This window comes from Hyperolius riggenbachi, chromosome 2 (assembly GCF_040937935.1).
Source record: "Hyperolius riggenbachi isolate aHypRig1 chromosome 2, aHypRig1.pri, whole genome shotgun sequence".
Lineage (NCBI taxonomy): Eukaryota > Metazoa > Chordata > Amphibia > Anura > Hyperoliidae > Hyperolius > Hyperolius riggenbachi.
This window is the reverse complement of record NC_090647.1, coordinates 94453033-94700657: the sequence shown is the minus strand read 5'-3', so window position 1 is coordinate 94700657 and position 247625 is coordinate 94453033. Positions and strand designations below refer to the sequence as shown.

The window sequence follows — 247625 nt, the reverse complement described above, 5'->3', positions numbered from 1 at the left end:
TTTCTGTCCTTTCGGGATTAAAACCTGACTTTGCGTCAATTCTGTAATTTTTGGTGAGACTTTTGGCATGGATCCCCCTCTGGCATTCCACAGTCCAGGTGTTAGACCCCTTGAAACAACTTTTTCTTCACTTTTGTGGCCAGAAACAGTCATTGTAGGTTTTAAAATTTGCCTGCCCATTGAAATCTATGGCAGTTTGCCAGATTCGCCTGTCTGCGAACATTTTTGGAAGTTCACGTTCGTTGTTTGCGAACGGAAAATTTTATGTTCGTGACAGCTCTATTAGCAAGTAGTATTAAAACTTGGAAGCAGGAAATTTGGGCACACAAGGCAAGTGGACACACAATACGGGCGCCACCATTGAATCTCATGTTAACTATCGTTTGGCGGTCACCCAACGGAAAATTTGGGTACCCAGTGAATAATAATGTTTATAAAGCATACCTACCCAAGTTATCGTGTCTAGCTATGTAAAGTTTAATTTAAAAAAAATCTATATTCTCTGGAAAATGAAAATACTCCTCAAATAACTAAATAAACACTGGGCATGCGCAGGAAAGGTCTGCACATGCCCAGTTGAATGAAGCACTTGTGCATAAAGTAAAATAGCCATGCTTTGTTCTTCAGGGCATGCACAGACCTTACTCACACATGCCCAGTCCAGATGTCTCCACAGCCAGAAGATGAAGAGGAACCCTGCTCTGGAACAGTGGAGTCCACAAGGATTCTGGAAGCTTCCGTATTGTCCAGTGGCTTATAATAGAGATGGCTCGAACCTCCGATTTTCGGTTCACGAACCTCGAATGCGAACATGCGAAAAAAGTTTGGGTTCGCGCGAACTTTCGAACTGCAATAGACTTCAATGGGGAGGCGAACTAGAAATATTTATGCTGGCCAGAAAAGTGATGGAAAAGATGTTTCAAGGGGTCTAACATCTGAGTTTATGCATGGCGGAGTGGAATATACACCAAAAGTCCCCGGGAAAAATCTGGATTTGACGCAAAGCAGCGTTTTAAGGGCAGAAATCACATTGCATGCTAAATTGGAGGCCTAAAGTGTTTTAAAACATCTTGCATGTGTATACATCAACCAGGGAGTGCAATTAGAGTACTGCTTCACACTGACAGACCAAACTCACTGTGTAACGCACCGCACACAGTTGTTTGTTTAGTGACGGCCGTGCTGGACTGGTGCGCACCATGGTGAGAGTGTAGGCCATGGCGGTTTTCAAGCCCATATGGTCGCCGGGCTGAGGTAGCTCAATGACAGAACAACAGTGACTGTCCAGCTGATCGAATTTGGTCTGGTCACAATGAAGCAATGACCTTATTATCATGGGTGTGCCCCCCCCATCCCCCCGAGACACTCATATAGCCGGCGGTCATTGCTTCATTGTGATACGCAAGCCCCTTCACCGCGGCAAGGTAACAATACCAAAGGGGAATTGACACATGGCCTTAAAAATTCAGAATGGTCCTGGACTCTGTTGGTGGTGGCGGACAAGGCAGTCAAGCGGCCTGCAGGCAGAGATACTGTGTGGGGACCGACTTAGTCTTGGGGCAGGCAGTCACACGGCGTGCAGGCAGAGATGCTATGTGTGGGGACTGACTTAGTCTTTGGGCGGGCAGTAGCCCTCTGGGATCCATGCCTCATTAATTTTGATAAAGGTGAAGTACTGAACACTTTTGTGACCCAAACGACTTCTCTTCTCCTCAGTGACAATGGCTCCAGCTGCGCTGAAGGTCCTTCCTGACAGGACGCTTGAGGCAGGGCAAGACAGAAGTTGGATGGCAAATTGTGACAGCTCTGGCCACAGGTCAAGCCTGCGCACCCAGTAATTCAAGGGTTCATCGCTGCTTACAGTGTCTACATCCACACTTAAAGAAACTCTGAAGTCTCTTTTTTTCCCTTCTTTTGTCATAAATTCCTGTTCAGCATGAATGCCCCTGTTGAATCGCCGCATCCCCGCGGCAGATGGGTGATTTATTGCTGCTCCGTAGCTCGCAGGGCCTCACTTCCTTAATGAGGCAGAGCTTCAGTCTGTAGCGCTGCCTCCTCCGCAGTCAATCTCTGCGGATCGACGCATCTCCCCGCCCCTCTCAGTCTTTCTTTCACTGAGTGGGGCGGAGAGGAGGCGGAGACCCGTGGAGATTGATTGCGGAGAGGCTGAGCTACAGCTCAAAGCTCAGCCTCTTCAGGAAGAGAAGCCCTGCGTGTCAGGGCAGCATAATCTACGACCTGCAAAGTCATAGAACTTTGCAGGTCAATTACACAGCAATAAATCACCCATCTGCCGCGGGGATGCTGCGATTCAAGGGGGGCATTCATGCTTAACAGGAATTTATGACAAAAGCAGGGAAAAAAGAGACTTCAGAGTCTCTTTAAGGCCAGGTAGTCGGCTACCTGCCGGTCGAGGCGTTGGTGGAGGGTGGATCCGGAAGGGCTAAGGCAAGGCGTTGGACTAAAGAATGTCCGCATGTCCGACATCACCATGAGATCGCTAGAGCGTCCTGTCCTTGCCTGCGTGGACATGTGAGAAGGATTACTGGCAGTGGTACCTTTATTCCGTTGTGCTGTGACATCACCCTTAAACACTCTGTAAAGTATAGTTGCCAGCTTGTTCTGCAAGTGCTGCATCCTTTCTGCCTTCTGGTGATTTGGAAACATCTCCGCCACTTTGTGCTTATACCGAGGGTCTAGTAGCGTGGCCACCCAGTACAGCTCATTCCCCTTGAGTTTTTTTTTTATACGGGGGTCCCTCAACAGTCTGGACAGCATGAAAGACGCCATCTGCACAAAGTTGGATGCAGACCTACTATCTATCTCCTCTTGCTCTTCCTCAGTGATGTCAGCTAAGTTCTCCTCCTCCCCCCAGCCATGAACAATACCACGGGAAAGTTGAGCAGCACAAGCCCCCTGCGATGCCTGCTGCATTTGTTCTTCTGCCTCCTCCTCCAAAACAACACCTTCCTCATCATCTGACTCCTCTTCCCCACACAACTCTTCCTCCTCCTCCTCCCCCCTCTGTGCTGCCGCAGGTGTTGAGGAAACATCTGGTTCTGATGAGAATTGATCCCACAACTCTTCCTCCTGTTCCTGTTCACGCTCCTCCACAGCTTCATCCACCACTCTACGCACGGCACGCTCCAGGAAGAAAGCATATGGGATCAAGTCGCTGATGGCGCCTTCACTGCGACTCACCAGGTTTGTCACCTCCTCAAACGGCTGCATGAGCCTGCAGGCATTTTGCATGAGTGTCCAGTACGTCGGCCAGAACATCCCCATCTCCCCAGAGTGTGTCCTTTGACTGTAGTTGTAGAGATACTGTTTGACAGCTTTCTCCTGTTGTAGCAGGCGGTCAAACATCAGGAGGGTCGAATTCCAGCGAGTCGGGCTATCTCAAATCAAGCGTCTCATCGGCAAGTTGTTTCTCTGCTGAATATTGCCAAAGCGTGCCATGGCTGTATAAGACCGCCTGAGTTGCCCACACACCTTCCTGGACTGCTTTAGGACATCCTGTAAGCCTGGGTACTTAGGCACAAATCTCTGAATTATGAGATTCAGCACATGTGCCATGCACGGTAGATGTGTCAACTTTCCCAAATTCAAAGCTGAAATGAGATTGCTGCCGTTGTCACATACCACGTTGCCGATCTCCAGTTGGTGCGGGGTCAGTCACTGATCCACCTGTTTGTTCAGAGCAGCCAGGAGAGCTACTCCAGTGTGACTCTCCGCTTTCAGGCAAGACATGTCTAAGATGGCGTGATACTGTCGTACCCGGCATGCAGCATAGGCCCTGGGGAGCTGGGGCTGTGTAGCTGGAGAGGAGATCGCAGCACCAGTAAAGTTGAACTGCCACACAGCCAAGGAGGAGGACGACAGCGAAGAGGATGTAGCAGGAGGAGTAGGAGGAGAAGGAGAGGAGGTGGCAGCAGGCCTGCCTGCAAGCCGTGGAGGTGTCACTAGGTCCGCTGCACAGCCACGTACTCCCTGCTTGCCAGCGGTCACCAGGTTGACCCAATGGGCTGTGTAAGTAATGTACCTGCCCTGACCGTGCTTGGCAGACCAGGCATCCGTGGTCAGATGAACCCTTGACCCAACGCTGTGTGCCAGAGATGACACCACTTGCCTTTCAACTTCATGGTAAAGTTTGGGTATCGCCTTTTTTGAGAAATAATTGCGGCCTGGTATCTTCCACTTCGGTGTCCCAATGGCCACAAATTTACGGAAGGCCTCAGAGTCCACCAGCTGGTAAGGTAACAGGTAAAAGGGACTGAGCAGCCTCAAGGGTGCTGGAGACAGCCCCAGGTAAGTATACAACCTGAGATGTAGTTTGTCTCAGATACACATTAATATTTATAAAGCACCAACATCTTCTGCAGTTCTTTGCAGACTATATACTGGGCACTAACTGTCCCTCAGAGGGGCTTACGATCTAATCCCTACCATTGTCATATGTCCATCGTATTCTAGGGCCAATTTAAAGGGAAGTCAATGAACTTATCTGTACGTTTTGGGAGACGAGAGAAAAACAGAATGCCCAGAGGAAACCCAACAAAGCACAGAGAAAACATACAAACTCTGTGCAGATAGTGCCCTGGCTGGGAATGAAACTAGGGGCCCAGCACTGCAACACAAGAGTGCCAACCACTACACCGGGTTTACTTTTTATATTCTTAACAGATAAACTTTATTAAAGTTTAGTCAGGTTCACAATGTGCAGGATAAAATGTCAAACATACTATGTTAATATACATAGAGTTAGCAGTAGAGTATTGTACCGTGTTAGCCATCAGTAAAAGCAAGAAGTTTTGAATCAGAATGAGACCATTTCGAAGAATAAGAGTAAGTAAGCTTTCGGCAGTATAACAGACAACTACTGTATATCTACTGTATATCCATGCAACATCAAAAGGGGTACATATTTTTTTTTTTGCAAGCATAAATACATGTCATTCAGATGCCTTAAATGAAACAGAACATCTAAATGGGGTTTTGAGAGGATGTTAGCTGATTTATGACTGATAGATAAGACTCCTTGTTTACTCAATCCTCACACAACTGGGACTCATACTGTCACAGAGGCATCGTAACTTCTAGGTTCACAGGTTTTAGCTACGAGTAGAGTGGATGCAATATTTGTCTAGGTTTAGAAAGAGTTATGGCATTAAATATAATCAACCTCAAAACAAGGATTACAGACTGAGAAAAATATTCCCTGAATCTTCCCACCTGGTATATTGGTGCAAATTTTACATGGGGCCCCAAGCACTCTATTGATATGGAGCCACAAAACCTACCAAGGACAGCTGCCAGGGCCAGATTTACCATAAGGCACTGTAGGCACGTGCCTACAGGCGCCTGATGATGGAAAGGTGGCTCCCTCTTCTCCCCAAGTGCCTCTCTCCCTTACCTATGTCCTTATGAGATTGTAAATGAGAGGTTACTCACCCTGCTCTCAGGGTTCCACTGACAAGATCTCCTTTCAGTTGGGGGCACCGCTAGCTACTTAATACTGAGGGTACCTCTGGCTACCTAATACTGGGGGCACCTTTAGCTACCTATGATGGGCAAGGGAAGTAAGGGACAAGAGACAGCTAGGACAGCCAGCACACTTACGGTGCAGTTTGGTGGGGGGTTTTAGGTTCATAGAGGAAGAAGCCTAAGGTGCCAGTACATCTGTGCCTATAGGCTGCTGTGAGGTAAATCCAGGCCTGACAGCTGCAGTGTCAGAGAGGAGTAATCAGAGTAAGAAAAGAGTTTGTTAAGGATTTACCATTATGCAATACACACATAGAAGTGCACATTACCAGCATAGCACCAATAAAAAGCTAATAAGATGGACGAAGAAGGGCCCCTAGTGTGCCCCTCTAGCTCAAGGGCCCCTGTGCAGTTGCAACCTCTGCATCCCCTATTGCTACACCACTGTCGGTGACAATGTTTCTATCTAAAGTGTTGTTTAAGCTGGGGTGCAGCAACAACACACGGAACCCCCCAGCAAAATTAGCATGGGGCCCCCTCCTGGGATTCAAAAACAAACAAACGGGGGGGCATAATTCAGAGGCGTCCCCTACCCCCCTCACCTCCACCGATCCAGTGCTGGGACCCCCTGAACCCCTCTGAGAAGGGCTTGTTGAAGAGTGCAAGCAGTCAGGCTCCTGTCCGTAAACAAGAGTGACAAATACTGCACATACGCAGGACACCGTACTCCTGCACAGTAGCATGGTGCCATCCGGGCTCTGCTTTTTTGCCAAACCTGAGCGACTCCGTCAGAGCCGGGACAAGGTCCTCCAGCAGCCAAGGCTGAGACACCGAAGTGCGTCCCTCCATCCCTCCCACCTCAGCCGTCACACACTGATTGCTATTAGACTAAGAGGCGCCACAGGGCCCCCAACACCTTAATCTCTAGTTATCTGGCTGCAGTCACTGCCATGTTTCCCCTTTTCTTATTTCTCTCTGCTTCATACACAATAGGGGAATGATAGCTGAGTGAGTTGTGTGCCCCCTCCTACACTGCGCCCTGGAGGCTGGAGTCTCTCTCGCCTCTGCCTCTGTCCCGCCCTGCCCCCTCCAACACTGCGCCCTGAGGTTGGAGCCTCTCTTGCCTCTGCCTCGGCACGGCCCTGGACTCCGTGCTGCTGCGCAGATGCAAGGCAACCTGCTCAGTGTGGCAGCGCTCATACAAGGACAGGAGCACGCCTGCAAACTTCCATAGGATCCCAGCACTGGATCGGTGGTCTCAAGGAGGCTTTCCTCTACCAAGGTAAGTATCTAACATTTTTTTAGAACTTACATGTTTACTTACTTTAAAGCAAAAATGACTTTTTTAGTGCTATATATTGCGTGCAGGGAATTCATTTTAGACATAGCAGATGTAGTTTTCTCTAGTTCCACCTGAATTCATATATTGATTTAAATTCATGTACTCTTGTTTGCATATGTGAAAAGAATTTGTGCAATCATCTTTAATAAACCATCCACAAAATGTTTGGCTTTCCCCAATATTTACCATACATACTCAACAATCAGCTGAGAGACAAACTTTCCCTGGAGGTAGTGTCATGGGATTTACAGACTCTTATGGTGCGTACACACGAGCTACAAATGTAGCTGGTCGCTAGCACACGGGAGCGTGTGCGCGACAGATCGTCGCCAGCTCGTCGCCAGGTCCCTCCGCATACACACGGCGGAAGGGGGATCAGTGATGCGACGGAAGCTGTCGCCGACGCCCCCCCCTTCATTAAGCCTTGATGAAGGGGGACCCTGCGAGGCCCCCGAAACAATTGTCGGTGTATTCGTGGATATAATGGCTCAATAAAAGAGCGTGTTTAATTATGAAGACGGTGTGCTAGTATACTTGAAGATTACAGCACATAATGTAGTCGTGATGTCTTGCACAGTGCACTCCCGGCCTCAGGCAAGCGATGTAGGACATGCACAGACAGGCCAGCACCTGCGCATTCATGCCTGACTCCGGTAACCCGGAAGAGGCTGTCGGGGGGCATTTAGGTAGGATCGGAGGGGCAGGGAGGAGAATGGGGGAAGCGGTGGGCATCAGGACAGCTGCCAGTACATGCCTGCTCCTCCGGTCTTTCCTACTTCATTCGCCTCTGGTATCCTTTAAGTGGCTCAATGACAAACAGCTACAGCTTGCACTTATAAGCCATTCAGTTAGACACAGTGGTGTAGTGGTTAGCACTCTCGCCTTGCAGCACTGGGTCCTCAGTTTGAATATCAGCCAGCATACTATCTGCATGTATGTTCTCCCCGTGTCTGTGTGGGTTTCCTCCAGGAAATATGGTTTCCTCACATATCCCAAAAACAGAAAAAAGAGCTATTTTTTAGGCTTCAGACTCTATTTAAAGAGACTCCGTAACAAAAATTGCATCCTGTTTTTTATCATCCAACAAGTTCCAAAAGCTATTCTAATGTGTTCTGGCTTACTGCAGCACGTTCTACTATCACAATCTCTGTAATAAATCAACTTATCTCTCTCTTGTCAGACTTGTCAGACTTGTCAGCCTGTGTCTGGAAGGCTGCCAAGTTCTTCAGTGTTGTGGTTCTGTGATGCATCTCCCCCCTCCAGGCCCCTCTCTGCACACTGCCTGTGTATAATTTAGATTAGGGCAGCTTCTCTCTTCTCTCTTATCTTTTACAAGCTGGATAAATCCTCCTCTGAGCTGGCTGGGCTTTCACATACTGAGGAATTACATACAGGCAGAGCTGTCTGCACTCTGCAGGAAGAAACAGTCTGACACTTCAGTGGAAGATAGCTGCAGGGTGAAAGAAACACACAAATGATCTCTTGAGATTCAAAAGGAAGGGTGTATACAGCCTGCTTGTGTATGGATGTATTTTCTATGTGTGGACATACTGTACATCAACCTACTTCCTGTTTTGGTGGCCATTTTGTTTGTTTATAAACAAACTTTTTAAAACTGTTTTTAACCACTTTTAATGCGGCAAGGAGCGGCGAAATTGTGACAGAGGGTAATAGGAGATATCCCCTAACGCACTGGTATGTTTACTTTTGTGCGATTTTAACAATACAGATTCTCTTTAAAGAGAATTCGAGGTGGGGATATGGGGGGCAGATGGGACACAGAGCCATGTTTTCTGCCATTGCCTAATGACATGGCTCTGTGTCCCCCAACCACCGCAGGCGGGGAGTGGCGGTTTTTGTGGCTACCTGATCCGCTCAGCCCTGCGGATCAGGTAGCCTACCTTTTTTATGTTTGAGCCCACCTCGGGCTCTCTAAGCAGCACTGGACCAATTAAATATTAAAGGGGCACTACAGCAAAAAACTGTAAAATTTAAAATATGTGCAAACATACACAAATAAGAAGTGCATTTTTTCCAGAGTAAAATGAGCCATAAATGACCTTTCTCCTATGTTGCTGTCACTGAGGGCTCGTTTCCACTTGTGCGGTGGGAATCGCAGCTGTAAAAATTTGCATGCGGATGCGAATTTCGCATGCGGTTATATGCGAATTTTCATGCGAATTCACAAACGATTTCGCATGGATGACGATGTATGCGAATTTAACCATAGCAGTGCCTGTGTGCTTTTCTATTGATTCCATGAAAAATCGTATGCGAATTCGTATGAAAATTTGCATACCAATACCGCATGCGATTTCCCTATTAAATACATTGTATGCGATTCGCATAGCGGTATGTGGTATGCGAATTCTGATGGCTCTGCCGTGCAGATTTTTTCTGCACAGAAAAACGCAAAGGAATCCTGACAACTGGAAATAGTCCCATCCACTTGTATTGGCTATGCGAATTCGCATGCGAAACCGCGATAGTGGAAACAGGCCCTCACAGTAGGTAGTAGAAACAGAAATGACAGGTTTTGGACTAGTTCATCTCTTTATAGGGGATTCTCAGGGATATATTTATTTTCAAAAGCACTTAGTGAATGGCAGTTGCTCTGTTCAACTGCCAAAAAACTGTGTAAGGAGCAGGGAAGCTGGCCAGCATCATTGTATAAATCCTTTTCAGGGAATATCTTTATAAAGAATAAAAGCCTTGCTGAGAATCCCCTATGAAGAGATGGACTAGTCCAAAACCTGTCACTTCTGTCAGATTTCTACAACCTACTGTAAGTGACAGCAACATAGGAGAAAAGTAATGTATGGCTCATTTTACTCTGGAAAAATGTACTTCTTATCTGTATATGTTTGCACATACTTTAAATTTTTAAACTTTAAACTGCTCCACACTTAGTTAGGGCTTGTTCACACTAAGGGCGCTTTTGGCTTTTTGCCGGCGATTTTCAAAATCGCCCTAAAAGGGCTTGTGCAATGATTCCCTATGAGAGTGTTCACATATGAGCGGTTCAATTCCGATCCGCTCACCAAAGTGCTGCCTGTACCATTTTGGGAGCGATTTGCCTCAATGGAAGGTACAGGGAAATCGCAAAATGTTTGAAAAAGCGCTTTGTATAGCGATTTCCCCAGCTCTTTTAAAAGTAAATACATTGTATTTATTATTTTCCGGATCAAAGAGTTCACCTTCTGACTTGCGTCAGGAAGTGAAAAAACAAATCTCTCTGCAAAAGCGCTTAGAAAAGTGCCTCACAAAAAAATCGCAATGCACAGGTAAGCGCCGGCAGGCACTAAAAATAATCGTGCACAAAATCACAACCTAAATCAAAACCTAACTCTTATTTGGTACGTTGCCGAAAAAAGGAAGGTGCAGGGCATGCTGGGTTGTCTTTTTTTGCCTCTTTATTTCCCCTCAGACTTAACTAATGTACAGAAGCAAAAAAGGACAACCCAGCATGCCCTGCAACTTCCTTTTTGCGGCAACGTACCAAATAAGAGTCAGGTACACTGGGGAATGATCATTTATAAGCAAGAAAAGTAATAGAGATTTTAACTTTTGGGTTGCCTGGTTAGCATTCTTATTACTTGTTTACCAGATTAAAATAAAGAATTGATTTTTGATTTTATGCCCGACAGTTACACTTTAACAAACAATTTGGCCTGCCACTTAAAGAAAACCTGAACTGAAAATTAAAATTCAAAATAAGCATACACAAGTCATACTTGCCTCCTGTGTAGTCTACGCCTCAATTTCTTTTTCCTCTCCTGTGTCCTGTTTGTCCACTGTGATCAATGGAATTCTCTGTCCTCCATTTTGAAAATGGCCATTACACCATAACAGCTTTCTAGTCACACACAGGTAAACTGTAACATTGCCCACTTGAGCCATAGGGAAACATGGAAACATCAGTTCTCCTCTCAGCTGTAACTGACAGCAACTGATATATACAGGGCCGGATTTGTACTTTTTACTGCCCTAGGCCAAAGATCACCAGCCGCCCCATGACCAACCGCAACTCCCCCTCAACATACGCACAGTTTTCTGGGTACAGCTACTGACAATGGCGGCAGGGATTACATTGTATGCTCCCCTGGGTACAGCTACTGACATGGTGGACAGGAATTAGATTGTAAGCTCCTCTGAGTACAGTTACTGACATGACGGCAGGGATTAGATTGTAATATCCTCTGAATACAGATAGTGATATGGCGGCAGGGATTAGATTGTAAACTCCACTGAGTACAGTTACTGACATGACGGCAGGGATTCTATTGTAAGAAGATCCTCTGACTACAGTTAGTTATATGGCAACAGGGGTTAGGTTGTATGCTCCCCTGAGTATAGTTACCGATATGATGGCAGGGATTACATTGTAAACTCCTCTGAGAACAGTCACTGACATGACACAGCAGGGATTAGATTGTAAATTCCTCCAAGTACAGCTATTTACATAGTGGGGTGGGCAGTGTGCAAAAGTAATCCCCTTAAACATTGCAGCACACAGTGCATTATGCATACATTATGAAGTAAATCCCCTCTGTTTCCTCTCCTTCTGCACAACAAACCCCTCACCATACATCACCACTAGGCACCCAACACTCTCATTTCTCTTTATGCACTACTTGTGACATCACTATGCCTGCGCCCTGGAGAAGTTCCCAATCCAGAGCCATGTGCTTTTAACATGATGTGAGTTGCCTCTGCTGTGGCTGCTGTTTTGCGCTGCCTGGCCAGTACCCCACGATGATCACTGCCCACTGGGAGGGATCTTGAATTGTCCCCCACTGCCGCCACAAGTAGTACATTGTCCCAACACCTGCCAGTGAGTTAGAAGCGCTAGACAAGCCACGCCCCCGAGCCATGCTATTGGAAGCCCAAGCACCTCCGGCTGTCTATGAGCACTGCGATTGGCTGCTGACCATGGTGTACAGAATCCAGCCTTGCCAGCACTCGTATGTGTATCGCGGTGGAGAGTGGGGCGCATCTAATCCATCCATCCATTATCATCCATCACCAGATGCAAGACCCTTGCCCGTTCAACCTGCTGCCCGCTGCCTGCTAGCCAATGCCTATCTGCAAACTCATAATGCAGGGCGGGTGGCCGGGGGCGAATGGGTGAGGCCGCAGGCACAGTCAAAGTGTGTGTTTAGGAAGGAGGGAGGAGAGCAGAGTGGATTGGGGGGTGCAAGCTGCAGCTACTGGCGCGGAGGCGTCTTGCCGGTCATTTGCTACTGTCTGCCCTGTTGCTTCATACACTTACTGCCCCTCAGGCGCCCCAAACGGGGCTGAATTTCTGGTGCCATAGGCCATGGCCTAGGTGGCCTAGCCAGAAATCCGGCCCTGGATATATAACTGAGAGCAACTGATATATTTCAGTTCTGACAAAATGTGAGCTTCTGAGAGGAACTGATGGCAAGGTAACTATGGTGAGCTTCTGAGAGGAACTGATGGCAAGGTAACTATGCAATGTTCATTTGAAGTTACCTCGAGTGTTTATTTTAAATAATTTTACTCAGTACAGGATCTCTTTAAGGTAGCCATACATCTATACATAGTCTATACATAGTTATTTTGGCTGAAAAAAGACACACGTCCATCGAGCTCAACCAGTACAAAGTACAACTCCAGCCCATCCCCCACATACCCCTGTTGATCCAGAGGAAGGCGAAAAAAACCCCACCAGGCATGGTCCAATTAGCCCCAAATGGGAAAAATTCCTTCCTGACTCCAGATGGCAATCAGATAAAATCCCTGGATCAACATCATTAGGCATAACTTAGTAATTGTAGCCATGGATGTCTTTCAACGCAAGGAAAGCATCTAAGCCCCCTTTAAATGCAGGTATAGAGTTTGCCATAACGACTTCCTGTGGCAATGCATTCCACATCTTAACCACTCTTACTGTAAAGAACCCTTTCCTAAATAAATGGCTAAAACCTTTTTCCTCCATGCGCAGCTCATGTCCTCTAGTCCTTTGAGAAGGCCTAGGGACAAAAAGCTCATCCGCCAAGCTATTATATTGCCCTCTAATGTATTTATACATGTTAATTAGATCTCCTCTAAGGCGTCTTTTCTCTAGACTAAATAAACCCAGTTTATCTAACCTTTCTTGGTAAGCGAGACCTTCCATCCCACGTATCAATTTTGTAGCTCGTCTCTGCACCTGCTCTAAAACTGCAATATCTTTTTTGTAATGTGGTGCCCAGAACTGAATTCCATATTCCAGATGTGGCCTTACTAGAGAGTTAAACAGGGGCAATATTATGCTAGCATCTCGAGTTTTTATTTCCCTTTTAATGCATCCCAAAATTTTGTTCGCTTTAGCTGCAGCGGCTTGGCATTGAGTACGATTATTTAACTTGTTGTCGATGAGTACTCCTAAGTCCTTCTCCAAGTTTGATGTTCCCAACTGTATCCCATTTATTTTGTATGGTGCTAGACCATTGGTACGACCAAAATGCATGACTTTACATTTGTCAACATTGAATTTCATCTGCCATGTATGTGCCCATATAGCCATCCTATCCAGATCCTGTTGCAATATGACACTATCTTCCTGAGAGTTGATGATTCTGCACAATTTTGTATCATCTGCAAAAATAGCAACATTGCTCACTACTGCATCTACTGAATCTAGTGATTCTAATTTAATCAACTAAGCGATCGACTTTATTGGGCTTCAGTGTGGTTGATCAACCAATGGCCCACACACTACCAGTGATATCCTATACGTTTCAGGGGAGCCGCTAGGCCCAAGTAAACCAAGCGGCTGTTTAGGGCCTCACCGACAGCACCCACTGCCTCCCCCTCATTCACACAGACCTCAGATCAGGACTGATGTACAGATCTATGTAAATATATGTATTTTTCTATAAAAAAATGTGTTTAATTGACACTAAACTTTATTCCCATCCTTTAAATTGATATATTTCTTAATTTCAAATGTTAATATGAAATAAACCAAAATAGAAAGGACCAGTGTGGCTTGAATTATAAAATAACATAGTTTTCTTTGGAAAGCTTTATGGTATGCGTGACTAGGGGTGTGGCAGGGGTGTGGTCAGGGGTGTGGCTTAAATTGTGAGGTATGCTGTTGGGGATAAGCCCCCACCGACACCAATGCCCTATATAGGCGGGAGGGGTTGAGATACATCTTTGGCAACCTACACTGAATGTTGTTAAACAAATGCGATGGGGGGCACCTGTGGCTACCTATTAGTACGGGAGAAGAAGCTCATGACTAGAGGGAGGGCCACACATTATGTGCTGCTTGGGGCCAGGAAAACCTTAGCAGCACCCCTGATATGTTTCACCTTCCCTAATCAATCTGACAGATGTCGTGCCTCCATGCTCTAAATGCAAAAATCGTGTCAGTGTCAATCAATTAATATGTAAAGAGAAGCCAAGTCCTTTGCAGTCAACGCATATGCTCTATCATGCTCCATGTACTAAGTTGGTCGATTCAAAATGATAGCAGCCACGTTTCATTGATCTGGCTTACTGGAACACACTCAATTATCTCTTGATTGGATAAAATGATTGAACCATATGGTCGATCATACAGACAAATCACTAGATGTATGACTACCTTTAGATTTTAGCCCCTTACTTACGTGATTGCGTTTGACACCCCTACTCTACATACTCTATAAAGAAGAAAATGCAGAAAATGTCACCACTATAGAAATACTCAATAATAAAATACCTCATTATGAATAGAGATGTGGCGAACGGTTCCCAAACCGTTCACCGGTGAACATCTCTCAATCCCTGGGGGTTTTACTACTTCCGGGTCGCTCTGACCCAGAGTAGTACGCCTGCATGACGTCATGAATGACGTCACGCTCATGCGCAGAGAGTGCCCGGCAACAGGAGCGCGATCTAGGATGCGCTCCGCCAGGCAGCGCAGGCGTACTTCTCCGGGTCAGAGCGACCCGGAAGTAGTAAAACCCCCAGAGATGTTCGCCGGGCGAACAGTTCGCCACATCTCTAATTATGAATACACATCGTACATTGACAAGGTTATCTCCTCCGGGGGTTTTATCTATCATCTGTATGCAGATGACACCCAGATCTACCTCTACACCTCTGACATATCCACCACTACCACGGACAAGGTCTCCTCCTGCCTATCAGCCATCTCCTCCTGGATGTCCGCTAGGTTCCTGAAACTAAATCTAGACAAAATGGAATTTATGATCTTCCAACCCCGACCATCCCTGAACCTTCCAGATGTGCATGTCACTGTTCACCACACTACCATTCGCCCTACCTCTCAAGCCTGCTGTCTGGGAGTCACCCTGGACTCCGCATTCTCCTTCACTCCCCACATCCAAAATCTAACAAAGTCCTGCAACTTCCACCTCTGTAACATCTGCAAGATCCGCCCTTTTCTGACCTTTGCCACCACCAAACTCCTCATCCATGCCCTCCTAATTTCCCACCTTGACTACTGCAATGCTCTTATGTCTGGTCTCCCTATGACCTGGATAGCCCCCTGAATGCGGCAGCCAGAATTATCCACTCCTCTCATCGCTCCACCACGGCGGCTCCCATCTGTGAATCCCTCCACTGGCTTCCTATCCAGTCCAGAATCAGATTCAAGATACTGTGTCTGACCTACAAATCTGTCCTCAAAACCTGTTCAACCTACATTTCTGATCTTACTCAGAGGTACACACCTAGCCGCTCACTCCGCTCCTCCAATGAACTTCGCCTGACCGCCCTCCGCATCACCCAGTCCCATGCACGCCTCCAGGACTTATCAAGAGCGGCTCCAACACTATGGAATTTCCTACCTCCACTCATTAGGGCAGTCCCCACCTTCAACATCTTCACGAAGGTCCTCAAAACTCACCTTTTCACTCTGGCCTACCACCCCTCACAAGTGCTCTAAACTCGCAGCTGAACTCTAGTCCCCTACCTTAGCATTATCTTGTACTCATACTGTGCTGCCTGATCTGGTTTTTCTTGTATTCCTGTATTGTCGTATTGCTGTATGTAACCCCTAAATATTGTCTGTAATTGTCTGTAAATATTGTCCAGCACTGCGTAATATGTTGGCGATTTATAAATACAATTAATAAATAAATAAATGAATGATGCTAGTTACCAAATACCTCCTCTTTAAAAGGAACCCGAGTTAAGAGGGATATGGGGGCTGCCCTATTTATTTACATGTAAACAATGCCAGTTGCCCTGCAGCACTGTGGATCTGGCATACGTAGTGTCTGCAGTCTGAGTCAAAACCCTGGAATAAACATATGGCTAATACTGTAAAACCAGCTCAGTAAGAGCTCCCGTCCTGATCTGCTGCAAGCTTGTTCAGGGTCTATGGTTATAAGTATTAGATACACAGGATAATACGTCCCAACTTTTTGAGATGAAAAAGAGGGACACTTAAGCCACGCCCCTGCCACACCCCTAATCGCGCCCCCATCACACCCCTAGTCACGCATACCATAAAAATTTCTTAAGAAAAAATATGTTGTTTTGTGATTCAAACCCCACTGGTCCTTTCTATCCTGGTTCATTTTCCTTCAAATTAACATTTTAAAATTAGTGATATATCAATTTAAAAGATGGGAATAAAGTTTAGAGTTAATCAAAAACATTTTTTTAGTAGAGAAAAAATATATATTTACATAGAAAGAGGGACAAAGTCCTGAAAGAGGGACGAATGAGGAGGAAAGAGGGACAGAGGGACAGGGCTCCCAAAGAGGGACTGTCCTTCTGAAAGAGATACAGTTGGGAGCTATGCAGGATCAGCAGGACAGCCAGGAAACTGGTATTGTTTAACCACTTGCCGACCAGGGGTGATTTGCCTGATCTGTGCTGCGTGGGCTCTCCAGCCCGCAGCACAGATCCGTATTATGCCAGGGCGATCAGACTTCCCCCCTTTTTTCCCCACTAGGGGGATGTCCTGCCGGGGGAGGGGTCTGATCGCCGCCGGCCATCTACGTTTTGCGGGGGGGCTCCTCAAAGCCCCCCTCTGCAGCCATTTCCGCCCTCTACCTCCTAAACTCCCTCTCTCCGTAATGCGCAGGACGGAGTTCCGTCCTGCGCATTGAAGGATAGGCTTCCGCCTATCAGATGCCGGCGATCCCCGGCCAATCAGAGGCCGGGGATCGCCGATCTGCCCTACGGCGCTGCTGCGCAGCAGCGCCGTATGATGTAAACAGCGGGGATTTCTTCCCCGCGTTTACATTTTGCCGCCGAGCCGCGATCGGCGGCTCTCCGGCTGTTCACGGAGACACCCTCCGTGAACTGACATGGAAAGGCCGCTCGATCGAGCGGCCGTTTCCATGGTAACCCGCAGACGACCAGTTTACGCCAATCGGCGTTAGCTGGTCGTCAAGAGGTTAAAATGAAATAAATGTGGCAGCCTCCAAATCCCTCTCACCTTGGGTTCCCTTTAATATCACCACAAGCACCCCTTTACACAATTTGTTAATACTCTATAATAATTGCGTATAAATGCTTTTCAACATTCAATTGAATCTGTAATGAAAAACTAATAATACTTGTTTGGTTTGATTGTTATTTTGGTTTAAAAATTGTTTTTAAATCCTCGTAGAGCCTAACAGAAGCGCAGCTAAGCATATGTAATCCTGCTGGAGCCACCAGAGTACAGGCATCAGCCCAACTACACAACCACAGCAGCTCTGAGCCTTTCACTTTCTAGCTTGCTTCAGTTTCAAGCTTGAGCTTCCCCTGGTCCTGAGTCAAGAGACTGAGCCCCGCCTATTTCCACCCCCATCTGCTGACGTCACTTCCCTGCCTATCCTGTGCCTGGTGCTGGGTGACAGAGCAGAGCAGGACGCAGAGGAGACTGTCGACCTGTGTGAGTACAGCGTAGCGAGTCACGTGATGCGTGCGCAGCGCCTTACAGGTGTAGCCCTCCAGCACCTGCTCAGGATCACTGCAAGTCCCAGAAATCCTGCACCTGCTGGGGACCCCCAAGAGTCTCAATTCCTGAGCTCGGGAAGGATCCCTACAAGTCTTCGCATTCCCGTATTTACTAGGTAACACCAGGAGTGTGCCAGGGATCACTACACCTTTCCTGCACCCTTCCTGAGTTTGCCAGGGACCACTACAAGTCCCAGCATTCCTGCACCTGCTAGGAACCACCAGGTGTTTCACCCTTCCTGAGCTTGCCAGGGACCACTACAAGTCCCAGCAGCAATCCTGCTCCTGCTGGTTACGAATAGGTGTCTCACCCCTCCTGAGCTTGGAGGGGGTCACTGCCAGTCTCAGCATTCCTGCACCTGCTGGTTACCACCGGGTGTCTCTCCCTTTCTGAGCTTGCTCCTGAGATTACTGCAAGTCCCAGCATTCCTTCACCTGCTGGGGACCTCCACAAGCCCCAGCATTCCTTCACCTGCTGGGGACCTCCACAAGCCCCAGCATTCCTTCACCTGCTGGGGACCTCCACAAGTCCCAGCATTCCTGCACCTGCTGGAGACCTCCACAAGTCCCAGCATTCCTGCACCTGCTGGAGACCTCCACAAGTCCCAGCATTCCTGCACCTGCTGGGGACCTCCACAAGCCCCAGCATTCCTGCACCTGCCGGGGACCTCCACAAGCCCCAGCATTCCTTCACCTGCTGGGGACCTCCACAAGCCCCAGCATTCCTTCACCTGCTGGGGGCCTCCACAAGTCCCAGCATTCCTTCACCTGCTGGGGACCTCCACAAGTCCCAGCATTCCTTCACCTGCTGGGGACCTCCACAAGTCCCAGCATTCCTTCACCTGCTGGGGACCTCCACAAGTCCCAGCATTCCTGCACCTGCTGGAGACCTCCACAAGTCCCAGCATTCCTGCACCTGTTGGGGACCTCCACAAGTCCCAGCATTCCTTCACCTGCTGGGGACCTCCACAAGCCCCAGCATTCCTGCACCTGCCGGGGACCTCCACAAGTCCCAGCATTCCTTCACCTGCTGGGGACCTCCACAAGTCCCAGCATTCCTTCACCTGCTGGGGACCTCCACAAGTCCCAGCATTCCTTCACCTGCTGGGGACCTCCACAAGTCCCAGCATTCCTTCACCTGCTGGGGACCTCCACAAGTCCCAGCATTCCTTCACCTGCTGGGGACCTCCACAAGTCCCAGCGTTCCTGTACAGCTGCTCTGTCATCTGGGAGGCTGCACATTGCTGCTGATAGCTGCATAATTAAAACAGCCCTTTGCATGAAATAACAGATTTACATCGGTGCCTTTCCTCTTTCCATATCTGAGGCAGAGAATAAGGATAGCTGTACTTGCTAGTCTGCATTTTTGTACACCTGTTTTGTTTTCCTGTTGGTGTATGTGCATAGTGACGGTGTTACTATTTATATATGATTAATAACTAGCTATTTTCCTTGTGACTGGGTTAAATGCCTGCATGTGTTTAGGAGATGCTCAGCAATAGCTCTGTTGTACATATTGGCCATATGTTCTACAGGGGACAATAATGCCCCATTCACACCTGCAAAACTCCTAGCGATTGTGATTTTTATATTGCAATTATACAGTGATTGTGCTTCTGTTTGGGGGACAAGAATTGCATTGTGATTGCTCCAAAAATGCTACATGCAGCACGTTTGTGATTCACGCAAAACGCAAGTGCTGTAGTGAGAAATGTCCCATAGGGATACATTGTACACAGCACATTGCTGATTGTCGGCGAAACACTGATTTTACATATGCAGTTTTTAAATACCTTGGAAAGATTGTATTTATTAAAGGACCACTATCGTGAAAATTGTAAAATTTAAAATAAAAAAATCTGACAGAACCGACAGGATTTGGACTAGCCTATCTCCTTATGGGGGATTTCATTATTTTCAAAAGCATTTAGGGCTTATTCACACTATGAGCGTTTGCATAATTTTTTAAGCGCTGGTGATTTTAGAAATTGGACTAAAAGCGCTTGTGCAATGATTCCCTATGAGAGTGTTCATGTATGAGCGGTTCGCTTGCAATCTGCTTTCAAAAGCGATGTCTGTACCATTTTCTGAGCGCTTTGGCTCAATAAAAGGTATAGAGAAATCGCGAAGCACTTGAAAAAGCGATTTGTATAGCAATTTCCCCAGCGCTTCTATAAATAAAGATATTGGGCGCTAGTCACAAAGGGCAGGTCGGTAAAATAATTGTCTTCAGTAAAATACCTCATCCGGTATTTTTACACTATTTTTACAAATTGACTAAAGTTTTCCCCCATGAGGCAGAAGTTCGGTAATTTACCAAACAAACATGCCTCAATTTACTAATCCCTGCTTGGTAAGTTCAGCAGGCAGGCAGGGGAGCTGTGTATATGAGGGCTGCGGTGCCCGTTTGCTGCGGTGTAACGCAAAGTCGAAATTTTACGTTAATCAAGGTAAAATGAAAGTCCATAGACTTTCATTTTACCTTTCACACCTGTCGCTGCGTTTCGGTGTGTTGCGGTTCAACGCATCTGGGAGCTTTTAATCAGCGGGAGCCGGCATTTTCCCATTGGGTGAATTGATAGCTACCGCCGCTGATTGCGTCGCACTGCAACATCCCGATGACACGCTGCAGGCTATTCAAAGCGTGCAAGAGAGCGGCTCCTGCACGCGTTGTTAGATGTGAAAGAGCTTTGAGTTGGAGGTTTTCCCTACAGTGCAACCCTGTTATCCCTTTAGATGTGCTGCAACCACCAGGGGGAGCTCTTCTGTATCTACAATACAAATAAGCACATCTAAAGTGATGGAAGGTTAGCTTTTAAAAATTTACCTCTGCTTTGTTACACTGAAAGTCCCACCCGGTTACCCTTTGCTTCAAATTAAAGTGAACCTAAAGGCAAAACAAAAAAATGAGATGAACTCACCTGGGGCTTCCCTCAGCCCCCTGCAGACGATCGGTGCCCTCGCAGCTCCGGTCCGATGCCTCTGCACCCGCCGGCGACGACTTCCGGTTTGGCCGTCACCGGCCGACAGGCATGGGAACGCGAGTGATTGTTCGCATTCCCAGCCTGTATATCGCCCCCTATGCTGCTATTGCGGCCTCCTATTGCGGCCAGGAGGCCGCAATAGCAGCATAGGGGGCGATATACAGGCTGGGAACGCGAACAATCACTCGCGTTCCCATGCCTGTCGGCCGGTGACGGCCAAACCGGAAGTGTTCGCCGGCGGGTGCAGAGGCATCGGAGCGGAGCTGTGAGGGCACCGATCGGCCTCAGGGGGCTGAGGGAAGCCCCAGGTGAGTCAATCTCATTTTTTTTTTTTGACTTTAGGTTATGGCTGTGTGGCTCTTCCCAAAGGCTGTCTTTTAAATCTACTGCATAGAGACAGCATGGAAAGAGCAAGTTATCGGCTGCTGTGAGCTGGAGAAAATTACTTTTGGGCGGTAAACTCAGACACTTAAAGGATACCCGAAATGAAATGTGACATAATGAGATAGACGTGTATGTACAGTGCCTAGCACACAAATAACTATGCTGTGTTCCTTTTTTTTTCTCTCTCTATCTGTAAGAGTTAAATATCAGGTATGTAAGTGGCTGACTCAGTCCTGACTCAGACAGGAAGTGACTACATTGTGGCCCTCACTGATAAGAAATTCCTCTTTTTATCTCTTTCTTGCTCTCAGAAGCCATTTTCTGCTAGGAAAGTGTTTTATAGTTGGAATTTCTTATCAGGGAGGGTCACACTGTAGTCACTTCCTGTCTGAGTCAGGACTGAGTCAGCCACTTACATACCTGATATTTAACTCTTTCAGGCACAGAAAGAAAAAAAGGAACACAGCATAGTTATTTGTGTGCTAGGCACTGTACATACACATGTCTATCTCATCATGTCACATGTCAGTTGAGGTATCCTTTAAGCAGAAAAAAAAATTATATAATGAATTGGTTGTGTAGTACGGGTAATTACTAGAACATTAGTAGCAAAGAAAATATTCTCATATTTTTATTTTCAGTTATAGTGTCTTTTATAACATTGCATCATTCTTTATATTTGCAGTTTACACACTACTCAGCATTCTAAATGATTTTACAGAGCAGCCCAGTGAACTTTTAACTTGTCCTCTGGAGAGAAAAAGAAACTACAGTGACTGACAGTTGAGATAACAAGCTTCAGAAGACAGTTGTGGAGCTCAGTGGCTCTTTTGCATAGATAATTGGTGTTTCTTAACTCTTCCTGTACTGGAAACAATATTAGACTTGTGTCTCTGCACCTAATGGTTTATTTATTAGCTGTACTACACATACAAATCATCACGTCATCATTTTTTTTTTTCCGCTTCTGTGTCTCTTTAACAAATGCTGCAATTTTAGTGCCGATAGCATGTATGGGAGATTTGCTATTAACCGCAAAATTCAGCACAATTACACGAAAAGTATGTGAATTGTGACATTACGGAATTCTTTGTGAATTGCGAAAATCTTTGCGAATTGCAGTTTCTTGACACTTCTTGAGGCGATTACCTCACAAGTCGGTAATTTACCTCACTAGTCGGTAATGTTTATTTTCTGTGCGGTGATGGGTTTAGTGAATTGTAACTTGGGAAGGCGATTGGTAAAATCAGCTGTTTTCAGCATTACCGAATGTGGTAAAGCTTTGTGAATAGAGTCCATTGTATCTATTCATTTCCGGGTGAAAGTGTTCACTTCCTGACTAACGTTAGGAAGTGAAAAAAAGAATCGCTCTGCAAAAGCGCTTAGAAAAGTGTTTAGAAAGTGCAGGGAAAGGCGATTAAAAAATTGCAATAAATCGCTCAGCGCTGGCAATTTATAATGTGAACATGGCCTTAGTGAATGACAGTGCTCTGTCCGACTACCAAAAAAGTGAAGCGAGCACGAAGGCTGTCCAACATCTTTTTATAAATCCTGTTCAGGGAGTGTCTATATAACGAATAAAGGCCATAATGAGAATTCCCCATGAAGAGATGGACTAGATGCAGACTCCCCTAAACTAGACCAGCGCCTCAGTACTGGATTTTTCCATCATTGGTGTGAAAGCAGCGCTAGATCTGCTCAGTGAAAACAATGTGTCCCCAAACGCCTATGTCAACTGGCTCTAGGAAAGCATAACTTCGCTTTAGGGCCTGAGCTCACTAGCGCAGTTGTGTCCGCTTTTCAGCATCTGTAACATTGATGTGTTGATGAAAAGCGGACACAACTGCGTTAGTGGGCTCAGGCCCTTAGTGTCAATTAACAAGTTTTAAGTTTGATGTAGCTATTAAAATACTTCTTTTAATAACAAGTTAGATGTAACAGAATTACTATGTATTTACATGACAGTCCTGACATCTAATAACATACAAATACACATCCACCTAGGTATAATGGCTTTATTATACGTCTCATGGATCATAGACAGATTTTAGCAGACTTGTACTTTTTTTTTTTCAGGAGCTGCCTGCAATTATGCCTTCTGTTTTTATATTGTATGGTACTTTGAACTGTATACTGCTATTTTAATGCATAGTTCCTGATTTTATCTAATTGGTACATTCTGTAGCCCATTACGTAATCTGAACTTTGTACAAGTCAGATTTTCCAGACATGGATTGCTTAGCCAACTGAAGTGAAAGTATTGGGAGAAGCTAGTGTGGAATGTCATACTTTAAAATAGCCTTCAAGGGCACACAATGGGGGCGATTTTATTTAGTAAAATATACTGTATTTTGCAAAACAAGACTAGGTGCTAGCTTAAGGCTAGCTACACACCAGGACGTTGCATTTAGGGGACGTTATAGGGCACATAACGTGCCCCTAACGCAACGCCTGGTGCTCTTCGATGTGGACGTCAGAGTGAGCCGCGTTGTGCAGCTCACTCTGGCATCCGTGATGCGTACTCATGGACGCATGCGGCATCACGTGGTCCCGCCCGGCCAATCGCCGCACAGAGCAGCCGCTCCAGGAAGTAAACACTGCATGTCACTGAGTGCAGTGAATATTAATTAGCCATGTGCCCGGCCGCTCTCCCCTCCTCCCCAACATGACTGAGCATGTGCAAACAGTCTAACGCGGCTTAGCCACTTATAACTTACTGCATGCAGCACTTTGCTGCGTTACAATGTAACGCAACGTGGGCAGTGTGAACAAGCCCATTGATTTTTCATTACTGTGCGGTGGGGCTGCGTTACAGGCTGCACTAACGTGCGCCTGTAACGTCCCACTGTGAAAGCAGCCTTAGAGGACAAAAACCAGGGGGAAAAAAATACTAATCCTGGTGCATCAATGGGGCAGAGACGTCATGTGGATCTTCTCCCCTATCCTCCCCAATTATTGGGTCTACCTTGTGCCTCTTGGGGTCCCCCCTTATAAGCAATACCAGTTGCCTGGCTAATCCTCTGTCTGTAATACTTTTAGCCATAGATCCTGAACAAGCATGCAGCAGATCAGATCTGACAAGTTTAGCAGCATGCTTGTTTCTGGTGTTGTTCAGACACTAATGCAGCCAAATAGATCAGCAGGGTTGCCAGGCAACTGGTGTTGTTTAAACATAAATCATTGTGGCAGCCTCCATATTCTTCTCACTTCAATTGTCCTTTAAGCCTCTTTATATAGTTTACAGCTCTGCAGCTTCTCAACCTGACAGTGACCCTAAAATAGGTTTTAAAGGACAAGAGGAGGGCCTTTGTGAGACAACAGCTGTTTTTTGGTACTGTGAGTGTATTGGAATGGATACACTATGGGAAAGGCAGCAGGAAGTAGTGAACAATGCAAGGTGTTGCTGAACTAGTCAGAGCTAGCCCTGTTTTGATTCTTTTCAGGTAGATAGACTTCAAGCAGTACTGTGCATAAATCTGATATTCTTGAATAATGATTCATATAATAGACTTTTCTACAGTATATCTTTAGAGGCCAGTAAGCAAAGCAGCCTTTCAGTACATAAACCTGTGTAGCAGGCTGGTTGCTATGACTATCCAGCGGTGGCTGGATGGTGTAATGGTTAAGGGCTCTGCCTCTGACACAGCAGACCAGGGTTTGAATCTTGGCTCTGCCTGTTCAGTAAGCCAGCACCTATTCAGTAGGAGACCTTGGGCCAGTCTCCCTGACACTGCTGCCTATAGAGCGCGCCCTAGTGGCTGCTGTTCTGGCGCTTTGAGTCCGCCAGGAGAAAAGCGCGATATAAATGTTCTGTGTCTGTACGTGATTATGCCTCTCCTGTTAGCTGCTGGTCAGAGATTGGAGGCTGACAGTAACACAGGGTACAGGAAAGTACAGCTCTCAGGACATCTGGACAGTTTATTGATTATGATTTATGGTGCTGGCTAGAGGAAATGCATGAAAAGAGAGGGTAGACTTCAGTGCAGTGCAGGCATCAATGTCACAGTATACCGAGTACAGTATTAGCAGATAGAGATAGCGTAGCAGAAAATGTTACCATTCACAGCACGTTAGACAACCATTCTTCTCTGAATGCTGCAGAGGCACATGATCACAGATAACAATTGTGGACTTACATGAGCTTTCAAGAAGTCACATGCTTGAACTGGCTGGAGGCCATGTGGGTGATTATCCCGCTGAGAGCCAGTGGCTGCAGTGCATCATGGGTGTGCTGGAATCAGGTCTTACTACTACCACCAATAGTGAGCTCTGTGTGTGATCTCTATAGTCCTCCTGGTTGCTTATATACTAACAAAGGTTGGAAGTATGCATGGGACCTGTGTACAGCCGCTTAGGGTCCTTTTTATACTAAATTATTTGCTTTCAGTTATGACTGAAAGGACAAGTGATGTGCAAGATAATCTCCATGTTTCCCTATGCCCTCTTCCACATTGTACACTGAAAAACTGAAGCTTTTTCACAAGTAAGGGAAAGTTAAAACGCATCCGTTGTTCAGGGTATAGTGTAAAAGGTGGTGCAGGTGTGGATGGTGGCTTAGTGCAGCAGTTGTGGTGTGCAAGTGCTTAAGTATGCATGGAAACTCCTGTGGGCGGCGCAGTTGTGGATGGGGTCTTAATGTGGGCGGGGTTTCCTGGTATGATCCATATGGCATAGCTCTAAACATATTGTAGTGCAGTGTATTGGCTGCTAAAGCTGACAATTAGTTCTGATCCCCTCACCCCTAAAATATTTACCCCCCACACCACCACCCCATGATCTACATGGCATAGGCATCTCATATCTAATGAACCCCCCCCTTGCCAAAACAAAACCTATCAGAGCTCGCTCCAACCTAAATAATCACAAACACCTTCTGTTTTGAGAAGTAAAACGTATGTTTTGCATAGCATTTTAGTAAGAGAGCTTTTTGGTTCTTTGTAGCCCCTTATGCCGGGAATACACGGTACGCTCGATTATGCCGCCGGATCAGTTCCCCGCTCGTCCCCGCAAGCGATTCTCTTATCTTCTGCTCGTTTTCCTTATCTTTTTCTATTGTCCCCCATGCGGTATCGAGCGCGGAATCGATCTGGCGGGTGATCGGACATGTCGGAAATTATTAATCGAGCCATCTAATGCTGGGGATACACGGTACGTTTCTGTACCATGTATCGACCAGCTGATAATATTCAGCTGGCCCAATCATGCCGCTCGATCCGCGCCCGCTCGATTCTCACCGGCGGACAAGGGCAGGGAATCGAGGGGCTGATAATGACCGCTGGCGGGGACGAGTGGGCATTGATCCACGGGGGCGCGGCTCGGGTCGATCCGGCGGCTAGACGAGCCGCCGGTCGACCCGTGTATCCCCACCATAATGGCTCAATCGAGCGGTACAAACGTACCGTGTATTCCCAGCATTCCACACTCCTAGAAGTTCTGGTTCACCGTGAGCTTTGTGGACAATCTGTAACAAATCAGAGGTGATTCAGCCTGTTATCACACATCCCAAACTGAATTGTCATCATTTTCCTGGGCGTAGTCTGTAAGCAGACCTGAAGCTTAATAGAGCAGGGCACATCCCTGTGGCTGCACAGCTGTTCTGTGGGTGGCAGGAGGCTTGTTTGTTTGTGTCCAGAGTGAAATGAAATCTGCAGGCATTGGAAAGCTGTGTAATAAAGGTCACCGTTGCACAAGAGGACTGGGGGTTTCCACACTGACTGTTTACTGTATTATATTATTATTATTATTATTATGTATTATTATATTATCATTTTTGATAGTATCCTTCGGATCAAAAGAAAAGATCATATTTAATCAATCCACACCACTAAAGAACCAAATCTGCGATCCTATTAAATCCAGTTGCGTTCACATCTATGAAAAAATTCACCACACAGATTTTTAAGGAAGCCATCCATCCCTCACTAAATTTGCACTAATAATGGGCACCTTTAGCTTGACGAGCATGATACTGCTGTCATGAGAATGTAACATCTTTTCAGACAGAAAACCTGATACACTAGGAAGGTTTTTGTTTTTTCGCCTTGGCCTGTGGAAAGCATTGTCCAACCATGCTAACCTGCTGAGCATGTGGGGAAAAACTGGCAACCTGCAGAATTTCTATGCACGCTGCCGGTGTTTTTAGTTTTGTTTTTTGTTTTTTTTTATTTTTACAAACTTAAAGATACTCTGTAACATCAAAAAGATCCCCTGGGGGGTACTCACCTCGGGTGGGGGAAGCCTCCGGATCCTAATGAGGCTTCCCACGCCGTCCTCTGTCCCACGGGGGTCTCGCTGCAGCCCTCTGAACAGCCGGCGACAGACCCGACTGTCAGTTCAATATTTACCCTTGCAGGCTCCAGCGGGGGCGCTGTGGCTGCTCTCGGCTCCGAACTACACGGAAATACCCGATCTCAGTCGGGTCCATTCTACTGTGCAGGCGCCGGAAACTTTCACCTGCGCAGTAGAGCAGACTCGACGGCGATCGGGTATTTCCGCCTACTTCGGAGCCGACAGCTCAGAGCGCCTGCGCAGGAGCCAGGAAGGTAAATATTGACGTCATCTTTCTCGGAGGGCTGCAGCGAGACCCCTGAGGGACGGAGTACGGCGTGGGGAGCCTCATTAGGATCCGGAGGCTTCCCCCACCCGAGGTGAGTACCCCCCAGGGGATCTTTTGACGTTACAGATCCTCTTTAAAGTAGTCTGAAAGTCAGCATTTCTACTTAGCTCTAAAAGATTCCTTACAGCTTTAAAGAGAACCCGAGGTGTGTTTAAAGAATGGTATCTGCATACAGAGGCTGGATCTGCCTATACAGCCCAGCCTCTGTTGCTATCCCAAACCCCACTAAGGTCCCCCTGCACTCTGCAATCCCTCATAAATCACAGCCGTGGTGTGAGGCTGTGTTTACATCTGTAGTGTCAGTCTCAGCTGCTCCCCCGCCTCCTGCATAGCTCCGGTCCCTGCCCCCGTCCCTTCCCTCCAATCAGCAGGGAGGGAAACGATACAGGCGGGGACTGGAGTTCTGCAGGAGGCGGGGAGAGCAGCAGACTGACACTATAGAGATAAACACAGCCAGCTCTGACAAGCTGTTTGTCAGCAGCGTGGCTGTGATTTATGAGGGATTGCAGAGTGCAGGGGGACCTTAGGGGGGTTTGGGATAGCAACAGAGGCTGGGCTGTATAGACAGATCCAGCCTCTGTATGCAGATAATATTCTTCAAACCCGCCTCGGGTTCTCTTTAAAGCTACTATCCAAGAAAAAAATTTGAGCAGAAGATCACTGAAATGGTTAAACAAAGTACTTTGTTTTGCTGTTCAGCTTCAAATCCACATCCAAACTGGAGATAACAGTATCTTTTTTTTTACTTGTTAAACACAAATGTATCAGCACTGGAATGTAAACAAACACTCTCTGAGAAACTGTCTCTGCTTCAGGCACACACAGTTCAGAATAGCTCATTAGAAGATTTTAATATATAATAAAAAGCAATTATAATAGAAAGAATAAAATGCAATGCCAGCTTTCAGGGCAAGAAAAACTACACTTTGGAAACTTGTAATTTGTGAACAGGCAATATTATTCATGCACAAAAGCAAATATAGTAACTGTATGAGTAATACAAAGCAGGAAAACACATTTGTATTGAATGTTATGTCAGTTTCAGACCAGTTTAAAGAGAAACTCCAACCAAGAATTGAACTTTATCCCAATCAGTAGCTCATACCCCCTTTTACATGAGAAATACAATGATTTTCACAAACAGACCATCAGGGGGCGATGTGTGACTAATTTTGTGCTGAAACCCCTCCCACAAGAGGCTCTGAATACCGCGGTACTCTGGGCAAACTGCCACAATGTAACAATGTTCACAGACAGGAAATGGCTGTTTAAAGCTGTCTGTACCAGCCAGAGCAGCTAGAAACAGCTACATAACTTGCCCACAGTAACAATGTCACCATGTAATACATGTCAGAATGTGAATCTGGGAGAGGAAAGATTTTACAATGAGCAAACACTGACTAAATCATTTATACATAATTATTGTAAAAATGAAGCACTTTTTTTTATTAAATTATTTTCACTGGAGTTCCTCTTTAAGCTCTTTACAAAGGCGCTATTTGTATGTACCGTAAATACTCATTTGTATGTATCTCATATTTCTACAGATAAACCCTTTTTATTGGGAAAACACAAAAATTGTCAATCAGATAGATATCTTAAGAAGTTATTACTGTAGTAGTTAAAGTGATGCATATCTAAACTTGCTGTGGGTTTAAAGTGGTTAAAGTGGATCCGAGATGAACTTTTACTCATTGCATAATTGTGTTCCTTTCCTATTGTTTATAGGGCATTCCTCAAGCCAAATACTTTTTTGTTTTTGTTTTAATACTCTAATTCCCTATAAACTAAGCAAGCTATGCCCAGAGGGTTTCAGAGAGCCAAGGCACTTTCAGGCAGTAGCAAGGGCTCATGGGAGCTCAGTCTGGGCTGGAGGAGGGGGAGGTATTACTAGCCAGAGATTTCAGAGGCAGAGGGGAGGAGGAGGGGGGATTAGGTTTTTTTTGCTCAAGATACAGATAAGCTTGCCTCTGTGTAATGTTTACAAACAACATAGCTGCTGTCATTGTATCACAGGAAGAAATAATCATATTCTATTAAAGCTGTTTGCAGCTAGATTTGCTGTGTAAACTATCTAAACTTTAGATAAGATATATAGACAAGTTACTTGTTATAGTTAGTTTTTCATCTCAGATCCGCTTTAATATAGATGAATTCTGGTGGTTTCCACTTGTACTATATTGTGCTTGTCACATAGTGCTGTATGTTATTTATCAGGCGTTCTTTTGATAAGAGGAGGTATAGAACGTACTAATACCTCTAAAAGCTCAAAATGACTGATATGAAACTTTTTTTTTTTTTTTTTTTTACTGCCAGATTGGCTTAACACTGAGCACGGGCCAATAACAAGAGCCTGGTTATACAACTGGTGATGTTTCTATAGGCACAATTTGTAAGGCAGTAAGTGACTGTGATGAGAAAATGAGTGTCTTAACATTTGTGTTAATTAGTCCTTAGCATGTGTCAGGGTTGTAACTGCAAATCATGAGGCCACTTAATGTTCATGCCCCTTCCCTTGCCTCCTTTTGGTGACCCTCAAAGTCTGGGGGGCCATCCTACAAGGCATATAAAACAAGTGTGGCCATCATGATCTTCACACCCATAACATGTGTAGCCACAAACACCCCCCCCCCCCCCCCCCGGCATGTGTAAATTTTAGGGGCTATGAAAGCAAAGTCAGGTGGTTTTGAGAGCCAACAAAATGTTTCACGTGAAGGCCATATCTAACTGTTGCCTCGGGACTGTTTCACGTGTAGGCCATATCAATATCTAACTGTTGCCTCGGGACTGTTTCACGTGTAGGCCATATCCATATCTAACTGTTGCCTCGGGACTGCTTCACGTGAAGGCCATATCCATATCTAACTGTTGCCTCGGGACTGTTTCACGTGTAGGCCATATCCATATCTAACTGTTGCCTCGGGACTGCTTCACGTGAAGGCCATATCCATATCTAACTGTTGCCTCGGGACTGCTTCACGTGAAGGCCATATCCATATCTAACTGTTGCCTCGGGACTGTTTCACGTGTAGGCCATATCCATATCTAACTGTTGCCTCGGGACTGCTTCACGTGAAGGCCATATCCATATCTAACTGTTGCCTCGGGACTGCTTCACGTGAAGGCCATATCCATATCTAACTGTTGCCTCGGGACTGTTTCACGTGTAGGCCATATCCATATCTAACTGTTGCCTCGGGACTGTTTCACGTGTAGGCCATATCCATATCTCTACTGCATTTCTTTACTTGTATCATTGTTTGTTGTATGTGTTGCGCATCTGTCCTCTTATACCATGTTATACTATGTCTATGCCATGTGTACCACAATCAATTCTGAGTATAGCTCTGCTGTACTTGGCGAAATAAAGTGATTCTGATTCTGATTGTTTGTTATATAGAGGTTGTTTAGGGTAAATGTTTCCTCTGACATAAGAGCATTTAAGGAGAGCTGTGATATACAATATGTTGTCTACAGGATTCCCATCAGCTGACTGTAATAGAAGATGTAGAATGTACAGAGTGACTGAGCAGTGAGGCGCTTGGGACTACCGTATATTCTGGGGGTGAAGGACTTGTACTGGGAAAGATAGAGAGCTGTGAGGAAATCATGTGATAAGCCCAGCATGACCTGTATCTCCTCCTCCTCCTCATGATCTGTCCCCGTATCCTCTTGTCTGGCTTATGGAAAACACAAGCGACATAATTAGATCTACTGCATGAAGAGCTTCCACGAGATCTCATGTGATTACATTTAGTGACGTGGCAACAATGAAGCTACTATTTTAATCGCATGCCAATTTATGACAACTGCTTGTAAACATGTATCACAAACAGGCTTGTGTAATACGGGAGTGCAAAGAACAATGTCCAAACTTCAGGAGACTTCAAGAACCAGCTAGAATCCACCCACCCCATAGCGGGCTGAGTCCAGGCTACATAATATAAATGTTCTAGCGATGATGGGCAGATTCGACCAAGAGACAGATCTCTCTCTGACTCTGCCCTCTCTCTCTCTGCCCATACACCACAGGCCGATTCCCGATCAATTTCAGAATGAAACCTCTGAGTAATTGGGTGCGCTCGCCGCTGACCCCCTACTGCATAAATGTGCCCCCTGTGTGTTCAAACACGATGGAGGCTGGCACTTCCAAAAATATATAGCTCTTTAGTGAAACGTCAACTAAAAATGACTACGCGGCGACAGCCCACTGTTTCATGTTTCAGCCCTTTCTCAAGCCGTTGCCTCCATTTGCGCTTCACACGCCACCGGCATTTAGCATCAAACGCGCCACCCACTATACGACGACGGCGTGGGAATAAGCCAAGACAGATGGGCAAAGCACGGCGAGCAAAACAGGACAGGCAATATATAAATGCACACATTGGGGGGGCACATTTATACTCTGGGGGGAATAGCCCCGGGGGGATCATCGCTCATCCCGATATCGCTCGCCGTTATTGCTGAACACCCTATCGACCACGACGGCCCGACATCTTACAGCATGTCCGATTGATGCATGCAGCCAATTTTGGCCCGAAATTGGTCGCATGCTTGATTGGGCATGCTGTTGGCAGCACTGATTTTCACCCAGTTCGATAATAATTAATAAATCCGATGGTCGACCGGCCGCCAAGTTGAGAGATATATGGCCACCTCTGCTCATCGGCAGGCTGATAAATCAATCAGTATTTGCTTGTCTATAATCAGGTCAGTGAATAAAGCCTTGATAAACAACAAACCGTGAGGAAGAAGAGGGAACTGGAAAGACCCAAATTGACTCTCTAAGTTTGGGCACATTGGAGGTGCTTCTATCCAGTGCAGCAGTCGGCCATTGTGTGACTCCTAAAAGTGGTGCAGCCACATTACTGTGAGTGATACTGTATGAGAGGGTCCAGATAGCTGGCATTGCTTCCATACTCAGCTACTCAGCTTATAGCAGTATCAAAGACCAGATGGAGGCTTGGCTGTCACAAGGTACCATCAAACCAACACATTGCTATAAAACTCAGGTTAGGCCCTCCCACCCAATAGACATTTTAGTAGATTAGACATTAGAGTCGATAACATTGAATTTAAAGTGAACCTGAGACGAGAATCCTCTCACGATCCATACTTAACAGGAGCTCACTTGCAATTGTCCCCGAAAGCCTAGCCGAGTTGCGTTCCATCGTACATGCGCGGCCCTGCCAGGTGCGCTCCCCTGCCGCACTCCTGTCCCTGGGAGTGATCTGCGGTTGCGCAGTATTTCTGCACAAGCGCAGATCGCTCCCACAGACAGGAGCACGGCAGGGAGCGCACCTGGCCAGGCCGCGTATGCACGATGGAACGCAACTCGGCCAGGCTTTCGGGGACAATTGCAAGTGACAGGAGTCACCCTGGGAGATGGCGAGGGACGAGCAGCAGCTTAAAGGGAACCTGAAGCGAGTAAAATTATTTAAAATAAACACATGACATAGCTGCAAATGAATATTACATACTAACCTCACAGTCAGTTCCTCTCAGAAGCTCACCATTTCCTTCTTACAGTGCTCCCTTCCAGTTCTGACAATATTTTGTCAGAACTGAAATATACCAGTTGCTGTCAGTTATATATCAGCAGCTGTCAGTTATAACTGAATGTGCAAGGTAATGTCCATGTTTCCCTATGGCTCAAGTGGGCGATATTACAGTTTAACAGTATGCTAACCATGAAGCTGTTATGGGGTAATGGCCATTTTTAAAATGGAGGATGGATAATTCCATTGATCACAGTGGACAAATGGGAGGCAGGAGAGGAGAAAGAGCTTGAGAAGTAGACTACACAGGATGTAAGTATGACCTGTGTATGGGTATTTTGACTTCTTATTTTCAGTTCCGTTTCTCTTTAAAGAGGAGCTGTCAGCCATACTATCTCAGGAAAAAAAATACATATATAAGTAGAAAAAATACTTGCTCTACTTACATAACATTTGTATTGCACTGTCCATGTTTTGATTTCAGTGATTTTTCTACAGTAATAAAAGTGAAAATCCTTCTTAGTATTTCCTATTTTAAGTGTGGCGAATTCAAAGCCAGTGCTGATGTCATTTACTCCCTTAATCTCTTCTGCCTGATTGTGTATGCATTGCCCGCCCTCTACTATAGAAAGTGCATTGTCTCAGCATGAGAAATATTGGCCAATCAGAGAGGAACAGAGGTGTGGGAGGGGAAAACAGGAGGGAAAGAAGCTTCAGCCAATCAGGCTGCATTAGTTAAGTCTGAGGGGAAAGTAGAGAAGCAAAAAAGGACAACCCAGCATGCCCTGCAACTTCTTTTTTGTGCACCAAATTTTGTGTGTACCAAATAAGTCAGGTAAACCGGGGAATGATCATTTATCAACAAGAAAAGGAACAGTGATTTTAACTTTTGGATTGCCTGGTTAGCAGCCCTATTACTTGTTTACCAGATACAAATAAAGAATTGATTTTTGAATTTACAGTGGAGGAAATAATTATTTGACCCCTCACTGATTTTGTAAGTTTGTCCAATGACAAAGAAATGAAAAGTCTCAGAACAGTATTATTTCAATGGTAGGTTTATTTTAACAGTGGCAGATAGCTCATCAAAAGGAAAAATCGAAAAAGTAACCTTAAATAAAAGATAGCAACTGATTTGCATTTCATTGAGTGAAATAAGTTTTTGAACCCCTACCAACCATCAAGAGTTCTGGCTCCCACAGAGTGGTTAGACACTTCTACTCAGTCACCCTCATTAAGGACACCTGTCTTAAAGAGACTCTGAAGCGAGAATAAATCTCGCTTCAGAGCTCATAGTTAGCAGGGGCACGCGTGCCCCTGCTAAACCGCCGCTATCGCGCCGCACAAAGGGGGTCCCTTCACCCCCAAACCCACCCCAGCACGACTTGGTCGTGCTTTTGGTCGCTCCTGGAGGCAGGGCTAACGGCTGCAGCCCTGCCTCCAGTCACGTCTATCAGCGGCGCATCGCCGCCTCTCCCCCGCCCCTCTCAGTGAAGGAAGACTGAGAGGGGCGGGGGAGAGGCGGAGATACGCGCTGACAGATGCGCGTGGGGCAGGGCTGCGGCGGTTAGCCCTGCCCCAATGCGGAAGCGCTCCCCCGCATTACGGAGGGGATTTGGGGGGGACAGGGACCCTCGTGCAGCCGCGGGATAGCGGCGTTGTAGCAAGGGCACAAATGCCCCTGCTATTTAGGAGGTCTGAGGCGAGATTTATTCTCGCTTCAGACTCTCTTTAACTAGTCACCTGTATAAAAGACACCTGTCCACAGAATCAATCAATCAAGCAGACTCCAAACTCTCAAACATGGGAAAGACCAAAGAGCTGTCCAAGGATGTCAGAGACAAACTTGTAGACCTGCACAAGGCTGGAATGGGCTACAAAACCATTAGCAAGAAGCTGGGAGAGAAGGTGACAACTGTTGGTGCGATTGTTCGAAAATGGAAGGAGCACAAAATGACCATCAATCGACCTCGCTCTGGGGCTCCACGCAAGATCTCACCTCGTGGGGTGTCAATGGTTCTGAGAAAGGTGAAAAAGCATCCTAGAACTACACGGGAGGAGTTAGTGAATGACCTCAAATTAGCAGGGACCGCAGTCACCAAGAAAACCATTGGAAACACATTACACCGCAATGGATTAAAATCCTGCAGGGCTCGCAAGGTCCCCCTGCTCAAGAAGGCACATGTGCAGGCCCGTCTGAAGTTTGCCAATGAACACCTGAATGATTCTATGAGTGACTGGGAGAAGGTGCTGTGGTCTGATGAGACCAAAATAGAGCTCTTTGGCATTAACGCAACTCGCTGTGTTTGGAGGAAGAAAAATGCTGCCTATGACCCCCAAAACACCGTCCCCACCGTCAAGCATGGGGGTGGAAACATTTTGCTTTGGGGGTGTTTTTCTGCTAAGGGCACAGGACAACTTAATCGCATTAACGGGAAAATGGACGGAGCCATGTATCGTGAAATCCTGAACGACAACCTCCTTCCCTCTGCCAGGAAACTGAAAATGGGTCGTGGATAGGTGTTCCAGCACGACAATGACCCAAAACATACAGCAAAGGCAACAAAGGAGTGGCTCAAGAAGAAGCACATTAAGGTCATGGAGTGGCCTAGTCAGTCTCCGGACCTTAATCCAATAGAAAACCTATGGAGGGAGCTCAAGCTCAGAGTTGCACAGAGACAGCCTCGAAACCTTAGGGATTTAGAGATGAACTGCAAAGAGGAGTGGACCAACATTTCTCCTAAAATGTGTGCAAACTTGGTCATCAATTACAAGAAACGTTTGACCTCTGTGCTGGCAAACAAGGGTTTTTCCACTAAGTATTAAGTCTTTTATTGTTAGAGGGTTCAAAAACTTATTTCACTCAATGAAATGCAAATCAGTTGCTATCTTTTATTTAAGGTTATTTTTTTCAATTTTCCTTTTGATGTGCTATCTGCCACTGTTAAAATAAACCTACCATTGAAATGATACTGTTCTGAGACTTCATTTCTTTGTCATTGGACAAACTTACAAAATCAGTGAGGGGTCAAATAATTATTTCCTCCACTGTATGTGCAGCAGTTACACTTTAAGGAAGCCCCCTATAAGTATGGTACCAGAGACTCTTCTCGTCCCTAGTACACATTAATGAAAATCTATTGAAAGCGTTTCTCTCCCAAACAACTCTCCAAGCACAATGTCTAGTGCCCCCCTCCTTCCCCTATACAGTTCCATGGTGTCTAGTGATCCCCCTTCACCTATACATTTCCCTGATGTCTAATGTCTCCTCCCTCTCCTATACATTTACGGTATCTGGTGTCTAGTGGCCCCCTTTCCTCCCCTATACAGTTCCCTGGTTTCTAGTGCTTTTCCCCTCCTTCCCCCATATGGCTTCCCTGGTGGTCTAGTGCGTCACCTCCACTATAGCTTCCCTGGTGGTCTGGAGTGGGCCAGAGATAATGCAAAGGGAGGGGGGGGGGGTGACCACTTGCAGGCCAGATTTGGACCACGGGCTGGAGTTTGACATGTATGCTCTAAAGAATTATTAAACATGCAGTATGTATGCAGTAGTATCTGAATGAACTGCTCTATAATTTGATTATGCAATAATGCATGCAGTATGTTTGTGGATCTTAATTTCTGGTGATACTTTGTGCTTGCTGTGGTGTTTCCTCAGGATTGTTAGAACACTGTGTGGTGTAATAACGCTGTTATACATGTGCTTCAGCTCTGCCTGTGAGTGGATTATAGTGATCCCAGCGGTGTCTGAGCTATTATCAGCTGTGTTACGTAACTGCTTCCTTGTAATCTGCTTGTGTGATGTTTTTTTCCCCAGCGTTGTCTATACCGAATGTGTAACCACTGCCGTTTTGTCATACTGTCCATTGTCACTGCAATGCAATCAGCATGCAAGATTCACACTGGACGTGCACCGTGTACTGTATGGGAATCTCCCTTATCAGATAGCTAGTGGAACTACAGAAAGTAAACTTGCTTACTATTATGAGTGGTTTCTGTTGTCGGGAAAAACCTTCAATCTTGGTACAATCCTTGCTTGCTCCTTGATTCGCTTGCTATGTTCTGTACCCCTGTATTCCCTGCGGTACTGCTAGCATATGAAATGTAGGAGGTATATTTTGAACCACTGCTTGGTAACTAGATTTTACTTTTTTGTAAAAGTGAAAAACCGGCCGCTACATAAGTTAATATTGACCCAGTTAAGTCATTGTAATATATGGTAGCTGCACTCAGGATCTTTGCTGGTAATTGGGTTCCTGTGACTTATTAGATAAAGCCTTGTACAAACGCTACACTGTTCTCAGCTGAGGTGGCTGACCTAGAATGTGTACAGTGCATAGTGCCCCCCCTTTCCCCCGACTGCATACATGAAAAAAAAAAGCACCTAGAAGAGAGGGAACAGGGTATTGCGGCTAGTAGAATATCACTAAAATTAGCGATACATTAGTGCTGGATTCCGATATTAAAATATCGTTCGTCTTTACCGATATCTTACTATGGCTAAACGTAACCCTACTTTCACAAAGAACCCTTCACTACCAATGCCTTCAGCCAACCCCCTTCCCCCACAGAGCCATGATTTGCAGCCAAGAAAGCAAATTTGGGTGGCCGGAGGATAAGAAGGTGCATTTCGGCATCCAGAGGCTCCTGATAACTGGCACCGCTGTGCGCCCAACTTCCCCTTCTTTGCCGCAAATCTCGTATTTAATAATAGGCACCTATGGCAGCACCGTTTTTTTTTCCCCGTAAGGGCCCCATCTAATGCTGATCGAATCGGATTAAAATCGGCGCGCCAAGAGCATACCCAACCGACAATACAACCAATTTCGGCCCGAAGTTGGTTGCATGTATCAATCGGACATGCTGCAAGATGTCATAAATGCACAATCAGATTCAAGACCTTAATCAGATTCAAGACTTTAATCCCCCAGATTCTGCTGGCCCCTTATGTGAATTGAGTTTGACAACCCTGGTCTAGCATCTAGTTTCTAAAGCATCAGAAAGATGACTCAATGCTGCAACCTAAATAGTTAACCAGACCGGAGAGTCTACCAGCTAAAACCCCTATGTACCAAAGGTCTCAAACAAAAGAGGCTGCTGGGTCTCAAACCTGGATTTAGGCCGATTGGCTGATTTATTGCAAGTACCAAAGTGCAGAGCAAGACGCTTCGACCTGTATGCTCTTGCAAAACAACGTGCTCTGCACTTTGATACTTGCAATAAATCGGTCAGTTGGTCTAAATCCAGGTTTGAGATCCAGCAGCCTTACCTTTGTTCCTAGCATCTAGTTTCTCTCTATGCAAATGAATGAAATTGTCCATTTACATGCATTTACTCTCAAATTAAGTTTTTGTTTTTCTTTGCCATTCCAGTGATGGAGAAGCAGCCGCTTCCAGAGATGCAGGAAATTGCTTTAATTCGCAGTATTGAGGAGGAGTACAGGAAAGCCTTCCTGTACATTAATAAAGGTTTGAGCGCAGATGAGAATGGCTACAAGGAAGATGCCCGCAACTTCTACAGACAAGGCCAGGAGCATCTGACAAGAGGGTTGGGTGTCTCCTTGCAGGGACCTCAGTGCATCGGGCCAGCTTGGGACTCTGCCAGACTGATGCAAGTAAAGATGAGGGAGACACTGGAGAATGTGAATACCAGACTGAACATCTTGCAGCAGAGTATGACCGGGGCTGTACCTGACCCTTCTGCTGCAGCAGCATCGCCTCTGTACCCAACACTGCCTGCTGCACAGAAAGAGAAGCCTGCCAGACCACCGGTCCCCACGCTTCCTTTATTCCCACCTGAGGCGGCAAGTGGCACCTCCTGTGTAACAGATAATGGAGTACAAGTAAATCCATTTATAGCAGGAGTAGCGGCCCCACCAGCATACACCCCCCAGGCCACTGATGGACATTTCACAGTCTCCTATGGCACGGAGTCGGGGGAGCAGTCTTTTGTGGGGGATGAGTTCTATACTATGGCGGCACAGCCTCCCCCGGTGCAGACTCTGGGGGTAGATGCCGAGGAACTCATTCTTATTCCAAGAGGGGTCCAGATCTTCTTTGTGACACCAGATGGAGAAGTGAGCGCCCCCTCATATCCTGGCTATCTACGCATTATAAAGTTTATGGACACCAGCAGTGAACTGGCTCAGAGCCGACCTCCAGCTTTTCTCCAGGTAAGGCACCCTCCAGAATATTTTTTGCTTGAGAGTACGACTGGGTTTTCCACTTGTGTTCATAAGGCCTTATGTATATAAGCAGTTATTGTGTTTTTTCATAATTTGCCAAGACATCTTGGAACTGTCTTGGCACAATATACAGGGTTCATCCGTCCATTTTTGTCCTACTTCTTTGTTCTCTTGTTGTCTGTCTTGGGGCTTCCAACTTTTTAAAAATTCCATATTATAAAGTGTGGGAAAAAGGTGGGAATCCCTCATATCTTGAAAAAGATTAAAGATTCGTATCCCAACGTCATTTCTGCAATTATATTCCTGAAGTAGCAGCATTGCATCCCCGCTCCTTCTACGCTCCCGTACTGTCCTCCTCCCTCTCCCCCGTCATCCTTCTCTGCTCCCCCCCCCCCCATTCCCATCTGCCACTACTTGTATCTATGCGGGGGGGGGGGGGGGGAGGAGGAAGGAGCAGAGGAGGATGGATGGGAGGCAGATGTGGACAAAGGACACGAGTTTGGATTATTATGTTTCTCACATGTATCATGTAATTGTTATGTACAGGATTTGTAAGGTTCGAGGTATTTGAGAACCTTTTTTGACTTTGCTCCTTTTTTTTTTTACAGGTAAATTTTTATTTATCTTTTTAGTACAACAGTACAACATAACATTTGGGTAAAACGATCAACACATACCCAATAACAACTAGTTATAAGTAGGTCAGGACCCGAAGAAGGATGTCACATGTGTCATTTTATGTCATTACTTATATATAGTGTTTGTATCATTTTAACCCAGGTAGAGGTAATATCATAGTAATTATGCACCTATAGAGTGGTTATAGTTCAGTGGAATGATTTAGTTCCATCTCTAGTTAAAATCTTCCAGAGAGAGTAAGTCCAAAATATTGGATGCCAGGGCCACCCGCACAGTAAATTGCAGCTATAAATAGCGGGCTTCTCATGCCCAAGTTTACCCTGATCGCCAATGTTTGAATGGGTGCCTATGGTGACGCCCAAATGTAATGGCGAGAATTGCGCACAAATCTATGTGATCACCAGCACCTGCCCCTACATTGTTTAAAGGGAACCTTAAATGGGTTCTGTGGAGGGTATTTAAAACAGAAGCCTCAGGTAAGTGTCAGTTTTTTATCGGACCCCTGCAGCTGTCATGTCCCGTGCTGTCCTCCTACGATCCTCCGTTCTAATTATGCTTCTGATGCAACTGCGGCCTTGGCTGCTTGCGTGTTCGTTCCCACTTGCGTCTCTGGGAGCTTACTGCGCTGGCACAGTATGAGGTTTTCTTGTACTGTACCCGCGCAGTAAGCTCCCAGAGACGGGAGCTGGAGCACGCAGTATTCTAGTTAGACGAATAATTAGACCAGGACCGGCAGCGGGGAACGGACAATGGTAGGAGGACGGTGCGGGACATGACAGCTGCAGGGGGCTGATAGAAGCCCCAGGTAAGTGTCAGTTTTTGTTTTTAATACCCTCCACAGAACCCCTGTAACTGAGAGGGATATAGATGTTTCCTTTTAAACCATACCAGTTGCTTGTCAGTCCTGCTGATCTCTTTGGCTGAATCACACACCTGAAACAAGCATGCAGCTAATCCAGTCTGACTTCAGTCAGAGCACCTGATCTGCATGCTTGTTGAGGGGCTGTGGCTAAACATATTAGAGACACAGGCTCAGCAGGAGAGTCGGGCAACTGGTATTATTTTAAAAAGAAAAATCCATGTCCTTCTCATGTCCATGTCCTTCTCAGTTTAGGTTCCCTTTAAGGAGAGTGATTCTTATGACTCAAATCTTAAAACATCTAGGACAGGGGTGCCCACACTTTTTCGGCTTGCGAGCTACGTTAAAATTTGCAGAGGCCAGGAGATCTACCAACGTTTTAAATGCTAAGCACGCCCCCCCCCCCCCCCCCCCCCGCGTAGGTTAGCCAGGTAAATGTGCCTGCAGCATAGGTTAGCCAGGTATATGTGCCTGCAGCATAGGTTACGTGCCCTCAGTATAGGTTAGCCAGGTATATGGGCCCTCAGTGTAGGTTAGCCAGGTATATGGGCCCTCAGTGTAGGTTAGCCAGGTATATTGGCCCTCAGTGTAGGTTAGCCAGGTATATGTACCTGCAGTGTAGGTTAGCCAGGTCCCCTGGACTCCTGGAACGCTCTAGGACTGGCAGGCAGGCCGCTGGCCAATATGGATGCAGGGGAGAAGAGGCGGCGAGGAGAGAGGCGGCGCGGCTGCTACGTCATGGCTGGGGGCGGCGCCTGGCACGTTACAAGCACGCACGTTGCGGGCTGCCCGCCGCCGCCCCCAGCCATGACGTAGCGGTCGCGCCGCCTCTCTCCTACCTCTCTCCTCGCCGCCTCTCCTCCCATGCATCCTTATTGGCCAGCGGCCGGCAGCTAGACATGATGAGCTGCTGGCCGCAACATTTAACGAGATGCGATCTACCGAGAAGGCGGTCGCGATCTACCGGTAGATCGCGATCAACCTATTGGGCAGCCCTGATCTAGGACATCAAAAGACCACTAAACTCTCTGATATCTACAGGAGATTAATATTTTAGTCTTTGGTGGTCTGAACAGTTAAGAATTCTATATTCCTGGTTGTTATTGTTATACAATCAACCTGCATGAAACTATCCATAAGGAATATATGTTTACTGGAGTTATGAACAGTTGTGTTAGCAGAGTACCTGCACACATACCAGAAAAGTGAGTACTGCAGTCATGTGAAATCACATGCAGCCGGGATTTCCCATTGTTGACATAGCTAGGAGCATTGCCCAATAATCACATGATGCTCACCAACCCGACTAATGCTGTGAATCGCATTCCTTTATTTCATTCAGGTTTGAGTAGTAATGTGAAAGACTAAAGTGTATCTAAAGGGGGTAAATGTACATCTTCACACTTCCAAAAAAGAAGACTGCATTACTTACCTGTCAGTGCTACCTGCTAACTAAAATAATCCCTCTGTCAGCCCCAGCGGACCCCTCTTAAAGGAAAACTGAAGCGAGAGAGATATGAAGGCTGCCATATTTATTTCCATTTAAAGCGGCACTATGGCGAAAAATTGTAAACTTTAAAATATGTGCAAACATAGACAAATAAGAAATGTTTTTTTTCCAGAGTAAAATGAGTCATAAATTACTTTTCTCCTATGTTGCTGTCACTTACTGTAGGTACCGGTAGTAGAAATCTGACAGAAGTGACAGGTTTTGGACTAGTCCATCTATAGGGGATTCTCAGCAAGGCTTTTATTCTTTATAAAGATATTGCCTTAATAGGATTCAAACAATGATTCTGGCCAGCTTCCCTGCTTGCTACGCAGTTTTTTTGGCAGCTGGACAGAGCAACTGCCATTCACTAAGTGCTTTTGAAAATTAAACAAATCCCTAAGAATCCCCTATGAAGAGATGGACTAGTCCAAAACCTGTCGCTTCTGTCAGATTTCTACTACATACTGTAAGTGACAGCAACATAGGAGAAAAGTAATTTATGGCTCATTTTACTCTGGAAAAAAGGTACTTCTTATTTGTATATGTTTGAACATATTTAAAATTTGTTTTTGCCATAGTGCCCCTTTAAGCAATAGTAATTGCTTGGCTGTCCTGCTGATCCTCTGCCTCTGATACTTTTAGCCATAGACCCTGAACAAGCATGCAGCAGATCAGGTGTTTCTGACAATATTGTCAGATCTAACAAGATTAGCTTCATGCTTGTTTCAGGTGTGTGTTTCAGACAATACTGCAACCAAATAGATTAGTAGGGCTGCCAGGCGACTGGTATTTAAAAGCATATAAATATGGCTGCCTCCATATTCTTCTCACTTTGGGTTCCCTTTAACAGAGAACATTTGCAGATTCCTTCCTTAAAGTACACATGAAGTGAGAAATCAGCCATTCGAGGGTGGTAGTTAATGTTATTCATGAAAGGCGTGGTTAAGTTCAGCCATTGTTGGAGAAGAGTTCTGCTTAGTTTGGGGCTACACTCCTAGCATTGGGGCAGAATGGGTGAGCCATTGCTGACACAGCTGAGACTTATTGTACACACTTTAGGGCTACAGCGAAGTTAGAACACCTGATTTCTATTACCGTACATACCTTGTTTCCCCGAAAATGTCAGTGTCTTTTATTCATTTTTGCTCCAAATGTTGTGCTGAGGCTTATTTTCAGTGGATATCTTATATTTCTATGAACACACAAGTTCCTGTGCTGTGTGTCATCCTGCCTTTCCTACTATGCCACCTCTTCCTCTGTTGGATCCACCTCTTGTGTCCCCCTTGTACCTTTAGTGTCCTCCTGGTGTCTCCCTCTGTACCTGTGTCCTGCTCTATCCCCCCAAACTCCTGTGTTCCATGTAACCCTATGTCCTCCTGGTGTCCTCAGATGTCCCCCTCCATCCTCCTCTTACCCCTAGCTCCATGTCATGCTGCCCCCCCCCCCCCCCCGTGTCTTGCAATGTTCCCCTAATCCACTTCCCCCCCAGCTCCATGCTGCTGTGTCCCCGCTCTTCAGCCTATGAGGAAGCAGCATGTAATCTTGTTTATCTACTGGAGCCAATGATCTCGTAGACTCTGCCATTGGGCCGAGTAGCAGCGAATGCAGTGATTGGCCTAATGATGGAGCCTTAGTCCTGCCCATTAGACCATTGGCTCCAGTAGAAAGACAAGTTTCCCTACTTTTTCCCCGTACTGCAGCTTGGGCTTACTTTCGGTGTAGGGCTTATATTTTAAGCATGCTCGAAATTCCTGCAAGGGCTTGCTTTCAGGGGATGTCTTAATTTCAGGGAAAGAAGGTATATTACAAAATAAGCCAAGAGTCCTTGACTGTAAAGAATCTGAGGTTTCTGCTGTAGAGCCCCACTTTTCTGCTATCCGAGGGGTACCTTCGTTTTCCATGCGGGACACCATCACTTCCTCCCAAAGGTATATGACTCGCTGTCCACTGACATGCTGATGTTTAGGTGGAGGGGGCTGTATTTCAGCTCCTGTTTCTGCTGTGAATGGTGTCCTCCTTCTTACAGGAACACAGAGCCAGAGAGAGGTTGGCTTATAAAATATGTAGAGTCTCAGCGGCCGCTGTCATGGCAGAGAAGCAGCTTCACTCCTCTCTGTTCTCTTTCCTTCTGATTATTAATTGATTGCTGCTGTCACAGACCTGAGTGTACCAGCCATTCTGACATTCGCTTTATTCTGACCTAATTATCCTGCTACTCTATTTATTCTGCTATCCTGTTGCCCCTTTTCCTCTATTTTTGCTTGTGAAATAAAAGCTTCTGGTTAAAGAATGTTCTCTTATCAACATGCTAATTGCTACCCTAGTGGCTCCCTGACAGTAATAGAGGCATCAAATCAACTATTGTTGCTTTGGCTCCCCTGAAGTCACCTTATATCCCCCTGGCTATTCTGTTTGCCCCAATTCCTATCTACATACAGTGTGCATAAATGTATTATCATTCTGCAAGCTAGAATCCTTAGCCAGACCAAACCTATTGTCTATATGTGGCTGGATAGTGTAATGGTTAAGGGCTCTGCCTCAGGCACAGGAGGCCTGGGATCGAATCTTCTTCCTGCTCGGTAAACCAGCACCTATTCAGTAGGACACCGTGAGCTAGACTCCCTAACGCTGCCTAAAAAGCGCGCCCTAATGGCTGCAGCTCTGGTGTTTTGAGTCCACCAGGATAAAAGTGTGATAAGCAGGGGTAGCAAAGAAGCAAAGGAAGGTTGCAAGAGGGCAACCAACCACTGCAGGCGGGTGGAGATCAATAAAACTGACTCCACTCAGGACCTGTGGCCGGGGTTCAAAGGTGTCCCCCCTACCCTGAGGTGGGGGGGGGGGCAGTATAATGCACAACAGGATGAAAAGGCACCCAGAAGGTAATACAATGAATTGAAAACCATAAAATAGAGAAGTATTGAGGTGGCTAACCTTAATGAAGACCTATTCATATATAAATTAAGCTTATTAGCACTGGCAACACGTTTTTGTGGGTCCCTGCCCACTTCCTCAGGCCAAATTAAGTGCCATGCTGTGTTCAGAGCCAAATGAAAGGCGCCTAGGCATAGCGTGCCACTTGATTTGGCCTGAGGAAGTGGGCAGGGACTCACAAAACGTGTTGCCAGTGCTAATAAGGTTCATTTATATATGAATATGTCTTCATTGAGGTAAGCCACCTCAACCCTGATCCATTTTATTGTTTCCTTCTGGGCGCCTTTTCATCCTGTTGTGCCCATGAGGTGATGGACTAGTCCAAAACCTGTTAGTTCTGTTGTAAGTGACAGCAAAGTAGTAAAAAAAAAGTAATTTATGGCTCATTTTACTCTGGAAGTAACATATATTTCTTATTTGTATGTGATCACATGTATTTTAAATTTTACAATTTTTCCTGATAGTGGTCCTTTAAAGGGACTCCGAGCAGTGCAGAAACTATGGAAAGATGCATATCATTTTAAAGCTCTCTTTCTCCTCTTTCCAATGATATATAAACCGCCGCCCTACGCCTTTTAGTCTTTGCTATTTTCGCGATCAAAATTCCCGCGGCTGCGATTTCGATCGCGAAAATAGAGAAAACTAAAAGGCGTAGGGTGACGATTTTGGTGTCGTCAGAAAGAGGAGAAAGAGAGCTTTAAAATGCTATCCATCTTTCCATAGTTACATTGTATTACACAGGGCGGCTTTTACTCAGTCAGCAGCTCCATTCAGCAGAAAAAGTCGCCCTGTGTAATACAATGTAACTATGGAAAGATGGATATCATTTTTAAAGCTCTCTTTCTCCTCTTTCCGACGACACCAAAATCGTCGCCCTACGCCTTTTCGTTTTCTCTATTTTTGTGATCGAAATCGCGGCCGCGGCAATTTCGATTGCGAAAATAGCGAAGACTAGGTGTAGGGCGGCGGTTTATATATCATTGGAAAGAGGAGAAAGAGAGCTTTAAAATGATATGCATCTTTCCATAGTTTCTGCACTGCTCGGAGTCCCTTTTAAATGAAATCCAAAATCGGTGTATAACCTGCACCATATCTGGCTTTATAACCGTAGATTGTGTTTTATTTGTCAGGTGTGTGATTGGCTGTACCCACTGATGTGCACTGAGTCCCCAGTACTGCGCTCTAACACAGGAGTCTACATGTTCCCAGACCTGATGTCCCAGGCTCCAGGCTCCTATGTAGGGGTGGTCCTATCTGCTGAGCTGCCAGCCGCTGACCTGGAACTGTTTGAGGACCTCTTAAGACAGCTGTCCGACCTGAGGATCCAGGTAATCGGAAGAGAGATCACCACAAGTACTATGGTAACTCTTACAGACACAGCTTAAGTGATCACCACTTTTATGAGTGCTAACCAGTTTCCCAGGGTGAGTGACTCTTCACAGCCCAACCAGTAGCATTTGCTATTTTGTTGTCAATTTTTATTGATAATTTTTGAAAAGAACAACCTAGTAATACCATGTAAATAATAATATAAGACTCTTAATTAGTGGCATGTGCAAGAACAAAAGGAGACTAGCCAACATTGGGATACATTCATGCAGAGATAGTAATAGCATTTCCAATGAGAAGCATGTAAATACCTATTTTTGGCAACATTCAGAAATGAACAAATCACGCAATTATGAAATTTAAACAGAACTATTGTAACACATACACTGGTCGATTTATTTATTTTTTTATTTATTTATTTTATTTTTACTTCGATTGATTATTATAACCAGTGAATCGAATAAATCAAGATTCAAATTCTCATTTTGATGTAGAATCGATTCTTATCGGCCGATATAGATATAAATTCTTGAAATGAATTGATCGAGTATGTCGGGTTATTTCAATCGATGGAACAAGAATCAAGAGCTTCTCATTATGCATTCGATCAACCTTTACTCGATCTGATGTATCAGGGTGCTTATTTTGTGATTGAAAATAGCCTCTGACTGATTAAAGGTGGAAAAATGAAACGCTAGTCTAGTTCAGGAGACTCAGCAGGAAATTTAGCTGATGTGATCTAGTGGGCGTCACCCTCTGGAACTGCTAGGTTTCAGACCGGTTGTAGTAAGCTACGCCCACACTATTCAACCAATCACAATGCTTTGTGCTGTAGAGGGTACTGTGATTGGAGAACTCTACCCTATGAGGTTTCCTGCTGGATCCCCTAAAGTAGACTAGCACCAGCAGAGAAGCCATAAAACAGACAAGCAGGTAGCATTTGTTAAAAGGAAATAAATATGACAGCCTTCCTCTTATTGATTTCCTTAAATTATTGATGCAGCTCAAACAAACCTTTATTGACTCCGTATTTAGTACACAGCTTGAACAGATTGATATATAAAACCATTACAGACTGTTTTCTGATAAACAATTAGGACAGAATGGCCTCTTTGTTTCATGGACAGATCACTCTTTGTATGGCTGGAACTGATGCTGCAGTAGGTGTCCAGCAGAATAAGCTGGAGGACATCCAGTCTGGTACAGAGAATTGCTTGTGCCCATTGTCTCAGAGCTAAGCTATGCTAATGCATCAGTGCACAAACAGCACAGCAGTGACAGTACCGCTCTCCATACTTTACTGAAGCAATGTTACAGACAGGTTTAACGTAAACCCGAGGCAGAAATAAACAACAGAAAAATCCCCACATACTTACCTGATCCTCCAGATGCATACTTACTGGATCCTTCAGATGCTTCCTTGGACCTTCTCTAGACACCGCCACTGCCTGGGACGCTTTTGAAGGTTGTGTCCGCACTCCTTCATGGCGTGGCCGCTATTGGGTAGTAGCACAGAGGTGCTCGTGGATGAGTGACTCTGGCTTACTACACAGGAACAGCTGTACTTGCGCAGACACAGCAGGGCTCTGGTCATGCATGAAGAGGCGTGTGGCAATATAACATATCGGACAAGATCTTGTTGGGTATGTTCCAGGGGTCCGTTAGGGCCAACAGTGGAGGCCATGAGGATGTGCACGATCCGGACGCTTGCCTCTTCATAGGCAAGTATCTCATTATTATTTTAATCCACCTAAGGTACACTATAAGCCAGTAGAGTGACAACTGAATTATTTTGTAAGTGAAATTGCAGCTGTGCTGTACATTGCATGGATTTACTATAAAGATTTCCCACTGCAGGGGCATGCACATGACTGCAGTTGCATTCCATTAGGTTTTACTACTTCTTACTTAAAAAGGAACTCCCGTGAAAATAATGTAATAAAAGTGCTTCATTTTTACAATAATTATGTATAAATGATTCAGTGTTTGCCCATTGTAAAATCTTTTAAATCCCTGATTTACATTCTGACATTTTTACTGTTGGCAGGTGATGTAGCTGCTGCATGCTTTTTTTGGCAGTTGGAAACAGCTGTAAACAGCTATTTCCCACAATGCAACAAGGTTCACAGACAGGAAACTGCGAGGAGTACCACGGTCCTTAGAGTTTCTTGTGGGAGGGGTTTCACCACAATATCAGTCATACAGCGCCCCCTGATGGTCTGTTTGTGAAAATGAATAGATTTCTCATGTAAAAGGGGGTATCAGCTACTGATTGGGATAAAGTTCAATTCTTGGTCGGAGTTTCTCTTTAAGGCCCGTACCTACCTTACAATTTTTGCAACAATATTTTGCCATCGTGGGGTCGTTTGCATGATCTTGCGACGTGGGTAGAGGCGCACGATCATGCAAATGTCGTTAAGCATCACTCGGCGATAATGGCCATTGCGGCAGATCAGATCTTTAAGATCCCTGACGACTCCCATGCAAAGTACCGCGATCACTTGAAGTCTCCTTCGCACTTTTCATGTGTAGTCACTCGTCATCAGGGGGATAACTCTGGATCCATCTTCCTGAATTACAAGGCGAGTATGTAGCTTTAGATCTGATATGACACAGGTAAGAGCTGCAAACATTGCTACCTAACAGCAAAATTCCATAAAGAATGCTGGCCAGGTTTGCTGGATTACACAGGCTCTCCACTCTTCTTAGTAAATCCGGCCCATGAGCTGCAGATTCTGGCTAAGGTGGCCTAGACAGGAATGTCCATAGGCATTTGAATCTGTGAAGCTGATAAGTGTTCATAATAATCATACAATGTTTTGTCTGTGCTGGTCTCTAGCCTGGAGAAGCAACGGGAGAAGTCATAGACCTGAGCCAGAGAGTTCATATTGTCACTATTCCTGAGCCTGAACCAGAACCAAAGCAGAGGGAAGACCTGCCACCCTGGAGCGAGAAAGTGGCACATGGAATTCTACAAGGTAAAGACAGGAGAGGCAGTCCTTTTGGGTTTAATCATGTTAGTAACTGCAGCCAAGTTCTGGTACAAAACTAAAAATTACCCAATACAGGAAGAATAAGTATAGACAGACATAATTGCATGACCTACAGTGCTGCCCATAATTATTCATACCCCTGACACATTTTGACTTAGTTACCGTACTTTTATTCAACCATCAATTTTTTTTTTTCTTTTTATTTTTTATGGGAAATTACATAGGTGTCTCCCAAAAGATAAGATGATGTACAAGAGGTATTATTCTGGGAAACAAAAACATTTCTCAGATTTTGGAAAAGAAGACCGAGAGCCCAATATCGTGTAATAAGTATTGATAAGGGGTGGGATGTGTTATAAACTGTAAGTAATATACTCACAAACCAGGGTTGCCTCCAAGGCAACCACTGTTCAGGCAGGTGGGGAGAACAAGCCTGTCCCCACTCAGGGTTAAAACGTCGCTCTCTGTAGATAGAAGGAAATAGTAGGGTAAAACACCCTTCCACCAAGGGTGGACTTCAAGATACGTAGAGGTATACAGAGGCGCCGGCAGGATAAAATTAACTAAAACGTTTAAAATTGTTGTGGTTGTGGTGGTGGACCGACCAACCATAAACGGACACAAGCTGTCGAATTTCAAAACATATAGACAGTTTATTCAAATACTCCCGGTACAAGAGTCGCAACGCGTTTCGCAGGCAAGAACCCGCTTCTTCAGGCAATAAGGGACGGGAGCAATACACAGCGTGTAGTCTGAATAAAGCTTGGCACTTCTGTGAAGAGGTGCCAAGCTTTATTCAGACTACACGCTGTGTATTGTTTTGAAATTCGACAGCTTGTGTCCGTTTATGGTTGGTCGGTCCACCACCACAACCACAACAATTTTAAACGTTTTAGTTAATTTTATCCTGCCGGCGCCTCTGTATACCTCTACGTATATTTCTCAGATTTTATTTACATTTGAGCAAATAGTGTCCAGTCCAAAATTATTCATACCCTTCACAAACTGTCACAGTCTGTGGAAAAATCCAAAGTTCTATACCATTCCAAATAGTCCAAGCTGTTCTAAAGCATCCTAATTACCCTGATTAACTGGGAACAGCTGTTTTAACCAACTCAACAGGTGAAAAACAGCAGCTATCTGCAGTTGGTTTGTGAGCAGTTATGGCTAAGACAAAGGAGCTCAGTGAGGACCTGCTGCTGCTCATTGTGGCTGCTCACAAGTCAGGAAAGGGCTATAAGGCCATTTCGATATGTTTTCAAGTTCCAGTGGCTACAGCGCAAAGTATTATTAAAAAAATACAAGATGTTACGCACTGTGGAAAATTTCAGAGGAAGTGGTCAGAAGCCAAAAGTGACACCTTTGCTGGCCAGGAGGATAGTGAGAGGGGTGAAAAAGAATCCAAAGATCACCACTAAGGCCACCCTGGTGAATCTGGGCTCTGCTGGTGCCAATTTCACAAGCAGACAATCCAACGGACAGTGCACACAGCTGAGTTCCACGGATGTAGACCAAAGAGAATGCCACTTCTCCAGATAAGGCACACAAAAGCTCACTTGGCCTTTGCAAATGCTCATCTGGACAAAAAAGACGACTTCTGGTCTTCTGTGTTATATAGTCAGATGAAACAAAAATTGAATAGTTTGGGCACAATGATGTTTCCTTCATTTGGTGTAAAAAAGGAGAAGCCTTCAACCCGAAGAACACCATCTCTACTGCCAAACGTGGTGGGAACCTAATGCTTTGGGGGTCTTTTTCAGCCAATGGACCAGGGAACCTAATCACAGTAAAGGGCACCATGAAAAAAAGAGCAATGCATGAGGCTTCTTAACGACAACATCAGGCAGTCTGCAGAGAAACTTGGCCTTGAGCACCAGTGGACATTTCAGCATGACAATGACCCAAAACACACAGCAAAAGTGGTGAAGAAATGGATAGAAGACAACAACATTAACATTTTGGAGTGGCCCAGACAGAATCCAATTGAGAATCTGTGGAGGGAGCTAAAGATCAGAGTGATGGCAAGAAGACCCTCCAACCTGAAAGATTTGGAGGTCATTGCTAAAGACGAATGGGCAAAAATACCTGTGGAGATATGCAAAAAGCTGGTCTGCAATTATAGGAAGCGTTTGATTGCTGTAATAGCCAATAAAGGCTTTTATATGGATTGAAAAGGGTATGAATACTTTTGGACTGGACACTGTTTGCTCAAATGTAAATAAAAGCTGAGAATTTTTTTTCCCCACAATAATGCCTCTTGTTCATTGTCTTATTATCTTTTGGGAGACACCTATGTAATTTCCTGTCAAAAAATTACTTGCTGGTTGAATAAAAGTAACTTTAAGTCAAAATTTGCCAGGGGTATGAATAATTATGGGCAGCACTGTTCATGCTGGGTGGTATTCAGTAATGTATCTTCCTTTTGGGGGGGGGGGGGGGGCTCTGATAGAAATCACGGAGTCCACATTTCATCATACCTTCTTGTTATTTAGAGCGTCTACATGTACAAATATAGTGGCTGCCCCTGTAGATAGAGGAATAACCTGTGTACACCCAACATGCAGTTCAGTAGAGATCACATGACTTAATCTAGCCTCCAAACTAAATGTCTGTCAATAAGTCACTCTCTCTTTAAATTCTATAGTAGATTGCCAAACTTATTATACACTGAAGGGCTGTTGGTTATTAAATATAGATGTAAGAATCCCTATTTGCTTAATGTCCATCTGTCACTAAAACATCAATAGATAGTGTTTGAATGATTGCTCATAGTCTTATGTTGACTTTCTCAAAGGATTACACTGCGGAGTTCCACCATAGAAATTGCAGTTTGGTGCATCTTGCATGGACATTACTAAGCTACTGCTGCTGTCTTATAACTGATCTCCAGGCAAAAACAAACACCTTTTCAGAAAGCTTCTAAGATTTTTTTGAAGATTCTGTATAGGTTAGGAAAAAATTACATAATGATACTAAAATCCAGCATGGCCTGTAAGCCTAGAGTGGGCTGTGGTCACGATTGGCTGGAGCTACTTTAGGGAATTATGGGAGTTATTGGAGGGAATGGACCAAACTAGGGAATAATAATGAAATGATGCGGGGCTATCATAAGTACACATAGATACGGGATTATAAGCAGTTGGTGGCTTCATAAACTGAGGAATTGTTAATCAGATGATTTTTGTACAAACTCTACAGCCCTGGTAAGTTAGACTAACGTGATGGAGTTGAGGAGTCGGAGTCTGAGCAATTTTGGGTACCTGGAGTTGGTTGTTTCATAAATTGAGGAGTCTGAGTTGGATGATTTTTGTACCCACTCCATAGCCATGCAAGGGCTGTGGAGGAGGAGTCGTGGTTTCATAAACTGAGGAGTCGGATGTTTTTGTACTGACTTCACAGCCCTGATTATAAGTATGTAGAATTCAGCTGTATTGCAAAATGAACACATGATTTGAAAATACAGTAAAACTAATCAACATTACTAAGCTAAAGATCTTATACCATCTGTGTCTCCAAGGTAAGTCATTAGATTATTCAGGAAATAAACAGTATTCAGTTAAGCTAAGGGCCTGTATACAAAGTTTGAATAATAACAGCGTGAGTACAGAGCCCGGTCCTCTGTATCAGCCTAGAACTACTCACAGTTATTGAAAGCCACTATCCAGCCTATACCAATTGGATGCTGATTTTCAAGTTGCTTTGGTATCCATTTTTCTTGGAAAAATAAATCTACATGCACATACTAGATTTTTGTCTCGTGAAAGTATCCTTCAGGGCTGTGGAGTCGGAGTCGAGGATTTTTTGTACCGACTCCACAGCCCTGGTATCCTTTATGATCATTGTGGCTGAATTCTATCATGAACACAGATCAATACAGATATACCCTGATGCTACCATCTCCCTTCATGCAATCTACTGAGTTAGATGCTACTTTACTTGACTTCTGCTTGTCCTCTCCCTCCCCTCTATAAAAGATAATGAGCTGGTCAGCTGACTACAAAACACCTCATCTTTACACGGATTACAGATTTTAAAATTGCCTGGCACAATTACAAAAAATCATTTTGGGTCATGGTTGTTTATTGTGTGTGTAGTTTCTTATCCCCATACTATGTACATTGACCATAAGGGCTGTTTCTTCCCTCTAGGGGCCTCTTGGGTGAGTTGGGGTCTGATAAAGGGCGCTGAGCTGACAGGAAAAGCTATTCACAAAGGTGGTACAAAGCTACGAGAGCACATTCAGCCTGAAGACAAACCTCTGGAGGTCAACCCCACCGTGGCCAAAGGTCTTCATGTGGCAAAGCAGGCCACTGGAGGAGCAGTGAAAGTCAGCCAGTTCCTAGGTAATGCATGGCTTCTATTCTGTTTATTGGTGATCCTATGAATCAGGTAAAAAATATTGTCATTTTTTTCTAAAGTGAAAATTATGGAATATGTAATTATCCTGCTTAAAGTGTACCTGAGACGATAAGCATCTCAGGTACTATACTTATCTGAGGCTTCCTTAAGGCCTCTGTCCTTCACCGTCTCCCCGAGTCGCTCTGGTCCCCCGCAATTCATCCTGAAAGCCTGGCCGAGTCGCGCTTCGTCACAAGGCCAGGCACGTCCCCCATCGCTCTCCCACGGCTTTGAATGTTCTGTGCTTGTGCAGTACTATTGCGCAGGCGCATAATGCTCCCAAGGAAGGGAGCGTGACAGGGGAGTGTGCTGGGACACGCATGCATGAAGAATCACGACTTGGCCAGGCTTCCGAGCTGAATTGCGGGGGACAGGAGCCACCCGGTGAGACGGCGAGGGAAGAACGGCCTCAAGGGGCCTTAGGGAAGCCTCAGGTAAGTATGGAACCTGAGATGCTTCACGTCTAAGAAAGAAGAAAAAGTATATTTTTACCTGGAGCTTCTTAAAACCCCTTCACTCTATCAGGTCCTTCGCTGTCTGTCCTATGTGCTGTCCCGGCCACACGCCTCCTCAATCGCACTTCCATCCCCAGGAGCATTCTGCGCCTGTCCAGTTTGCAAACCTTGCAACTGCACAGGAGCAGAATGCTCCATGCTATGGATGCGCATCCGTGGACTTTAACAGGGGTCACAGCAGCACAATGGGTGCAGACCGGAGGACACAGAGGGACCTGATAGACTGCAGAAGCTTTTCCCGATGATAAACTTTAACCTCCCTGGTGTTATGATTATTTCCAGATTTAGGGTCTAAAAGCAGTACAATTTTTTTCAGAAGCTCTAAAAACAAGAAAAAAAAAACCCAGAAACATACCACAGAGAGATCTGCAGCATCTCCTGCATATAACTTACTCAGGATCAGGATTACCGCTCTGAGCCTGACTCAGGAGTAACTCAGGAGGTTTAAAGTTGCTTTTCAAGCATATACTGTACATAAAGCCGTTTATTTTATTATTATTTTGGTTTTACAGTATGGGATAGAATTCTGGGATTGTCACAGCTAAAAATATATAGAAAAAAGCAACTAAACTAAAAAGGAATGAATGTCTTTCTAAAAAAATAAACAAGAAAACTGGTCTTGTTCAGTTAAAAGGAAGTTATTTATTTTGTTGTTAGGATTTTAGGGAAAGCCCTATAGAATTCTTGTAATTTCATTTATTGTAATGGTGTATGTTTTCCTCAGTGGATGGCGTGTGTGCCGTTGCCAGCTGTGTTGGTAGAGAATTGGGGCCACACGTGAAGAAGCATGGCGGCAAACTAATTCCACAATCTCTGAAGAAAGACAAAGATGGAAAATCGCCACTAGATGGTGCTATGGTAGTAGCTGCCAGTGGTGTGCAAGGTACAGTAATTATATCACCATTACTTTGAGGAAAATCTGAGCCAGCGAGTTAACCTCCACTGGTTGTATTTTTTTTAGGATTTGCGACAGTCTGGCAGGGCCTGGAGTGTGCTGGGAAGAACGTTGCTAAGAGTGTGGCCACAGAGACCGTACATACAGTCAAATACAAGTAAGTGTCAGTTTTGTGATAGTTCCAGCAGGCTGGCTTGTTTCTTAGAAGAGAACGGAATCTGTCAGCAGCAGGACTGTGGTCCTCTTCCAGCATGTAGCCAGACTCGCATCTGTGCGGAAAGGTGACACATGGGAGTCAGAGCCATAGACTCATCTGTGCGGAAAGGTGACACATGGGAGTCAGAGCCATAGACTCGCATCTGAGAGGAAAGGTGACACATGAGTTGGAGCCATAGACTAGCATCTGTGAGGAAAGGTGACACATGGGAGTCAGAGCCATAGACTCGCATCTGTGAGGAAAGGTGGCACATAGGAATCAGAGCCATAGACTCTCATCTGTGCGGAAAGGTGACACATGGGAGTCAGAGCCATAGACTCGCATCTGTGAGGAAAGGTAACACATGAGAGTTGGAGCCATAGACTTGCATCTGTGAGGAAAGGTGACACATGGGAGTCCGAGCCATAGACTCGTATCTGTGAGGAAAGGTGACACATAGGAGTCAGAGCCATGGCCATTCAGCTGAGAGGGTTTTCCTATAAATAATTGCTGAGGAACCAAAGGAAAGAACGTGTACAGACTGGCCAGTAAAATGTGTGTATGGAAGTATTCAGGAGAGCAGAACTACAGGCAGTGTCCAACTTACAAACAAGAAGTTATAATTTTTTCATGCATATGAGCAAACTATTTTCATGTACAAAATATACTGAACATTACTGTGTATTTTATTTATTTTTATTAAATGTTACAGTATTGTATAAACTGTTGTAAATTGTTAAAAAAAAACAAATTAAGGCCTGGTGCACATCAAAGGAGTTTTTCTGAGCGTTTTGAGTTTTTAAATCTGCTGCTAATGTTATCCTATGTGTCTGTGCACACTGGAGCAATGAGGTTTTGTAAAAAAAAAAAAAAACCATAGCATTACATTGGAAAGAGCTTTTAGAGGTTTCAAAAGCTCTTCCCAATGTAATGCTATGGGTTTTTTTTTACAAAACCTCATTGCTCCAGTGTGCACAGACACATAGGATAACATTAGCAGCAGTTTTAAAAACTCAAAACGCTCAGAAAAACTCCTCTGGTGTGCACCAGGCCTAAAAGTACATTGAAAACAAGCAGAAAACATTGTTTATACTACATGTCCAAATCCAGAGTTGTCTGAAAGTAAATCATTTATTTACGATTCACCATGTATAACAAGACTCAACTTGCATACAAATTCCTGGAACCGGAACGCAACCCGTTTGTAAGTAGGGGGTTATTCGCCTACTCCCAGGATGACTTTTTTTAGACTCCCATAGTTGTATGATCTGTGTATTCACTAAAAAAGTTTGTTTAATGTTGTATTGTCTCATATAACTGATATAGACTTTCAGAGTGCTAGAAGTTAAAATATATGAACTATTCACCTTCTTTTTTTTATCTATCACCTGCACTCAGAAGCTGCTCTTTGCCAGGAAAGAGTTTTATGGCTGGATTTTTTATTTATATCAATTAGAGTTACACTATAGTCCGACTGGAAAAAAACATTGCATACCTTAATGGTTAACTCTTTCAGATAGAAAAAGGATTACAGCCACAATGGGCGTCATGTATGATCTGTCTCTGACTGTTACCGCTTTTTTTTTTTTTTTATTCCATTCCTAGCAGACAAATTGTCCCAGGCACTGGTATCAGGCTCTGATTGGTTAACGGTCCTTCTCTAGGAATCAATCAGACACTTCATACATGATTTGCTGCTAATAAAAACACTTTTTTTTTGTGTGGTTAAAACCGAACTAATTGAGCATTTCTGTGCTCTAATTCTGTACGGTGTGCAGTGTTTTATGTGTATCTTTAATATAACTGTGATGGTCTTTATCCTAGATATGGAGGAGTGAATGTGGTTGAACCTCCAGCTACAGAACCTTAAGTGAATACCAAGTATATGTTGTTTCAGTGTTAATCAATTCCTTCAATATGATCACTGATTCTGTGAATGAAAATCTACACCCTAAATAAAAACCTTTTGTTAAAAACTCTGATTTGCTTATAAACATGATGTGGTAGCAGATCCACAGGTGCATGGCTTTAAGCTTAGCCTACAACCTTACAAAAGAGACTTTGTTTGCTTACACTATATCTAAAACACTGGGGGGGGACACAGTCTGGTAGATGGCGGTGGCGTTAGGACGATTTCCAATAGATTTCATGCTGAGGTCTATTTAAAATATGTCTGCAGTGTGTTGGCAGGCTAGCACTTCGTTACCACAACGTGCACCAGATCATCCCTTGCAACCAAGATTTTCCAGCATACCCGATCGATCCTTTTGACTGATTTTTGCCCCAAAATTTATCGAAACAAGTGGGATTAGAGCACTGTTGTGGCATCATTTTGATTGAATTGGCTGGATATCTATGCCAAAAATCGAGAAATGTATGGGCAAGACACATAACATTTATATCGCACTCTTCTCCTGGCGGACTCAAAGTGCCTGAGCTGCAGCCACTAGGGCGCGCTCTATAGCAGTAGCAGTGTCTTACTGAATAAGTGCAGGCTTATTGAACAGGAAGAGCCAAGATTTGAACCCAGGTCTCCCGTGGCAGAGAGTCCTTAAAGTGAACCTCCGGACTAAAAATCTACTCAGCAGCACTGAAAAGGCTTGGTGTTTCTTTAACAGTTTCACAGCATCAGAACTTTGTTTTTCTTACCAAAGCATCATTTTAGCTGCATTTTTAGCTAAGCTCCACCCATCAAAGAAAAAAAGCCCGGGCTTTTTTTTCCCTGATGCTGTGCAGAGCATGATGGGATTTCCTATGTTGTTGTTCACGTTGCCTAGCAACTGGGAGGGGTGATCAGGACACAGGACAGTTGGAACTGTGTATCTTGCTCCCTGTCACCTTTTTTCAACCAAAAAGATGGCTGCCATCATGAAATCAAACATTTGCCTGTTCTTTTTAAAACAGGGTGGGTAAGAGATTATATTACCTATCTTTTTTAATTAACATAACTAATGTAACTTAATGACAGTATGTTTGTTTAGGCTGAAGTTCCTCTTTAACCAGACACATTCCAGCATAGAAGAAAGCATTACTAACTAAGGAGAATTGTAAATTTTTCCATGAAGCGAGTACAGAAGCAAATATTCTGTTCTTTAGGGCTGTAAATACTGTACATGGAAGGTCACATCTGTAATAGAGGCCTAAAGCTGCACTATTTTCAAACTAATTAGGATATACATTCTACAGTCAGTGTTTTTAACAAAAGGTTTTAATACAATAATCGATCTTGGAAAAAGTGTCAAATGATTTTGAGACTGTAAAAACGGAAGGACATTTGTCATACTGGTTGCTGCATTGCCTGGTGAGCACCATTCATAGCTGCTGTGCTGGGTGGCTGCACAACTTAAAATCACATTTAATGGATCACTGAAGTCACACCACAATTGTTACGCTATGGATAAGGTTGCATCCTCTGCTGTCATATATACTGATCAACCAAAACCTTAAAACCCGTATATATTGAGATCCTACTCCTGGCTCATATACAGATATATCTGGCTCAGATACAGATCTGAACGGTTTGAGGCATGGACCCCACAAGACCTCTCTCAGTGCCCTGTGATATCTGGCACCAAGTCATTACCCAAAGATAAAGCTTTGGAAACATGCACGAAGCATGTCGCCCACAGGGACCGAGGTTCGATCCCCCGAGTGATGTTGATTTGCGTGTGTTTGTGGGGGGGGGGGGGGGGGAATAAGATAGACAGAAAGGAGTGCGAGTTGCATCAGGCCGGGTGAGTAAACAGAACAGTGTGTTTAATGACCCACCAGGATGCTCGCTAGCAGAGGCATCGAGAGGCTGCTGTACACATGCTAGAATCTTGGTAGAAGCGGTCATAATCGGCCACCAACAAAGTTTCATCTAGTGTGTACTGCATGAGTCTTTTTCAGAGTTGGGTTTCATGAATCACACTTGTTTTCCCAGCACACCCCAGCTTGATAGGTTTGAAAACTGGGGGATTCTTAGGCCAGTGAAAACCTGATTTAAAGGACTTCTGAGGTTACAGATAAAATTTAGCTTTACTTCTTCCAGCCCCTCAAGTCATTTTGTGTCCCTCACCACAATTTCGACCTTCTCCGGGGTCCCGCTGGCAGCCTGTAAGGATTGGCGATTCCCCCCCCCCCCCCCATGGGCCTCCGTCTTCTTCGCATGTGTGAGAACATGCCCAGCAGTCACCAGGAGTGTCCTGCGCATGCTCCCGATAATGTGGGTGCTCGCATATGCAGAAGATACCAATCCTTCGGGGGTCGCGAACCTTAGAGGCTGCCAGCGGGACCCCGGAGAAGACCTGCGGCAAGGGACACAAATGACTTCTAGGGGCTGGAGGAAGCCCCAGGTAAATACAGGTAAATACAGCTAGATTTAATCAGTCGCTTCGGAAAGTCCTTTAGAAAAACTAACTTTCTATTAGAGGCTTATGTACTCATTTTAGCTGCTTAAAACACTTTTTGTGTATGTTAGTAGGGGATACAGCCTTACATCGCCTAACCTTTTGGTGTGACTTTACCTAAAAGTGTGTTCAGGTCATCAGGTGCCCCACCTACTGCCCGTTGGGCACATTTTATCTTACTGGTGATGTTCCTTCCTATTTTACAAGCATTCTATTGTGATCTGTGGTCTCCATAAATTACATTTATAGCACACGGTTGTCTCGCTCACAAGCCCATTGACCATCCATGAGAATTTGAAATTCACCTGCTTAGCCAAGTGATTTTACAAATGTGCTTACCTTTTCTAAATGACTGATTGCTAAATATACTTTACCATTTGCCAATTTATTCATTTAGCATTAATTAAACTTTAAAGATGGGGGAAAAAACAATCAGAATTGAGAGTGCCATTTGGTAAAAAACAAGAAAAAGAGGAATGTTGGGTGTGGAATGTGGCCAATCGGAGAGTGAATGGCAAAGCACATTGCATTTATACCCTGTCTCTATTGTGATGGAATGGTCTCTGGACTGTCAGTGTGATGACACTGTGTGCTGTACTCTACTTCAGCAATGTTATGTATGTGAGTTTACAGGTAATTCAGTTCTGCTTAATCTAAGGAACTGTGTGTATTGGTAATCGAAGGAATCAAAGGATGATGGATTTTACCTTTACAATTTTAATGTGCAATTACTTTGCCATGAAGCAGAAGTGGATAATATTTGGTAGTTAGAACATCAGATACAGCTTTTCATTAATTAGTAAGCATTGCTTTTTTTGAATCTATCTTCAGCATGTAAAAATGCAAGCAGCAGTGCATTTTATGATGTGTTGCATGGCAGTCCTTTGCTTTGCTATTGACATGCATTGGTGTGTGCTGCACATGCTCTGTGTGCAGCGCTCCACAAGACTGATTTAAAGGGGGTTGTAACATCCAAAAATAAAACAAATTGCCTTAAAATAATCAGTGCCCCAAATATATGCAAACCCCCTTTTTCTAAAATAGGTTCCCTAATGTTGTATTTATTTTTTCCCTTTGAAGAGGTGATATTTGCTAGTTGAGGGACATTCATCTGTAAAATAAGCAGTACATTAACACTGAGCTGGGTTAAAAAAAAAAAATAAAGGCAGAAGGGATGTCACGTTTGATTTGGGGGTGAGCCAATTGACATAACAGTATGTTTGAGATGTAGGATGTAATGCCAGGAGTTGGTAGTCCACAATGCAGTATATTACAATAGTCCAAACGAGATATTATAAGAGCATGTACTAACATTTTAGTTGTGTCTTGAGTGAGAAAAGGTCTCAGGTGAGATGTTTTTGAGTTGGAGATGACAGCAGCTGGTTAGGGAGTAAATGTGAGGAATAAAAGAGTCATATTAGCCCTAAGCACCGTGCTTTGGGGACTAAAACTATAGGGGTTTTATTAACACATTATTTCAGGCAGAGAGGTGGACAAACGGTGGAAAAATTATTCATTTAGTTTTATGCATATTAAGTTTTAAGGAACGAGAGGTCATAAAAGAAGAGCAGACAAGCAGTTAGGCACACGTGCATATAGGGAGTTAACGTCTGGAGCCGAGTTGTGTATCATCTGCATAAAATTATATGTATTGAATCCCAAATAAGTTGATTAAGTTGGCAAGACTGTGCATGTAGATGGAAAAGAGGAGGGTGTTAAAGAGAACCCGAGGTGGGTTTAAAGAATATTATCTGCATACAGAGGCTGGATCTGCCTATACAGCCCAGCCTCTGTTGCTATCCCAAACCCCCCTATGGTCCCCCTGCACTCTGCAATCCCTCATAAATCACAGCCACGCTGCTGACAAACAGCTTGTCAGAGCTGGCTGTGTTTATCTCTATAGTGTCAGTCTGCTGCTCTCCCCGCCTCCTGCAGAACTCCAGTCCCCGCCTGCATCCCTTCCCTCCCTGCTGATTGGGGGGAAGGGACGGGTGCAGGGACCGGAGCTGTGCAGGAGGCGGGGGAGCAGCTGAGACTGACACTACAGATGTAAACACAGCCTCACAGCACGGCTGTGATTTATAAGGGATTTCAGAGTGCAGGGGGACCTTAGGGGGGTTTGGGATAGCAACAGAGGCTGGGCTGTATAGGCAGATCCAGCCTCTGTATGCAGATAACATTCTTTAAACACACCTCGGGTTCTTTTTAATGACAGATCCTTAAGATACATCCACAGACAAAGGATGTGGAGAAGAAATCTGATCTAAGATAGAGAGAGGAAGATATCCAGGAGAGAGTGAGGCCCTTTATGCCTACAGATGAAAGTATCTGTAGGAGTATTGTGTTGTCGATAGTATCAAATGCTGATGACCGACCAAGAAGGATGAGTATGGTGTGACCTTTGGATTTAGCTGTAAGAAGATCATTGGCCATTTTAGTAAAAGCTGCTTCTGTGGAGTGGTTATAGCGAAATCTAGACTGGAACTGATCAAGAAGGGAGTTAACAGATAAATAAGTGCTAAGTTCAGCATGTATATGGCATTCAAGTAATTTGGATGTGAATGGGAGAAGTGACACAGGGCAGTAGTTGGTGAGTGCAGTGGGATCCAGAGATTTTTTTTAAGTAGTGGTTTCACAACAGCATTGTTGAATGAGGACAGAAAGATGCCAGTGGAGAGCGATAGGTTAAATAGTGATCTTAGTACAGGCATGAAGGATGAGGATAGCTGAGGAATGAGATGGGAATGAATAAAATCCAAAGAACAGGTGGTTAGCTGGGATTTGGAGAGGAGAGAGAATGTTCAGAGAGTAGAGAGAAGGCTGATGGAGGGTAAACTATGAGGGGTGAAGATGGAATTTGAGAGCTGGATGGAAAAACCACTTTGGATTTTGTCAATTGTATCAGTGAAGTATGTTGCAAATTCTTCAGCAGATAAGCATGGAGGAGGAGGATCGAGAAGGGAGTTAAAAGTGCTGAACAAGCACTTTTTGGATTGTGGAAGTGGGAGGATATTTGAGAAGAAAAATAGGACTGTTTTGCCACAGAGTGCATTTCTAAAGTTGTTTTAGGCTTTTTTTGTATGAAATGAAGACCCCACTTGTCACTTATTCTCCAATGCCATTCAGCTACTCTAGAATCTAGAGCACCTTTTCAACTGTTTAGGAGCGTTGGTCAGCCAGGGTTGGCTGGCCAAAGCATTTTATACACTCTGGCAAATTAATTGCACATTTATTAACAAATTAATTGTATTTAAAATCCAGGAACCTAACTCATAAAGTATATGTCTGATGGAAAATACCTCACATGCTTTTCTATGTGGTCTAGGTATGGAAAAGACGCAGGACATGCCACTGACAATGCCGTAAATTCTGCAATCAATGTTGGGGTAACTGCTTTTAACATCGACCACCTGGGAATAAAAGCCATAGTGAAGAAAACTGCAAAAGAGACCAGCCATGCCATTCTGGATGAATATAAACTGACTGAGAAGCAGGAGAAGAAGGGAGAACCTCGCTGAGCTAATAAAAAGCCCCCCTTTACCCACTGCCTTAGAGGAAGATGCCTCTTTTAACTTGGTTTCTCATAATCTCAAAGCTTCATTCTTTTGTAAGACTCTGGTCATTTTTAAACTGTTAGTGTCTATTCACATGCCATGCTGCTTCTGCCTAGTGACTGCAAATGTGACATTATTCCCAAAACACATGGTTTTACTAGTGCACACATGCTCAGTAACAATTTTGAACATCTTCAGTTCATATGGGACAGCAATCACTAAAGCCAGTTCCGTAAAATCATTTTGTTTGGTAAAATAACGCATTCGGTATTTTACACTTTTTTTCCAAATTCATAAGAGTTTCCAGATGAGGTTGAAGTTCAGTAAATTACCGAACAAATATGCCTCAATTCAGTAAGCCTTGCTCAGTATGTGTCACCAGGATGCTGTGTGTATGAGTCGAGGTTTTGTGACCTGTGGCTCTCCCTAAGGGCTGTCTGTTAAATCTACTACACAAACAGAGCATGGAAAGAGTGAGTTATCGGCTGAGAGCTGGAGAAAAATATCACTTTTTCCCTGAATTACCAACTGCTGTAGCCTTTGTGAATTGCAATTTCTTGAGGCAATTACCGCAAAAGTCGGTAATTTACCTCACTAGGCTGTAATTCTAATTTTCTGTCTGTAATAGGTTTAGTGAATTGGAATGTGAGAAAGTGATCGGTAAAGTCAGCTATTTTCAGAATTGCAGAATGCGGTAATGCTTAGTGAATACTGCCCATAATGTTGGATTTTTATATAAACATACCTAAAAATACGTTTTGCTATGTAAAAATCTAAACTACCTGCTACACTGACATCTTTATCTCTGTGACACAGGTAGTTCAGTAAGATGGTTCTGCTGACTGAAGCCACACCTTGCTATTAGTAAGTAATGGGAGGTCGGCAGGGAGACATGGTTTTGACTGCCAGAGTAGTCACCCATGCCACAGGCACACACTCAAATAAAAAACCGCTTTATTGGCATGACCAAAATATGTAGTCCATGCCAAAGCCAAATGGGGACGTGAAAGGGGCGAGTCCAGGGGGGTGGGATAGAGGTATATTGGGTTAAGAAATTAGACTTCAGACCTCTCTTGCCCGTTTCCTGTTACCAGAGATGAGGTCTTAAGCCTACTTCCGGTGAATTACACATTCTAATCCTTTTTGCGTAGAAACGTGGATTCTGCTGTAATTGTTCTTTTTATCTTTGGTGTCACATGGTTACACCCAGCTCAATCCCACTCAGCCATTGAATCCATAGAGCTCAGAATGCAAGCTGTGCTGTAGTTCCACAGGCACATTTGGTCAATAAAAAGGCTCTCCCTAGCATTTTGCTTCTATATAATGTTTATATTCATGTATAAACCTGATTACTCCTATTGAATTTACCTTGGTACATTCTGAGCATAGCAAAGCTTTAATCTCACTTAATAAGATGGCCTAGGTGAAGAAAGTCTGGAAGTAAAATAGACAGCCCTTATAGGGGTCCTTCATTCTCTCAGAGGATGTCCATAGATCTGTAGGAAAATACACACTCGCTTCAACTACATGTGCCCTCAGCAGTTTTCCAAAAATGGAAAAGCATTCGATCTGATAGGCTGTGTGAAAGGCTGTGGGCTGTGTGAATCAATGGTTTAGTTCTCAATGAATGCATGGTTTTTTCACGTGCGGAAAAAAAACTGACAGCAGTTTGTATGGACACCAAGCGTGTTATCTCTACATGACATTGTGCTGCTGTGGGAAAACGGCACATTTCTACCTGTGCAAATGCACTTGGGGTCCTAAAGGGAAAAAAAACATACCTAGAATGTTAGAATCAGAGTCTGCTTTATTCGCCAGGCACGATTGGGTCGTACCCAAAATTGGTTTTGGCAGTTACAGGGCTCAAAAATAGGAATTAAGGCAATAGTCAATAAGCAGCAACATCAAACAAGCAGCAGTGTATCAATAACCGTGACCAGGGAATAACGGTGTCAGCCTAACGGGGGTGGGGTAAGGAAGGTGGAAACACAGGAAGAGCTTAAGAATTTGACAGCAGAGGAGAAGAAAGTGTTGCTGTGCATTGAGGTCCTACTAACTAAACATCTGACCTAAGTAACAACTTTCCAGCTACTTTACCAAAGTGCATCAATGCAGCATCTGTTTTACATCATCGCTCATAGAGAGTGTGCCCAGGATATACGTGCAGACAGAATTCTGGGGAAATACTTATTAACTATACCAATAAGCAGAGCGCAGCATAGAAACAAGATGTTCAGGAGTATAAAACAATAATACAGTGCACTAACACAATGATGTGTTGCTGAACAGCAGACAGGAGAGTCAGTGGGCTCGGGCCATAAGAGAGTGTAGCTAACGCTGTTTATACAAGTTGTACAGGCGAATAATAGCAGTCCTTCACACAGCTGTACTACCCAATGTACTTTGGGGAAAAATTCAGGATGTGAAAGTGGTATTTATATGCCACCTAGTGGTCCTTTCTGGGTCTGACAATTAGAGTTCAGTTGTGTGGGGTCCAGTATTAGTCATGGAGAGAACCCAAAGACAGATGGTATCTTTAATGACTAACTGTACAAGATTTTTCTGCAAGCTTTCGAAACTGTGTTTCTTCTTCAGGCATGTTTCAGAACCATACCTGTTCTATTTAGAGTTCACAAATGTAGCTACAGTTTTTAAAGTATTAAGGGAACCTGAAGTGAGAGGAATGTGGAGGCTGCAATATTTATTTCCTTTTAAACAGTACCAATTGCCTGGCAGCTCTGCTGAACTTTTTGGCTGCAGTAATGTCCAAATCACACCAGACACAAACATTCAGCTAATCTTGCCAGATTTGACAATGTCAGAAATGCCCAATCTGCTGCATGCTTGTTAAGGGGCTGTGGCTAATAGGATTAGAGGCAGAGAATCTACAGGGATGCTAGGCAACTGGTATAGCTTAAAAGGAAATAAATATGGCAGCCCCCATACCCCTCTCATTACAGTTGTCCCCTAAGTTGGTTGGTGTGTATTTTCACATAATTAAAAAAATAGGATTTGTGTTGCTATGGCTGCAAGCTATGCCCTTGCTGTGAAGTTCCGTGGTTCTGATAGCCTCTAAAATGATCCAACTGTATTATAAAAATGTAATAATGAAACAAAATACTGAACAGCCTCTCAGTAATTGGTTTATTTATTCAGTAAGAAAACATGGGTGCCTTTTGAGCAGCAGGGAAAAAAGAATATAAGTTAGAAAGATTCCCTTCCTTGAAGCTCTACTTGAGTGTGTTCAGTTTATCAGAGTTTATTTAAATGAGATTTGCTGAAACTATTGATGTAAAATTATATTTTTCATTTCAATAAAGTTAACTTATTTATATTAAATATGGCTTTTTGGACATAATTTACTCCTTGCCAAGGAATTTACTCAAGCAGCCTGAAGTAAGATGGATATGGAGTTTGACCTATTTAATTTTGTTTTTCCTTTCTCAAACATCAGGTGATTTAAAGAGACTCTGTAACAAGAAAAAGTTCCCCTGGGAGATACTTACCTCGGTAGGGGGAAGCCTCAGGGTCCCAATGAGGCTTCCCCCTCCGCTGTAGCTGCAGTCAATCCAGCACTGGCTCCCCCGACGTCTACGGCAATCCTTTCTCGACAAGCCTAACAAGGCTTGCTATATGTACCTTCTCTGGCTCCAGTGGGGGCGCTGTTGTGTCTCTCAGTACGGAGATAGGCGAAAATAGCCGGTCTCTGTCAGGTCCGCTCTACTGCGCAGGCATAGGAGACTTGCGCCTGCGCAGTAGAGCGGGCCGACAGTGATCGTCTATTTCCACCTATCTCCGAGCAGAGAGCCGATACTGCGCCTGTGCTGGAGCCGGGAAGGTAAATATTTACATCCCCGCTATTCGGAGGGTCACAGCAAGAATGCCGTGGGACACAGGAGGACGGGGAAGCCTCAATAGGATCCAGAGGCTTCCCCCTACCGAGGCGAGTACCCCCAGGGGAACTTCTTGTCGTTACAGGTTTTCTTTAAAATGAAAATGGTGGAATTACAGTTAAGTTGCCCATTAACCCTCCTGGCGGTAACCCTGACCTACACTCGGGGTAGCCGCCGCAGAGGATTACATGGCCCTGGGAGGCATTTTTGTAATAAAACTTGTAATAGTTGTAGCTAGCACTAGGCTAGCTACCTGTTTCCCCAAAGTCCCTCCGATCACCGCCGTAATACATACCCCACCAGAGATCCCGCGATGGCGCAGCCTCCCAATCAGCTCCAGGCTTCGCTATGGGGAGGATCGGGACTGCGCATGACGTCGCCGTCATGTCCAATCGTCGCCATAGCGACAACTGAAGCTGATTGGGGAGGCTGTGGCTCTCGTGAGATCGCGGCTGGGTTAATATAATCGGCGGCGATCGGGGGGATCAGAGAAGTGTGGGAGACACTGGTAGCTAGCCTAGTGCTGGCTACAACGATTACAAAAATCCCTCCCGCGGACGCAGCCACTGAAACTGCATACCGCCAGGCGGGTTAAGTATTGCACCCATAATGTTCTTATTTCCAGCCATACATGACATATTTAATTTTTAACAATACTAGCCACCTGGCTGTCCTGCTGATCCTCTGCCGCTAATACTTTTAGCCATAGGTCCTGAACAAGCATGCAGATCAGATGTTTCTGACTGAAGTCAGACTGGATTAGCTGCATGCTTGTTTCAGGTGTTTGATTCAGTCACTACTGCAGCCAGAAAGAACAGCAGGACTGCCCCCCCCCCCCCCCCGAGCGCTGCCTGGCCAATCAGTGCCAGGCAGCGCTGAGGGGTAGATCGGGACTCCCAATGACGTCCCCGACGTGGCGAGGGGGGAAGCCCTCCCGGAAATCCCGTTCTTTGAACGGGATTTCCTGATCGAAGCGGGTGTGGGGATGCCGCTGCACAGCGGCTATCATGTAGCGAGCCCTGGGCTCGGTACATGATTTAAAAAAAAAAAAAAAAAAGACTGCTGCGCTGCCTCCTGGCGGAATTTAATAGACCGCTAGGAGGGTTAATTTAGCCAGAAACCAGGAGTTGGGTGATCTGGTAAAGTCTGTTTTTTTTTTTTTTTTTGGGTAACCTTTCAGTACAAGTACAACATGTAATGTGGCTGTGCACAAGAAAAACCCAGGAGGCAGCTCTATAAGGGCCACTTGTGCGGTGGGAATCACCACGGCAAAAATTAGTTTGCGGATGTGAATTTCGTATGCGGTTGTATGCAAATTTTCATGCTAATTTGCATACAATTTCACATGGATGACTATGTATGTGAATTCAACCATTGCAGTGCCTGTGTGCTTTTCCATTGTTCATATGCGTATTTGCATACCAAAACCACATGCGAACTTCCTATTAAATACATTGTATGCGAATCGCATAGCGGTATGCAAATTCTGATGGCTTTGCCGTGCAGATTTTTTCTGCACAGGAAAACGCTCAGAAATCTTGAGAAGTGGAAACAGTCCCATCCACTTGCCCATGCGAATTTGCGATAGTGAAAACGGGCCCTCAATTAAAGCACCACCAGTTTAGTCAGTATGTGAGTAATGTCTACTTAAACACATCACAACAACAAACATTTATAAAGCGCTTTTCTCCCATGGGACTCAAAGCGCATAAGCATGGCTCCGACCATCGTGGTACAGAGGAAGGTATGTAAAAAGATAGAGGATGAGCATGATGGCCATCAGAGATGGTTAATAAGATGTAAGTAGATAAAACAGCTTGAAATTGGACCAATCAGATTTACTTCCTGCTGAAATAGGGTGGTCCAATGTCAAGCTGCATAGCCTTTACACGCAAGTTGAAACGATTTGCATGATTTGTGACAACCAAGTATCAGTACAAGCCTTGCCTAACATGTAGGACCCAAGCTCCATGGGAAAACATTCACCCACACAGAAGACTTCTTCCAACCTGTACAGCTATTTTCCCATTGAGCAATGTCTCCTCTCTCCATACAAATAAACACAAGACATCTTTTGCAATTAGGAGGACTGAAAAGGTGGCTTCCAAGCATGGACGGCTCTTTAACTCACACCACAGATTTTCAATTATATTCAGGTTTGAGGACCAAGATGGCTATTCCAGAATGTTGTACTTGTTCCTCTGCATGAATGCCTGGACTTTGAGCAGTGCTTAGGGTCGTTATCTTGTTGAAAGACCGAGCCCTGGCGCAGCTTCAGCTTTGTCACTGATTCCTGGACTTTGGTCTTCAGAATCTGCTGATACTGAGTGGGATCCATGCGTCCCTCAACTTTGACAAGATTTCCAGTCACTGCACTGGCCACATAGCCCCACCACATTTTACTGTAGGTAGCAGGTGTTTTTCCTCTATGCACAACCCCCTGGTTATGCCCAAATAACTCAATTTTAGTTTAATCAGTCCACAGCACCTTATTCCAAAATGAAGCTGGCTTGTCCAAATGTGCTTTAGCATACCTCAAGTGGCTGTTTGTGCTGTGGGCGGAGAAAAGGCATCCTTTGCATCACTCTCCCATACAGCATCTCCTTGTGTAAAGTGTGCCGAATAATTGAACAATGCACAGTGACTCCATCTGCAGCAAGATGATGTTGTAGGTCTTTGGGTTGACTGACTGTTCTCACCATTTGTTGGTTCTGTTTTTCCAAGATTTTTCTTGGATTGCCACTTCGAGCCTTAACTTGAACTGAGCCTGTGGTCTTCCATTTCTTCAATATGTTCCTAACTGTGAAAACCGACAGCCAAAATCTGAGACCACTTTCTGTATCCTTCCCCTAAACTATGATGGTGAACAATTTGTCTTCAGGTCATTTGAGATTTGTTTTGAGACCCCCATGTTGCTACTCTTCAGAAAAAATTAAATGATGGAAACTTACAATTGACCCCCTTAAATACTCATTCTCATAATTGGATTCACCTGTGTATGTAGGTCAGTGGCCACTGAGCTTACCAAGCCAATTTGCGTTCCAGTAGTTCTAAAGGCTTTGAAATCAAAATGACAACAGTGCCCAAATTTATGCACCTGCCTAATTTTATATAAACAATTATTACGCACTTTCTGTAAATCCAACAAACTTAATTTCACTTCTCAATTATCACTGTTTGTCTCCTATATGATATATTTAACTGACATTTTTTATGGTAACAACCAACAATTTATACTGGTAAATCATGAAAATGTTGCATCTGAATTGAATGCGAAGTGTGTAGAAAGTCTATATAGGTGCTACACACTGAGCTGGTGGTCATTTCAGATGCAGCCTTAGTGGTATGCGCTGGCGTTCTCGCATGAAAATTAACAAGGTTGCCCAAACTTTCACATCCCACTGTATTTCCAGGTCTGCACCATAGCGTTGAAACCGCGGCAGAGACGAGGAAATGGTGGCAGGACAGGAGAACTGAAAAGGTGGAAAAAACAGCGAAGGGAATCCGGAGTAAGTGAGTTATGCTGTGGGGTTTGTTTTAACAGGTCATAAAATTACAGCAGTACAAGTGGGCGTGATCGGAGCATTCCTAGATAGGATAAGTGCCATTTCCTCCTTGCTCATAATCTATGTTCTAGTCAGTCAAAGATTTTGGCTGGCTAGAACAGGGACTTCTGGGGGCACTGGATTGAGAGGATGGTGCTGTGTCACAGCACCATTCATAAAACGGCACCTAGAGCAAATCAAACCCCCTCTCAGTTCAGGTGTATGTTAACCTCTGTGAACACAAGTATGTTTTATGCTCATATGACTATAAAATCAGACTGTATTGAAGTACTGTGCTTTAATAGATACTAAAGACCAGTATAAAGAACACAAATGGTGTTTACAGAATGCAGTTATACTATGACCATTTTGAGTTTTGCTTTACTGGTAAACTAAGATGGCAGGTCCAGGGCTCAAGGAGGAGATCTGCAGCTGAGAGGAACCTGCATAAGGTGTACCTTATTGATAACTTCTCCCCATGTTCCAACGTCAGGCCACTTGAGAAATCTACAGTATTTTGTATCAGATGTGATAATATTCAAACAGCTCTGACAAGCTTTCAGTCTACAAGTGTAGAGGCCGACCAGGTAACTTGGTCATTGTGAGACAAATGCCGGTCTTCATAATTCCAGTAAACAGGTGGCTTCATGCTGAGCAAGTAGGTCCTTTGATTCAATCATCATGGCTCTGCTTTCCGACTGCTATCTGTTTTGCTAGCACCCGGCCTTACAGCAGCAATGCGTACAAGCCTGGACTGGACCTGAGGGGCAAATAAAAGAAAATAGCACACAAAAGATATTAAATAAAGGGGAGCATATTGATATCAATCACATTCCATTTTCAGTGCAGTTTGTATGACAATTGACCAGTCAAATCTCTCCAAGGTTTCGGGCTAGATTACTGACCAAGCAATTGATTGGGGGTCCAGAGGGCCTTCGCATCGGGCCTCATGTAGACACACGGTGGACCCTCTTGTGGTTGCTTTGGGGTTATTCCAGCCCAGCTGGAGAATTGCAAGAAGAGCAAAGTGTCTCACCTCTTCAGGCTCTAACACAGCTGGAGCTATGAAGACTGAGCTAAGCTGCACTCAGGCGATGAAGATGCAGTGCAGGAGCTTGGAGATCTCTGCAACTCAGGGAGAGAAAGGGGGCACACAGGCTACCTAGTGTGAGGATAAAACTGGTCACCTATACATTGGGGAATCTTGCTACCTATACAAGTTAAAATTCTGGCTGCCTGGTGGGGGAACCTGGAGTTGAAACCCAGCAATTCTGAGGAGTTATGGACATCGGGCTATCTATAGTGAGGGAATATATGGCCACCTATACTGTAGGAATAAGGCTTCCTATACTGGGGATTTGGGGGCATAATACTTGGGGGCACACTGGATTACATTATACTGTGAGGTACCTGTGACTACCTAATATCATTGAGCGCATATCTGTCTGCGTGATATTTTAGGGTACATCTCACTGCCTACTACTATCGCTATTTAACCTATCACTTTCTAATGGCATCTTCCCATCCGCACTCAAAAACAGCTCTTAAAGTAGCAAATGATCTTCTTACAGCTAAATCCAAATTCCATTCTCATCGTTCTTGATCTGTCCTTTGCATTTAATACTGCAGACCACACTTACTCCTACAGATAGTTTCATCCTTAAAGCCCGGCGGGGGTCAGTACCCAAACCCTTGGGCGACACCTCAGGGCCGAGGCTGACAGGTGCCTCACTATCCTGCAGGATAATGACATGTACCTTTGGGCGATATTGCAGGGCTGAGGCTGACCATTCAATTATCAATTAGTATTAAAGAGAATCTGTACTTTAAAATTCTTACAATAAAAAGCATACCATTCTATTAATTATGTTCTGAGCCCCTCTGTGCTGTTTCTGCCACTCCCTGCTGCAATCCTGGCTTGTAATTGCCAGTTTTAGGCAGTGTTTACAAACAAAAGACATGGCTGCTAACAGCATGTGATAGGCTGAGAGGAGTTCAGTCTGTGACTCACACAGAGCCTGCAGGGGGCGTGGAGAGGGTGTGTACAGCTTCTATCCTATCACAAGCAGTGCAGCACATTCCAGCCTGAGTCCGACAAAGCCTTCAGAGGAAAGAAGATTAGATTATATAACAGAGATTATACAGCCACTTTGCAACTAGGAAAGGCTGCAGTAAGACAGACCACATTAGAACAAGTATAGGAACTTCTAGGATAGAAGAAATAAGGCTACAAATTGTTACAGAGTCTCTTTAAGTTTGGGACACGATACAATTTTTCATGTTTCCTTTCAATCCAATTGAAGAATTAAAAGCAATTCTATTGGATTTCTTGTTTGATTAAATAAAAAAAAAAAAAAAAAAAAAAAAAAAAAAAATCAGTTGTACAGAAAAAGCTGATTTTTTTAAATTTAAATTGCTGTGAAATTAAACCTTTTTATTGTGTCACGTGTAGCCACCTTAAAGCCTGGTACTCACCTTCAATTTTGATTGGCCAATCATGGAACAGTTTTACCATCTCCATATAGCATGAGGGTTTACCTACACAATCTGCTCATGGTATTCAAAATCTATTGACTTTCAATACTACCAATGCCAATTTTTACCAATTCCATGTAGTACGAGTGCCAGCAGATTTTGAATACTACGAACAGATTATGTGGGTAAACACATCTTGTTCATAGTATGCTATATGGAGGTGGTAAAATCTGTCAATGATTGACCAATCAAAATTGGATGTGTGTAGTAGTCAAGTAAGTCTGAAGAGACTTTAAATATAAGAAAAAAAAAAACAGATCCTCACCTAAGGAGAGGGAAGGCTCTGGGTCTTATAGAGTCTTCCGAGTCTTCCGGTTTTCCTGCCAATCTCCTCGTTCCCTCCGCAGGCTCCCCCGTTTGAATCTCCGCCATGAGAGACTTTAGTAGTCTTCAGAAGCGATCGGGCTCCTGAAGACCGGCGGCTCTGTACTGAATGCGGTAGAGAGGGCCCTCCTGCGTACGCAGCGACTAGTTTGCTTCCACAGATGTCGGAAGAGGGCAGTCCCCGACCATAGGCTGCTAATGGGGGAGCCTGCGGAGACCAGGAGGAGAACAGGTCCTGTATAGGATCAAGAGTCTTCCCTCTGCTTAGGTATCTGTTTTTTATTGTTAAAATCGCTTCAGACTCCCTTTAACCGGTTCAGCACCGCAGTGCCGAAAATCTCATGCATCCGAGCAACGTTCACCTCCCATTCATTCGCCTATAACTTTATTGCTACTTATCACAATGAATTGATCTATATCTTGTTTTTTCTGCCACCAATTAGGCTTTCTTTGGGGGGTACATTTTGCTAAGAGCCACTTTACTGTAAATGCATTTTAACAGGAAGAATAAGAAAAAAACGGAAAAATTCATTATTTCTCAGTTTTTGGCCATTATAGTTTGAAATTAATATACGCTACCGTAATTAAAATGCATGTATTTTATTTGCCCATCTGTCCCGGTTATTACACCGTTTAAACGATGTCCCTATCACAATTTATGGTCCCGATATTTAATTTAGAAATAATGGTGCATTTTTTCAATTTGCGTCCATCACTATTTATAAGCTTATAATTTTAAATAATATAACAACATATTCTCTTGACATGCATATTTAAAAAGTTCAGACCCTTGGGTAACTATTTATGTTGTTTTTGTTTTAATTGTATTTTTTTTTTTTTTTTTTTTTTTTTTATAAAAAAAAGTGTATGTGGGTAATTTTTGGTGTGGGAGGGAAACTGCTAATTTTAAATGTAAAATAATATTTTTTTTTAATTAAAAATGTATGTGGGAGCAGTTTACTAATTGGCCACAAGATGGCCACAGTGAAAAAAGTCCTGGATGCGAACGATCTCGCATCCAGGAACTAAAATGCTGGGGAGAAGTTTCCTGGAGGCAGAAATACCGCGCTCTCTGGAGAGAAAGCGTTGATATTTCTGCGGGGAAGTTAGATCGGTGAATGGGAATTATATTCCCATTCACTGATTGGGGGACTGGCAGCGGGGGCGCGCCCGAGCCGGCGGCAGCAGCAGTGCCTATCTGGACGTGGAAGCTCGTCCAGATAGGCCGAACTGGTTAAGAGGACAATTGTAACGAAAAGGATATGGAGGTTGCCATATTTATTTCCTTTTAAGCAACACCAGTTGCCTGGCTGTCCTGCTGATCCTCTACTACTTTTAGCCATACACCCTGAACAAGCATATGCATATCAGGAGTTTTTAACATTATTGTCAAATCTTAGAAGATTAGCGGCATGCTTGTTTCTGGAGTTATTCAGACACTACTACAGCCAAATAGATCACCAGAGCTGCCAGGCAACTGGTTTTGTTTAAAAGGAAGACTGAAAGAAGCGGCTTGGCTTTGTATTACCGTACTCAATGCAGAATAACACACAGGCCTTACCTGATCAAAGCTTGTATTCAACTGCTTCAGAGTCACATTGTATTGATGTATTCGCTTAAACTTCCCACCCAGAACCGCAGCTTCTTGTGTTAACATCTCTGCAGAAGAAATACAAAAAGTCTCAGTTAGCTGGGGATGTGACTCATTTTTTATTACAGATTAGAAACAAACAAAATCAGGTGCTGCTACTGCTGTGGTGTGCTGGTAATTCTGTACTTTGTTCCAATCCTCCAACTGTATTTATTAAGTTAGGGCTGAGACCCACTTAGAAGCGCTTTTGGTGCGCTTGCCGATCGCCAGCAATTGACAAATCGCTACTCCAGTGGATCCCTATGGGAGTGGTCCCACTAGCAGTGTTCTGCAGAGGAACGTCTCCTAGTGTATATACTGTAGGTATACAGTCAATGGTTAGAGCTGGCACACTATCAAAGATATCCTGAGTGCTTGATAAAGTGATATAGACAATATCACTAGTACATGCAGAAACAAAGGTTAAAGGAGAACTGTAGGGAGAGGTATATGGAGGCAGCCATATTTCTTTCCTTTTAAGCAATACCAGTTGCCTGGCAGTTCTGCTGGTCTATTTGGCTGCAGTAGTGTCTGAATCACACCAGAAACAAGCATGCAGCTAATCTTGTCATATCTGTCAAAATTGTCAGAAACACCTGATCTGCTGCATGCTTGGTCAGGGCCTATGGCTGAAAGTATCAGAGGCAGAGGATTAGCAGGATAGCCAGGCAACTGGTATTGCTTAACTACTCTACGACCCCTCCACGACAATGGGCGTGGCCGCGGCGGCAGCCCCAGGACCACCTAACGCCAATTGACCTCAGGTCCTGGAGCCGCTACTGAAGGAGATCGCGCGCAGGGTGCACGCGCATCTCCTTGGGGGGTGGAGCTCCGCCTCGTCTTCAGTCTCCGAGCGTTAGACGGCGCGATCGCCGTCTATTTTCATAGTACAGTGCTGCGATTAGCAGCAGTGTTGTACTGGGGACAGCAGTGTGACACGGCTGTCCCCCTGGGGGACAAGAAAGCGAACGGCTCTCATAGGCAGAAGCCTATGACAGCCGATCGCGTGATTGACCGGCTGGGAGGAGGGAGGGGATTTCTATAAAAAAAAAAAAAAAAAACAGAATTAGTAAAAAAAAAAAATTGAACATCAACATTTATTAAAAAATAAACACAAGGGAGGCGATCAGACCCCACCAACAGAGAACTCTGTTGGTGTGTGTGGTGGTGGGGCTGCAGTGGCCAATTATGAAAATAACGGCCTGGTCTTTAGGGGGGTTTACCACTGTGGTCCTCAAGTGGTTAAATGAAAACAAATATTCCAGCCCCCATATACCTCTCTCTCCAGTTCTCCTTTAAAGTGGGCCTAAATTCTTGCACAGGAGAGTTAAAGGGATACTGTAGGGGGGGGGGGGGGGGGGTTGGGGGAAAATGAGTTGAACTTACCCAGGGCTTCTAACAGTCCCCCACAGACATCCTGTGTTGGCGCAGCCACTCACCGATGCTCCGGCCCCGCCTCCGGTTCACTTCTGGAATTTCTGACTTTAAAGTCAGAAAACCACTGCGCCTGCACGCCCGTGTCCTCGCTCCCGCTGATGTCACCAGGAGTGTACTGCGCAGACACAGACCATACTTGGCCTGCGCTGTGCGCTCTTGATGACATCAGCGGGATCGAGGACACGGGCGTGCAGGCGCAGTGGTTTTCTGACTTTAAAGTCAGAAATTCCAGAAGTGAACCGGAGGCAGGGCCGGAGCATCGGTGGGTGGCTGCGCCAACACAGGATGTCTGCGGGGGACCGTTAGAAGCCCCGGGTAAGTTCAACTCATTTTCCCCTGACCCCCCTACAGTATCCCTTTAAGCCTGCCTAATTCCTCCCAATCAGAAGTTGTAATTTGACCTATCCTCTATGTCACCTGACTGGCACAGCAGATAAGATAGATAAGCTAATTTGAAAGCACAGGATGTTAAAGGGCCCATACACTGGTCGATTTCAGCCATTCTATGGAATCGATCGATGGATCAGAAATAGATTCTAGGATGGAAAATCTAGGTCAATCTGCTGCTGGCAGCAGATCAATGGCCCATACAGTTGTATTGAATCTAATGGTCCAATAATTCATTTAAGGTGCCCATACACTGTACAGATTATCGGCCGATCACTCGCAAATCGATTGACCAATCGATCAATTTGCGGCCGATTTCGATAGATCTGACATGCTGGAAAATCTAGGTCGATCTGTTGAGATGGCTTATCATTTTGCATTGGACCTAATGGAAATCTGATGGCAAAAAAATGCCATCAGATCGATTTTCAATAGATTTCATACTGAAATCTATTGGAAATCTGTTCCTAGTAAAAAAATGTTCCTAAGCACATCAGATAGATCAGAGATCCATCTGATGATCTATCTGTTGCTAATCTAACGAGTGTATGGCCAGCTTTAGATGGATTGCCAATAGATTTTATTCTGAAAGCTATTGGAAATCTGTTCCTAGTGTGTGGCACACATCAGATAGATTCCTGTCAGATTCAACTTGACAAGCATCTGACAGAAATCTATCTGATAGTCGAATCTGCTGCAAATCTATAAGTGTATAGCTATAACTTGCAAATATGTGTGCTGATAACCTTTGTTTCCTCATAGTGTATTAGTACCTTAACTCCTGTACTCAGTGTATTGACTGGGCAGGCAGGGAAATGAGAAATCCACTTGTGGTCAAATTGGCAGTGAAAATCTACCTTATCAAACTTGATGCTCTTCGATCACAATTTTAGGAGCAATGGCTACAATAGCCAAGTAGTGATCACCAGGGCTGTGGAGTTGGAGGTTTCATAAACTGAGGAGTCGCATGGTTTTTGTACTAACTGCACAGCCTGGCGATCGCACAGAGAATCACGCCACTTCCATAATTTGCTAAATCGGTTGCCGGTCCCAGCTTTTGTTATTCATTTTAAGTAACTGTCTTATCCTTCCCAGTGAAGATCTACAAAAAGATTTTAGAATAAGAAGGTAGATTTTCACCCAGATTTGACCGCAAGTGGATTTGTCATCTCCCCGCCTTCTCAATATACTGAATAGAGCCCATGAGGTACCTATACACTATGAGACATTCTTCAGCAGATTAGATCACAGGAATCAAGTCTGCCTATGCCTCAACATGCTGACCAATCAAAATTTCAATTGATTTCTTGCAGAAAGTGACCGACATTAACAATCTAACAGGATGGTTCTTTGCTAGTCCATCGATGGCAATGTACAGCAGGGGATGCAGTGGTATCTATGGGGGGGGAAGAAGGGGCTAGAGCATCCCATTTCATCCCCCCCTCTATTCTGCCCTATCCGAGGTCCTATGCAGAGTTTTAGCACACTCACCTCTCCAGCCGGTGTGGTGAAATTTTTTGCAACTTTATCAGATTTTGCAACCGGTTGCACTTATTTATACGTATAGCTATCAGAAAGTGCAACCTAGCCATTGACTTTAACCTATCTGTATCAGAAAATGCAACCCAACCAAACCCTATTCTCACACAGAACCCTCCCCTCTTGCTCAACTAATAACCCCCCCCTGGAGGGAACAATCCCCCCTCTTGCTCAACTAATAACCCCCCCTGGAGGGAACAATCCCCCCTCTTGCTCAACTAATAACCCCCCCCCCCCCAGGGATCAATACCCCCTCTTGCTCAACTAATAACCCCCCCTGGAGGGAACAATCCCCCCTGTTGCTCAACTAATAACCCCCCCTGGAGGGAACAATCCCCCCTCTTCCTCAACTAATAACCCCCCACCCCCCGAGGAAACAATCCCCCCTCTTGCTCAACTAATAACCCCCCCTGGAGGGAACAATCCCCCTTCTAGCTCAATGGGATCTGTGGTTGCAAAAAATTACAGGCGTGTTAACAGAGAGGAGCAACGCCTACACAGTCATACACTGTCCTCTATGGCAAGTTGCAAAATATGATAGGTAGCAAAAATTTTCACTACACCGGCTCACTCTGTCCTACAATCATCTCTAGGTGCCTGTAGCACCCCCGTAAATACCGCCAGGTCACTACAGGCACCAGGAGAAGACGGTAGCATAGGTCAGGAAGCGCACTAGCTGGAGAGACTAGTGAGAGCACCTTACCTCCCAACTTGAATTTGACGCACCTTTAGTCATCTCCAGCCACACCCCCTAGTCACGCATATCACTAAAAAATTGAAAGCAAAAGATGTTTTATCATGGAAACCACACTGGTCCTATCTATCATTAGTTTTTGTTTTTTTCTAATAATGTTTAAAAGAAAACAATATATTAATTTAAAAGGATGAAAATAAATTAGCGTTAATTTAAAACATATTTAGGAGAAAATACATATATTTAAATGGATCTTTACATCAGTCCCTAAAAAGGGACAAATTAGAGAAAAGGAGGCAGAGAGGAATTTTGCTCCCAAAGAGAGATACCCCTCCAAAAAGAGGGATATGGCTCCAAAAGAGGGACAGTTGGGAGCTATGGATTCCTCTTTGTTCAGATGTGGATCGCAGAGAGATCTATCTCTTGGGCAGGTCAGGTGAAAGTCAGTCAATGTATGGCAGGCTTATGTAGCGACCGCCAGAGACAGCAGAAGTGATCACATTACCCAGATCTGCCACCATGCCATCGTACACCCCCAGAGACTCGCTCTCCATTTCGTATCAGCCGCCCAGACTGCAGTGACGTCAGTGCTGCGTAACCTCTCCCAGTCCCAGACAACCAATCATACCCCCACCTATCTGCTCCAGCATGCCACGGCGCTTTGTGACGGCGCCGCGTACAGATCGTCACGAGCGTCGGTCACGTGGTTATAGCCTTTGTAGTCATGGCAACGAGTAACTGAAGGTGGGAGAGGAGGATGGAGAGGAGCCGGGAGAATCCTGATGAGCAGCAGCTAGTGGAGGAGCTGCAGGTGGAGAAGAGAATGAAGTGAGCAAAGCTTCCAGCTGTCCTGCTTACTGCTGCAGAGTGTGGAATGTGCCGCAGAGCTGCTATATTATAGATAGGAGCCACAGACTCTGCAGATCACTCTGATCTATGATCATGGCTTGTAAATAGAAGTTCTAGAGTTATCAAATAACATGCAGATAGCATGCAGCCTTGAAACTGGTCTCAGCAACTTACTTGTTATGATACTTTTAGCTGCATGCTATTTCCATAAAAACACAGTATGGGCGCATTCACACTAGGGGCGTGTTTGCACTTTTTTCAAGCGCAGGCAATTGTAAAAAATCTCCCTAAAAACGCTTGTGCAATGACCCCCTATGAGAGAGTTCTCATCTGGCAAAGTGGTGCCTGTACCATTTTTGAGGCGATTTTGCCTCAACGGAAGGTATAGGAAAAAAGCAAACACTCAGAAAATCGCTTTGTGTAGTGATTGCGTTCGTGTTTTTAATAATAAATACATTGTATTTATTATTTTCCAGGTCAAAGAGTTCACTTCCTGACTTGCGTCAGGGAGTGTATTTATAAACTGCACTGGAAAAACGCTTTTACCAAAAATGCAGCGCGCAGTGGAGTGCCGGGGGGGAATGCTGCACAAACTCGCTAAGCGTTTGCGATGATGATTTTAGATGTGAACGAGGCCTAAATGTGTCTATGATCATCTCTACTCAGTGGAAGCAAGAAGTTTTGAATCAGGATGATACCATTTAATGGCCAATTTAGATTTGTTTCTTCTAAGCTAGGCAATAAATGGCATCATCCTGAAACTTCTTGCTATTACTGATGGCTAACACAGTTGGTGCAACACTTTACCACTCAGTGGAAGAGTTATTATTATCACAGGTATTTAGGGCTGGCCTGGTTCACACAGGGGACTGGCTTGCGGTGTCTTGTTTAGCCAATGCTTTTCTGCTTCAGGAAGAAAAGCATTTGGCATTGGTTACCAACATTTCGTCATTGCTCTTGTTTTGAGCTCCCTAGAAGGACAAAGTGATCTAGTGCAGCGTTTACGCGAACAACGTGAACATTTGAATGGACAGCCAGCGCTAGATTATTTTTAACCAATGAACACTGCATTTAGACGCCTGTGTGCACCAGCCCTTAGTATTTTTATAGCACTGACATCTTTGGCAGTGCTTTACAGAGTACATATAGTTTTGTCACTAACTCTCCCTCAGAGGGGCTTACAGTATAATCCTTATCATAGTCATATGCCCATCGTAATGTAGGGCCAATTTAGGGAGTTGCTAGTTAACTTATGCATATGTTTTTGGGATGTGGGAGGAAGCTGATTTGAACCATAGACCCAGCGCTGCAAGTTTAGAGTGCTAACCACCAAAGTGCTGCATGGAGCAATGACGATTCTGTAACAAGCATAGAAAAGCTAAAGTGCTATGAAAATTGCATAAAATCGCTAGTGCTTTTTGGTGTGAGACAGTCGTCAGGGCACTAGACTCTGATGGGGACACATTCAAGGTACATTACACCAGAGGTTGAACTGAGTTTTTCTCGGGCAATTCAGCCTCCGATCTGCCAGCCATCAAATGCCTTCTTGCTTTAATTGAAAGAGTAACTTTAGTTTAAGGAGGAAATAAATTCATCAATACATTGCACAATGAGAAGTTAAAAATAGACGAGATCAAGAAATGATTGATATTCGCCATGTTATTGGGCAGACCTAAAAAAAAAAAAACAGACAGCCCCACTGCCTTTGTCTATAGCCACACCACCTAACAATGCGATAGGCTAAAAGGTTGGTTTTTTATAGATGTCCATATGCACAAAGGGAGATACTGATTGCTTGGCAGTTGGAAACAGCTGTTATTTCCTACAGTGCAAAAAGGCTCACAGACAGGAAACTGTCAGGACCATGTTCATGACATAACACCATTAGAGATGTCGCGAACGGTTCCAGGCGAACTTTCCCAGAAGTTCGATTCACCCCATAATGCTCTATTGAGCAGAACTTTGACCCTCTACATCACAGTCAGCAGGCACATTGTTGCCAATCAGACTGCACTCACTCCTAGGCCCCCCCCCCCCCCCTTATAAAAGGCAAGGTCCTTGTGCCGTTTTACTCACTAGTCTGCCTGCTCTGATTAGTTAAGAGACAGATGCTGACACACTCTGCTAGGGAGAGTTTAGTTAGGCTCTTATAGGCTTTTTCCTAGCTAATTGTTATTACTTCCCTCCTACAAAAGTGGTGTACATGTGAGAAGTGGATCGAAAATCATACATCATTCCAAACATTTTTTACAAATCAATAACTGCAAAGTGGGGAGTGCATAATTATTCGGCCCCCTGAGTCAATACTTTGTAGAACCACCTTTTGCTGCAATTACAGCTGCCAGTCTTTTAGGGTATGTCTCTACCAGCTTTGCACATCTAGAGACTGAAGTCATTGCCCATTCTTCTTTGCAAAACAGCTCCAGCTCAGTCAGATTAGATGGACAGTGTTTGTGAACAGCAGTTTTCAGATCTTGCCACAGATTCTCGATTGGATTTAGATCTGGACTTTGATTGGGCCATTCTAACACATAGATATGTTTTATTTTAAACCATTCCATTGTTGCCCTAGCTTTATGTTTAGGGTCATTGTCCTGCTGGAAGGTGAACCTCCGCCCCAGTCTCAAGTCTTTTGCAGTCTGCAAGAGGTTTTCTTCCAAGTTTGCCCTGTGATTGGCTCCATCAATCTTCCCATCAACTCTGACCAGCTTCCCTGTCCCTGCTGAAGAGGAGCACCCCCAAAGCATGATGCTGCCACCACCATATTTGACAGTGGGGATGGTGTGTTCAGAGTGATGTGCAGTGTTAGTATTCTGCCACACATAGCGTTTTGCATTTTGGCAAAAAATTCCATTTTGGTCTCATCTGACCAGAGCACCTTCTTCCACATGGTTGCTGTGTCCCCAACATGGCTTGTGGCAAACTGCAAACGGGACTTCTTATGCTTTCTGTTAACAATGCCTTACTTCTTGCCACTCTTCCATAAAGACCAACTTTGTACAGTGCATGACTAATAGTTGTCCTATGGAAAGAGTCTCCCACCTGAGCTGTAGATATCTGCAGCTCGTCCAGAGTCACCATGGGCCTCTTGACTGCATTTCGGATCAGCGCTCTCCTTGTTCGGCCTGTGAGTTTAGGTGGACGGCCTTGTCTTGGTAGGTGTACATTTGTACCATACTCCTTCCATTTCTGAATGATCGCTTGAACAGTGCTCCGTGGGATGTTCAAGGCTTTGAAAATCTTTTTGTAGCCTAAGCCTGTTTTACATTTCTCAATAACTTGATCCCTGACCTGTCTTGTGTGTTCTTTGGACTTCACGGTGTTGTTGCTCTCAATATTCTCTTAGACAACCTCTGAGGCCCTCACAGAGCAGCTGTATTTGTACTGACATTAGATTACACACAGGTGCACTCTATTTAGTCATTAGCACTCATCAGGCAATGTCTATAGGCAACTGACTGCACTCAGATCAAAGGGGGCCGAATAATTATACACACACCACTTTGCAGTTATTTATTTGTAAAATAAGTTTGGAATCATGTATGATTTTCGATCCACTTCTCATGTGTACACCTCTTTGTATTGGTCTTTCACGTGGAATTCCAATAAAATTGATTCATGTTTGTGGCAGTAATATGACAAAAATGTGGAAAACTTCAAGGGGGCTGAATACTTTTGCAACCCACTGTAAATGTTCTGTTCTGTGTCATATGGCCATTTGACATGCAGGGAAGTTATCCGTCAGCAAGAAACCGCATTATGTCTCATCTGAGTTCAGCTGCGTTCGGAAGTGTGCCTCGCTAATGTCTGTGCCGGGCTCGAGCAAACTCCCAGCCAGTACTGCTTTTAGGAGCAGTTTCTGTACCTGGGAGGAAAAGACTTTAGAGGGGACAGGGAATTAATTAATCTTCAGCATCGTCTGGTTGTTGTTGCCCAGCCCACAGAGGCTGATGGTGCTTATATGAATAAAAATAATAATACACCTCTGAGACACACATTACTGCATCATAATATGGGCAGCACAGGGGCATATATTCTCCACGTAACAGCGTAGGTTTTCTTTGGGTACTCCGGTTTCCTCCCACATCCTAACAACTATACATATAAGTCATATGTCTACAATAGGGATACGATTGTGAGCCCCACTGAGGGACATTTAAAGAGGAACTTAAACCAAGGATTGAACTGTGTTCCAATTAATAGCTGCCCCCCCCCCCAAATCCCATGAGAAATCTGTACCTTTTCTCAAATAGATGTATGGCTGATATTGTGGTGAAACCCCTCCCACAGTGTGATGTCATGACCAAGGTCCTGACAGTTTGCTGTCTGTGAAGATCGTTGCATTGTGGGAATTAACTGCTTTTTCCAACTGCCAAGCAAGCAAAATCTCCCTCTGTGCATAGAACTCTCAGTAACAAACATTCCATATACAGTGTTCTCCCCAGAATTTTTTTCCAGCCGGGTGGCATGAAATAGTAGCCGGGTGGCATTAAAAAGTAGCTGGGTGGGGCGAGATGAGAGAATGCAGGGCCAGTGCTTCTGTGTGCAACTCTGCTTACAGCAGAGGAGGAGGTAAGCTGATGACAGCCGGGTGCTCACCAAAACTAGCCAGGTGGAGCACCCGGCTAAAAGAGCTTGAGGAGAACACTGCATATAGATCACCTGGCAGAACTAAAGGTGTCCCACCTGTGATACATTTCAGAATGTAAATCAGGGAGAGGAAAGATTTTACAAAGGCAAACACTCACTAAATAGTCTATAAATGAATATAGTAAACAATAAGCAATTGTATGCATTATGTTATTTTCACTACAGTTCCTCTTTAAGTGACAAGATCATATATACTGTACTCTGTACAGCACTACGGAAGATGTTGGCGCTATATAAATACTAAATAATCATAATCCTATTACACAATAATGTTGATGTTTATTTTGGAAAACTCACTAATGTTTATAGGTGATATGTACAGTATGGCTTTAAATGTCAGCCCAATCAGAACTGATTACTCCATTCTGGGCGGACTTTGCCCTGGATATTGAATTAACTCATTAATCACTGTGGCCCGACCAGAGATCTCCTTTCACAGTACTATCTCTTCTCATCAGGGATTTCGCTGACATTTTTTCATTACTGGGTGATAAATGAAGTTCATTGTCTTTGCTGTTGCTCAGGGAAATGTTACAAGCATCAATATATGAAATAAGAAACACAGTCGCAGAACTGGAAAGAAAACTCAGCAGTGTGGAGGATGAAGGTAAGGAGGCTTCTGTGTGTTGTCATTAAATGGGGGAACAGAAATACATAGCATGATCAATCAATATCAGCAAATCAATGGATGTACACCTGCTTTATGCTTTAACCTACACCAGTGGCATAATTTATTAATTATGGGTCTCCAGTGATTAAATATGTGATCCAACAAAACAAACCTGGCCCGGATTTGTTAAAAATTGTCTCAGCGATTTGGAGAAAAGGAGAGAAAAGAAAAAAAAGTTAAAGGCAGAAATGACATCAGGATTTAGCCTCAAACTGTGGGCAAAAGACATAGTTCCCACCAGGAACAGAATTCTCTTCATTTACTATATAAAATTCACTGAAATCAAAACGTGGACAGTACAATACATGTGTTATGTAAGTAGATCAAGTATTTATCTACTTATATATATGTGTTTTTTTCCCTGGCATAGTATGGCTAATCCTACTGCTTTACCCTAAGCACTATACTTACTGAGGGTGGATACACACATCCAATTGTGATTGACCAATCATTGGCAAATGTTACTACATCCATGTAGTAAGAGAGCTTACCAACACAATATGTTCATTGTATTCAAAACCTACTGGCCCTCATTCTACATGCAGGTGGTTAAATAGGCTATTCATTGGCTAATAAAAAAAGAATGTGTATACCAGGCTTTAGGTACAGGTACACACATCCAATTATTTGGCCAATTTTACTACTTTATGTAATGAGAGAGCTTAAAGTGTACCCGAGGTGACGTGACATGATAAGATAAACATGTTTATATACAGTGGAAAACATGAATAACGAGGCTGTTTTACTTGTTTTATTTAGGTACCCGAAAGAGTAAATTTTTAGGCATGGAAGTGACAGCTTGGGCTTGATTCACAAAGCGGGGCTAAGTGTTAGTGCCGCTGTGAAAAGCCTCTTACTGCTCCCTAAGTAGCTCTGCGCGCACTAACTGCCGCGCAGAGCTACTTCGCTCACAGCCTCTCGCAGTGCGGCTGGCCGGTATTAGTACGCGGTGGTCGCACCCGCTGCCCCTTAAACAACAAAACGGCGCATCGGGTGCCCCCAAACGGAGCATTGATGCGCTGCTTCAGTGGGCACCCGATGCACCGTGTTCATCGCACCGGTTGCGGCGTTTAAGGGGCAGCGGGTGCGACGTTATCGTCGCACCGCGCGCACTGAGCGGGACTGACAGTGATGTGTGGGCGCAAAATACTTAGTGCTGTGGTTTGCGCCCACTAAGTTATAGGGCTCACTAACCGGCTTAGCGCCGGTTAGTGAATCAAGCCCCTTCTGTCTTATATAGTAAACATTCACTGATAAGCTAATTACAGCCATAAACATCTAAAAAAAGGTTCTATTTTCATTTAGGGACACTTAATTGGCTGGCACTGAGCAGAGGCAACAAAACATTCATCTACTTTGTAAATGTTTAAATATAAAATAAAACCATAGCTCCCAACTGTCCCTCTTTTGGAGGGACAGTCCCTCTTTGGGAACCCAGTCCCTCTGTCCCTCTTTCAGGACTCATGTACAGATCTATGTAAATATATGTATTTTTGTACTGCTAAATTTTATTCCCCTCCTTTAAATTAGTCTATTTCTTATTTTTAAATGTTAATATGAAGGAAAATGAACCAGGATAGAAAGGACCAGTGGGGTTTGAATTATATAAGAACATATTTTTCCAATTAAATCTTTATGGTATGCGTGAATCATGATCGAAAGCCTGTATCAGGCTCAACTCTAAAGCCTGGTACACACTGTCAATTATGATTGGCCGATCACCGACCAATCTTAGCACCTCCACATAATCTGCTCATAGTATTCACTATCTGTTGACACTCATACTACATGGCAGTGGTAAAACTGGTAAGTAATTGGCCAATCATAATTAAAAGTGTGTACCAGGCTTAACCTCAGTCCCTTAAAATGATACCCAACCCTAGCTGATCCCCTAATTGGTAATACTAACCCGCCCATCTATACCAGTGGGGATTTTCACCTCTGTCACAATGACACAGGGGACAAGAGACCTGCAGAGGAGAGAAGAAAAGGTACAGAAACCAGAAGCAGCCCTCCTAAGGAGGTGAATACAGTACAGTACACATTTATCTCCCCAGAGGGTTGTTGTTGTTATTTTTTAGCCAATGCCAGGAGTTTTGCTTTGTAATCTCGTGGTTAGAGCATTATTTTCTGCCAGGGACCACAGGCTACAAGAATTAGACTGTCCAAGTTTTATAGCGTGTATGATGCTAAGCAAACTGCATTTTTATGATTAACAGCATATGGTTGTACACAAACTAATGGAGAGGCTTTTGAAAATCCCCAGGAGCCGACAGCAATGACTGCACAGCTTCACCGTGCTAAATCTTTAAGAGCTTAAGAACGTGTGCGTGGATGGACTTCAGCTCCATTAGGAAGACTTAGTATTATTACAGTTATGAGAGTTTTAAAAGGGATGACTGATCTGACAAAGTTGTGGCTGGCTGACTTAATATAAAACTTGTGTAAAGTAAACTTGCATTTACAAACTATTAAAGGGAACCTGAAGCGAGAGGGATATGGAGGCTGCCATATTTATTTCCTTTTAAACAATACCAGTTCCCTGGCATTCTGGAATCAGTAGGGTCTGAATCACACACCTGAAACAAGCATGCAGCTAATCTTGTCAGATTTTTGTCAGAAATATCTGATCTGCATGCGTGTTCAGGGTCTATGGCTAAAAGAATTAGAGGCAGAAGATCAGCAGGACTGCCAGGCAACTGGTATTGTTTAAAAGGAACTAAATATGGCAGCCTCCATACACCCCTCTTGTAGGGTGATATAAGGAGGAGGGGACACAGAGAGCCCAAGATAGTGTAGTGTGTACTGGTATAGGATGATATAGAGTAGATAATACTCAGTAATAATACTCACAAACCAGAGTTACCTCCAAGGCAACCACTGTAAATGCAGGTGGGGAGATTACACCTGTCCCCACTCAGGATTAAGAAGTCGCTCTCTGTAGATCAGAAGAAAGAAGGGGTTTAAACACCCCTCCACCTGGGGTGGACGCTGGTATAGTATACAGTAAACAGAGGCGCCAAAAGGATAAAAATCACTAAAAGTTATAAAAATGCTCAGGAGGCAGTGGTGGACTTACCTCCCTGAAGCAGACACATAGACTGTCAGATTCAAGAAAGACAAATTTATTGACGTACTCCGAATACAGTTGCAACGCGTTTCACAGGCCTAATCCTGCTTCATCAGGCAATGAAAAATGGGGAGTATATAACAGCATAAGGTCTGGAATACACCATACACCTCTCGCTCTAGGTGTCCTTCTGTTTACTAAAATACATTTGTAGCATTGTGAATTCCAATTCTAAGACTGCTATAATAGTAACGCCTTATCAGTCAGGGAGAGCTTTCTGTCTTGTTTACTTGTGTCATACCTTATTATCAGTGCAAAATGGCTGGAACAAGCTTGAGAGTCTACCTGGTCTGCAGTGTAGGTTCAGTGCTGGTAACAGGTAATACTGGTAATAGGACTGTCAAGCTACAAATGAGCAGTCAAGGAATATATAAAGTAAAAGAACGGAAAATACTTTATTTAGAGACACTTGCAAGGTTAGATCATCTTTTTGCAGCACTGAGCTATAGCCCAACACTAATTTGAAGATTAGAATGAAAATGCAGTTAAATAACAAGACAAATGGCCATCCCTAGCAGGTAAAGCGTCATCATTATATCTATTTTCTACAAGTTCATATTATTATCAGGTATTCCCTTAAACTTAAAGAGAAACCGTGACCAAGAATTGAACTTCATCCCAATCAGTAGCTGATACCCCCTTTTCCCATGAGAAATATTTACATTTTCACAAATGGATCATCAGGGGGCTCTGTATGGCTGATATTGGGGTGAAACCTCTCCCACAGTGTGATGTCAGGACCATGGTCCTGACAGTTTCATGTCTGTGAACCTCATTGCATAGTGGAAAATAACAAGCTGTTTACAGCTGGGTCCAACTGCCAAAAAAGCAAGCAGCATCTCCTTCCAATGAAATCACCTGCCAGCAGTACAAATGTCACCATGTGGTAAATGTCAAAATGTAAATCAGGGAGAGGAAAGATTGTACAATGGGAAAACACTAACTAAATCATTTATACATAATTATTGTAAAAATGAAGCACTTTTTTATTATAATATTTTCTATAATATTTTCTATCTTTAAGATAATAGTAGGGGAAAAAATAATCAAGACATTGCAAAATAAGAATTTGTTCATGCTGTATGATCCAGCGTGAGCCTGCAGGTTATCATCTTTACTGCTGGCAGGCTTGAATGTGATAGGTTAAAATGTGTGAGAGAGAGGGAGTGTGTGTGTGTGTGTGTGTGTGTGTGTGTGTGTGTGTGTGTGTGTGTGTGTGTGTGGTGTGTGTGTGTGTGTGTGTGTGTGTGTGTGTGTGTGTGTGTGTGTGTGTGTGTGTGTGTGTGTGTGTGTGTGTGGTGTGTGTGTGGTGTGGTGTGTGTGTGTGTGTGTGTGTGTGTGTGTGTGTGTGTGTGTGTGTGTGTGTGTGTGTGTGTGTGTGTGTGTGCGCGCGCGCGCAATGGGGATGGTCAGTGAGATGCAGCCAATTTCGAGTTGATGCGGCAATATGCAAATTTTGTATGGAAATGTATGCAGCTTAACCCATTCAGGTTCCGTGGTTTTCACGAGAGAAATGTTCACCTCCCATTCATTAGCCTATAACTTTATCACTACTTATCACAATGCACTGATCTATATCTTGTTTTTTCCGCCACCGATTAGGCTTTCTTTGGGGGGTACATTTTGCTAAGAGCCACTTTACTGTAAACGCATTTTAACAGGAAAAATAAGAAAAAAATGGAAAAATTCATTATTTCTCAGTTTTCAGCCATTATAGTTTTAAAATAATACATGCCTCCATAATTAAAACTCACGTATTGTATATGCCCATATGTCCCGGTTATTACACCATTAAAATTATGTCCCTATCACAATGTATGGCGACAATATTTTATTTGGAAATAAAGGTGCATTTTTTCCATTTTGCATCCATCACTATTAACAAGTTTAAAATAAAAAAAATATAGAAATTTTTCATCTTTACATTGATATTTAAAAAGTTTAGACCCTTAGGTAAATATTTACATGTTTTTTTTTTTTTTAATTGTAATGGTTTTTTTTATTTATAGTAAACATTTTATTTGGGTAGTTTTGGGAGGGTGGGGGGTAAACAATAGATTTATAATGTAAATGTGTGTTGATTTGAATTCATTTTTATTTTCAGGTGTAGTATTACTTTTTGGCCACAAGATGGCGGCCATGAGTTTGTTTACATGACGTCACTCTAAGCGTAACACACGCTTAGAGTGGCGCATCAGGAAGTGAATGGCCAGAAAAGGCGCAGCTTCCGAGAGAAGCTGTCGCTTTTTCAGCGGGGGAGAGGAATCAATGATCGGACTTCATAGTCCGATACATTGATTCCCTGACTACCGAATCCGCGGCCGGGAGTGCGCGTGCACGCGCGCGATCGGCCGCGGGGGCGCGCGGTAGCGCACATGGTTTCTGGACGTAGTTTCTACGTCCAGAAACCAAAACATGTTAAAAATAAGCCAGTCAAATCCTACTGAGGTAAAATTTGTGTGGTTCATTTTCAAGCTGAATGAATTTTTCATACAAAATGTGTATAATCCTGCATCTTGAAATTATGTGCAATATGTACAGTATATGAGCGGCGGCTATGCCGAATTCAAACACTAGCGCTCACAACAGCCACTAGAAGCTGCTCCATCATGTGCCCGTGGCATTGTTTCTCTTACCTTCTCCATGGAAACCGTACATACTGCTTGGGTACACCTGAATGATGTGCCTGTATATCGCTCGGTGCCCACAGTGTGGTAGGAAAGATCAGGCTTGGTTCTTACAGACAACACACCTTCATGGTGGCCACACATGTATATTTCATTCAGTCTTCCTAGGTATTGATTGCAAATTAATCTGAAATGATCATTATTTGAATGTTTTAGCATTATCTTGTCAATTCAGTTAGCTCCAGCTTGATCTAAAACAATCACAGTTTTTTGATCATTATACTTTAGGCCCGGTTCACACTTGCGGTGGCCCTCCGGAATCGCCGTGCCGGAGCCGCACCGCCTGCAGAACGGACGGAACGGACGCACGGCATAGCAATTAAAGCCTATGCGTCCGTTCACATGGGTCCGTTCTGCAGAACCGGAGCCGGACCGGATCCGGGCCGTATCCGGACTCCGGCCTCCGTTCCAACATGCGCTATTTTTTCATCCGGCCCCTCCGGCAGCCGTATCCGGGGCGGAGCCGGACTGCACCATCCGGCCAATACAAACAAATGGGAACCGGAGGCCGCACAACACACTGGCTGAGAAATCCGGATCTTCTACCCCACTTCCTATGCGGATTTTTGCGGCGATATTGGCTGGGGACACATGGGCAAGCATTTTGGAGTGGAGCAGCAGGAGCTGGAGGTGTTGGCAGGATGTTGGCAGCATGTCGGTGGTGGAGGTGAGTGCTAAACAGCAGAGGGCCTGATTCCACAGGTCCCCCTTCTGCTGACCTCCCAGACCCCAGAAACCAAAACTGTTACTGTTGCCCTGGATGTGTGCGTGTTGCTCTAACCGAGCAACACGCACACATCCAGGGCAACAGTAAACACCCTCAATCCGCTGATCAAGGCATGCATACATGCTGCAGGATGTACACTGTACTGCATTGTCCAACATGATTTCCCCACACAATAGTCATCATGTTGGACAATGCAGTACAGTGTACATCCTGCAGCATGTATGCATGCCTTGATCAGCGGATTGAGGGTGTTTACTGTTGCCCTGGATGTGTGCGTGTTGCTCGGTTAGAGGCGGAAGTCGCAGAGCTAAATAAGCATCTCGCAACACTGAGACGCATACACAACATGGAGATGAGCTTGGATCTCACGATCCAGACACTTGATGGAACCCTTGAAGATGAGGCGGGTGGAGTAAAGCCGGAGCAAGAAGCAGAGGTAGCCGCTAGTTGGGTCACAGTTAGAAGGGGTAGGGGAAAAAGTGGCAGGGAGGCTAGTCCCGAGTTGTCCCTCACTAATAAGTATGCTTGTTTGCGTAATATTGGTGAGGACGACTCTGGAGTAGCAATGCTGCAGCAGGATGTGCTCCTTAGCAACCAAGGGGCAGACTGCTGTAACGAGAAAGGGAATAGGAGTGCAGCTAAGGCTAGACAGGTACTGGTGGTAGGGGATTCAATTATTAGGCGCACAGACAGGGTAATCTGTCGAAGAAACCGTGAATGCCGTACAGTCTGTTGCCTCCCGGGTGCTCGGGTTCGGCATATAGCGGAAAGAATTGACAGATTATTGGGTGGGGCTGGGGAAGACCCGGCTGTCATGGTACACATTGGCACCAATGACAAAGTTAGTGGGAGATGGAAGGTCCTCAAAAATGATTTTCAGGTACTTGGAGATAAACTTAAAGCAAGGACCTCCAAGGTGGTGTTCTCTGAAATACTGCCAGTGCCACGTGCTACATCTGAGAGACAGAGGGAGCTTAGGGAGTTAAATAAGTGGCTGAGAAATTGGTGTAGGAAGGAAGGGTTTGGGTTCCTGGAGAACTGGGCAGACTTTGCAGTCGGCTACAGGTTCTACAGCAGGGACGGGCTGCACCTTAATGGGGAGGGTGCAGCTGCATTGGGGGAGAAGATGGCTAAACGGTTGGAGGAGATTTTAAACTAGGATCTGGGGGGAGGCGGGAGGATAAAGTCTCAACATATAGACAAGATAAGGTAAAAAGACAGTGGGAGCCTAACATTATGGGGGGTGGAGAGGGGGGTGGGGACAGTGTAAAGATTAAGGAGGTTGGTAAAACTTCAAGTAGCCCATTTCAGGTAAACAAAATTGGTAAATGTGGTGGTAAAAATATAAAGTGCATGATAACCAATGCTCGGAGCCTTGCAAATAAAATAGATGAACTAGAGTTCATTCTGAATGACAAAGGCTATGACATTGTGGGAATAACCGAGACATGGATGGATGAAAGTCATGACTGGATAGCCAATTTAAAAGGATACAATGTGTTCAGGAGGGATAGAACAGGGAAAAAAGGTGGAGGGGTTTGTCTCTTTGTTAAGAATTCTTTTACAGCTGTCCTCAACGATGAGATGGAGGAAGATTGCGAAGATGTGGAGTCCGTTTGGGTAAATATTCATGGTGGAAATAAAAGTTGCCAATTGCTTATTGGGGTATGCTACAGACCACCTCATATTAATGAAGCTGCAGAACTGCAATTACTACAGCAAATTGAAAAAGCGGCAAGTAAAAATGAGGTCATAGTTATGGGCGACTTCAACTTTCCAGACATTGACTGGGGTATTGAGGCTACCCATTCTGGTAAAAGCAGCAGATTTCTGGCAGCACTACAGGACAATTACTTGACTCAAATGGTAACGGAACCAACTAGGGGGAATGCGTTACTGGATCTGATCATTTCGAATAGACCAGATAATGTATCAAATGTGCAGGTTCAAGAACATTTGGGAAATAGTGATCACAACATGATAACGTTTGATCTGGTGACTGATAGGCCACGGGGCAGCGGGACCACTAAAACTATGAATTTTAGAAAAGCAAAGTTCAATCAAATCAGGCAGGCACTAAGTTTGGTGAACTGGGATAATGTACTACAAGGGGAGGACACTGAAGGGAAATGGCAAGCTTTTAAACGTATTCTCAATCAATATTGTAGTATGTATATCCCATATGGAAACAAAATGTCTAGGAATAAAAAAAGGCCTCTATGGATGAATAGAAAGGTTAAAGATAAAATGAAGAGGAAAAAGAATGCCTATAAGGTCCTAAAACAGGAGGGGACCGAGGCTGCACTAAGCAATTATAAGGAGTGCAATAAAAATTGTAAAAAAGAAATTAGGCTGGCAAAGATCGAAGCTGAAAATCAAATCGCTAGGGATATCAAATCTAACCCAAAAAAGTTTTACAAGTACATCAACTCTAAAAAAAGAAAGGTTGACTGTATAGGACTCCTAAAGGATGAGGGTGGGAACTCAATGGTGGATGACCAAGGTAAGGCAGAGTTATTAAATGCTTTCTTTGCTTCTGTCTTTACAAAGGAAACAGCACTGTTGCAAATTACAGAGGCGGAAGAGTCTCAATCTTCTAACTGTAATATTAAATACTTAACGCAGGAAGAAGTAAAGGCAAGACTAAATAAATTAAAAATAGACAAGGCACCTGGCCCGGATGGCATGCATCCTCGGGTCCTAAGGGAATTAAGTTCAGTTATAGATAAACCCCTTTATCTTATCTTTTGTGACTCTCTTGCGACTGGCAGAGTCCCAGTGGATTGGCGTACAGCCCACGTTTTCCCATTATTTAAGAAGGGCAAAAAATCAGATCCAGGAAATTATAGACCTGTAAGCTTAACATCAGTTGTATGCAAACTATTTGAGGGGTTACTAAGAGATACTATACATGACTTCATAGTAGAAAATAATCTTATTTCTCAGCATCAACATGGGTTTACTAAAGACAGGTCCTGTTTGACTAACATGCTCAGCTTTTATGAGGTAGTGAATGCTAATATGGATATTGGGAATGCTGTAGATGTGATATACTTAGACTTTGCTAAGGCATTCGACACTGTTCCCCACAAAAGTCTGGTGCAAAAGATGAGGATGCAAGGACTGGGGAAGAGTCTGTGTGCTTGGATAGGGAACTGGCTAATGGACAGAAAACAAAGAGTTGTGGTCAATGGATCATACTCAAAATGGGAGACTGTTAGCAGTGGGGTCCCACAGGGGTCTGTACTGGGTCCAGTGCTCTTCAATTTATTTATTAATGACCTAGTGGATACAGTAGTGAGCAATGTTGCTATTTTTGCAGATGATACAAAATTGTGCAGAATCATCAACTCTAAGGAAGATAGTGTTATATTGCAACAGGATCTGGATAGGATGGCTATATGGGCACATACATGGCAGATGAAATTCAATGTTGACAAATGTAAAGTCATGCATTTTGGTCGTACCAATGGTCTAACACCATACAAAATAAATGGGATACAGTTGGGGACATCAAACTTGGAGAAGGACTTAGGAGTACTCATCGACAACAAGTTAAATAATCGTACTCAATGCCAAGCCGCTGCAGCTAAAGCTAACAAAATTTTGGGATGCATTAAAAGGGAAATAAAAACTCGAGATGCTAGCATAATATTGCCCCTGTTTAACTCTCTAGTAAGGCCACATCTGGAATATGGAATTCAGTTCTGGGCACCACATTACAAAAAAGATATTGCAGTTTTAGAGCAGGTGCAGAGACGAGCAACAAAATTGATACGTGGGATGGAAGGTCTCACTTACCAAGAAAGGTTAGATAAACTGGGTTTATTTAGTCTAGAGAAAAGACGCCTTAGAGGAGATCTAATTAACATGTATAAATACATCAGAGGGCAATATAATAGCTTGGCGGATGAGCTTTTTGTCCCTAGGCCTTCTCAAAGGACTAGAGGACATGATCTGCGCATGGAGGAAAAACGTTTTAGCCATTTATTTAGGAAAGGGTTCTTTACAGTAAGAGTGATTAAGATGTGGAATGCATTGCCACAGGAAGTCGTTATGGCAAACTCTATACCTGCATTTAAAGGGGGCTTAGATGCTTTCCTTGCGTTGAATGACATCCATGGCTACAATTACTAGGTAATGCCAATGATGTTAATCCAGGGATTTTATGATCAACAGGGATATGTGAGGGAGCAGGCTGGAGTTGTACTTTGTACTGGTTGAACTCGATGGACGTATGTCTTTTTTCAACCAAAGTAACTATGTAACTATGTAACTATGTAACATTTTTTTTTTTTTTACGTATATTTTGCCAAACGGATCCGGATCGCATCCTGATTGCCACCTGATGCAACCTGACCGGATCCGGATCGGATCCGGATCAGAACCGTACGGTTCCGATCCGGATCCGGTCCGGATCCGGTCAGGTCATCCGGTCCGTTTGGCAAACAACCGCTAATGTGAACCGGGCCTTAGTCAGTTGGTTTTTGCCTTGATGCTATCCATTCTTTAGAGCTAAAACGCCACTGAATAATGATGGAAAGTTAACCTATGTGACTAGAATTAGGCTGTATGGACAGTACATCTTTATACTTCCTTTCACTGGCCTGTTATTGCTGAGAGGTCATTTCCTGTTTTCTCAGGCAACGAGTGGAAAACCAGATTTGAGACACAAATTGAATTAAACAGACAGCTGGAGCGGCAAATTCACAAGCTACAAGAAAAAACAGAGCACCTAAGAGGCAACCCAACAGGTATGTTTCACAGATATAATAGCTTCCAATCAGGCTCTTACCAAAACTGCAGATGTATTGCCATATAAGGTGATGTGAGAATACAGCAGAACCCCTATTGGTTACTAGCATCTACAGAAGCATGGAGATTAGTCTGCATCAAGCTGGTTTGTAGTGAGCCAGATTGACACTCTTCATTATACTTCAGTGCTTAGGGAGGGTGGGGCTGAACCATCAATATTTGTATCTGAACACTGGGACCATGTGCTTTCTGCTGGACAGGAAGTACATCAGTGCATGCTCGCTGCACCACTACAATCTATAATAGATTGTTGTCATACCATTGTCTCTAATGCAATCATGCCCTGAGTGGTAATGCTCAGCAATGCACTGCAGAGGCTGTGTCGCTTCTGCGTAGTTCTAAGCACTTCCATGGCATTGCGTTGCACTGCAGGTAATGTGGCCAGTCTCATAGAGACTAATGGCCACTGCAAGGTGGAAGTGGCGGAGGAGAGAACCATGACGTGAAGCACTGTAGGGGCCTCAAGGTATTAGAGGCAGTGGATCAGCAAGGCAAGCCAGGCAATGTGTATTGATTAAAATGAAATAAATATGTCAGCCTCCATATCCCTCTTACCTCAGGTTCCCTTTAAAGGACAACTGAAGTGAGAGGAATATGAAGGCTGTCATATTTGTTTACTTTTAAACAATGCCAATTGCCTGGCAGCCCTGCTGATATATTTGGCTGCAGTAGTGTCTGTATCACACACCAGAATCAAGCATGCAGCTAATCTTGTCAGATCAGACAATAATATCAGAAACACCTGATCTGCTTCATGCTTGTTCAGGGTCTATGGCTAAAAGTATTAGAGGCAGAGGAGCCGACATCTTACGCAGCACTGTACAGAGTATATTGTCACCTAACTGTCCCTCAGAGGGGTGAGGGACAGATAGGCTGCCAGGGGCTGGAGGAAACCCCAGGTAAGTAGATCTTGGGGGGGGGGGGGGGTGGAGTTAGCTCGGCCTTTCCCTTTAATAGTAATAAATGGTTAATATTGGTGTCTATCTTTCATCATTAAAAGAAGAAAGATAAACATCCATATTTTTATAACTACAGTCCAATCATGACAGAATAAAAACTGATGCAGTGCTCCAGCTATTCTATAAATAGCACTGTTGTTTTGCTGATTTTGACAAGAATGACCTGTAAAAATATATTTTTTCTTGCTTTAGATCGACTCTCATCCATTCGCTCCTTTGATCAAATGCCTGAGGTAAGATCTGAAGTGTGGGCAGCTGACTTAGGAAATGGAAGCTAATTTCTGATGGTTTACCACATGGAAGATTAATAAACTTCATTAATTTGCTTAAAGTGGACCTCCAGAGTAAATAATAAATAATAGTAAAATCCGTCAGCCTGCAAGTAAAAGAAAGTTATATTTACCTGAGAAGCCTTGTCCTGCGATGCCATCCCGAAGTCCCTGCATCACCCGGCGCCTGGCCCCGCCTCCTCTCCCCAGAGAGCAAATAGCTTCGCGTTTTTCTCCAAGGAGAGAGAGGAGGCGGGGCCAGGCGCCAGAAGTCGGGGGATGCAGGGACGTCGGGACGGCATCGCAGGACAAGGCTTCTCGGGTAAATATAACTTTTATTTACTTGCAGGTTGCCGGATTTTATTATTTACTCTGAAGGTCCTCTTTAACCACTTGCCGACCGCGCACTCATAACGCGCGTCGGCAAAGTGGTAGCTGCAGGACCAGCGACGCACATCTGCGTCGCCGGCTGCAGGCTAATCAATCAGGAAACAGCCGCTCGTGCGAGCGGCTGCTTCCTGTCAATTCACGGCGGGGGGCTCCGTGAATAGCCTGCGGGCCGCCGATCGCGGCTCGCAGGCTAAATGTAAACACAAGCGGAAATAATCCGCAGCGTTGTACTAGATCAGCGATCCCCGGCCAATCAGCGGCCGGAGATCGCTGTCACATGACAGGCAGGAGCCTGTTAGAGGCTGCACAGCACAGATCCGTTCCTGTGCAGCCTCCGATATCCGGGGCAGAGAGGGAGAAGAGGGAGAGGGGGAATCCTGCAGTGGAGGGGGATTTGAGGTGCCCCCCCGCCACCCACACGCATGCAGGAGCGATCAGACCCCCCCAGCACATCATCCCCCTAGTGGGGAAAAAAGGGGGCGATCTGGTCGCTCGGCCTGTTGTTTGATCTGTGCTGGGGGCTGTAGAGCCCACCCAGCACAGATCTTCTAAATCAGCGCTGGTCCTTAAGGGGGGGGGGGGGGGGTAAAGGCTGGGTCCTCAAGTGGTTAAAGAGAATCTGTACTCTAAAATTCTTACAATAAAAAGCATACCATTCTCTTCATTATGTTCTCCTGTTTCTGCCACCCCCGCTGCAATCCTGGCTTGTAATTAACAGTTTTAGGCAGTGTTTACAAATAGCTTACTGTGTGACTCATGCAGAGCTTGGAGAGGTTGTGTAAAGCTTCTGCCAATGACAAGCAGTGCTGCACATTCCAGCCTCAGCCCGACAGACACGACAGAGGTAAGGAGATAAGATTTATTACAGAGACAGTGCAACTATAAAATGCTGCAGTAAGACAGACCACATTAGAACATGCATAGGAACCTCTAGGATCAAAGAAATGAGGCTCAAAATTTTGTTACAGAGTCTCATTAAGGCCGGATTTATAACTAATTATGCGATGCCCCCCCTGCCAAATCCCACCACAACGCAAAAAACAGAGCCCAACAGAGTCATATGCATAGCATAGCGCCGCTCCTCGCCCAGTGACCTATTCCCTGCTGGACAGGAAGTCACTGGGATTCCGGCCACTCTGCGCATGCGTGCTGCAACACTGCCACAAACCTTTTTAAAAGGTATGCGTTTCCCATTTTTCTTACATTACTTCTGCCGCATTAGAAGTCAGCTGCTAATGCGCTGTTGACTTTGAGGCGGCTCGGCAGACATTTGGAAACTTCCAGCGCAACGCAGTAAGTGTGCGAGGCCCCGTTGCCTTGCATTGTGGTTGCGTTACCCTGTGATAAAACAGAGTAACGCAACGCACACTTGCAATGCAAGTGTAAATGGGCCTAAAGTGTACCTGATTCCAGCAGTATTGCCGTTAAGTCTATCGCCTCTGTGACGTCTACTGTCAACAAACTTATTTCCGGAAAGATGTAGAAACAGAAATAATTCTAAAGGTAAAGGTGCATGTTATGCTTGCTAACAGTGTGAAAAGCATTGCAATAATTGACCACTAGGAGGCACCTTCTCCCAAATTTAGTTGTAACAGTACTAAACAGCATTTAACGCAAGATGATTGCAATTTAAAAGAATATTGTTTTTGTTTTTTTCTTCCAGTGTTGCTATTATCATTATTATTATTATTATTATTATTAGATTGTGTGATGTGAAGTGGAGTAACCCTTTCAGCTGTAGCTTCACTGTCATTGTCTTCTTCAATGTACTTTCAGGGTGCTCTAAATCAGTACCTCAAACATTTGGAGGATGAGAAGATTTCAATAGAGAATCAATTAAAAGATTTTGAGCTTCGAATAGAACAAGAAACGAAGGTATCCAGAATCAGTGTACATGCATGCTGTGTACTATAGAAAACGCTGAGCAACTTCTTTATAATGATTGGTTGGAGGGGAATACAGGTCTAAAAGTAAAGCAGTTATTTAGAGCAGCTGAGGGAGGGGGGGACCAACCCCCCTCCCCACCGCTGCCCCTTCCTGCCTGCTCTCCCCTCCAGCATGGTGGCCCCCCACCCACAGCCAGGGCTGGGGACGTTTCCACGGACTGGAAACGTTCTTGCAAAAAATAGCAATTTCTCTCAAAACGGAGAGAAAAAAAAATTGTTTACAAAAATTGATCAGTTTTAAACAGATCCGTTCTGCAGGGGACAAGTGTGGACCTAGCCTTAAGGGACATTAGTATCCGTATTACAATCTGTTTTGAATAGTAGTAATATGCCTGCCGAGACCATAAACGATTATTTTCAACGCGTTTCGTGAACCGTAAAACAAATATTGTTCACTTCTTCAGGGGTATAGTTTTTTCCCGGGCTACTTGAAAGTCGTGCAAATGATTAATACCCCATTTTCATCCACATACATTGCGACCTTTTCCACTAAATTGTTCCATAGGCTGATCATAAATATTCAGTTAGTTCCCCCTGTCCGTAGAGATGACAGCTCCTTGGACATGAGTAACCCTGTTCGTATAACAGTTCACTGGAATGCTGGTATGTATCAGAATTCCCCAGCTTCAGTGATATACTCCTTGCCTTGCTGTTTGCATGGCAAGATGGCGTGGATAGTCAGGCTTCAGCGTTGTAATCAGAGTCGCCATCTCAACTGATAATGGAGCAGATCTGCACAGTTTAATGTGTACTTTGGTTTAATCTCAACTGCAGTGTTTGTGGCTGATTGTTTTGCATGTGAATGTGGGTCCATAGAGGTTGCAGTGGTGAATAAATAATATATTAAGAGGTGGATTTAAGCCGACATCCTATCTAGTAAAAAGCCTGCTTCTTCACATTAAGGATATTGCTCTTATCTGTCAGACTGGAATGAAAGGAAGGTGTGAGCAGTCCTGCAGGCTGTTAATTGATGCTCCTGAAGTAAGAAGATGTCTGCTGAAATTTGCTGTAGATTAGAAGTGTGTTATGAGCATTATGCTGGGGATACACGGGTCGACCGGCGGCTCGATTAGCCGCCGGATCGACCCCAACCGCTTGTGCGCGGATCGATTACCGCTCGCCCCCGCTGGTGCTTCCTTATCAGCGCTTGATTCCCTGCCATTGTCCGCCGGCGGGGATTGAGCGGGCGAAGGTCGAGCGGCTTGATCGGGCCAGCTGAATATTATCAGCTGGCCGGATCAGCTGGTTGATACACGGTACAGAAACGTACCGTGTATCCCCAGCATTAGCCTAAAACCCTCAGCTGTAAACCTTATCATAACAGTGAACAGCAGCCGAATGTTAGGAAATGTCCCAACCACCAAATGAGACTTGCTACCCCCTCTACCGCCTCCACACTTAGGTTACAACAGATGTTTACAGAGCACCTGAACCCGAACGACTAAGGATTTCCAAAGAATCTAAAGGTGGACAACACTGGTCGATGTGGACAACAGATAGGTCTTAGCAGAATGCTCACTTGAAGACACCAGAAGATAGATCAGGGAATTTTACAGCGACACCTCCTGACGATCAAGCCCTCCCCGATCCATCTTCCTACCCGCAGGAACACGTGATGGCACATGACAGGCGCGAGCAGGAAAACATCACTGTAGCAGAACACAGCTTGCTGCCAAGACCTAAGCCACAGCTGGTTAGCCCTCTACTTTTTACAGAACGGGTCTTGAATTGAAGCCATATTTTAGGTAAATTATTGAACTATGACCCCATGTGTGAAAATCTTAGTGAATTCGGGAAAAAAGTCTCATATACTAAATAAGGCATTTACCGACCTATTATGGGCAGACTGACCACGAAACAGATCTCTATATTAGAATCTGAGCAGAGAGAGATCTGTTGGCTGCCCGTACACCACAGGTTGATTCCCGATCAATTTCAGCATGACGCCACCGATTCTGCTCACCCCCCAAATGTTAATCCACCCCCTTCCCATTGTAATCCCACCTGTCCAGCTGCACTAATGCCCGGTCTCCTCCGCTGTCTCCCCTGAGCGCCGCTAGCACATTGAACACTAGCACGTGGTGGCATGTATACCACGTGGTGCCTGTGACATAATACAAATGCACCTAGTGGCGCTCAGGAGAGACAGCGGAGGTGACTGGCAGTTGCTGCAGCTGGTAAGGTTGAGATTTACAATGCACAGCCACCGGGTGGGGATATTTACATTTGGGGGTACAGTGGCCAGGTGTCCGTTGCGTTCGTTGCTTGTTATATAGTATGCCGTTACCGAAACAACCACGTCAGACCAAGATTTTCCAGTCTGCTTGATTAATACTTTTAGTCGATTTTGGCCCAGAATTCCAGTTGATTCGTCGATCCGGCATGCTTGTTATGCACTGATTTTCATCTGATGCAATAAAATTATTGAATTGGATGGTCGATCGGGGCACAGTATAGCCAGCTGTATGGCCACATTTAGTGAAGTAAAGGTTTAGAGTCTCGATCAAAGATTTATTGCTGTCTGTTTACCCTACAAGACTTCCCCTTTCTTCCTATTGGTGTAACCTATGGATGTTCTACATTCTACAACACGCACTCTGTAGCCAGATGCAGGCTTATTCAGACAGCCATGTAGAATGCTTCTGGGCAGTACTGCAGCCTCTCGTCCCACTAATGTGTGCAAGTGCTCAGAAGCAGAGAACACCCTGGAATAGAGAACACCCTGGCTTCTGTTATCACAGACTGAAGCTCTTCCAGAACCTGCATAAAGCTATTGGCCGACAGCAGGAATTAATGATCAGCCAACGTATGCAGTATGAATGCCTGAGTAAATTAGAGCCACTCAGCAAATACTCTAGAGTTGTTAGAATGTTTGACTGGACCCAATGAATGTGTTTTCTGTTTCCTCTGCAGGCATACTACAGAGTTAACGATGAAAGGAGAATGTACATTGCAGAAATTGCTCAGGTTTGTACACTCTGTTTAAAGACATTTGGGCTACATTTACTAAGGTTCTCCCTGACTGGAGATAATTGCAGGGCAGCATGTTGGCAAAGTGATTAAAGCTCGTACTGCGTGTTATCGATATGAGAGTCCTCTTGCTAATATTACATGAATACTAAGTTCTTATGCTGAGGGCCGGCTCACACAAAAATTACATCCATGGCTCCGCTTTTTGGCCCAGATCAAAACCGGAGCCACGGATACCATTGTTTAAAATAGCGGCTGTGTTCACACACTTTAAAAAAAAACGTTTTGAAGAACTGAACGGAAAGTCCGGTTTGCGGGTTTTTCACGGAACCCGGATACACGGAGGTGTAGTGAAAGGCTACACAAAAACGGATCTCCCTCTACACAGAGAACTTTTGCACACAAAACAGGCAAAAACGGATTGCCTACTGCCTGCTCCGCCCCTCAACATCATCTCTTATCCAATAGAAACACACATGAAGAAAGGACATACGTTTAAACGGACTGGAAACGTATGCTTCTAAAGGACATCTGATCAAACTGATCAGTTTTTAGAAAAACTGATCCATTTCGAAATGGGATCTGATCTGCAACTGGACAAGTGTGGTCAGAGCCTTAATCAAGATGCTATCCGCATAGAGATTTAGCTATGCCCCTTTATCATGCATGCACCAGGTTTAGTATATATTCTTTCCCCCTGTCTTTTGTCCTCTAAACCTAGGTGTGTCTTATGGTCAGGAGCGTCTTATAGTCCTAAAAATACGGTAATTCATTACACATTCAGGACAATGTACCTGTTTGGACCTGCAGTCCCTTATTTCCTAAGCTGAAAAAGAGGACGTCGTTTTTTTCAGTGATTGCGATTTTTGGAGCGGTCTTGGGAGTGATTTTTGGAACTCAATATGGATGTTCACCTAGGATGAATTGAACCACTTGCCGACCGCCCACTGTAGATTGGCGGCGGCAAAGTGGCAGCCCCAGGACCACGTAACGCAGAATGGCATCGGGTCCTGGGACACTGTTTTGCCGGGGATCGTGCGCTGGGATGCGCGCGCATCCGCCGGCAATAGGCTCCGCCCACCCGCGACGTCAACCCGCCGGCCAATCGGAAGCGCCGGCGGGTTGTTAACCCGACGATCGCTGCATAGGAAGCGTATAATACGCTTTGTAATGTTTACAAAGTGTATTATACAGGCTGCCTCCTGCCCTGCTGGTCCCAGTGTCCGAGGGACCACCAGGGCAGGCTGCAGCCACCCTAGTCTGCACCCAAACACACTGATCTGCCTGCCCCCTGATCGCCACAGCACCCCTCAGACCCCCCCACCCCCCAGACCACTGTTTGCACCCAATCACCCCCCTAATGATCTATCAATCACTCCCTGTCACTACCTGTCAACGCTATTTTTTTTTTTAGTCCCTAAACTGCCCCCTGGGGACTCCTGATCACCCCCCACCCCTCAGATTCTCCCCAGACCCCCCCCCCCATGTACTGTATGCATCTATCCCCCCTGATCACCTGTCAATCACCCATCACTCCCTGTCACTGCCACCCATCAATCAGCCCCTAACCTGCCCCTTGCGGGCAATCTGATCACCCACCCACACCATTAGATCGCCTGCAGACCCGACGTCAGATCACCTCCCAAGTGCACTGTTTACATCTGTTCTCTCCTCTAAACACCCACTAATTACCCATCAATCACCCCCTATCACCACCTGTCACTGTTACCCATCAGATTAGATCCTAATCTGCCCCTTGCGGGCACCCAATCACCCGCCCACACGCTCAGATTGCCCCCAGAGCCCCCCTTATCAATTTGCCAGTGCATTATTTACATCTGTTCTTCCCTGTAATAACCCACTGATCACCTGTCAATCACCTATCAATCACCCCCTGTCACTGCCACCCATCAATCACCCCCTGTCACTGCCACCTATCAATCAGCCCCTAACCTGCCCCTTGCGGGCAATCTGATCACCCACCCACACCATTAGATCGCCTGCAGACCCGACGTCAGATCACCTCCCAAGTGCACTGTTTACATCTGTTCTCTCCTCTAAACACCCACTAATTACCCATCAATCACCCCCTGTCACCACCTGTCACTGCTACCCATCAGATTAGACCCCTATCTGCCCCTAGGGCACCCAATCACCCTCAGAACGCTCTCAGACCCCAGCCCTGATCACCTCGCCAGTGCATTGCTTGCATCTATTCCCCCCACTAATCACACCTTGAGACACCCATCAATCACCTCCTGTCACCCCCTAGCACACCTACCCATCAAATCAGGCCCTAATTTGCCCCGTGTGGGCTCCTGATCACTCGGCCAAACCCTCAGATCCCCCCTTTAGACCCCCTTCCGATCACCTCCCCAGTGCATTGATTGCATCTATTTTCCCCTCTAACCACCCCCTGAGACACCCATCAATCACCTCCTGTCACCCCCCTAGCACTCCTATCCATCAGATCAGGCCCAATACAACCTGTCATGTAAGAGGCCACCCTGCTTATGACCGGTTCCACAAAATTCGCACCTTCGTAGACCACCTGCCATCAAAATTTGCAGATGCTTATACCCCTGAACAGTCATTTTGAGACATTTGGTTTCCAGACTACTCACGGTTTTGGGCCCGTAAAATGCCAGGGCAGTATAGGAACCCCACAAATGACCCCATTTTAGAAAGAAGACACCCCAAGGTATTCCGTTAGGAGTATGGTGAGTTCATAGAAGATTTTATTTTTTGTCACAAGTTAGCGGAAAATGACACTTTGTGAAAAAAAAACAATTAAAATCAATTTCCGCTTACTTGTGACAAAAAATCTTCTATGAACTCACCATACTCCTAACAGAATACCTTGGGGTGTCTTCTTTCTAAAATGGGGTCATTTGTGGGGTTCCTATACTGCCCTGGCATTTTAGGGGCCCTAAACCGTGAGGAGTAGTCTTGAAACCAAATGACGCAAAATGACCTGTGAAATCCTAAAGGTACTCGTTGGACTTTGGGCCCCTTAGCGCAGTTAGGGTGCAAAAAAGTGCCACACATAAGGTATCGCCGTACTCAGGAGAAGTAGTATAATGTGTTTTGGGGTGTATTTTTACACATATACATGCTGAGTGGGAGATATATCTCTGTAAATGGACAATTGTGTGTAAAAAAAATCAAAAAATTGTCATTTACAGAGATATTTCTCCCACCCAGCATGGGTATGTGTAAAAATACACCCCAAAACACATTATACTACTTCTCCTGAGTACGGCAATACCACATGTGTGGCAATTGTTTGCAGTCTAACTGCGCTAAGGGGCCCAAAGTCCAATGAGCACCTTTAGGCTTTACAGGGGTGCTTACAATTTGGCACCCCCCAAAATGCCAGGACAGTAAACACACCCCACAAATGACCCCATTTTGGAAAGTAGACACTTCAAGGTATTCAGAGAGGAGCATAGTGAGTCCGTGGCAGATTTCATTTTTTTTTTGTCGCAAGTTAGAAGAAATGGAAACTTTTTTTTTCTTTTTTTTGTCACAAAGTGTCATTTTCTGCTAACTTGTGACAAAAAATAAAATCTTCTATGAACTCACCATGCCTCTCAGTGAATACTTTGGGATGTCTTCTTTCCAAAATGGGGTCATTTGGGGGGTATTTATAACATCCTGGAATTTTAGCACCTCATGAAACATGACAGGTGGTCAGAAAAGTCAGATGCTTAAAAATGGGAAAATTCACTTTTGGCACCATAGTTTGTAAATGCTATAACTTTTACCCAAACCAATAAATATAGGCTGAATTGTTTTTTTTTTTATCAAAAACATGTATGTCCACATTTTACGTGCTGCATGTATACAGAAATTTTACTTTATTTGAAAAATGTCAGCACAGAAAGTAAAAAAAATCATTTTTTTTTACAAAATTCATGTCTTTTTTGATGAATATAATAAAAAGTAAAAATCGCAGCAGCAATCAAATAGCACCAAAAGAAAGCTGTATTAGTGACAAGAAAAGGAGGTAAAATTCATTTAGATGGTAGGTTGTATGACCGAGCAATAAACCGTTAAAGCTGCAGTGGTCTGAATGGAAAAAAAGTGTCTGGTCCTTAACTACTTTGGCCTCCTAGACGTACTAGCTACGCCCAGGAGGCCATGTGCGCGTCTGCGCGCTCCCGCGGCCGATCGTGCACGCTCGCTCCCAGCCGCAGATCGGTAGCCTACGAATCAGTGAATTGGTATATGGTGCCCGATCACTGATTCCTCTCCCCCGCAGAAAAAGCGACAGCTTCTCTCAGAAGCTCCGCTTTTTCTGGCTGTTGCATCCCCCATGCGTCCCTCTAAGCGTATGTTACGCTTAGAGTGACGTCATGTAAACAAACTCATGGCCGCCATCTTGTGGCCAAAAAGTAAAACTACAACTAAAAGTAAAAAAAAAAAACCCTAACACACATTTACATCATAAAAGTTCTGTTTACATCCCACCCTCCCAAAAAATACCCAAATAAAATGTTTAATATAAAAAAAAACATTACAATAATAAAAAAAAACATGTAAATATTTACCTAAGGGTCTAAACTTTTTAAATATCAATGTAAAGATGAAATATTTCTATACTTTTTTTATTTTAAACTTGTAAATAGTGATCGATGCAAAACGGAAAAAATGCACCTTTATTTCCAAATAAAATATTGTCGCCATACATTGTGATAGGGACATCATTTTAACGGTGTAATAAACGGGACATATGGGCAAATACAATACGTGAGTTTTAATTATGGAGGCATGTATTATTTTAAAACTATAATGGCTGAAAACTGAGAAATAATGATTTTTTCCGTTTTTCTCTTATTCTTCCTGTTAAAATGCATTTACAGTAAAGTAGCTCTTAGCAAAATGTACCACCCAAAGAAAGCCTAATTGGTGGCGGAAAAAACAAGATATAGATCAGTTCATTCTGATAAGTAGTGATAAAGTTATAGGCTAATGAATGGGAGGTGAACATTGCTCGGATGCATAAAGTGAAAACGACTGAAGGCTGAAGTGGTTAAGGGGTTTTATGACTGCAGTCCTTAAGTGGTTAAAGGACACCCGAGGCGAAAGTAAACTAATGAAATAAACGATTGTATCTATCTTCTTTCTCCTAAAAATGACTTTTTAAAATATTCCACAGTTTTATTTTATGTTTAAAAATCTACTTTTTAAGTTTTAACTGTTTTATTGTTTTGGCTCAATGACACATTCATTGAAATATGCCAGAGCTAAAATTCATGAACTATTGACCCTTTTTATCTCTTTCCTGCTCTCAGAAGCCATTTTCTGCTAGGAAAGTTTTTTATAGTTAGAATTTCTTATCAGTGAGAGTCACACTGTAGTCACTTCCTGTCTTAGTCAGGACTGAGTCAGCCACTTACATACCTGATATTTAACTCTTTCAGGCAGAGAAAGAAAAAAAGGAACACAGCATAGTTATTTGTGTGCTAGGCACTGTACATATCCATGTCTATCTCATCATGTCACATGTCACCTCGGATATCCTTTAAAGAGAAGTATTTACCGACAAACTTCGGACAGAGAAAAAGGTGTTACAGGTGCAGTACATATATTGTGAGAGCACCATATAATATATATATATATATATATATATATATATATATATATATATATATATATATATATATATATATATATATATATACTAGTCGACCCAAGGGCTCTAGGTCTGTTTTCTAATGCTGTCAGCGCGCGCGTCCTCGAGTCCCAACGGCTGTCTGGGTACGGACACGGACCCAGCTACACAGAGACAGGTGTACGCAGGGACACCTGTCTCTTATTATATAGGATATTTTTTTTTTTATTCATCATGTATTGAGTTTAATCCGGCTTTAAGAAATTTATCCAACCGAAGCAGCTGCTTTCAGGGCCTGGTGCTGGCCCTCGTGCTATAGTGCACACCTCACGCACAGGTAACTCACAAAAAAGAGAAAAGAAGTTACCCATATGAGGAAAATCCATTACATAAATAAACAATTGGCCAATAACCAATGATTGAGTGATCAATAAATGTCAATTTATTGCAGACTTATTCATTAAAAACAATAAAATCCTGATTCATTTAAAATCTCCCTTAGGGCTCATTCACACTAGAGGCGTTTTCTGCCTTTTTTCCAGCGCAGGCGATTTTCGAAATCGCCCACAAAACGCTTGTGCAAGGAATCTCTATGAGATGCACTTCCCAAAGCGGTGCCTGTACCATTTTTGGGGTGATTTTGCTATAATGGAAGGTATTGGAAGAGCGCTATGCTTTGTGGGGCGTTTGCGTTTGCAGTTTTAAGAATAAATGCATTGTATTTATTCTTTTCCGGGTCAAAGAGTTCACTTCCTGGCTGACATCAGGAAGTGAAAAACGGAATTGCTCTGCAAAAGCACTTACAAAAGCGCTTTGCACAAAATCGCATTGGAGCACCGGGAGGCGTGAAAAAAACGTTAAAAAAATCAAAAATCACTCTCATCAGCGATTTCGATTTTAGATGTGAATGAGGCCTCAAGTTATAGATAAATAACACCCCTCCCATGACAGGTGCTATGATAATAAATCTTAAAAATACATATATTTGTTATATTAATTGGGGCCAATCAATGGATAGTGCTCTTCCAAACCACATGAAAAATACAATTGCAAATTGAACAATTACATTAATATTATAAATGCAAAAGTTTGGATGTTTGTATCCTTGTTACTCAATCACGCAACAATGGCTGAATGGATTTTAATGAAATTTGGCACACACATAGTACATTACCTGGAATAACATAGGATACGTTTTATTCCCATAACCAAAAAGTGCGCAAATACAAATCTCACTGAGAAAATGTAAACTGCAGCCATTCTTACACTGTTTATCGTAGGGTTGGTCACTGGGTGACTGGGATTCATTTTCAGAAAAGTGGGTGGAGCCTACAAAAGCCAATCAAAATTCACCTATTCATTTTCAAGGGGAATATTTAATTGCTGGCATTCTTGCACTGTTAATGGCACAAGCCTCAAACCTGATACAATTGGTCATTGGGTGACTGGGGTTCAAATTCTGAAAAGGGGTAGAGCCACAGACAATCAGATTTGTTTCATTTCAATGCAGATTTTTGATGCCAAAGACCACAAAGCTCACAAACTTGGTCATTGAGTAATTGTGTGTTAGGGTTAGAAAACGTGGGCGCAGCCAACACCAGCCAAATACATACCCGGGCAATCAGCTAGTCCGTTATAAATAACATTATAAATTCATACAGTGTCATGTGCTGAGTGCAAATAAGTGCAACAGTCAATTGAGGTAGATACCAAAAATATTCGAATACACAGTACAGGTAGTGTAAATAGAAGAAGTGTAACGGAGATTGACTCACCAAGGAATTGCAATAAGAGAGAGGGACAGGGAGACAGCCTGACGCACTCGCAGCTCCGGCTGCTTCTGAATGAGGCTCCACGCACAGGTAATACAGGGTTCTGGTGATTGCTGGACCCCAAATTACTTCTTCCGCTGAGTTGCTACAATTCAGAGGAGGAATAGTATTTTACCCCGCCAGGTATTTGGACAGCAGCAGGGTGAGCCGTCATTCGCCCTGCCCTGCGTCCAACTCGCTGGTGGTGTACATATATGGCCGTTTTGGGGGGGGCAGAAGTGGTCGCAGCATGAGGGATAAGCCATGCTGCATATCAGCAGGGAGGGGGGACAGTCCCCTTCCCCTCCCTCACCTCGGGCTCTCCCCTCTGCGCTCCCCCTCCTGCATCTATCTAAGTGTCAGCAGCTGCGGCGGCAGCTATAATTACCTCCATTCACCACCGGAGGTTGCCGATCTGCAAGGGCTTCACATTACTTCCTGGTAAAACGTCCCTGTCACCATGTTAAAACAGGAAGTAATGTGAAGCCCTTGCAGATCGGAATAATGTGAAGCCCTTGCAAATTCTTGCAGGGGGGCTACGGGGACTTCTAGTTACGCCCCTGTCACGATGTGATAAATATCAGAATGTAAATCAGGGAGAGGAAAGATTTTACAATAGGCAAACACTAACTAAATCATCTCTATATATAATTTGCGTGTCCCTGCGTCTGTCCCTGTGTCGGTGCTTTTTTGCACTGCACATGTGCAGGGACAAGACGCAGAGACACTGCCGAGAGCCGGAGGAGGACGGTGCCAGAAGAGGCCGGCGTGTGAGCGCGCGGCGGGCGCACGCGGCGAAGTAATGGCAGACCTAGCCCATTTTTAAACGGGCTAAGGTCACTAGTTTATACATAATTATTGTAAAATTGAAGCACTTTTTTTATTACATTATTTTCACTAGAGTTCCTCTTTAAAATACAGAGGGCTCGATTCTCAAAAGGGTGCTAACTCAGTTAGCACGCCTAAAAGCTTTTATTGATCGCGCGCAAAGTTTAGCGCTGTGCGGTGCGCGCGAAACATTGCACCGGGTGTGATCAAACCGTTGCACCGGGTGCACCTAAAACGTCGCACTGGGTGCGCCCAAAACGCCGCACCGTTTGGCAGCGCAAAACTTTGCGCGTCCTAAAGGGCTTTAGGTGTGCTAAGGGGCTTTTAGGCGTGCTAACTAAGTTAGCATCCTTTTGTGAATCAAGCCCAGAGTGTGGTTTCTAAAAAACATGACACCCGTTTCTTTGCTACTTATGTTCTATTCGTTATCTGTACTAGGCATACAATTTATTATACAGTGGGTTGCAAAAGTATTTGGCTCCCTTGAAGTTTTCCACATTTTGTCACATTACTGCCAGAAACCTGAATCAATTTTATTGGAATCCCACATGAAAGACCAATACAAAGTGGTGTACATGTGAGAAGTGGAAAGAAAATCATACATAATTCCAAACATTTTTTACAAATCAATAACTGCAAAGTGGGGTGTGCGTAATTATTCAGCCCCCTGAGTCAATACTTTGTAGAACCACCTTTTGCTGCAATTACAGCTGCCAGTCTTTTAGGGTATGTCTCTACCAGCTTTGCACATCTAGAGACTGAAATCCTTGCCCATTCTTCTTTGCAAAACAGCTCCAGCTCAGTCAGATTAGATGGACAGTGTTTGTGAACAGCAGTTTTCAGATCTTGCCACACATTCTCGATTGGATTTAGATCTGGACTTTGACTGGGCCATTCTAACACATGGATATGTTTTGTTTTAAACCATTCCATTGTTGCCCTGGCTTTATGTTTAGGGTCATTGTCCTGCTGGAAGGTGAACCTCCGCCCCAGTCTCAAGTCTTTTGCAGTCTCCAAGAGGTTTTCTTCCAAGTTTGCCCTGTATTTGGCTCCATCCATCTTCCCATCAACTCTGACCAGCTTCCTGTCCCTGCTGAAGAGATGCACCCCCCGAGCATGATGCTGCCACCACCATATTTGACAGTGGGGATGGTGTGTTCAGAGTGATGTGCAGTGTTAGTTTTCTGCCACACATAGCGTTTTGCATTTTGGCCAAAAAGTTCAATTTTGGTTTCATCTGACCCGAGCACCTTCTTCCACCTGGTTGCTGTGTCCCCCACATGGCTTGTGGCAAACTTCAAACGGGACTTCTTATGCTTTCTGTTAACAATGCCTTTCTTCTTGCCACTCTTTCATAAAGGCCAACTTTGTACAGTGCATGACTAATAGTTGTCCTATGGACAGAGTCTCCCACCTGAGCTGCAGCTCGTCCAGAGTCACCATGGGCCTCTTGACTGCATTTCTGTTCAGCGCTCTCCTTGTTCGGCCTGTGAGTTTAGGTGGATGGCCTTGTCTTGGTAGGTTTACAGTTGTGCCATACTCCTTCCATTTCTGAATGATCGCTTGAACAGTGCTCCTTGGGATGTTCAAGGCTTTGGAAATATTTTTGTAGCCTAAGCCTGCTTTAAATTTCTTAATAACTTGATCCCTGACCTGTCTTAGACCTGTCTTGTGTGTTCTTTGGACTTCACGGTGTTGTTGCTCCCAATATTCTCTTAGGCCTGGTGCGCACCAAAGGAGTTTTTCTGAGCGTTTTGAGTTTTTGAAACCTCCTGCTAATGTTATCCTATGTGTCTATGCACACTGGAGTGATGGGGTTTTGTAAAAAACTCCCATAGCATTACATTGGGAAGAGCTTTTCAAACCTCTAGCGTTTGGGGAGCTTTTCTGATGTGTCTCAGCCCTTAGACAACTTCTGAGGCCCTCACAGAGCAGCTTTATTTGTCCTGACATTAGATTACACACAGGTGCACTCTATTTAGTCATTAGCACTCATCAGGCAATGTCTATAGGCTACTGACTGCACTCAGATCAAAGGGGGCCGAATAATTATGCACACACCACTTTGCAGTTATTTATTTGTAAAACATGTTTGGAATCCTGTATAATTTTCGTTCCACTTCTCATGTGTACACCACTTTGTGTTGGTCTTTCATGTGGAATTCCAATAAAATTGATTCATGTTTGTGGCAGTAATATGACAAAATGTGGAAAACTTCAAGGGGGCCGAATACTTTTGCAGCCCACTGTATCATACATTTTTTTCCGCTTCAGGTTTTATTTAATATCTTATAATCACAGTGTTGAATTGCTCATATTTGGTATACTGTATTTATAAAATATTTGTTTCCATTCTCCTGAGTTATTTTTAAATGACAGAATATATTTTTTTCTGTTGCAGTAGCAAGGCCCCAGGGATATGTTCTATATAGAGAATCTTATCAAAATAAGATTGTCGGGATCCTACACCTCCTTCAATTAGCTGCTGTGCTGTGTCTAGTGTACACACAAGCGGGGAACATGGGTGAATTTATTGGAGATATATCAATCACGCTGGTACCAGGAGACCAGACAGATTGTACAGGCTCATGAGCTAGTGAACATGTGGATTTCAGTAAAAGACAGCATTATGCTGCATTAAGTCCTGCTCAGTGGTCTGAAGCTTAGTTTGTCACTTCAAAACACTGACTGCTGAGGGACGGAGTATACATAGCTCATGTTAATAGAGATTGCTAAGTGCAGCAAGGCTTACCAGAGACATTAGTGTAAAAAGCAACTGCTGCAAACAGTTTATTCAGAAATCCGAGTTTTTGCCTCTTGCTCAGCAATCCAGTTGGGGTGGGCAGATTGATGATGGGGTTAGAGGTGTAGCTAGGGTTTTTAGCGCCCGGGGACAAAGACTCCCCTCTGGAGAAAATGGGCATGACAACGGATCAGAATGTAGTCGTAGTCATGGGTGGAGTCGAATGCTGTTTAGCTAGCCAGATTTGCCCCCTTCCCCCATACATAGCGATATGTGCCCCCTTAGATAGCTAGATGTGCCCCCCTTCCCCTTTATTTGGATAGCCACATGTGTCCCCTTCTCCTGTTCAGATAGTTAGATGTGCCCCCCTCAAAATAGCCAGATGTGCCCCCCTATAGATAACCACTTTTTCTGCTGCTGTTAACGCTTCTGCACTCCTCTGCAGAGGGAGGGAGAGAAGCAGGGGCACTTTGGGCAGCCAGCGAGCCTCCTCTCAGGCACATAGAGGTGCAGCAACTGTTCTGAGCACCCTCACAGTGCTGCGCCCAGGGACATTTGTTCCCCCTTGCTCCCTCATAGCTACGCCTCTGGATGTGGGCTGATTAGCACCGCTGGTTGCTACTGTTTCTCTTGTTGGATGAGTGGGCAAAGTGTATGATAACATGGGCAAGTGTATATGCCTTTAATTTCTATGGCACTTAAAATGAGTAGCCCTAAAGAGAGATCTGCTGCCTGCCCATACGCCGCAGACCGATTTCCGATAGATCAGGAATCGGCCTAGTGACGCCACCTGGCTCGCTGCCCCCCGAAAACCCCGAGTGTTTAATGTTCCCCACCGGGTGCACCTGCTGTTTAAATTCTCGCCTGTCCATAATGAAAGTCAACAGGCAATGCAGAAATTTGAAATATGTTGGCACATGCGTGGAATGATGTGAATATGACGGGGAAACCGGGAATCCTAGTGACATAGTTCCTGTCCAGCAGGAAGTACATCACTGGATGATGAGGGGCGGCGAAGCGTGTGTGGGGGGGTTGCGCTATGTATACAGTATGACCCTGTCGGTGCACACTGCTGCAGGGTCATATGAAAGACACTTTGCACTGGGGGTGGGGAGGGTGGAGCATCACCCCGTAAACGCAATGACCAACTGTAATACCGGCCTCTAAGTGCAGTGTTCAGAATAACCTCTGGGGGGTACCTGTGTGGTGGCGGTGCTTGGTATACCACAGGTGGTGTTTTTTATAACATTGTTAAACTGTAGCGAAGTATGATTTTCCATTGAGGTTATAAAGAAACCTCAAATTTATAAAGAAACCTCAAGGTTATAAAGAGATCCATAGAACAGGAATCAGCCACTCTAGACAAGACCAAAGGTATAGGCTGTGTGAAAGGCTTTAGAAAAAGTCCAACATATAGAGACAGGATGTAATAACCAGGCACCAATAGCATACAGTAAATGGCATAACCAAGTAGCTGCCATTGTGTACAAGAACCTCTCCCAACTCTAGATGGGAAATGCCAGACAAGGTCATAGAGAATGACTGGGCTAGATCTTAGAATCACTGTGGAACTGTAAGGCACAGACAGACAGGTACTGTCCAATAAGCTGAACATCATCGTAATTGTCAAGAATAAGAAGATGACATTGCTTCATCTACCACCACTGCTATGTGATGGATACATCAGAAAGAACTGTTAGAAAAACTGTCAAACTGATTGTAGGAGCAGTTAGAGGAGCAACTCCTAAAACTGGCCACTAACGGTCCAATTTCTAGCGAAAAATCGTTCGAGCGATCAGAAATTCTGATCGGACGAAAAATCGTTCACTACACCATCAACTAACCAATCTTTGCTTCCTATCTATCACGACCACCAAGAAAATCCAAATTTTCATTCGACGAAAATTCATTCGGGCGACATTTTTTTCACTCGTTCATAATCGATTGTGTCCACCAATGGAGATTATTTACAACCAATCCGATCAGAATTTCTGATCGCTCAAACGATTTCTCGCTGGAAATTGGACCGTTAGTGGCCAGCTTAAGCCCCATACACACGCTAGATTTAAGTCGGCTAAGGTAACCAACAACAACCATCTCAGCCGATAATCCGACATGTGTACAGTGGCCCCTGACCGATGTACTGCAAGCGATCCACCAGGCGGATCAACCTGCTCGAGCAACGTCCGATACCTATGTTGGCGCTGCTTACTCCACTTGACATCAAGTCTGTGCCGCACTCTCAGCCTTCCGCTTTCTTGCATAGCAACAGAATGCATTATTAGCTGTAAAATTTCGGCCCAGCGATGTTGCACGAGGGATCGGATCCTGATCCTCATCCGGTGACATCACTGATCCTCATCCGGTAACCTCAATCAAGCATGAGTATAGGCCTTTAACCTGGGAGCGGGTCTTCAGCAGAACTCTGGAACAACATCAGGGCTCTCTATCTGGAAGAGTGCAGTAATAGGAACAGCTGAGATATACACACACACACACAACTAGAAACATACACACACACACAATTTTGAAGTGATTTCCTTTTATTTGACACATCCTGTTTCAGATTTGTAGATCTCAGGTTTAATCGCAGAAGTTTGCCTTAAAGAGGAACTTCAACCTAAACAAACATACTGTCATTAAGTTACATTAGTTGTGTTAATTAAAATAGATAGGTAATATAATCTCTTACCCACCCTATTTTAAAAGAACAGGCAAATGTTTGATATCATGAGGGCAGCCATCTTTTTGGTTGAAAGGAGGTGACAGGGAGCATGAGACACAGTTCCAACTGCCCTGTGTCCTGATCAACCCTCCCAGTTGCTAGGCAACATGAATAACAACATAGGAAATCTCATTATGCTTTGCACAGCATCAGGGAAAAAAAGCCCGGGCAGTTTTCTTTGATGGGTGGAGCTTAGCTAAAAATGCAGCTAAAATTGATGCTTTGGTAAAAAAAACAAATTTCTGATGTTGTGAAACTGTTAAAGAAACACCAAGCCTTTTCAGTTCTGCTGAGTAGATTTTTAGTCCAGAGATTCACTTTAACCCTTTAGCAGCCAATTTATTTAACCTCCTGAGCGTTACACCGCTCAGGAGGTTTTGCTAGCCTGAGTCTGCCCCACTAAAACTGATAGGTTATCTGGCTGTAAAAGATCAGAGCTAGCACTAGGCTAGCTAGTACATGTGGCCAGCCCCCTTACCCCAACTTCCCCCCCCCCCCCCCCCCCCGGTTATCTCTGATCCCCCTGATCGGTCCGCTAATACTTTACCCAGCCATGATCCATCGATCGCCACAGCCTCCACCGGACAGCTCTGATCTTCTCTATGGGGGGGATCGTACATGACATCATGCGCAGACCTGATCCTCCCCATTGAGAAGATCGAAGCTGTGCCGGGAGGCTGCGGCGATCACTGGAGCCTGGCTAGGTAAAGTGAAAGGAACTGATCGGGGGAATCGTGGGCACTCGGGGGGTGCCGACCACATGTACTAGCTAGCCTAGTGCTAGCTATGATCTTATACAGCCGGATAACCTATTAATTTTAGAGGTGGAGACTCCTGAGGCCAGTAAAACCTCTTGAGCGGCATGCCCGACACAGTGTCTAAGGAGGTTAAAAGCTTGCAAGTGCTCCAGGCCAATTTATTTGCACATTTTCTTTATTTCTTATTTGTTCATTGCCTGGCTTCTAATTAGTACTGCTGTAATGTGTATTTATGGCCACTTGTCACAAGGGGGCAGTGTGAGACAATAATGGAGGACTCCTGCTTTCAGTTTCTATATTTTCTGCTGGTAGAGAGAGTTCAAAGTATTCCAAGAATTTACAGCAAAACGAGTTCTGCCGACTGAGGTCAAAAGGAGTGCATTTATCGCAAACAAGATAACTATTGAAGCCGCCAATGGGTTAAAACCGAAGTATATTCTGCTTTGCATAGCATTTTAGTAAGGAGGTGTGAGAAAACGCGGAAAAGCCGCCGCGTGTGTCAAGAGCAAGGCGGCTGACTCCGCGTCCAGCGCGGCGGTTTGCACTCATAGACACGCGTCTGGTAGTATGGTGGAATGCGGAAAGGCCGCCGCATGTCCTGACAGCAAAGCGGCCGTTTCCGCGTCCAACGCGGCGGTTTGCATGCAGCGGCGTGCGCTTAGTGTGGCTGGGTCTGTTAGTGCACATAGACAGATGGAGAGCTACGTGCGCGCGGGCCTGAACTCAGGACCTTTATACCAGCAGGGGAAGTGTCAGCTGATCAGGAAGATCAGCTGATTCCTGCAGGACTCATGATTGGCTGAGTGGCTTGGGCGGGGCGGCAGAGTCCAGCTACTATATATTCTGCTGCTTGTCAGTTGCAGGTTGTCTGCCATTGCAAACACTTTGTGGAAGCATTCAGACCATAGTCAGATCCTTACAGTGTGTTTGAACCAAGAGAACTTGGGAATTCACACTCAGCCAGATTACCTTGTACTGTTTATTTGTTAGACTAGTTCCAGGGTGTTGATGATCACGGAGCTCACACCCAAGACTAGGGAATTGTATTATCATTTATGTTATGCTCCAGACTAGTTCCAGGGTGTTGATGATCACGGAACTCACACCCAAGACTAGGGAATTGTGTTATCATTTATGTTATGCTCCAGACTAGTTCCAGGGTGTTGTGACTACGGACCTCACACTCAGACTAGGATTGTGCTATTTCTGTACTACGTTAGCCCAGTCCAGGGCAATACCTTTCATATTAGCTGCAGGGCTTCCTGCAGCCCAGCCTCGGTCCCTCACCCAGGGGTCCACAGGCTACAGGAATATCACCCACAGTCAGGGGTGAATTCCTCAGGAGTCTTAGGCCGCCAGCTCCTCTGGTGGTCTCCTCTCAGAGTTGTTACTGTTGCACCAAACACTCTCACTATTCTGGTATCCAGAGGTTAGCAATACATCTGTATTATCGCTGATTCGGCAGATCATCGATAATCAGGCGTATATCTGCATTCTTGGTGGTACTGCAGATCGCCAAGAATCAGCTTCTCTCTGCGTGCTGACACCAATCGTTACAGGAGGCTTTTTGATCTCTTTCAGCCCCTTACACACTCCTAGGAGTTCTGGTTCACCATGAGCTTGCTGGGCAAACGGTAATTTTAGGTTCACTGACAGTTTCTTACTATGGTGACTCTTTAGCTTGAAGCAGGTTTTAATGGCATTTATCTGAGGCCTTGCTTATTTTACTTGGTTTCTTTGGTAAAATATTACATGGCCGCATATTAAATGCATTCATTCTTCTCACTATCAGTGCAGATTCATTGATTCACCTACTGGTATCAATACTAACCGCAGGCTAAACATTCTGTCAGATGAGAGAATCATCTCTTGCCTCCTGTGTCACACTTTGCCGGTTCACTAGCCCAGATTCCCTCATTGTTGTGTAGCCGCACACTATGAGGGGAGCACAGTGACGCAGTATTTCCTCAGAATCACAGGTTCCCCGCTGATGATAATTGCCCATCATTATGGAGGAGACAAATTAAACTGTTAGCTATCGCCTTGGAAGAGTTATTTTTGTTTAGCAGCTAAACTCTGCTGAAAATTACTAACATTTCTGATTAACTATTTACCTGACTGCTGCATTAAGTAGGCCAGCCTAGACCATTTAAATGGTAATAACATCTCAAGAGACACAGTTACTGAAAAAATAAGCTGATAACAAGGTGTAGGTATGCTTGTGGGTTTCTGCAATTAAACACAGTCTGGCACTTGTGGAATGGAGGCCCCTGCTTTCTGAGTTACAAGCTTGCATGCTAGTTCCAGGGCTGTCATATAAGTATGGTGATTTGGACACTGACCGCTTCTGTCAAAAAAAGGATATTTAGATTAAAATATGTCATGAAAAGCCACAACGCTAGGTGATTACAGTCTTAGGCAAATGGTTAATCCATTCCACCTCCAGAGATCCCTCCTGAACGATTTGTGCAACTCAGTGCACCCAAAGAAACAAAGAGGGGTTCTCTCAGTGGATAAATGTCAAGGCAACTTTATTTGCATAAAAAACATCAGCCAAGATTCAGCAAGTGTCACTCCCAAATCAGAGGGTTCTATGCCACTTAGGACCTTCTCCGGATATATCACTTCCCACCCTTGTGGTACTAGGTAAAATACTTGCGATCACTGAAACATCATAGCCCACTCTCGTCCCGACTAGTTTCGGCGTTTCGCAGTCATCAGGAGATACGAGAGCAAGCGGGCAAGATATATATTTTACTCTTGCCCGCTCGCTCTCGTATCCCCTGATGACGGCAAAACACCGAAACTAGTCGGGAAGAGAGCGGGCTATGATGTTCCAGTGATCGCAAGTATTTTACCTAGTACCACAAGGATGGGAAGTGATATATCCGGAGAAGGTCCTAAGTAGCATAGAACCCTCTGATTTGGGAGTGACACTTGCTGAATCTTGGCTGATGTTTTTTATGCAAATAAAGTTGCCTTGACATTTATGGAGGAAGTCTGGAGTGCTGTGTGAGCGGAGCTGCCACTCCTAACCAAAACCATTTAAACATTGTTTCCCCCTAATCTCCTGATCTATCTGTTTGCCTAACTCACCTCTTTCCTCTAATCAATCACCCTGCCTGCCTTAACCCTGGTGGTGGAGGTTGTGCTTCATGGAGGGAAGGGGGCAGGCGATGCAGGTTGGCTTCCTCGGGGTGCTAAACTGGTCAGAAAAGGTCCTGAGTAGCAGACTGCAGAATAGCCGACTCCCTTTGTTGTAGTGTAGCAGATAGCAGAATAGCCGTCTCCCTGTGTTGTAGTGTAGCAGACAGCAGAATAGTCGTCTCCCTGTGTTGTAGTGTAGCAGACAGCAGAATAGTCGTCTCCCTGTGTTGTAGTGTAACAGACAGCAGAATAGTCGTCTCCCTGTGTTGTAGTGTAGCAGACAGCAGAATAGCCGACTCTCTGTGTTGTAGTGTAGCAGACAGCAGAATAGCCGACTCTCTGTGTTGTAGTGTAACAGACAGCAGAATAGTCGTCTCCCTGTGTTGTAGTGTAGCAGACAGCAGAAATAGCCGACTCCCTGTGTTGTAGTGTAGCAGACAGCAGAATAGCCGACTCTCTGTGTTGTAGTGTAGCAGACAGCAGAATAGCCGTCTCCCTGTGTTGTAGTGTAGCAGACAGCAGAATAGCCGACTCCCTGTGTTGTAGTGTAGCAGACAGCAGAATAGCCGACTCCCTGTGTTGTAGTGTAGCAAACAGCAGAATAGCCGACTCCCTGTGTTGTAGTGTAGCAGACAGCAGAATAGCCGACTCCCTGTGTTGTAGTGTAGCAGACAGCAGAATAGCCGACTCCCTGTGTTGTAGTGTAGCCGACAGCAGAATAGCCGACTCCCTGTGTTGTAGTGTAGCAAACAGCAGAATAGCCGACTCCCTGTGTTGTAGTGTAGCAGACAGCAGAATAGCCGACTCCCTGTGTTGTAGTGTAGCAGACAGCAGAATAGCCGACTCCCTGTGTTGTAGTGTAGCCGACAGCAGAATAGCCGACTCCCTGTGTTGTAGTGTAGCCGACAGTAGAATAGCTGACTCCCTGTGTTGTAGTGTAGCCGACAGCAGAATAGCCGTCTCTCTGTGTTGTAGTGTAGCCGACAGCAGAATAGCCGACTCCCTGTGTTGTAGTGTAGCCGACAGTAGAATAGCTGACTCCCTGTGTTGTAGTGTAGCAGACAGCAGAATAGCCGACACTGTGTTGTAATGTAGCAGGCAGCAGAATAGCCCACAGGTCACCAGAAACCTGCCATTAATTTCCATTTACATCAATGAAATGACATTTAGTACATCCTCATGTTTCTATATTTAAAGCTACTAGGTTTCTGATGTGATTTAGTTATCATATATTAACGACAGTTCTTTGTACGGTTTCCTCCATCCACTATGTTGCTGTGCTGCATCAGATAATACATTTACATGAAATCCGAATCCTATTCCGATCTTTGATCGTAAATCATTTGAGGATTAGCTCACCCAGAGGCTAAAATCGGGAGCAAAAATCAGAATCTATTTTCTTCTCTGCCTCCCAGAGCCGACGCTGAAAGTCAGACTTAAAATTTGGCATTTAGATAAAATAGCCTTTCTTAATATTTACAGGCACATCAAAATTTTAATTGACCTGCGTTAGGCTGTTCTCTGCGGAGCTTACAGTAATCTTGTCTATTCATTTTTAATTGCAGACCTCAGCAGCACAAGACGCTGTTAAGAAACAGCCAGTTGAAGCAGCACACGTCGCCAGGGAAAAGCCAGGAAATAAGTAAGATGGCTTTGCTTTTAAACACATTTAGTTTGAAGATGAAGTGAAGAACTTATGAAGCTGAGTACTCACCACCCGACGGGGCCAGCAACGTCTTCTTGACAACAAGCGTTCAGTGATTCCTCTTCCTGCTCACGTCATCACGCGACGTTACACGACAGGCGCGAACGGGAAGTCAAGTGACTGCAGTACTTTGCGCAGAATTGTCTGGGATCTTAAAGATCCAATCCGCTGTGAAAGTCGTTATTGGCACTGATCAGTAACCGTTGTTTGCATGATCGCGTACCTGTACTCAAGTCACAAGATCGCGTAAACGAGCATTCGTCACTCAAAAGATCGCCCATCGTTGGACAAATCGTCGGGAAAATCGCTCGGTGGGTACGGGCCTTAAGCGTCATTGGCAAACTTGTATGATAAAGTCCTGATATGAGCTGACATTCCACTCTAACAGCACTCAAGTATTGAAGACTAGAGATGGCCCGAACAATTCGCCAGCGGACAGTTCCTGGCGAACTTGGGGTGTTTGCATTTAACACAAATTTTTTGGTAAAAAAAATTTGCATTCACACTTTTTACATTGATGTCACTGGCCGCTGACTTTAGCAGTTAATAGCAATGCTGCCATATGTACTAGAAACACTAAATTTGCAGGGTATGTTAAGGAGGACAGTGGAAACAAGAGGAAAAAAAATCAAAAAGACCTTATAGTTTTGTAGAAAATCGATTTAAAGCAGAACTGAAAAACTTAAAAAAAAACAAAGTGTTTTACTTACCTGGTGCTTCTGCCAGCCCTTTGCAGCCTTCCTATCCTGCGCCGGCCCTCCTCGATCCTCCATTCTCCCGCCGCCAGCTAGATTCGTTACGGTCGAGCCACACGTATGTTTCTTCACGCACGCTATTGTGGGCTGGAACGTGAAGAAAGGTACGCGTGGCTAGGGACGCACAGGTGCAGTTGCCTTCGACTTACGAGTCGATGGTAACGAAACTAACTGGTGGCGGGATAACGGAGGATTGTGGAGTTCCGGCGCGGAACAGGAAGGCTGCGCAGGGCTGACAGAAGCCCCAGGTAAGTGAAACACTTTTTTTCTTCAGATAGGAAAAAAGTATACATTGAAATGCGGTAAATGACAGATGTATCAACCTGTGGGTAGTGTAAACTTACATATATCAAGACAAATAGCAGTAAATTTCATGACGAGGTTTCCTGTCAGTACACAGTACACATTGCATACTGACTACCTGGAAACCCTTTGGAAATGAGGCAACGCTTTGGCCAAGGACCGCTATACAGCCACAATATGACTCTATAAGATTCCCTGGCAACCTTAAAGAGAACCTGTACTGAGTAAAATTATTTAAAATAAACACATGAGGTGACTTTAAATGAACATTACATAGTTACCTTGCCATCAGTTCCTCTCAGAAGCTCACCATTTTCTTCTTACAGTGATTCCTTCCAGTTCTGACAACATTTTGTCAGAACTGAAATATATCAGTTGCTGTCAGTTACAGCTGAGAGGAGAACTGATGTGTCCATGTTTCCCTATGGCTCAAGTGGGCGATGTTACAGTTTAACTGTGTGCTGACCAGAAAGCTGTTATGGGGTACTAGCCATTTTCAAAATGGAGGACGGAGAATTCCATTGATCACAGTTGACAGACAGGACGCAGGAGAGGAAAAATAGATTGAGGAGTAGACTACACAGGAGGTAAGTATGACTTGTGTATGTTTATTTGTCTTTTAATTTTCAGTACAGGTTTTCTTTAACTATTTTTGTACTTTTTTTTTCTTTTTTAATGCGTACTGACCACCTGGAAACCCTGCTAAAGTCGGCGGCTGTTCTTCTGCCATTTAAGTCTATGGAGCCCCCCCCTGAACGGTTCACAAACATTTGCAGTAAATTCGTGTTTGCGAATGCAAAATTTGATGTTTACTAAATCACTATAAAATACTCAGGGAAGCTCACACTTGTTTTTCTGTAACTGTAAGCCAGTGAACCCCAATGAGGATTTGCATGTGTTGTGTGGAAAAGTAGTGCTGGTTGTATCTTTTTTCAAATGCTAGACTTAGAATCGCAGATGGCTCCTGAAAACACAGCAGCCCAATAAGTAAGCATCAATTTTTGCATGCGATTTCACTACTTTATGAAGACTGCTCAATGTCCAAGTAGATTTCTCTTGTCTGGCCCACATAAAGGCTTACAGGGGACAAAATAGGAGTAAAAGCAGCAAATACACATTTTTTTCATTTTTCACCCTTCCTAATTTTCAAAAGTGCCACAATTGTAAAACTATTTGGCTTGTCCCGGTTAAAATGATACCATACATGGCATGTAGTATACCATTGTCGCCAGCCTGTGCATCTGTAGGGGTTGGATGTGATGGCTAGGGTGCACAGTTATTTGCTACAGCAGCAATCATTCACTTTTAACCGGTGAACACGAGTGCAGTATGTGCGCCAGCAGTGGCGATGGGGTGTGCGCATGGCATGAGCGCGTGGCAGTTGCTTTCAAAGCAGGACATGAATTCCAAATCCTGGAATGTAGGGGAAGATGAATTAGACAAATTATCCTGAATTGTAAAGACGTTAAAGCAATCTGCAAAAGATGTTATAACAACTTAGTATTAGCGGCATTCAGACACACCAAAAAAGCACTTTGGACAGTAAACATCAGTGGTTAGGCAGTAGGAGGGTTACTGTGAGTAGATTATGTGAAATTAGATTTAATGGGTAAGGTTAGGTGGTTAGGGATAGGTATCAGGGGAAGCACTTTACACTGCATGTAGCATCCTTTTAACCACCCGCAAAAGAGCTGCCACCTAATTCCACACATCTGTATGACTTTATAGGTGAACACGCTGAAAGGTTTATAAGTAAACATAGGAAGGAGAGGGGTAGAATGGAGTTGGGATGAGTTCTACAAGTGTAATGTGACCCTGTACTTAACTTGCTCAACATGAAGTCCAAGATGCCTTAAAGTGAACCTAAAATGAAGTAAAAAATAACGAGTTTAACTTACCTGGGGCTTCTACCTGCCCCCTGCAGCTGCCCTGTGCCCACATTGTCACTGAGCAACCCTCCAGTCCCCTGCAGCGTCCCTCTTCCATTTGAATGCACGGCCCGGTCCGTGTGCCTCCTGATTGCGCCCCCATGGACGGGAGCGCTTTGCGCGTGCGCAGTACAGGGAAATCTCAACTGTGCATGCGCAGAACACTCCAGGCAATGGGAGCGTGATTGAGGATCCACATGGACAGTGGCCGTCGACTCGACAAGTCCACCGGCTGAAAGAAGGGTGCTACGGGGTCCGGATAATCGCCCAGTGACAGCGTGGGCACAGGGCATCTTCCAGGTTGAGCTGGTAGAAGCCCCAGGTAAATTAAACTTTTTTTTTTTTTTTACTTCGATTAAGGTTCCTTTTGCATGGAAATGGTGAACACATTTTTTTCCACGTCACCAAGGACAAGTACTATTGTTGCCAACAGATAAAATTCTTCTCCTTTAATCTTTCAAGCTTCCCTCCTGGTCCATTAATTTGATGGAGGTCTTCAGGCAGCATTTAAATAAAATCACTCTATTTTTAAAAATTATAAACTGTTAAACAGATTGTATTTTAAACCTTTGGTGTAAAAAAACAACCCACACTATAAGCACAGGCAGCATAAGTTCCAACAGAGTAGCAGAAACAAATGTCTAAAAACTGAGCACTTGTACCAGAAAATCCAGGTTTTGTTGGTTAGCCATGCATGCCCCTTTCTGAAAACTGCCATGGCAGTTTTCTGCCTTTGCAAAGACTGCTCAGAGATTGTGTTCTCTGTGGGTGGGAGGAGCCTCATAGTGTGGCCTGAGGGGTACTCTGCTTCTACCTTTGCCACTGAGCCAGCCTATTTTAGAGAGGAGAAGTGAAGAGAGAGTTAGTGCAGTACCAGGCACATTTTATTGCACTCCAGATCTGCCACAATGGTGCTGGTGCTAAATAAAGTAGTCAGCCATTGCTGCATTGGGTGAAAAAAGAGGGGGGAACAGTCATAGTAAGTGTCACTCTGGTGCTTTTTCACTTTTGATTTTACAGTGAATGTCCACTTTAACCGCCCTGGCGTTCTGATTAAATCGCCAGGGTGGCTGCGGGAGGGTTTTTTTTAAATAAAAAAAAAACTATTTCATGCAGCCAACTGAAAGTTGGCTGCATGAAAGCCCACTAGAGGGCGCTCCGGAGGCGATCTTCCGATCGCCTCCGGCGCCCAGAATAAACAAGGAAGGCCGCAATGAGCGGCCTTCCTTGTTTTGCTTATATCGTCGCCATAGCGACGAGCGGAGTGACGTCATCGACGTCAGCCGACGTCCTGACGTCAGCCGCCTCCGATCCAGCCCTTAGCGCTGGCCGGAACTTTTTGTTCCGGCTGCGCAGGGCTAAGGCGGCTAGGGGGGCCCTCTTTCGCCGCTTCTCGCGGCGAATCGCCGCAGAGCGGCGGCGATCAGGCAGCACACGCGGCTGGCAAAGTGCCGGCTGCGTGTGCTGCACTTTATTTGATAAAAATCGGCCCAGCAGGGCCTGAGCGGCAGCCTCCGGCGGTGATGGACGAGCTGAGCTCGTCCAGACCGCTCAGGAGGTTAAGCAGAAGGTTCTCCGGCAGTACTGGTAGAAAGCTGTATTTTTCCTGCCGCTAATGAGTGCTTAAGTTTGTGTGAAATACAGTTAGCTGTCATTTAAAGTGGACCTGAACTCTTGCACAGGACAGAAGGAAAACATAGAGAAATGCATCCTGTATGTATTTAGAGAGTTTAGCCTGTCTAATTCCCCCTCATTTGTGTCTAATCACAAGTTGTAATTTGATCTCTCCCCTGTGTCACATGACTGCCATGGTAGATAAGGCAGATAAGCTCATTTGAAAGCGCAGGATGTTAACAATATGTCAGCTTCCATGAATCAGGAAATAGACACACTGCAGATGTATTATAGGATTTGTATCAGCTGTAACAGAATTGTTTTTCTTTAAAGGTTATTATGCTGTTGCTTATCTTTTAGAGCAGAGAGGACGTTCTGAGTTCAGGTCCGCTTTAAAAAACAGTCATAATGTCATGGTATTTTCTGTAAAAAGCAGGCAAAACTGAGGTTTATTTATCTTACACTGCAGTGCTTTTTTCCTTTCTTTCAGAGGAATGTATAATACTCCTACAAGCCAAACGATTTTGGAAAAAAAGAAAAAGCCTGCTAGGAAGACATCAAAAGTCCACAACTCACCAAAAACAAAGCGCAGACAATAATGCAACACTGAATCGGGATGCCGATGACCAACACTTTCTCCCTTTCATACGTGTAGTACCATGGAATGTGGGATGATATAGGCAAAACCAGATATTCCTCTAGATACTTTATAAGGCCTTCATCTCTGCACTTAGAAGGGATCCTTTTAATATGTATGAAAAGTTTGACTTGGTTTTTGTAATACTAAACCTTAGTGGATGATCTTCTGAACCCATTGATGGAAGACTTTCTTCCCACCCATGGATGGATGACTTCTGGTTGTTCGCCAATCAAGGGATCTGTTTGCCACACTGATGCATGGACCATTATACGTCTCTACTTAGGAAATGTGGCATCTCCTCTATTATCCAGTTGCCAGTTATTATCCAAGTCCTGAAACCCAGCAAGCTTGCTTATGATGGTGGCACCAATAACCAGGTTACGGCCTTATTTGGCTGATGGAGACAGGAAGCTGAGATTTCACCCAGTACCTGCATTTAGAGTTTCTCCAAGACCACCAAACCTTCTCCAAACAACCTACCTAGGCTAACCCTTATCTATCATTCCCATTATTATAATCCAGTCATTTTCCCTAGCCCTAACTGATAAATGTAGCCTAACATTACCTTCCCCCAAGAGACTCTTAGACATGCACCCTAAGGCCAACAACCCCTGGTTCTGGTTGAAATCGATGGACGTATGTCTTTTTTCAACCCAAATAACTATGTAACCCCATTCTCCCTGACTTTATTAATTAATATCTATAAGCATCAGGACAGGTTGTAATCTGGATGTCAGGCACCTACATGAAGATGATGTTCACTTGACACTGATTATGTCCGACATTGGCATTATCCAGTTCATGCTCAATGTCTGACATAGTCCGAAACTGGAAAACATGGCTGTTTCCAGATCTATTCTGGCACAACTTCATTGCGCCCTTGGAGCGAGGAGGTAAGTATAATCACGCAGGTAAGTCCAATCCTCGCCTTTCAAAGGTACATCTTGAAATTTTCCCCAAAGATCTGCTTTATGAATTGACTGAAGATAATGAAACTAGAAAATATGGACTAGAGACTAGGGTGACAGAACAATGCTTCCAGAGTATGCAGGATTTCATAAGAGGACCTTGAAATGTAAAACATAAGCATCAAAGCAAGCTATGTACTGTATCTCTTCTCATGTGAAATGACATTATAGATACAAATGACATTTGTACTATAAATAATCAGCATGTAATTAAATAGCAAGACATAACGTTTATTGCTGATATATTTGTTCTCAAGGCAAAAATGTTACAAAATCAAAACTAACTTAGAATCTATTTAATCCAGTGGCATTCTCAAATATAACGTACATATCTGGATTTCAAACATCTTGAAATAAGGAGTATTTTGTTTATTTTTATTTCTGCTGTATTTTTTCCAAATTTTGAAAGTGTACCTTAGGGGAAAAAGCTGGGGCCCCTGGAAAATATTTGACATTAATTTTCAGTATTGCTCGCAGCCAAGCTTCCCTCCGTGCGCAAGCGCAAAGTACAGCCCATTCAACAGTATGGAGCCACTTCTCCATGGAGGAAAAGCCATGGGATGAGCGGCTTTGCTGCTGCGCAGGTGCAAACCCTACTCCATACATGCAGGGCAGTGTCTAGCTTACATAGCTCACAGAGCGAGGATGGAAAAATCTGTTGTAACGTGATTAAAAGTCTTCAGTCAGTTTGTAATACTATACAAATGATGGTATCGGCTCATGAGTAAGAGGTACAAAAAACCTTTTTCATGCAAATTAAAACTATCGCTAGAAATGTAAAGATTTAAAATGCATACATATAAAATGTACATTTTCTTCTAGAGTACAATGCACCATACATTACCTTTTTCCTATGTTGCTGTCACTTACAATACAAGTTTTGGACTAGTCCATCTTTACATGAGGGATTCTCAAGTATTTATTTACAAAAGCACTTACTGAAAGTCAGTTGCTCAGTCCAGGTTGGTGCACACCATAAGAGCTTTTCTGAGCTCTTTGTCATTTTAAAAGCTCTTGCTAATGTTATCCAATGTGTGCGTTCTCACTGGAGCGATGTGATTTAGTAAAAATTCCCTATAGCATTGCATTAGCAAGAGCTTTTAAAATCTCCAGCGTTTAAAAAGCTCTTGTGGTGTGCACCAGCCCTCCAACTGCTTTTGTAAAGAATTAAGGTAATACTGGGAATCTCCCATGAGGAGATGAAATCAAGTCCCATCCAGGTTTAAATTTATTGGTCCATTTCAAGCTGCATACATTTGCATACAAATTTGCATAAACTCAGAAATATTTACATCTCGTTGATCATCCCTAATAGCAACATAGGAGAAAATACATTTATAGTGCATTTTACTCTGGGAGAGATGCACATTTTATATCGAGGTGTTGTATATGTATGTATTTTTGTGGTAATGGCCCTTTAAAGTAAGTGTAAAATCTGAATGTAATGATGATGCTCAGGATGAAGTAGGGCAATCCCCAGCAATGCACATCAACTACTGTGAACTCATATAAAAGCATCTCATTCATTTCAATGGAAAGAGTCAGAAATTAGTTTCAGAGATAATTAACTTTAATGAACCTTAATCAAATGCTTCAGTTGGGAGGCTGATTAATATTAAAATAAAATTACACAAAAGTAATTGCTCAAAGTGGTTTGTGAAGCAGCTATATGTGTTAGATCTCTTTTTAATAAAAGTGACATTTTGGCCAATCAGAGAGGAACAGAGGTGTGGGAGGGGAAAACAGGAGGGAAAGAGGCTTCAGCCAATCAGGCTGCATTAGTTAAGTCTGAGGGGAAGTAGAGAAGCAAAAAAAGACAACCCAGCATGCCCTGCAACTTCTGTTTTGTGTACCAAATTTTGTGTGTACCAAATAAGAGTCAGGTAAACTGGGGAATGATAATTTATCAACAAGAAAAGTAATAGTGATTATAACTTTTGGATTGCCTGATTAGCATCCTAATTACCGTACTTGTTTACCAGATAAAAATAAAGAATTGATTTATGCCCGACAGTTACTCTTTAAAGCTTATGTTTATTTATAAAAATGCTAAATTAACCCAAAATTGCTCCTTACTCCATTATACTGTAATTGATGATTTTGCTTAAAGAGATGTGAGAACTCCGCCCAATTATGGCACAACTAAAGGTGGCCATGTCCTATGGTATATTGTAAAAGTTAATGGCTTAATTACATGTATTTATGCTTGCAAAAAAAAAATCTATATCCACTTTTGATGTTGCATGTATATGACTGTTCCAACATCTTGTGAGCAAACAGGACTTAAGCCTGACGAAGGCTATACAGCCGAAAGCTTGCTCACTCTTATTCTTCTAAGTTAGCCAATAAATGGTATCATCCTGATTGAAAACGTCTTGCTTTTACTGATGACTAACATGGTACAATACCCTAATGGTAAAAGTTACCAATATTTTACTACAACTAAACCTAACCTTACTCTCACACAGAACCTCCCCCCTCCAAAGCCTAACCTTAAAACCCCCCTTCCTGGGGTCTAACCCTAAAACCCATTTCCCTGATGCCTAACCTTAACCATTTCAGCCCACGGGGATTTTTCACCTTATGCATCAGAGCAATTTTCACCTCCCATTCATTCGCTAATAACTTTATCACTACTTATCACAATTTATTGATCTATATCTTGTTTTTTCTGCCACTAATTAGGCTTTCTTTGGGTGGTACATTTTGGTAAGAATTATTTTTTTGTAAATGCATTTTAACAGGATTAATAAGAAAAAAATGGAAAAAAATGCATTATTTCTCAGTTTTTGGCCATTATAGCTTTAAAATAATCCACACTACCATAATTAAAACCTATGTATTTTATTTGCCCGTTTGTCTAGGTTATGACACCATTTAAATTTTGTCCCTGTAATAGATAGCGGAGATACCGCCGCAGAGGCAAGCGGCATGGCGGTTATCTCCACGTATCAGCCGGCGGCCTCAGCCGCGCAGTTACATGCTGGTGCTCTGCCTGGTCCTTCTATTGCACATAGATTGAGGGCTACGCGCACGCGCCAGGCGACAGGACCTTTATGCGAATAGAAGGGGAGTCAGCTGATCTGCCAGGTCAGCTGACTCCAACAGTACGCTGGATTGGCTGAATGACTGGGGCGGCGCTGTGGAGCACTTCTGTATATATAGTACCAGCCTGTCAGTTGCTCTGTGTCTGCTGTTGCGAATGCTAACGTGTTAGCGCTCAGACCTTAGTCAGATCCCAAAGTGTGCTAGAACCAGCTGGAGCTAGGGATCCACACTTAGCCAGATTCTGTTATTAGCTTAAAGTACTAATTGCATTGTATTATCTGTTATGACCTTCTGCTTGCCTTGACTATTCTCCTGCTTTTGTGATTCTGTGCTTTCGCCTATCTGATCCAGTTGCCGACTCTGCCTGAACTTTAACTCTGAGTTAGGCTTCTGTCTTTGTACTGTATCTGTCCGTACGTTGCCGATCCTGCCTGTCTGACTATCCTGTTCTCACTAGTGGGTCAGCCACTGGTGAGGGATTCTAGTATTGTATCACCTGCTCCTCAGGTGAAACCCTGACTGCAGCACAGTCTTAATCACCTGCCCCTCAGGTGATCATTACTTGCAGCATCTTTGTAAACACCTGCTCCTCAGGTTTCCACTGGCTGCAGTACAGTCTTAACACCTACTCCTCAGGTGTAAGCCCTGACTGCAGTACAGTCTTAATCACTTGCTCCTCAGGTGATTCCCGGCTGCAGTACAGGCTGAGTCTCTCGCTCCTTGGGTGATCTTAGCTGTACTGAATTACGTATCCAGCTTGCTGGGCAAATACTCTTGTGTTCTATTGAGATACCTATCACCATCAGCTCCTCTGGGGTATCTCTATCATTACTGTTGCACCAAACATCTGTTCTTACATTGGTTATCCTGGTTCTGGCTATACTAGTATTATTGGTGATTCTGCAGATCACACATAATCAGGTATAGCATCTGTATTATTGGTGATACTGCAGATCACCAATAATCAGAGAAATCTGTTCTCGCTGACACCAATTGTTACAGTCCCTATCACAATGTATGGCGTATTTGTAAATAAAGGTGCATTTTTTCCGTTTTGCATCCATCACTATTTACAAGCTTATAATTTAAAACATGTTTGTAGTATACCCCCTTCAAATGCATATTTAAAAAGTTCAGACCCTTAGGTAACTATTTATGTCTTTTTTTTATAATTTATTTTTTTTTAATTGTAATTTTTTTTTCCATTAAAAATTTTATTTGGGTAATATTTTGGTGTGGGAAATAAACAGTTAATTTTTAATGTTATTATATGTGTAAATTGTAATGTAAAAAATATGTAGATGTAGTTTTACTATTTGGCCACAAGATGGCCACCTTGAATTTTTTTTTCCCTCCTTGTGCTTCTCACTAAGCGGAAGCACAAGGGGGATGCGGAAATGTTTACGTGCAGAAAGACTGAAGCCTCTAGAAAGAGCGCTTCGTTTTTTCTGCTGGGGACACGGATTGGTGATCGGGAACCATGTTCCCGTTCACTGATCCCAGGGCTACCGGGGGACACCACGGGTGTGCGCGGGCGGGAGCGCGGCACCGCAGCAGAGCAGAAATGGTTAAAATCCACCTCCTTACCTTAAAATACTCAAAACAATACATTTCAAATGATAATTTTCCTAAATAAAAAAATAGTAAATACAAAGAATGTCAAAACTATAATGTTCTAATTTTCAAAAACAAAAAATTTTAGTTAGACAGGCCCAGCGCTCGTTAATATTTGTAGGGTGCCCAAATTTCTGCTTTGGTTGCCCAATAGCCAATATTTGCATTAGTGTCTATGGCACGTCCATTAGCCGCAGGCGCCCAAACTTCCAGCTTTCGTCTCATGTACATGAGATGGGGTCACGCTACACAAGTTTTCCCCAGCAATGGAGAAAGGACACTAGAGGTGGGTCGACAGATAGGAGAGCTGCATCCACACATGCCTAGGGCCCGACACACACACACACACACACACACCACATATACACACACACACTACACATACACACACACTACACATACACACACACACACACACACACACACACACATATATACAACACACACACACACAAACACATATATATACACACATACACACACTGCATACACACACACGTCTCACATACACACACATATATGTATATAATCTTCCTCTCCCGAATCTCTGTTTGCATTGGCAGGTGCTGCCTGTCACTACCCGCTTGTCCCCCACTTTTACCCCCTGCCTGTCTGATTGAGAGCAAAACTTCCCTTCGCTCCGCTGCCCGGGCTTTCCTCTATTAGACCTGCAGGAATCAGTGTGGCCCCCAGTGATGAGTCAGACAAGTGGTGACCAATCAGGGCGCTGTATACTTCACATACAGGAAGTGTGAAGTATACAGTGCTGTGTGAAGTATACAGTGCACCTGATTCATCACTGGGGACCACGCTGATTCCTGCAGGTCTAATAGAGGAAAGCCCAGGCAGCGGAGCAAAGGGAAGTCTGGCACTCAATCAAAGGCGGACAAGCAAGGGTGAAAGTGACAGCACTAGCTACAGTCGCCCCAGCTTCTCTAGCACCCTAGGCACTGGCCTAGACGGCCTTCCCACAAATCCGGCCTTGCACGCTAGCCTGCTCCACACAGGTTCTGGCAGAATTAGCCGAGCCCGATCGAGTCTGATGGTTTACACGTGTGCAGTGACTCAGACCCAATGTAGACCGGCTTTTTTCAAAACATTCTTTAGAAACCGAAGGTTTCTTTTTTTCTGAAGGATTCTTTAGGATCCAGAGGCTTCCCCCTCCCAAGGTGAGTACTCCCTTACATACCCCCCTTCGGCCATCTGGCATTGGGCCAAGCAGAAATTGACGCGCGCTTGCGTTCACTTCCTGCTTCGGGGTATGCAGAAGTGCACGGAAGCGTATTGTATAAAATACGCTTATTCGCATTGCTTCAGTCATTTTTAAAAAATCACAGACTAACATGACTTTTGGGCTGACGCAGATCACTGCAGCTCGTCGCAGAAGACAGGTACACATTACAAAGAAATAAAAAGTCAGCTTCCATATCTTTCCAATTTCAGGTGTCAAACATCATCCAATTACAACTTCAGTTACAAGGTAGATTTCATCCAAACCTGTACTTCGTCTAGCATCACTGCTTCCAACTGCCCCGCCTCAGTATTGTTTATCATTACAATATTTCACAAGTGTTTTTGTATTCAAATCTTACAAGTGATATACTTTTTATATCTAATACATGCTGTGACAGCTTTCCTTTTTTTATATGCTATATTTGTTATAATTATCCAGCAGGTTTATTGGGAAGTCGTGATTGCACTCTATTATTTATTACTCTCCAGGAAGCCATCATCAGTGCTTCTATATGAGACTTGTTCCATTAGCTTAAGCATTTGGGAAATTTTAAACTTCTCAGACTTGCAGCTATTTATTCTCCTAAGTTCAGCATGAAGGAGGTTTGTGCAGGATCTACTGTAGATGAAAGACTGACCTGTTAGCCCGGTGGGGACAGAAAGAGTTCAGCAGCATATATTCTACTTGTTTTTACAATCTACAGAAGATGGAAGAAGAACAACAGGCAAGCTGAATAAAATGCTTCAAGCAGATATAACAGGCACTGCCAATCACTGATGTTGTTTTCATACAAGGCAACTCATCCTCCTTACAAAGGCCAAAACAGACATTTGCCTTCTTAAAACAGAAGGTATTTGCGATTATTATTCATATTGGAGTGAGCATATGATGTCTCCCACAATGCATCACTGCTGAATATGCAACTCATCCTTTGTTGTGCCTGTAAGCTAACCACACTTCCAGAACCGCTGGAATGCAATGATGTGTCAGCTTATTAATTTTACAGAGCCACAATAATCCAACATGCATGCAGACTGTTTGGATTGAATGGTCATCATCAGTGCATGGCATGGATTAATGTGACTTTATGCAGTAGGACACCCAGATTTACAGATGACCCAGTAAGCTTATGGTAAAGCAGAACTCCTAGTAACGTGTAATGGGCTACAAAGGACCAAAAAGCCCTCTTACTAAAATACTATGTATGTATGCATAGTATTTTAGTAAATGGGCTTTTTAGCCCTTTGTAGTCCATTACACAGACCTAGGAGTTCTGGTTCACCATGAGCTTGCTGGGTAACTTACAGTGGCCAGAAATACAGCAATCTGACCTTATGATTGCGACCTACACAATCTACCCAGGCTGGGTGAGCTTTAAAGAGAACCTGAAGCAATAGGGGTTTTGGAGGTGTCCTGCTGACCTCTGACTCACACACCTGAAACAAGCAGCTAATCTTGTCAGATTTTTGGCAGAAACATCTGATCTGCATGCTTGTTCAGGGTCTATGGCTAAACGTATTCATGGTTTTCGCCCAAAATTAACTGCTTCTGGCTGAGGCTGGCACCAGGTGGAGTCGGGGGAAAGGAGAGTGCGCAATAGTAGGGGCTCCATCAATCTTTTGCAGTGCGCCCTTGCTTTGTCGCTAAGGTAGAAATTTGAGTCTGAATTAGCATAGCTCCCAACAGTCCCTCTTTTGGAGGTACAGTCCCTCTTTGGGAACCCTGTCCCTCTGTTCTCTTTCTATCTCATTTGTCCCTCTTTGAGGCCTAATGTACAGATCTATGGAAATATATGTATTTTTCTACTTTAAAAAATGTGTTTAATTGACTCTAAACATTATTCCCATCTTTTAAATGTATATATCTCTTATTTTTAAATGGTAATATGAAGTAAAATGGACCAGGATAGAAAGAACCAGTGTGGTTTGAATTACAAAACAACATATTTTTCTTCTGAAGTCTTTATGGTATATGTGACCACAGGTGTGTCGAGATGTGATTAGGGGTGTCCCAGGGACGTGACTTAAAGAGCAACTGTAGCGAAAAAGGGGAAAAAATCAATCTATACATTGCAGAGTGAGAAGTTAAAAAAATAAAAGAGAGATCAAGAAATGATTGATATTCGCCATGTAATTTGCTCATATTGTTTAATCCACATTCAGCACATTCAGCCTGCACGTCATCATCTTTACTACTGGCAGGCATTAAAAAAAAAAGACAGCATCAACTGCCATTTTCTATAACCACATCCCCTTACAGTGCAATAGGCTAAAAGGTTGTTTTTTAATAGATATACATATGGACAGATGGAATACTGGTTGCTTTGCAGTTGGAAACAGCCTTTATTTCCCACAATGCAACAGGCTCCCACAGTGTGATGTCAGGACCTAGGTGCTGACATCACACTGTGGAAGGGGCGTCACCACAATATCAGCCATACAGACCCCCCTGATGATCTATTGAAGAAAAGTAAAGAAAATGAGAAAAGATGTATCAGCTACTGATTAGGATGACGTTCATTCCTTGGTTACAGTTTCTCTTTGACTTGTCCCTCTTTTTTACCTCAAAAAATGTGGGAGGTATGAATTAGTCTATTCATGTTATAAAGTTAACTTAAAGAGAAACTCCGACCAAGAATTGAACTTTATCCCAATCAGTAGCTGATACCCCCTTTTACATGAGAAATCTATTTCTTTTCACAAACAGACCATCAGGGGGCGCTGTATGACTGATATTGTGGTGAAACTCCTCCCACAAGAAGCTCTGAGTACCGAGGTACTTCTGGCAGTTTCCTGTCTGGGAACCTTGCTGCATTGTGGGAAATTGCTGTTTACAGCTGTTTCCAACTGCCAAAACAGCAAGCAGCAGCTACATCACTTGCCAGCAGTAAAAATGTCACCATGTAATAAATGTCAGAACATAAATCAGGGATTTAAAATATTTTATAATGGGCAAACACTGACTAAATCATTTATACATAATTATTGTAAAAATTAAGAACTTTTTTTTATTACATTATTTTCACTGGAGTTCCTCTTTAAGATTAAAGTGTATGTTTTTCGGCTTGTAAGTGCACCTTATTCATATCTACTTTATAAACGTTGTTTATTGTGTTTTAATTTGTATTTTTATCCCATCACTCTGTTCACATGTTGTGCTGTATAACTGTGCTTTGCATAGTCACAGTGTGTGTTGTACCATATGATTTACATGCTGGAAATGCTGCATTGTCTTAATACAAAAGACAGTCTTCAGTTATACAAATTACATATTCTAAACAGTGTCATTTATTGGTACATTCATTGACTGGCTGACAGCATAAATGTTCTCTCTGACATTTCATCAGTATAAGGAGAACCTAAGGTGGCACATGCAGCGTTCTAATATAACCACCTGCTCAAAATACTATAAAATTCTAACGCTTGTAAAGAAAGTTTGAAGAGAGACTGTTGCACTGCAATATGCATAGCATGGCATGGCTAGAGGGATTCAGAAGCGTTCTCACACATCACGTCTTGCAGAGGCAACCCAGCACAGTGGAAACTCAGCCTGAGACTCCTTTTTCACTCTCCCCCGCCGCAGCACTACAGTAGCCATTAAAGTCAATGAGACCCTACCCTGGCAAAGTGGGAAGGCGATCTTGGGTTCCAATTTACTCCTCTCGAATGGATGCATTGCTTTGAAAACCTTATGAAGGGAAGTTTATACTTTTCAATGCCAGAGACTAATGCGAAGCTCCGCCATAGAGCCTCACCCCAGTTCAGGTGTCTAGGCTCTATCCACAGGCCTTTCCTTTCGGCTACCGTAGATGCGGTGCCAGAGGTGCCATCTCACATATGTGGTGGAACTGTCCAGCGGTTTCCACTTAGTGGTCGGAGATGAATGCATTGGTGGCCTCAGTCCCCCAGTTCCGTTTCCTTAAAGAGGAGCTGTCAGCAATACTATTTCAGAAAACACATATATAAGTAGATAATTACTTGCTCTACTGACATAACATATGTATTGCACTGTCCACGTTTTGATTTTAGTGATTTTTTTCTACAATAAAAAAAAGAGAAAATCCTTCTTAGCATTTCCAATTTTAACTGTGGCTATTTTGAAGCCAATCCTGATGTCATTTCCTCCCTTACTCTCCTCTGCCTGATTTGCCCACCCTTCACAATACAAAGTGCATTGTCTCAGCATGAGAAATATTGGCCAATCAGAGAGGACCAGAGGTGTGGGAGGAGAAGGAGGGAAAGAGGCTTCAGCCAATCAGGCTGCATTAGTTAAATCTGAGGGGAAGTAGAGAAGGAAAAAAGGACAACCCAGCATGCCCTGCAACTTCTTTTTTGTGTACCAAATTTTGTGTGTGCCAAATAAGAGTAAAATAAACTGGGAAATGATCATTTATCAACAAGAAAAGTAATAGTGATTTTAACTTTTGGGTTATAATAATAATAATATTCCGAACATTTATTAGCGCTTTTCTCCTGTCGGACTCAAAGCGCTCAAGAGCTGCAGCCACTGGGACGCACTCAGGAGGCCACCCTGCAGTGTTAGGGAGTCTTGCCTTGAACTCCTTACTGAATAGGTACTTACCCTAGCCAGGATTCAAACCCTGGTCTCCCATATCAAAGGCAGAGCCCTTAACAAGTACTCTATTCAGCCACTGCTTGCCTGGTTAGCATCCTTATTACTTGTTTACCAGAAAAAAAAATTAAGAATTGATTCTTGATTTTATGCTTGACAGTTACACTTTAAAGACTCCTCTATCTTGCTATTAGGTAATAAAAAGAAATACATCTGGCCCATGTGCTGGTCAAACCCAAAGCTATTAGCTAATTCAGCCAAATCATATCTAGCTTCACATTGGAAAGATCCTATTTTATCACTGGACCATGTTATTGCCAGGGTCCATAGAGTTATGATTTTTGAGCAGATGATTGCAACTGTGGAGGACTGAATGTTACAGGTCACTAAGACCTGTACCCCCTGGGTCTATCACGCAGATAGATCAACTTACGAACGGAACGACCCGCTGATATGAACGACATGGATTCTGTGTTTCCATGGGAACAAGTAAAAAAAAAATTCAAATTGGACTTGTAGTTTTTGAGGAAATCGATTTTAAAAAATTCAAAGAAAAAAATGGCTTTTAAACTTGTATAAACATGTACAGAGGGCAGAGGTGACACAGAGGGGGACACTGGAGGCACAGGGGAGGTACACAGGACAGAGATGGCACAATGTTCCGACTTAAGAACAGATTCAGGTTAAAAACAAACCTACAGTCTCTATCTCGTTCGTTAACCGGGGACTACCTGTAATTAGATTACCCACATCATCACCCACACTATAACGAGCATAGGTCATATGACTGTATGAGAGTATATGGTGGCTCCTTGGTACTATGTTTTTTTTTAGACCTTAACTTTACTGAACTATTGCAGTTGAAGTCGTATACCAAAGCTTGTTTATTATCATTTTATTTTATTTTTTGTTACTTTTCTTGACCTTTTCTTCTATCCCACCTTTCTTCTATTTCTGCTCTCTTTCTTTTACTTTTCTTTTTCTCTCTCTTTCTCCGTTTCATGCCATGTTGTATATGGCCTGCTTATTTTGTACAATGTAAAAGTATGTTATCCCCCGCGTGGGGTTACTATGCTTCTAATATGGTTGTTACTTGATTTTCTCATCAATAAAAATGTATTGCAACTAAAGTCAATGAGACATGACACACTGCCTGTTGTACGATGCGATGGAAGTGTTCCGGGCGCCGCAGAAGTAACGCACAAGCTGCAGTAATCCCGGAAGTACACTGAAAGTCACATTTTATTTTATTTTTTCCTTTCGGTCGCACTGCGGCTATAACATGTAGTGCGAATTTTCGGCTGTTGGGTGGTGCAATTGTTCATAGGATGTGCCCACATCTAGACTTCCCATTCCCAGGTCCCAAAAGTGGACCCAAACTTTTGCACAGCACACAATGAAAAGTCTTTATTCCACAAAAAGTTGCTCAAGAAATTCACTTCTCTGTATTCTATGTTTGGTTAGGCAGATCAACCTGTTTAATTAGGTCTTATCAGCAACTGTAAATAGCCTTCAAGAGAACTCTGCCAATGCTGCGCTTCATATAGTAAAAACTGAGGCTTATAGAGGAACTCCAGTGAATATAATGTAATAAAAAAGTGCTTCATTTTTACAATAATTATGTATAAATGATTGTCAGTGTTTGCCCATTGTAAAAGCTTTCCTCTCCCTGATTTACATTCAGACATTAATTACATGGTAACATTTTTTACTGCTGGCAGGTGATGCCACTGGAAGGAGATGCTGCTTGCTTTTTTGGCAGTTAGAAACAGCTGTTATTTCCCACAATGCAACAAGGCTCCCACAGTGTGATGTCAGGACCTCAGAGCTGTGAGGCGCTGACATCACATTGTGGGAGGGCTTACACCACAAAATTAGCCATACAGAGCCCCCTGATGATCCAATTGAGAAAAGGAATAGATTTATCATGGGAAAGGGGGTATCAGCTACTGATTGGGATGGCGTTCAATTCTTGGGTACAGTTTCTCTTTCCTTTCAGTGCCATCTGCAAAAGTGAAACCAAGTAAAATTTATTTTTCTTTTTTTTTTAGGATTTCCATAAATTGTATTTTTTCCCATAAAGGTTATGATGCTGTGACGAATCTTTTACCGAAAACAGGAAGTTCTGAGTTCCACTTTAACTTACTAAACTCAAGTAATGGTGAGTGAGTGGATTTTCTAGTAAGAAGAATAGCTTTAAATGAGGCAGTGCAGAATCCTTGCAACTCCAGTTACAGCAATGGGATATTACCAATTGTAGTATGGCCAGGCACCGCAAGTTACTCTATTAGCGCAACTCACTAGACTTGAGTAGCACGATCGTTGCTACAATAATGTGTGATACTAACGTTAGCAATGTGTGTTACCATAGCAAAGGTCACACTACTCGGATACTGCGAGTTGCGCTAATAGCATAACTTGCAGTGCTGCAGGCAGAAGTAAAAGTAATATTGACGTGCGCTATGTGTGCACAGAAATATTACCGATGTTTTGTGAATCAATCCCAACTACCCATATCAAGCACTTTTTTTCACCAGATCGAGTTTAACTTTTTAGTTTAAACTGCTTCTGCTTTTTTCCCCTTATAGAGCAAACCTATGAGCAACAAAATAAGAGAGAAAAGTTACATTCTTACCAAATCAGAGAGAAGCCTGGAAAGAGAGGAAAAAGCGGTTCCGTACTTCTGCTCAGCCATGGACCACCTTACTCACGTCAATGGCTGGGTCCAACGTGCAGCAAAGTAGGGAGTGCGTTGCTGCACGCTGGATCCAGCCACCGGTCTTGGGATGGTGTGAATGCATCTGGTTGGTTCAGATGCTGCCTTCTTCTTTTCTAATATTACAGTTTTTCAGGTTTTGCTCTTGACTGGCCTCATGAGAATCTTTGATACAAAGGCCTGATGAAGGGCGTATTTTGCCCAAAACGAACTTGTGTTGTTGCCTACACAATATATGTTAATGCTCAGATACACTTGAGGGCACACCGGCCAGGGGTATGTTGGTCGTCAGGAAATCGAACACTGTTACCACCATACACACAATCAAGCCCTTTGACTGAGATTTGGCAGACCAATCATTTTCATTGTTTCATCTAGGAAATCAATCACAGCAATCGATTGGGTAGTCATGTTGTGTCAGCAATCTCTGCCAAATTCGATCATTATGATCAAATTGACCAGATATCGATGCCGAAAATCGAGTACTGTATGGGTACCCAAACTGTCTGACAGAGGATATCACAATCTAATCCCTACCATAATTAGTCATTGTCTTATGTTCCTATTGCATTCTAAGGTCATTTTTTTTTTGAGGTGGACAAATTAACCTACCTGTATGCTTTTGGAATGTGGGAGGAAACCAGAGTGCCTGGAGGAAACCCACACCAACACGGGAGAACATACAAACACCATGCAGATACTGTCCTGTCCCAGATTTAAATTGTTCACTCAGACTCAGAGCCATGTCCAGTTCATTTACTGAGCTGTGACTGCCGCTGGTTGTCCGTTTCCAGTATTCATGTAGTCCAGATGTTCTGTCTTTGGTTTATTGTATATATATATATAGAGAGAGAGAGAGAGAGAGCTGCTCGTTTACACTACCGCCGTTGAGATTTTTTTTACTCTATTGTCAGATTCATTCTGTATTCACAAGGCCTGAGGAAGACTTTTTTCTGCCTGAGGCAAACATGTGAGGACGCATCCCCCCCATAATTTGGAATGATTACACAGCACCCGAAAATTTGCTCTGCTTCATTTAATGTTCTCACATGACATGCTGCAACTCAACCCAATAGTACACTGGCTGGCTGTAAATCTGACAGTCTCACTTTTCCTCCTACTCTGACTGCATGCTGTTAGTGTAAACAGTACAAAACTGCTGCCCCTGTAATCTCTGCGCCTGATGCAAATGTTTCACCATGTTTCATGAGAGAAACGGCCCTGGCTGTGATCACTTCAGTGTTGTATTTTTGCATTTTTAAAAATTAAAAAGAACAAAAGGTATTTTGCTACATTCCATCTATGATTTCCTGAATTCTTATTTGACTATCCTTTCTTCTAATGGAGATGGTCACTCGTACCGTGTCTTCCTCTACACTTGTACTGTACCGGATTTGCACAGATCCTTTTTTGCCCTGGTTTTGATACGTCTGCCCCACTGTGTATATTACAGTATATTTTGCAACTCTGTTACAATTATTTACTGTAGTGCTTCCCAAGGTATTCTTTGCTATATTTACATCAGTTTACCCCGAAGCTGTTATTATGTGCTTATTGAGTGCTCATAGTGTTTTCAGTCACTCTTTATTCTACTAAATGGCAACTTCTTTTATACTGCAAGGACAAATTCCTGATTTGTTTTTTCAGGGTTTCTTTTCTTGCTACAAACAATGTAAACACCAGAAATAGAATCATTTAGTACTCAATTTTGTCACATGCATTTTATTGACAGGGCTACTTTATAGCATAACTGTGTTTGCCTTAAAGATGGGAAACTTTTATCTGCCGTTACAGAAATGAGGGCAGACAATGTGCAGAAGGGGCAAACAGCATCCCACAGGGAAATATCCAATTAAAACTGAAAGATTAATTAAGAATTTCGTTTCTCAACTGCTTACTGGTAAAACCAAAACCCAACATTATTTTTGTCCTGAGAAGCTGTAAGGTAATGAATGTATAGCAGTCCACCCACAACTGTTGCTAGAACTTCAAATAACAAAAAGCAGCAATTAAACCCCAAATTAAAGTTGTTAAATCCTGAAAGCACAGCCGTTGTTTAGTGTAAATTAGAAGTATTACTTTTGCCAGTAAATGTTCAAATTCAACAATATGTTTTATAGCTGTTCCTATGAGCAAGTGCTGAACTCTGATGAAAAAGAGGTGTTGGTGGTAGGTGGTCCACACATGATGGATAAAGTACAAAAGTCTCACCGATACATACATAGTTGAGGCTGAACTCTTACTGGTGGTAGGCGGTCCACATTATGGATAAAGTACAAAAGTCTCACTGATACATACATGGTTGAGGCTGAACTCTTACTGGTGGTAGGCGATCCACACATAAAGGATAAAGTACAAAAGTCTCACCGATACATACATAGTTGAGGCTGAACTCTTACTGGTGATAGGTGGTCCACATGATGGATAAAGTCCAAAAGTCTCACCGATACATACATGGTTGAGGCTGAACTCAGACTGGTGGTAGGCGGTCCACACATGATGGATAAAGTCCAAAAGTCTTACCGATACATTCATGGTTGAGGCTGAACTCTTACTGGTGGTAGGCGGTCCACATGATGGCTAAAGTGCAAAAGTCTCACCGATACATACATGGTTGAGGCTGAACTCTTACTGGTGGTAGGCAGTCCACACGTGATAAAGTCCAAAAGTCTACCCACTTCAAACTAGCAATTGGGGGAGAGGCCATGCAGTATAAAGACTGTGCAAAACTTGGGGGTGATCGTGGATGGAAAGTTAACACTCAGATAGCATAAGAGAAATATAGAGTGAATCCCAGTTGAATTCCAGTTGAAGACTCTAGTTCATGCATTTGTGTCCTCCCACCTGGACTACTGCAATGCCCTACTCCTTGGACCCCTGATAAAGTTCTGCGCCCTTTGCAACTAGTACAGAATTCAGCAGCCAGACTCCTAGCCAATGCCCCCCGCAGCTCACACATCTCCCCAGTACTGCAAACTCTTCACTGGTTGCCAGTAAAATGCCTTCAGACTTTCAAGGCTCTAAACCACATGGGACCTAAATACATAGCAGATCTATTGGAAATATATGTCCCTCCACGCACTCCACGCACTCCACGCACCCACCGCTCTGCCAACAAGACACATCTGGTTATTCCCAGGATCCAGTTAAATACATTTAGCGCTCTGACCTTTTCCCATGCAGCCCCTACTCTATGGAACTCACTTTCACAATCAGTGCAAGAGGCTCCTTCTCTGAACAGCTTTAAGAGAAGGCTAAAAACCCACCTCTTTTCCCGAGCCTGTGAGACTGCACAATGAAGGGTCACTGCGCTTTGAGTCTCCAGGGAGAAAAGGGCCCTTAAAATTATTATCAGAACACCTTCTGGCTTCCTGTTCAGAAAGTGGGGTCTTGAACTTCCACATCCTGTGCTGTGAACTACAAGTTTTCAGCAGGCTGTTCCCTAAAAAAAAAAATTAATTTGCTTTGATCACCATGTTCGGTCGCCGATACTTACACGTCTCTCGCTTCCATCTCTGCTGACTTAGCGGAGGTGCAGAAAGCATATTGAATTGGTTTGTATTCTGTACAAGTGGAAACCGAGCCTTACTGTACTCCCCTCTTGTCAATGCCTTTGGAAAAGATTGACTTAGTGCTCATTCACACTAAGGCTGTTTTTGCCTTTTTTTCAAGCACTGGAGATTTTCAAAATCACCCTAAAAACGCTTGTGCATTGATTCCCTATGAGAGAGTTCACATCTGAGCGGTTCATTTCCGATCCGCTCAGCAAAGCGGTGCCTGTACCATTTTTGAGTCGATTTTGCCTCAATGGAAGGTATAGGAAAAACGCAAACGCTCACAAAATCGCTTTGTGCAGCGATTTGCGTTCACATTTTTAAGAATAAATACATTGTATTTATTCTTTGCTGGGTCAAAAAGTTCACTTCCTGACTTTCGCCAGGGAATGAATTTAAAAACCGCTCTGAAAAGGGGCTTAGAAAATCTCTTTTAACAAAAACGCAGCGCACAATGGTGCGCTGGGAGGAGTTAAAAAAAGAGCACAAAAAGGCAAAACACTTGCGTTTTCATTTTTAGATGTGAACAGGACAGCACGTAAGTGCTGCCCATTCAAGTGAATGTACAGCGCTGGTACTATAGTTTCCCGAAGTTTACTTTTTTTTTTTTTTGCACAAACGCTACATTTTTATCTTTATTTTTTTTCCCGTTATTTGAGCCATGTGAAACATTCTGATCGCTTCCGAGAGCCATCAGACACTGTGGGACAACTGGCAAGATTCCATGTGAACCAAGCGTCCCACAGCATCTGATGGCTCTTGGTGGCGATCAGAATTTTTCCCATGGCTCATGGAAAAAAATAAAGATAAAAATGCAGCGTTTGTGCAAAAAAAAAAAAAAAACGTCGGGAAACTATAGTACCAGCGCTGTACATTCACATGAATGGGCAGCACAGGTCTTGGCTTCTTTAGCAGTCTGTTGTAGGTAAATTCTGATGGGTGAAAGTTAGCCAATAAATGGTATTAAACTTCTGCATTTCTAGGCACATCATATTGGTAAAATATTGGGCAGCGTGGTGACATAATGTATTATAGACTCCCAAAGGCCTTGTTCACATCTAAAAACGAAAACGCAAGCATTTTGCGTATTTTGTGCTTTTTTTAACACCTCCCATTAAAAAATGCATCATTTGTGCAAAAAAAAAAAAAGTAAACTTCGGGAAACTGGGGCAGCACGATGGCGTAGTTGTTAGCGCTCCTGCCTAGCGCTGGGTCCCCGGTTCGAATCCCAGCCAGGTCAACATCTGCAAGGAGTTTGTATGTTCTCCTTGTGTCTGTGTGGGTTTCCTCCGGGCACTCCGGTTTCCTCCCACAGCCCAATAACATACAGATAAGTTAATTGGCTTCCCCCTAAATTGGCCCTACACTATGATACATACACTACATGATACATACATAGACATATGACTATGGTAGGGACTAGATTGTGAGCCCCTCTGAGGGATAGTTAGTGACAAGTTAATATACTCTGTACAGCACTGCGTAATATGTCGGCGCTGTATAAATACTTAAAAATAAATAAATAAACTATAGTACCAGCACTGTTCATTCAAGTGAATAGACATCGCTGGTACTATAGTTTCCCGAAGTTTACTCTTTTTTTTTTGCACAAAGGCTGCATTTTTATCTTTATTTTTTTCCTGTTGTTTGAGCCGTGTGAAACCGTGTGGATACTCTGTGGAGAGTCTTGCTGCCTGGGCTCACCATTCATGCTCAATCACCACAACATGGTTGCAGAGATTATTAGAAGCTTTGCTTTTGAGGGTTACAAAAATGACAGGTTCCCTTTATTGCCTTGTCCAACTCGGTTACGAAGGCACGTTTCATGCATAATTAATTTGTAATAACACTGGTAATTCTGAACACTTTTTTTTACTAGAACTTCATGTTTACACTTAGGTGGAACTGCAATATTTTTTTTTATATCAAATATCTCTGAATTATGTCCTCTGTGATCATGCAATTATGTGTCTGTCTTTCAGCTCGGTGAGGCCACTAATTAGCTCTTATATAATAAGCCATCTGTGTAGATGTAATTAAAGGCGTTATAGCACAAGCAAACACATTGCACATGAGATTATTTTGCCAGAACTTTGTCCATTCTAAATGAAATCAATGTTCTGGGGATTGTCCTTGATAAGGAGGAAACAGAGTACAACAGTGAGGTGTTAGATGTTGGGGGTGTTCTGGTGAGAAGGCATATGTTTGTGGCCACCCACGGAGTAATCTGAAAGCCTCTACATGCAAAGTGTCTGTGTAATAAATTGCATTGCACTGTTTTTGTAAAATAATCAGATTAGCCCAATACAGACTGTTTTGTGCAGTTGTGTGTCTTAATAATTATAGCAACTTATGGAGAGGCGTATGGCTTTACTGGTGAAATAAAGTGCATTATGTGCAGTAGAATCAGAATCAGAATCAATTTTATTTCGCCAAGTAAGTTTGCACCTACAAGGAATTTGTCTTGGCAGTTGCTTAACAAACACAAACACAAACAAAAACAATACAAGGCCAGACAGTGTGTATATTACAAGTCAAGGACATTATAAGTATAGTGGCAGTAAGCAGTGTGAGAATTGTTCATTTACAGTTCTGTGCTGATTACTATCAAGTCCTAGCAGCTCTAACGTGGTTCAGCATTAAGTATGGCTACCGCTTGAGGAAAAAAGCTGTTCCTGTGTCTGGAGGTTTTGGTAGCGATTGACCGGAATCTTACTCCTGAAGGCATGCGCTGGAAGATGGAGTGACCTGGGTGAGAGGGGTCAGAGGTAGAGTTGGGCCGAACGGTTCGCCTGCGAACGGTTCCATGCGAACTTCAGTGGTTCGCGTTCGCGTCCCGCAGGCGAACTTTTGCGGAAGTTCGGTTCGCCCCATAATGCACCATGAGGGTCAACTTTGACCCTCTACATCACAGTCAGCAGGCCCGGTGTAGCCAATTAGGCTACACTAGCCCCTGGAGCCACTCCCCCCCTAATAAAAGGCAGGCAGCGGCGGCCATTACGCTCACTCGTGTGCCTGCGTTAGTGAGAGTAGGGCGAGCTACTGCAGACTGTCTCTCATAGGGAAAGATTAGTTAGGCTTAGCTTGTTCCTGGCTGCATACCTGTTCTGTTTAGTGAGCCCACCATACCTGTTCTGTTCAGTGAGCCCACTGGATACCTGCATACCTGTTCAGTGAACCTGCCACTGCATACCTGTTCTGTGAACCCACCACTGCATACCTGTACTGTGAACCCACCACTGCATACCTGTTCAGTGAACCTGCCACTGCATACCTGTTCTGTGAACCCACCACTGCATACCTGTACTGTGAACCCACCACTGCATACCTGTTCAGTGAACCTGCCACTACATACCTGTTCTGTGAACCCACCACTGCATACCTGTACTGTGAACCCACCACTGCATACTTGTTCAGTGAACCCACCACTGCATACCTGTTCAGTGAACCTGCCACTGCATACCTGTTCTGTGAACCCACCACTGCATACCTGTTCAGTGAACCCACCACTGCATACCTGTTCAGTGAACCCACCACTGCATACCTGTTTAGTGAACCTGCCACTGCATACCTGTTCTGTGAACCCACCACTACATACCTGTACTGTGAACCCACCACTGCATACCTGTTCAGTGAACCCACCACTGCATACCTGTTCAGTGAACCCACCACTGCATACCTGTTCAGTGAACCTGCCACTGCATACCTGTTCTGTGAACCCACCACTGCATACCTGTTGTGTTCAGTGAACCTGCCACTGCATACCTGTTCTGTTCAGTGAACCCGCCACTGTATACCTGTTCAGCTAACCCGCCACTGCATACCTGTTGTGTTCAGTGAACCCGCCACTGTATACCTGTTCTGTTCAGTGAACCTGCCACTGCATACCTGTTCTGTGAACCCACCACTGCATACCTGTTCTGTTCAGTGAACCCGCCACTGCATACCTGTTCTGTTCAGTGAACCTGCCACTGTATACCTGTTCTGTTCAGTGAACCCACCACTGCATACCTGTTCAGTGAACCTGCCACTGCATACCTGTACTGTTCAGTGAACCCGCCACTGCATACCTGTTCTGTTCAGTGAACCCGCCACTGTATTCCTGTTCAGTGAACCCGCCACTGCACTCTCGCCATGGTGCGCACCAGTCCAGCACGGCCGTCACTACACAAACAGCTGTTTGCGGTGCGTTACTTGGTGAGTTTGGTGTGTCAGTGTGAAGCAGTACCTTAATTACACTACCTGATTGATGTATACACATGCAACATGTTTTAAAGCACTTTAGGCCTGTCATTTAGCATTCAATGTGATTTCTGCCCTTAAAACGCTGCTTTGCGTCAAATCCAGATTTTTCCCGGGGACTTTTGGCATGTATCCCACTCCTCCACCTGGGAGTCCAGGTGTTAGACCCCTTGAAACATCTTTTCCATCACTTTTGTGGCCAGCATAATTTTTTTTTTCAAAGTTCGCATCCCCATTGAAGTCTATTGCGGTTCGCGAACTTTTACGCGAACCGAACCTTCCGCGGAAGTTCGCGAACCCGGTTCGCGAACCGAAAATCGGAGGTTCGGCCTTACTTTTAGTCAGAGGCCATTTTGGTTGCTCTTTTTCTGCACCTGCTAGCGTAAAGATCCTGCAGGGAAGGTAAGCTACAGCCAATTATCCTTTCCGCTGTTCGGATGATGCGCTGCAGCCTCCCCTTTTCTAATGCTGACAGTAGACAGGGTAAGCAGATTCAAGAGCAGAGGCAAAACTACATTACATTGGGAGAAGTCCCGGGCTTCAGGCTACCTCAGCTTCTTACCCCCTTCTTCTAATGCAGGTGCAGTCGGGTGAGCAACTACAAGGGAGCGCAGGGGGGCCCAGATCTGTGAGGGAGTTCCAACTTCTAACCATCCCTTCATCCAATAAAGGGGGCCATTCTTCAGGTGTTTTTGTGGCTAAACTTGTTATAGGTGTGAACATAATGATGGCCACTCTTGTTTATGACCTTTGCCAGATGGGCCCTCAGGCTGTGATGGTCACCAGGGAATGGGAACAGGCAAGGGAAATGTGTGAACATTGGGGGGGGGGGGGGCTTCATTAAAGTTTTGCTAAGGGGGGGAGGTCATGATTAATTACACCCCTGCCAGCGAGGTGGTTGGTGGGAGTATTGGTGGCCTCCTGGTTGTGTGGAGGTCATCTCCAGTAAGGGGTGTGATTCTGGGTAGGGATGATCGGAAGGTCCGAATTCCGTTCTGCCGGAACCGCCAGCTTCCGCCAGCGGTTTTTATTTTTTTGATATTTTTTTTATTTTTTGATATTTTTTTTTTTTTTGGCAGCAGGAGTTGTCGTGTAAACCATGGTGCTCCACGGCGGTCATTATAATTGTGGTTTGGAGCTGCAGGAGTTGTCGCATAAGCCATGGTGTTCCACGGCGGTCATTTACAAGTGTTGTTTGGAGCAGCAGGAGTTGTCATAGGCCATGGGAGCTACTGGTTCCACGGTAGTCCTAAAAATAGTTTGGAGCAGCAGGAGAAGTTGTAGGCCATGGCACCTAGAGGTGGTTCCACAGCAGTCCTAAACATTCTTTGTAGCAGCAGGACTTGTCGTAGGCCATGGGACCTAGAGGTGGTTCCACGGCAGTCCTAAACATTCTTTGTAGCAGCCGGACTTGCCGTAGGCCATGGGACCTAGAGGTGGTTCCACGGCAGTCCTAAACATTCTTTGTAGCAGCAGGACTTGTCGTAGGCCATGGGATCTAGAGGTGGTTCCACGGCAGTCCTAAACATTCTTTGTAGCAGCAGGACTTGTCGTAGGCCATGGGAACTAGAGGTGGTTCTACGGCAGTCCTAAACATTATTTGTAGCAGCAGGACTTGTCGTAGGCCATGGGACCTAGGGCTGGTTCCACGGCAGTCCTAAACATTCTTTGTAGCAGCAGGACTTGTCGTAGGCCATGGGACCTAGAGGTGGTTCCACGGCAGTCCTAAGCATTCTTTGTAGCAGCAGGACTTGTCGTAGGCCATGGTACCTAGAGGTGGTTCCACTGCAGTCCTAAAAATTCTTTGTAGAAGCAGGACTTGTCGTAGGCCATGGGACCTAGAGGTGGTTCCACGGCAGTCCTAAACATTCTTTGTAGCAGCAGGACTTGTCGTAGGCCATGGGACCTAGAGGTGGTCCCACGGCAGCTCTAAAAATTATTTGGAGCAGCAGGACTTGTCGTAGGCCATGGGACCTAGAAGTAGTTCCACGGCAGTCCTAAAAATTGTTTCAATAAATAAACTATTGGCCTCATTCTGGTTAATCAGTGAGAGGGGCCATTGTAATTGTCACTGATCCATGCCTTGTTCATTTTAATGAATGTTAGCATGTCCACATTGTCTGTGGACAGACGGGTCCGTTGGTCGGTGACCACTCCACCTGCAGCGCTAAATACTCGCTAAGAAAGAACACTGGCGGCGGGGCATGCAAGAACCTCCAGGGCATACTGAGCGAGTTCAGGCCAGGTATCCAATTGTTTGGTCCAATATTGCATGGGGTCATCATTAGTCTCCATATTGTCTGGAGCACTGGCTGACGCCAAGTAATTGTCCACCATACGGGCCAGCCGCTGGCGGTGGTGACCACTTTCTCAGCTGATGGTGCTGCTGCTAGAAGGAGTATCTGGTACTGGCTGGTAAAATGCCTTCAGCATACTCAGCAGGTTCACAGATTGGCTACTGGTGCTGCTGCTGGGAGTGGGACCACCAGACCTTTGCTGAGTGTGATTACTAGGCTTGGTAGCTTGGGGCCGGGGTACAGGTGTAGGAAACACATCTTCTACCCAACGATGAAGGGCATCCCGGATCTGGCTCATCATGGCGTCTGCTTGGGAGGGGGTTATGAACTGGCGCATTTTCCCCTTGCACTGGGGATCTAAAATGATGGCTTTCTTTAGGCACTGGGGTCATATGTGCAGCCATGGGGAAGAAATGTCTGCCATGAATCACCTCTCCCTGGCTGTCAGAACTGTCATTGACATCATGATCCAGCTCCGCATCCAAATCTTCTTCCCACCCCCGGACAATGGGCTCTTCCGCTTCCACAAGCTCTGCCTCCTCATCCAGGACTGGAGCATGCCCACTCACTCCTTCACCTGACTGGCCACTGTTCAGTAGGGCTTCCTCCCCCCGTTTGAGCAGTTATTCAAGAGTCTTTTCCATGGTGAAGACAAGAGGGAGCACCTCTGATATACTGCAGTGCTCCTCACTGACCACTTTTGTTGCCTGCTCAAATGGCTCCAACACTTTGCACACCTGTCCAATCAGCTGCCACTGGTCCCCAGTAATGTAGACCAGTGGCCCTGTTCTGGTGAAAGATGCCTCAGACAGGTATAGCCTGACCGCCGTGCGCTGCTCCCACAACCTCTCCAGCATGTGTAGTGTGGAGTTCCACTGCGTCGGACAATCTGAAATATGCCTGTGCTGCGGCAGGCTATGGCGGCGCTGCAGCAGTTTCATGGCGGCGTTGGCAGTTGCGGAGCGACGGATGTGGGCTGACACTTTTCACGCTGAGGCCACAGCGTCCTTCAACCCTTGGAAAGTTTGTAGAAATTTCTGGACTGCAAGGTTGAAGACGTGGGCCAAGCAAGGTAAGTGTTGTAAATCACTGAGCTGCGCTCACCATAATTTCCTAAAAAACATAAGCGTGCTATACATAGCGTAATTCTATTAAAACATCATAAACACCCGAGTGCTGGTGAATGTTGTGACAATCGTGTATCCACTCCCCAAAGTAGAATGCGCTCACCAGATTGTAGCCACCTCAAAGAACAGGTGGATCTAGCGTTTGAGTTTAAATCACCTCACTGGCACTTGTAATCTTCAACTTTAGATTAATATCCAGATAAAAGTTCCTTCACATATAAAACATAAAAACACATAGACCCATCATAGTGTATTACAGCCAATACATTCAGGCTCGCCGCGCACTAAATGCGCACTCACGTATGTTTGCTTGTTTTCTTGCACATCAATGTAGTGTATGCAGAGGGGTCTGTCCTGGCATCTGGGTGGATGCGGCGTCCTGCTTTCCTCTCACTCCGTCCGCCTGGGCTTAACGTACATAAGCAAGGTAAGTGGGTATAGCCACCTAGCGAAATGGCGGACAGCATGTTGGCACCGTTATCAGACACCACTACACCTGTGGCAAGTCTTCGTGGGGTCAGCCACTGCCGAATCTGACTCTGTAAGGCTGCAAGGATTACAGATCCGGTTTGCCTGTTCTCCTCCATGGATTCCATTTTCAGCACTGCTTGGCATCGATGGTGCTGCAGACCAGTGTAGGAGGAGCGGGACCACTTGCTGGGAGGCTCAGCAATGGCAGACTGGCCTTGGACAGAACAGGTGGCAGAGGGAAGTGGAACAGGCCTTCCCTTCAACCTACGTGGCGGCACCAACACCAGTTGAGATGCCCCAGATCTTGCACCCTCCTCAGCAGCACCATGGAGGGTGACCCAATGGGTGGTAAAAGTCAGATACTTTCCCTGCCCATGCCTGCTGCTCCAGCCATCCATCGTGAAGTGCACCTTGCCACCGACAGCATGGTCCATAGACCAGCTGACACACTCCACAAAGTGCTGGTGCAGGGCAGGGATAGCATTTCTGGCAAAATATTGGCGGCTGGGGATCCGCCATTGTGGAGCAACACTCTTCATCAGTCTGCGGAAGTGGGCACACTCCACAAACTGGTAGGGCAGCAGCTGTTGGCCCAACAGCCTTGCCAGGAGCGCATTATTTTTCACCACAAACGGATCACTTGCAGGGAGCATCCGCTTCCTCTGCAACATTTCTGGCACAGAGGCCTGACGCTGGAACACTGGTGATTCAACCAACAATGATGATGATGAGGAAGTGCTTGCCGGCAAGGTTGGCAGTCCTCTACCAGCCTGGCATGCAGAGGACTTTGAAGTCGAATGGGACTGAGGAGCAGGTTGGATAGGGACAGGACTCGGACGACTAGGAAAAAAAGAGGAGGGACCTGTTGGTGCTGCTTTTACTCCACCCATCTTGTAATTTTTTACAACTTCAAACTCCCATTTGTGGTTGTTGCGCAGATGGCTTAGCAGCCCTGAAGTGCCGTACCCGCTGCCCGATTTGCCTCTGCTAACCATTTTACGACACACACAACAGACTGCCCTGGATTCATCCTCTTCTGCATCAATAAAATACTTCCATGCAGGGGACGTGCGTGCACGTCTAGCAGTGGTGCGACCTGTTCTAGCACCTTGATGCTCGGCATTGGACTGGTGGCGGGTACTGACAGATGGGGAAGCAGGCTGCTGGCCAACCATCTGCTCTCTTTGTACAGACTACTCACGCCTGCTACTGCCTAAATGAACAGGTGGCAAATACGTTTTATCACCCACATCATCATCATCAAAAATATCATCCAGTGCAATAAGTGAGTCTTCTATACCCTCCACATGGTCACCAAACACCCCTGTAGTTGAGTGGTGTTGGTGATGTTGACTGGTGACACTGGATGAAGAAAACACAGTGGCCAATGCCATTTCTGTCACCACAGAACCAACCACTTCTTGGGAGCTTGATCCCATGGTCTCCTCCAATGCCTCATGCCAAACATTCTGCACATCTCTCTCAGTCTCAGCAATGGTGTGCTGTACTTCTGGAGCGGACTCAGCAGAGTACTGGGAGGAAACAAGCTCGGAGTCGTCATCATCAACAGAAGCAGCTGCGGTCGGGTTCTGGTCATGAGGAACCTGGCGGCCACTGCTGGCGCTGCTGCAACTAGCTTCAAGTTCCTCCTGGGTAGAGGGTTGTGAATCCTGATGTAAATAATCCACAACTGTCTTCACCTCCTGCTCTGACAGAATTTTCCTGCGTGCTGCTGAGCCTGCTGCGAACACAGGGAAGACATTTCTGACCAGGGGGGGAACGCTTCCTGCCGCTGCTGCCACCCTCACCCTGATCACGTACTTGACATGAACGTCCATGACTCCATGTCCCTGCAGGAGTGGCAGGAATTTTCTGCTGCCTTCGCTCCATTTTTTGGGGGCCACAAACTTTATTGGGGAAGGGGTACGCAGTACGTACGTATGAGCAGAACAGATCACAAAATAAGGGGGTGAAATAAAGAAAATAAATCCAAAACACAAAATAAAGAAAACAACAAAAAATTAATAAAAACAAAAAAAAATTCACTACACTCACTCAACTAATCAATCACTAATCAAACAAATCACTAATCACACAGCTAACTCACTCTGCGGCCTGGCTGGCTCTGCAGCAAGCAACTACTAAGTACTAACACACTACACTACAATCTCTCTACTACCGGTAATATAGCTGACACTCTAACTCTCTCTCTCACAGTCACAGAGTCTTTAAAAAGACTTTTGATTTATATACAGTCTTGAAAAACACTTTTGTTTTATGTGAAAACAACTATGGGTCTGCGTCTGTCTCTCCTCTCTCCACACTAGACTGAAACCCACAAGCTTCCTGGCTGCACCTCTCTCTATTATATACAAAATGGGTGGGATAGCTGCTGATAGGTAGCTAGGGAGCTGGTTGCTAAGGTAGGATTGGTTGGTTTTCCTTAAGACTCTTATTGGTGCAGAAATTCCGTTTTCCAGGCAGAAATACACTGAGAAGCTTCTTCCTTGGGATTGGCTAACTTAAAATTTGCATTCCGGCAAAATTCCGCAATTTTCCGTGGAATTCCGTTTTACCGCTATAGCAATTCCCGTTCCGACCGCCGGAATCGGAATTGGCCCAATTCCGGCTGGAATGGCGGAATTTTGAATTCCGCTGAATCCAACGACCATCCCTAATTCTGGGTGAGACCCATCAAAATTTTACTTGGAGATGGTTCTATGATACGCCTCTGCTCAGGAGTAGGCTAGATATTTCCCTGGGTCCCTATTTTGAATTACAGTTGGAGACAGATTTGGCTGGTGTGTTTGCTGTCTTGCTGAAAGCGAGCTATAGAACTAAGATTGAATGAATTGAATGATGTTGATCCAGGGATTTTATCTCTGGTTGAACTCGATGGACGTATGTCTTTTTTCAAATTAAATAACTATGTAACTATGTAAGATTATTCATTTATAAGCATGAACGAACAAAATGGTCAATTTCAGACTCGCTGTGAACCTGCTCCGAGCTCCCTTACCCAGGAGGGTATAACATACATCAGGTCATCTAGTAGGTTTTTACAATTTACAATTTTATTTATTACAAAAAAACAACAACATTCATAAAATGTATATTTACAAAAAGACAACAGTACATTTATATTTTATCTTCTAAAGTGTTTGCAAGAGAGTATATAGCATTTTCCTATCACTAAAGTAGTGTAGAAGCATAACAGGATAATTCTCTTTGTGTTTGGGGTCCACCTGTTCAAACCCAAGGAAAGGATCTTACCTAGAGAATAAAGCTCTGTTCCCACTATAGCAGAAAACGGACATTTTTTTGTCCATTCTCCATTCTGCAAACTGGACAGTGAACAGCTGCTATGTTATACATGGGGAGAGCGAACACTAAGTCTCCAGCGCAGGAGATTTGGGCGCAGATGGCACCACCATAGGCCGTAAAAGGAATTACGCTATAGCAGCACACAGAGTATAACTTCGGCGCTGAAGTTACATTTAAAACACTGTAATACCTGGAAGATGAATTACATACAGTAATTCCCCATTATCCATGGCGGCCTAAAGGGGGAGTAGTAATTAGCACGGCCGGGAGTTGTGCGGCAGCAGGATCAGCCATATACCGGCTGTATACTGTGCCTAAGTCTCCTGGTGCCAATTCATCTCGTATGCTGGGGAGAGGGTGTCAACCATAGATGCCTTGCCTATGTCCCCAAAATAGCCAGAAACATACAGAGTACATAGTCATGTCACTGACTGTTCTCACAATCTAGTCCTACCTTAGCCATAGGCCATGTTCCTACCATATTGTTATTATGTATTTAAATAGCACCACTTACATCTTCTGCATCACCTTTCAGAGTAAACAGCTCACAATCTAATCCCTAATCCATACCATAGTCATAGGCATAGTCTAATGTCTTACCATATTATTATTATTATTATTATCATTATTATTATTATTATTATTATGTATTTATATAGCACCACTGACATCTTCTGTAGCACTTTTCAGCGTAAATAGTTATGCCACCGACTGTCCTCAGAGCAGCTTACAATCTAATCCTACCATAGTCATAGTGTAATGACCTACCATATTATTAACAGGTCTCTAGGAAAGTAAAACATGTTGGCCCATTGATTTTTTATCCACAGAACTACAGATCTTAGCATACTGTACATACAGAGGTATAAAGAACTACAGATCCCAGCATCCTGTACATACAGAGGTATATAGAACTACAGATCCCAGCATCCTGTACATACAGAGGTATAAAGAACTACAGATCCCAGCATCCTGTACATACAGAGGTATAAAGAACTACAGATCCCAGCATCCTGTACATACAGAGGCATAAAGAACTACAGATCCCAGCATCCTGTACATACAGAGGCATAAAGAACTACAGATCCCATCATCCTGTACATACAGAGGTATAAAGAACTACAGATCCCAGCTTACTGTACATACAGAACTACAAATACCAGCATACTGTACATACAGAAGCCTACAGAACTACAGATCCCAGCATACTGTACATTAGAGATGGCCCGAACCTCCGATTTTTTCTCACTTCAGTGTCTCTGGTGAGTATCTGCCTTTTTTTTTTTTTTTTAAACGGGGTTACATTAGCTTTAAAACATCTTGCATGTGTATACATCAATCAGGGAGTGTAATTAGAGTACTGCTTCACACTGACACACCAAACTCACTGTGTAACGCACCGCAAACATCTGTTTGCGTAGTGACGGCCGTGCTGGACTGGTGCGCACCATGGCCAGAGTGCAGGCCGTGGAGGTTTTCAAGCCCATATGGTCGCCGGGCTGTGGTAGCTCTATGATAGAACAACAGTGACTGTCCAGCTGATCAAATTTGGTCTGTCCACAATGAAGCAACAACCTTATTATCTTTGGTGTGCCACCCCCTGAGACACTCATATAGCTGGCGGTCATTGCTTCATTGTGATACGCAAGCCCCTTCACCGCGGCAAGGTAATGATCACGAAGGGGAATGGGCACATGTACATGCCTTTTGTTTTGTTGTTGCAGCCGCAGTGCAGCCAGAAAAATTAGGCAGGCATATACACGCAGCAAAAAAAATAGTATAGCGGCCGCTGCTAGCTGCGGCCTTAAAAATTCAGGAATCCGCCTGGTGTCCTGGACCCTGTTGGTGGTGGCGGAGAAGGTAGCCAAGCGGCCTGTGGGCAGAGATGCTGTGTGGGGAGCGACTTAGTCTTGGGGCAGGCAGTCACACGGCGTGCAGGCATAGATGCTGTGTGTGGGGGCTTCTTCGGGCAGGCCTGAGCGTGCTTTGCAGACCAGGCATCCGTGGTCAGCTGGACCCTTGACCCAACGCTGTGTGCCAGAGATGTCACCACTTGCCTTTCAACATCACGGTACAGTTTAGGTATCGCCTTTTTTGAGGAAAAATTGCGGCCTGGTATCTTCCACTGCGGTGTGTGGCTTTGCTTTTGTGTGCTGCTTTTCCTCAGGTGGTCATCCCATTGCAGTTTGTGCTTTGTAATCATGTGCCTTCGCAAGGTAGTTGTCCCTACGCGGGTCTTGGTCTTTCCACGGCTCAATTTTCGGTGGCAGAGAGTACAGATGGCATTGCTCTCATCTGAGGCAGACACACAAAAAAATTTCCACACCACTGAGCCCTGGGGTGATGGCACTTTGGTGGTGGTGGGCGACTGAGTGTTAAGTGGGGTGCCAGAATCAGAGCAGGAGGAGGAAGTTATGTCACACTTCTGTGCGGAAGCTGAGAAAGCTCTGTGTTAAATAGTCAACTACGTCCTGACAATATTGGGGGCTGATGGCACGTGCCTTCTTCTGAACACTGTACTTTGGTCGAGGGCCGCTCAAAATCACAACAGCGCGACCTCGAACAGACCTGCCAGGTGGCCTGCCTCTGCCTTTTGTTTTGTCCATATTGGGGGGGATGAAGTGAAAGGTATGCACTGACTTGACTAATACAATGTGCAGTCAAACAGGTGCAGTTAACAGGTATGCATGGAGTGGAATATCACAATGCGTGCACTCATGTATGTAGGTGGGTGCACTGAACACAACAGGTAGATATATGCAGTGATGGGTATTACAATGTGCACCTGTAACACACAGACAGGTAGCGGACAGGCACAGTAACACTGCGTGCACTCAGCTCACGTAGGTAGGTGGGTGCACTATGAACAACAGGTAGGTAGGTATATGCAGTAATGGGTATTACAATGTGCACCTGTCACACACAGATAGGTAGCAGACAGGCACAGTGACACTGCGTGCGCTCAGCTCACGTAGGTAGGTGGGTGCACTGTGACCAACAGGTAGGTAGGTATATGCAGTAATGGGTATTACAATGTGCACCTGTCACACACACAGGTAGTCACTGAATGTGCTGGGCCTGGCAGTGGCACACACACCATATGAATTATCAAGGCTGTCTATGCAACACAAGTGTCAGTGGGACACACAGAAAAAAAAATAGATCACAAGATTAGCTCTCAAAAGAGCTGTTGTGGGGTGCTATTTTATCAATAAGAATCAGCAAGGAGCAAGCTAACAAGCCTACAAGAGCCTAACTAATCTTTCCCTATGAGAGTCTGCCAGCAGCTGTCCCTTCTCTATTTACTGCAGGCACACGAGTGAGTATAATGGCTGGCGGTGCCTGCCTTTTATAAGAGGGTGGGGCTCCAGGAGGGAGTGTAACCTGATTGGCTACAATGTGCCTGCTGACTGTAATGTAGAGGGTCAAAGTTGACCCTAATGGTGCATTATGGGGGCGAACCGATTTTCCGGAAAAGTTTGTGGTTCTCCGCGATCGCGAACCACCGGAAGTTCACCGGCGAACCGCTCGGGCCATCTCTACTGTACATACAGAGGTACAAAAAACTACAGATCCCAGCATCCTGTGCATACAGAACTACAAATACCAGCATACTGTACATACAGAAGTATACAAAACTACAGATCCTAGCATACTATACATACAGAGGCCTACAGAACTACAGATCCCAGCTTCCTGTACATACATGAGTATGCAGAACTACAGATCCCAGCATCCTGTACATACAGAGGTATACAGAACTACAGATCAAAGCATACTATTCATACAGAGGCCTACAGAACTACAGATCCCAGCATACTGTACATACAGAGGTATATAGAACTACAGATCCCAGCATACTGTACATACAGAAGTATACAGAACTACAGATCCCAGCATCCTGTACATACAGAGGTATACAGAACTACAGATCAAAACATAGTATTCATACAGAGGCCTACAGAATTACAGATCAGGCCAGTTTCTAGGGGACGTGCAGCCGCCCTGAGCGCTATTGGGAGGGGGGCGCTGTAATGGAGGGGGGAGCTCAGCCGTGGGGAGGGCAGCCCCGACCTCTCCCTCCCTTCCTCTCCCCGGGCCACCCTCCGTGCTTCCCCCTCAGATGCAGAGTGATTGCAGCAGGGAAGCGCTGTAAATAGCTACTCACCTCCCTGGTTCCAATTGCCGATCACTCACTAGCCGCTGGTCTCCTCTGCATAGCCGGGTATACACACGCTGCTTCCTGCTACCTACCTACCTAACCACCTACCTAACCTATACTGGGGGGCAGCTACCTTTCTAACCTATACTGGGTGGGGGGGGGGGGGCAGCTACCTAATCTAACCTATACTGGGGGGCACCTACCTATCTCACCTATACTGGGGGGCACCTACCTAATCTAACCTATACTGGGGGGCAGCTACCTATCTAACCTATACTGGGGGGCAGCTACCTAATCTAACCTATACTGGGGGGCAGCTACCTATCTAACCTATACTGGGGGCACCTACTTATCTAACCTGTACTGGGGGCACATACCTACCTAGCTAGCCTATACTGGTGGCAACTATACTGGCTACATATATTGGAGGCACCTACCTAACCTAACTAATCTATACTGGGGGCAACTATACTGGCTACCTATACTGGAGGCACCTACCTGGCTAACCTATACTGGGGGCAACTATACCGAGGCACCTATGCCTGGCTACCTATACTGCAGGGACATATAGCTGGCTACCTGTACTGGGGTACCTATTCCTGGCTACCTATACTGGGAGGACCTATACTGAGTGCAACTAGACCTGGCTAACCTATGCTGCGGGCACCTATCACTGGCTCTGCGGATGGGGGGGGGGGGGGGGTGCATTTTAGCCTAGAAACTGCCCTGCTACAGATCCCAGAATCCTGTACATACAGAGGTATATAGAACTACAGATCCCAGCATACTATACATACAGAGGCCTACAGAACTACAGATCCCAGCATCAGGGGCGTAGCAATAGGGGTTGCAGAGGTAGCGACCGCATCGGGGCCCTTGGGCCAGAGGGGCCCCGAAGGGCCCTCCCTCAACTGCAGTATTAGCTCTCTATTGGTCCTGCGCTCATAATAATCACTTCTATAGATACTTTAAATAGTGATCATCATAAACAAGCTGTTCCCCATCCCCTTCTTGTACCTCTGACACTGTAGTTGCCATTGGCAGGTTTTGGTGCACCGTATCAATTGTTATGTATAGAGAGCTTGGGGGGCCCCAATGTAACACTTGTAACACCTTAGCTACGCCACTGCCCAGCATCCTGTACATACAGAGGTATATAGAACTACATATCCCAGCATACTGTACATACAGAAGTATACAGAACTACAGATCCCATGCATAGTACATACAGAGGCATACAGAACTACAGATAAAAGCATACTATTCATACAGAACTACAGATCACAGCATCCTGTACAAACAGTCTGGTAAATAACAAACACAAACATTTATATTGCGCTTTTCTCCTGGCAGACTCAAAGCGCCAGAGCTGCAGCCACTAGGACGCGCTCTATAGGCAGTAGCAGTGTTAGGGAGACTTGCCAAAGGTCTCCTACTGAATAGGTGCTGGCTTACTGGACAGGCAGAGCCGAGGTTCGAACCCAGGTCTCTTGTGTCAGAGGCTGAGCCCTTAACCATTACACTATCCAGCCACCGCTGGATAGAAAAGATCCCAGCATACTGTACATACAGAGGTATATAGAACGGAAGCAGGAAATTTGGGCGCATGAGGCAGGTGGACAAAAAGGGCGCCGCCATTCACTCCCATAATAAATATCGTTTAATTGGCGCCCAACAGGAAAAAAGGGCGCCGGAGAAAAATAACGTTTTAAAAGCGGCGCCCGGAGACTTTTAATGTTTTATAACTGCTTCTCATGATTACACATTATTTAATGATTTATAATTTTTTACACATTATTTTTAAACGAATAACTGTACAATATTTTTTAAAACATTATTTTTTAACCTCAAAACATTATTTTTAAACGAAAAACTATACAATATTTTTTAAAACGTTATTAATGCTTATCACAGGGGGTCTTAGGTTTAGGCACCACCAGGAGGGTCTTAGGTTTAGGCACCACCAGGAGGGTCTTAGGTTTAGGCACCACCAGGGGGGTCTTAGGTTTAGGCACCACCAGGGGGGTCTTAGGTTTAGGCACCACCAGGGGGGTCTTAGGTTTAGGCACCAACAGGGGGGTCTTAGGTTTAGGCACCACCAGGGGTGTCTTAGGTTTAGGCACCAACAGGGGGGTCTTAGGTTTAGGCAACACCAGGGGAGTCTTAGGTTTATGCACCACCAGTGGGGTCTTAGGTTTAGGCACCACCAGGGGGGGTTAGGGATAGGTACAGGGAGGGTTCTGTGTGAGAGTAGGGTTAGGTATAGCTTTAGTAACATTCTTATTAATGTTTTATAAAACGTTATTATAAATATCACTTTTTAAACAGGGAAGATTAACGTTTTTACAATTGCCGATTTCATAAACATTATTTAATGATTTATAACTTTATAAAACATTATTTTTAAACGAAATATAGCACAATTTTTTTTAAACGTTATTCATACTTATCGTTTAAAACCATGTGCCCTTTTTTCCCGGCGCCCTTTTTTAACGTACGCATATAAAACTACAGATCCCAGCATACTGTACATACCGAGGCCTACAGATCCCAGCATACTGTACATACAGAAGTATACAGAACTACAGATCCAAGCATACTGTACATACAGATGTATACAGAACTACAGATCCAAGCATACTATACATACTGAAGTATACAGAACTACAGATCCAAGCATACTGTACATATAGAGGCATACAGAACTACAGATCCCAGCATACTGTACAGTACACACAGAGGCATACAGAACTAAAGATCCCAGTTTACTGTACATACAGAGGTATATAGAACTATAGATCCCAGCATACTATACATATAGAGGCCTACAGAAGTAAAGATCCCAGCATACTGTACACACAGAGGTATAAAGAACTGCAGATCCCAGCATACTGTACATACAGAGGTATAAAGAACTGCAGACCCCAGCATCCTGTACATACAGAGGTATATAGAACTACAGATCCCAGCATACTGTACATACAGAGGTATGTAGAACTACAGATCACAGCATACTGGGATTTGGTGAATCGGGTATTAAAGGGGGGACTGTCATAACCCTGCAGCAATGCTGAGACCAGGCTCCTGATTTATGGACTCTATGAGCACTTAGCACTAATACATACTGCGTCTACGGTAGATGCCTTAGCTACTCAGTTTTATGCACTTCATTGACACCCTTCAGCACAAATCATCCTACACAAAGATAGAGGAATACCTTCCTTGTTGGCCATACAATCTTCTGTTGATAAAGTACTTCCGACTGTCCATCACAATATCAATGGGCAAAAGGGTGTTCTTGAACATGGTTGCCTCCCTCCATCTTTCAGACTCACCGTACATGCATGGACAGAGCCAGGACAAGGTCCTCCAGCACCCAAGGCTGAGACACCAAAGTGCACCCCTCCAACCCTCCCACCCCAACTATCACAAACTGATTACTATTGGAGTAAGAGGCACCCCAGGCCCCCCAATACCTTAATCTCTAGTTACCTGGCCTGCAGTCACTGCCATGTATCCCCTTTTCTTATTTCTCTCTACTTCAAACACAATAGGGGAATGATAGCTGAGTGAGTTGCGCGCCTCCTTCTACTCTGCGCCCTGAGGCTGCAGCCTCTCCTGCCTCTGCTTCGGCCCAGCCCTGTGCATGGGTAACCAGAAGTAATGACATTGGGCAGAAGACTTCCTTGGATCATGGGTTGGTCTTCATCTGAAGTCTGGTTCTCTAATCAAAATATAGACTTCGCTTGACTTTACCTCTCTTTCTGGTCTTAATTAAATGTTCTTAAAGAGAACCTGAACTGAAATTTAAAAGTCAAAATAAACATACACATGTCATACTTACCTCCTGTGTAGTCTAATCATCAATCTCTTTCTCCTCTCCTGCATCCTATTTGTCCACTGTGATCAATGGAATTCTCTGTCCTCCATTTTAAAAATGGCCATTACCCCATAACAGCTTCCTGGTCAGCACACTGTTAAACTGTAATATCCCCCACTTGAGCCATAGGGAAACATGGACATTACCTTACATATTCAGTTGTAACTGACAGCTGCTGATATATAACTGACAACAACTAGTATATTTCAGTTCTGACAAAATTTTGTCAGAACGGGAAGGGATCACTGTAAGAAGAAAATGGTGAGCTTCTGAGAGGAACTGACGGTGAGGTAAGTATGTAATATTAATTTGCAGCTACTTCATGTGTTTATTTTAAATAATTTTACTCAGTTCAGGTTTCCTTTAAGTCAACACAATAAAGAACTCAAACTTTCTCCTGTGCTTCTACTTGCTTATTGAATGTTTTGCTTACAAGGCTTGGCTGGAGCCACAAGCCAGGGCAACCCTCCTTTTGGATGAGGCAGACGATTCATGTAACCTTACAAAATAACACCTGGAATAACACTGAAGACAAGTTCATTTCAAGTGTCTTGGAGATTGCTTTAAATGTATTATAATGGAAACTAAATGCTTCACGACCCAGTCTTTATCTCAGTAAGGCCCGGTTCACACTTGTGTTTGTGTGAAACCGCAGCGTACGTCCGGGTGGGTCCGGGTCCCGTACTGGGGCCGTACGGATCCCTCAGGATCCGGTCAGATTGCGGTCAAAAAAGTATCAGTTCGGCATCCGGAAAGTAACACTTCCGGATTGCCGATACTGTACTTTAAACAGGCGCGGCAGCACAGACAGGCATTGGGGAGTCGGGGGACACAGCGCACACAGCGCACACAGTACAGGACAACAGCCCACAATACAATAATAAACATACCTGGGCTGTTGTCCTGTCAGCACTGCCGTCTCCCCCCCCCCATGTGTCCATGCCTGGACCCCCCATGTGGCAAAGGACGGGAGCCGTAAGAACCCGTTCCTATTGCCAGTGTGATGAGAAACTTCTGTTTCTCATCACTTCCTATGGTGCAGGGAAAATGGTCAGGTTCCGGGTCAGGTGCGGCGGCCGGAGCCTGCGTTCATGAAAAATGCTGCATGTTGGAAAAATCCTGAACGCAGCCCGGACCGCAGACCGGATCCGGATCCTGACAGACGGACGGGTGTGAATGGATACATTGAATAACAATGTATCCATTCACATCCGGGTCCGTTTGTACAGTATACGGTGCGTTCCGGGTCCGGGGAAACTGGACCTGGAACGCAAGTGTGAACTGGGCCTAAGGGTCCTTTTCCATGGGAGGTTGAAGGTGGTAAGTTCACCGCTTGTCAGCTCCTCCCATGCACCAGCCTGGCATTTGATAGCGCTCAACCCAGGCGTTGGAAAGGTGGCCACCCTTTGGAGTCACATCTGAGCGTGGCTGCAGCCAAGTTCAGATGCAAAAGTTTCCATTTTTTGTTGCCGGGTAACACCACAGCAAGGCAAACGATGACACGCCTGCTGCTAAATACACTGCTATTCGGCTGCATGAAATTGATGCCAAAAGGTGCTTGTGGCAAGCAAATGTGCAACTTAAAGGAAACCTGAGACAAAGTATAAAGAAGAATTTATACTTACATGGGGCTTCCTCCTGCCCCATGAACTCCATGGGCTCCCTCGCCATCCTCCCGATCTGTTTGTCCACAATCCTTCTCGTTAGGAAGGCTTCAGTCACGTCAATTGGGCAGCCCTGAGCATGCAGAACCCGGGCCCTCATCACGCTCCCACAGCTGGGAAGGTTCTGGGCCTGCGCAGTACTAGGGTTAGTAATAAGGGGCCACATGCGCCCAGGTCGCGCATACGCAGGGGGTGGAGGAAGCCCCAGGTAAGTATAAATTCTTCCATATACTTGGTTCCAGATAACCTTTAAGGCCCGGTTCACATTAGCGTTTTTTTCCGGAACGTAACTGGAACGTATACTGTACAAACGGAACAGATGTGAATGGATCCAATGTTAACCTATAGATCCATTCACATGCGTCCGTTGGTACGGATACGTTCCGTACGTTCCAGCCCCCGGACCTAAAAATTACTGCAGGCCCTAATTTTCCAGACCGTTCTGCTTAGCGGAACGGATCCGGACAAAAATGCAGCAGCATTGGGGCAATGTAAAACGGAACGTTTCTTCACACTAGTGAAGAAACGAACCATTCCTCGGGGGATGGGGGCATGGGCTAACGCGAATCTAGCGACGGGAGGGTGCAGCAGCCGGGCGGGTGGGCTAGGGAGGGTTTATACATACCTAATCTTCCATAGTAGCCGGTGGTAGAGGCTTCCGTCTTCTTCCGCGTCATGTGACTACATGACGCGTCATGTGACTAGTCACATGACGTGCTGTGTAGTCACAGCGGAAGAGGAGGAAGCCCCTACCGCCGGCTGCTACGGAAGATTAGGCATGTATTTGCTAAGTGAAAACAGATCCGATCGATCAGATCCGTTTTCATATGTGAACCAGGCCACGGACTACGCCATCCGGATCCGGTGAAGCGGAGACCGGATCCGCTCACCAGATCCTTTTGGCTCATTTAGCAGATGTGACCCGGGCCTAACCCTTTCAGTGCTCCTAGTAAAACTTCAGGTTTTAAGATTTCCAGAAATTGTGATGAAGATTTTTTTCGTCCATTCATGTTATCATGCTATGGCTAGTCTTTTAGAGCAGAGAGGAAGTTCTGACTTTAGTTCCACTTTAAAGGGAACCTAAATTGATTCAAAGAAAAAAAAAGTTTACCGTACCTTGGGCTCCTAATGGCCCCCTGCAGCCGCCCTGTGCCCGCACCGGGACAAACTGATCCTTCAGTCCCCTGCAGCGACTCAGTTTCTTTTCTGACCACTGAGCCAGTCCTTGATCAGGCTCCCGCTGCGTGAGCGTCTTGCACATGCGCAGTATGATAAAATCTCGTGCTGCGCATGCGCAGGATGCTGCTTTTGACGGGAGCGTGATCGAGAATGCGCATGCTCAGGGCTGCGCAGGCGCAGTGGCCATCAACTGGCTCAATCATCAGAAACAAAACTGAGTCTCTGCGTGGTACCGGAGGATCGGTTTGTCCTGGTGTGGGTGCAGGGTGCCGGTAGAAGCCCCAGGTAAGGTAAACAGAGGCGGGACAAGGTCCTCCAGCACCCAAGGTTGAGACACCAAAGTGCGCCCCCCATCCCTGCCACCCCAGCCATCAACACTAATTGCTATTAGACTAAAAGGCGCCACAGGGCCCACAACCTCCCCAACATCTAGTTATCTGGCTTGCAGTCACTGCCATGTATCCCCTTTTCTTATTTCTTTCTGCTTCAAACACAATCAGGAATGACAGCTGAATGAATTCTGCGCCCCCTCCTACACTGCGCCCTGAGGCTGGAGCCTCTCCAGCCTATGCCTCGGCCCGGCCCTGAAGGTAAACGTTTTTTTTTTTATCGCTTTAGGTTCCCTTTAAGGAAGCCAGGTGCTCTATACTATCCGTATAAAATATTATCACATCTTTAAACGTGTATTACAAGAAGACCCAGCATTCAAGGTTTAAGTGTGTGGTACCGGGTTGATTTTTCATTGGCTGGCATTTGACAACTTTTCTGCACCTTGAATCAGCTTATGTCTCCATTTGCACTCTTTTACTACATAAACCTGTTACTTTTTATGAATAGAAACATGACCTTTAAGTTATTTATCCATATCTGTATACAAGTAATAACTTCCTGCATAATAATACTGGTCCAGCTGTAAAGAAGACAGGTTTTCACCCAGATGTCATCAGTCTGGATGGGACTGGTGCTGTGCATCCTATAGCTGCAGTGCCTGGGCCCTGACCCCCCTTGGGGCACGTCTGCAGGCAGATCAGCCCCCAGCAACACATATGTGATGCAGGAGGGAGCTGATGATAAAGGGTGGGCTGGCTCTCCCCCTGTACAGGGTGGATGGTACTGCTGCTATGAGGAGGAGAGCAGCATCTCAATGAGGGCCGGGCTAATGCAAATCACTGCAATAGCAGCAGAAGGAAAGCAGCTGCAACCCAGACTCAGCAGATCAGCAGCAGCTCATCCAGTCGGGAGGCCAGGAGGAGATAGATATACAACAAAGAGCCTCTCTGCCTGTGTGCCCGGCATAATACCATCCAGCAGAAAGGAGACTGCCCGTCTCTTCTCCTTCCCTGTACAGCCTGAGAGCAGAGGGACAGCAATAAGCAGATCAGGTAAGTCTGGTGAACTGATATGATGCTTGTCAATGCTCCGCACTGGGCATTGCTGCTGCTGCTGCTGGTATGAATGGCACGATGGTTGGTGTGTGCAGGATTCAGGCTGGTGATGCCCATGTGTGCCCTGCGGGCAGCCGGTATAGATGAGCGCAGAGGAGGTGGGCAGAGCTGGTCTCATCACGTTTCATTACATTTGCACAGTCAGTGAGCTGTGCAGCTATTCTCACACACAAAACCTGCAAAGGCTACCCATTTACTGCAGAAAAGACCCCATCAGCATCTGATCTGTGTTGTGTAAATATATCTGTATCATATATACCATATATATAATTTTCTGCAGCTTAAAAAAAGAGAATAATCCATTAGCAATTGTTCTGTGTTGTGCAAATCTATCTATCATCTATCTATCTATCTATCTATCTATCTATCTATCTATCTATCTATCTATCTATCATATAAGCAATGTATTGCAGATTTAAAAAGAGTATGTTCCATTATTCCATTAGCATTTGATCTGTGTTGAGTATATATTTATATATATATATATATATATCATGCCTGCTTGCTGTTAATGCAGTCAGTGATGACTTATGAAGCATTAGAAACATGTATTCCACGGTTCTGATTGGCCGGTGCTGACAGTATAGGTTGCATAGATCCCAGCACAGTGACAATGCATATAGGATGCTCTGGCTCTCTTTATGTACAGGCCCCCCTCTGATGATTCCTCTATGAGGTAATTGACTCTGATGGTTTAGTGATGGTGTGTGAGGAAAGACTGGACAGACAATAGTTCTCATGACTGGCAGCTTTATAGGCACCCTTTGGGGCATGAAGGAGGGGGGGGGGGAGGAAACAACTCTATGCTGCAAAACTTGTGCAGGGAATCTGTACCGTTTCCACGACAAGCCCCCCAGAACAGATTGGAGGGTTCCTCTTCTTGGCTCCCATTTGCAGTCTGGAGAACAGTTTTGGATTCCAGAAGGTAGTTTCAGGATGTCAGGGGTTAAGAATGTGGGAAGGAATAGTGGAATACTGATTAGACAAAGAAATACAGTTCAGACACTCATCCTAAAAAACCTCTTCAAGTGGCATTCAATCATCAGCTGCTGCTGGGCGCCCCCCAAGGGGGGTGAGATCACCATTATATTACTCTGCATCTGACGTGTTAATGGGAGACTTCTGCATGTGCCGTATATTGATTTGTAAAATATTGCTGCATCCAAAATAGCACAGGGCAGAATGTCTTACTTCCTGGACTGCAGTAGATCAGATGCTGGTACCTGCACAAGTGATGGGGAGAAGGGAGTTGTCTCCCCTTCGCCTGCTGTCCTTTTTTTATCAGCACCTTGTCTGCTGGACTGATTGACAGCACTGGGGTAGAGAGGACGGGATGCATATTGGTGAATAGTGAGTGGTGTGATTGTTAAACAGTATTGTGTTTATTACAGCCTTCCCCAGCCCACCATCCTTGTGTCTGTATTGTGCCCAGCCACTGCATGATCAGCACATTGTATTGGGAGAATAGGCATAGGCAGGTGCTGCACCCTCTTCTAATATTTCACCCTCTCCCATTACTGCACCCTTTCCCATTACTGTTCCCTCTACTAATATTATACCCTTTCCCATTACTGTTCCCTCTACTAATATTGCACCCTCCCCCAATATTGCACCCTCTCCCATTACTGCACCCTCTACCAATATTATACCCCCTCCCATTACTGCACCCTTTCCCATTACTGTACCCTCTGCCAATATTGCACCCTCTCCCAATATTGCACCCTCTCCAATTACTGCACCCTTTCCTATTACTGCGCCCTCTCCCATCACTGCACCCTCTGCCATTACTGCACCCTCTCCCAATATTGCACCCTCTCCCAATATTGCACCCTCTCCTATTACTGCTCCCTCTCCCAATATTGCACCCTCTCCCAATATTGCACCCTCTCCCATTACTGCACCCTCCCCTATTTCTGCACCCTATCCCATTATTGCACCCTCTCCCAATATTGCACCCTCCAATTACTGCACCCTCTCCAATTACTGTTTCCTCTCCCAATATTGCACCCTCTCCCAATATTATATCCTCTCCCATTACTGTACCCTCTTCCATTACTGCTCCCTCTCCCAATATTGCACCCTCTCCTAATATTATACCCTCTCCCAGTACTGTACCCTCTTCCATTACTGCTCCCTCTCCCATTACTGCACCCTCTCCCAATATTGCACCCTCTTCCATTACTGCTCCCTCTCCCATTACTGCACCCTCTCCCAATATTGCACCCTCTTCCATTACTGCTCCCTCTCCCAATATTGTACCCTCTTCCATTACTGCTCCCTCTCCCAATATTGCACCCTCTCCTATTGCTGCACCCTCTCCCAATATTGCACCCTCTCCCATTGCTGCTCCCTCTCCCAATATTGCACCCTCTCCTATTGCTGCACCCTCTCCCAATATTGCACTCTCTCCCATTAATGCACCCTCTCCCAATATTGCACCCTCTTCCATTACTGCCCCCTCTCCCAATATTGCACCCTCTTCCATTACTGCTCCCTCTCCCAATATTGCACCATCTTCCATTACTGCTCCCTCTCCCAATATTGCACCCTCTCCTATTGCTGCACCCTCTCCCAATATTGCACCCTCTCCCATTGCTGCACCCTCTCCTATTACTGCTCCCTCTCCCATCACTGCACCCTCTCCTATTGCTGCACCCTCTCCCAATATTGCACTCTCTCCCATTACTGCACCCTCTCCCAATATTGCACCCTCTTCCATTACTGCTCCCTCTCCCAATATTGCACCCTCTTCCATTACTGTATCCTACCCCATTATTGTACCCGCTTCTCCCCCCCCCCCCTCCTCTCCCATTATTGCACCCATTAGTGTGAGGCAGTGTATAGAAACCTATGTAGCCTTTACAGGTAGAGGGAACTATATCCGGCATTTCATGTATACTGTAAATAGATAGTTGGTGAATCCTCATTTGGGCTAACTTCATATATGCTTTGGGGAATTGTTGTGTGTCCCATGTGTATTTTTCATTGTGTCTCTGTGTGTACAAGTGTGTCCATGTATGTGTATGGAAGTTTGTGTGTGTGTATGCGTGTGTGTCCGTTTATGTGTGTGCATGAGATGTGAGTTTGTGTGTGTGTGCATGTGTGTGGCTCGGAGTGTGTGTATATGTGTGCATCTCTTTGTGCATGTGTGGCCCTGTATGAGTGTGTCTGTGAGTGTGTGTGTGTGTGTGTGTGTGTGTGTGTATGTGTGTGCATCTCTTTGTGCATGTGTGACTTTGTATGAGAGCGTGTCTGCGTTTGTGTGTGTGTCTGTGTGTATGCATGTAAGGGTATGTACGTGTGTGTTTGTCCATGTATTTGTGTGCAAAATAGTGTATGTACGTGTATATGTATGTGTGTGCATGTGAGTGTATGTACATGTCTGTATGCTAATAACAGTCTCTACCTGGGCTGAGTGCACTAGAAAATGCACAAATGCCTCCCATATTACAACCGGGTGCTCAGCTTCTGCATTTGTTCAGCATTGCAGTAACCAAACTGCTAATGATCATAATAATACACATACATAGACGTGACTTTTACAGGGCTGGATATCTGGGAGGGCCACAAAGACCAGGGTCTTGGTTGGCTGCTGCCAAAAAGCGTTGGCTGGACAGCGAAAATGGGTTGTTTGATATAGGGAAAAAAAACTGTAAATTGGGAACAACACATGGAAGAGGGGTTCTTTTACCCAGGGAACTGTACGAAAGAGAGAGGGACTGCTGTACATGTGGTAGAAAAGGCTGCACTTGGAATGGGAAAGGGCTGCTGCACTTAGTAGAAATGCCTCAAGAAAGTTGGCCTGGGGCAAAAGGAGTATACATTTGGCCTTGCTTCTAAATGCTTCTCAACAAAGCATTTCCTGCTCACCTGTTGTTTGGTGTACCTCCACTAGGAAGTGGCCCTTTCTCCAGTCTCAAAGCCATCTTAATACTTGAGCAGCTGCTGTGTGATAATTCGTGGTGGTTGGCAGTTGCGGCTCACACACTGACATAAGGTGACTGACGATCATCCATGTCAATTAGCCCTAAGTGGTCTCATAACCTAAATATACCAGATCAGTCCTAAATTGATACTGATCAATAATGCAGCTGTAATCTATTACTAATTTGACCTGAAACACTACCCGTTGTTTGCATGCACTTCCCCATTCACAGCAGTCTATACCTGTACTCCAGCGTGCATCAGCCCTGCTGCGGCTCTGCCTGCTGAACTGATCTCTCTTCATCGCTAGCTCTCCCTTCAAAAACCCCCGCTGCCACCATAGCTACGTGTTACAGGATAGCCAACATGATCTGTAATCTTTTATATGCATGTTGGATCAGATGATCAATGATCTGTTCACAGACAGGAAAGAATGAATTACAAGTAAAGGTAGCCATAGACCTGACGATTATGGGTTGATTCGAAAAAGAGACAAATTTATCTCTAATCAAATTGGATTAGAGATTAGAGATACATTTGAGGCTAGAGGCTACCTTTACTTGGTTCTCAGAACTCATTGGGAAAATATTCAGTAGAGCTTTTCCGAGCGCTTTTGATTTTAAAAGCTCCTGCTAATGTTATCCTGCAATGCTATAGGGGAATTTTTACAAAATCTCATCGCTCCAGTGTGAACACTACACATAGGATAACATTAGCAGGAGCTTTTAAAATCACAAAGCATTAGGAAAACTCTTTTAGTGTGAACAAGCCCTAATACACTATAATTTCATTACCAATAAGCATCAGATAGAAGTTTACCATATTTACAAGTTTATTGATCATTTTAAGGGTAATTCCTCATATGCTACTCAGGCTTTTTCAATGTTATGTCCTTAAAGTGATATTTCCATTTTATTTTTCATCCAGTTAAAGCAATCCATAAGTGAAAAATCAAATCAAATGGACATACTTACTTCCGTAGTGGATAGCGTGTGGATGATCCAGAGGCCTCCTGGATACTCCTATGGCTCACCGTTCCAGCGCAGGGTCCCTCTAAACTTACTTGACAAAAGCTTGCTGAATAGTTTTTTTTCTTGCTTCATTGACACTCATTTTTAGCACCTGCACTTACCAATTGACTGGAGGCAAGTGAAGCTTCATGCCCCATACACATGTATGTGGCATGTCACCCAGCAGGGATCGGGACTCGGGCGACATGGCAGGGCTGAGACCGTACAGATGCATCGCTAGCCTGTTCTGTTACTATGCAATGGGGGGGGGGAGGGAGGTGGTTGAGGTGCAATGGAGTTACGTCATGTGGTGGGTGGAGTGTATTTGGAGAACAATGCTCTCAGCCAACACACAGCCAGGTAGATCCTCCAGGCAGGCTGATCGCTCCCTGAGGTGACAAGGGGCCGCTAGATTCTTAGCAGAGGCCGCCATTATCAGCTGCTTTAGCTAAGTTTTAATGTGTGTGCAAACAGCTTTAGAAACACTATGGCTGCAAGGTTGGATTCAACCCCCCCCCCCACCACCACCGGGCTATAGGCCCCCCCCCCCCACCCGCACTTAGCGACAATATTTGTCGTTAACTCTGAGGGTAATGGGAGGAGAGGCTTTCCCTGCTCAAACGCCCACTAGGGGAGTTCATGCAGGCTTTCCAGAGCTTCCATTGGACAGCTCTCTCCCTGACCGCGCCCCCTGTCGCTCCCCTGCCTCCCTGCACGTTGGGAGAGAGAGATCTCTCTCCTTCCAGTGCCGTGACCCAGAAGTCACGAAAAGTGAAAGTGGGCCCTAGCAGGCTAGCAGGCCTCAGGAGTGGCATGAATAGCGGCTACCTGATCCCCCAGCCCCCTGGAGCAGGTAGCCTAGGTTTTTTTTTTAATTATATGAGTCCACCTCGGGCTCTCTTTAAGTTCAAGTAAAGAGAAAGTAAGTAAACTGAAGTAAATTTTACCAATAATCCTTGCCATATATAGAACTGAAAGCGTTATTTTTCCCTCTACAGAAATGGAGTTTCCTTTGGAGAACCTGTCAGGAGAGTGTTGCAGCATATTACAGCATATTACTTGTGTAAGCCTTGTGGTCCAGGCACATATAAATGTGTAGGTCCTGTTTCTGGCAGAATGCTGGGACCACAGAGCTTACAATCGAAACTCACAGCGCAGCAGTTTTCCCAAGCATGACCAATGCTCTAATGAGGAGCTGCATGAGTTTTCTTCCATATAATCCGCCATCTCTCTCGTGGCATTTAAAATGTAACAAGTGGTAAATTGTAAATGCCATGCTTCTAATGAAGTCCTGTCAGTCATTTGCGGCTGAGGAAGGCGGGAAGAGCTGTGGACTCAGGTGCAGAGATGCTTCTGTTGGAGAAGATAAGCCATAGACAGAGATCTGCGCAGGTCGGCTTTTATAGGATCAGCACAATGTTCGGTTTGGTTGACGAATCCTCTGAATCATATGATACTCCTGACTGCAGCTGACATTGTTTCTTTATTTTGGGTAAAGAAGGGTTAAAGTTAATCAGAATTCAGGGCTATCGATGAATAAGTGTTGTTTATTGGAAATCAATCCAAAGGTTAGAGCACATGTGTGAATTGTGGCACTAAGCTGAGGATCTGGTCTGTAAGTAGAGCACATCATCTAGTGTATGAATTACAGCTGCACTGGAGAAGTGATTCAGTGTCGTCCAGGCCTGCGTCTACAGTACAGAGCTTATCCAGGAGCAATGCATGGGAAACTGGCCAGGCTTACTGAAGTAGTATTGATAATAGGTGATATATTCTAGGTCTGTGTGGACATAGTACCTCTCATTATCGCTATATTTTGTGAAAGCAAAGATCAGGTTTGCATTCCTCCCAACTTTTTGAGGTAAGAAAGAGGGACATTTAAGCCACTAAGAGGAACACTAGGGGCGTCCATGCCACACCCCTAATCACACCCTTGGCACGCCTCTAGTCACGCATACCATAAAGACTTCATAGGAAAAATATTTTATTTTATAATTCAGACCACACTGGTCCTTTCTATACTGGTTCATTTTCCTTCATATTAATAATTGTGAAAATAAGAAATATATCAATTTAAAGTATGGGAATAAAGATTAGAGTTAATTAAACACATTTTTCAGTAGAGAAATACATATATTTACACACACCTTTACATCAGTCCTGAAAGGGGGACAAATGAGGGAGAAATAGGGGCAGAGGGTTTGGGTTCCTCCTCCAAAAGAGGGACAGTTGGCAGCTATGATTGGAACAGGTACTCAGAATTCACCTTTTCATGGCCTGGCTTAGTAAACTTGCAGTATAAGGTCTTTGTCCCTCCCCCTTACATAGCAATGTAGTGGAGCCACACTTCACTGCCACTATTCCTGCAGTCACCGCTAGCCAATCCCAGGCATTGCTGCCACTAACCATTGCCACTACTACAAGACGGACTCCCCTGGCGCTATTGATGAAGTCACCATTGCTACAGTAGTAGCCGATTTCCAGCAATAAGACTTTGCCACTTAAACTACCCTCTGTAGTTTCTAATTATAAATATTTACATTGGCACCAATGGCGGCACCCAATTTCTGAGTCAAAGATCGCACTCAAATTACTTGCTCCAGTTGCCTCATCAGCAGGTGCTGCAAAGGCTGATACATTTTGGTGTGTGGACATTTAGCAGAGAACTACCAGTAGCTTAGAAACAAAGTGACTGAACTGAGAATAATCCAAATAAATAAAGGATATAGCTTTAGCTAGGCACCTGCTTGTGTTACAGAAGATATTCCATCTCTCTGAGGGTTAGTTCACACATATGGTTGGTGAGCGGAGCGGATACCTCTCTCCATCTCTCCAGCTTGCTCAGATCAGACACCAAACTCTGCAATCACTTTTGTGCGGTAAGAAGGTTTTATCTCAGGACACTGGCTGTGGGGGTAAGGTGTGAGTGTAGCCTGTGTTCTCTTTTGTACAAGTGTCTGTTGACTCTCATAAGCAGATGCAGCAGCGATTGTACAGCGTTCAGTCTGCCGTAGCTCGACATCCCAATGCAAGTCTGTTACAATGGTTCAGTAGCGGAGTCGTGTGATAGAGGTTGCATGCAGTGTTTGAGAACTGCAATCAACAGTCGCAGATGATGAACGTCTGTGTGACAATTGATTCAACACTTTTATTGATTTGCATTAAATGGTAATCAATCAATGGTCTACCACGTGTGCTATACTACAACTACAAATCACTTATGCGGTCATACACGCAACAGTTGTCTGTTTGTTTAACTTGCATTCACTGTGTTTAAATTGTTAGACTGGATGTTTACAAGATCAAAGAAAGATTGTGTTGTGTATGGCCTTCTCTATTGAACAATGTCTTTTTTTCAGGTGAATTAATGCAAATGGATTTGCAAATTCTTATTTTTTTTAATGTTACATTATGTTGTTTATTGCAATGTTTTTATGATGCTGTTGCTATACAGGACTGACGTTGGTCAGTTGGACATAGTAGGGATCATATTCTCCTTATTATTCACAGTTGACTATCTTTCAGTTTATCAAGCATTTGTTTGTAATGCCGGACTGATGTAGAAGAGATGAGTTTGAATTATGACTTTCCTTGCAACTTTCTTGTGGGCTGAAACTGAGCCAGGCAGGCCCGGTAGCTGCCTGTGAACAGCTGGGTAATCAGCCAACAGCTGCTGGGTTTGTTGGGCTCAGTTTCAAGTCAGGACTACTTTTCATGTGAAGTAGGAATTCAAGTTAATCTCTAGTCCAGAGTAATAGACCGGCTGGGCCGAGTACAAGAGGAATTGGCGCAGGAGACTTGGCGCAGGATACAGTCGGTATGGCTTATCCTGTTCCTGCACAAATTCCCATTTATTTTAAATACTATTCCCCCTCCAGGACTCCATGGATGGTAGGGAATGAAATAATTTTGCTCTCCAGCAATTGCTGGAGGCCGACTTATAGTGTTGTATAAGTAATTTCAGCTCCGTCTTCTGACGGCGCTGAAGTTGCTCGTTGCTGCACCCAAGTCTCTTGCGCTGGAATGGCAGTGTTCGGGCTGGGCAGCCCGGTAGCGTAGTGGTTAGTACTCTTGCTTGTAGTGCTGGGTCCCCGGTTTGAACTGGTTCTTACCAAAGAAGACAGAAGCCTTTGGAAGCTGTAGAGGCCTCCTGTGCCCTTCTCGCTGCTGCCGTTGCATGGACCCTCTGGAAGATCCAGGCCATGCTCTTGCATGCATGAGCACGGCCACGCTACACTCATAAATGAGTACAGTCCCACTCTCTTGCTTACAGCGGAGGTACAGTGCAGCTGTGCTGGTGCTTAAAGAGGAACGCTGCCCTGATCTTCTTTCCAACAAGCTGTTTTCAAAACTCTTTAGGGGGTCCGCGCTTGGCAACGAGGGACCAGAGGACAGCATGGGAAGCCTCTATAGGATCTAGCGGCATTCCCTCTTCTTAGGTAAGTATGTTTTAACCTGAGGTTCACCTCGCGTACACTTTAAAGTGAACAAAGCACCATTTTCACCACACAGGTCATCTTAATAGCACATGAAAAGTGCATGCCAGCAATACGTCTCATTATTAAAATAAAATTCTACTTAAAGGACTTACGAGCCCAAATAGTAAAAAAAAGTTAAGTACCTTAATCATTTTTAAATGCACGGAGGACGCCGTCCGCGCCCTCCGTGCTGTTCCGCCGGGTCCCCGCAGTCTGATCGCCCCCCGTGCCACTCCCGACCCCACGGACGGGGTCGGGCTCCCCTTCCTCTCCCAAGATGGCCGCCGGAGCTGGCCGCGGCTGCGCAGTCCGCATACGCATTAGTGCGGCTGCGCAGCTCTAGGGCCTCCCCCCTCGATCCACGCTACTGTGCGTGGATCGGGGGGGAGGCCCTAGAGCTGCGCAGCCGCACTAACGCGTATGCGGTCTGCGCAGCCGCGGCCGGCTCCGGCGGCCATCTTGGGAGAGGAAGGGGAGCCCGACCCCGTCCGTGGGGTCGGGAGCGGCACGGGGGGCGATCAGACTGCGGGGACCCGGCGGAACAGCACGGAGGGCGCGGACGGCGTCCTCCGTGCATTTAAAAATGATTAAGGTACTTAACTTTTTTTTACTATTTGGGCTCGTAAGTCCTTTAAGTTTTATTAGCCTACTTCAGTAGGCCTTTGGTCCAGCTGGTCCGCAAAGAATTCAGGCAGCTAAGGACTTAAGTAATTGTATTACTGTACGTATTAGCGAGAAGTAAACAATACCTTTTCATCAGTAGAGGGGGTGGGTAATTAGGACATTTTCTTCAAAGAGCTTATCTAGAGGGAATGTGTGAAGATAGCATCTATGTCTTCTGTAAATAGGGAAGGTGAGAAGGGGAGGGGGAATATGGCAGCTCCTATAGCTATTACAAGCCAGGAGACATTCTAGTGAACGAAAGGGCGCTTAGTTCCCTTTAGGCGTCTTCACTTGAGGAGATGAGCCTGGATTCTGTATGTTAACTTTTCATATTTAGTCTTATATTGCCCTTTGTTTGTCGTCAAGCACTTCTTTTGACCTCATGGGCCACCATAGATAATCTGTACACAACAAACACCAGTGAGCAGTTGAGGGATATTTCATGAACGTGCATGTGCTTGCAGCACTGTGTTTTATAGAAGGAGTCTGGGTAAATTCTTACTGTATGGATATGGTATAAGCTGCATATGTATGGAAATGTAATATCCTTTCCCAGCTTGTTCCTTATCTGCCTTCGCTTGTGCCCTTATCTTCCTCCCATACCTCAGTGCTGATGAGGCGTTTGAGCTTCCTCTATAGCCAGACCTCTATTATAGGGAAGAATTTGCATATCGCTCAGACTGGAATTCTCATTCCCATTCTTCACCTGCCTTTTTGTATATACATCTGGCACAACTGCAGACAGCTAAACCACACTTTAAGCTTCTCAGCAGAGACTCGGCTACGTATTTCTTTACATAAATAATTCTGCAAGTGCAGGTCAGGCAGCACTTTCCAGATCACACTTACTCATTCAGCAGTGTTTATCCAGGTCCCACATTCCTGCTTGCTAGAAGACTCACTATAATGGTACACAGCTCCACAGCAATATGCAACTAAAGGTACTGGAGTCAGCCGTGATCTGAGCTTTCAGAAGGAAATTACTACAGGAAGTATTGCATACAGGAGATATACAGCAGACCAGACACCAGGGGAAGGGAGATTGAACAGCCTACAATGAGTGGAAAGAGAATAAAACAGATAGGGTGAGATACTTTGTGCCACAGCTGTTTGTTATCATGGTGTTTCCAGCTTGATTACCACTATTTGAGAGCAGGTCTATGAGCAGTTGCAGAATGACAGTGGGGATTCTCTTCCACCCACCAACACAGTCCACAAACCATGGAAACAATAATGTCCCAACTGCTAAATTGTTGCTATGGCCAAAAAACAACAAATCAGTGGGGAGTAAAGGTTACACTCACCTGCCTCCTGTAGTGCCAGTTTTTGCACCTGCTCCTATTCTGAATCTTCTGATCAGGGCCGGATTTCTGGGAAGACCACATAGGCCCGGGCCTTGGGCGGCTTCAGCCCCAGGAGGCACCTGAACGTGCAAGATGAGTTGTTACAAATGAACGAGAAGGTTGTAAATGGGGAGCAACATATGAAAAGGGGAAACTGATGCCCAATGAGCTCTTTGTGAAGGGAGGGGCTACAGTATATGGATGATACACATAGAGGAGCTGCACATAGAATGGTAGGGCACTACTGCACATGGATGGTGAGCCACAACACACTTGGCCTAGGGGCACAAAAAGTATAAATCCAGCCTTGCTTTTCAGTTTTCCTAACTGGTCTGCAATACGGTTAGTCCCCAGTTAACGAATGAGATAGGGACTGTTGTAGTTTGTATGTAAGTATGTACCTCACTGTGTCTCCAGTGTCCCCCAGTGCTTGTCTGTCACCACTGTATCACCACTGGATGGCAACTCTATAGAAACTTTACTATGTACTCCTCTTAAGGTGCGTACACAGGCCTGATTTTATGCCCGATTGTCGTTCAAACTGGACGTTTGAACGACTTGCCATTTAAACAAAAAGTTGTTCAGACTCCTTGTACACACAGACGACAAAATGTTTGAAATGCTAATTACAGCTAATTTAGATGTCATTTGACTGGTCAATGGACAGGATAGAACCATAGACCAGATCAAATGACTGATCAATTTGAATGTCTTTTAGTGTCAAACTAACAGACTTTCAAACAACAAGTTGTTTGTACACATGTACGGACCTAACTGTTATTTGAATGACAGTTAGTCCACGGATCCGCCAAGTGGATCAGTCAAAACTGCTGCTATCAGTCTAACGATCGTTCGTACACACGCCAAACTGTTGACAAGTCGTTCAGAACTATCAGACGGGTGTACATACCTTTACTGTGCCTCAGCTGATAACATCAGTAACTGGACTGGTATTTAGAGAAAGTGGTAACTTGATGTGTCTGCTGATGCTGAACCCAGTGCTGTGAACAGAAACGTAGAATTCTGATCTCACTCCAGATTTGTATATCCTACTTATATAAATAAAATATTCACTGCAATGTAGCCAAGAAGTAGAATTGTTAGCACGTGGATATGGGTCTGATCTGTCCACCAAATAGTGCATTATTGGCCTGGTTGTTGGAACCTTCTAGGGATTCTTTTCTTGCATGTCTGTTACACAGAGAGATGGGGAAGTTTTTATTCAAATATCAGAAGATGCAAGCTGCTCCCTCATTGTTACATCTGTTGCTTACCTGTGGTGTGAGAAGCTTTGTTCATGAAATACACAGCTAGAGACCTGACAAAACAAAGATTATTGATTGTGGTGTTGATTGTCTCCTTTATTTACTGAAGATGGAACTGTACTCAGCAAACCGATCAATGGTAACAAGCAATATAACTCTACCCACTGCAGACACGTCAGCATGGCATGCTTGTATAGTGGCCAACATGGCATGCTTATATAGTGGCCAACACGGCATGCTTATATAGTGGCCAACACGGCATGGTCATATAGTAATCAACATGGTATGCTTGTATAGTGGCCAACATGGCATGCTTGAATAGTCATCAACATAGCATGCTTATATAGTGGTCAGCATGGCATGGTCATATCAACATGGCATGCTTGTATAGTGGCCAACACGGCATGCTTATATAGTGATCAACATAGCATGCTTATATAGTGGTCAGCATGGCATGGTCATATAGTAATCAACATGGTATGCTTGTATAGTGGACAACATGGCATGCTTGAATAGTGGTGAACACATCATGCTTATAAAGTAGTGCACACGGCATGCTTGTATAGTGGTCTACACTGTTTCTATAGTGGTCTGCATGGCATGCTTATACAGCAGAATCTCATTATAGTAAACTCTGAAATTTTAAGGGAGGCTTAGATACTTTCCTTGCGTTGAAATACATCCTTGGCTATAATTACTAGGTCATTCCATGTGATAATGATCCAGGGATTTTATCTGATTGCAATCTGGAGTCAGGAAGGATTTTTTTTCCCTTTGAGGCTAATTGGACCATGCCTTGTAAGGGTTTTTCACCTTCCCTTGGATCAACAGTGATATGTGAGAGTGCAGGCTGGTTGTAAGATCATCTGTGCCCTCACAGTGGCAGAACGCCGAGACCCGAGCTGCAGCTCGGATTTCCGGGTCTGGCCGAGCCGCTGACCTCACTGGAGCGCAGGGTGGCGCTCAGCTCTCATTGGACAGGCAGAGGATGCGCTCTCAGTATGCGCTCCGCCGATGTAAACAGTAGCCACGTGTGTGTTTGCATGTCAGCTGATCAGCTGACACACTGGGCTGTTATTGGTTAATTTCAATTCTGCTTGTGTTCTGATTATTATTATTATTATTATTTATTGTATTTATAAAGCGCCAACATATTACGCAGCGCTGAACATTAATTTAGGTTACAGACAATATTTAGGGGTGACATACAGCAATATGACAATACAGGAGAACAAGAAAACCAGATCACACACCATAGTATGAGTACCAGGTAATGCTTAGTCAGTCACTGGATGGAGCATGGAGATTAGGCAAGTTAGGTTCACTCAGATGCATAGCATGGGTTTACAGTAATGGAGGTGCAAGATCAGGTAGGACACAAAAGGAGGAGGACCCTGCCCAAAGGCTTACAATCTAGAGGGAGAGGTAAGGACACGAACGGTAGGGGACCAGAGTTCAGCTGTAGGTTTAGAGCGTTTGTGAGGGGTAGTAGGCCAGAGTGAAAAGGTGAGTTTTGTGGGCTTTCTTGAAGATGTTGAAGGAGGTTAGTTTCTGATTGGTTAGTTCTTATATTTAAAGAGAATCTGTATTGTTAAAATCGCACAAAAGTAAACATACCAGTGCGTTAGGGGACATCTCCTATTACCCTCTGTCACAATTTCGCCGCTCCCCGCCGCATTAAAAGTAGTCAAAAACCGTTTTAAAAAGTTTGTTTATAAACAAACAAAATGGCCACCAAAACAGGAAGTAGGCTGATGTACAGTATGTCCACACATAGAAAATACATCCATACACAAGCAGGCTGTATACAGCCTTCCTTTTGAATCTCAAGAGATCATTTGTGTGTTTACCTTCTGTCCCCCTGCAGCTCTCATCCACTGAATACTAGTGACAGGCTGATCGTTTCTTCCTGCAAACAGCTCTGCCCTGTCTGTAATTCCTCAGTATGTGTCAGCCAGCTCCTTTCACAGCCTAACAGAGGAGGATTTTTATCCAGCTTTCTTCTCTCACTGATAAGAGAGCAGAGACGCTGCTGGCTTATGTAAATAAAACACACACTGGAGTGTGCATAGAGGGGGCCTGGAGAGGGGTGTGCATAACAGATCAGCACGGAAGAGTTGGCAGCCTTCCAGACACAGGATGTTGGTGGATTACTATCTGTCAGTCTGTATTCTACATCTACTGTATATTGTATTGTAGTATTGTGTTAGGTAGTATAGTTAGGGCTAAAGGTCAGTCATATGGGCATACAGCCTGACCTATAGTCATTGACCAGACAAGCCTGACACTGGTGTTTATTTTCTGATTGAATTGGATGGACTAATATCTTTTTTCAACCGAAATAACTACAGTATGTAACTATGTAGCTATGATATAGTAAACCTCTGGATATAGTAAACTCAGTCCTCAGGTCCCAGCAAATTCGTCTGTATAAATATACAATGTATGACCCATTCTGATTTAGTAAACTTCTGATATAGTAAACTACTTTCCCTGGTCCCTTGGAGTTTGCTATAAAGGGATTTTACTGTATGTGTGGCTACATCTATACCACTATACTGTATAAGCTACATTTAGCATTGCTACCTTTAGCATGAGGGAAATGTAGTAAAACATACGGCTACCCTTGAACAAGCCTGTGCCTCTTAGATATTCAGCCCACAGAACTGGAATATCAATTTTGATTGAACTTTGCCTGCGGGATTTTCATTTACATCTTTGGAAGCAATTGCTCCTTGGACATATTTACATTTGTTAATGTGGCCGACACTTTTCTATTTCACATGTAAACACTGCAGCAAATAGGGTTATGGTTCTTTGGCATATATAAAGGATTTGCTCCAATATAATAGCTGAGGGTTGTGATTGTGTCTGACCCGTTATTCCCTTGGGGGTGATTTTTCTGTCTGAACTGAACATTGCTGTGTAGATACAGAGGTCTGACGGGGAGGAAAGTGTAACCTTCCGTGTTTACAGAGAACACCTCTCTAGGGGAAAAAAGGACACATATGCTGTAATTTCATAAAGTAATACAATAAAGAACATTTATTAAATACCGCATCCTCCTGAGAGTAGTCTGAAGAAATACAGTACATACAGTGTGTAAGAATTATCTAACTGTAAAAGGATAACACGCTTAATCTGTAGATTTATCTGTAGGGGCGAGCTTGCAGTGAAATAAGATTTGTGTTTGACAGATACAGGGCTGGTGCTGCCATTAAGACAAATGGGGGCAATTTCCCCAAGGCACCAGACAGCGGCTGGGCCCCCCTGTGCCAGAACTTCAGGTAGGTCTCCGCCCCTCTCCTTCCCAACTGCTCCCAGGTGTCCCTGCAATATGTGTGGCTGGCTGCATGGCATGCATAGGGGATGCGTTGGCCACACATATCCACACTACAGCCCCTACAATCCCTTGCATCGCCTACTGCTCGTACCAGGTGACGGCTCATTGGGTAGGAGCAGTCACCTGGTACAAACAATAAGTGATACAAGGGATTGTGGGGGCTGTAGTGTGAATGTGTGTGTAGAGTTGAGCCGAAATTTTCGTAATTTCGCATTACTATAATTACGCATGCGAAATTTGCGATTACGATGCGAAATTACGGTAGCGTAATTGCCATTAAAATCGTAATTGAAAATACCGTAAGCGTAATTTTCAACGCGTAATTTCGCGTTTCGTTCATGCCGTAAGTTCGCATTAAACGCTACCGTAATTTCGCGTTAAACCGTAACGCTCCGTATAATATAAAAAACCCGCCGACTTTAAGGGTTAATAGCAAAGCCCCCTTAAATGCTAAGAGCCTCAAATTTGGAGAATATATTAAGGAGATCAGGAGGAATAAGAGGAAAACATTTTTTGTAAAAAGTTTTTGAGAAAATCGATGTTAAAGTTTCAAAGTAAAAATGTATACATTTAAAAACCTGCCGACTTTAACGGTTAATAGCAAAGCCTGCTTAAAATTTAGGAACACCAAATTCCTAGGGTATATTAAGGGGATCAGTGGGAATAAGAGGAAAATTTTTTTTTTCAAAAAGATCTTATAGTTTTTGAGAAAATCGATTTTTAAGTTTCAAGGGCAAAAATGTCTTTTAAATGCGGAAAATGTCAGTTTTTTTTGCACAGGTAACAATAGTGTATTATTTTCATAGATTCCCCCAAGTGGGAAGAGTTTTACTTACTTCATTCTGAGTGTGGGAAATATAAAAAAAAAACGACGTGGGGTCCCCCCTCCCAGACCTCTTTAACCCCTTGTCCCCCATGCAAGCTGGGATAGCCAGAATGCGGAGCACCGGCCGCGTGGGGCTCCGCACCCTGACTATACCAGCCCGCATGGTCCATGGATTGGGGGGTCTCGGAAGGGGAGGGGCAGCCAAGCTTTCCCCTCCCCCTCCGAGCCCTTGTCCAATCCAAGGACAAGGGGCTCTTCTCCACCTCCGATGGGCGGTGGAGGTGGAGGCCGCGATTTCCTGGGGGTGGGGGTTCATGGTGGAATCTGGGAGTCCCCTTTAAAAAGGGGTCCCCCAGATGCCCACCCCCCCCTCCCAGGAGAAATGAGTATAGAGGTACTTGTACCCCTTACCCATTTCCTTTAAAGAGTAACTGTCAGGCTGCAGAAGCTAATTTAAACCTCTATTCTCGTGTGTTAAACAGGTTAGAAGGAAGCCCAAAAGCAATTAGTGAAGATAAAAATCTCAGTTACCTTTGATGTGTGCTTATCAGCAAGTCTGTTATTCTTAAGAAGACGCAAGCCGCATACCATACTGCAAAGCATTCTGGGGCTCTCCCCTCGGCTGCTAATGAGACGTTACAGCAGCTTGTAATCGCGTAGCACTGATAAATCTCGGGCAGAGTACACTGCAGGAGTCAGCTATTGTTCCTAGCCACATGGCTCATTAATATTCACTGCACACTGTGTTGTTCAAGTACAAGCTTATCTGTGATCAGGAAGCAGGCAGGACATGACGACACATTTGACAGAAAAACATGGAGCCTGCCATGAGCTGTCAGGAGCATCTATCTCTGCATATACTATATACAAATTCTGTGAAATCCAAACGTGGACAGTGAAATGCATATGTAATGTAAGTACAGCCAATCTTTAGCTACTGATATATGTGTTTATTTTCTCTGAGACCTTATACCTAACAGCTCCTCTTTAAGAGTTAAAAGTAAATAAACACACAAACACTTAGAAAAAGTATTTTAATTGAACAAAAAACATAACCACGAAAAAAGTCCTTTAACCTCCATGGCGGTCTGATTCTTTCCAGATTTTAGGGTCTAAAAGCGGTGCAATTTTTTTCACTCTTTCAGACCCTAAAACCTGAAAAAAATCATTCTGGCAGTGAGATCTGCAGCAAAATAAAAAAAAATGTACCTTCCTGGGTTCCTGTGCTGCAGTTTTCTCTTTGTCCACAAGATGGCGCTAATATACATATAAACAAACTTCTCTATATTTCTCTAATATAGAGAAGTTCGTTTTCAATATTAGCCCCGCCCCCGATGACGTCACGCTGCCACCACCGCTCTGCTGCCACCACCACGGCTGCGCTGCTCCAACTGGCTGCCGGGTCCCCGGAAGAATAGCGGGGACATGGGGGATCCCGGCGGCCAGGGAAAGACCCCACACTGCCGGGGAGAGAGGCTGGAGTCCCGCTGTGCAGCGAGATTGCGCGCGGGACTCCACAACCACAAGTAAGGCTCTGCAATGCATACCCCGACCTGAGCTCGGGATCACGGCTAATAGCTTGTTTTTTCTACCCCGAGCTCAGGTCGGGAAAACCGGCAAGGAGGTTCATATTCTTAATTAACCATTAATACTTACCTGTCCCTTTAAATAAATGATCCCACGCAATATCCTCGGAAATGTTCTATCAGTTACAATGTAACAAAGTTATTACAATGTAACAACTTTGTTACATTGTAACTACGCCGCACCCGACGCCACTCGCCGCTCAGCCGCCGCATACGCGTCCGTGCAGGACACTAAGTCCCCGCTGGCCCCCGCTGTCCACCCCGCCCACATCTGTCACCCACATGTGGGTGACATGTGGGTGACATGTGGGAGAGGCGGGGAGGGCAGCGGAGCTGGCGGGGACTTAGCGTCCTTCACGGACCCGACAGAGCTCTGAGCTATATAGCTCAGAGCTCTCTAAGCATCTTTGTATTTGGGCTCCAAGGAGCCCCATTGGTCCTTAGCAGACCAATGGGGTTCCTTCAAATCAGAAGGAACCCCATTGGTCTGCTAAGGACCAATGGGGCTCCTTGGAGCCCAAATACAAAGATGCTTAGAGAGCTCTGAGCTATATAGCTCAGAGCTCTGTCGGGTCCGTGCAGCACGGACGCGTATGCGGCGGCTGAGCGGCGAGTGGCGTCGGGTGCGGCGTAGTTACAATGTAACAAAGTTGTTACATTGTAATAACTTTGTTACATTGTAACTGATAGAACATTTCCGAGGATATTGCGTGGGATCATTTATTTAAAGGGACAGGTAAGTATTAATGGTTAATTAAGAATATTAAAGGACTTTTTTTCGTGGTTATGTTTTTTGTTCAATTAAAATACTTTTTCTAAGTGTTTGTGTGTTTATTTACTTTTAACTCTTAAAGGAAATGGGTAAGGGGTACAAGTACCTCTATACTCATTTCTCCTGGGAGGGGGGGTGGGCATCTGGGGGACCCCTTTTTAAAGGGGACTCCCAGATTCCACCATGAACCCCCCCACCCCCCAGGAAATCGCGGCCTCCACCTCCACCGCCCATCGGAGGTGGAGAAGAGCCCCTTGTCCTTGGATTGGACAAGGGCTCGGAAGGGGAGGGGAAAGCTTGGCTGCCCCTCCCCTTCCGAGACCCCCCAATCCATGGACCATGCGGGCTGGTATAGTCAGGGTGCGGAGCCCCACGCGGCCGGTGCTCCGCATTCTGGCTATCCCAGCCTGCATGGGGGACAAGGGGTTAAAGAGGTCTGGGAGGGGGGACCCCACGTCGTTTTTTTTGTATATTTCCCACACTCAGAACGAAGTAAGTAAAACTCTTCCCACTTGGGGGAATCTATGAAAATAATACACTATTGTTACCTGTGCAAAAAAACCTGACATTTTCCGCATTTAACCCTCCTGGCGGTTTGCTAAAAAATCGCCAGGGGGCAGCAAATCTTTTTTTTTTTAATTTTTTTTTTTGCTCAGCGGCATCCCCCCAGCCCCTCCGATCGGCGATCAGGAGATCCCGTTCAAAGAACGGGATCTCCTGGAGGGCTTCCCCCGTCGCCATGGCGACGGGGCGGGATGACGTCACCGACGTCAGCGACGTCGTAACGTCATAGGGGATTCCGATCCACCCCATAGAGCTGCCTGGCACTGATTGGCCAGGCAGCGCACGGGGCCTGGGGGGGGTGGGGCGGCTGCGGCGAGACGGATAGCGGCGGATCGGCGGGTAGCGGCGGCGATCGGGCACTGCACGCAGCTAGCAAAGTGCTAGCTGCGTGCAGGAAAAGAAAATTATGCAAATCGGCCCAGCGGGGCCTGAGCGGTGCCTTCCGGCGGCATAGCCCGAGCTCAGCTCGGGCTTACCGCCAGGAAGGTTAAAAGACATTTTTGCCCTTGAAACTTAAAAATCGATTTTCTCAAAAACTATAAGGTCTTTTTGAAATTTTTTTTTTCCTCTTATTCCCACTGATCCCCTTAATATACCCTAGGAATTTGGTGTTCCTAAACTTTAAGCAGGCTTTGCTATTAACCGTTAAAGTCGGCGGGTTTTTAAATGTATACATTTTTACTTTGAAACTTTAACATCGATTTTCTCAAAAACTATAAGGTCTTTTTGCAAAAAAATTTTTTCCTCTTATTCCTCCTGATCTCCTTAATATATTCTCTAAATTTGAGGCTCTTAGCATTTAAGGGGACTTTGCTATTAACCCTTAAAGTCGGCGGCTACCTAACATTGATCCATGCGTCAACTTTTCCGCTTGGGAGCATGGCCATTCGCATTAATTTCGTAATACCCACTGTAATGCGAAAATTACGCGAAAATTACGCTTACGCGAAATTTCGCGAAATCCTTCTTCATTACGATTATGTACTTACGGCCATAATCGTAATTACACTAATTACGCGAAATTTCGCGAAATCGTAATTACGTCATTACGCTCATCTCTATGTGTGTGGCCTCTGCAGATCCTATGCATCGCTGCAATGCCGTACACAACTAGTGGCACTTACTTAGTTGGAGTGGACGTGCAGCAGGCCAGATCGAGGGGCCCCAGGGGCTAACTTTAGTGGGGTCTCTTTGCCCAGGGGCCCCTGTGCGGCTTAAACCAGGCCTGGATGATAGACGATATTGCCAGCGGTATTTGGAGTAATGTGAACAACATGGCTGTAGTTGTTTTTAACCAGTAAATATCAAAGTGAAAGGAGTTAATATGGAACTGTGTCACCTATGCAGCAATGTTTGTGTCCACCAGCGTTTGTAAAATGATTGCGGAGAATTGGCCTGGATATTGGGAACTGGGGTTGTGGCCTTCAGTTAAAGAGGCACTGTGACAGCATATAAAATAATGTAATATACTATTTAATATTGATTATCCTGATTTCAGCGTCAGAAGCACTTCCTATATCTAAATATTGCTGAATATTGGTATGTAACCCCGCCCCCTCCCCGTGATGTTTAGCCTAGGCTGTTTAGGTATGCAGTCATCTGCCCCAGTGCAATCTAGGAGACCAGGGCCCATAAGGAATTCACTTTTTCCCCTGAGTTATCGCTTAGGAGAGAGTTTTCATTTTCTTTTTAAAATAACTTGTAAGCATTTTACAATTGAAAAAGCTCCCAAAAGCTGGTGAAAAAGCACTATCAAAATCATTTTGAGCATTTTCTTGCTTGATGGTGGTTTAAAAGGCCTTTTATGACAAGGTGTGAAAATATCTCCTAGGACAGTGATAGGCCAACTTGGCTCCTCAGCTGTTAAAGAACTACAAGACCCACAATGCATTGCAGGAGTCTGACAGCCACAGTCAGGGTTCATAAAGGCAAATGCATTGTGGGACTTGTAGTTCCTTAACAGCTGGAGAGCCAAGTTTGCCCATCACTGTCCTAGGAGAGAACTCAGGAGTATAAGGGAATTGCATACGGGCCCAGGGCCCTTATTCAATTCATTTTTTCTCCTATGTTTTTACAGGAAATAATGTTTTAATCTTCTGTTTAAAACTGTTCAGCACTCTGCAGTTGAAAAAGTACCAAAAAATAGGTGAAAAAAGTACTGCCAAAATTATTCCAGGTATTTTCTGACTTGCTGGGGGCATAAAAGGAATTTTATTAATATGGTGTGAAGCTATCACGTGGGGGAAAACTTAGGAGAAAAGATGAATTGAATACGGGCCCAGGTGTTGTTTCTGCTCACTTTGGAACACACAACAAACATTCCGCAGTGATGCACCTTGCCAGCAGTAAAGCTGTCGCCACCTGTGATAAATTTAGGAATGTAAATCAGGGTAAGGATAGATTTTACAGTGGGAAAACACTGGTTAAATAATGTCTTAACCAATATTGTACACAATAAGAAATTTTATTCATTAGGTTATGCAGTGAAGTTCCTCTGCATCAGTTCACCCTAATGGTTCTCTGTGTGTTTTTTGTCTCGGTTTTGTGTAGACCAATCTCGCTCTTCCACTTTGGAAGAGTGCTGAAACTTAAAGCGGAATATAACCCTGCATTTCAACTTTGCTCTAAAACATTATTTACAGCATATTATATGCAAAAAGCATATTTTTTTTACTAGACCAGCATTGGAAGGGTTAAACACAGAGGTTTTAAGTTCCGTGCAGACGTTCAGATAGTTACATTCTATTTAGTTATATGTATATATTGATAAATGTTACACACTCTTTGACTGTCCTCCAACTCCTTCTCAGTGAGAGAGATGAGTCACAATAAACACTTAAATACATTTGTGTAAACAAAAAGTATCTAACTCACCTTCAGATGGGTCTGCAAAAATCTCCAGGGACTTTAAAGCCCTGTGTAACCCTTCCAATGCTGGTCTAGTAAAAAAAAATGCTGGTTGCATATAATATACTGTAAATAATGTTTTAGAGCAAAGTTGAAATGCAGGGTTATATTCCGCTTTAAAAGGATCTCTTGACACCTTTGTTACAATGTTTGAGGGACCAAATTCTCTCGTTTAGCCTTCCGTGCCCTATCTTATGCATTAGAGCATAACTATCGCAAATTAAATACTTATAAATGTACATTTATCCAAGAGTAAAATGAACCATGTATTACTTTTTTCCTATGTCACTGCCACTTACAGTAGGTAGTGAAAATCTGACAGATCTGCTCATGGGGGAGTCTCAGGGGTTTCTTTATTTACAGAAGCACTCTCTGAACAGCTGTTGCACCGCCCAACTGCCAGAGTAGTGTGCAATCGAGTAGGGAAGTGGGCTCAGAGCAAGATCATAAACCAAGCAACCTAGGGAAGTGCCTGGGGCCTAGTGGGTGTCAAGGAGCCCACCTACCACCTTATTTGATTTCTCTCCACTTTAGCTTACCAAAATGACCACAAGGGAGCCCAAAATCTACTACCTTGCCTAGGGCCTCATTACATCTTCATCCATCTCTGAGATTACATCTTTGAATAGATCCTTTTCAGGGAATGTTACAGGTAATACTGAGAATCCCTGATAATGAAATCGGCCAGCTTTTCATTATCTACTGACAGCAACATAGGAAAAAGGTAATATACAGTCCATCTTACTGTGGAAGAATTTTACATTTTATATGTTTGTACTGCATTTAAAATGTTTAAATTTTTGCAGTAGTGGTCCTTTAAAGTTTACCCTGCATTGGAATTAAGAGTCCCAGTCCAAATCATGAAAAATAGCCACAGACCATTCTTCGACAACCAACAAGCTTGACTGTGATCTATGGAATTCTCCACCCTCTATTTTAACCTCTTGAGGACCACAGGTTTAAACCTCACAGTGACCAAGCAATTTTTTACAATTCAACACTTCGCCACTTTAAAGATTTATTTCTCGGCCATACATCTTACCACCCAAATGAATTTTACCTCCTTTTCTTGCCACTAATGGTACATTTTTTTGGTGGTCTCTCTGATTGCTGTTGCGATTTTTTTTTTTTTTTTTTTTTTTTTTTTAGTAATTTAAAAGATTTTTTAAAATAAAAAATCATTTTTTTCTAATTTCCCCCCCTCCCTCCCCCGATTGGCCCTGACTGCGATCCATACACTACCCTCTCATTGGCATCAGCCTATGAGAGGGATTACATTGTGAGTCACTTCTGGGGACAGTTAAGTGACAAATGTTAGATCACAGCACTGTACAAATGTAAATAGGCCTTTTTTTGTATATTACAGCCTGCCAGCTCCAATCGCAGCTGGCAGGTTGATCGCTGCATCTATTTACAGCGGAGGACGATACTCGAGTGCACGTTCCCAGCTAATCCCGCCTGCCACACTTGATGCCAATCGGCATTAGGCGGTCCCCCAGCAGCCATGCTCCCCCTGCCACCCGGCATTAGGCGGTCGGGAGCTGGTTACAGATGCAATGACCTTGTAAAAGCTTCCTGGTCCACATACTGTTAAACTGTAATATCAGCCACTTGAGCCATAGGGAAACATGAACATTACCTTGCACATCAGTTGGCTTTTCAGTTATAACTGACAGCTACTGATATATTTCAGTTCTGACAAAATCTTGTCAGAGTTGGAAGGAATTGTTGTTAGAAAAAAATGGTGAGCTTCTGACAGTGAAGTAAGTATGTAATATTAATTTGCAGGTACATCATGTGCTTATTTTAAATACATTTACTTGGTTCAGGTTCACTGTAGAGGGATTTTAGGTTTCTGTTTTTTTATACAGGATGAATCAGGGACACCTAAATCGTTTTACTGATGTCAACACGTTAGTTACCTGCTGTATTTGCAAGATAAATGTGAATGTATAAGCATAATAAACATAGTAACAGCAGTAAAAAAGGTAATAGAATACGAGAAAATCGGCCAACAATGACTATTACTGTATTTCTCTACCTACCACACTGCTTTCCGTCCAGCCATTCCCCACGTATAATAATTATAATGCTATGTCCTTGAGTAGGTGCTTGGTTGACCTTGCTTGATATGTGACTATGGTCGTATTATGCAGAGGAACCTGGTCTATTTTAGTACAGCAAACTAATGCATACAGTAGAGAGATCCACTTAAATGGTGCGAGGAGGATGGCTATACCATTTGGACAAAATGTCAATTATTCAGCGTGTTTCTCTGCAAATATATGATTCTACGGTATGGGATCACTTTGTTAACAACTACTATCCATTCTTCCTCTGTGGGTTGGAATAATTGAATCCAATGTCTGGCAAGGAACTCTCTTGCTATTTGAATTAGCTCCAACACCAGGCATTTTGGGCAATAATAGACATAATTTAGGGTAAAATCGTATAGGAGTACCCATGATATCAGGAAGAAAAGGAACTATTTGTGACCAGGGCAATATAAGAAGATAGAAGGAGCTTTTTCCTGTTGGCTCTTAGAAAAGAAATGGGTTTTGCATATTATTATACTAGGTGCTTTATACAGGGGTTATGTATTATGTTTGCCCTAGGAAGTACACAGGGCTGTGGAGTCCGTACAAAATCATCTGACTCCAACTCTGACTTTAACTCCTCAGTTTATGAAACCACCGACTCCAGGTACCCAAAATTGCTCCAACTCCAACTCTTTAGTCCAATACTTACCAGGACTGTGGAGTTGGTACAAAAATCATCTGACTCCGACTCCTCACTTTATTAAAATCAATGATTCCAACTCCAGGTACCCAAAATTGCTCCCACTCCTCGGCTCCTGACTCCACAGCCCTGGAAGTACATACAGATATTGAAATCTATAAAAGTTGAAACTGGCACTGTGTAGGCTGGCTGATAGCATTGTCTTGGCATCTTTGCATCGACTGGGGCAAGTCTAGCAATGCAGAAATTAGACAAATTGATTTGGACTGGTGGCATCTATGACAACCATATTGAAAGTCACAGCTGTATGCTTAATGTTCTGTATACATTCCCTCTTCCACCTTTTCTGATGTGAAAGTGATATATAAAGCCTACAAATACATAGAATCTGATATTTTTACCAGCTTATCTAAACGTACATGCAGTGCAAAACAAGTCGTAATTTTACTTTATATATTTCTCCTGCTATGCAAATGTTTCTGATTAGAAGAAGAAAACAATACAATTTGCTAAACTAAATTCTACAAGCCTTCTTGTAGCCAAATAACTTGTATTTCGTACAGTTCATTTTTTGTTACTTTGTGCCTGGGAATTTATTGGGTGCTGTGCTCACATAATCATCATAAATATGGTCTTTTACCAAATATGCAGCACCTAATAAAATCTCTCCAGGACTGATTTGAATTGAATTTAGATTCGTCTTTCAACAAACTTCAAATTCATGTAGCCTTCAGCTTCATTGTTTTAGGAAATTAGTTTAAATGATCTCACCACAGCCTTTTTCCACTGCACAACACATAGGGTATTCTCATTCTCTTCTCTTTGTTTTCCTTTTAGCATGGTGTAAGGTCATCTAGTGCTGCCCACTCCAACGCTGTATCTTTCCCTTACCCCATTCTATTGGAATACCAGAAGGCTCAGTTCTTAGACCTCTTCTATTTTTCCATCTACAGCTAGGGTTTAAATCAGCATATCATCTAATTTGGCTCCCATAATCACTTATATGTAGATAACACTTAAATCTATGTTTCTCCTTCTGAATTACTGCAGGTGTCCATGACAGTCCTAGTGCTATTTTCCCTTCATGACCTTTTGCTTTCTTAAATTCAGTATAGTCCATAAATAAGTTTCTAATTTTAAGCACACTTAAAGGTGGAAAAAGAAGCAATTCTGTAGATTACATGAATTCGTACCAACTATTGTATTAGCATGTTTACGTTGGGTTATTTTCTGTGTGCTAATTAAAAAAATGGAGCACTAGGGAAATCCAAACGCTCTTAAACCCCCCTAAGCACATACCCACTGGTGCAGGATCAGGTAAGTCAAGCCATAGATGTACAGGAAAAAGGAGGACCCGCAGGTACAATCCGGTGTTCTTTATTTGAAACAATCCACACATAAAGACATCAACATTCACAGGATCAAACTGACGAGCATCAGGCTCAAATAAAAAAAGGGCCATTCCATATTGTTCCCTGAAAGAGACTGGGCAGATGATAGTGTCAGGTTGTGCTGTTAGTCAAGTCACAAATTAGTGCAGGTATTAAAATGAGCAATGCGCCATACTGTAGCTGAAAAAAATCAAAAGTGTTTTGACTAAGTTGAGGTCTGGACTTTGAAATAGCTATTGCAAGGCCTTCATTTCTTTCTTCTTTTAGCCATTCTGTTGTACATTGCTGAGGTACTGGGTTCATAGTGCTGTTGCATGACTCATTTTAAACCATGCTTTAGCTGTTGCACAGATGGTCCCACATGTGGGGATACTTTGGCATACAGAGAAGTTTTTGGTCAAGTCCATGACTGCAAGGTCCAGTACCTGTGGCTGCAAGACAAGGCCAAAAATCATCACTCCCTAGCATATGGTTGGTATGAGGTGTTTGTGCTGATAGGCGTGTTCGGTTTTCACCAAACATAGCGCTGTGCATTATGACCAAACATTTTCTCTTTAGTTTGGTCATATAACTGGATACGCTGCTTGATTTCATGTTTGTCTGTGATCCAGCTTTTTACTTTCACTGGCATCTTCTTCAGGACTCCCAACAGCTAGAGCTGCCCTGTGAAGTTCTTCTCCACATAGCACCCATCCATCGTGAAGCCATTCTCTATAAAGTGCAGTGGTATGGCTAACGCCTCTGCATTTATTAAGCAGAATTTGAAGCACAGTAATGGAATCTCATAACAGTGATATTTAAGGCATATAAGAAGTAGAGCAGTGAGTTGGTGAGCCAGCTGTCTTTTATATACACAGTATTTAATGAACTGTAATTTGCCTTCTTAAAACAGAAGGTATTTTGCAACAATTCAGCTTTAAGTGAGCAACTGTGATTACCCACAATGCATCACTCGTAAATGTGCAGATTATCTCTTTATGCCCCTGGTTTACATCCAGAACCATTAATGTATAGTGAACCTGTGGGCAGGGACGTAGCAATAGGGGGTGCAGAGGTTGCGACTGCATCGGGGCCCTTGGGCCAGATGGGCCCCGAGGGGCCCTCCCTCAACTGCAATATTTGCTCTCTATTGGTCCTGTGCTCATAATAATCACTTCTATAGATGCGTTGAATAGTGGTAATCGTTAACAAAGTGTCCCCCATCACCTTGCACCGCTGACACTATGTTGTCCTGTTTACAAAGATGAATTTGTTTGAAGAATTGTGAACTCTGTTTTTATAAAATAACTTTCTGATACATTAAAATTTAAGATCATCTTTAAACTTTTTTGTCTCTTCAAAAATATTTTTTACTATATATCCTTGTACTTATATGGTTATATTATTGGTGTTCTGGCACACCATTGAGGATATGGTTTTTGATCTCCCAATTTTTCCAATTACTGTGTTGTCCTTGGCAGGTTTTGGTGCGCCGTATCAATTGTTATGTATAGAGTGCTTGGGGGCCCCAATGTAAAACTTGCACTGGGGCCCACAGCTCCTTAGCTACGCCACTGTGTATAGGGCCACATCAAGCCACTATGCCGACAGTCTGGCAGGGATTGATGTGGCTCTATGGGATAGGGCTTGAACCAATACAACAGGATAGCCAAGCAGCTCGGGGTGACCCTAATCTACTAAGTAAGTTTAGGGTACTAAAAATGACTGAAAAAGCCCTCCTACTAAAAAGCAATGCTTCTTCTGCCTTCTTAAAACAGAAGGTATTTGTGATAATTCAGCTTTAAGTGAACAACTCTGGTTACCCACAAAGCATCACTACTGAATATGCAAATTATCTCTTTTAGTCCATTATACTTTCTTTGTAGTTTCAGTATTTAGTGGAGTGACCCTTTAAAGAGCCACTATTCACTTTCCCACTATATAGAGTTCCCAGGTCCCTCATTTAGATCCTTTATTTGCAATCTGCTCACCTCAGATAACTTGCTGCTCCTCAGTATGACATGTACCGGTATATAAATTCTTGTAGAATGAAGAGCATTTGCAGGGACGCCATCTGCCACAAACATTTACCTTGGAGGCTGTAAAAAGCATCAGAAGAAAATAATGCAGTTTTACCCTCAGCAGTGTAAATATCTTTTAGATGTTTCTGTGTTATGTTTGTTTCATTTCATCCCTCGTATGTCTCTGCCATGTGCCGTCTCTGTCTGTATCACCAGAAAACCCATCACAGTTTATAGTTGCCATTAAACCTGCTAATTGCCCATATGGTATATTTGTAACTAAACCTATTCATACTGATATCCCTCCGGCAGTGCTGCTTAGCTTTGGCTCTGTTCAGCATACCATGTCCCGGTATGCAATTTAATATCAGCTATTTACCTTAAACAAACTAGAGAAAAGGTCTACCTGCTGATGATGAGCTGCGGGTAACTGACACAATCTGGTGTCTCTTAGGGCATGCGGCTTCAATATACTGCCAACCTAACTATAAACATTACAACATACTGCAAACTTAATAGTGAACCTTAAAGTGGACCTGAACTCTTGCAAAGGACAGAAGGAGAACATAGAGAAATGCACCCTGTGTGTTTTTAGAGAGTTCAGCCTATCTAATCCCCCCTCATTTGTGCCTAATCACAAGTTGTAATTTGAGCTCTTCCCTGTGTCACCCGACTGCCACGGCAGACAAGGCAGATAAGCTCATTTGAAAGCACAGGATGTTAACAATATGTCTGCTTCCATGAAAGCAGGAAGTAGACACACTGCAGATTTTATTTCAGGATTTGTATCAACTGTAACAAATAAATGTTTTTCTTTAAAGGTTATTATTCTGTAACGTATCTTTTAGAGCAGAGAGTTCAGGTCTGCTTTATGTGAAAATAGATATCCCACCGTTTTGTTATGTTTGAAAACTTAAAAAAATTAGATTCATTTTTTTGTGTCAGTTCAATTACACAGTCTGTCCCTTGTGTCAGAGAGCTAATATATTATACTATCAGAACATAGGGTAGTACATCCACACGGGTTCACCTCCTTCCTGGAATGGTGGAGTATTTCAGGGTATTCCTATTAACCTCTGTGGTGAAGAGTAAAAAGAGACGTGGCTTATTGTGGATATTGTGTTTCAGAGTGAAGTGACTCTTGTTTTGCTGCGATCCCCTGAACATTGTGCAAAATCCATTGGAGCGCACTTTTTAAATTCTGATTGATGTTTTAGAGAGCGAATAAAAACCCTGATCCTCTGCCAGGAAAGTGATTTATCGCTTTAATTCCTCCATGGAGTTTTGTGGCATTCATGGGAAGACAGGTTGTCCTTGACCTGAGACAGGATACAAGCTGATAAGAGCTACTTCAGCTGTCAGGCGGTGAATTCATGGTCTGTCAGTTGCTCTCCTGCATTGGCTGGGCACTTGTTATCATTTGGTACTGGCGCTGGACAGGTGCCCCCCCCCATGGATTCACATCTGAGAGCAGCCATGGTAGCAGCCCTGGTAGTGGTTCTCTGTCAGCAGGTAACACCAACCGCTGACTTTTGGCTGCATTTTATTGGATCCCGAATGGCGTTTGTGGGCGGCAAATGGGACGCTGAACTGCCCAACAAGCGCACAGCAGAGCCTCCCATCTGAAACAGGCCTAATGCAATAGACTGCTGCTGATAGAGACACACAAATGTTTGAGAGCTTTCATTTTGTCAATGGACTCTACAAATCTCCTCTCCACTTCAGCAGCCCTGCACTTCATAGCCAGTAGTATTTCTTTAATGCGCTGAAGTCCCTGTAGAATGACTCCTCATTACTGCCAGATTTGCACTGCTGTGTCCGAGCTGGTGCAATCAGCCGCACCATCACTGCACGGATTAGGAGAAAGTGCATGCATGCTTAAGTTAAGTGTGTGCTCAAGGTATTCTGAAATGAGACTGTAATCGATATTGCAATGCACTTGTATTATGGATTTTATTTTGCTTCTATCCTAGAAGGCATCCTTATCTTTGTCAGGGTTTGCAGTGAAAATAATCCTGGAGCAGCTGCACAAGTGTACGCATCATGTGCAAATGTTGTCAGCATGTCAGCCAGGGACGTTGCTAGCAACCAAAGAGATCCGGGGCACTTTTGGGTACTCCAGCCAAAAAATGGGTGTGGCCATACAGTGGAATGTGGGTGTGGTCATGGGTGGAGCCAAATTTACATGAAATCAACAGCGGTCTGCCCAGCAAAATGTTGCCCCCCTCTTAATTAATACAAAAAATGCATCACATAGTAGCACATTACATACGTGGGCAGTGACACCGTGGGCAGTGGGTGCTGTGTAGTGCCATGCTGGGTGCTGTGGTGCCTCTGTGGAAATGCAGGGTACTGTGTGAAGCCATGCTGGGTGCTGTGTTGCCTCTACTCTGCCTGGGGGACATCCGGGGCACTCCAGAATAGATCAGGGGCACGTGCCACTGATCTTTGGGGCTAGCAAAGCCCCTGATGTCAGGAAGCTAGACTAATGAGTTTAGAATGTCTGAAGATAGGATGATTTTAAAGCACAATATTCAAACATAAATCATCACAGACAGCAGCTTATTTGCTACCAGTACATGCAGATTGTCTTCACTTATACAGGTTATACACACTACAGGTGACATGCATGTGTCTTAAAATGAATCCAAGGTGGGCATTTTTGTAAATAAATAAAAAAATTGATTCGGGGGTGGAGGGGGGGGGGGGTGCACAGCTGGATCAGGTAGCCTCTAATACTGCCACTCCTGTGGCCAGAAATCATCTACTCTTGCTGTCACGATGCTGCAGCTCTGTGCTCTGTGTGTCTCAACACATAGCACAGAGCAGGGAGGTGGGGAAGAGGCAGAGCTGCCCAATGAGAGCTGGGGAGCGGGGCGTTAGGAACACCCCTGTTTAGCAGGAGTGGCTCTCCTGCAAGGGACGCCCCTTCCCTTCCAGATTGCCGACAAGCTGCACGTCGGCAATTTCAGGGGGTGACAGCGTGGGGTGTGGGGGGTCAGAGATTGGCGCATAAGGGACACAGATGCATGTCTTGGACCAAGAAACTTGCCTTTGTGTCCCATCTGCCCTCCCTGTGAGGCCTTGGATACACTTTAAAAATCGTATAACATAACTAATTCAAATATAACCATTAACTATTCTGAGTTTTTCATCAGACATCTGTAGACATCTTCCTCTGGTGATAGTCTAAAAAAAATTGTCAGGGACACAGAGAAGACTTTTGATGTGGACTTTCTCAATAACAATATTTCCTTATAGTATGTTTTCATAAATACAGTAAATATAGTATGACAACCTGTGGACATATAATAATATTGTCTGTCTCAGAGCATAACCAGTCTCAGATTCTAGAGTCAGTCAACAAACTATGGCCCCTGTATTATTAACATTTTCTTCTGCTGCGTTTTCTCCTACCTGATATTTTTACATCTTCCCAATAAAATGTCTTTTAAGCCACCAGCACGCAAGAAAATACCCCAAATAATTTCGATAGTACTTTTTCTTCTACTTTTTGGTACTCAGATGTGACTTTTTGGTACCTTTTCGATTGCGAAGAGCTGAAAATGTATTTTAAAGAGGTTAAAAAATATTTCCTAGGAGAAAACTCAAGAGAAAAAATGAATTGAATATGGGCCTGTATGTACTTGTATAATGCTACATTTAGAGAATTAGTACATAAGCGTCACAACAATTATTAAAACTTATATAGTCAAAAAGTCCAAACTGTATTATTAAAAAAGAAAGAGACAATGAGAGCCCAATATAGTGTAGTAATTATTGGATTAAGATGGACAGTGTAGGTAAGTAAAATAATACTCACAAACCAGGGTTACCCTCTAGGCAACCCCTGTAAAGGCAGGTGGGGAGATTAAGACCTGTCCCCACTCAGGATTAAGAAGTCGCTCTCTGTAGATCGGAAAGAAGGGGGTTTAATATCACCCCTCTACCAGGGGGTGGACGCAGGTATTGTAAGAAGTGAACAGAGGCGCCAACAGGATAAAATATACTAAACACTTTAAAATTGCTACAGAGGCACTGGTGGACTTACTTCCCCGAAGCAGAAATTAAACAGTTTTCAAAAAAGCATAGATTTATTAACATACTCTTAAACAGTGTTGCAACGCGTTTCAGGGGTATAGTCCTTCTTCATCAGGCAATAAACAAAGGAGTATTTTACAGTGATATGTCACAATAACGCCAAGCGATATCTTGCATCCTGCTCGATCGACTAAGCTGGTCCAAGCGATATCTTGCATCCTGCTCGATCGACTAAGCTGGTCCATTCGACATGATATCAGCCACTTTTCATGTATTGAGCATACTGGAACACACTCGATCCCCTCTCGATTCTCTTTCGATTCGATAAAATGATTGAATCGAATGGTCGATCGTACAGCAAAATCGCTAGATGTATGGGCACCTTTCCTCTTTAACTGGCTCTTCATTGTCCTGAATCCAGTCTCATTATGCCTGCCTATCTGGCTGCCATTTGATATCTGTAGGTATAAACTAATAAACTGAATTCCCTTTATTGCAGATCACAAATTAAAACAAGAAAATGTCCTTGTTGTCCATTTAAGTAAAAGAAAATGATTAACAGTCAACCAGTAAAACTGGTGAATGGGACATATGTAGCTCTAACAGATGTGTGCAGCCCAATAAAAACAATGCCCATTCACAGCTAGCATTCAGGAGGAATGGGGTATTGTTTAAGAGCAGATGGCAGAAAGGTCACATTGGCAGAACACAAGGCTGCTGACCACTGAAAGGGATCTTCTCAGATGAATAGTGTGTCTGTGTTGCCATAGACCCTTCATTAAGAGATTTTCTTACCATTTCTAAGGATCATATCCTTGTCACATCTTACCTATCCAGTTAGCATCTGTTGATGTAAAAGTAAGTTTATGAACTTCTTTTTAAATTTAAATGTAATGCTTGCTGTAGGTATCAGACGGCAAGCTTCATTTTTGTATTAAACGAATGAAAGTCAACAGTCACTTCCAGTGCGAGTTCTTTCTTAGGGCAATCAATAATCTATTAGCTGGGAACATGTATGCAGCCAATAGATGTTCCCTCCTGAGACAAATGGTGTGGTGACAGCAGAGGTAATCTTCACCAGAGCTCAGGGGTAGAAGATAGACACTGACAGACAGACCACAGGAAGACCTGCAAACAATGGAGCATAGACTGTGAAGGTGGAAAGGTCCTCATATATTAGACCCTGTGTGCTGCTCCTATGAATTATAGACTGTGAAAGTGGAAAGGTCCTCATATATTATCCCTATGTGCTGCCCCAATAGAGCATAGACTGGTGGAAGGTGGAAAGATCCTCATAAATTATACAATAACATTTGTAAAGTGTTTTTCTCTCATACGACTCAAAGCGCATATGTGGGTTATGTCTCAGATCAAGACAAGTTTGAAGGTTGGACTGTGTTACATAGGAAAGAGTCATGTGTTTTTAGATACCAGACTAAAGAGCTGGGTTTTCACTTTGGACTTAAATGCTTCAATGGATGGAGCTGTCCTGATTGAGTGTGGCAGGGAGTTCCAAAGTGTAGGGGCAGCATGGCAGAAGGCTCTGTCTCTAAAGGTTTTGAGGTGGACTCTGGGGGTAACCAAGGTATTCCATCCTTTTGACCTAAGATGGGGGGAGGTGATGCCGCTGCAACAAGTCTTTCAGGTATCCAGGGCCCAGATTGTGCAAGGATTTGAGTTCAATAAGCCAATCTTAAACAGAATTTTCCATTTTATCGGTAGCCAGTGGAGTGAGCAATGGGTTTGTGTTATGTGGCGATGGCAGGGTTGGCTAGTTAAAAAAAGATTTCTTGTGGGAAAGGAGGTATTGGCTACTGATTGAGATGAAGTTTAATCCTGGGTTAAAGTTCCTCTTTAAAGTAAACCTGAGATAAAGAAAAAATAAAAAATTATACATACCTGGGGCTTCTTCCAGCCCCCTTCAGGTCGATCAGTCCCATGTGCGCCCCCTTTGGGAGCGCGCATGATCGGACTGGGCCTGCACACTACGCCCCCCAGTACCAGGACCTGTAGCGGTGGATTAACCTGAAGGGGACTGGAAGAAGCCCCAGTTATGTGTATATATATATATATATATATATATATATATATATATATAGGTTTTTTTTTTCTTTATCTCAGATACACTTCAAGTTTGCAAGTTCTGTTAGAGATTTTGGATAAGATGGTGGTTTCTGGGTAGTAGCCCATCAGTGACCATATATAGCAATTGAAAAGAGTTATTGTGGAGATCCTATACTTAACATTGAATTGTAATCGCTAGAGAAATGGCACTGGGAGCATGATCTCTATTTGGCCAAATTGCAATTGCTCCAGTGGGCTCACCTCCCTCCACTTTCATTGGCAAAGCAATTTTTAGAATCGCTGGAAAATGCCCGCGATGTAATGGTTCCTAGGCCTGAGTCATCCAGTTTCATTGATTTCATTCTGATGAGAAATATAAAAAATCGATATAGAAGGTTACTGATCCAAGGAGGTAGTTACTGTACATTTATTCAGCCTCTAGCTGATGGATAATTAACCAGCTGCCAGCTGATTAAACATCAGCTGTGGTCTTAGACTGGCAGAATTTCTTTACCTTCCTGAGTTATTAGAAATTTGCAGCACTATTTATTCTATAAACTGCTTCTGCCATCTCCCTGTGATGGCTGAATACAGTAGAGTCCTGGTTATCTGAAACTTAACTAACCGGAAGTCTCAACCAACCAGCACAAATCACCAGCAGTACTCACAGTGCTGAAGGCCAACTTCTTAGGCTGTTTGTGGTCTCTGTTGTGCTTAGAGGCTGGCTTCTATGGCTCCCCCAAGGTTCATACAGCATTTATATAGAGTGAGGTATAGTTCTGTATTGGCTAGACCTATTTTTAACCTTGAGTCTCAAGCAACCAAAAAGCACACTTATCGGGCATCAGCCGATCCCCGTCAGTGCCGGATAAGCGAGACTCTATTGATTTTTGTTATGTTATACATATTACAGTGAACATTCTGGCATAACATACAAGTAACAATTACCAAGAAAGGTATCCTTCCCTGCCTTATTCCCAATGTAATGTCAAGCAACCATCTTGCATTGTAAGTCATATCTAGTTCAGGCAGAAAGCAGAGCAGGGGGAAAAAAACATAAGTCTACTGCTTACAGTCAGTGTAGCTTTCAGAAAAAATGCAAATATCTGATTCATAAATTACGGTTTTCACAATGTCTTAGCAAGTATGAGAGGTATTAGCTAAAACACAATCTACAAAGATTTGCAAAAGAACAAATAAGCATTGGGGACTTGCTATATGAGTTTAGCCTATGTACAGCATCAATGTAGTTGGTACTGTTATAGCTGCTAATCCTTCATCTCCTAACCTCCACCTAAGTATATTACATAGCACGCATCATCACCCTACAAGACAATCCAACACGTTTCACACTCTAAATTAGGGGCTTTGTCAGGGTTAAGAAGAATGTACAGTAGTTACAAGTTCCTATCACCTCCTAAAGGAGCTATGAGGACTCCTAAAGGAGGTGATTTGATATTCATGTTGCTAGCAAAACCTGGCAATGTATGCCACAGCAATATCACATGTAATAGGGGAAGGTAATCATTAGCTGCCCTGATCCTCTTTAGAACCGTAAAGCCATATGATGAGCGTGGAAGCAACTGCATGCCCAGTTCTAGACCCAGGTAAAATGGGATTTCAGACTAGCAGCTCTTTTTGCCAAAAAGCTATAATTGGCTGTGATTTAATGATTTTGGCCTCAATTCACTAAGCTTATCTCCTGTCTTTAATAACATTTCTAGAGTTGTTACCATGGTGATAAGGCATGTAGTATTCAGGCAACATTTTACCTCAGGCAAACCTAAAGTTAACTCTTCTGTCTCGAAGTTAACTCTCCAATCCTTAAAATAACTCCAGAGTTAAAGACAGGCTGTTAGTTAACTGTGTGCGAAAATAACTACAGAGGAGGTAAATTAACTACAGAGGAGGTAAATTAAGTACAGAGGAGGTAACGTAAGGAATGAAGAGATAAGATAACTCTCTCACTGTGTGGAGGTAAGTTTTCTCTTGTCTTATTATCTCCAGCATGATCTTAGTGAATTAAGGCCAATGTTGTATGCACTTTTATGTTAGCACCTTGCCACTACTGCACTTTCTTATTTATTATTTTACAAATCACAAAAACTGTGTAGATTGTGCTCAAGCTAGAAGCTCTATTTTATAGATAGTTATTAAAAATTATGTTTTATTATAACTAATTCCTCTCATACTGGCTAAAAATTGTTAACAGTGTAGCCTTCCACAGAAACTACTGCCCAGAACTTATAAAACCTCAAATGCTTTTCCCTAGTATTTTTCAAATGCCAAACACAAATGCAAACCCAAATCGATAAAAAAACGTATGAGATAATGAATTGTATGTGTAGTACAGCTAAGGAATAGAACGTAGTTTTTTTTATAACATTGCATAATTCTGTCATATTTGCAGTTTAGAAACCACACTCTGTCTTTTAAGCTATAAAACAAAGCAGTGGTAATGGCCCTTTGAACTTTCCTGCGGTAAAACCTTATCTCAAGCTGCCTCTCACTGTTTCTTGGCTGTTTAAGTGCTCCAGAAAACAGGACTGTATTCGACCCAGTGGGTGGAATAGAAGCTCTTTTTCATAGATAACAACTGAAGTTGTTTAACTCTTCCTGTACATGAAACAATATGAAACTCTATTCTTTGCTACTAATGTTCTATTCCTTAGCTGTACTGCACATACAGTTAATTATCTCATAAGTTTATTTTTGCTTTAATGGCAACTGAAATGAAGACTAGTGTGAGCCAGCCCTAATAGCAGCATGTGGCTCGCAGTCTCCTGCCCTCCACAAAGCGGAAGAGGCACAGGCGCTGTGTCAGTGCCCACGTAGTCATCATAACCTGACACATTAATCACTGCTCCTGCATCTAATTCACATGCAATGCTCAGAGCACCTGTTTGACATCACGGTTATTCATATCAGGGAATGAGTGTCATATAAATGGATGGTTTGATCTCTCCCAGTATGCCAGGTCTTGAACCAACTGCATGTCATTTGTTTTGGAAACAGGAACACCTGTTTGTAGTCTCTGCAGGCTCATTGGCCTAGTTTACACCCCGTGATTTTACATGATTGAAATACTTTAGGCTTGCTGTGGATAAGAGGAATGATTCAATGTCAATGCAGTAGCTCCAGAGTACAACCTGCATGACTACACTGCAGATTCATCATCACCTGCAAGTGTTTCAGCTTTATTGACCAGACTGATCTTGTCCAATCTGGTCCACCTTGTCTTCATCTCCTGTACGTAGACACAAGTCTCATTAAATTGCCCTGTAGTATAAAGGGCAATGAAACTACCAGCAAGCAAGAAAAGACTCAAAATGATTTTAAAGTACGGTACTTTTTTACCTACTTAGGCTGGTTTCACAGTGGGACGTTAAAGTCCCACGTTACAGCAGCCAGTAACGCAGCCCAACTCACTGTAATGAAAAATCAATGTGCTGTTCACAGTGCCCACGTTGCGTTACATTGTGTTACACAGGCGCACAGATAGGGTAATCTGTCGAAGAAACCTTGAATGCCGTACAGTCTGTTGCCTCCCGGGTGCTCGGGTTCGGCATGTAGCGGAAAGAATTGACGGATTACTGGGTGGGGCTGGGGAAGAGCCGGCTGTCATGGTACACATTGGCACCAATGACAAAGTTAGTGGGAGATGGAAGGTCCTCAAAAATGATTTTCAGGTACTTGGAGATAAACTTAAAGCAAGGACCTCCAAGGTGGTGTTTTCTGAAATACTGCCAGTTCCACGTGCTACATCTGAGAGACAGAGGGAGTTTAGGGAGTTAAATAAGTGGCTGAGAAATTCGTGTAGGAAGGAAGGGTTTGGGTTCCTGCAGAACTGGGCAGACTTTACAGTCGGCTACAGGTTCTACAGCAGGGATGGGCTGCACCTTAATGGGGAGGGTGCAGCTGCATTGGGGGAGAAGATGGCTAAACGGTTGGAGGAGATTTTAAACTAGGATCTGGGGGGAGGCGGGAGGATAAAGTCTCAATACGTAGACAAGATGAGGTAAAAAGACAGTGGGAACCTAACATTGGGGGTGGAGAGGGGGGTGGGGACAGTGTAAAGATTAAGGAGGTTGGTAAAAATTCAAGTAGCCCATTTCATGTAAACAAAATTGGTAAATGTGGTGGTAAAAATATAAAGTGCATGGTAACCAATGCTCGGAGCCTTGCAAATAAAATAGACGAACTAGAGTTCATTCTGAATGACAAAGGCTATGACATTGTGGGAATAATCGAGACATGGATGGATGAAAGCCATGGCTGGATAGCTAATTTAAAAGGATACAATGTGTTTAGGAGGGATAGAACAGGGAAAAAAGGTGGAGGGGTTTGTCTCTTTATTAAGAATTCTCTTACAGCTGTCCTCAACGATGAGATGGAGGAAGATTGCGAAGATGTGGAGTCCGTTTGGGTAAATATTCATGGTTGAAATAAAAGTTGCCAATTGCTTATTGGGGTATGCTACAGGCCACCTCTTATTAATGAAGCTGCAGAACTGCGATTACTACAGCAGATTGAAAAAGCTGCAAGTAAAAATGAGGTCATAATTATGGGTGACTTCAACTTTCTAGACATTGACTGGAGTATTGAGGCTACCCATTCTGGTAAAAGCAGCAGATTTCTGGCAGCACTACAGGACAATTACTTGACTCAAATGGTAACTGAACCAACTAGGGGGAATGCGTTACTGGATCTGATCATTTCTAATAGACCAGATAATGTATCAAATGTGCAGGTTCAAGAACATTTGGGAAATAGTGATCACAACATGATAACGTTTGATCTGGTGACTGATAGGCCATGGGGCAGCGGGACCACTAAAACTATGAATTTTAGAAAACCAAAGTTCAATCAAATTAGGCAGGCACTAAGTTTGGTGAACTGGGATAATGTACTACAAGGGGAAGACACTGAAGGGAAATGGCAAGCTTTTAAACTTATACTCAATCAATATTGTAGTATGTATAGCCCATATGGAAACAAAATATCTAGGAATAAAAAAAGGCCTCTATGGATGAATAGAAAGGTTAAAGATAAAATGAAGAGGAAAAAGAATGCCTATAAGGTCTTAAAACAGGACCGAGGCTGCACTAAGCAATTATAAGGAGTGCAATAAAAATTGTAAAAAAGAAATAAGGCAGGCAAAGATTGAAGCTGAAAAACAAATGGCTAAGGATATCAAATCTAACCCAAAAAAAGTTTTACAAGTACATCAACTCTAAAAAAAAAAGGTTGACTGTATAGGACTCCTAAAGGATGAGGGTGGGAACTCGATGGTGGATGACCAAGGTAAGGCAGAGTTATTAAATGCTTTCTTTGCTTCTGTCTTCACAAAAGAAACAGCACTGTTGCAAACTACAGAGGCGGAAGAGTCTCAATCTTCTAACTGTAATATTTAATACTTAACGCAGGAAGAAGTGAAGGCAAGACTGAATAAATTAAAAATAGACAAGGCACCTGGCCCGGATGGCATGCATCCTCGGGTCCTAAGGGAATTAAGTTCAGTTATAGATAAACCCCTTTATCTTATCTTTTGTGACTCTCTTGCAACTGGCAGAGTCCCAGTGGATTGGCATACAGCCCACGTTTTCCCATTATTTAAGAAGGGCAAAAAATCAGATCCAGGAAATTATAGACCTGTAAGCTTAACATCAGTTGTATGCAAACTATTTGAGGGGTTACTAAGAGATACTATACATGACTTTATAGTAGAAAATAATCTTATTTCTCAGCATCAACATGGGTTTACTAAAGACAGGTCCTGTTTGACTAACATGCTCAGCTTTTATGAGGTAGTGAATGCTAATATGGATATTGGGAATGCTGTAGATGTGATATACTTGGACTTTGCAAAGGCCTTCGACACTGTTCCCCACAAAGGTCTGGTGCAAAAGTTGAGGATGCAAGGACTGGGGAAGAGTCTGTGTGCTTGGATAGGGAACTGGCTAATGGACAGAAAACAAAGAGTTGTGGTCAATGGATCGTACTCAAAATGGGAGACTGTTAGCAGTGCGGTCCCACAGGGGTCTGTTCTGGGTCCAGTGCTCTTCAATTTATTTATTAATGACCTAGTAGATGCAGTAGTGAACAATGTTGCTATTTTTGCAGATGATACAAAATTGTGCAGAATCATCAACTCTCAGGAAGATAGTGTCATTTTGCAACAGGATCTGGATATGATGGCTATATGGGCACATACATGGCAGATGAAATTCAATGTTGACAAATGTAAAGTCATGCATTTTGGACGTACTAATGGTCTAGCACCATACAAAATAAATGGGATACAGTTGGGCAGGGGCGTCTGAGTCATTAGGCAACTCTAAATTTTTGCCTATGGCGCCGTGGGTGGAAGTGGGCGCCCTCTCGCCAAGTTGCCGCTCTGTGCGTGTTTATTTTATTTATTTTTTTCCAGCCAGGTCGGCGCCGGCCGTGACAGGCAGCTCAGCCTGTGCCCGGCGCCGCCTACTGGTCCGCCCCCATCCTCTCCTCCTCTCCGAGCGAGCAGCAGCAGCACGCACATTAGTTTATGTGCGAGTGCGATGCCGCCGCCTACTGGTCCGCCCCCTCTCCCCGCCCCCTCTCTCACTCTCGCTGTGTACAGCGTGCGGCCGCCGCACGCTAGGTTGTTTACACGCCGCGCCGGCGCCGCCCCTAACTCCGCCCCCGCCTGTCAACACGTGCTTGAGGCACCGTGTGTGACGCAGGCAGGACGGAGGGACCAGTGCTACCGCGGCGCCGGCTGACACCTGGCTGACCTGACTGAGCAGTGTGCGCAGTGCGCACAAACTAGCAGAGACGACGACACACACACATCACATACAGTGAGTGCCATCTCTGCAGATCTGACTGCTAATTTTTCTATATGCATCCTGGCTGGCCCTGATTCCGCCCCCCCCCCCCCCCCCCTCTCCGCTCGCCCATGTTGCTTCTGGCAATGGATATTAAATAATACAGGGGCATTAGCATATAGCATCATGCCTGCTGCTGTGTGGGTCTGGGCACAGTGGGCAGGACTCGGAGGGAGACACACATGCTGCACAGTGTGCAGAGCAGCAGAGGGGAGACCCTCATAGTGAGTGGCGTGCCCCCTCTTGATATTATATGCCCCACTGTCCCCTGGCTGGCCCTGAGATTTGAGTGTGTGTGTGTGTGTGGGGGGGGGGGCGCGGGGGCGGCTGAGCAGAGATGCTGGCGATTGGCGAACATCTGGGCCTATGCTACTTCCGGGTCGCTATGACCCGGAGTAGTACGCTTGCGTAGTCCGGTGGTGCGCGTCCTAGTATCGCGCTCCTGTTGCTGGGCACTCTCTGCGCATGTGCGTGACGTCATGAGTGACATCACGCCCATGCGCTCATTTTTTTGTGTGTGTGCTTGCTTGTGGTGGGGGCGCGGGGGTGGGGGTGGAATAACGGTTGGCGCTATGTGGGGGGGGGGGCGCCACAGGTTTTCTTGCCTGGAGTGACAAAGTGGCTAGAAACACCCCTGCAGTTGGGGACATCAAACTTGGAGAAGGACTTAGGAGTACTCATTGACAACAAGTTAAATAATCGTACTCAATGCCAAGCAGCTGCAGCTAAAGCTAACAAAATTTTGGGATGCATTAAAAGGGAAATAAAAACTTGAGATGCTAGCATAATATTGCCCCTGTTTAACTCACTAGTAAGGCCACATCTGGAATATGGAATTCAGTTCTGGGCACCACATTACAAAAAAGATATTGCAGTTTTAGAGCAGGTGCAGAGACAAGCAACAAAATTGATACGTGGGATGGAGGGTCTCACTTATCAAGAAAGGTTAGATAAACTGTGTTTATTTAGTCTAGAGAAAAGAAACCTTAGAGGGGATCTAATTAACATGTATAAATACATCAGAGGGCAATATAATAGCTTGGCGGATGAGCTTTTTGTCCCTAGGCCTTCTCAAAGGACTAGAGGACATGATCTGCGCATGGAGGAAAAACGTTTTAGCCATTTATTTAGGAAAGGGTTCTTTACAGTAAGAGTGATTAAGATGTGGAATGCATTGCCACAGGAAGTCGTTATGGCAAACTCTATACCTGCATTTAAAGGGGGCTTAGATGTTTTCCTTGCGTTGAAAGACATCCATGGCTACAATTACTAGGTAATGCCTAATGATGTTGATCCAGGGAATTTATCTGATTGCCATCTGGAGTCGGGAAGGAATTTTTCCCTTTAGGGGCTAATTGGACCATGCCTTGTAAGGGTTTTTTCGCCTTCCTCTGGATCAACAGGGATATGTGAGGGAGCAGGCTGGTGTTGTACTTTATACTGGTTGAACTCGATGGACGTATGTCTTTTTTCAACCAAAGTAACTATGTTTAAACAAAGTGCTGCATGCTGTACGTTATACTGGGCTAAGCCACGTTAGACTGTGTGCACATGCTCAGTAATGTTGGAGGAGGAGGTCTCCCCTCCTCCTCCGCGGCCAGCCACATGGCTAATTAATATTCACTGCACTGCAGAGACTCGTGGTAGGACTGTAGTGTTGTCCGGATCATTTGATCCGGATCTTTTTTGTGAGTCGAATCATCCGGATCATCACAATGAAAGATTCAATTCACAGTGGATGTCTATCTGGAAGAAAAAGGAACATACAGAATGTACAGTGCAGGGAAAGTCCTGTCCTGCTAGTCATTTCACCCCTAGTCTGCTTCCCTAGTAAAATGATTCAAATGATTCGGTTCAAAGATCCGGATCTTTTCAATGATCCGATTCAAATTATCTGAATCTTTAAAAAGATCCGGACTTCCCATCACTAACCTGGAGCGGCTGCTTTGAGAGCTGCATAACGCAGCTCAATCTGACATCCAACTTCAACACCACCATACGTTGCGTTAGGGGCACGTTATGCGACCATAACGTCCCCTAAAACGCAACGTCTTGGTGGGAAAGTAGCCTTAAGGGTACTTTTTCAGTTGCTGAAGAGATATTTTAAAAAGAAGTTGAAAAAGTATCTTCTGGGAGAAAATTCAGGAAAAAGTTAATTGCATATAGGCCAATGGCCCTTATTCAATTCACCTTTTCTCTTAAGTTTTCTCTTAGGTGATATTTTCATGCCTTATCAATAAATGCCTTTTAAAGAGACACTGAAGTCACTTTAAAAACTTGATTTTACCTGTTATTTAGCTTACGGAATATGGCCAGTGCTAAAACGCTCCATTCCCGCGGCAGAACGAGGGTTTTATAACCCCTAAATCCCCGGGGCAAAAACCGGGGAGCGCTTCCTTGTAGAGGCAGAGCTTAGCGCTGTAGCTCTGCCTCTACTCACGCCAATCCCTGCTGATCACCGCCTCTCTCCGCCCCTCTCAGTCTTCTTTCACTGAGAGGGATGGGGAGAGACGGCGATCGGCGCAGGATTGACGCAAATGGAGGCAGAGCTACAGCGCTAAGCTCTGCCTCCCTGGGCAGCAAAATCCACAACTTTGAAATTCGTGGATTTTTGTCCCAGGATTTGGGGGTTATAAAACCCTTGTTGTGCCACGGGAATACGGCGTTTTAGCACTGGCCATATTCCTTAAAGAGTCTGAAGCCTTAAAAAATATTTATTTTTACTTACAATTCCTCTATAGTATTATGCCACTAGCTGAAACGCAGCATTTCCTGCAGCTGCCTCTTTGCCCCCCAAATCCCCGGGGCAAAATCCGAGGATCACTTCCTGTAAGAGGCAGAGCTTCCCGCTGTAGCTCTGCCTCCAGACGCGTCGATCTGCTCCGATCGTCGCCTCTCCCCGCCCCTCTCAGTCTTCTTTCTGCCTGGAGGCAGAGCTACAGCGGAAAGCAGATTTTTGCCCCGGGATTGGGGGGTAAAGAAGCATCGTTCAGCCGCAGGAATGCAGCGTTTCAGCTAGTGACATAATACTAAAGAGGAATTGTAAGTAAAAGGAGATATTTTTTAAGGTTTCAGACTCTCTTTAAGCTAAATAACAGGTAAAATCATGTTTTTAAAGTGCCTTCAGTGTGTCTTTAAGCCACCAGCAAGCAAAGAAAATACTTGATAGTACTTTTCCACCTACTTTTTGGTAGTGCTGACAAGTTTGCACAGAAGATGGAAAATTATCTCCTAGGAGATAATGACCCATATGCAATTCACTTTTTATCCTGAGTTTTCTCCTACGAGATAATTTTCCATCTTCTCTTTAACATAACTTTTCAGCACTTTGCAATTGGAAGGCTACCAAATAGTAGGTTAAAAAAAAAAAGTACTATCGAAATTATTTTGAGTATTTTCTTGCTTGCTGGTGGCTTAAAATGCATTTTTTACAATGTATAAACATACCTAGGAGAAAACTTAGGAGAAAATGTGAATTGCATACGGTCCCCTGTATTTTTCTTTCTCTCTTTTTGCCTGATCAAATTTACCCTTTCTCCTAAGTTTTCTCCTTGGTGATATTTTCACATTGTATCAATAAAATGCCTGTCAAACCACCAGCAAGCAAGAAAACAGTAAACATAATTTTGCCAGTACCTTTTCACCTACTTTTTAGAACTTTTTCAATTGCACTTAAATGAAAAGTTCTAGCATAAGATGAAAAAGCTCTCCTAGTAAAAAACGTAGGAGAAAAAGTGAATTGGATCGGGCTCTTTTTTGTTTTGTGGGTAAAGACGGTTTATTGGTGTAGTTCTGCAAGGCTATGGAAATGGGATATATAAAAGTGCTGTAATGTTGGCTGCACACATACTTATCTGATCCCTTTGATAAGGATTATTCTTTACAAATGATACTGTATATCTATAGTTAAGTTGTGGAGAATCAGATTCACTTTATGTTTTAAAAAGGGCCAAAAGGAACTTTAAAGAGAACCCGAGGTGGGTTCTAAGAATCCTATTAGTCTGCATATAATGCCCAGCCTCTGTTGCTATACTTTTTCCCCTCAGGCCCCCCTGCGCTCTGCTGTCCCCCATAAATTAAACGCTGTGCTAGCGACACGCAGCATGTCGATAGCCGGCTGTTTACCTCTGCACTTGTCACTCTTGCCGCTCCCCCACCTCCTCTATATCTCCGCTCCCCGCATGCGTCCCTTCCTCCAATCACCGGAGAGGGAAAGGACGCAGGCGGGGAGCTAGCAAGGCTGTGTGATTTATGGGGGATAGCAGAGCGTGGGGAGGCCTGGGGGGAAACAGTATAGCAACAGAGGCTGGGCATTATATGCAGACCCAGCCTCTGTGTGCTAATAGGATTCTTAGAACCCACCTCGGGTTCTCTTTAAAAACCCCTACTGAAAAAGCTGTGCTAAGGATAACTTTGTCTCCCTAAAATGGAAGATGTTTGCAAATATTTACAGTAACTTCACGTAAGCAAGAAGTTACCCCCTAATGGGCGAGGTAGTCTGATTTACATTGTTTAATGTTGTAATATCGCTCCTATCTATTGTGCAGTGATGTGTAAATGGTTAGCGCTTTATAAATAAAGTTTAATAAAAAAGAATTATAATCAGATCTGGATTTATCATAAGGCACTGAAGGCATGTGCCTACTAGAGATGTCCCGAACGGTTCGCCGGCGAACGGTTCCCGGCGAACTTCGGTGGTTCTCGTTCGCCTGCCTAAGGCGAACTCTACCGGAAGTTCAATTCACCCCATAATGCTTTATTGAGCAAAACTTTGACCCTCTCCATCACAGTCAGCAGGCACATTGTTGCCAATCAGACTGCACTCACTGGTGGAGCCCCCCCCCCCCCTTAAATAAGGCCTTTGAGCCATTTGACTCACTTGTCTGCCTATACTAATTAGTTAAGAGACAGCTGCTACACACACTCTGCCAAGGGAGAGTTTAATTAGCCTCTTGTAGGCTTCTCCTCCCACCTCCCTTCTATCTCCTACCAGAGGGAGGAGGGTCTCATCTGCCAGGGAATTCCAGTATTTCAAAAGCCAACTTACATACCGTGGCTGGGAATTGAACCCAGGTCTCAGTGTATGGTAGGTAACTAACATATCCATTATACCACCAACACTACTAGCTGAAACTAGCCTAGCATATGCTCAATCCAAGAGAAAAATTAGACAAGACAAGACAAATAACATTTATATCACGCTTTTCTCCTGGCGGACTCAAAGCGCCAGAGCTGCAGCCACTAGGGCATGCTCTATAGGCAGTAGCAGTGTTAGGAAGACTTGCCTAAGGTCTCCTACTGAATAGGTGCTGGCTTACTGAACAGACAGAGCCGAGATTCGAACCCTGGTCTCCTGTGTCAGAGGCAGAGCCCTTAACCATTACACCATCCAGCCACTGCTTAACCACCCTGGCGTTCTATTAAGATCGCCAGGGCGGCTGCGGGAGGGTTTTTTTTAAATAAAAAAAAAACTATTCCATGCAGCCAACTGAAAGTGAAAGCCCACTAGAGGGCGCTCCTGAAGCCTATTCAGTAGGAGACCTTAGGCAAGTCTTCCTAACACTGCTACTGCTTATAGAGCGCGCCCTAGTGGCTGCAGCTCTGGTGCTTTGAGTCCGCCAGGAGAAAAGTGTGATATAAATGTTATTTGTCTTGTCTAATTTTTCTCTTGGATTGAGCATAAATGGTACATGCTAGGCTAGTTTCAGCTAGTAGTGTTGGTGGTATAATGGATATGTTAGTTACCTACCATACACTGAGACCTGGGTTCAGTTCCCAGCCACGGTATGTAAGCTGACTTTTGAAATACTGGAATTCCCTGGCAAATGAGACCCTCCTCCGGGAGGAGGGAGGACCAGGTGTTAGAACCCTTGAAACATGTTTTCTATCATTTTTCCAGCTAGTAGAATATTTTATACATTTTGAAGTTCGCCTCCCCATTGAAGTCTATTGTGGTTCGCGAACTTTTTCGCGAACCGAACTTTCCGCTGAGGTTCGCGACATCTCTAGTGCCTACAAGCGCCTTATGTGAGAAAGGCAGCTCCCCTCCCTGATTTGTCTCCCATACCACCACATCAATGGAGGAAACTCTGCTTTCTTATGTGTGTGGGTTTCTTTGGGAGAAGGGGATATACTGCCTTATTATGTGTGTGGGTCACCTTGCCTAACTGTGTTTTGTGGGGAAACTCGGGCCCACTTTCTTTGAGTTACACTGTTATTTTAGTTAGCTCCACCCGCATCCTATCTTGACCAGGACAATTTAAAGAGAATCTGTACTGTGAAAAGCTTACATAAATAAACGTACCAGCCTGTTTGTTGTCTTCTCTTAGCCCCATCTGTGACATTTTCGCCACTCCCCGCTGCTTTCCAGTGATTGCTTTCCAGTTATAAAATCACTGATTGCTGGAATCTTACTCCAAGTGTTGCCTTAGCTGCTTGTCTGAGCTCTGCACGGATCTCTCTGCACTCACAGCGGTTTGGAATGTCTCAGCTCCACAAGCCTTGCAGAGATGCTAGCTGTGAGCAGATACATTGCCTGTGACTCATACAAACACAGGAGAGCCTGCAGGGAGTGTGCATAACTTCTCCCTATCACAGCAGAGACAGTGCATTCCTCTTTGGCTCGACAAGGCTTGACAAATGAAAGGAGATTAGATATACTACAGAGACAGTGTAACTAGAAAAGGCTGCAGTAAGCCAGACCACATTAGAACAGGTATAGGAACTTATAGGATAGAAGAAATAAGTCTCTTTAATAAATGATGTGGGGCCTGTGTTAAGGGGTGAAATTTAGGGAACCAGAATGCCTGTGCCTACAGGCTCCTGGGTTGTAAATCCGTCCCGGATTATAATCTGATTTTATGGAATTGCAGGGGTTAGGAGAGCATGGGGGGGCAGTAGGCAATGATTTGGACGTTGAAGTGTGTTAAAAAGAACACTTTCTTCAAAACTTCTGATTAACTGAAAATCTGGATCAAATTGGTTGAATCAAATCTTAATAAAAATAATTGTAATGCGTGTGGCCACCTTAACCTATTTGGGACGGGCGCCTCTTTTTTAATTTTTTTATTTCCTGATCATTGTGATTGGCTGACAGTGGTCAGGAGCCAGTGAAAACGGCTCCTGACCAATAGGAAGAAGCTCAGCTGTCACGTCACAGCCAAGGTCACTTCCTCCTGGAGCAGCGATTGGCTCGGGACCACGGTAAGCCATGGCGTAGAATCTACATCACATCAGAGTTAGAGAGCCACAGATGCAGCGTGGATTCTACTTACTCGAACCAGTTAAGGGTGTACACATCGAACATGGATGCTGATGCCCAACTTTATAAGAATTCCAATGTTCATGCTCCTATCCTTGTCTTACGCTCACCTCCATCTAACCCTGGCTAGGAACCGTGTCTTGGTGTTTCCCTTTATCATGACCTTACCTGGATTGGGGGAACTGGGCTTTCAGAACAGTGTTCACACAATTGGGCACAAGTTAAATTCTATGATAGTAGAAGAATTGAAGTAGACAATTGTTGCTGGTCTTGCGACTGGGCATTACTGACTTTGTTGGTACAGTAGATTCAGATCTACAGCAGATCATCAGCTGGATGTTATGTTGGTTTAGGCAGACTGATCTACTATTTGGATTATAGACAGGGGCATAACAACAAGGGAGCAGCCCCTGTGATCTCAGGTGCCCAGAGCTGTAAGGGGTCCCAACTACTACTTCACACTCCGACAAAGGGGTCCATCCTTCAGATCAGGTGTTTTTATGGCTACACTTGTTATGGGTGAGAAGATTATGATGTCCACACTTGTTTTATGACCCTTGCAAGACCCTCCGGGCTGTGAGGGTCACTAGGGGCTATGGCAAGGGAAAGGGTGTTAACATTGGGGGCCCCATGAAAGTTTGGCTGGGGGGCCCCAGGATTTATAGTTACGCCCTTGATTATAGACCAGTTATCTGACCTGTGTCTAACATATGATTGATCCATCTCCACCTTGCTTTTGGTGTTAGTGGAGATTCAATAGCTCCGTATTGCTTTTACTTTGCATAATAATGTCCACAGCTGCTGTCACATTGTGGTTATTAGTACTGATTTTTCTATGCAGCCAAATGATTGATGGACCAGGCTGCTCTAATCTATTTTGATATACTGGATGTTTATTGTTACTTTACAGCAGTGCAGTTGTTCTTTCCTTAGATCAGGCATGGGCAAACTTGGCCCTCCAGCAGTTAAGGAACTACAGGTCCCACAATGCATTGCAGGAGTCTGACAGCCACAGTCATGACTCATAAAGGCAAATGCATTGTGGGACTTGTAGTTCCAGTAACAGCTGGAGGGCAGAGTTTGCCCATGCCTGCCTTAGATCCTCAGCATAGGTTTGTTTCTTTGTCTCTTAATTATATTTTACCACTACTCAGTAAATGTATAACTTTATCCTGGGAGCAATTCTTTACAGCTTTACATTTATATTTTACATCCTTCAATATATTACATTTTTCATGCCTCCATTGTAGTCTTATCAGACATTAATCCTTGGTATACAGGTGGTTGTATAGCAGAGCTGGATCATCCATGAGGCAAATCTAGGCAGTTTCCTAGGGTTTAGAGAGAGTCTAGGGGCCTGGAGGAGGCTAGACCCCACCAAATTGTACTAAAAATGCCAGATGATCTTCAGCGGTGGGCAATAACTACTATTTGCCTAGGGCCCCATTTAATTTTAATTCTTTTCTGTTGTATAACCTTCATCTGTGAAGCTGCAAGACACATTGCTGGGGCTGCTTTGCATCCTTACAGTCATATAGCATCAGCACCTTTAAAGCAGGGATTGCAGTCAACAGTTTATACAGAAGAGTTTGCTCTTAGCAGTCAGAGCAAGCCCCTTCCACCATTTCCATGTGAGGGGACAATTCTACCTGAAATCTCCAATACTTGCCCAACCAGTAAGAGGCAATAATATGTCTCAGAAGGGAGTACACAATAGTCTCTCCCAGCTCAGATCATAGCTGACTGTACACTGTACACACGGGCATAGCAATGTTCAAGCAATATGGCAGCCCCTAGGCCTTGCATTGGCAGTGATGATGCCAGTGAATTCAGACTTTAGTTGTGTGTTGTCTTTTTTTATAGCTTTTTAAGATTTACCCTAATTAAATTTATAACAATTTGTTCTTCTGAGACAGATGTCATTAAAGAGGCACTGTATGTGACAAATAGTAGAATGCAGTACGTTCATTCAGGAGATTCACTTTTACGTTAATTATACCGGTTTCAGCATCAGAAACACTTCCTATATCTATATATTGCTGAATATTGGTATGTCAGGGCCCTTTTCCACTAGCAGTCGCAATCCCAAATCACAAAAGCCAGCAATTGCAATTTTTCATTGAAATTGGTATGTGATTGCGATTTTTCATTTGCATTGCATTATCACTCTTAAAATCTCTCCAGAAAGTGATTGCGATTTGTGATTTCTATGTTGGTAAGAAGCTAAACGCTCTAAAACCCCCATAGAACCTACCCACTGGTGCAGGATCAGCAGGAGAAGGAAGATCCGCAAACCACAGTGAGGTAGGTAAAAGTTGCTATATTTTTATTGAAAAAAGCACATACAGCAACACGAAAGGCCACAGGAACAACTAGTTGCTGTATGTGTTTTTTTCAATAAAAATATACCAACTTTTACCTACCTCACTGTGGTTTGCGGATCTTCCTTCCCCTGTTGTGATTTCTATGATAAAGTAGCAACCCTAGTGATTTAAAAATCACTAGCGATTTGTGATTTTGCAAGTGTAGTGGAAAAAGACCCTAACCACCCCCTCCCAGTGATGCTTAGCCTAGGCTAGGCTAACTGTGCAAGAGCAGGAGGTGTCAGGGATAATCTAAGGAAGCAGCAGTCTTCCGGTGCAGATGCTCTCATTGCTGCCACTGCTTGCAGCCTCAACTTTAGCTTCTTAATGCCCTTTTCCGCTAGCAATCTCAATCACAAATCGCAAGCGCTAGCAATTGAGATTTTTCATTAATTTTGTTGTGCGATTGCGATTTTTCATTTGCATTGCATTATCCCTCTTAAAATCGCTCCAGAAAGCGATTGTGATTTGCGATTTACAAATCGAATCACTATGGTGGAAAATACTTCTCATGATTTCTATGATAAAGTAGCAGCCCTATCGATTTAAAAATCACCAGCGATTTGCGATTCAGCTGTGCAGTGGAAAATATTAAAGCATATTTTTTTTGTAAAAAGTGTTCCTGAATAAGAACATTGGTACTTGCATATGATCAAGTCAGTTACACACTCAGGAAACGTTACAATGTTTCAATCCCTTCAGCTTCAGCAAGTGTATGCAATGTTTCAATCCCTTCCGCATCAGTGTCTCAGATTACAACCTGAAATCTCTTTCAATAGAGGTGCTGTGGCTGGAAGCTGCATAATAAATTATAATAAATTATTACAGTGCATAACCAAAAAAACAGGAAAAAATAGTTTAGTAAAATTAGTAACCCTTAACCCCACTTCTTAACCCTTAACCTTAATTCTAACCCTTCATCTTAACCATCCTTAAAGGGAACCTGTACTGAGTAAAATTATTGAAAATAAACACGAGGTAACTCCAAATGAACATTACATAGTTACCTTGTCATCAGTTCCTCTCAGAAGCTCACCATTTTCTTCTGACAATGATCCATTCCAGTTCTGACAACATTTTGTCAGAACTGAAATATACCAGTTGCTGTCAGTTATATATATCAGTTGCTGTCAGTTACAGCTGAGAGGAGAACTGATGTGTCCATGTTTCCTTATGGCTCAAGTGGGTGATACTACAGTTTAACAGTGTGCTGACCAGGAAGCTGTTATAGGGTAATGGCCATTTTCAAAATGGAGGACGGAGAATTCCATTGATCACAGTGGACAAACAGGACGCAGGAAAGGAGAAAGAGATTGAGGAGTAGACTACACAGGAGTTGAGTATGACTTGTGTAAGGTTATTTTGACTTTTAATTTTCAATTCAGGTTTTCTTTAAAACCTAACCTTAACCCTAACCTTTAACTCCCCCTCCTTAACGACCTAACCTTAACCACCCCCTTCCCCTCCTTAACTCCTAACCTTAACTTCCCTCCTCCTTAACCTAACACCTTAACTCCGAACCCTTAACCCCCCCATTACTTCCTAACCTTAGCCCTAACCCCCCCTCCTTAAAGAGGAACTCCAGTAAAACTAATGTAATAAAAAAAAGTACTTAATTTTTACAATAATTATGTATAAATTATTTAGTCAGTGTTTGCCCATTGTAAAATCTTTTAAATCCCTGATCCCTTACATTCTGACGTTTATTACATGGTGACATTTTTACTGTTGGCAGGTGATGTAGCTGCTGCATGCTTTTTTGGCAGTTGGAAACAGCTGTAAACAGCTATTTCCCACAATGCAGCAAGGTTCACAGACAAGAAACTGCCAGGAGTACCACGGCCCTCAGATTTTCTTGTGGGAGGGGTTTCACCACAATATCAGTCATACAGCGCCCCCTGATGGTCTGTTTGTGAAATGGAATAGATTTTTCATGTAAAAGGGGGTATCTTATTGGGATAAAGTTCAATACTTGGTCTGAGTTTTTCTTTAACTCTTAACCTTAACCTCCCTACTCAACTCCTAACTTAAACCATAACCCTCCCCTCCTTAACCACTAACCTTAATCCTTAAGCAACTCCTCCTCCTTAACCCCTAACCTTAACCCTTAAGCAACTCCCCCATCTTAACCATGAAACCTTAACCTCCCTCCTTAACCACTAACCTCTCCCTACTTAACTCATAACCTTAACCCCCCCCCCCCCCCTCCATAACTCCAATCCTTTGGGGGAAGGGGTAGGGTTAGGTGTTAAGGAGGTGGGATTGAGGGTTAAGGTTAGGAATTAAGGAGGGGGGCAGAAAGAAAAAGGATAGGAGTTAAGGCTGGGGGGTTAAGGGTTAGGAGTTAAGGAGGGGGTCTTAAGGGTTAGGTGTTAAGGAGGGAGACAACGGGGTTAGGGGTTAAGGATTAGGGTTAAGAAGGGGAAGGTTAAGGGCTAGGGTTAAGATTAGGAGTTAAGGAGGGGGAAAGTTAAGGTTATGAGTTGAGGGGGGAGGTGAAAGGTTGGAGTTAAGGAAGGGGAGGCTAAGGTTAGGGGATAAGGAGAGGGTGGTTAAGGTTAGGAGTTGAGGTGGGAGGTGAAGTGTTAGGGTTAAAGTTAGGGGTTAAGGAGGGGGGTTAGAGTTAGGAGTTAATGTTAGGGGTTAAGAGGGGAGATTAAGGGTTACATTAAGGAGGACAGAGGTTAGTGGCTATGATTAGAAGTTAAGTAGGGGAAGGGGGTGGGAGGGTTAGGGGGGAAGTTAAGGGTTAGGGTTAAGGTTAGAAGTTAAGGAGGGGGAAGGTGAAGGGTTAAGGTTAAGGAGGGTGAGGTTAATGGTTACTAATTTTACTAAACCCAATTTTTACCTGTTACTTTAGTTACCTACTGTAATTTGTTATGTAGTAATATGTTATTAAGTGTTCATTCTGCACAGCCACAGCACCTCCATTGAATGAGATTCCAGGCTGTAATCTAAAGGTGGCCACTAACGGTGCAATTTCTAGCGAAAAATCGTTCGAGCGATCAGAAATTCTGATCAGATTGGTTGTAAATAACCTCCATTGATGGACACAATCGAGTGAAAAAAAATGTCGTCCGAATGAATTTTCGTCGAACCAAAATTTGGATTTTCTTGTTGGTTGTGATAGATAGGAAGCAAAGATTGGTTCGTTGATGGTGTAGTGAACGATGTATTACAATATTTCACTTCCGATCAGAATTTCTGATCGCTCAAACGATTTTTCGCTACAAATTGGATCATTAGTGGCCACCTTTAGACGCTGAAGGGAATGAAACATTGTATACACTTGCTGACGCTGAAGAGATTGAAACATTGTATACACTTTTCCTGAGTGTGTGAGGCCTCATTCACACTAGTGCGCTTCTGTCCGCTTTTTTCAGCAACTTGTATCTTGTACCTTTACTGCCTACTTTCATTGTAAATGTTCTCGTATTAAGGTGGAACAGGGTATTATATTGATATGGAAAAAGTTTTTTATAGGTTATTCCTACATCCTGATGTACCTTTGTGTGATTAAATACGACTAAGTGGGACTTGAAACAGGTGTTTGTCAATGTAATGTGTTTGTAAACACTGCCTAAAACTGGCGATTAAAAGCCAGGAAGCCGGGAAGCGGCGGAAACGGCAAAGAGGGATCCAGGAGATCACAGTGACTCGATTGGTATGTTTTTTTATTCTACAAATTAGACAGTACAAATTCTCTTCAAGACCAATGTATTAATTGGAGGATGCCGAAGACAGGTCACCCAATGGTAGTTAAAATCGTAGCTTTATTAACAAATATAACAAATTATCAAAAAACATCACACATGACAAAGACATGTTTAAAAGTACAAAAATAGTACACTATAAAGGAGAAGCACGTTGCAATGTTGTTTTAAATCGGATAAGTAAAGTACACATATAGCTGATTTGTCCCATTCATATTGCAGAATAGGATCTGATAAAGGATAATTCTATTTTTTAGGGAATAGTTCTCCACACTCAGAGATCCTTGTAGAGAAAAGATGCCTGTTTCAATATCTAAATATTTTATACATAAAGGTTTTTGAGCGAAGACATCCATAAATTGCAACGCATTTCATGAAGCATCTATACTGTGGTGTTCACTTTTTCATGAGAGAATCCTGGCATCGTGTGAGGAAAGCAGGTTTCAGGATAGGTCTGGGTTCCGCAATTTAAACAGACAAAAATAAATATAAGCAGAGCAACTGGTTGTATAGATGAGTAAATCACACCCCAAGGGTAAGGAAAAGGAGAGTAGTAAACCCGTAAGGCTGCATTTCCACTTGTGTGGTGCGAATCGCCGTGGTAAAAATTCGCATGCGGATGCGAATTTCGCATGCGAGTCTATGCGAATTTTCGTGCGAATTCGCATGAAAATTCGCATGGATGACGATGTATGCGAATTTAACCATGGCAGTGCTGGTGTGCTTTTCCATTGTTTCTATGCGAATTTTCATGCGAATTCGCACGAAAATTCGCATACCCAAACCTCATGCGAATTTCCCATTAAATACATTGTATGCGATTCGCATAGCGGTATGCGATATACGAATTCTGATGGCTCTGCCATGCGAATTTTTTCTGCACAGAAAAACGCAAAAGAATCCTGACAAGTGGAAACAGTCCCATCCAGACTGAAAAGCCACCTGTTTAGCCTGGCATTTCCAGATTTATAAAATTCTTCCCCTGTACCACGATGGTCGGAGCCATGCTTATGCACTTTGAGTCCCACGGGAGAAAAGCGCTTTACAAATGTTATTTGTTGTTGTTGTTGTTGTTGTTCACTTGTATTGCTATGCGAATTTGCATGCAAAAAACGCATGCGAATTCGCGATAGTGGAAATGGGCCCTAAGATGACCAAGGGTAAAGAAAATTGGAATCGTCCTTCAAAAGAAAAAAAAATCTAACGATATTGCACCAGATTGAGCTCCCAGTGTTCATTTGTTTTTTTCTTTTCTTCACGTGTCTGGATTTAAGACAATACACACCACTGCATGTAGTTTCTAGTGTCGGTTGCATTTGCGCTTTTGTATACCCTCAAAATGCAACGTGATGACGGGAACCAAAGCCAAACGTTTTTCTTCTCGCTCGGTAGCAGAAAAGCATTTAGCATCCGGGAAACAAGATGACGGCAGCCGGCCGTGTGAACCTGCCTTTAGTTGTCTAAACTAGAGCAAGAGAATAAATTGTATATATAAATGTGTAGCTTTCTCCTTAAAGGGACTCCGAGCAGTGCAGAAACTATGGAAAGATGCACATCATTTTAAAGCTCTCTTTCTCCTCTTTCCAATGATATATAAACCGCCACCCTACGCCTTTTAGTTTTCGCTATTTTCGCGATTGAAATTGCCGCGGCCGCGATTTGGATCGCGAAAATAGAGAAAACTAAAAGGTGTAGGGCAACGATTTAGGTGTTGTCAGAAAGAGGAGAAAGAGAGCTTTAAAATGATATCCATCAAGCCATAGTTATATTGTATTACACAGGGCGACTTTTTGTCAAAGTCAGCAGCTGCATTCAGCAGAATGGAGCTGCTGACACTGGGGAAAGTGTCGTCCTGTGTAATACAATATAACTATGGCTTGATGGATATCATTTTAAAGCTCTCTTTCTCCTCTTTCTGAGGACACCTAAATCGTTGCCCTACACCTTTTAGTTTTCTCTATTTTCGCGATCCAAATCGCGGCCGCGGCAATTTCAATCGCGAAAATAGCGAAAACTAAAAGGCGTAGGGTGGTGGTTTATATATCATTGGAAAGAGGAGAAAGAGAGCTTTAAAATGATGTGCATCTTTCCATAGTTTCTGCACTGCTCGGAGTCCCTTTAACCTCATGTCAACTAAAGATGCTGCGTGTACTAATGATGAAATGTCTTCTAAAACACAAACGGGGTCCACTTTGGTTTTTGTTAGTATAATAAGTGTAAATAGGAGCCCCTTGTCAGTGGGTCACTATGAATGACTGACACAGAGATGCATCTAATTTTCTTCCCTTTCTTAGTTTCCCTTCTTTCTTCACCTACTTATGCTGCAAGTCATCTTTTACGAGGCAAACTCCAGAGTTCATTCTCCTTTCTGTACTGTTACTTAGTGAATTCTGGCCTTCCAACAAATTGGCAAGCTGAGGCTGCTGTCATTTAACTTAATGAGGTCCTTAGTTTTGTTCTGAACAAGCTTGTGATATGGATCCATCTAAAGCTATGTTGTATTTTTATATATATAGGAGGTTCAATCTCCATATGTTAGATCTGAGCTCCACTATATGTAGAACACAGTAAATTAATTTTTGAAGCTAGACTATAGAAATGCACAGAGATTTATTTATTTTTTATACAGGGTGGGCCATGTACATTGATACACCTTAATAAAATAGAAATGGTTGGTGATATTAACTTCCTGTTTGTGGCACATTAGTATATGTGAGGGGGAAAACGTTTCAAGATGGGTGGTGACCATGGCGGCCATTTTGAAGTCAGCCATTTTGAATCCAACTTTAGTTTTTTTCAATAGGAACAGGGTCATGTGACACATCAAACTTATTGGGAATTTCACAAGAAAAACAATGGTGTGCTCCAATGTGCTCCAATGTGAACATACCGTAGAAGTCCTGGTTATATTGATACAAATAAATATTAATGTTTTATAAAATAATTTTAACCACTTTCTGCAAAACAACTTCGTGCAAGATGTCCATTTTCTGCAGTTTTCAGTGCAAAACAGCCATTTAAAACAATCTGTAATGCAGGAGAGAGATGTGCGATATACCGGCGCGTGCTGCGGGGACGCATGTACACGTTCATGCGCGCACGTTCAGGATGTATGTAACATTTTATGTCAAAATAACATTTAGGCCACATTATAAATTGCCATCACAAGTGCTCAGCGATTTCTTGAGCGATTTTAAAAGCACTTCTCTAAGCATTTTTGTGTAGATTTTTTTTTCACTTTCTGACGTTAGTCAGGAAGTGAACTCTTTTCCACGGAAATGAATAAATACAATGGGCTTGATTCACTAAGACAAATAGCATGCCTTACAGAGATAACGTCTTATCAAAGGTAACACGCCTTATCAGAGTAGCATAGCGAGCGCTACGAACCCGCAGTGGTTCAGGGCAGGACGAGTTGAGCTCTCGTCATTGCCAAAAAGCAGGCATAAGTTCGTAGCGCTCACTATGCTAATCTGATAAGGCGTGTTAACTTGGATAAGGCGTGCTACTTGTCTATTCATTAAAGCGCTCTGGAAATACATTTTCAAAGCGCTTTTTCAAGCACTTAGCGATTTCCCTATCCTTTCCTTTTAATCCCAAATGCTCAGAAAATGGTGCAGGAGCCACGTTTGAGATTGAATAGAAAGCTCATCGCTTATAGGATACCCGAACTGAAATGTGACATAATGAGATAGACATGTGTATGTACAGTGCCTAGCACACAAATAACTATGCTGTGTTCCTTTTTTTCTTTCTCTGCCTGAAAGAGTTAAAAATCAGGTATGTAAGTGGCTGACTCAGTTCTGACTCAGACAGGAAGTGACTACAGTGTGACCCTCACTGATAAGAACTTCCCATTTTTATCTCTTTATTGCTCTCAGAAGCCATTTTGTGCTAGGAAAGTGTTTTATAGTTGGAATTTCTTATCAGTGAGGGTCACACTGTAGTCACTTCCTGTCTGAGTCAGAACTGAGTCAGCCACTTACATACCTGATATTTAACTCCTTCAGACAGAGAAAGAAAAAAAGGAACACAACATAATTATTTGTGTGCTAGGCACTGTACATACCAGGGGAGGACTGGAACCTTTTGGCCTGGTGGGAAAACACAAACTAGAGGCCCATGTTCATGGTAGTCTCAGCCCAAATGGTCCCCCCACACACACTTACTGTATATCCAAAGAGGGACTGTCCCTTCAAAAGAGGGAAAGTTGGGAGCTATGATGGAAAGAGAGCAGACTGAGTTTTTTTCCCACAGACCCTCCAGGCAAGCCTCCGCTCTGCATCATGCTGTGTATATTTACTTTCCCGCCCTCTAATTGCTAATTGGGCTTTTATTTCCCTCAGCCAACCTAGTGGTTCATATTGCCTAATGGTGGGAATACACCAGTCGATCCGGCAGCCGATCAGCCGCTGGATCGACTCTCGCCGCGTCCCCGCTCGTCTGCGCGGATCGATTACCGCTTGTCCCTGCCGGCGCTCCTTATCAGCTGCTCGATTCCCTGCCATTGTCCGCCGGCGGGGATCGAGTGGGCGGGGGTCGAGTAGCGTGATCGGACCAGCTGAATATTATCAGCTGGCCGGATCAGCTGCTCGATACACAGTACAGAAACGTACCGTGTATCCCCAGCAGCATACAATAACCTGAATGCAGCAGGCCATGCACCAGCCCTAAATCATTAAATGAGAGGCAGCCTGGGGGGAAATCTCCCCCCTTCCCCCCTGGCCAGTCCTCCCCTGGTACATACACATGTCTATCTCATTATGTCACATTTCAGTTCGGGTATCCTTTAAGTAAGAACACAAACATAAGCTAACATTGCACAAGTGCTTTTAGGAAGATTTTTAAGATCGCCAGGGCTTAAAAAAAAACAAAATCGCCTCTAATGTGAACAAGCCTTTCGCCTTTGCTTTTACAAATAGTTGTACAGTTTTATTTGGTATAAAAATATATATATATATATATATATTTTTTTTTTAGCAAACTATTCTGTGTAAATCTGTTTCGATATTCTGCATTCTGCATGATCTGATCCCTTCTCCTGGTACCAATTACTCATCATGCATCTACACAGTTATGATCCGGATGATGTACATAATAGGCCTGAAAGATAAATCGAATTTAAATCGAAATCGCGATCACCAAGATCACAATTTCAGAATCGTCAAAGCGGCGAATATCGCGATCACGTCATTTCCACAAGAGGAAGTTTGAAGAAGCGCCTTCAAACTTTCCCAAAGTCCCAGTGCCCGCAGCATTGGACATACCTTCCATCCTCTATCGCCCTCTGCTGCCTCTTGTGCTTGGCAAAACTTCGGTTTCCTGTATGTCACATGATATACAGGAAGTATGCCGTGCATTAGAGCCTGCAGGAGGCAAAGTGGATAGACTGGCATCTCTGGACTCGTGCTTGAAGCTATGTCCACAACTGATGCAACTTGGGGGACAGAGGAGGCACAGAGAGAGACAGCATGGGCACAGAGAGAGACACAGGAGACACAGAGGGGGCACAGAGAGAAACAGAGTGGGCACAGAGACACAAAGAAGGCAAGAGAGAGACCCAGAGAAGGCATGAAGAGGCAAAGGGGGCACAATGAGAGACGGGAACAGAGGGGGAACAGACAGGCACAAAGGGGGGGAACAAAGCTTGATTTGAAGGAAATCGTGAATAAAATCGAAATCGTAATTTTGGGCAGAAATCGCTCAATTCAATTTTTTTCTAAAATCGTTCAGGCCTAGTACATAATATGATAAATGAATTTACGTATAAAACAATATAATGTAAGTATAAAGCAATATTCAACTGAAGAAAAAGGCAAAAATAAAAATAAAAAAGAAGGTAGCATCATTGCTGTGTGAGTCGCACAGTGTTGGTGTCTCTCTAAATAAATGAATATTTTATGTTTGTTACAAGCTTGCCTAGGAAAATTCTCCTGGCAAATGTTTCTTCTGGAAAAATAGATAAACTGTTCTATAAACATAGATTGGTGCTGTGCAGGTTTTTGGCAATTTTATTTTATTAAAAATAATGTTTCCAGAGCTTACGGAAAGCTCAAATTGCTCATCGTTGCAGTCTTTTGCTACAGTGCTCTATAGTTGGGGTAAAGTCCCCATTATTATTATTATTATTTAGTATATATATAGCGCCAACATCTTCCGCAGCACTGTACAGAGTATATTGTCTTGTCACTAACTGTCCCTCAGGCTAGGTTATTATTATTATGTATTATTATTTACTATTTATATAGCGCCGGCATCTTCCGCAGCGCTGTACAGAGTATATATCAGGGGTCTCAAACTCGCGGCCCGCGGGCCATTTGCGGCCCTCGATCCAATATTTTGTGGCCCTCACCAGCAAAAGCTTCCTTATAGTTCGCTTCAGTGCTCCCAAGTAATCTGCCGCATCCCCGCCACTAAACGAGGGCTGCAGAGCCCCCAAATCGCCCGGGGGGGCAATCTGCCGGCATTTCCTGGAAGGGGCAGAGCTTTCAGCTTCAGCTCTGCCCCTCCTGACGTCAATCGCCACACGAATCACCACCTCACCCCGCCCCTCTCTGTGAAGGAAGAGTGAGAGGGGCGGGCAGAGGCGGCGATGCGCCGCGATCGTGAAATCCCTTATGCGGCCCAGCCTCATCCTGACTTTGCCTCCTGCGGCCCCCAGGTAAATTGAGTTTGAGACCCCTGGTATATATTGTCTTGTCATTTAACTGTCCCTCAGAGGGGCTCACAATCTAATCCCTACCATAGTCTTATGTCTATGTATGTATCATCTAGTCACTAGTGTATATATTGTAGTCTAGGGCTAATTTTTAGGGGGAAGCCAATTCACTTATCTGTGTTTTTGGGATGTGGGAGGAAACTCACACAGACACGGGGAGAACATACAAACTCCTTGCAGATGTTGACCTGGCTGGGATTGGAACCGAGGGCCCAGAGTTGCAAGGCGAGAGCGCTAACCACTATGCCACCGTGCTGCCCAGGTTCCCAGTGGGACGTTATTGTCCTGCGTTAATAAAGTCGCATACCGCAGGTTAGCGCACTGCAATATCAACCCTATGCGACATTCACAGTGCGATGTTAAAGTCGCGTTGTAAATGCTGCGTTAAGGTAACTCACTTCTGCAGTGTGCTATCTCTAAACGCAGGCGTTACCAAGTACATAGAAGCATACTTTTTGCAATTGCAATGCAATTGAGAACTGTGAACAGGGCCTAATAAACAAGATTAGTTAAGCCTTCCCAGACCCCTAAAACCCTGCGTATGTACCTTGGCAAAGCATTATTATTATTATTGGGGCTGTACAAAGTAGGAAAACAAACAAGGGGTACATAATGATAAAGACAATAATATACATCAAATATGGACACTGGTACAAAATACAGAACTGGTGATTCCAATGACAGATGTAACATGATGAATAAAATGTATAACAGAGTGCAAGCTATGAAATGAACAACAAAATCCAAGACACAAAAGGGTGAGACAGCAATGGGTTTAGTGTGTCTTCAAAACAATCTGCAAATATTTAGATTATTTTCATTTTTTGAACCGCTTCTCGTCTGCCTAACGCAGGATGGTGGCAGGAGAGCAGCTCTCTCAGGTCTCAGCGACACCAAATGGTGTCATCTCGCGAGGAGCAAGATTTGACCGGAGCTTGCTCTCTTACGAGCACGCTCTTCCGTCATTGCATGCAGGGGGCCCCAGCGATCAGCCTGCCAGCCAGTGATAGGAGCTGGCAGGCTGGTTTTTTTAGTATTCAATGATTATTTACTTATATAGCGTTGACATCTTCCGCAGAGCTGTACATTGTCATGCCACTTAACTGTCCATCAGAGGCGCTCACAATCTAATCCCTGCCATAGCTATATGTCTATGTACAGTATGTATAGTGTAGTTTACGTATCTTAGTCTAGGGCCAATTAACAGGGAAGCCAATTTACTTACTGTATCTGTATGTGCATTTAAAAACAAATGTCAATAATTTTTGATAAAAAAAAATAAAAAATACAAATAGCAGCAGTAATCAAACACCACCAAAAGAAAGCTCTATTTGTTAGAAGAAAAGGAGGTAAAATTAATTTGGGTAATAAGTGGTATGACCGAGCAATAAACCATTTAAGTGCCGCATTGTAAAAAATGGGATGGTCACTAGGGCGGTATAAAAATCTGGGGCTCAAGAGGTCCAACACAAAAATGCAAAGATTGGGATGGCTAGCTCTGATTTTGTGGCAGTAAGATCCCCAGCCACTGGCCATAGACAAAGAATACAGAGGGGAGACATGACAAGTTTCTTAAGACTATAAATAGCTTTTAAATGTCAAATAAAACCGCACAAGAACTGTAGCCATAACTTAGTGCTGCTGTGAAGAAGCGTTCTGAAATATATTCAGTATTAAGAAACAGCCGTCACACAGTAAGCAGGGATGAGTGACACTTGGTGACATTTGATTTGAGTGCATCATATTTCATAAAATTGTGAGATTTACACAACTCCACTGTACTCCATAATAGCTAATGGAGGCTTTAACGCTCTTATATCTATATGACAGCTGTGACATTTTTGTTGACTGTGGTCTGTAGCATCAGTTCATCTTTTATGAAAGCACACTTGTCACCAGGTTCCCTCTGTTACATTTATTTGTTATATGGTACTAGTAGACCTAAGCCTGCTTAAAAACGGGCTCCAAGTCTGTCACCGACACATGTCAGCGCGCGGCGCGCCCGCGATGCTCACACGCTCGCCCCATATGTGCACACTCGCACCCGTCGCGCGCGCACACGCCCATCTGCCTGGCCCCCTGGCCCTGTCATCTTGTCCCAACGGCTGTCCGTGCTGCACATGCGCAGTAGCGCAAACGCACGACACAGGGACAGGCTGACACAACGACACGGAATTATAGTATAGGATGGGGGAAGGGGCCTTTGGAAGATATAGCATAGTATGTTGAGAGGGGCCTTTGGAAGATTCCTCCTTCTTGCTACATGACCATGTGACATTTTTGATGGCTGTGGTCTATAGCATCAGTGCATCTTTTATTAAAGCACACCTGTCACTAGGTCCATTCTGTTACATTTGTTATTTAATATGGTATGGTGAAAGGAGCCTATGGAAAATTGCTGCTTTAGGCTGCATAACCATGTCACTCATTTCATGTTGTTTAAAGGACACCCGAGGTGACATGTAGCATGATGAGATAGACATGGGTATGTACAGTGCCTAGCACACAAATCACTATGCTGTGTTCCTTTTTTTCTTTCTCTGCCTGAAAGAGTTAAATATCAGGTATGTAAGTAGCTGACTCAGTCCTGACTCAGACAGGAAGTGACTACAGTGTGACCCTCACTGATAAGAGATTCCCTTTTATCTCTTTCCTGTTCTCAGAAGCCATTTTCTGCAAGGAAAGTGTTTCATAGTGTTTGAATTTATTATCAGTGAGGGTCACACTGTCGTCACTTCCTGTCTGAGTCAGGACTGAGTCAGCCACTTACATACCTGATATTTAACTCTTTCAGGCAGAGAAAGAAAAAAAAGGAACACAGCATAGTTATTAGTGTGCTAGGCACTGTACATACACATGTCTATCTCATCATGTCACACGTCACCTCAGGTATCCTTTAACCAGTGGCAGGGGTGTTCAAAGTGGGGAAAAGTCATTTGTTCTCAGCTAACTAACAACAAGATACATGTCTCTAGTTATTATACTGTATATTGTACACACAATATACATAGCTGCAGAAACCCAGGAATGCACATCCAGCTCTACTCTCCTGTGTGCACATCTTCTTGGCATTTTGTCCTTGAGAAAGAGACGCCATTGTATCATTGATTATGTAGCAATAAAGATTGTATATTTCTAACTGGAGCACCGACCATTTACTCTACGCAGCCATTCATTTGGGTGCCTGATGCGAGTAGTAGCTGGTAATTTGGGGGCCCGAAAGTAATTAGCATTAGGCAGGGCTAAGCACCTTAAAGTGTACCAGAGACCTGGAAAAGTAAAGATTTGATACTTACCCGGGGCTGCCTCCCGCCCCATAAACATGTCTGAGTCCCACGCCGTCCTCCTGCGGCCTGCCGTTCAGCCGCGATCAGCCCGGTAACTGGCTCAGTCGGGTCCAGCCTGGATATTCTGAGTCTTCTGCGTGACTGAGTGTGTTACCGGGCTGATCGCGGCTAAACGGCACACTGCGGGAGGACAGCGTAGGCCTCGGACGTGTTTATGGGGCGGGAGGAAACCCCGGGTAAGTATCAAATCTTTACTTTTCCAGGTCTCTAGTTTACTTTAAAGGGAACCTAAACTGAGAAGGATATGGATTTTTCCTTTTAAAATAATGCTAGTTGCCTGACTCTCCTGCTGATCCCGTGTCTCTAATACTTTTAGCCACAAACCCTGAACAAGCATGCAGATCAGGTGCTCTGACTGAAGTCAGACTGGATTAGCTGCATGCTTGTTTCAGGTCTGTGATTCAACCACTACTACAGCCGAAGAGATCAGCAGGATTGCCAGGCAACTGGCATTGTTTAAAAGGAAACAACCATATCCCTCTCAGTTAAGGTTCCCTTTAAGGGGGGTTAAGTTTAGGCATTAGGTGTGGGGGGGTTAAGGTTAGTTCCCTGCCGGGGAGTAAAGTTTAGGCACCTTAACTGGAGGGTTAAGGTTAAGAAAGGTGCCGGGTGCGCCGATATTTTACCCATATCGGCTTATCCCTGGGCCCAACTGAAACGGCTCTGCTGCAATACATGCTATACAGAAAAGTCTTGGCACTTGAAATTCTGAATAGAACAACAAGTTTGCATTTTTACCTCCAGCTCTGATTGTAATTCATTCTGATATGTGTGCATTTATTTGTTTCCCCAGTGAGATCCTTCTTTTGATGTTAATGCTACCTTTAAATAGCTCGATTTTCATGCATTATGCAGAAGAATCGGAATTGCTGTGTTTTCTTGAATGGTTTAATGTCACCTTCTAACATGCCTTAGTTGGCAGGTGTTCTACAACACGGTGTATCTTTGTGTGAACTATCGACTGTTTAATAATATACACTGAAGAGCTGATTTTAAGAACCGTATATGTAAATTTAGTTATATTAGCTTTTAAATGAGAAATGATTTCATTAATGATTCAGTCACGGATACGAATGAATGTAGCGAATGCGGTTAGTCACTCGGTGCTTCCAAAATAGTAACACTGGTAATGAGGGAAAAGGCTGTTCTCTGCAGCCCACGATAAGTGTTTTAGAACAATTATATGACAATCACAACTATTTATATGCTGAAAAGACTTTGGCGTGCTCTGGTGAAAACGGTATTTTTTTCCCTTACAGAACCTCTGCAATGTCCTTGGGGAGAGACATGGAGCTTGAACATTTCGATGAACGTGACAAAGCCCAAAGGTACAGCAAAGGATCTCGAGCCAATGGTTTGCCGAGCCCAACTCATAGTGCCCACTGCAGCTTCTACCGCACCCGCACTCTGCAAGCCTTGAGTTCAGAGAAGAAAGCTAAGAAGGTTCGATTCTACCGCAACGGTGACCGATACTTCAAGGGGATTGTCTATGCCATTTCCCCGGATCGTTTTCGATCTTTTGAGGCTCTCCTGGCTGATCTGACCAGAACTCTTTCTGATAATGTGAATTTACCACAAGGTGTGAGAACAATCTATACAGCGGATGGACTCAGGAAGATCATCTCTCTGGATCAGCTGGTTGAAGGTCAGTTTTAAGTTTTGAGGTTCTCAGAGGTATGAATGCTTCTGGCCAGAAATATCCATGGATGGAGTCAGGCCTTCACTTTAGGGCTGGTTCTCATGGATGTTTACAGCCAACCATGTTGCTTGTCATTAAAGCGCTGCCCATTCAAGCTCATGTACCATTGTTCGCCATCGTTTGCATGTACGCCTTGTTCTGATCTAAATTTTTCACATTGTTTCAGCCAACCAGTTGCTTCCAGGGTTCTTACCGCTGGGCCTTTGTGTCCCCCCACGAGGGTGAAAAACGCCAGAAGCTGCCAGAAGTTGGCAAATGCTTTTTTGCATGCTTGTAGAAAACCACTTGACCGACACACCAGCAGAAGCCCGTTTGAACCGGCAATTCTTTTCTTTGCAGATGGCTTCCTGCCACTGTTATCAATGGAACAGGCTGTTCTGCAATGTGACTACTGTCCAATCAACAAGTTACAATCACCCTTAGTCATCATCAGTCCAGCTTTACCGAAAGCTGATTTTCACAGTAGTACAGAGATTTTCACAGAGTAAAATCTTTACTCTCCCTGGTTTACATTTTGATATGTATCATTGGTGGTGACATATTTAGTTCTATCATTTGATCGGTACGGAATGTTTGTTACTGAGAGTTCTATGCACAGAGGGAGCTACTGCTTGCTTGGGAGATGGAAAAAGCTGTTATTTCCCACAATTCAATGAGGTTCACAGACAGACTGCCAGGACCTTGGTCATGACATCACACTGTGGGAGGGGTTTCACCACAATATCAGCCATACAGACCCCCCTTGATGATTTATTTGAGAATAGGAAAAGATTTCTCATGCGAAAGGTGGTATCAGCTACTGATTGGGATGAAGTGCAATCCTGGGTTAAAGTTCCTCTTTAAAGAGTAACTGTCAGGCTGCAGAAGCTAATTTAAACCTCTATTCTCCTGTGTTAAACAGATTAGAAGGAAGCTCAAAAGCCATTAGTGAAGATAAACATTTCAGTTACCTTTGATGTGTGCTTATCTTAAAGTCTGTTATAGACCCATAAAGACGCAAGCCGCAGCTAAACTGCAAAGCATTCTGGGGCCCTCCCCTCGGCTGCTAATGAGACGGTACAGGAGCTTCTAATCAGTCCAGCGCGAAGCACTGATAAATCTCGGGGCAGAGTACACTGCAGGAGTCAGCTATTGTTCCTAGCCACATGGCTCATTAATATTCACTGCACACCGTGTTGTTCAAGAACGAGCTTATCTGTGATCAGAAGCAGGCAGGACATGACGACACATTTGGCTTCACAAACATGGAGCCTGCCATGAGCTGTCAGGAGCATCTATCTCTGCATATACTATATACAAATTCTGTGAAATCCAAACGTGGACAGTGAAATGCATATGTAATGTAAGTACAGCCAATCTTTAGCTACTGATATATGTGTTTATTTTCTCTGAGACCCTATACCTAACAGCTCCTCTTTAAGCAAAGTCCAGCAGTGTAACTAAAATAAATAACAAATACTTAAAAAAATATAAAGCTTAACAAACACTTACAAACATATAACGGACTTCCCACACACTACAACCAGCAATGTATTAATTAGTCATTAAAAACACACATAAGGGTCTTTCACCACTTTGCAATCAGTACTCTATTATAAGCCACAGCACAGTTTCACCTTCATGTAACAATCCTAAATAAAGAGGTTTAGTATTGTGCTGTGTTGCAATCTTCACCATTGTAACAAAGCACTAATCAAGCCAATAACGCCACTCACCTCAGCCAGCGGTGATTTAATCATTAACAGCGTCCTGTAACAATGTCCACAACTGTCACTGTAATACACAGGGAATCTTTTTTATGTTTCATTAAAATTGAAAACATACATAGATACTGCAGCCATCACTATATTATGGTCTAAGCACTTAAAGTGGACCTGACCTGACGTGACATGATGAGATAAAGGAGTACTAGGCCTATTAATTATTTTTTTTTTACATTGCAAGGGTTAAAAAACAATACTTTCATCTATCCAAGTGAAGCTTTTGAACAGCGGTGGAATGGAGCCCCAACTCTCCTGGATAATAAGGAGATGCCAAAACCCTTCTATTTAGCTGAGGAAACAATCCTGATACCAAGACAGGGCTAAAAGGTTCAAACAACCATTATCTCTGTTTGTTTGCAAGCTGAATGAAGGAGATTTTATATCCCGCTGCCCATAATTATTCATACCCCTGGCAAATTTTGACTTAAAGAGAATCTGTAATGAAAGAAACTCCCCTGGGGGGCACTCACCTCGGGTGGGGGAAGCCTCTGGATCCTATCGGGGCTTCCCCCGTCCTCCTCTGTCCCACGGCAACGGCGATAATCCTCCCAGAGCGGCGGCAATGTAAATATTTACCTCCCGGGCTCCAGCGCAGGCGCAGTATCCACTCTCTGCGCGGAGATAGACGAAAATAGCCGATCTGCATCGGGCTGCTCTACTGCACAAGCGCAAGTCGTCTGCACAGTAGAGCGGACCCAATGGAGATCGGCTATTTTCGCCTATCTACGTCAGAAGAGCCGCAACAGTGCCCCCGCTGGAGCCTGGAAAGGTAAATATTGAACCGGCTGTCGGAATTGTCCCCTGTGCGTTCCGGGGGCTGCAGCGAGAACGCCGTGGGACAGAGGAGGATGGGGGAAGCCTCGATAGGGTCCAGAGGCTTCCCCCTACTGAGGTGAGTACCCCCAGGGGAACTTTTTTCAGTACAGGTTTTCTTTAAGGTTACTTTTATTTAACCAGCAAGTAATTTTTTGATGAGAAATAACATAAGTGTCTCCCAAAAGGTAATAAGACGATGTACAAGAGGCATTATTGTGGGAGAAAAACATTTCTCAGCTTTTATTTACATTTGAGCAAAAACCAGCTTTTGCATGCAGACCAGCTTTTTGCATGTCTTCACAGGTATTTTTGCCCATTCATCTTTAGCAATGAGCTCCAAATCTTTCAGGTTGGAGGGTCTTCTTGCCATCACCCTGATCTTTAGCTCCCTCCACAAATTCTCAATTGGATTCAAGTCAGGAATTTCTTCACCACTTTTGCTTTGTGTTTTGGGTCATTGTCATGCTGTCCACTGGTACCCAAGGCCAAGTTTCTCTGCAGACTGCCTGATGTTGTTGTTGATAATCTTCATGTATTGCTCTTTTTTCATAGTGCCATTTACTGTGATTAGGTTCCCTGGTCCATTGGCTGAAAAACAACTCCAAAGCATTAGGTTCCCACCACCATGTTTGACAGTGGGGATGGTGTTCTTTGGGTTGAAGGCTTCTCCTTTTTTACGCAAAATGAAGGAAACATCATTGTGACCAAACAATTAAATTTTTATTTAAAGGGACTCCAAGCTGTAAATAGAAGCAAAATCTGAACTTACGTGGGGCTTTCTCCAGGCCACAGTAGGTTGGGAGATCCCTCGGCGTCCCTCTGGCTCTTCTCCCAGGCCTTCGCTCAGAAATGGCTCCCGGCGGCTTCCGGAGACACTGGGCCCGAGTATCGGGCTCCTTCTTCCTGAAAGGTGATGTCAGTCTTCACCACGCCGGCCGCCTCGCGTCATCACGGCGGCCAGCGTGACAGTACGGTGCATGCGTGAATAAACCACGCATGTGCTGTACTGTCACGCCGGCTGCAGTGATGACGCGAGGCAGCTGGCGTGGTGACGACTGACGTCACCTTTCAGGAAGAAGGAGCCCAACAATCTGGCCCAGTGTCGCCGGGAGCCATTTCTGAGCGAAGGCCTGGGAGAAGAGCCAGCGGGACGCCGAGGGACCTCCCGAGCTACGGTGGGCTGGAGAAAGCCCCAGGTACGTTCAGATTTTGATTCTATTTACAGCTCGGAGTCCCTTTAATCTAACCATAACACAGCGGCCAGAAGTCTTCTTCTTTGTCCAGAGGAGCATTTGCAAAGGCCAAGCGAGGTTTTGTGCGTATTATCTGGAGAAGTGGCATCCTCCTTAGTCTGCATCCGTGCAACCTAGCATTGTACAGTGTCCATTGAATTGTCTGCCTTGAGACATTGCCACCAGCAGAGCCAAGATTCACCAGGATGGCCTTGGTGGTGATCCTTGGATTCGTTTTCACCTCTCTCACTATCCTCCTGGCGAGCACAGGTGTCACTTTTGGCTTCCGACCACATCCTCTGAGATTTTCCACAGTGCGGAACATTTTGTATTTTTTAATAATACTTAAGCCTTTATACTGTAGCAACTGGAACTTGAAAACATTTAGAAATGACCTCGTAGCCCTTTCCTGAGTAGCCGCAATGCGCAGCCACAGGTCCTTACTGAGCTCCTTTGTCTTAGCCATGACTGTCCACATACTAAATGCAGAGAGCTGATATTTTTCACCTGTTGAGTTGATTAAAACAGCTGTTCCTAATTAATAAGGGTAATTAGGATGCTTTAGAACTGCTTGGACTATTTGGAATAGTATAGAACTTTGGATTTCACAACAGACTTTTTTTTTCCACAATAATGCCTCTTGTACATTGTCTTATTACATAATATAATATATATTTTATTTACCATAACATCTCTGCATGTGTGTATGTGTTGGGGGGGGGGGGGTATTGCTGCCTTATACTGGGGGGGGGGGGGACATATGGCTACCTAATGCTGATATCTGGGGCTCCAACCTAAAATTTTGCTATGGGGGCCAGTGACTTTTAGCTGTGCCCCCAATGGCAGGGGACATAAAACATGATAGAATGTATTTATAGCTGAGGGGATATATGAAGGAGCAGGTGTAAATTAGCAACTGTGCGCTCAGGCCTCAGCTACTTTAGCGCATTAAAAAACTGGACTTTGGTGGCCCTGGTTTTTCCTGAGCCTGGGGCAGGAGTACTTCCTGTGTTCCCTGATGGCGTTTTACTTGTCACAGTTATTTTCTATTTTCAAGAAAAACGTTTTACATCAAAAGTGAGCCAGTTTTGACAGCTGATAAGTGAAAGGAAATTCCCTGCATTCCCTCTTGTCTAATATTCATTAGATATGGTAATAAATATGATGAACAATGCTGTCACATCAGGCTGATGAAGATTGCAAATACAATAACTGCTTCCAGATGCCTCGGCCCTGTGACAAATAACCAGGGAGGGGTCTCTGGCAGGAGGAGATACAGAAGAGAAAGAGCATTAGCCTTCTTTCATATAAATGTTTGTGTATAGAAGTGATGCAATGAGCAAAACAACAGTATAATAGTAGGAACTGTCAGATTTATTGAGCTCTAGTTCGGGGTTCCTATTGCCTATTGTAGTGGAATACATCATACTAACTATATAATCCAAAAAATTGCATTTGCATTTCACATAAACCATGTTGGCATTATTTTTTTATTATTATTATTTCCTGGTTTGGTGAGTTGTTGACTTCCTGTGTGAATATTGTGGCCCCAGCTAGTTGTTACTGGGAACTCAGAGATCACCTGACCATATGCCCTTCCTTCCTATCTGGCTGACCAGCACTGTCCCTACAGCTCTGTTTCATAATCAATTTGTGACTGGTTCCTACATACTGTATGTAGTAAGGCATTTACTCTTCTCACATCCTCACCTGTGTGATTATGAAAAGGTACATTTAAAATAGTGAGTTTTCTTATTGCAGGAAGAGCAGGGTTTTGAGACGTGCACACATTTTCAATAAAGACACTGAGGAGGGCGTGGGAGGAGTTAAAGGGATCCTTAAGCCTAACAAAAAATCGTTTTACTTACCTTGGGCTTCTACCAGCCCCCTGTAGCAGTCACTCGCAGATCCTCCTGTCCCCCGCCGGCAGCTAGTTTCGATTCTCTGACAGGCCTGGCCACATGTAGTCTTCTTCACGTTCCCATCCGCAATAGCATCCTGCACCTGCACAGGATGCTATTGCAGACGGGAACGCGAAGAAGGAGACACATGGCCAGGCCTGGGCAGGCTCAATGAGCCTCTCGTCCGAAAACTGAACTAGCAGCCGGCGTTGGACAGGAGGATCCGCGAGTGACTGCGAGGGCACAGGATGGCTGTAGGGGGCTGGTAGAAGCCCCAGGTGAGTAAAACTGATTTTTTTTTGTTAGGCTTAAGGATCCCTTTAAATGTTTTATTACACATTGAGTAGGGAGGAGCTGTAGCTGCAGTGCTGGCCTCAAAGAGTGCAGTGAGTGAAGGTGGGCTGAGTCAGGTGATCAGCTTTGTTTTGGAAAAGGAACAACTCCTGTAGCAATAAGTAGCTGCTGGTTTCAGTCAGCGAAGCCACACTGCTGCATTCAATATTGTTTTGCAAATACAGTACAAACATGCAATACACAAAACTTTGTATATAATTAATGCAAATGTACTATCATAAGCATTAATAAAACTGGTAAGCTGAACTAGAAACAAGCATTTGTAATAATCTAGGTATTACATAATAAATGTTTACCTACTTGGAACATCTGCCTGTCATATTGTATAACAGTATTGCGCCTCTTAACTTATGTAGTGGCTGACTGTAAGGACCCAACAGAGCTCCATTCAGGCTGTCTATTTTGCAGCCTGACCTTTGTGTTTCCGTTCTGCTTGCTGATAGCTGTCCACAATTAAGTCTTGAGTTTGTAGTGTATTCAAACACCTTTCAATTGAATGAGGAATAATTTGAGTAGTTTGTTATGACCTCTGGAAGCAGTCAGATGCAATGAAATGCCATGGCAAGCCTATCTCATGTCTAAATGTTACTTAAAAAAGTCGAAAGAATGTGCCACTCATTGGGGAAGGGCTATTTAATGGCTGTTATGGGAATACTGGAGATGAAACATGCAAATTCTGTAAATTCCAGCTTTGCAGAGTTCTTTAATGCAGGTAAAACACCTCTTGAGTGGGATATTAATAAAAACATATTGAGCTTTAATGTATTCATCATTCATTACTGTATCGTTTAAATGTTATCATTTTTTATGATGGAAGATGAGAGGAGCATAAGTTGGGGGCTTGTAAGAAGGAGAAAGAGGCGATGCTAGAATCTGCCTCTTTCTGAGACGGGGCCGGATTTACATCACAGGAGCCTATAGGCACAGATGTCCTGGCACCTTAGACTTCACCCTCCATGAACCTACAAACACCCGCCGAATCACACTGCAAGTATACTGGCTGTCCCAGCTGTCACTTCTCCCTTACTTCCCTTGCCCAGCATAGGTAGCTACAGGAACCCCTTAGTATTATCCTGTTTAAAGCGCCCATTAATGGTACTATCTCATGAACAATCGACTGTACAACTCATCAGATTGTGTAATTGTTCTTACAATCATTTGTCGATCCAAGTTTTGGAACAATTCTTTTAAGCTTGGTACTCACCTTAAATTTTGATTGGCCATAAACTCACCAATTTTACCACCCCCAGTAGTTTGACAGATTATCTACACAATATATTCATAGTTGCAAAAAAGAAAAAAGACGTGCACCACTGGGCTACATTGCTTAAAAGAGTCATTGTTGGATCATACAGCTACACAGGACAATACCATGAATTGAACTTACAGAATCCTCATCATTGTCCAGGTGAGAGAGCAAGGGGTGGGTGCAGGGTGCTGGTGGCCGGTCACAATAGCCATTTCCCGTCCAACGCGTTTCTTCAAGTGGAGTCCAGGCCTATTCTATTCATAGTATTCATAATTTATTCACAATCTATTCCAGGATTTCTCAGCCAGGGGTTCCTTGAGTACTCTGCAGGGGATCCTTGGCATTTCCCCCCATTATGGGGAAGTATGATAGAGCACATTTAAATAAACTGTAAGAAGAAACTCTAAATCAAATATTGTCAGAACTTAAGGGGTCAACGTAAGAAGAAAATGGTGAGCTTCTGAGAATAACTGACAGTGAGGTAAGTATGTAATATTAATTTGCAGCTACATCATGAGTTTATTTTAAATAATTTTAGTCTGATTGGATTACTTTTCATTTTCTCCTCTGTTAGTGGGCCTAAATAATTGTTTCAGTTTTATTGCAACAATCAGTTCTAATGGTTGATCATTCGGGAAGTTGGAAGGTCAATGAGCATCTAGTGTCTTGCATTTGACACAGAGCTGTTTTTCCATTTTGCTACCCTAGACAAGGTACCTTTACTTCCAAAATTGTGTTAATAGGAAGACCGTAGCTTACATTACTTTTGCAGGCACCAATAACAAGTTGATAGGTTACGTACAGCAATTATATTTCTCAAAATCCTACCTAATAAAACGGCGCACGTGGGACATGTGCCATTTAGCAACCTAGCGCCCATTAATAGACTTACTAGACACAAAACACTGACATAACAGTCAATAAAAATGTGTTTTCCTACTTTTTCTTACCTATACAGTTACCATATTTGCTTTTGTGTACAAGTAATATTGCCGGTTTACAAATTACAAGTTCCCAAAGTACAGAATATCTGCTCTGAAAGTGTCATTGCATTTTGTTGTATAGATGCTTTATTTATTTATTATTATCTATCTATCTCGTGATCACTTTTCAGCTCTCTGCTTCTACTGCAGAGAGAGCTTATTTTCAGCAAAGCTAGGAATGTATACAAATTGTAGCAGACAAAGGAATGCAAAGAAAAGATGTTATTATCGGCAGCACGCTTTCCACTGAAGAAGAAAGAGCTGTGTTTAACTGTACGAATGCTGTTCTGCTACATATTTTTTGTGGCAGTATTGTAGTTTTATACTGTAAAGAATCTTTAATAGCAAAGAAGAAATGGACTTTAAGGATACACAAAGTATTACTAGGCCAAATACACTTTACTGGCACCAACTCACAGAATACACATAACGGACCCTTCCAATGACTGTTTTGAGAGGTCTCAAAAATAAAAGGCAACATGTTGTTTATGTACAGCCTGGGTACTAACAGATCAATAGATACAGCAATCAGTGCAGACCAGATCTAAAAAAAAGTACAGCTTAATTAGCTTTTATAGCTCCTGCCATATGGTTGTTATGCTAATCAGCCGTGCTCATTCAAGTATCAAAATTACAATTCCTTCCCTTTCTTAAAGAGAAACCAAAGTAAGAAACTGAAAAAAAATTCCCTTTGACCATATTGCCACCACAGCATTATAAATAGAAAGTACAACAACACTACCTAACTACTCTTCCACCATTGGTTAATTTTTTAAATATGGGGTTTGCTGCATCAAATTCAGACTACCACCATTTTTAAAAATGCAAAATGCATAAAAATGTCATGAAAATTGAAAAACTGCAAACACGTGAAAAACAGAAAACACAAATGCACATGATTTTTCTACAATTCAGTTTGCGTTTGAGGTTCTTGGAACCTTTGTAGAAAATGTCTCAGCATGCAACACGATCCTTGCCTCGGCAGAATGCCCAGGAGAGAGTAGGTTTCATCCTGTAACTAGGGTTTCATCCTGTAACTAGTTAAATAAGTGTTTATACTAAAAAAAATCAGGGTTTCATATTAAAATTTGAATTTGCTTTATTAGCAAGAATGATAATCATAACTGTACAGTTTTCTTATTAAAATTGAATGTTAATTAATGTGCAAGCATGATCAGTTTTTAGGCTGGGTCCACTTTAATAGATCTAGCTGTTGTACGTAAAAATTCGATAAATCATATTGTGCTACACATAGCTCTGTGGTGCCCCCTCCTACAGGTATCACCATAGGCAACTACCTAGTTTACCAATGCTTAACCAGTTTAGCCTTTTGGACATACCTGCTACGTCGGAAAGCATGCTGCTACGCATTCCCGCGGATGATCGTGCGCGCTCTCATGCCTCTGCACGTTAGCCCGGAGATCAATGAATGGGAATGTAGTTCCCATTTATTGAACTAAGTCCCCGTTAGAAAAACGAACGGCTTCTATGAGAAGCCGCGATCTTTCTAAAGAAAAAAAAAGTTTCACGTCCTCCCTACACTTCCTATAAGCGACAGCGCTTGCTTACAGCACGAAAAAGAAAAAAAATGACTGTGGCCATCTTGTGGCCAAATAGTAAAACTACATCTACATACTTTTTTTTAAAAAAACACAATAGATTACATTTAAAATTAACTGTTTACCCCTCACACTCCCAAAAATACCCCAGTAATATGTTTAATTTAAAAAAAAATTACGATTAAAAAAACAGAACATAAATAGTTACCTAAGGGTCTGAACTTTTTAAATATGCATGTCAAGAGGGTATATTACTATTATTTTTTAAATTATACGCTTGTAAATAGTGATGGATGCAAAACTGAAAAAATGCACCTTTTTTCCAAATAAAATTTTGGGGCCACATATTGTGATAGGGACATACTGTAATTTAAATGGTGTAATAACCGGGACAAATGGGCAAATAAAATATGTAGGTTTTAATTATAGTAGCATGTATTATTTTAAAGCTATAATGGCCAAAAACTGAGAAATAATGATTTTTTTTCTATTTTTTTCTTAATATTCCCGTTAAAATGCATTTTGAAAAAAAATATTTTTTGCAAAATGTACCACCCATAGAAAGCTTAATTGGAGGTGGACAAACAAGATATAAATCATTTCATTGTGATAAGTAGTGATAAAGTTATTAGCAAATCAATGGGAGGTGAAAATTGCTCTGATGCATAAAGGTTGCCCTGAATAGACTCAGTCCATAGATTTACAGCTCTAGACCAACAGAGCTTGTTTGGGGAAGTTTTGTTAGAGAATAGATTTTGACATTAAAGCCTCATCACACAGGTGTACTTGCTTTGTGACATATTTTTATCCATATTACAGTCCCCTGTATCTCCAGTACTTGGCATCTCCTGTGTGTAAACTGTTAATGGTATTCGTGCCAGTTTTCACCCTTAGAACTGCCTAACCCCAGGATGTGCAGCAAAGTAGAAAGGCTTTCTTCATTTGCATTCCTTTGCTAAATTAAACCAGTATAAATTGGCTTGCAGCTGTTGTTTGTGCTTAAATAACTGGAAAATAATTGAGATTCCCCCCATGACTGTGAAGAAATGAAATGAAAAAAATAAAGCATTGTTTAAACATATGCTTGGAGCTTAGATGCTTAAAGGGTTAGTGTACTTATATTTAAGGGTGTTTAAATGACTTAAAAGGAAACCCTAACCAATAAAT

At 44.0% G+C, this 247625-nt stretch overlaps 3 protein-coding genes across 8 annotated transcripts in view; all 3 read left to right on the top strand.

Moving 5' to 3' along the window:
* Positions 1–9454: 9454 nt before the first annotated feature.
* On the top strand, positions 9455–66940 carry SPART (spartin). 4 transcript variants are annotated; one of them, XM_068267081.1, is made up of 9 exons: positions 9455–9608; positions 17412–17678; positions 38598–39397; positions 46461–46658; positions 49499–49637; positions 53801–53995; positions 55290–55448; positions 55527–55617; positions 63373–66940. In XM_068267081.1, exons 3-9 carry the CDS (start codon positions 38600–38602, stop codon positions 63563–63565), a joined length of 1773 nt encoding a protein of 590 aa, XP_068123182.1. In that variant the 5' UTR covers positions 9455–9608; positions 17412–17678; positions 38598–38599; the 3' UTR covers positions 63566–66940. The 4 variants fall into 4 exon arrangements, with proteins under 4 accessions (XP_068123182.1, XP_068123179.1, XP_068123181.1 ...); XM_068267078.1 differs by having other exon boundaries at positions 46461–46691; XM_068267080.1 differs by lacking the exon at positions 17412–17678 and having other exon boundaries at positions 46461–46691.
* A 13340-nt stretch (positions 66941–80280) lies between these two features.
* CCDC169 (coiled-coil domain containing 169) lies at positions 80281–131560 on the top strand. The gene is made up of 8 exons (XM_068267077.1): positions 80281–80413; positions 85609–85691; positions 96942–97052; positions 98265–98305; positions 100508–100606; positions 103591–103644; positions 122842–122918; positions 128072–131560. Exons 1-8 carry the CDS (start codon positions 80343–80345, stop codon positions 128178–128180), a joined length of 645 nt encoding a protein of 214 aa, XP_068123178.1. The 5' UTR covers positions 80281–80342; the 3' UTR covers positions 128181–131560.
* A 37722-nt stretch (positions 131561–169282) lies between these two features.
* The window catches only part of DCLK1 (doublecortin like kinase 1), a 450773-nt gene continuing 372430 nt past the window's right edge, over positions 169283–247625 (top strand). Inside the window, exons 1-2 of one of the 3 annotated variants that reach the window (XM_068267071.1) lie at positions 169283–169655; positions 236162–236547. In XM_068267071.1, coding sequence (XP_068123172.1) covers positions 236172–236547 — 376 coding nt within the window. In that variant the 5' untranslated portion in view covers positions 169283–169655; positions 236162–236171. The remainder of the gene's footprint in view (positions 169656–236161; positions 236548–247625) is intronic. The other 2 variants (XM_068267072.1, XM_068267076.1) reach the window with 2 other exon arrangements.

Bases quoted from the DNA above. Each gene is read 5' to 3' on its own strand.
- SPART (XM_068267080.1), top strand. From the start codon at position 38,600: ATGGAGAAGCAGCCGCTTCCAGAGATGCAGGAAATTGCTTTAATTCGC. The intron at 49,638-53,800 runs GTAAAGACAGGA...TCTTCCCTCTAG, and splicing joins GGCACATGGAATTCTACAAG to GGGCCTCTTGGGTGAGTTGG. The intron at 55,449-55,526 runs GTACAGTAATTA...TATTTTTTTTAG, and splicing joins AGCTGCCAGTGGTGTGCAAG to GATTTGCGACAGTCTGGCAG.
- CCDC169 (XM_068267077.1), top strand. From the start codon at position 80,343: ATGGAGAGGAGCCGGGAGAATCCTGATGAGCAGCAGCTAGTGGAGGAG. The intron at 98,306-100,507 runs GTAAGATCTGAA...ATGTACTTTCAG, and splicing joins CCTTTGATCAAATGCCTGAG to GGTGCTCTAAATCAGTACCT. The intron at 122,919-128,071 runs GTAAGATGGCTT...CCTTTCTTTCAG, and splicing joins AGGGAAAAGCCAGGAAATAA to AGGAATGTATAATACTCCTA.